This window comes from Coloeus monedula, assembly GCF_965178545.1.
Source record: "Coloeus monedula genome assembly, chromosome: 3".
Lineage (NCBI taxonomy): Eukaryota > Metazoa > Chordata > Aves > Passeriformes > Corvidae > Coloeus > Coloeus monedula.
The window spans coordinates 119,356,380-119,592,545 of NC_138783.1; the positions used below are offsets into that span (position 1 = coordinate 119,356,380).

General features: G+C 57.7%; 18 protein-coding genes across 25 annotated transcripts; 6 read left to right on the forward strand and 12 right to left on the reverse strand.

Annotated features, from left to right (window-relative positions):
* Positions 1-7,410: 7,410 nt before the first annotated feature.
* Positions 7,411-8,367, reverse strand: LOC309570862 (olfactory receptor 52B2-like; the record flags this gene model as incomplete). Its single annotated transcript, XM_082277874.1, has 1 exon — positions 7,411-8,367. One exon carries the CDS (start codon positions 8,365-8,367, stop codon positions 7,411-7,413), a length of 957 nt encoding a protein of 318 aa, XP_082134000.1.
* Positions 8,368-22,131: 13,764 nt separating this feature from the next.
* LOC309571679 (olfactory receptor 52B2-like) lies at positions 22,132-23,106 on the reverse strand (the record flags this gene model as incomplete). The annotated part of the gene is made up of 1 exon (XM_082279415.1): positions 22,132-23,106. The coding sequence occupies one exon, from the start codon at positions 23,104-23,106 to the stop codon at positions 22,132-22,134; it is 975 nt and encodes a 324-aa protein (XP_082135541.1).
* Positions 23,107-36,562: 13,456 nt separating this feature from the next.
* On the reverse strand, positions 36,563-38,861 carry RPS11 (ribosomal protein S11). Its single transcript, XM_082278493.1, has 5 exons — positions 38,783-38,861; positions 37,908-38,039; positions 37,621-37,696; positions 37,081-37,210; positions 36,563-36,733 (listed from the first exon to the last, which is right to left on the reverse strand). Exons 1-5 carry the CDS (start codon positions 38,795-38,797, stop codon positions 36,610-36,612), a joined length of 477 nt encoding a protein of 158 aa, XP_082134619.1. The 5' UTR covers positions 38,798-38,861; the 3' UTR covers positions 36,563-36,609.
* A 1,515-nt stretch (positions 38,862-40,376) lies between these two features.
* On the reverse strand, positions 40,377-49,005 carry FHIP1B (FHF complex subunit HOOK interacting protein 1B). Of its 2 annotated transcripts, none has more exons than XM_082277462.1 (14): positions 48,937-49,005; positions 48,548-48,589; positions 46,770-47,035; positions 46,444-46,692; positions 45,642-46,028; positions 44,810-44,920; positions 44,643-44,729; positions 44,363-44,530; positions 44,065-44,144; positions 43,681-43,853; positions 42,072-43,025; positions 41,824-42,002; positions 41,354-41,516; positions 40,377-40,947 (listed from the first exon to the last, which is right to left on the reverse strand). In XM_082277462.1, the coding sequence occupies exons 3-14, from the start codon at positions 46,905-46,907 to the stop codon at positions 40,676-40,678; spliced, it is 2,961 nt and encodes a 986-aa protein (XP_082133588.1). In that variant the 5' UTR covers positions 46,908-47,035; positions 48,548-48,589; positions 48,937-49,005; the 3' UTR covers positions 40,377-40,675. The 2 variants fall into 2 exon arrangements, with proteins under 2 accessions (XP_082133588.1, XP_082133587.1); XM_082277461.1 differs by having other exon boundaries at positions 44,810-44,968.
* On the forward strand, positions 48,524-53,409 carry CNGA4 (cyclic nucleotide gated channel subunit alpha 4; the record flags this gene model as incomplete). The annotated part of the gene is made up of 7 exons (XM_082277875.1): positions 48,524-48,621; positions 48,924-49,367; positions 50,302-50,415; positions 50,500-50,606; positions 51,254-52,246; positions 52,314-52,771; positions 53,269-53,409. The coding sequence occupies 7 exons, from the start codon at positions 48,524-48,526 to the stop codon at positions 53,407-53,409; spliced, it is 2,355 nt and encodes a 784-aa protein (XP_082134001.1).
* A 384-nt stretch (positions 53,410-53,793) lies between these two features.
* CCKBR (cholecystokinin B receptor) lies at positions 53,794-56,683 on the forward strand (the record flags this gene model as incomplete). The annotated part of the gene is made up of 5 exons (XM_082277375.1): positions 53,794-53,950; positions 54,952-55,203; positions 55,437-55,692; positions 55,763-55,890; positions 56,166-56,683. The coding sequence occupies 5 exons, from the start codon at positions 53,794-53,796 to the stop codon at positions 56,681-56,683; spliced, it is 1,311 nt and encodes a 436-aa protein (XP_082133501.1).
* A 982-nt stretch (positions 56,684-57,665) lies between these two features.
* On the forward strand, positions 57,666-61,937 carry SMPD1 (sphingomyelin phosphodiesterase 1). Its single transcript, XM_082278748.1, has 6 exons — positions 57,666-57,917; positions 58,721-59,520; positions 60,067-60,238; positions 60,318-60,394; positions 60,778-60,923; positions 61,000-61,937. Exons 1-6 carry the CDS (start codon positions 57,672-57,674, stop codon positions 61,413-61,415), a joined length of 1,857 nt encoding a protein of 618 aa, XP_082134874.1. The 5' UTR covers positions 57,666-57,671; the 3' UTR covers positions 61,416-61,937.
* Positions 61,938-62,227: 290 nt separating this feature from the next.
* Positions 62,228-69,088, reverse strand: APBB1 (amyloid beta precursor protein binding family B member 1). Of its 2 annotated transcripts, XM_082279209.1 has the most exons (14): positions 69,024-69,088; positions 67,868-68,528; positions 67,241-67,419; positions 66,897-66,953; positions 66,721-66,821; positions 66,302-66,338; positions 65,720-65,857; positions 65,485-65,609; positions 64,703-64,817; positions 63,992-64,076; positions 63,402-63,485; positions 63,162-63,283; positions 62,531-62,707; positions 62,228-62,463 (listed from the first exon to the last, which is right to left on the reverse strand). In XM_082279209.1, the coding sequence occupies exons 2-14, from the start codon at positions 68,391-68,393 to the stop codon at positions 62,296-62,298; spliced, it is 1,914 nt and encodes a 637-aa protein (XP_082135335.1). In that variant the 5' UTR covers positions 68,394-68,528; positions 69,024-69,088; the 3' UTR covers positions 62,228-62,295. The 2 variants fall into 2 exon arrangements, with proteins under 2 accessions (XP_082135335.1, XP_082135336.1); XM_082279210.1 differs by lacking the exon at positions 66,897-66,953.
* Positions 69,089-71,578: 2,490 nt separating this feature from the next.
* TRIM3 (tripartite motif containing 3) lies at positions 71,579-80,095 on the reverse strand. Of its 2 annotated transcripts, none has more exons than XM_082278897.1 (12): positions 80,067-80,095; positions 79,085-79,226; positions 77,021-77,255; positions 76,442-76,602; positions 76,011-76,191; positions 75,045-75,768; positions 74,711-74,814; positions 74,194-74,361; positions 73,933-74,101; positions 73,152-73,222; positions 72,905-73,045; positions 71,579-72,224 (listed from the first exon to the last, which is right to left on the reverse strand). In XM_082278897.1, exons 2-12 carry the CDS (start codon positions 79,210-79,212, stop codon positions 72,072-72,074), a joined length of 2,235 nt encoding a protein of 744 aa, XP_082135023.1. In that variant the 5' UTR covers positions 79,213-79,226; positions 80,067-80,095; the 3' UTR covers positions 71,579-72,071. The 2 variants fall into 2 exon arrangements, with proteins under 2 accessions (XP_082135023.1, XP_082135022.1); XM_082278896.1 differs by lacking the exon at positions 80,067-80,095 and adding an exon at positions 79,507-79,638.
* A 2,620-nt stretch (positions 80,096-82,715) lies between these two features.
* Positions 82,716-88,304, reverse strand: ARFIP2 (ARF interacting protein 2). Of its 3 annotated transcripts, none has more exons than XM_082277932.1 (9): positions 88,235-88,304; positions 87,199-87,306; positions 86,995-87,103; positions 86,121-86,216; positions 85,463-85,578; positions 85,108-85,329; positions 84,587-84,744; positions 84,330-84,504; positions 82,716-83,956 (listed from the first exon to the last, which is right to left on the reverse strand). In XM_082277932.1, exons 2-9 carry the CDS (start codon positions 87,295-87,297, stop codon positions 83,801-83,803), a joined length of 1,131 nt encoding a protein of 376 aa, XP_082134058.1. In that variant the 5' UTR covers positions 87,298-87,306; positions 88,235-88,304; the 3' UTR covers positions 82,716-83,800. The 3 variants fall into 3 exon arrangements, with proteins under 3 accessions (XP_082134058.1, XP_082134057.1, XP_082134059.1); XM_082277931.1 differs by having other exon boundaries at positions 86,121-86,231; XM_082277933.1 differs by lacking the exon at positions 86,121-86,216.
* Positions 88,305-88,309: 5 nt separating this feature from the next.
* TIMM10B (translocase of inner mitochondrial membrane 10B) lies at positions 88,310-89,292 on the forward strand. Its single transcript, XM_082277934.1, has 3 exons — positions 88,310-88,448; positions 88,714-88,809; positions 88,881-89,292. The coding sequence occupies exons 1-3, from the start codon at positions 88,410-88,412 to the stop codon at positions 89,085-89,087; spliced, it is 342 nt and encodes a 113-aa protein (XP_082134060.1). The 5' UTR covers positions 88,310-88,409; the 3' UTR covers positions 89,088-89,292.
* A 203-nt stretch (positions 89,293-89,495) lies between these two features.
* Positions 89,496-97,043, reverse strand: LOC309570889 (F-box/WD repeat-containing protein 7-like). The gene is made up of 13 exons (XM_082277930.1): positions 96,885-97,043; positions 95,538-95,717; positions 94,911-95,246; positions 94,433-94,515; positions 93,952-94,090; positions 93,501-93,635; positions 93,300-93,423; positions 93,083-93,219; positions 92,292-92,405; positions 91,510-91,691; positions 91,176-91,401; positions 90,400-90,610; positions 89,496-90,154 (listed from the first exon to the last, which is right to left on the reverse strand). Exons 1-13 carry the CDS (start codon positions 97,014-97,016, stop codon positions 89,886-89,888), a joined length of 2,268 nt encoding a protein of 755 aa, XP_082134056.1. The 5' UTR covers positions 97,017-97,043; the 3' UTR covers positions 89,496-89,885.
* A 122-nt stretch (positions 97,044-97,165) lies between these two features.
* RRP8 (ribosomal RNA processing 8) lies at positions 97,166-99,746 on the reverse strand (the record flags this gene model as incomplete). Its single annotated transcript, XM_082277452.1, is given in 8 exon segments — positions 97,166-97,301; positions 97,974-98,070; positions 98,176-98,282; positions 98,591-98,720; positions 98,972-99,377; positions 99,455-99,620; positions 99,697-99,725; positions 99,728-99,746. Coding segments are annotated over 8 exon segments (1,065 nt in total). The 3' UTR covers positions 97,166-97,190.
* Positions 99,747-100,079: 333 nt separating this feature from the next.
* ILK (integrin linked kinase) lies at positions 100,080-106,141 on the forward strand. 2 transcript variants are annotated; one of them, XM_082277722.1, is made up of 13 exons: positions 100,080-100,202; positions 101,643-101,736; positions 102,797-102,962; positions 103,270-103,365; positions 103,457-103,553; positions 103,646-103,729; positions 103,836-103,921; positions 104,169-104,278; positions 104,538-104,665; positions 104,769-104,890; positions 104,973-105,072; positions 105,149-105,279; positions 105,512-106,141. In XM_082277722.1, the coding sequence occupies exons 2-13, from the start codon at positions 101,648-101,650 to the stop codon at positions 105,659-105,661; spliced, it is 1,359 nt and encodes a 452-aa protein (XP_082133848.1). In that variant the 5' UTR covers positions 100,080-100,202; positions 101,643-101,647; the 3' UTR covers positions 105,662-106,141. The 2 variants fall into 2 exon arrangements, with proteins under 2 accessions (XP_082133848.1, XP_082133849.1); XM_082277723.1 differs by having other exon boundaries at positions 100,102-100,159.
* A 514-nt stretch (positions 106,142-106,655) lies between these two features.
* On the reverse strand, positions 106,656-108,375 carry TAF10 (TATA-box binding protein associated factor 10). The gene is made up of 5 exons (XM_082277636.1): positions 108,154-108,375; positions 107,801-107,952; positions 107,578-107,642; positions 107,360-107,474; positions 106,656-106,822 (listed from the first exon to the last, which is right to left on the reverse strand). Exons 1-5 carry the CDS (start codon positions 108,332-108,334, stop codon positions 106,733-106,735), a joined length of 603 nt encoding a protein of 200 aa, XP_082133762.1. The 5' UTR covers positions 108,335-108,375; the 3' UTR covers positions 106,656-106,732.
* Positions 108,376-108,521: 146 nt separating this feature from the next.
* Positions 108,522-114,179, reverse strand: TPP1 (tripeptidyl peptidase 1). Of its 2 annotated transcripts, none has more exons than XR_014226279.1 (13): positions 114,134-114,179; positions 113,555-113,650; positions 113,344-113,483; positions 113,120-113,270; positions 112,785-112,906; positions 112,262-112,446; positions 111,853-112,051; positions 110,436-110,624; positions 110,253-110,325; positions 109,876-109,996; positions 109,620-109,778; positions 109,412-109,527; positions 108,522-108,764 (listed from the first exon to the last, which is right to left on the reverse strand). XR_014226279.1 is itself a non-coding variant. In XM_082278185.1 (13 exons), the coding sequence occupies exons 1-13, from the start codon at positions 114,142-114,144 to the stop codon at positions 108,624-108,626; spliced, it is 1,725 nt and encodes a 574-aa protein (XP_082134311.1). In that variant the 5' UTR covers positions 114,145-114,179; the 3' UTR covers positions 108,522-108,623. The 2 variants fall into 2 exon arrangements, 1 of the variants encoding a protein (XP_082134311.1); XM_082278185.1 differs by having other exon boundaries at positions 109,412-109,549.
* A 5,609-nt stretch (positions 114,180-119,788) lies between these two features.
* DCHS1 (dachsous cadherin-related 1) lies at positions 119,789-158,228 on the reverse strand (the record flags this gene model as incomplete). The annotated part of the gene is made up of 20 exons (XM_082278152.1): positions 119,789-122,403; positions 122,626-122,764; positions 123,331-123,617; positions 124,083-124,213; positions 126,052-126,206; positions 126,349-126,560; positions 127,750-127,863; positions 128,339-129,202; positions 129,727-129,936; positions 130,209-130,334; positions 130,772-131,011; positions 131,264-132,098; positions 133,654-133,811; positions 133,979-134,075; positions 138,745-138,932; positions 139,304-140,323; positions 140,616-140,852; positions 141,850-142,081; positions 142,180-142,368; positions 156,477-158,228. 20 exons carry the CDS (start codon positions 158,226-158,228, stop codon positions 119,789-119,791), a joined length of 9,801 nt encoding a protein of 3,266 aa, XP_082134278.1.
* Positions 158,229-180,514: 22,286 nt separating this feature from the next.
* On the forward strand, positions 180,515-199,243 carry LCMT2 (leucine carboxyl methyltransferase 2; the record flags this gene model as incomplete). Its single annotated transcript, XM_082277876.1, has 14 exons — positions 180,515-180,584; positions 181,062-181,410; positions 183,137-183,218; positions 183,529-183,709; positions 185,662-185,818; positions 186,254-186,443; positions 186,848-186,955; positions 188,978-189,068; positions 191,166-191,423; positions 193,456-193,686; positions 194,675-194,772; positions 196,483-196,670; positions 196,871-197,006; positions 198,958-199,243. 14 exons carry the CDS (start codon positions 180,515-180,517, stop codon positions 199,123-199,125), a joined length of 2,307 nt encoding a protein of 768 aa, XP_082134002.1. The 3' UTR covers positions 199,126-199,243.
* Positions 199,244-236,166: the final 36,923 nt, after the last annotated feature.

The window sequence follows — 236,166 nt, forward strand, 5'->3', positions numbered from 1 at the left end:
GAGGCTCGAATGAGCCCCCGCTCCCCAAGGAACCTTCCCCTGGATGGTTCTATCTTAGTTTGCAAAATGTGTTCTGGAGAGGACCTTGGCACCTGGGGCACACTGACCCCTAACTACGAAGCTTCTAAAATGTTTCATCTCCCAGCTTAACGAACAAGGCCAAGAATGTAGGCAAAAAGCACTGAGAATACAGGAGCTGTAAAAAGCTGTAACAGGGGTATAAAAGGCAAAAAATCATCATGGCATCAACACCACCTCCATGCCAGAGCCAGGAGAGTGCGAGAAGCTGCATGGAGGGGGCTCCAGCCCTGTGGATCATCACTGAGTGTGAGGTGGCAGGACACTGGGCAGGGAGAGCCCATGGAGCCAGGAGGGTGGGAGTCCTTCATCATCATCTTTACCCAACCATGGAGAAACAACTTCTGAGCTGCTGCATCCTCCCACTTGACAGGAGGAAGTTCTGCCTCAGGAGCTGCTGGTCCATAGTGGTCCTGGTGCCAGAAGGTACCCAGGCCCTGTGAAGCGTCATTTAAAATGCTGCTTATTAGATCTAACACCCTAAAAATGAGAGGGTAGTACAGATACCCTGATGTCCTTCCAGATGCTGGGAGCCCCAAGTTCTGCTGGGACATAGCTTTCTTATGGAATCATAGAATCATGGGATCCTTAAGGCTGGAAAAGATCTCTGCGATCATCAAGTCCAACCATCAACCCAGCACCACCACCACAGTCACCACCACGTGTCCCCAAGTGCCACATCCACATGGTTTTTTGAGCACTTCCAGGGATGTGACTCCACCACTGTCCCGGGAAGCTGTGCCAGGGCTGGACAACCCTTTCCATGAAGAAATTCCAGATTGCAGCTGATCAGAGCAGTTCTACACACAAGCCTCGCCTGGCCATGACACATTAATGCACTCTAAATACCACAAAACACCTGGAACAGTGGCCAGGGACAGCTCTGCCCACCCCAGGTTCAGCTCTCAACACGCAGCATTAAGAGCATCACCCAACTGCAGCCGCCCTTCCACCCACACACAGCCAAAGCCAGGCCTCAACAGACCCCCTGACCACTTGTTTTAGTGGCCATTTGTGTTTTGGTGAGTTGGGCTTGGACTTCCTCACCACACCCAAACTGAGCCACAGCCATGCAGATTTTGGGACATTTCCAAAACACCAGGGCAGTGCCATGGAGGTCCCATCTGGGACATTTCCAAAACACCAGGGCAGAAACCATGGAGGTCCCATCTGGGACATTTCCAAAACACCAGGGCAGAAACCATGGAGGTCCCTTCTGGGACATTTCCAAAACACCAGGGCAGAAACCATGGAGGTCCCATCTGGGACATTTCCAAAACACCAGGGCAGTGCCATGAGGTTTTGTCACTCAGGGGCACTTGCAGAGCCTGATGTCACTGCTGAGAGGTTTCGCTGATGGGACTCAAGGGCAAAGTATGGAAAGAGTGTTTAGAGTCTTCTCTCTATTCTAATTAACACATTAATTCATGTGGGGTTTGTTCCTAGTTACAGGAGAGTTAGAAAACATTAGCTCTGGAACGGATCACTGTGATGTGTTCCGACATCCTGCGTCGCATTTCCAGAGGAATTTCATGACCCATTTACCCGCCAAACCCCTGCAATGGGCTTCAGGCAAGGCGTGCATCTCCGAGGAACTTCTGTCCTCAGCTTCAGGGTTCCAAAAAATAAAGAATTTGTCATCTGATTTTTTTCATTTTCAGATTTGCCAACCAGCAGTGTCTCATTTCATCCCATTTCTGTGTAACTCTGCAGTCACTGAGTGACATTAGGCTTGGGGGTGGTACTGGAGAGTCATCACAGCCATCACACAAGACTGGGGACAAGTTTTAGATCAATTCAGCTTTTCTTTTAACTCTCACATTGTCTGAACTCACTAAGTCAGTCTCTCTCTGCACTTTTTCTCTCTGCTGGTATCTTAGGTGAAATTTGCATTCATTTTTTTCATGTTCTTTTTTAATTTTAACTTTATTTTCAATTTTTTGCATTTTTTTCTCAAGATATTTTTCGATCCTTATCTGTCAGATGAACAGTTACAAGTTCTTTGGATCAGAACTTTCATGTTTACTGTGAAAAAAACTCATCCTCAGTACAGTCATTCTGAGTCATTCACCATCTCAAGACAAAATCTGGATCGGAGGACCTGCAAAAGTCCAACTCACTGCTGGATGGACACATGGGCTTTAATCATGACTCTCAAATAGTTTTATTTTTATTAATTTATTTATAAATTTATTTATAAATATTATAAAATATATTTATATTAAAATTTATTTTAAAAGACCAATATTGCTGTGGGGAATTTCTAAATATTGAGGCAGCTGATAAATTTACTAATTCCTTGAAGTTTTGCCTAAATTTGTCTCTTGTTCATGGATATTTTATCCCAGAGACACCAGTGAAAATGGTAAAATAGTCAGTGGAGTGTTCATTATCCACTGCTGTGGACTTGAGCAATTTATGAAATAAAATATGATGGTAATAATGAAATATAGAGATATGTGTACATCTGCTCTCTACTTCAGGGGCAGCACAGGGACTTTCTGAGGGTTGAGAAGGTTGTACTGGGCAGTTCCCAGTCAGGATTGTCAGGGATAGAAATTTAAAATGGAAAACAAGTTTTTATAGTTGGAACCTGTTACGTCCTTGCAAGTAAACAGCTTCCAGCCTGAAGAAGGAGCTCTGGGTACCCAAGTCTTGTATTTCCAAGGTCTGAGGTCCCACCCACATGAGGAAGAATTTTTCCTTTCTTTTCCAACAGAATTTTCCCCTATCGCAGCTCTTCCACCCACCCTCTTGTCTTCTCACCTCAGAGGAGTCTGACTCCATCTTTTCCCTGGATTCTCTTTCAGGAATTGACAGACTTAATTGGACACTGCTTTTGGGTTCTTTTCTGCTGGTCAGAAGCCCCAGTTGCACCATCCACCCAACCTTCTTGTGGTCCCACCTGGACTTGCTTACAGTTTATCTTCTCATGCCTGGAAGGATCCAGAACCAGACAACGCCTTCCAGACGTGGCCGCTGATCCAGAGGTGAAACCTCTTCCCTTGAGCTGGTGGTGGCACTGTCCCCTAGCCCCGTCTCCAGCTGGGACACACCGAGGAACCGTGTCCTACCTGCTGCCCTCCAGGCCCTTCCAGCCCGTCCCAGTCCAGGAGCTGCTCTGCCCCACGGGCAGGAATCTGCAGGGAACCGGAGCAGCGTCAGACCCTGCGAGGCTCCGCAGGGCGGGAGGGGCTGAGCCCAGCCGCAGCTCGGGCAGCTCTTCTGGAAGGACACTGTTATTCCAGGTGTCTCTTAGACACACAGACACGTCTTAGTCACAGTGACTCACACTGGATACAGGGACAAAGGTGAGAGAATCTTAATTCTGGAAGAAACGGTTCATCAGCATAAGATCATTTTTTATTGCTGTCATGAAAAGAGGGCTCATAGAAAAGCAGGAGAGTGTCTTTTTACACAGGCCTGGAATGCCGGAACAAGGGGCAACAGTTTCAAACTGAGAGAGCAGAGATTTAGATGGGATATTGGAAAGAAACTCTAACCTGGGAGGGTGGGCAGGCCCTGGCACAGGGCGCCCAGAGCAGCTGGGGCTGCCCCTGGATCTCTGCAGTGGCCAAGGCCAGGCTGGACATTGGGGCTTGGAGCAGCCTGGGACAGTGGGAGGTGTCCCTGCCCATGGCACTGGATGGAATGGGATGAGCTTTGAGGTCCCTTCAAACCCAAACCAGTCTGGGATTCTGTGTTGCCTCAAAAGAACGCAACAGGGTCTATTTCAGTGTGTGTTCACTCTCTCTTGCACCCAGCCTGGGAGGTCCAGTAAGGTCCATTGCATGGAAGCCAGTGGAATGAAAGGCTTGGCCCCGGGGGTCCATCAAACACCACTGAAAATGCCTGTCTAAAATGTGAAAGCCAGCACATCCTTAACCGGTGAGTTCCAGGCATAAAGGGGAAACCTCTCAAGCTCCTGCTGACAGCTCAACTAAATTGGTGTTGAAATGAAGGACATGTGGCTGCTTCCCTCACACAGGCCTCTGAGGGGTCACGAGTGAAGCCCTCTCCGTTAGACTAAGGCATCACAGAATCACAGAATCATGGAACTGTTGATGTCAGAATATCCCTCTGAGACCATCAAGTCCAACTCTTCCTCAGCACTGCCAAGACCACCACTGACCGTGTCCCCAAGTGCCACATCCACAGGGCTGGGAAATCCCCCCAAGGATGCGACTCCACAGCCTGTGCCAGCACTGAGCAGCCCATTCAGTGATGAAGCCTTCCCTAACACCTACCCTAAACCTCTGACACAACTTGAAGCCATTTCCTCTCATCCCTGCTCCCTGGAAGAAGAGACCAACACCTTGAAAACCTGTTCCTGTGCTGCCTGCCCTGCGTGTGCCCTGGAAGATGAACTGAGCTGGGGCAGGGCTTCGCTGGGCCAAGCTCTGATTTCCACAGGCTGATGCAAACCCGGCTTTGGTTAGCCCTGGCCCAGAGCTGGGAGCAGGTTGCTCATATGCTGCACCACATGAGAAAACTGAAGCACAGCTGGGGCTTGGAAACTACTAAAGAAAAGATTTAAGGACTGAGTACAAATAGGGTGTGTGTGGTTTGTGCTTGTGCCGGCTCAGGAGCTGCCCCTGTGGAGCAGGATTGCCTTCCCACAGCGAAGCCTCTCGCTGAGGGTCTGAGACTGGCATCCCCTGAGGCATCCATAGATCAAATTAAGGCTGAGGATTTGATTTCACTGCAGTCTTGATCCCTCTCGATCCAAGCCCTGGCAGGGTTGAGGGGGAAGTGGATTTGCATTAATTTGCTGCAAGAGCATTGGTGACCCCGGCCCCTGGTGACATTTCATAACATTGCTCCGTAGGTCAGCCTCTGTAGGGTCCCACCAGGGAGGCCCCCCAGGCACCCCGTATTCACTCACTCTGAATCTGCAGGGATCATTCCTGCCGAGCTGCCTGGCCAGGGACGTGTTGTGTTGGCAGTGAGAGCACCAGCTGAATTTAAAGGGGTTTATTGATCAGCAAGGTGGTGTTCACTCAGTTCTCCACACACCCCAGAAAATCACTCCTTTCTTCTTCCCAAAGGGATCAATGTTCATGACAGGACACACATCGCTAAGACAAACCTACAGCAAAACATCAGCCCAGGTTTGACACACCCACAAAGATTTACTGTGCTTTAGAGGCAGATAGCAGAGCTTCAGTATAACTTAAACCCAAATGAAGAGTTCATAGAATCAGAGAATGGTTGGGGTTGAAAGGGGGTGTAGAAATCATCTCTGACCTAATGCAACTCCAACACTGGAAACCAAAGCAAAACTTAGATTTGTTTCTTACCTCAGAACTCTGTAGAATCAGTGATTCCTGGCAAAAAGAAACGCACAGGTCTGTTTTACAGGGAAATGGTGAAATGCTGTAAAGGTGCTGGTTTTAAATGTTGTAGCATCAGTTTCCATCTCCCTGGCAGCTTTTGTGACTGTGCTAGAATTTTTCAAGGTCAAGAGCAAATTGAAACTTGACAGGGTTTGGAACTGAGAGAGTTGGGTTTGTTTTTAAATCTGGGATAGGTAGCAAAACAAGGAATCTCTCTCTGCATTCCTGCTTCGCCCTCTAGCACCTTTCTCATTTTCAAGGCACCATTTTGGTGACAGTGTTCTCCACCATGGACATCACTGCACCAGCAATTCCCATCTTTAACCCTATTGTTTTTGGGGTGGAAGTGAGGCACATCATGAACAGCGATCCCTGCACTGAGGGGGCGAAACTGCCGAGGTCTCTGATTGCAACTTAACGTCTAGAAAATGAGATTTTTACCATTAAAAAAACCTGAATCCATTTAGCTTCTAAAATTAGGGTTGATATACCTTAGGCAAATCACTGAACTCATCTTTGCTGCTCAGAATGAGAATAAATACCACTCAAAATGGGAATAAATACAGCTTCTGTCCCTCTGCCTTCATAAACGGGCAGGTCTGTGGACTCTGCAAAGCCTCTGGGTTTCCCGTTGGGTGAGTGCGTGGATGAATTTTGACTGGAACATTAAGTTGCTGCCATTAAACAAGCGATAAAGTGATGACCAATTAAATTGCTGTAGAGAAAACAATGAATTATACATGTGGCTGCCACTGGAACCAGCCGTGGCTGAAGGCCTTGGAGGCCGGTGTCAGACTTCTGATGTCTCCCAGCCAGCTTTGATCAGGCAGCGTAGGTCATCCTTTTTACTTTTAATTTCTTCCCAAAACAGCAATCCCATGTGTTCCCTCCAAGCAACAAGAAATGACGTCGAGCTACTGAAAGAAAATTCTTGTGTTCCATCTCAGAATGGCATTCGATTTTTTTGGGGCTATTTTTAGAGAGAGTAACGTGCTCGGTCACACGGCTCCCTGCACCAGGCTGCTCCGAGACTCTCGGCAGCCCTGCCCAGTGCGGCAGCTCTGCTCTGGGGGATGTTGCTCTGATGCCTCCAGTTGCTGTTCCAAACTGATGCCCAAGAGATTTTTAAGCTCCAGGAAAGCAGCTACTCTGGAGCAAGAGCGTTCTTAGGGTTCAGTAACAACAATTTGTTTCAATGCCATTCTGTGATGCTTTTGAGGATGATTTTTCACTGACATGTTTACTCGAAGTAAGGTCAAGTGATACAGTTAAGGAATAAAGACAGCCCCAGAATGCTGAAGTGCAACACCTGCTTTTATTTCTGTATTATTCCTTTTGGAGATTTTTCAATACCATGAATTTTAATGAAGAATAAATCTCTAAGATGAATTTCATTATACATGTGTCATTCAGAAGAACACGCTCATTATACATCTTTCCACCTGACTCCAGAGAACACAGCTGAGATGGAGATTTATTGTCACACCACAGTGGAATTCCACCTACCTGCTCCTCGTAGGGGATTTACATGGGAAGTTTCAGCTGAATATGAGGAAAAACTCTTTTACTATGTGGGTGACTGAGCACTGGAACAGCTGCCCAAGGAGGTTGGGCATCTCCTTCCCTGGAGATGTTCAAAATCCACCCACATGATCCTGTGTAACCTGTTCTGGATGAACCTGCTTGAGCAGGAGGGTTGGATGAGCTGATCTGTGGAGGTCCCTTTCCACCCCAGCTACTCTGGGATTTTGGGATTTCCCAAAGGTGACATACCTGGGGTAGTTTCTCACTTTGATCGCTCTCCTTCCATTGCCAATCAGAGATGCTGATTTTTGCCTTTATCTTGCATTTTGCACAAACCTGGGGACAGTGGTGTGAGGATGTTGGGTGTTCTGTATTTGACTGGGGAAGCAGAAGACTTGGGGACGCTGCCTGAAAGAGAATTTGGGGCGGGGAGTTTGGAGTCCCATTTAGGTGTCCATCATTTTCACTCTCATCATCTCAGCAGGTGGCTCTTGGGGCAGACGAACACCTTCACAACCTTGTCCCTGACCTGCTGTGTTCTCACCCCGTACACGATGGGGTTCAGCAGCGGTGGGAACAGCACGTACAGGTTGGCCAGCAGGATGTGGACCGTGGGGGGGATGTTCCGACCGAAGCGTTGCGTTAGAGCAGTGAAAACGGCGGGGATGTAGAACAGGAACAGCACACAGACATGAGAGCCGCAGGTGTGGAAAGCCTTGTGGCGGGCAGACCTGGACAGGAGCCTGGACAGTGCCAGAAGGATGAAGCCATAGGAGACAGCGATGAGGACCAGGTCCAGCATGACCACGGTGAAAGGCACCATGAGGCCGTACCAGACGTTGACGGAGATGTCGGCGCAGGCCAGGCGGGCGATGCCGATGTGCTCGCAGTAGGTGTGCGGGATGACGTTGTGCCCGCAGAACGGCAGCCGCCTCAGGAGGAAAATGCAGGGGAAAATGATGCAGAAACTCCTCAGCAAAGCTGCCAGCCCTGTTTTGGCCACAGCTGATGGGGTCAGCACCACCCCGTACCGCAGCGGGAAGCAGATGGCAACAAAGCGGTCCAAGGCCATCGCCAACGGGATCACCGACTCCGCCGAGCAGGTGAAGTGCAGGAAGAACATCTGGGTCAGGCAGGTGCCAAAGGAGATCTCCCCGGCTCGGAACCAGAACAGAGCCAGCATCTTGGGCACTGCCGTGGTGGAGAGCGTGAGGTCAGCGATGGCCAGCATGGACAGGAAGAGGTACATGGGCTGGTGGAGGCTGCGCTCGGTCCATATGGTGAACAGCAGGACAACGTTTCCCAGCAGGGCTGCCAGGTACATGGAGCAGAATGGGATCGAGATCCAGACGTGCGGCTGCTCCATGCCTGGGATCCCAGTCAGGATGAACGTGGCTGGTGTCGAGCCGGTCAGATTCAACGGGGACATGTTCACCTGAGAGCAAAGGCAGAAGACACTACAGAACGTTATTTTAGGTGCTTGAGCTCTTCCAGCAGCACCGAATGCCGTGTGTCACCTGCTCTGGTCTGCAAAGAGCCACAGCCAGAGGTGCAACCCCAGTGTACAAACCCCGTGGTCTGCACTGCACTGCAGGCTGTCCCCACACTCCTGCTACGGTAAAGGGCAATGCCCAGATTTCCTCCTCACTTGATTTTAACACAACATTTCTGCATTTTTCTTCCAGTGCTTCCACTGCGAGCAGAGTGACTGGAGACAGTATTATTGCACGAATACTGTGATATTTCTGTGTTCTGTGAGCCCAGAGTAGAAGGAAGAAGTCAGGTGATGAGAGAGGAGTGGTCAAGCCTTTGCAGGGATGAACAAGATGTTCTCAGGCACTAAGAATGGGGAGTTCTAGGGGCCCCTGGACTCACACTAGAGTAGAGAACAAAAGTAACTCCGGGTTTGAAGTTGGCTGCCCATGTTACTTGTCTCCAAACTTCTCTCCCTCCCCTTTTAGCTCTGAGACCAAATTCAATTTGCTTTGCAGCATTTTCCAGAGCAAATCTAGCAGAACTAAAATTTAACCAGGCACTTGGAAAAGACCTTTGTGTCAGAGGAAAACCTATGTGAGATGGAATTCTCCCTCCAGCCAAAGGAAGGGATGTGCTGCTGCCCTGGAGAGGCCTGAAGAGCCCTAGAGACTGAATCAGAGCCAGAGTCACACACAAAAAGAATGGGATATGACTGTTATCAGCAGCTTCTGCATTAACACTCAAGTCTTAAATCTCAAAACTCAAACCATAAGGAATTAGCCATAATGCAGGAGGAAGCGGTAAGTGCTGAAAAACTGGTCTTGTTGCACACGAAAATATTGACTCTGTGCATGAAAAAGCCACTGTATCTTCAGCAACAGGTTGGATTCCCTGCTCACACTTAATTTCACGTCTAAAATAACCTGAACCAAGAGAGTCCAAAAGCCTGGTCCAGAGGAACACAGTATGGCAGTGGATTGTCTTTAAAAATAAAATTGATCAAAATAATAACTGATTCTATAATAATGATAATGAGAAGTATTATATAAAAATAACTACTATTCTCTAATATTAACAACCCATTTTGTAATTTTTTAAAAGCAGTTCAGTATAAATATTGCATGAAACAAAAACGGATGTGAGGTGTTAAGACAAAAAGTATTACTAGTGCTGGAAGCTGGCAGCTGTGCTGCCATGCCAACAGCTCGGCCTCTCTGGCACAGTGCGAATGGTAAACTGCAAATAAACCGGGATCCAGCGGGAATCGCAGAGCACCCACGAGCTCTGCACCAAAGGAGTCCCTGAGCATCAGATCCCTTCCTCCACGGTGTATCAGATCCTGTCCTCCGTGACCCATCCTCACTGCAAAACTCTGTTAATACAGTTTTTAATGCAGCTGTAGGGATGCAGCTCACACAGCTTTGCCCGAGCAGCTCCTTGGATTCTTCTTCCCTAAAATCTTTCCATTTTAATTTAAACTAAAAGCAGTTACCTAAAACACAAACCCCATCCCTCGCGAGCTGCCCCGGGGTCACAGGAAGCTCGCAGAGCTGTGTGGGACCGCTGCAGGAGCGCTTTGGTGCCGCATCCATGGGGCAGCCTCCCCCCGGACACCCGGCCTTCAGGAGGGAGGTCCGGGAAACGAAACGGCGGTGCAGGACGGAGGATTCACGGGCATTCCGGCTCTCCTCAAGAGAGACCGAAATCGCAGGCGCGTTTCCCTTGCACGGAGGGAGCGAGCGGGCGATGCTGGGGCCGCCCCACGCGGGTGCCCACGCCGGCATCGCCCCCCGAGCATCGCCCCGTGCGTGGGGTCACTCCTGCCTGCCCCTGCTGCCCGGCCACCTCCAGCCCGGCACCGCCAGCTGTCAGGGGCACCTTGTCCCCCTCAGGGCACGGCTGCTCTCGCCGCTCGGGAGGGAGGGCTTTTCCCGTGGCTATTGTTAACGGGGAATTTGGCGGCTCTGCGCCAGCCTCCCAGCGCCCCAGAGATCGCTCTGGCCCCAAATCCACCCACAAACAGCTCACCAGCTCCCTGGCCTGGGGAGGAAGGGGGCCCGGCTGCGCTGCAGGCGGGGGCGGTGGGAGCACCGGTACCTCCGCGGGATCCCGACGGACGGGGAGCGGACGGGGAGCGGACCGGGAGCGGACGGGGAGCGGACCGGGAAGCTCCTTGCCCCGCTCGGCAGCTCCAGCCGCCCTGGGGTGCCGTCCCCCGCCCCTGCAGCCCCACCTGGCCCCGCACACGAGCAGGCGGCTCTTGCCGCAGATGCGCTAGCGGGTTCCTGCCGGCTCCGTGTCACCCCAGCCCACCGAGGGCACCTCCTGTCCCCGGGACCCCACGGCACCGGCGGGACGCACCCCAGGCTACGGCAAGACACAGCCAGACTTTGGGAAAAGAGGCTGGCGCGAGGAGTCCTACGAACCATTCTGACATGGAAAGTGCCGAGCAGCCGGGCGTGCACGGGATGCGTTCTGCGAACAACAGAGCGCATCCCTATAAATAGCAATCCCTGATTTGAATAATTATTGTTGTGCAGATCTCTCTTGGTGATTAATTTGGTAAAAGGAATTTGGAAGAGTTTACCCACGGGAATGCGAGAGGAGGTCTGTGGGCTGGGCTGCTCCAGGGGATGGGAGGAAGAGTTCGGGGCTTAGGATCCCTCCTTGGATTGACTGGAGCAGGGTGCCCGGGCAGTGAAACAAGACGACATTCAGGGTGCCTCCCAAACCCAAACCGTTCTGTGATATGATTCCATTAATGCCCAGACCCTGTGCCCTGGGTCAGTGGGTGACCACCCCTCCCTCCAGCCCCCAGGAATCTCACCATGCTCACTGTTGGAACCCCTCCATCTGCAGGAAGGATTTCCGGCAGGCTGGGTCATTCCAGCACTAATGAAGCTCCAGCCACCTGCAGTGGGGTGCCACCCCCAATGGAGAAACACAGGAAGATTTTGACCATAATAAAGCCAATAACTCCACAGGAGCAGTGGTGGTGCTCAGCATCCAACATCCCTGAAGCCCCAAGGCAGGAGTGCCACCCTGCCGAGTCTGGGTTAGGATTGCAGGTATTACAGGAATCGTGGAATCATGGAGTGGGTTGGGCTGAAATGGACCTTAAAGCTCATCTCTCTCCACTCTCCTGCCTTGGGCAGGGACACCTCCCACTGTCCCAGGCTGCTCCAAGCCCCAATGTCCAGCCTGGCCTTGGGCACTGCCAGGGATCCAGGGGCAGCCCCAGCTGCTCTGGGCACCCTGTGCCAGGGCCTGCCCACCCTCCCAGGGAAGAGTTTGCTCCCAACATCAAACCTCTTTTGGTGTAAAACCATTCCCTTTGCCCTGTCTCTCTCTGCCCCTGTAAAAAGTCACTCTCCACTTGGACTGCTAATCCAAATAAATCCAAAATACAAGGTGGTGCCTGGCTGTGTGGCACTCAGGGCTGGCACAGGGGACCCAGAGAGCTGCAGGATCGCTGCTGCAGAGCTATCAGTGAACAGTTCGTGTTCTCCAGGGGAGTGCTGGGCAGATGATATCTGCTGTTCTGGCCAGGTTAGAAACGTGCCTGGAACTGCCCGAGGCTGCTGCCTCTGCCAGGGAAGGAGCCGGTGCCAGGGAACATGGGTGGACACTGGAGCTCAGCCATTGTACAAAGGAACAGATGGAAAGGTCCAGCCTTTGATTTGCAGAGGCTCCCAGGCGACCTCAGCTGTGGGGCAGAGGAGAACCATGACTTGGGAAGTGCAGGCTCAGGGAACTCCAGGACCATTTCCGCTTGAGACAACCTCCTCACCCAGCCACTTGCAATCTGCCATGGCCAAGTCCCCTGAAAACCCCCAGGGACCCTCCCTTTCTGCTTCAGACCCTTCTTTCCTGGTTCAGTGAACACCCCCATCCTGCCAAGTTTGCTTCAGGGATGTAAAACTGGAACTCCTCACCCCAGCCAGCCTTTGGGTCTTTCTGGGGTTCTGCTGCCAGCCCTGCACCTGGGCTCAACTCCTCTCCTCTGATGGGCTCCCAGCAATGGCAGATTTCGGCAGCATCCATGTTCAATTCCCTGTTCCCAGAGCAGACACACTCCAGCACCGTCAGCAGAACAAATATTTACCCAGCTGAGAAAAACTGTGTTTGTTTCAAAAGAAAACCAAAAGGAGGCAAATGTGTCTCAGCATCCCATGGTTCATTTCTTGTTTGTGTGCTGCATGGAAAGAAGTCTTCAGGTCCCCAGGTTGCTGCTCAATTTCATCTGCAAAATCTGCACACCAGTGTTCACAGAGGGATCAGAAAAACCCAGGTGCAGACCCAAACCGCCCCATTTGTTTAGACTTATGCTCACAACTTTCAGGATATTTGATGCTGACATCAATTTTCTAAATTACAGAAGTTTTCTTTCCATCAGAAATCTCCTGATCATTTCACAGAGAGCCTGGCTCATATCTCCGACTCGAGGCCCTGACAGCTCCCAAAGGATTGGGTGGTGCCTGTTCCCTGAGCCTGCCAGGAGCCAGTGCTCCCAAAGCCCCAGCACGTGTTCGCAGCCCCAGAGCTGCTCTGCACTTGTCTGTTTGGGCAGAACCCACTGCCACACACAGCCAGGACGGTACTCCGATGCCAGGTTGCTCCCTGTCCCCACAACTGATCCTGTGTTCCCCTCACTGCCACCAACAGCCCTGTTGCTGCTGGGGACAGCAGTGGCAGTGACCTCACCAGCCTCCTGTCACTGCTGGCGGAGCTCTGGCTCCAGATCAATGAGAAGTGATGAGATAGCACAAGGAAAAACAGTTTTAAACTAAAATAGGGAATATTTAGATGGGATATGGGGAAGGAACTGTTCCCTGGGAGGGTGGGCAGGCCCTGGCACAGGGTGCCCAGAGCAGCTGGGGCTGCCCCTGGATACCTGGCAGTGCCCAAGGCCAGGCTGGACACTGGGGCTTGGAGCAGCCTGGGACAGTGGGAGGTGTCCCTGCTCACAGCAGGGCTGGCACTGGTTTGGGCTTTAAGGTCCCTTCCAACCCAAACCATTCCATGACTCAGGGAGGAATTTCTCACTGAGGAAGCAAACAAGTTGTTTCCTGACATCTCATGTTGGCCCTGGCACCTGCTGCACCCATGTGTCAACAGAGGTCAACTTACTTAAAGCTAAAATAATTCCCTTTAACCAGTGTTTCTCAAAACCCACAGGGAATTCTTCTCTCTCTGAAATGGGCTTTGGTCAGTGCTCCTGGGACTGATTTTCTATTCACTCGTGGAAGAACCATAGCTGGTGATGCTCATAGGAAGGCATATGGAAAACAGTCATGAATTCTGCTTCTGGGTGGTCTTGGAAAACTGTGGAGTCCCTTCAGACTCTGACATTTTGGTTCAATGCATATTTGCCCATCAGAAAGTGATCAGTGTTGTTCACATGTCCTTACACCCCATTCTGGGAACTTTGAGCTGCTACGAACAAGTGTTGTGTCCATAAAACATCCATGCTGGATGACGTTCTCCTGTGGGTCCCAGGGTCCTGCATGAAAAGGAGACGATTTAAGGGAAAACAGATCAAAATTGACACTGCTGGCTGCTGCTGGGAGGTCAATACAGCAGGGCTCAGGCAGCCCAGGAGGACTGTAGAGACATTGATGACTTGGACTTCAATGTTCCCTGGGCTTTGGTGATCCTGGTGGGTCCCTTCCAGCTCAGGAGATTCTGTGATTCTAAGATCTGTCCTTGCTTAGAAGAGCCCCTCCAAGGAGGATGGAGAGGGACAGCTCAGAAACACCATGGATTATCACCCTGCAAACATGCACAGGCGCAGAGCTGGGGTCCAAGCCGGGTGTGAGAACAGGACAGCATCTCAGTCCTCCAAACTTTGCACCCAAAACCTTCCCCTCTCCACACAGGCATGGAGAAATAGGCATAGTAATTGCTGGGAAATCTACTGCTGTTCTCATGAGCCTCTCACAGCAGTTAATTAATTATTCTCATTATTCAAAATAAGGGTTTTATTTCTAATCAGAATAAGTCTGGTTTCGTTTTCCCTTCATTCCAATTCATCCTTCTCAAGGGCATTAAACAATCCTCAGCATCAGATGTTTTCTCCTGATATTTCCATGATGAAGATGCCTCTACAGCTCTTTAAAAGTTAATGTTTTGTGCCCTGTAGAGAGCAAGTGTTTTCTCCAGTGCTGGAATTATGTCAGTTCTGCCTTCCTCCTCGCCACACTTCTTTGCTGTCTTTTCAAACACTGACCCCAAACCAGGGCCCAAGAGGAACTTCGGGCAAAGAATGAAGTGCCAGGACACAGGGAGTGGCTTCCCAGTGCCAGAGGGCAGGGCTGGATGGGAGATTGGGCAGGAATTGTTCCCTGGCAGGGTGGGCAGGCCCTGGCACAGGGTGCCCAGAGCAGCTGGGGCTGCCCCTGGATCCCTGGCAGTGTCCAAGGCCAGGCTGGACATTGGGGCTTGGAGCAGCCTGGCACAGTGGAAGGTGTCCCTGCCCATGGCAGGGGTGGGGTGCGTTTCAAGTCCCTTCCAAGTCAAACCTTGTGTGATTCCAAGCCAAAACATCCCCTGGTCACCCCCCAGTCCTTGAGAGGCTGCATGGAAGCAATCCCTGCCTAACAGCCACAAATTGCTGACCTCTGGAAGGGGTTGGGCTCAGAGATGAGACTCCCCCATGCCAAGGATGCCCCTCAGAACACAGGTGATGGGAGCTGGGGCAGTGGCACTGCCAGCTGCCATTACAGCCTGCTCCTTGCACTTCCTGTACCTAAAAAGGAACAAAACTTTAGTGTGATGGGTCTTGAACACTCGTGACACAACCTAACCCACAACAATGGCTCAGGCACAGAACTGTGGGGCAATCCAGGCTGGGCAGGACCCAGGGATGTCTCGGGTCCAATTGCCTGCACAATCAGTGTCAGCCAAGGGCTTGAGTCTCAACAATCTCCAAGGATGGAGCACACGAGCTCTCCAGGAAACCTGCGCTAGTTCCTGCTCTGGGGCTGTAAATCAGGCGGCCCTGTGCCAGTCCACCCCTCCAAGGGACATGTGGAGGCACTCAAGGTGGTACCAGGGCATGCTCCTCCTCACCTCAACAGGGAGAGCCTGCTTTCCTCTTCCCCCAGCTCAATTTGCCTCCCTTCATCCCCACCCCATTTCAAAATAGAAGTCTTGACTGAAGAAACAGAAAACTCCCACTTTGTTCCCATTGCATCTGGTAATTGACATTGTCCAGAGAGACCTGGGATCCCAGGCAGGTGTTTCAGGTTCCTCCATCGCTCTGCTGCAGAGGGAACTCTCCAGATGTTGCTCACAATCCAAAGATGTCCGTGATTCAAAACAGGGCCTTGCTGAACGAGAATAGCTGGGGGCAGAAGGGTGTTTAACACCAAAAATGCTAAAACAGTTCTCGTGAGAAAACCCCCCCTTCCTGTCCCAGCCCAGGGGGAAGGCCACACTGCTTAGGTCAAGGTAGCACCCACAGCTCACCTGAAGTCGCCTGATGGCCTCCCAGCCCCTCAGCAGACACTCAAGGAGCCTGTCTTGATTTCCAGCAGCTCTGGGACCAAAGTCTCATCTTTCACAACAAAGGACTGCTGTGATCACCCACCTTTGCCCTTCATAACACCAAGAAGTACCTGCAAGGAGCTTTGCTTGCATTTTTGTTGAAAAGGGACTGCGAACCAGCCCTCAGCTGTTGTAGCTGCTGAGCAAAGTGGTACCCAAGTACTGGTCCCTCCTGATTTCCCCACCCTCATCTCACCCCCACAGTACTGGGACAGTGACCGAGGTGTCCCCCAGGGACTGGGCAGTGCTGGGGGAAGGAGCAGAACCTCCCCTGGAGGCCAGCACAACTCCAGCCCTGCTGGTCACCCCATCCACAGCCAGAAGTGGGCACGGAGTGAAGCATTTGGGAACAAGCCGAGAGACACTGGCCCTGGGCTGCCCACCAGGACCCCTCACTGGCTGCAGGGACACACCAAGACCCTCAATTTGGGGCCAAGCATCACCCAAGTACCCCCACCAAGACACTCCTTCCCTCAGACCCCTGAGCTGCCCTGGCCCCCCTCACTGGGGCTGGGCCCCTGCGCTGGTGCAGCCCTCACTCCCCTCCCAGGGGGTGGCTGCACTCACCTCGATTAAATTAGTGTCTCTGCATCAGCTGAAAACCTCATTAGCAATGATTTTATACTTGTGTTTACACAGCCAATACCAATCACAGAACATCAGACCCAGCACCTGGCCAATCCCTGCAGGACCTCTCCAGGAATATATGGAAAATGAGACGTATATTGGAGTGACATTTTGCAGTTGGCCAAAGTCCACCAGCAGCTGCTTTACTTATTATTTATTAATTTGTTTGTGTGGCATAATGAGCTCTATATCACAATGTTGTGAATATAAAAAATACTCAGGTTGCATTCAGCCTTGGGGCAACTTTTTCAGGCTTTGGGTAACTTTATCACCCCATGTGGAACCATCAGAAAATGAAAATCCATGTCTCCACGGAAGCTGAATGCCCAAACGAGCACTGATTGCCATTAATTACATTCCTGCCCTTTTACACTATTGATCAAGTCTCATATTCACTTTGCCATTATTTTATTTGAATCTAAAGACAAATGAAGCTGTTTCAGATTTCTCTGATAATCCCATTTCTCCATTTAATTTAAGCACATACACTTACGGTTTTCCTAACTTAAGTCAGAACCTTTTTTTCTTGCCCTAGTTTGGCTGAGCCAGAGATACCTGAGGAAGGTTTGCTTGCCATCTGCACCAGGCAAACAGTGAAAGAGAGGTGAGGCCGAGGGTTTGGGGCAGAGAGGCTGTGGGCAGAGCAGGTCCCACACGGGCAGCATGCAGGGAGAGGCCCAGGGGCTTGGGGAGTGCCCTCCCTCGCTGTGGGGAGCAGCAGGGCCCAGCTCCCCAGCAGGGCAGCACACGCAGCACAGACCGGGATGGAGAGCAGGGCACAGACTTCTCCAGCCCAGGTGTCCCCCCCACGATGAAGGATGGGGGTGGGATCCTGACTGGTTGGGGGCTGATGTGTCTCGATGCAACACATCACATCATTCCTCACTTGCACGAGCTGTGGAATCACAGAATCACAGAGGGTTTGGACTGGGGGGCACCTTAAAGTCCATTTCATTGTACCTCCCTGCCATGGGCAGGAACACCTTCCACGGGGTGAGGGGTTGTGCTCACACCTGAGCATGTCCCGAAGGGCACCGGGGATGACACCAGTTCACTTCCCCAGGTGTTTCCTACTACTGCACTAATTAACCACACTGATTGTACAAGCCCTGTAGACCCTCAGGCTGTCCCTGAAGGAACCTCAGTGAGCCCTCACCGCCCCATCACTCATCACCCTGCACCAGTCACTCCTGCACAATCCATTTCCTGATCGTGGATCCCAAAGGGGTTCCCAGGGCTGTGCCTGGACCAGCCTGGGCTGGCAGGGATCTGTCCATCAGGTGTGAGCTCTACCCCTGTGCTTGCCCCAAAGTGCTTTAGGACCAAGAACTGCTTTAACGTTTTGGAAACCACAGTGGAGAGGAAATTGGGAGCTCTGAGCTAGAGATCAGCAGACATTCCTGCTACGAACCTCTTAGGTGATTTTTTCCCCCTTTCTGATTTTATTGGACCACTAGAATTGGACTCCCAGAAACCTGCAGAGACCCACAGCAGGCTGTGCAGTGAGGGCCGGGAAACTGCAGTCTGCAGCCTCCTGACTGCCACAACCCTTCAGGGAGCTGTTAGGGACCTTCGGGTCCAGCAGAAATCTCTAATCCATGAGATCAAACCAGCCACCCAAAACTTCCCCCTGAAGGCTGAGTTACCGTCTCATTTCAGGCAAGGAGGTGGTGCTGTTTATTATCTGCCTGTCTGAGAAGTGGGATTTTTATTAAATCAACATTTCACAGAACCATAGAATCATCCTGTTCAGCCCCCTGCCATGGGCACAGACACCTTCCACTAGACCAGGTTGCTCCAAGCTCCATCCAACCTGGCCTGGAACACTTCCAGGGATCCAGGGGCATCCTGACCCATGAGCTCTCAGTCGGCTCCCCATCCATCCCAGGTGAGCTCCATGCATCCAGCCGCCCACTGACATTGAGGGTGACCCCTCCTCTCCCGTCCATCCTTCCCGAGGAGCCTCTATCCCGCCGTTTGCCAAGGCTGTGATGGGAGAAGTGGGAGAACTCCAGTCCTGGAGCTCCGCTGCTCTGACGCACTGCGCCCAGCGCTTCGCAGGGGAGGGACAGCTGACAAAGCGCCCTTGTCCGTGAACAGCAACAAAACCGAGTGCAAATGGGGTACCTGAACCTGGCCCACTTGAGGCTCTGTCCATGACGAAAGCTGAGCTTGTCCCTGTCGGTGCAGCAAAGCAATCACACGCTGGAGAGCGTTCACCTCTCAAACACACACCAAGAGCCTGGCTCGGCACAAACCCGAGGCTCCATCTCCGCTCCAGGGGCAGGCTCAGCTCCTCTTCCGTGTACAGAAACATTCAGTGAGGGCAGAGGAGTGTTTCACAGTGACTTCCACTTATCTCCCAAAGATTTTTGAGATTTCATTTACTTCTTGCATGTGCTATGTGGGGAAAAACACCAGTTGAAATTACAGAATCATGGAATTGTGGAACGGTTGGGGTCGAGAGGGACATTAAAGCTCATCTCGTTCTAACTCTGTGTCACAGGCAGGGAACCTTCCTCCTTCCCCTCCTTCCTACCAGGCAAAGGTCCTTGTAATCCAAACACACTTGCAAAAACCATGAACTGAGCTAAAAAAAGAATGGGTGTCTCCAGATTTGGGAAAGAAATATGAAGGAGCTGTGGTTTCCCACCCTGTGTGAGTTATTAAGCTGACATTTTAACCACCTTGAAATATAAATCTCCCTGCTTGGCTGGCTAATGCCCCATTAGGCACGGGCCCCTGGCCAGGAATGGCTCAGCTGGTGATTCATTGACTTGGGGACATTTCCCTGGGCAGTTTGCTCCTGACCTGGCCACCACATCCACCCAAGGAGCAGAGCAGCAAGTTTAAAACTGCCTCTGCCATCGTATAAAACCATTCTGGGAAACCCCAAGGAGCAGATAGATCCAGAGAACCATGGAATCACACAACAGTTTGGGCTGGAAGGGACCTTAAAGCTCATCTCCTTCCACCCCCTGGCACAGGCAGGGACACCTTCCACTATCCCAGGTTGCCCCAAGCCCCACATATTGACAAATCCAGGTGGCAGCCCAGTTGTTCTCAGAGCTGCTCACAGCAACGCACTCTCCTGACACGTTTTCCTTCTCACAGCTCCATCTCCTATCAAAAATCACGTGGCTGCTCTGTGCAAACACTTTTTTTTTTTGCTAAGAAAGCCAACACAAACATGAACGTTCTGAGGACATTGAAAAAACCCAGCGACACGAGCAGCTTTTGTACCCAGCTCCGTTATCTCCGCTGGTAGACAAACAGCCTCTAATGAACAGACTTTCATTTCCCCTGTGCCCGTCACAGGGTGCCACTTTTGATCAAATCAGGGGAAAATAAAGAAAAGAAGAAATGTGTTGCAAAAGTGAAAATCTTTTGGGGGGTTTTGATCTGAAATCATGAATCTGTCTCTTCCCCTGTTCTTTTGAAGCATTACTGGTATGGCTGGAGCAGAGTTTGCTGGTTGGGTTGCTGTGTTGATCTCAGCTCCTGAGTCATTCGGGTCTGAACACACCTGGTCCCCGAGAGTGCCCATGGCTCCTGCCCTCCATCAGGAACTTTGGGTTGGATCAACCCCAGCCAGAATGATCCCACAGCTCCTGCCCTGATGCAGGGCACAACATTTATTGGAGTCCAGATCCTGGGAGAGCCATTCCCCAACATCTCCGGGGTCACCACCCCCTCCAAATGAAACAGCTCTGAGGTCCAGGTGCACAGCAGCGGTTTCCCCACTTTCAGACCAGGGCAGGTCTGAAAGAGCTTTGCAGCCCAGCCAGGCTGTGGGACTGGCAAGTGCTGGCTGCCCTCACAGCCTGGGCACAAGGACATTCTGGCAGAAATGGCTGATCTGCTTCATCTCATGAGTGACACCAGGAACACGCCGGAGCCTTCGTGGGGTCTCACAGGTGACACAGGGTCAGACCATCCCACTCCTGGCATTGCTGTGAGAGCTGGACTGTGGAGCCTCCAGAAAGGGCTCCCCAATCACCACAACCAAAACACTCTGGTTGCAGCCTGGATGAGGCAGAGTTGTGCTGGCCAGACCCCAGGAAACCCCTGAGCTCAGCAGGGACCAAAAAGTGCCCAGGCCCCCATTCCTCAGAGTGGTGGGTAAGAGAGGAACACAGCTGACAGCAGGGAATGCAGAGAGGAGAATCAAGCATTTGTCACAGAATCCCAGGATCCCTGAGGCTGGAAAAGCCCTCCCAGCCCAGCCAGGCCCAGCTGTGCCCCATGCCCACCTTGTCCCCAGCCCAGAGCACTGAGTGCCACCTCCAGCCCTTCCTGGGACACCTCCAGGCATGGGCACTCCAAACCTCCCTGGGCAGCCCCTGCCAAGGCCTGAGCTCCCTTTCCATGGGGAAATTCCTGCTGCTGTCCACCCTGAGCCTGCCCTGGCCCAGCCTGAGGCCGTTCCCTCTCCTCCTGTCCCTGTTCCCTGGCAGCAGAGCCCAACATGGCTCTCAGTGCTCTGGGCTGGTGACAAGGTGGGGATTGGACACAGGCTGGACTCGATGATCTGGGAGGTCTTTTCCAATCTCAGTGATTCTGGGATTCACTCTGTGTTCCAGACACACGGGTTGTCCTCGCTGGTCCTCCAGCGATGCCGAGTGCTCACCTTTCACACCTGCACCGCTGCTCAGGACCACCTGGGCAGGGTGCCACTGACCTCAGGTAGAATAAGGTGTTACTGACTCAACTGCTACATCCACATGAGGGGAACAAGGAAAATCCTGCAAAGCTCTTTGGGTGTTGAAGGATGAATCAAATATCCAGCGACACAAGTGGTGGTTTATCAGCCAGCACATGGACAGAGAAGGATCTTGAGATGCAACGTGCTTCAGGCTGAGTGCTGCTCCACAGTGCCGTGCTCTTGCACAGACAGAAAGCATCCCAGTGGGATGTGGTGGGTGTAGGAGACCATTGTCCCTTTAAACACCCCTCTAAAGGCTGGAATTGCATTTGGGAGTCATGGTTTAAGGGCAATGTTTCCCTCAAACACAGGAGAATAAAGCCTTTCCCAAGCTCTCAGGACACTTCAGCGGGGACACATCTTCAGCAGCAAGAGGTGCCAGGGTCCCTGATCAATGAGTACAGGAGGACATACCCCCTCTGTGCCATGGTGAGCAGTGCGTTGCCCATCCAGCCGTGGTTGGTGTGCCATGCTCCAGTCTGGCAGCCAACAAGGTGTTCATGGTCTGGACACTTAGAAAGCTGAAGGAACAGGCAGAAACGAAGCTGTAGGACAGCAAACACAACCAGCTGTAGCAGGTGGCAGTGAGTCAGCAGAGCCTTGATGCTTCTCAGCTGAAGCTGCCCAGTCTCTGCCAATGAGGGAAATTCAGGGGAAGCAGCTCCAGGAGAAACCAGCAACAGTGAAGATGCTGATGACCCAAGCCCACATTTCCAGAAATCACACCACCTTCAGCTTCTCTTGAACCCCTTGGGCAAACTGGTTCCTCCAGGCCAGAAGGTGCTGCAGCCTTTGGTGATGCTTTCCAGACCCCATCCCACATCCCCCTTCCCCAGCTCAGCACCTGCGGCCCCAGCTGGGGCAGGGACACTCCCCTGTGGGGCAGAGGAGGCGGATGACACGCTCCCGGATCTGCCTGGTCCTCACCCCGTACACAATAGGGTTGAGCATGGGTGGGACCACAACATAGAGGTTGGCCAGAAGGATATGGACGTGACTCGGGATTTGGTGGCCGAAGCGGTGTGTGAGAAAGGAGAAGAAGGCAGGCACGTAGAACATGAGGATCACGCAGAGGTGGGAGCCACAGGTGCTGAGGGTTTTGAGACGAGCCTCTGGGGATGGGAGCCGAAACACTGCCCTGAGGATGAGCGCGTAAGAGACGGCGATGAGAACAACGTCCAGCCCCGACGAGAGCAGCGCCGTGGTCAGCCCGTACCAGACGTTGGCCCGGATGTCGGCGCAGGCCAGGCGGGCGATGCCCATGTGCTCGCAGTAGGTGTGGGGCATCACGTTGTGCCCGCAGTACGGCAGCCGCTTCAGGAGGAAGATGGGGGGGAACATGATGCAGAACCCGCGGGCGACGGCGGTGACGGCGATTTTGCCGATCACCGCGGGGGTCAAGATGGACGCGTAGCGCAGCGGGTCACACACGGCCACGTACCGGTCGAAGGCCATGGCCAGCAGCACAGAGGATTCCACGATGAAGCTGAAATGGGTGAAGAACATCTGTGTGATGCAGGCATCGAAGGAAATCTCCCTGGCGCTGAACCAGAAGATTGCCAGCATTTTGGGCACCGTCGTGGTGGACAGCAGGAGGTCAGAGAGAGCCAGCATCGCGAGAAAGAGGTACATGGGCTCGTGCAGGCTCCGGTCCGTGGTGATGACGAAGAGAAGGACCAGGTTGCTGAACACTGCGGTGAGATACATCAGGCAGAAGGGGACGGAGATCCAGATGTGGGACTCCTCCATGCCCGGGATGCCTGTCAGGACAAAGGTGATGGGGTCGAAGCTGCTTTCGTTGAGCTCGTACATGGTGTTTCCGTGCTCAGGGTCAGCCTGGCTCAGCTCTGTGCAAGAAAGAGGAGGGATAAACAACACCCATGAGCCTGGATTTGCCCATGACCCCTGACAGATGCTGCAAATCAGGACACAAGTCACAAGGCACCTGCCTTCCACCCTAAGGGGTTCCCTGGGTGTGTTTTGTACAAAGGACCCTGTTTGTTCTGTCAGTCCTACAAAGTGTCTGCAAGGAAAACATCTCTGTCCCCCCATTGCCACTGCAAAACAGGTCAGGCCTTTTTCCAGCTCTGCTTTATTCACTGTCACAGAAACCTTGTAAAAGTCACCCTCGGCCTTGTCGCAGTCAGTGGCTCCATTTGTGAGCACACACAGAGCTGTGTCTGTGCTGGGACTCCAGGTTCCTCCAGGGCAGTGAAATGACAGAATTTCTCACCCCACTCAGACCAGGGACACAGAGTTCCTTGTAAAACCCCCAAAACAGGAATAAATCCTGGCCCAGTATCAATGTTGGGCAGTGTCTGGGATGTGATCAAATGCAGAGTTCTTCACTGATGCTCAGCCCCTGGCACCATTCCAGCCTCTCAGTTTCCAGAGCTCAGTTTTCCCAGTCCCCGAAGTGCTGGGGCAGCCTGAGCTGGGAGCACCATCCCCAAGCTGGAAGAGCACCGTCCCATGACTGATCAGCCTGAGGGTATTTTTGAAGATTTGAATAATGCAAAGCTGCAAGTCCTCCACGAAAGCTTTGCCACGAGAAGGACTTTGGGAAGAAGGAGGACCACAGGACTGCTGGGTTGATGTGCTTCCCCCCATCTTACCCCCAGCTCCCATTCCCTGTGTAAACTCCATCATACATTAGAAAATCCCCAGGCCAGGGTTGGGATAGAGGAAAAGCAGTTGGATTTGGACCAAAGATAAACCTTCCCTCCTTGCAGCCTGATTTACTTTCATTGCAAACAGCAGGTACCCAAGTCAGACGTGTTTGCATTTCTAAGCGCTTCCATTAAGGATTCTCGGCATCCCTGAATCAAAAGTCCACTGAAAATATGGCTCAGTACAGAAAAGACCTTCAGCTCATCACAAATATTTATCCAGTCGCCTCTTCCACTTGCAAACCCACGTCACCCAGGTGAATCAAGGCAGTCTGGGTCTAGAGCAGGGGATTAAATCTGCCTGGGAGCGTTCCCAGGCTCCAACGGCAGCCGGTGTTACTGTGTGTGGGCTACAAAGCAGTTCAGCAAGACTTTCCTCCTCCGCTTCCCAGCAATATGAAAATCTATTCCTCTCACACGCCACTTTCCTTCCCTTCAGTCTTTTCAAACAGAATCCCTGCCCCAAACCCCAGCGTTTGATGTAAAATGACTCACCAAGGGCCAGCCCCGAAGTGGGAAGAGGAACCACAGCCCCGAGCGATGCAGAGCTCGGGGGAGCCCAAAGCCCCAAGCGCTGCCAGGGCTGATGGTATCGATCCTTCCCTCTCCCGGACCTCAGAGGAAGCATCAGCCCCTGGTCCTGGGGAGGTTTAAACTGCCGGTGCATTAACCATTAACAGCAGTTAACACTCCCGGGTGAGGCATTTCCTGCTTTTCCAGCATTTGCATTGCAAGTGATTTTCCTCTCTGCTTGCCGGGCACCGGACACTGGGCCGGGCTGGTGAGGACCTGAGCAGGAGATGGGCACAGCCTGAGCGCTCCCGGCATCCAGAGCATCGCGGATGTCTGAGAGTGTTTTATCTGCAGCAGGTGAAAATGGTCTCATTCCGCTGCTGAAACCTCCCTGGACAGTCCCCTCATGCTGCCCGGGGACCCTCTGCCACCCAACCCCAGCCCATGGGCAGTGATCTACCAACATGATTATAATTATCATGAAGATCATTGATCAAATCAACGATCTACAAAATCATGATTAGGAAGAAATCCTTCCCTGTGAGGGTGGGCAGGCCCTGGCACAGGGTGCCCAGAGCAGCTGGGGCTGCCCCTGGATCCCTGGCAGTGCCCAAGGCCAGGCTGGACATTGGGGCTTGGAGCAGCCTGGCACAGTGGGAGGTGTCCCTGCCCATGGCAGGGGTGGCACTGGATGGGCTTTGAGGTCCCTTGCATCCCAAACCAGTCTGGGATTCCATGATTCTGTGATTTTGTGACCTCTAAGATCATCAAGTCCAAAAAGTATTGTCAGAAAAGTCAATACTGAGCAATGTCCTGCCCCACCCAGCGACCTGGTCCCAACCCCTCCTTTCCCATCCCTCCTTTACCCTGGGACACATCTCCCTGCTCCCCCAAAGACACGGCTCCTGGGGTGCAGGAGTGGGAGGTTCTGGTCTTGCAGAAGGATCCTGGATCCAGGAAAGGCACCAACTCTGACAAAGCACTGTCACGCCTGTAGCAGCTGTGGAAATGTTCAACAGGAGCCATGCAATTAGAAATATTGGTGTTGTCTCTCCTCTGATGCCTCATGCATCTCAAAACGTAGCATTTGGATTGGCTTCCCCTTTCTTTGGCTCCGGGAAGGGATTTGAATGATGCTCTGAGCTCTCCGAGGCGGGAGCTGGGCTCCCTCCAGGGTGGGCTGTGGCTCCTTCTGCAGCAGAGCCGATGCCCATCCCCGCTGCCAGCACTGAGCCTTCGTGTCCTGGCAGAGCAGGAGCTGCACGGGAAACGCTTCAGCTGAAGGTTGGACTCAATGACTTCGCAGGTTTTTCCCAAGCTCAGTGATTCTGTCATTCTGTGGAACAGAGGATGTGTTGCTGCTGTGCCTCAAACACAGGGCTTGCACGAGGAGCTCCAGGTTTCCTTCCTGCCACAGACTCTTCCCACCTCGGGCTGGTTTCCAGCTGCCTCCCTGCACCCCATGCCATGGACACCCCAGAGCGGGCCCCCAGAGACTCCCTGCACATCCCCGCCCACACCAGCACCAGTACTGGGACACTTCACGGGGCAAGAGCCTTCAAGGGGTACAGCAGGAACCTGGATCCAGCATCCCAGGGGCCGGGCAGAGCCCGGGAGCAAGGATGGGCAGAAGTCCCAGAAGTAGAGGGTGTCAGTGGGAGGAGTGAGATGTGGGGGATGTCCCTGCTGTCCCTGGAGCACACACAGGGGACTCTCTAGGGTTGGCATGGGGAAGACGATCTCTGAGAGCCCATTGGGAAGCTCCTGCCTGTGCAGGAGAGATGAGACATGGACAGCACCACTCGTATATGAATGGAGAGGTGCTGAGACTTTAGGAGAGTGACTCTAGAGGTCCTTGTGAGGCAAGAAATGGTCCTGCAGCCAGGCAGCTCCACAGGGCTCATGGTGGCATCACCCAGGGATTGTGGTATCATCACCTGGGGCTCATGCTGGCATCACCAGCGTGGGGGGAGGCAGGTGACAGCCTTCAGCCAGGGGCCAGACCCTGCAGGCACTGGGCAGCCAGTGTTGGGGGTGCTGGGAGGGTCTGGCTGGATGCTGTGGAGGAGGAGGAAGGAGGGGGGAACCTGCAGCCTGACACAGTGGGACACAGAGCCCATCTGTCCTCCAAGACCTGAAGGGAGTCCATGGTGTGTCCTGAGGCAGCCCCTCACTGAGCCCCCACTGTCCCCTCAGGGAAAGGGGCATTTGCATCACAGCTGGAGTGGGATCTGGCCTCAGAAAAGCTACGAGGACAAGGACCCAGAGTGTCCAAGGCCAGGCTGGACGGGGCTGGGTGCAGCCTGTCCCAGTGGAAGGTGGAACAAGATGAGTGTAATGCCCCTCCCGACCCAAACCCTTCTGTGATTCACTCTGCCCATGCCAGTGCAAAGAGCCACTGAGCTGCTCATGCCCCGGAGCCGGGGTGACAGGAGGGACACGGACAGAGCGATAGCGAGGATGGCACAGCCACGCTCCCTGCCCCAGGCTCCTCACCTGCTGCTTTCCCAGGCTGCGCTCCACAGCTCCCACCACAGCCTGGGCACTCACAGCTGCTCCACTATTGTTCCTAAGGACATTTTCATCGTTTCTATTTACTCGTAGACCCTGTTCCTCCCAGCGCCTGCAGCGTGCAAAGAGGGACTGCCCTCCTCCTTCCTTGGTGTGCCCGAGCACAGAAAGCTGCTCTGCTCTGCTCTGCTCTGGACGTGTCCCTCTGCAGGGGCTCAGCCAGGCCGGGCAGACTCTGAGCTGATGCTCTGTGCTGATGATACCCCTCATTTTGGGGTTTCTCTTCCCACACATGGTGAGCCAAGCACCTGCCTAGAGACGTGCAGCTTCCCTGAGTGGGCACAGCTTCCCTGGGCAGGTGTCCCAGTGTGTGAGGGAGTGTGACACCGGCTCTGAGTGGAAGCAGAAGGTTCTCCTGCACTGGGAGTACTGGGGATGATGGTTCTTGGTGTGGATGTGTTGGTGGCTCTTCAAGGAGGGGTGTGAGTGAAGACCTCCCCAAAATGAGTCCACACAGGCCACAGGCGATCCAGAGGGATCCCAGTGCATGCCCAGAGCGGCAGGGCTGGGGCTGAGGGGCCTGGGGAAGGTGCTGGTGCACGGCAAGGGTGGGAGATGGGGTGATGGTGCTTCAGAGGGGTCCCCAGCAGCTCCCCCAAGGCCGCACTGGGCTCTGGGCAGGGCCCACAGAGCTGAGCCCTCCACCATCAAATCCCCCCCTGCTGGGGCCTGGTTCACATCAGCTGCGATGGAACCCCGGGGTCCTGCTGGCACTGGGAGCTTGGGAACCCCCAGCAGACCCCACTGCACACCCAGTCTCACAGTCCCCTCCTGCACCCATCTCCAGCCCCTGTGAGTGCTGCAGGGAGGAGCTCAGAGACCCCACAGAGAGGAGGACCCGGCTGAGCAGAGCTCCAGAGTAAGAGGGTTCCCACAGGAATGGTGTCAGAGCGGATTCCAGCAAGAAAGAGCAGCAACAGCACCCCCAAAAGCCTCCTTTGGGGCTCAGCCCATGGCCTCTGTGCCAGATTTTGTCCTTCTCCACTTCACCCTCAAAGCAGAACACTAAATCTTCCCCAAGAGACCAGCAGGGCTCCACTGCACACCAACCTCGCTGGGTTATTTGCTTTCCTTCTGCTTCTCTCAGATATTTAGGGGTGCCTCCCACCAGACATGGGCTCAGGGTCTGCCCTGCCTCCAGCACGGGGGCCACAGCCCGCTCTGCCACCTCAGGGGGCAAAACTGGGTTCCCCCCTCAGGTCTTCTCCAGACACACGGTATGGGTTTGCGTTTGTCTCCTCACCTGCAAAACCTGGAAACAGATTCAGCCTTGAAGTGTTTTCTCCCAGGAAGAAAAGCATGGGGAGCGCAGAGATGCAGAACAGGATGTCACAGCCCATAATAGCTCTGTGGTGAACACCACACATCCCAAGGTCCAGAGAGCAGGGATGCTGGAAGCGGCACCACAGATGTTCAAGAGCTGCTGTTTCTGCTCCTGCAGCATCTTCCCTGGGAGGAGTGTCACCTGCACAGCCAAGGGGTGTCATCCTCCTCTTTTGCATCAGGGCCAGGCTGGGTGTGTTCCGGGGACCTCTGCAGACCATGGAATCATGGAACTGTTGAGGTTGGAAGAGCCCTCAGGGACCACCGAGTCACGCAATTCCCCCAGCACCGCCAAGGGCACCACCAACCCACATCCCCAAGTGCCACATCCACAGAGTTTTTAAATCCTTCCAGGGATGGGGAATGCATCAGTGTGCCAGTTTGGCCAAATTTAGAAATATATCCTCTGAGAGAAGGCAGGTCACCACCCTCCCCCCACCAGCTTCGGGGAAAAAGAAATTTTCCTCAAAGGAAAGTGAAAGAGATAAAAACTATCATGAAGTCACCCCAAGACAATCAGTTTTCCCAATATCCAGCCCAGATCTCCCTTGGGACGCCTTGCCTCAGTTTCCCCAGCAGTGCAGGGCTGCCCAAAGCCTGCACTGCTCCCCCACTCTCCTTCCCACCTGAGCAGGCAGCACCTGGGAAAGCCTGGGGGTACAGACGGGATGCTCCCAGCTCCCAGTTTAACACCCCTGAAATCCCCCCGCTTCACAGCATTTCAGGAGAGAAACGTGGCATCGGTGGGGGTGACAGAGATGGGCTGTGGCTGCTGGTAAAATAATGAATTTACTGAGTAACTAAATAATCACATAACTAAGTAATTAAATAATGGATTTGCAGAATAAATAAATAAATAAAAAGTCACTGAGCAATTAAATAATGAATTTACTCAGTAACTAAATAATTAAATGACTACACAAGTCAATAACTAAATTGCTAAATAAATAAATAAATAGATAGATAACTAAGTGCCTTATGCAGAAGCAGCAGGCAATCAATTATCTAGCTAATTAATTATTTCAATTAACTGCCCTCTCTGCCCTGAGCCTCAGGGCAGCAATGTGAGGGCTACAGGAACAGCACAGGCAACAGGACCCCCAAAACGGATGCAGGGGGTGGGCAGAGATTCACCTGAGCAATGGCTGCACCAGCCACAGGAGCTGCTGCCCCACCACCTGAGCCTCCCCGGAATCCCAGGGTCACTGAGGGTGGAAAAGACCTTCAAGGTCAAGTCCAACCTTTGGCCAGTCGCACCCCCCCGAGACCATCGAGTCCAGCTGCTCCCCCAGCACTGCCAGGGCCCCCACGGACCATGTCCCCAGGTGTCACACACAGAAAGGTGTGTTCGTGTGGTGACAGCACGGGGAGGGGGATGGGAAGGTCTGCAGATCCAGCCACAGCAAGGTGAGGAATTGCCATGGGAAAGCCCCTGGCTGGGGAAAGGCCGACTCAGCACAGGCTGACCCCCCCCCACACACACACACACAGCAAATATTGTCACCAAAAATGGCAGAGAATTACATGGAATGCCACAGAATTACACATAATTACACACGATTACATGTAATTACTCTCCCAACTCGTGCTGCAGTGACAGCTGTCCTGGTCTGCCTGGCACAGGGATGGGCAGCAGCTTCCCAGAGCTCAGAAAAACAGCAATTCCACCATGGAAACCCCCCCGGCTCCGGGCTGTTGCAGCGGGCAGGTGGGAGCTCCTGCCTGGCACGGGGACTCTCCAGGTGGGCAGGTGGGATAAGGCTGCCAGTGCTGGACCAGAGCATTGGACCAGAGAAGTGGGGTGAACATGGGGTCAGCTCTGCTCTGCCCCATCACGAGAAGTCCCCTGGGTGGCTGGGGCTGGCACAGGAATGTGGCTCAGACGGGGACAGAGACCCTCAGACAGGGAACGGTCGGACACTGGAGCTGACCGAGGGACAGGTGGGAGAGGGACAACAAACCTGTGCTCGGGTTCCTGGGCAGGGGCTGGCACATCCCAAGAAGCCCAATGGCACCCACAGGTCCCCCTGCTGGTTTTGCCTGTGCCTCTCTCTGATGAGGGAATTTTCCAAGCACAATCCTCATTTTGGATGAGGGCAAGTCCTTACCTGCCCTGCTCCTTGGAGGGGCACAGTAACCCTGGCAGCATCCTCCAAGCCGTGGTGGCCACGGCGCCCACGCTGGTGACACCAGAGCTGTCGCCTTCAGTAGTGTGCCTCTTCCAAAGCCGTGGATCTCTTCACAGCAGGCAGCATTTGCCTGGATGTTTGGCAGCAGCTCCTCTTCATGGGTTTATATCCAATGCCTCCGGTCCCCAGTGTGACCCCTGCTCCTCCTCCTCCTCCTCCTCTTCTGTCCCCCTGCCTGTCCCTGAGGGTCACAGGGTCGTCCCTGCCCCATTCAGGAACCAAAGGCTCACTTCTCTCGCAGGTTGTGCCAGAATATCCATCGCTCCGTGTCTGATCCCACAGGGGCACTGGGACAGCATTGGTCCCTCCACTCCTGGAGCTGAAACATCCCCACAGGGCTGGCGATGGAGCAAGACAGCCTGGTCAAATTCTGGGGAAGTTATGGAGAAAAAAGGGAGTGAGGGAGACTCCGACAGCCCACGGGGCCATGACGTGGTGTGGGACAGGGCTGGAAAGCGACAGCCCAGGCTGGGGGACTCGGATTTCCAGCCAGGAAGCAGCTCCAGGCAGGAGCCCAGCACACTGTCACTGTCACAGTCTGGGAATCAAGTGCCTGGAGCTGGGCTTGGGACCAGGTCTCCATGGGACCCTGCACCTCTGTGTACACACAGGTTCAGGTGCTGCCCTCCGGGGTCCACCCAGTGGAGAATGGGTCTGGAAACACCCTTAGCTGGAGCCAGCATGCTCCATCCCATGGTCTGATAATGAGGGAGAAGCTCAGGGACCTCAGCAGGCCCTTTCCCATCCTGAAGGGCTGAGTCCCTGCCAGATGGAGCAGGATATTGTGGGATGATGGAAAAACCCCTTGAGGACCTGACCCTGCTGTGCTGTCTTGAGCAATACCTGAGGGATGCTTGATGTTGTCCTAGGAGATGACGGACTTTGCCCCCAAAAGATGATGAATATTGTCCCCTGGATGCCTCAGGAAGCATTTAGCAATTCCCTTTATGGGACCTGGAGTGCTCTAATCACAGAGTCACAGAATGATTTGGGTTGGGAGGGACCCAAAGCTCATCCAGTCCCTTCCACTGAGCAGGGTGCTCCAAGCCTGTTCAAGCCCAAATTTTATTCACAGGAGTTATTAGACTTTTACTTTTGCAGAATATTGAATTGTTTGGGTCCTGAAGGGCAACTCTGGATGAGCTGCAGGAGTACAGGGGGATGAGGAGGAGCTTCAATCTGAAGCGAGGGGTGACACCAGCACTGCCAGAAGGGATGACCACGGGTTTAGGAGCCAAAGCGTGGAACGGAGTATCCTGAAGTGGCTGTTGAACACAGACTAGAGCATCACTCACCAGAGGGGCAGGAAGGGAGCGAACCGGGGCCGTGTGCATCAGCAGCGTGGTGCTGCGGCCGGGGACTGGGATGAGGTGGCAGCAGTGGCCTTCAGTGAGAGCACGGGGGAAGGACTCCCAGGAACTCAACAAAGGAGCAGTGGCCACGAGGATGCCGATACCAAGAAAGCCGCAGAGCGAGGCGGGAGCTGCCGCGCTGTGCCAGCAGCGCAGCACATCCCCGCGGCTGCAGATCCACGGATTAAATTGAGTTTGCAAATTAAATTCCTCAAGAAATAATGAAATATGCACAGGCTGGTGCTCCAACGTGGAGATTTCAGTGAGAACCCACAGCAGCAGCCACCCAGCCAGGAGGGACAGGGGGTCACTGGCAGGAATGGGGCTGGGGGTGCTCAGTGGCTCAAGAGAGCAGCAGCTCAGGAGCTCAGAACTGGAAACACAGCCTGGGTTTGGCCACCAGGAATCACAGAATCATTATGATTGGAAAAGACCTCCCAGATCATCCAGGCCCAGCTGTGCCCCATCCCCACCTTGTCCCCAGCCCAGAGCACTGAGTGCCACCTCCAGCCCTTCCTGGGACACCTCCAGGCATGGGCACTCCACACCTCCCTGGGCAGCCCCTGCCAAGGCCTGACCACCCTCTCAGTAAATAATTCTTTCCTAATATCTATTTTTTCCTAATATCTAATGTTTCCTAACACCTATTTTTTCCCGGAGCTGCTGCAGGGAAGCCACCCATGGAGAGTTGGGTTCTCAGTCCTGGAAGAAAGAATCCTCACTGGCAGGACAGAGATGCACCAGGACGTGGAGCTGGAAGGGAATGGCCAAGGCAGCTCCAACTTAGATGGCCAAAGGAGGGCAGAGGGGAGCCACCACAGCCAAACTGGGGCTGAGAGGAAAACATTGCTGCAGGTGCTTCCAAGAGAGGGAAATCCATGGAATCTCAGTGGGCAGATGCCAGGCAGGCTGAAAGCTTGGGCAAGCAACCGCCTCAGGGGGTCCAAATCATCCTCAGACCCTTCCTCAAACACTTCCAGAGCAGGGGTCACCCCAGAGACCTCAGGGGACAAGGGAGGGGTCCCAGCCAGAGGGGACCCATAGGGCAAATGTAGCCTGGAAAGAGCAGATGGGTGAATCCTGGCCCTTTTGGATTTTCCCCAGCACAGGAAGGACATGGAAGTGCTGGAGCAAGTCCAGAGGAGCCAAGGATATGCTCCAAGGGCTGGAACCCGTCTGCTCTGGTGCCAGGCTGTGAGATCTGAGGGTGTACAGCTGGAGAGGAGAAGGCTCCAGGGAGAGCTCAGAGCCCCTTTCAGAGACTAAAGGGGCTCCAGGAGAGCTGGAGAGGGACTGGGGACAAGGGTTGGAGGGACAGGACACAGGGAATGGCTTCCCAGTGCCAGAGGGCAGGGCTGGATGGGAGATTGGGCAGGAATTGTTCCCTGGGAGGGTGGGCAGGGCCTGGCACAGGGTGCCCAGAGCAGCTGGGGCTGCCCCTGGATCCCTGGCAGTGCCCAAGGCCAGGCTGGACATTGGGGCTTGGAGCAGCCTGGGACAGTGGAAGGTGTTCCTGCCATGGCAGGGGTTTGGAATGGGATGGGTTTTAAGTTCCCTTCCAACCCCTGAGAAATTGGAATTGGAGAGCTCCACCTTGGAATCATGAGCCCCTTAGGTCCACAAATGTCTCTGCATTTGGGAACTTTGGATTGAAAATAAAGGTGCCATGGTCAGTCCAAGGGTGGTGAATTCCCACTTCATGGTATGAGCAGGGAGAGTACAAGGAGTCCCTTCGGCAGCTGGAGCAAGTGCAGTCAGAATAACTGAGATGCCCGACAGGAGAATTCATTCCAAAATTTACCAACCTTGAGAGAGCTGGATGGGGGATGAGGCTGATGAAGGGAACCCTCAGTTCACTGAATGGGGGGGTGGGCAGCATTTGTTCCATGCTGGCAAGTCAGGGTTGGCTGAGGGACACAGCCAGGGCCATGGAACAGCCACCAGCTCCTGGGGCCGTGAATCATGCCAGAACGGCTCTCCTGTGCCAGGCAGAAGCTCTCTGGAGCCATAGATCATGCCAGGCTGGCTCTCCCATGCCAGGCAGAAGGTCTCCAGGGACATGGATTGTGCCAGGCTGGCTCATCTTGTGCCAGAGGATCCTCCTGCCCCCACAGCCCCAAACAACGGTTCCTGCCCTGGAGCAAAGAAGGAATAGGACAAAGTGCCCCACTCCTGCCACTGGAAGGGGGTTGGTCCCTCAGCTCTGACACTGAAGCTTCTGTGATCTTTTGGCAGAAGGTAGAACCCAGGAACTGTGAAATGGGGGTCCCCAAGGGGACACAGATTGCTCCCCTCACCACTGCTGGACGCTGCTTCCCCAAAAAAACCCAAATCCAGCAGCTCTGAGCATGTCATGAGGGCTTAGGAGGGTTTAGGAAGGGATTAAGAAGGAAAGCTTTTAACATGAGCTGTCCCTGTGCCGGTTCTGCCAGGTGCAGCAGGGACATCACCGGGAGCCACAGCTCCCAGCAGGGTTCGGAGCAGGGGGAACATAGGCCACCCCCAGCTCAGACACCCTGGTAAAATCACAGTTTGGTGTTAAAAACAGGCTTTTGGGGATAATTCACAGGAGAGGCACATTAGCCAAATAAATCTGCTTATGGGAGTGAAGGAGGAGGACTAATCACTCTGGGATGAAGGTTTGGGATAATCTCCCAAGGAGCAAATAATTGGGCATTAAGGTGTGGGGGATGTAGGCTCCAAGCAGCCTGTGGATTGGTGCTGGCCCTGGGGGCTTCCATATGGGAACCGTGGGGGAAAACACCACAACCCTCGGTGCTGCAGGGCTCCCCTGGACTGGGCCCCGGCTCCACCTGGGAATGGGCATTGAAGCTTTGGGAAGTCACAGTCACACGCTGGCCCTGCCACAGGAGGTGTCCCAGCACCACGGGCAGCCTGAGACAGCTGTCCTGGGAATGGAAGGAGAGGCAGGACAGGGAGGATGAGTCTCAGGAACATGAGACTGCACAGAGCAGCCTGAGCACCACTCACCCGGGTCTGACAGTCAGGTAAAGGTGTCCCCACTGCTGGAGTCAGGGCTCACTCCCAGCATCCCCAACGCCACGGCCCAGAGACAAACCAGTGGCACTTGGCACCAGGAAGGGTCAGCCCAGGCCAGCCGAAGGCAGCATAAGCTGAGGGCACAGGAGCTGCCACAGGCCAGGGCACAGCCCTGCCACAGAAATCATAAATGTGGTTTTCAGAAGGCCCATGCTCCCAAATGCACCACTGCTGACAGATGGTGCAGCTGGAACACTGGAGGGCACATCCTGCAGCAGGATCCAACAACCCTCCTGGGACCCACTGCGATGCCATCCCAGCACGCAGGTCACCCAGGTGCAAGACACTCCTGCTGCCCACAGCTCCACCCCTATCCCGGACCGTTTGGGCTCGGGAAGGAGCTGGTTGCAGTTTGTCCTTCTTGTAGTCCTCTGCTGCGGGACACAGCCAGGGCTGGTGGCACCACCTCAGTCTGGGGGGTTTCAATGCTGGGATGGTTCACAGGGTGCAGTGCTGGGGGATTCAGCTCCCCCGCTCAGGAGCTGGGGGTCTCACACAGGCACATGCCAGGGTCCCAAGGGAGTGGCTGATGGATGCCCCGTCCCGTGTCCTGTCCCTTTTGTCCTGCACCACGTGCTCCCCGTTAAGGCCCCTGACGGGAGGAGCTTCATGCCCAAGGCAGTGACATCACCCGAGGCTGAAGTCGGGAAATGCTTCTTGAGACCGTGGTGACTCTGGTTGGGCACAAGGATCCGAGTGTCCCTGTGCATCCCTTCCAATTCAGGATGTTCCACACTCCTCAGGTAACTGAGGGATGAATCCCAGTGCACTCATGGCACCTGCTGGCACCGGACAGCAGAAAGACCCTCCCGACCCACCGGACACTCTCCTGCTCTCCTGGATACCAGGTGCCATGTCCTCCGCTGCTCCCATTTCCAGTGCAAACATGCAACAGTCCCGTGGTTCTGGCAGCACCAGGAAGGTATGGATCCCACCGAGCCCCAAAAACAAAGTTACTGGCAATTGTGTGAATGCTCTTAACGGTGAGGTTTCTTCCAAGAGTCTGAGCATGAAGCATGGCTACAGCTCAACCCTGGAGCTCCGCTCCAGCCCACAGCCAAAGGTGTGGGGCTCATCTGGAGCAGGTGGAGGCAGCCAGAGGTCAGGGAATCATGGAACGGTTTGGGTCGAGAGGGACCTTTACAGCTCATCCAGTTCCACCCCCGTGCATGGGCAGGGACACCTTCCACCAGACCAGGCTGCTCTAAGTCTCGTCCAACCTGCCCTTGGACACTTGGATGTGAAGGTGACACCACCAGGGCTGGCCTCAGATGCTGCCACCACTGCTGAACCACCCGTTCCTGAGAACAACCCTCAGGGCCACATCTGCCCCTGCCAGCGCCAGGTGACTTCACATTCTGAATTATCACCAAACCCACACCTAGCACCCGCTGCAGCAGCGCTGCAAGGGGAGACACAGCCCGGAACAAACCAGCACTGAACTGGGACACAGCGGGTGACAGAGCAGCCAGTGTCCCCTTCTGCCCTGTGCTGTGACCTGTGCTCCCAGCACCACACAGCTGAGCCCGCACATCACCATCGGTCCCTGTCTGCACTGCACACAACTCACTTCAGCTCACACACAGGTTAATTCCACTTTCCCAACATTTATTCCTCCCACACCTCTCCCCACAGGTGTCAGAACTTCTGGAACTGTTTCTTGGTGCCTGCAGCCTTGGTCACCTTGAGCACGTTGAAGCGCACGGTCTTGCTGAGGGGGCGGCACTCGCCCACTGTCACGATGTCCCCAATCTGCACATCCCTGCAACGACACCCGGGGTCAGGGAGCTCCTTGGGCTTCACCTGTTCCTCACAATGCCGAGCCTGGCTGCTCCTCCTGGAGGGAACTCAAGGCTCCCACAGGTGGTGCCTGGAACCTGCCCCACGGTTCAGTACGTGCCAGTGGCATTGTCAGCAGCCCCTCACCTGGGGGACTCTGCAGACCATCGTGAGTTTGGACATCATAACCTGTGAGCAGGTTCCAGGTGAGCAGGGGCTATGAACCCACCCGCATCCCGCCCTCACCAGCCTGGGTGAGTTCAGCACTACACACAAGCAGCAGGAACAGGTGTGGGGACACCCCTGGCGCAGCCAGGGGCACGCGCACACCTGAAGCAGGGGGACAGGTGCACGGACATGTTCTTGTGGCGCTTCTCGAAGCGGTTGTACTTGCGGATGTAGTGCAGGTAATCGCGGCGGATGACGATTGTGCGCTGCATCTTCATCTTGGTCACCACACCTGGACGGGGGGACACGACAGCTGAGACACAGGGGACTGGCAGGGATCAGTGTGGCGCCTGGTAGCAACATGCACCAATTCCAGGAATTTCTCCTCTTTTACTGCCCCTTCACTGCCAGGCCACCACCTCCCCCTTTCTGTCATAAACCCAATTATGGCTCTTTTTCAAGCCCTTCTAATGCTCCCATCCTACCCCCGCAGCTGCCCTCCAGCACACCTGGACAGCACCTGGCCCTGTCACCTGCATCAGTAAAGCCATGTGGCAGTGTCGTCAGGCCCGTGGTGGGCTCAGCAGACCATCGTGAGATTGGCATCATTTGCGGCTCCAGGACCAAGGCAGGCTACCTCGGGGGGTTGGGCTGCCTGCCCCAGATCTCCCATGGGATTCCCTTGAGGACATTCCAGCTCACCTGAGAGTATGCGGCCTCGGATGGAGACATTCCCGGTGAAGGGACACTTTTTGTCGATGTAGGTGCCCTCAATGGCCTGCAAGGACAGGTGGATGCTAAGTGGGGAGATACAGCTCACGCACCACCAGAGCCCAGAGAACACTCGTACACACAGGAATCATGGAACGGCTCACCAGAGACCTTGAGTCCAGAAAGCACTGCCAAGGCCACCACTGACCCTGTCCTGAAATGCCACATCCACATCATGACCACCATGGCCCCAGTCGCATGCCCAGGCCCCCCCTCACCTCCTTGGGGGTCTTGAAGCCCAGCCCCACGTTGCGGTAGTAGCGGGGGAGCTTCTCCTTGCCGCCCTCGCCCAGCAGCACACGCTTCTTATTCTGGAAGATCGTCGGCTGCTTCTGGTAGGCACGTTCCGTCTGGGGTGGGACAGGATGGGGGGGTCAGCACGGGGTGCAGCACCGGGGGGAGACCCCGACAAAGGATCCTCAGCACCGAGAGCGAGCCCAGCCCTGCCCCGGGGCATCGAGACCCTCCTGCACCTTCCCTCCACAACCCCAGGCCCCAGGACCGCACACGACCCCGGAGCACCGAGATTCCCCCCTCCGCCACCGCTGGACCCTCTGCCCTCCCCCAAACCCTCGGTGCACCGAGACCCCGTCCCAAGCTCCGGGCACGGCTCTGCTCCCCCAGCCCAAACCTGTGGGGCACCGACATTCCGCCCCCGCCTTCGTCCTACCAACCCCGAGCCATGGGAGCCTCCCCGCAGCCAATAAAACCCCCGGGCACAGAGATTTCCACTGCCCCCAAAACCCCGGCGCGCCGAGAGCCGCCCCCTCCCCAAAATCCCGGCGAATCGAGACCACCCATCCCTCGCCGACACCGAGATTCCGGCCCCCCATTCGCTCCACCAACCGCGGCGAACGGGTCCCTCTCCCCCTCCCACACCCAGATCCCCGAGACTTCCCCTCGCAATCCCCCTCCACACCCTTCAGGCACCCACCGCCCCTCCCGCACGCCTCCCCCGCACCGCCTAACACCGCTGGGCCAGCATCCCCCTCTTGGGGGTCTGCCCGGCGGTGTCCCGGGGGTGTCCCGGCGGTGTCCTGGCGGTGTCCCGGGGGTGTCCCGGCGGTGTCCCCGGGCCCCGCGCAGCACCCACCTGCGTGTCCGCCATCTTGGCGCGCGCGGCCGGAAAGAGGCCGCGGAGCGCGCGGGGCGCGGGTTAACCCGGGGGAGGGAGCAGGGGCAGGAAGTGACGTCACGCGGCCGGCGTGACGCTGTGGGGCGGCGGCGGCGGCGGCTCCCGGGGTGGGGGGGCGGGAGCGGCTCGGGAGGCCACCGAGTCCGACTTGTGCCCGGTGCCCACCTTGTCCCCAGCCCAGAGCACTGAGGGCCACCTCCAGCCCTTCCTGGGACACCTCCAGGCATGGGCACTCCAAACCTCCCTGGGCAGCCCCTGCCAAGGCCTGAGCTCCCTTTCCATGGGGAAATTCCTGCTGCTGCCCACCCTGAGCCTGCCCTGGCCCAGCCTGAGGCCGTTCCCTCTCCTCCTGTCCCTGTTCCCTGGCAGCAGAGCCCGACCCCCCCGGCTGCCCCCTCCTGTCAGGGACTTGTGCAGAGCCACAAGGTCCCCCCTGAGCCTCCTTTGCTCCAGGCTGTGCCCCTTTCCCAGCTCCCTCAGCCGCTCCTGGGGCTCCAGCCCCTTCCCAGCTCCCTTCCCTGCCCTGGACACGCTCCAGCCCCTCAATGTCCTTCCTGAACTGAGGGACCCAGAACGGGACACAGCCCTCGAGGTGTGGCCTCAGCAGTCCCAGCACAGGGGAAAGCATCACTTCCTTAGTCTTGCCTCTGGCTGATACAGAGATGACCTCATCTGGGGCAAAACCTCGAAGAGATGAGTGGGAGTTGGTCATAAATCGATTGGCAATTAGGAAAAAGGTTCATCTGCAGGGTTGCAAGGGCTGGAACTGGAGATAATGCAGGCAGGGCCCCCCAGATTCTAGCCTGGGGGTGGCTCCATGTCCATTTGCTGGCTGGCTGACATTCCACACTGCTACGGAAAAGGCTGGAATAAAGCTCACCCCACTCTCCTCCCCGGTGTATCTGCACTGTGCAGCTGGAGAAAAGCTGCACTGAAGACACTGAGTGACTGGAATAAACACATGAACTATTGGAACGGGAAATCCAGACATTCTCCAGTCGCTGCTCCCACAGGTCATGGAGCATGGGGGGTGTTTGGGACAGAGAATGCAGCCATGGCCTTGGGGGCACCCACCAGGCCCATAAGGCTCAGTGCCCCCCAAAACCCACAACAGCCCAGGAGATACCACCACTGGGGCCCATCCCCTTCAACCCCATCCCATCCTAATTATCTGCATCTCCACCCTCATGCCAGTTCCCGTTCTCACCCCAGCAACACTGGGAAACCTCTGGGTGACGGCCATGAACAGGGTCCTGGGCGTGTCCCAGGTCGGTGGCCCCACACCTGGGGGATCCAGTGCTCCACAAGCCACTTGCTGTCACAAGCCCCGACAGTCACAGCTTCACCCCACAGCCCATGGCTGCCCATAGGGCCCCACAGCCCCCCAGAGCTGAGGAGGGAGCAGACATGGGTTGTCTCAGGCCAGCAGCATGGTGTGGTCACCCGGCCATGCAGGGGTGCCCTGGTATCCTGGCCAGCCCCCCCCCCATACCCCGAGAGTTGCACAGATGGGGGGAGGCGATGCCCTCAATCAGACCCTTTATTCCGAAGGGCTTTACACAGCACAGACACACATCCCCTCCCCATGCACAGCCCCCCCAGCCCCACACCCCGGGGGTTGCATAGAGAGCGGCTGGGTGGGCACCAGGAACCCCCAGGGGGCCGAGGGGGGCAGAGCCAGCCCGCCCCGCGACCCCCGCCCTGCGAGCCCCGGGGGCCCCCAGGGTCCTGCCCTGCTCCCCCGGGGCGAGGGGCGGCCACTCGTGTCCAAAGTGCAGCCCGGCCTCGGCCCAGCTCCGCCCCAATAAATTAAAAAGGTCCGAGTCCGGGGTTAAAAAGGGGGCCCGGGGGTCACTCCTCGGGGGGCTCGGTGAGGAAGGGGGAGGTGACGGCGTGGGCCTGGGCGATGGCTGCCAGCTCCTTGAGGAACTCGCTGAAGATGACGGCGCAGTAAACGGCGTTGCGGACGCGCAGGGCTTCGCCGTGCCGCGCCGAGGGGGCCAGGGGGTGCAGCCCCCCATCCCGCAGCCCCTGCAGCGCCAGCTGCGCCGCATGCCGTGCGCGGGTCGGGCTGTTGGCGTGCCGCAGCAGCAGCTCCCCCAGGGACGGCTTCCGGCTGCGGGCTGGGGGCACGCAGAGGGCAAAGGATCAGGGGCGCTGGGCGGGAGGGGTGCAGGGGGGCATACGGCCCCCAGTGCAGCCCCCAGCACCCCCCAGAACCTCCGCCAGACCCAAGGGACAGCTCCTGGCTGCGGGCACACAGGGGATGGCATCCAGACCGCTGTGCGGCCTTCAGCTCTCCCCCACAACCCCCAGCCCCTTGGACGGACTCCAGCCCTCCCTATCGCACAACGCACAACCCTCGGGGCCCCTCCCCAGGCCCTGCGCAGACCCCACGCCCCACCCAGACACCAGACTCCCAATGCAACCCCCAGCCCCTGGGACAACACAACGTGCAGCCCCCAGCCCCACGTGCCACTGCCAGCTGCCTGCACAACCCCCAGCCCCCATCCAAGGCCATGCCCTCACCCAGGGTGTCAGGGCGCCGCAGGGCAGGGACAGCCCCGGGCCCCTCAGCCCAGTCCAGCCGCCCCCGGGCAATCAGGTACTTCTTGGCCTTGAAGAGCAGTGCTGGGAAATCCTCCTGACTGGCAGCAAAGCTCTCGATCTTGTTCTTCACCGAGCCCAGCACCTGCAGGACCACAGGATGGGGGTCCCCTCGGGAACAGGGGTCCCCACAGGAAGGGGGGTCCCCATCGGATGGGGTTGTTCCCTTGAGCACAAGGTACCCCTACAGGAATGGGGGGGTCTCCACAGTAACAGGGGATTCAGGGAGTAGGGGTTCCCCGTCTCCAGAGGGGTTACAGCCATGTGCCTGTGGCACTTAGCAACACGGGGCAGGGGTAAGCTGGGCAGCACAAGGGGAACTCCGTGATCTTGGGGGGCTGTTCCAACGCCTTCCCATGACTCCATGAGGGCAGGGGTTCCCCAGACCATACCTGGAGCAGGGACTTGACACTGGGCTGGAAGACCATGTTGGTGTTGAGCAGGAAGGAGCGGAGCAGGGGCTGGGGGTAGCAGGCCAGCTGGGCCACCAGCCCCGTCAGCAGGAAGTTGACATACAGTGAGTTGTGGGGCATGTTCTCCAGCTTCCCGAACAGCACCGACACGAAGGGGCCTGGGGACACAGGGGCATCAGGCAGGGCCCTGCAGGGAGCTGGGACCCTCCCTGTCCCCCCGTGCCCACCTGTGAAGGGCTGGCTGGGGGGTGGCCCCACCGCCCGCGGCGGGCTGGCCACCACCTGCGCCAGGGGGTCTGGGGGCCGTGGCGGTGCCCGCCCGGTGCCTGTGTCCCCCTCGGGCAGCGCGGTGAAGCTGGCGAAGGCCTCCTCCTCCTCATGGGACAGGGGTGGCTCAGGGGGTTCTGCGGGGCTGGCTGGGGCCCCCCCCACACCCCCGTTCTGCATCTCAGCCTCAATCTCACGCAGCTCCTCCGTGAAGGTCTCGATGGAGACACCGGTGCCAGGAGGCTCGGCAGGCACGCGGGCCAGCAGCTCCTCCAACAGCGAGTCCACCGAGGGCAGAGGCTCCCAGCCAGGGGGCTGTGCCCGGGGGGCCCCATTCGGGGCCCCCCCACCGCCCTCGCCCTCACCCTGGGGGCTCCGACGGACCTTCTTCACCACCACATCCCCCTCCGGCCGCCCCGGCTCAGCCGCCCCATGTGCCCCGTTCACCAGTGTCCCCCTGTCCCGGGGCTCGGGGCCAGGCCCCCCAGCGCTGGGCTCATCACCCCCGAGGGGCCCCCCCGGCGCCTCCCGCGCCCCCTCCTCGGGCAGCCCCCGCTTCTTAGTCCGTGGGGTGGGGGGTCCTGGGGGCCGTCCTGGGGGGCTGTCAGGGTCGGGAGTGGGGCTGGGGGCACGGGGGTCCTCGCCGTCATAGGGGGCCGACCAGACGCGGCAGGCCCAGGCGCAGCGGTCGATGCTGTGCCGCGCGTCCCGCAGGTATTCCAGGTAGTTCCTGTCCAGCTCTGCCACCTCATCCCGGGGGCCAGGCCGGGAGGGGCTGCCCGCGGGGGGGCCGGGGGAGCGGGGGGCTGCAGCCTCAGCGGGGGCCGGGCTGGCCTGGCGCATGAAGAAGGAGAGGCGGGACGGCGTGGACGGCTTCGGTGCCGGGGGGGCGTCTGTACCGGGGCTGCCGTGGCCTGCGGGATGGCGGGGGTCAGCACCCAGCTGGTGCCGGGCGGAGCTCAGGGTGCCGGGGGATGGGGGAATGAGGCTCAGCACCGGGCTAGGACAGGAATGGTGGTGTCCCAGCGGCCGCGGGGATGGCACAGGGGAGCTCAGTGCCAGGACAGGGCTCAAGAGTGTGGGGATAGCACAGCATGGGGGACTGTGCCAGGATAGGGCGAGGATGGGGTTCAAAGTGCCACAGGAATGGCACCAGAGGCTCAGCGCTGCGAGGCACCAGAGGCTCAGGGTCCAAGGGGAGAGCAAAGCAGAGCTCAGCAATGGGACAGGATGGGGCCAGGGTGTGAGGGAGGGGGGGCCATAGGGATGGCACAGCTGTGACTCATCAACAGGTAGGAGCAGGGATGGGTTACAAGCGGCCGTGGAGACCCCAGGAGGAGGCTCCACATCAAGTCAGGAGGCGGACAGGGCCTAAACAGCTGCAGGGATAGCATGGGACAGCTCAGTGCCAAGCCAGGGTAGGAAGGGAGTCTGAGGGGCTGCAGAGATGGATGTTGGGAGAGGGCTCAGTGCCGGGACCCAGCGGGGATGGGGTGCGAGGGGCCATGGGGAGAGGACTCAGCACCAAGCTGGGGCGTGGAGGGGCTCTGAGGGGCCACAGTTGCATACCCCTGGCCCGGGAGGGGGGCTCCTCTTCCCGGTCGTGGGGCGGTGGGGGGCTCTCGGGCCGGCAGCAGCGCGGGATTAGCGACAGGAACTTAGCCGCTGTCTTCCCATAGATGTCCAGGTCCCGCACCGCCCGCTTCTGGCTCAGCATCACATGGCTGCAGGGCAGCAGGTACCTGGGGGCAGGGTGGCACAGGGCAGCTGCAGGGGAGACACAGGGACGGGGACCCTGCACAGGACCCCAGCCCCTTCACAGGGGGGCGAGCGACATGGCTGCCTCACATCTGTGTGGGCGCTCCCCAGGCCCATCCCAGGAGTCCCCAGAGTGGGTGGGCCAGCAGCAGGTGACCCCTGGTCCCCCTCAGCACCCCCCCCAGCCCCTGTTACCTGAGCACCAGCTGCAGCATCACATCCTCGCAGTTGAGGCTGAGCAGGGTCCGGAAGAGGCTCAGGGACACCATGCACAGCTGGGGACAGTGCGGGGTGTCAGAGGGGCAGCAGAGTGGGCAGGCGGCCGTGCCACTCACCCCATGGCAGGACAGGGGAAGGGGATGGGAGCGGGATGGGACAAGAATGAGGATAGGGATACTGGGGACAAGATAAAGATGAGGGTGGGGATGTTGGGGATAGGGATGCTTGGGATAGGATGGAGATGTTAGGGGCCATGAGGGGCCACATGGCTCACTCGGGAGTTGCTGTTGATGCGGCCCACCAGCGTGTCCAGGATGGTTGTGTTGTCATGCCGGTGCAGCAGCACGAAGCGCAGGAAGGTTTTCAGCAGCGCCGTCTCACTGACACTGCGCAGGAATAGGTCCAGGTACGCCGTGCTCGCAATCATCTCCTCCACCGAGGTCTGCAGGACAGGCATGTGGAGCCAGGCATCACAGGGATGGGCAGCACGGGGCCCTGCCCGCCCGCACGGGCAGGAGACCCCCATCCCACACCTGCTGCCAGGGGCCCCTCACCTTGTGCAGTGCCGGCCCCATGACAGGTACAAGGAACCCGTTGTGGACGTAATCCACCAACTGCTTCTGCACCAGTGGGTGGGCGACCTGCGGGGCCACAGGGGAGTCAGGCAGCCCCCTATGGGGCTGGGAGCCTCACACAGCTCCTGGCAGCCCCTCAGCCCCACCTGGATGACGGCATTGCAGAACTCAAGTGAGTTCATGAAGAGGACGAGGGAGGAGACGCCGATCCAGTCTTCACGCCGCAGGAAGTGCCAGTCATCTCCTCGCACCTCGATCTTGCGGGGCAGGGAGGAGTACAGGGCGCTCAGGCCCGTGGCCAGCACCTGGGAACACATGTACTCGGCTGCCCCGCAGCCCCTCGGACCTCTGGCTGCTGGACCCAACTGGCCTTCCCCAAACCCTGGGAACCTGCCCCCCACAGGAACCTGCCCCACTCCAGTGCTCCAGGCAGGGCAGCTGGGCCGGGCCCTGCATCCACCACTGACCCCAGGGAGTGGCCCCCCTCATCCCCAGAGCTGGGCCCGCCATCATCTCCAAGCCTCCCATGAGAAACAAGTCCCCCCATCATCTCCAAGCACCCTGTCCCCAGGCCCCTCATCCCCAAGCACTCCATCATCTCTAGGCTACTCTGTCACCTCCAAGCCCCCCATCACTTGCAGACCTTCCATCGCCCCCAGATCTCCCATCATCTCCAAGCCCTCTATCCCAAAGCTCTCCATCATTTGCAAGCTTCCATCACTCCCAAGTCCCCCATAATCTCCAGCCCTGCCCCCCCCACCATCCCCAAGCCAGGGCAGGCCTTCTCCCTCCAGGCCTGTCCATGGCTCTTGCCCCAAGGGCCCAACCCAATCCTGCGCCAGCAGTGCAGGGTCCCAGCACTGTCCCACGGCGGGGACATTGCCCTGGGGAGGGGGACACCATAGCAGGAAGAGTGGCATCACCCCAGGGAGGCGAACACTGCCCCAAGGACAGGGATGCCCCACGGGGGATCCATACCGGGCAGAAGTAGGAGTTGTCGGTGATGGACTGGGCCACGGCGCGGTTGCTGGCTGACATGGCCATGATGAGCAGCAGCGCGTCACGTGCCTGCTGGCCCCGCGCACCCTCGTGGTGGATGAAGGGGATGAGGAGGGAGAAGATGATGAGGTTGGCAGGGCCCTGGTCCGTGTGGCTGTGGAAGAAGAGCTCCAGGATGGCTGGCTCACGGGCCACGGAGACGCAGAGCTGGTTGAGCAGCAGCACCAGGCTGTTCTCAAGCGGGGCCGAGGCGGGCTCGGCGCAGACGCTGAGCAGGCGCAGCAGCGGCGTCAGCACTGGCTTGTGCCGCAGCAGGGGCTGCCGGGCCTGGCTGATCAGCATCTCATACAGCTTCAGCTGCTCCACCTGCCAACAAGGACAGGGGGAAAAGGTACAGAGACCACCAGGTCCAGCTGTTCCTCCAGCACAGCCCAGCCCACTGAATCATGTCCCCAGGTGCCACATCGACATGGCTGTGAATCCCCCCAGGCCTGGGGATTCCAGCACTGCCCTGGCCACGTGTGACAGGGCTGGACAGCTCTTTTCACGAGGAATTTCCTCCAGCATCACGGAGTTTTCAGGGTGGCTCGGGTTGGAAGTGACCTTCAGCCCATCTCGTCTCCACCCCAATCCAATCCAACCTGAACATGCCCTGGGGCAGCACCCTACCCTTGGCCTGGCTGACCCTCAACCCACCACCTTCACCCCTTGGATCCAGCCTGTCCCAACCTCCCCACATACCCCCCACCCCTGTAGACCCCTCTGCTCCCCCCACTCAGACCTTCCTCTCCTCGGTGAAGTCACCCTGCAGATGCCAGCACAGGAGCCGCTCCAGCAGGTTCTCAGCAGCCACAAACTCCAGGATGGGCCCACAGGCCACGTCCCCGTCCCCCTGTGACTTGTCCCCGTCCCCGTCCCCCCAGGGCCGGTCCTCAGCCAGCAGGTTCAGCATCTGGTAGGTGTTGTTGCGGACAGCGCTGAGGTCGTCGGGGGCCGGTTTGCTCCCACGCCGCTCCAGGATCCGCAGCACCTGTGGGAGGGGACTTGGCAGCGGGGGCTGGGGGCTGGAGGGTTGGGGGGATCCCCACTGCCCCCCACCCCACTCACCTGTGCCCAGTGGTTCTTGAAGACCATGAGGCAGGTCTCAGGGTCAGCAGTGACGGGGGGCTGCAGGCTGGCACTGCGGGGGGCTCGCTGCCCACCTGCCCGTGGGGTCAGCTTGCTAAGCCAGCTCATCCTCTCCATCAGCACGGGGTCACGGACAGCACCGGGACACCCCGACCGGTCTGGATGTGGCCTGGCACCACCGTGGGGGCACAGGGGAGTGGGCGGGACGCCAGGGTCCTTTCTCCATGCTGCTGCCAGCGGCTGGGCTGCAGGGAGAGGGGCCATCAGAGATCCCCAGCCCAACCACACGCCTGGCAGCAGGGATGGAGGGAGAAGGGAAAGTAGGACAGAAGCCAGGAGGGAAGAAAGTCAGGAGGAAAGGAAGGCAAGCAAGAGGAAAGGCAGGCAGGAGAGCCAGAGCACTGGGAACTGGGCCGGGCGAGCATGGTGGAGCAGTGGTGGCTGGAGGACTCTGAATCCCAGCCCTGCTCACGCTCAGTACTGGACTTTAGACCGGGAGCTGGCCCAGCATGGGTGTGGGGAGTACCCAGCAGCCCGCAGGGATACCGAGACAGCTGGGACAGCTGCCCACCCCCATGCTCAGCAGCACCCACGGCCGGTGCAGCACGACAGCACTGCCAGGATATTTATAGGGCCCTGTGCCCTAGCACCACCACTGCCACCGCAGGCACCAGCACGGGACTGAGCACTACGAAGCTGCAGAGCTGGGTGTGTGGGGACACCACAGGGGCCCCTGAGCTGTGTGTGCCTGGGACATCACAGGGGCCCCTGAGCTCCCTAAGGGCAAATGGCTTTGAGAGCCAGTGCCACAGCCCTTGCGTGGGGCTTGGGGAAGTGAAACTTCTATTAAAGACACCCCAAACCACAGGAGCAGGAATGGGAAGTGGCTGAAGCTGGGGCAGCGGGACACGGCACGGGCAGGGCCTGTCTATTTATACCCAGCACAGCCCGTCCCACCCACAGCCAGCGCTCGTGTGGCTGCTAAAGTTAGACCCGCTGAATGCCGGGGCAGTGCCAGCCCTGGGACCTGGCACTGCGGCCCCACAGGAACACTGAGGCAAAGGCCACGATGTGTCACACCGTGACGTCCCTAGTGCAGGGACCCATCTGACACGCAGCCAGAGCCATGCTGCTGGGACAGGGACACCAGCTGTCGCCAGCACCAGTGCCCCCACAACCCAACCTGGCCGTGCCCGCCACATGCCGAAGGACCCAGCCACTGGGGCACAGCACGGGGCCATGGCACCACAGCAGGGGCACCCCAGTGCCACCCGGAGGGGCTGTGGTGGGGGAGCAGCCTCGGCCCAGGCACAAAGTAGCCAGAGCACTGGGGGGTGACCAGGTGCCACCAGACCAGGGAAAGGGACGCTGCAGGCAGGGACACCGAGGGCACAGGACGACAACCAGGTGCCACCAGGGCAAGGACAGGGACACCGGGGGCACGGCCACCATGCACAGAGGATGGCACCCAGTGCCAGGAAGTTGTGGGTGATGATCGCCGGCCCCTCCGATGCACCGGGAAACGGAGCACGGTGTGGGGGTCGCCGGGAGGCGCCGGTGGTCCGGGTGAGGCAAGGGGCTGTCACAGCCCGGAGCTGCCCTCGAGCCGGGGCCGCGGTCCCCCAGCCCGCGGTAGGTGCTGCTCACTCGGGCATCCTCAGGCCCGGAGCCACGGAGACACCGGGACCGGGACCCCCTCAGGCTCCGGGGTCACGCATAACCGGGACCCCTCGATGCCCCGGGGCCGGGCCGCCTACCTGGGTCAAGGCCGCGGCGGTCCCGTCCCGTCAGCGCCGCACCTGCGGAGGGCAGAGGAGGCGTCGGACGCGGGGTCGGGACCCCCCGGGCCCCAGCGGGACTGGGTCCCTCGCCCCACGGCACCGCGGCCCTCTCAGACCCGTCCCTGTCGCGGTCCCTTCATCCCCGACACCGCCTGGGCCGGCCCGGTCCCTCCGGCCCCGCGCGGCCAAGGGCGGGCGGCGGCCCGGGCACCCCGGGACCGCGGCGGAAGGGCGGCTGGACCTGCCCCGAGGCCAGCCCCGCTCCCCACGCCCGCCGCTCCCGGTGTCCCCATTCCCGGTGTCCCCGTTCCCGGTGCTCCGGTGCCCCCCGGACCCTCCCGGTCCGCCCCAGTGCCGCCGCTCACCGCCCGCCCCCGCCACGGGCCCCGCGCTCCCGACGCCATCTTCCCGCCGCGCCCGACGCACCGCGCGCGTTGGACACGCCCACCGGGGCCGGGGACACGCCCACCGGGGCCGGGGACACGCCCACCGGGGCCGGGGACACGCCCACCGGGGCCGGGGACACGCCCACATGCCTCGGTGGGCGGGGCCTCCCGGGAGAGCCCGAGCGCTCATTGGCTACTCCGGGAGCGGGGCGGGACCAGGCGGGGCCGGGGGCGCGTGGGAACCGGGAGCCGGGAACGGGGAAAGGCGGTACTGGGCCACCCCGGGGCCGGGTATCCCGGTACTGTGGCCCCCCCCGGAATGAGGCATCCCCAGAATCCGGGAACCCCTCTGAGCCGGTTACCGACAACCGGGTACCCAGGTGCTGCGACTCCCGGCACCGAGAACCCCAGTACGGGCACCACCCGCAACCGGGCACCCCGCTGGCTCGGGCATCCCTGTTATGGGACCCCCCGTAACTGGGCACCGGCTAACCTTGTACTAGGACCCCCTGCACCGGATAGCCCCTGCACGCTGCACGTCCCGGAACTGGGCACCCCGGAATCGGGCACCCCTGTACCGGGACCCCCCAGAACCCCTCTACCAGGCGCCCCAGAAACGGGCCCTCCCTGGCACTGATAACCTTACACTGGGCGCCCCTCTGCCAGGTAACCCCGTACCGGGCACGGCTCTGGCCCGTGCACCAGGCACTGGGAGCTGCCACACCTCTGCACAGGGCACTGCCTGGCACCGGCTGCTGTTCCTGGAGACGAGCCTGGCCCCCTGCACACTCCTGGCCGTGGCTCCGTGCCCCAGCATGCTCGGGGGACCTGGCACAGCGGCTGCCTCAGCCCGGGTATCCCAGGGGGCCGGTGGGTACCCTGGGGCCCCCACGTTGCCAGGACACGCCCATGCTGCAGGAGCCCCGCGGTTGGGTCCCCTTGGCACCGCACTTGGCACCGGGGCAGGCGGCAGCACCTGCCAGGCGCTCAGGTGCACAGGACCCCGCCATCGGGACGCACGGGATCCCTGCTGTGAAGGATGCAGACCCTCGGCTCCCTCCTGTCCTGCCGCTGGGCCTGGCTCCGGCCCTGCAGCACGTCTGGATCCACGGCCGCGGCCAGGGCTGGCACCGGCACCAGCGCCGGCACTGGACATGCCACGGGGTGAGCAGGGCGTGGCTGCCTCCCGTGGGGTTGGGGGTAGGGGCACAGCAGGGACCCCTCAGTCCCCCAGGAGCTGGGGGTCTGGCTGAGCCTTAGAGCCACTGGCAGCCGGGGGTGAGCGTGGGGCAGAGGGATCCCAAATGGGGATGGAGTGACCCCAGGTCCCTCTGTGCCCCCCAGCCACACTGCCACCCCTCGGAACTGGACCCTGGACCCCGCCGGGGACTGGCACTACAGATGGATCAGCCTCATGGTTCTGCCCATCCTTTACAACTGGGTCATCCTCATCCTCAGGTGCCAGGCAGTATGGTTGGGGTGGGGGTGTCGGGTGTCCTGGCCCTGTCCCAGTGATGCCTCATGATGCCACTTGTACTCCAGGTGCTGCTTCCCCGAGGTGCAGGAGGCACACGTGGGGCTGTGGCAGGCCCTGGACGGGCTCAGTGATGCACTGTACCTGCTGGACATGGCTGTGCACCTCCACACAGGTGTGTACAGACACAAACACAGAGATGTACAGACACAAACACAGAGATGTACAGGTGTGTGCACACAGACACACAAAGACACGGGTGTGTACACACACACAGACACACAGGTCTGTACATACACACACACACAGGTGTGTACATACACATACACAGACACACACAGGTGTGCACACACAGATGTGCACATACACACACACAGAGATGTACACACAGACACACAGGTGTGTACATACACATACAGAGACACACACAGGTGTGCACACACACACACATACACACACATGCAGGCGTGTACATACAAGCATACACACACAGAGACACACACACATGCACTCCCACCCGGTACAGCCATCACCCAGCCCCACACAGAGAACATCTGGGTGGGTGGTTTTGAGTCTTGGCACCCACCGCTGACCCCCTTAGCCCCATGGCAGCCCAGGGAACCACCAGTGACATCCCCCAGGGTGCCCATCCAGGGCTCCTGACCCCTGCATCCCCCCTGTGCCCCATGCTGAGCACACACAGACACCAGTGCCTCGTCCCCACTGTGAGCCTCCTCCCATCGCAGGGAGGTCCTGAGCAACCCCTGCCCCTCAAACCCTGAACCCCCTGTAGTGCCATGGTTCCCCTGGCTGCCCACTCAGGTTTCCTAGAGGATGGGATCCTGGTGCAGGACGTCAGCCGGACGCGGCGGCACTATCTGGGCTCCTGGACCTTCCCCTGGGATGTGATGGCTGTGCTGCCAACCGAGCTGCTCTGTCTGCTCCCAGGGGTCCCCAGGGTCCCAGGGGTGCCAGCAGCACGTGCCAACCGCTGCCTACGGCTGCCGCGGCTCTTCGAGGCCTTCGACCGGTGCGAGACACGCACGGGATGGCCCAACGTGTTCCGTGTGGCCAAGCTGATGCTGTACCTGCTGCTGGGCATCCACTGGCATGGCTGCCTCTACTTCGCACTGTCGGCACACCTGGGGCTGGGTGTTGACCCCTGGGTCTGCCCCAGCTTCACCCGACTGCTGCACCGCTACCTGCACAGCTTCTACTTCTCCACACTGGTCCTGGCCATGGTGGGCGACACACCAGCCCCGCAGCGCGAGGAGGAGTTCCTCTTCGTCACCGCCGGCTTCCTCCTGGCCGTGCTGGGCTTCGCCACCATCACCGGCAACATCAGCGCCGTCATCGTCAACCTCAGTGCAGCCAACGCCGCCTTCTACCCGGACGTGGGGCCAATGCGGCGGTACCTGCGGGCGCGGGGCGCGGGCGGGCGGCTGGTGCGGCACGTGGTGCGCTGGCACCAGCACCTGCGGGCACAGCGCAAGCTGCCGGCGGAGCGGGAGGTGCTGCAGCACCTGCCGCAGGGCCTGCAGGCCGAGGTGGCAGCCAGCGTGCACCTGGCGGCTCTGCAGCGCGTGGGGCTGTTCCGCGGCTGGGAGCACAGCGTGCTGCGGCAGCTGGTGCTGCGCCTGCGCCCGCAGGTCTTCAGCCCCGGCGAGTTCGTGTGCCGGCGTGGCGATGTGGGCCGCGAGATGTACTTCATCCGCGAGGGCCGCCTGGCTGTGGTGGCCGAGGACGGTGTCACGCAGCTGGCCGTGCTGGGCGAGGGGCTCTACTTTGGGGAGATCAGCCTCATCAACATCAAGGGTGAGCTCCACACTGTGCCCTGATGCCGCCCATGGTCGCCTTGGGCTCATGGCCCCCTGCCCCACAGGCAACACGGCAGGGAACCGGCGCACGGCCAACATCCTGAGCATCGGGTACTCAGACCTGTTCTGCCTGGGCAAGGAGGACCTGACAGAGGTGCTGGCTGAGTTCCCCTGTGCCCGTGCTGCCATGGAGGCCAAGGGCCGGGAGCTGCTGCTGCGCATGGGCCAGCTCAACACTGGAGCTGAGGTGGCAGCAGTGGCGGCCGAGGCCGAGGCCGAGCGGCGGCTGCAGGGGCTGGAGGTGGCCCTGGAGGGGCTCCAGACACGGGCAGCCCGACTGCTGGCACAGCTGGAGGCCAGTGCCCTGCGCGTGGCCCTGCGCGTCCAGCGCCTCGAGGGGTGGCTGCACCTGCGGCAGCAGCGACGGGACAGAGCAGCAGGGACAGATGGGGCAGCAGGAATGGCCTCACCGCAGCGGCCTGCCAGGACACAGGGTCCTACTGGGGGACAGGGCCCCCCCGGGGTACAGGGTTCAACCAAGGCACAAGGTTCCCTCAGGAAACAGGGTCCCTTCAAGGTGCAGGGTGCCCCCAGGGCACAGGGTCCTGCTCAGGGACCAGGTCCTGCAGGAGGATGGGGTCCCACTGGGGTGCAGGGCCCCTCCAGGGCACAGGGTCCCCACAGAGCACAGGGTCCCAGTAACATGCAAGGTCCCCCCAAGGCACACGATACCCCCATGGTACAGGGTCCCCTCAGGGCACAGGGTCCCCCCAGGGCACAGATTGGGGCACGAGGTCCCAGTGGCACATACGGTCCCAGGAGGGCACAGGCTCTCCCCAGGCCACAGGGTCCCTCTGGATCACAGAGTTCCAGAGGGGCACAGGATCTCTCCGAGGCTCAGGGTCCCACCAGGGTCGGGGTCCCACCAGGGGTGGGGATGCCGAGGGACTAGTTCCGCGGTGCTGAGGGGTCACCTGGAGTGGGACAGCAGCGACAACTGTTGTCGGGTGACACCGACAGCTGCTGCTGCGGGACGGGGACCGCGACGGGGAAGGAGCCGGGATGGGGACGGGTCAGGGTCATGGAGTTGCGCAGTCGGGAGCAGCTCGGGACCCCCAGCCCCGCCGGGGCATCCCGGGGTCAGCCGCAGGGACGCGGTGACAGACACCGCGGTGACGGCAGCCGCTGCCGCTAGAGCGCTCCCGGCCTGGAGCCTCCCCACGCCCCCCGACCTGCCCGGGACTCCGGCCGCAGCCCGGTACTCCCCGAGCCCCGCTCCCGGTACTCTCCATGGCCCCGCCCGTCCCCCCCGCCCCGGGCTCCCCCCGGTCCCGCCTCCCCCGCGCCCCCAGCACCCCCCGGGCTCCCCCCGCCGCCGCCACCGCCCCCCGCCCCCGGCCCGCCCCGCGCCGGGCGCCGCCCCCGCTTATCCACCGGCGGCTCCGAGCGGATCGGAGCCTCGTCCCTCCCGGAGCCTCCCGGTGCCTGGTCCTTCCCGGTGCCTCCTGCCGGAGGAGGGGCGGGGGGAGGTGGGGGGTCCCCGCCATGGACCCCCGGCCCCTCAACGAGTCGCTGCAGGAGATGCTCTGCCGCTCCGGGAACGGCACCGGGAACGGACCCGGCACCGGCACCGGCACCGGGACCAACGGCTCGGTCTGCGACCTCCTCCGCAGGGGCCTCCGCGGGCCCCCGGCGCCCAGAGGTGAGAGCGGGGGCGGGGGGGGGGAAGGAGCGGGATGGAGCCGGGAGGGGACCCCCACTCCGTGCCCGGCCCTGCGCCCCCCGGCACGCCAGCACCCCGCTTCGTCCCGCCGTGCCACCCCTGCGCCCGCCGCCCCGCGCTCCGGTTCTCCCCGTCCCTGACCGATGCCGCCCCCGTCCCCCGCCGTGCCCCTCATCGCACCCATCGTTCCCGACCCCCGCGCCCCGGGCGGGGGCTCGGCGGCGCCGGCACTGCCCAGTGGTCCCGGTGCGGATCTCGGCGCCGCCCGGGGGAGCACGCCGCGCTGTGCCGGCGGCAGCAGGAGGCCAGAGGGGACTCCGACAGGGACACAGACACCGCCCGCCCCGCACCGCTGCCCCACTGCCGGGGCCGGGACCTCCAACTGGACCCTCGACTGGGACGCTCCCATCCCACCACCAGAGCCAAGACCGCTAACCCCATCCCACCGCCCGGCTGGAGCCCCTAGTCCGGCTTGTCACTCCCCTTCCCGGGCTGCACGTCCCCGGTCCCCGCGCTGCCGGGGGGAGCCGCGGCTCAAGCACCGAGGCGGAGGGTGGGCAGGATGGGGGCACTCACCCATATGAGGGTTCCCCAGCCTCACAGAATTGTGCTGGGGGGCACCCACCTGGATGAGGGTCCCCCAGCCTCACAGAACTGAGCCAGGGGGCACGGGGTTCACCCCAAATCCCGGCGGCTGCCAGACGGGGGAGGAAACGATGCACTCATCTGATGGGTCCCCAGCGAACCAACGCTAGTCACACTGGAGCCCCGGTGTCCCGGTGCCTGGGCCTGTGCTGGGGTGCCTTTGGGGTGCCTTCAGAGTGTCTCTGGGGTGCCACCGGGCTACCCTTGGGGTGCCGTGGGGGGGGGTCTCTATGGTGCCCTCAGAAGTGCTTTCAGAGTGCCTCTAGGGTGCCACCTGGGTGCCTCTGGGGTGCATCCAGGGTCCCAATGCAGCGCCGGTGCCCTGCTGCCCACAGAGCTGGACGTGGCGGTGCGCGTGGTGCTGTACACGCTGATCTTCGTGCTGAGCGTCGGGGGCAATGCGCTGGTGGTGGCTGTGCTGGCGCTGAACCGGCGACTGCGCACCGTCACCAACTGCTTCCTGCTGTCCCTGGCACTGAGTGACCTGCTCCTGGCACTGTGCTGCATGCCCTTCACCCTGCTGCCCGGCCTCATGGGCGCCTTCATCTTCGGCGACGTCGTCTGCAAGCTTGTCGCCTACCTCATGGGTAGGGTGGGGCACAGTGGGGGCTTGTCCCTACCTCGTGGGTATGGGGGGACACAGCACATCTCTACCTTGGTGGTACACAGGGGCACATAGAGGGGGCTCATCCCTACCGCGTGCATATGTCGGGGGCTTATCCCTACCTCACAGGTACATGGAACATGCTGGGGGGCTTCGGGAGGAGGTGGGGGCCTGCAGCATCACACCACGCCCACTGACACCCCCTGCCTCCCGCAGGGGTCTCGGTGGCCGTGTCCACCTTCAGCCTGGTGGCCATTGCCATCGAGCGGTACAGTGCCATCTGCAACCCGCTGCAGTCGCGCGCCTGGCAGACACGGTCCCACGCCTGCCGCGTCATCGCCGGCACCTGGGCCCTGGCAGCGCTGCTGATGCTGCCCTACGCCGTGTACAGCACCACGCGCCCCGCCGCCCCCCGCCCGCCCCCCGCACAGTGCACACACCACTGGCCCAGCGAGCGCGTCCGGCAGGTCTGGTGAGTCCCGGGGAGGGAAGGGGAACGCAGGGGTGAGGGGATGCCAAGTGACGGGGGCCACCTGTCCCAGGTACGTCCTGCTGCTCCTCGTCCTCTTCTTCATCCCAGGCGTGGTGATGACGGTGGCGTACGGGCTCATCTCCCGTGAGCTCTACCGTGGCATCCGCTTCGAGCTGGACGTCAAGAGGGAGGTGGCAGGTGAGGGGATGGGGAGTGGCAGAGTGCCCACCCCAGGAGGAGAGGGAGGGCTGAGCCCTCACCCCTGCTCCCCACAGTGGTGGGTTCCTCAGGGACACCCCCCTTTCCTGGAGACCTCCTTGTAGCCTTGGGGTGCAGCATGTCCCCATGGTGCCATGTCCACTTCCATGTCCCCTGCACCCCATCCCACCCCTCCTGGAGGATGCTCCCATGGTGTTGGGATGCAGCGTGTCCCTACAGTGCCATGGCCGTGACCATGCCTCCTCACTCCACAGCCCAGCACGGCATCGGGGGGGACCCAGCGCCCGCCTGTGATGAGGGTGACGGGTGCTACCTGCAGCTCTCACGTCCGGGCGCAGCACTGGAGCTGCGGGCGCTGGGGGCAGCTGCGCAGCAGGACGGGGCACGCATCAACAGCTCGGGGGCCCAGCTGGCAGCCAAGCGGCGCGTGATCCGCATGCTGGTGGTCATCGTGGCCATGTTCTTCCTCTGCTGGCTGCCCATCTTCGCCGCCAACACCTGGCGTGCCTTTGCCCCGCGGGCAGCCCAGCGGGCACTCTCGGGGACCCCCATCGCCTTCATCCACCTGCTCTCGTACACCTCAGCCTGCGCCAACCCCCTCATCTACTGCTTCATGAACCGCCGCTTCCGCAAGGCCTTTGGGGCCACCTGTGCGGGCTGGGGGTGCCGCCGCGCCTGCCCCCGCCGCCCGCCCGAGGACGAGCCCCCCATGGCTAGCGCCTCGCTCTCCAAGTTCAGCTACACTACTGTCAGCAGCCTGGGACCCCCCTGAGCCAGCGCCCCTGAGCTGGAACCCCCTGAGCCCTCCAACACCAGTGCCCGGCACCCACGTGAGCTGGACCCCCATGAGCCCCCCATGGCCAGCACCTTGCTCTCCAAGTTCAGCTACACTATCCTCAGCAGCCTGGGACCCCTGAGCTAGACCCCCTTAGGTCCCCTAACACCAGTGCCTGGGTCCCCCTGAGCAGGACACCCCCAGCAGGACCCCCCCGAGCATGAACCCCGCCCTGCCTCCCCCGGGTGCTGCCAGCACCCCCCGTGCCCCTCTGTGGTGCCTCCCAAATCAGGGCACCCCCAGTCTCCCGCCCTCCCGGGACACCCTTACGCCCCATCCCGCGCTCCATCCCAGTGCCTCCGAGTCCCCGACTGGGTGGGGGCGAGGGGCTGGGCGGGAGGAACCTTGGGGCTGGGCAGGTCGGAGGCTGAGGGAGGTCGAGGCACCCCCAGCTCAGCCCGGGCTGTCCCCGCGCTGCTCCCCGGCTACAGTCACAATAAACTGACCCCGTGCCCACCTGCGCCGCTGCTCCCACCGCTCCTGCCCGGCCGGCACGGAGGCTCCGCGGGGCAGCTCCGGGCGGGACGTGGGGTCGGCACCGCGCAAGGCTCGGGGGGCGGCGGGATGGGACCCTCCGCTGCGGGAACTCCCTGAGCCCGGCGGCGGCGGTAGCTGGTGGGGTGGGACCCCCGGGTCCGGTGCACCTATCGCCGCAGCGGGGCCGTGACCGCAGGCCAGGAGGACCCCCGGGACCACCGCCGTCCCCAGGACTCCGATTCCCATCGGCCCCCGCGCGCCACGCCGGCCGGCTCCTTCATTTGCATACGGCTCCCCGCCCTGTGTGGCCACGCCCCCTCCCCGCTCCCCTGCGCGGGTATTGGTCACGCCTCTCTCTCGGCCACGCCCCCCCGCCAGGCCCCGCCCCCGCCCGGCCACGACCGCCGGCGCTCGGGCCCCGCCCCCGCCCCGCCCCCTTCCCTCGGCCATGGCCGCCGGGGCTCGGGCCCCGCCGGGGCTGATGGCGCCGTCACCGTGGCGATTGCTGTCGCTGGCCCTGGCTGCGCTGTCGCTGGCCCTGGCTGCGCTGTCGCTGCTGTCGCTGCCGGTGTCGGCGGGGTCGCCGCTCGGCCCCGGGGAGCAGCTGGTGGCGGCGGCGCCGCGCTGGGGCTGGCGGAACTTGTCGTGCCCGGCCTGCCGGCTGCTCTTCGGGGCGCTGGACCTGGCGCTGCAGGTGGGCACGGGGTCATCGGGGAGCACCGGGACACGGGGGGCACCGGGGCGACACCGAAACAGCGGGCGAGGCACGGGGATGGGTGGACACCGGAACACCGGGACGAGGGGAGCGGAGCCGACAGGGCTGGGACAGGAGCGGGGACAGAGGGGACGGGACGGGACAGAGACAGGCCGGGCCAGTACCTCGTGACGGGACCGGCTGGGGCAGGTTGGGGCTTGTGACAGACACGAGACCAGGCTGGGAATGGGGACAGGGACGGGCGGGGACGGGGAGAATGAGAGGCTGGGACGGCTGAAAGAGGGACGGGAACGGAGGCAGGGACGGGCCGGGTCATGCCAGTGGCTCCTCTTGGGGGAGCGGGGACGGGCTGGGACAGGAACAGGAGCGGGGGCATGGACAGGCTGGGAGGGGTCGGTGAATCCTTCTCAGAGGACGGGGCCGGCAAGGGAAGGGAGGGAGGAGGGAACCGGGCTGGGGGAACAGAGGGGCTGGGGGACCGTGTGGGTCCCTTCTGGCCTCGGGATATCCAGCTGAGTGGGCCGGGGTGGCCGGCGGGTGTGGGACAGTGACAGCAGCCAGCGGTCGGGGTGTGGGGTCCATGCCGGGGAGCTGGTGGGCGCGGCACAGAGGTGGCAGCTGGGGTGCCGTGCCCATCCCGGGGGTGCTGACGGGCACAGGCCGGTGACAGCAGCTGGAGTTCAGTGTGTGGGGTCTGTCCTGGGGAGCTGGGGGTGCAGGGCAGCGAGGACAGCAAGGGGTGTGGGGTGCTGGGGCCATCCCGAATGTCCATCCCTCTGCAGCTGGAGCCGAATGTGGCACGCGTGGGGCGTGTGGCGTCGCGGCTGTGCCAGGAGCTGCGGTTGGCGCGGCCACCCGTGTGCCGCCAGGCCGTGCAGCTGTTCCAGGGCGATGTGGTGGCGGCCTGGGCGCGCTCCGTGCTGCGCCCGCCCGAGGCCTGCGGGCTCCTGCTGGGCCCCCGCTGTGGCCACTGGGACATCCTGGGCTCCTGGAACCTGTCCCTGCCCGCCACCCCCAAGCCACCGGTGCGGCCCCCCGCGCCGCCACCGCCTGGAGCGCCCACCGCCCGCATCCTCTTCCTCACCGACCTGCACTGGGACCGGCAGTACGTGCCGGGCAGTGCCGCTGCCTGCCCCGACCCGCTGTGCTGCCGCGGGGCCCCCCGCGACGGGCCGGGGACGGCGGGGTTCTGGGGCACCTACAGCAAGTGTGACCTTCCCCTGCACACCATCGACGCGCTGCTGGCCCAGCTCCCCAACACCACCGCTCGCACCGGTAACGACAGCGGTAACGGCACCAGCGGCTTCGCGGCAGCGTACTGGACTGGGGACATCCCTGCGCACAACGTGTGGCAGCAGAGCCGCGGGGACCAGCTGCGGGCACTGCGCACCGTGACGGCCCTGCTGCGCGCCCGCCTGGGGGGGCTGCGCGTCTTCCCAGCCGTGGGCAACCACGAGGCCACCCCGGTGAACGCCTTCCCCCCGCCCTACGTGCGCGGAAACCAGTCGGCCGCGTGGCTCTACGACGCCATGGCCGAGGCCTGGCAGCACTGGCTGCCCCCCGCTGCCCTGCACACCCTGCGGTGGGCACGGGGCGCGGTCGGGGGGAGAGGGTGGAGGATTCCAGGCTACTGAGGGTCCAGGCGTGGGGAGTTCATGGATTGCAGGGGTAGGAGGGCACAGAGATGGGGCTTCTGGGCTATTGGGGGCCAGAGTCTGTGGCATTTAGGGTACCAAGGATCAGGGGGCACAGGGCTGGGAGGCTCCGCGCTGGGTAGCTCTGGGCTGTCGGGTGTTCTGGAGTAGGGGAGTTGGGGTAGCATGGATTGGGGGCTCAGAGCTGGGGACTCTGGGCTACTGGGGGCTCGGGACTGGCAGGACACAGAGGGATCTCCATGCTGGAGGGGCAGTGGGGGTACCAGGCTAGGTGCAGATGTCTCAGCTTCATGGGCGGGGAGAGGTGCAAGGAGGGGAGGGTCATGGCTGGTGGGGGCACAGGGGCAGCGGGGGCTCCAAGCTGGGGGCTGTAGGCAGGTGGGCAGCGTGGGTGGCAGAGAGCTGGGGGTCCATAGGATGGGTGCAGGGTTATGGATCAGAGGACACAGCACTGACCCCCCTTTTCCACGCAGGGCCGGCGGGTTCTACATGGCACAGGTCTGGCCTGGGCTGCGCCTTGTCTCCCTCAACATGAACTTCTGCTCCCAGGCCAACTTCTGGCTCCTCATCAACGCCACTGACCCTGCAGGGCAGCTCCAGTGGCTCATGGGGGTCCTTGCAGATGCCGAGCGTGATGGGGAGAAGGTGGGGGGGGATTCTGGGGGGACATGGGGGGTTCCGGTGGGCCCCAGGCAAAGCCCCAGCCCTGGCTCCCTGCCCACAGGTGCACATCATCGGGCACATCCCCCCGGCCCACTGTCTGCGCAGCTGGAGCTGGAACTACTACCGCATCGTCAACAGGTCAGTGCCTGACCCCTGGCCCAGACCCCACACCATGTGCCAGACCCCTGACCGTGTGCCCCACCCCACATGCCAGACCCCCACACTGTGCCCTGGCCTCCAACCCCATGTGCTGGACCCCTGCCCTGCACACTAGACCCCTGTCCATGCGTCCTTGACCCCCACACCAGACCCCCCACCCCACAAGCCAGAGCCCAACTCCACACCCTGAACTCCCACCGACACATGGTACCCCTGCCCTATACAACAGGTCCCTGCCCCATATGCTGGACCCCTACACAGACCTCCTACGTACCAGAGCCTCAGGGCCAGGCTTGGGTTGGGGTTCCAGGGTGGGGGTCTGGAGGTCGGGATGCCGCCCCCCACTCACCCCACCATGGCAGGTTCGAGGGCACCATCGCTGCCCAGTTCTTCGGGCACACGCACCTCGACGAGTTTGAGTTGTTCTACGATGAGGAGACGCTGTCACGTCCTGTCTCCGTTGCCTTCGTTGCACCAAGTGTCACCACCTACATCAGCCTCAATCCCGGTGCGCCCCAGACCCCCCCATGTGTCCCCCCAAGCCACCCCAATCCCGCCAGCACTGACTGTCCCTCCCGCCGCAGGGTACCGTGTGTATGAGGTGGCTGGTTCCTACCCTGGGAGCTCCCACGCGGTCCTGGACCACGAGACCTTCATCCTAAACCTGACGGAGGCCAACGCGGCCCCCCCAGGGACTCCCCCGCCCTGGCAGCGGCTCTACAGCGCACGTGAGGCCTACGGGCTGCCCACGGCCTTCCCGGCTGACTGGGACCTGCTGGTGCGGCGGATGCAGGACGACGAGCAGCTCTTCCAGCGGTTCTGGTTCCACCTGCACAAGGGGCACCCACCCCACGAGCCCTGCGGGAGCCCCTGCAAGGCCGCCCTGCTCTGCGCCCTGCGCACCGGCCGTGCCGCCGACCCCGCACTGTGCAGGCCCCTGCGCCCCGCGCTGCCCTTCCCACGCATCCAGGAGCTCTGGCACCAGCAGCGGCTGTGCTGACCCAGGGGCTGGCATGAGCGGGGGCTGGGACGTGGCCACACCAGGAGCAGAGTCAGCGCGTGGTCTCCCTGGAAGCAGGGCTGGGACACGGTTACACAGCGAGCGGGATTGCAGTCAGCACACGGTCACACCGGGAGCGGGGTTGGGAGCAGGATCCGCACTAGGTCACTGGGAGCGAGGTGAGGATTGGTGCGTGGTCCCCACGTCCCACCAGTTACACAATAAAGGCACAATGGACCCCACCACCCCTCCTTATCCTCACCCACCAGGACTGGAACTGCGATCAGGATCAGCACATAGTCCTCATGCTCCCATCACCCCCTGGTACAGGTGTGATAGACCCCACTGTCCTTCATCCTCCTCACCACAATTCTCAGTCCACAGCTTAGGGAGACCCAAATCAGGGATGATGGGACCCCAGCACCCCACCTCATTCTCCTAATTCTCACCCACTGGGATCACAATTGGGATCAGGCCATAGTCCCTGTACTCCCGTCACCCCCGCTAATAAAGGTGTGGATGCACCCCACTGCCCCTCTTCACCCTCATGTTCACCCTGCAACACCCTAGGAAGACCCAAACTGGACACAGTGCCCTCACCATCCCTCCCCTTGCAGCTCCTTGTAAGAGGCCAAATGCAGAGCCAAGCTGGGCTGGTGGAATGGGTTTATTAATTAATGATTTAGTACAACACAGACCCTCGTTACGCCACATGCATTGGGGACCTTGGGGGGGGCATGACCCACCATGGGGGCAGTGGTGGGGGCAGGACCCCCGACCCAACACCCTGGGTAACTGTGTGCCCTGGAGCGTTGGGTCAGTGGTCCTGCCCCCTCACGCTGCTTTGCCCAGCTGCATACCCCCCATGCCCTTGCCCCACTCACGGGGTCTGTGCCCCTCCCCGCCGCGGTTTGAGGGTCCCCAGGAGGGTCTGCACCCCCCGGCGCACAGAGGAGCCCACCCGCCGTGCCACTGAGTCCGCTGGGGGCGCCGGCAGGCAGGAGCTGGAGGCCTGGGGCCGCGCATCCAGGCACTTCTGGTAGCGGAGCTGTGGGGAGGGAGGGGGTCAGCGGGGGGCAGGGGGAGCCCTGGGGGGGCTCAGGGGTCCCACTCACCACGCAGGCAGCCTGCAGCGCCTCGCTGAGCCCCGCGGCGTTGGGCTCACACCACACCATGTGGCAGCGGAAGGTGCCGGGAGCGCTGGCCATGATGAAGGCGAAGGCGCGGACATCGCGCCCCACGCCCATGAAGGACAGGAACCGCACGCGGCACTCGCACAGCACCGCCTCCGTCTGGGGGAGCAGGGGGGTCACTGGGGCACCCCAGGGTGGGCAGGGGGTCATCGAGGCACCCCCAGGATGGGGATAGGGTCAGCAGGGCACATGGGTGCCTAAGGCGCCCGCCAGGAGGAGTGGGGTGGTTGCTGTGCTGGGAGGGTTCAGCACAGCCCCCCAGGGTGGGAGGGGATCCCCCAAGGCCCCCTGGGATGTGCTGGGATGGGGACACGATGGAGGGAGCCATCGTGGCTCCTTGGTACAAGGAGGGGTCTCTACAGCCCCTCTGGCACGTGACAGGGTCACTGAGACCCCAGAACAGAAGGGGGTCACCAGTGCAGGTGGGGGTCACCACAGCCCCCCTAGGCCAGGGTGGTGGTCCCAGGTGGGGGATGCACCTGGTGGTGGGTGATGGTGAGGGCGGGCGTGGGTGGGGGTCCCAGGACAGGGGGGGTCCGAGGAGGGCACACACCTGGCGGTGAGCAATGGTGAGGGTGGCAGGGGCCACACTGACCACCACGGGGGTGGGTGCAGGGGGCTCCCCCGAGCCAGGGGCCAGCGCCGCCTCCAGTGCCGCGTTGATCACATCCATGCCTGAGGGGCACAGGGAGGGTCAGGGCAGCCCCGGGGGTGCCCTTTCCTCACAGCTGCCCCACATGGGCTAGAGGAGCCCCCCTGAGACACCCTCCCCCTTCCCGAGTCCCCCACTCACCCACTGGCTTGGCAACGGGGACGCAGCCCAGGTAACACACAGGGAAGCGCTGAACCACCTCACTCTTGGGGGCTGGGAACTCCACTGTGGGGGAGGAGCTGTCAGACACCCCCAGAGCCCCCCAAAACACCCCAGAGCCCCAGCACCCCTCCAGAACCCCTCCCCACCCCTCAGTGCTCACCCAGCACCCAACCCCTCTAAGAGCTTTTGGACACTGAGCACTCCAGTGTGGGGGGGACATGGCAGACCTCCCCAGAGCCCTTCAAGACCCCCCCCAGCGCACCCCAACACTCCCCTAGAGCATCCCCAGAACTCCCAACACCCCCCAGTTGCACTGCCTTGCTCTTAGGGGCCAGGAGCCCTACTGGGGTGGGGGACATCGTCAGACCCCCCCAAACCTCCTCAAAAGCCACCTTCTCTTCCAGCTGCCCCACCCCAGCGAATGCAACCTCCAGACACACGGGCCCCATCCCTGCAGTCCCCCAGTCCTTCCTAGTCACTCCCAGACTCCCAATCCCCTCCAGGGTACCCTTCAGATGCCTCCCCAGAGCCACCCCAATTCCCTCACAGGCACCCCCTAGCCCCCATACCCTGCAGGGGAGGGTCCCCCAGCCGGGGGGGGTCTGTCCCCAGGCCATTGCCTGCTGCCCGGGCGCTTCGCCGCTCCGCCGTCAGCTGGGGGACAAGGGGATACGGCCCTCGCAGATGTCACACCACAGTGACCTCCAGGGACCCCCGCGGTGACCCACAGTCCCCCGATGTCACACAAGGGGCACCCCCAGCCCTCCTGGATGTCACACCACGGACACCCGCAGGGACTCGCAGCACCCTGCAGCAGGTCTGTGGGGACACTGGGGTGGGGAGGGGCTCACCCGGGAACAGGCCTGGGGGCTGGCTGGAGGGGCCTGCAGGTCTCACCTGTGTGCAGATGTGGCGCAGGCTAGGGCAAGTCCCGGCGGGTTTTTGGGGGTCTCACCTGAGCACAGATGTGGTGCAGACCAAGGAAGGGGAATTTGGGGTGGGTTTCCTGGGCCCAGGGGGTCTTGGGGGGTGTCTCACCTGGGCGCAGACATGGTGCAGGCCAGGAGGGGGGTTCTCAGGGGCTTTTGGGGGGTCTCATCTAGGCACAGATGCAGCGCAGGCCAAAGTGATGGTTTGGGGAGAAACCCGGCAGGGATTGGGAGGGTTTTACCTGGACGCAGATCCAGTGCAGGCCAGAGGGGGGGTCTCACTTGGGCACAGACATGGTGCAGGCCAGGGGGTGGCTTGAGGGGGTCCTGGGGAGGTCTGGGGGGTCTCACCTGTGCACAGACCCGGTGCAGCCCAGCAGCGATGGCACTGGCTGGCCCCTCGCAGCGGAACACGTGGCACTTCAGCACCTGCGTCAAGGGGTCCCGGGCCACGTATGCAAAGTCCCTAGGGGGGAGCAGGGGGGTACGCTCAGGATCCCCCGGTTCCCTCCCCACCCAGTCCGAGCCGGGACTGGGGGCACTGGGCATCTGGGGGCAGGTTGGGGCCATACCTCTCCCTGTGTCCCCGGCAGCACAGCAGGACAGAGCAGGGTTAGGGGGTGATGGGGGGGCACAGACCCCCTCCTCCCCAGCCCCAGGACCCACCCCACAGCACCCTGGGGGCAGGTCTGATCCCAGCCCACACTCTCCTCTGCTGGGGGGGCTCAGTGTTGGGACCCTGTGGCCCCCACCTGCCCAACCGATGGGACCACATCCACATGTGGGACCCCCCCAGCCCTGTGCACGTGACCCCACAGCCCCACACCTCACCCATGTGGGAATCCCAGCCCCGTGCCCTCCTCCACACCCGGATGCCCCCATACCCAGCCCCACATACATGGGATTCCAGAGCCCCCACCCCACACCATGTGGGTTCCCCAAGCCCCACAGGAGTCCCACAAACCCAGATTCCCTCCATCCCTGCACCCTGCACACACAGGACCCCCAGCCCCATATGTACTGAGCCCCCTGCAGACACCAGAACCCCATGCCCCCCACACCAGACCCCAGTGCCACCTCAAGCTCCACACGTGGGCACCCCTGTGCTTCCCAGCCCCACACGTGCCCCCCACCTGCTGCCGTGCCGCCCCACGCCCCACACGCGGATGCCGCCCACGGGCTGCGCGTGCAGCAGTGCCCGGTCCTGGGGGTCCACGAGCTTCAGCGTGCGGCCCTCGAGCAGCAGCAGCGCCCGCGCCTGGGGGCACAGAAGGGTCAGGATACTCCGCTCCCACAGATGCTGGGGGGGGCAGCGGAGAGGGTGTGGGACGGATGTGGGGGGGCACGGGGGGCTCCGGGGTCACTCACCTCCCCCCAGCTGCCAGGGGGGCCATCGCGAGGCCCTGAGAGCTGCCGGATGCAGGCGCTGACAGCGCTGCTGCTGCGGCCAGGACCCAGCTCCTCCTCCCGCAGCTGCACCCAGCCCAGGGAGCGCACCGGGAGGCCCTGGGGGCGAGGGGGAAAAACGGGAGTCAGTGGGGGATGTGTGGGGCAGGAGCTGTGGGGTGGGGGCAGTGTGGGGCAAGGATGGCATGGGGTGGGGGGCAGCGGAGAAGGGAGTGACATGGGGCAGGAAAGGCATGGACCATGAAGCAGGGGTGGTGTGGGGCATGGGCTATGGGGCAGAGATGGTGAGGGGCAAGGGGGAAGGGACGGTGTGGGGCAGCCTCAGCTCCCCAGCAGTAACCCAACCCCTCACTGCCCCAATCTGTACGGCCCTGGGCCCTCGGGGCAGGGCAGACCCCACAGTGGGGCAAGGCTCCTCCTGTGCAGGTGACATCCTGGGGCACCCCTGGGTTGGATACCTCAGCCCCCCAGCAGTAGACCAGACCGCAGCGGGGTGGAGAAGGGGCCCCGTGGGTTGGGAGGGTCAGGAGAGACCAGCCCTACCTTGGAGTCCAGCATATCCTCCTCCCCCAGGGCCATGCTGCAAGGGGAAGGGTGGGGGGGGTCAGTGACTGCACCCTGAGACCCTGGGGCCTCCCCACCCCCAACGCCTGTCCCTGAGACCCCTCTGGGATTCCCTGCATCCCACACCTGAGTCACTGCACCCTGAGTACCTTGGACTTTCCCCCCTGAACCCCAGCCTTAAGATCCTGGGATCCAAGTCCAACCCCTGTCCCAAGACCCCATTTCCCTGCCCCACACCTGGGTCCCTGCCCCCCCAGCTCCCACTTCACACCAGACACCTCTCCCCATTCTGTTGCTTGTCACTCAGGGTCCCACCTCCCGACAGGGCCCAGGCACAGCCCTGCCCATGCCCCACATTTCCTGTGTGTCCCCCCAGCCCCTGTGCCCTGCCCCCGCACCCCTCTCCTGGTGATCCTGGGCCTGGTGACAGCATCTCCAGGTCCGACACTCCTGGCTCCTCATCTTCCTCCTCCTCCTCCTCCTCCTCTGCCGTGGGGTCCTAGGGGCAAGGGGGCTCTGTGGGGCTGGAGGGGCACTGACCCCCCACCCTTTCCCATCCACTACCCCCTCTCACCTTCCACAAGTCCCCATCATTGAAGGTCTCAGCTGGGGCAAAGCTTGTCCAGGACAGCTGCAGGGGGCTGGGTCAGGGTGCTTCACAGGGCAGCCCCCTGCAGGCCCCCCATCACCCCACAGGTGCCCCATGGCTGCCCCCCAGTCAGCCCGCAGCACACTATGGGAGGCCCACGGTAACCCCAAGAGCATCCCACACCCATACCACAGGTGCCCTGCACCCCCCACAACCACCCCACCATCATATCCCGGTCACCCCACGCCCTATAGCCACCCCCCGCTGGCCCCAGCGTGGCTGCACAGCCACCTCCCAGCCCAACGCCAGCCCTCTCAGTCCCGACTCACGGTGGGCCCCTCGGTGGGGGTGCTGCCATCAGAAGGGGTCTCATGGGGCCCGCCGGGGGGCTCCCACTGAGTGGTACCAGTGGGGACATGCCAGTAGTAGGTGCCCGAGGTGTCCTGCACCCGCAGCCACCCGGGGGGCAGGTCCCCATGTGCTCCCGCGCCGCACGGCCACAGCGACTCTGCAGGGCATGGGGGGGTAAGAGGGGGTCAGCCCCGACCCCACACACAGCCCCACACAGCCCCCTTGCCCAGGGACACGGGGATGCCCCAGGAGGGCTGCACAGGGACAAGGGAGCAAAGAGGAGGCCGTGGAACCAACGGGGCCTGGGGACACAGAACAGTGCCCAGCGGGCTGGGGGACCAGGGGCCAGGAGTGGCACCCAGTGGGGCTGGGAGTGTAGCAGTGGGCACACAGCCAAGGACTAGGGGAGATGTGAAGCTGATAGGAGCAAGGGGGCATGACAGGAAGGAGCAGGTGGGGGCAGCCATGGGGCTCTGTGGGGCACTTGTGGGGCAGCCAGAGATTGTCAGAAGCCTCCATGCGGCAGCTGTGGGGCAGTGAGAGGTCACCGTGGGACTCCATAGGGCAGCCATAAGTCACTGGGGCTCCACGGGTCGGGTGCCCACCTGGCTCATCGGGGGAGCTGCCGGGGCTGCCCTGGCTCAGCGTGGCCCAGCTCGAGTCCTCGTCGCTGCCGGGGCCGGGCCCCCCAAAGAGGCGGCTGGCGCTGCGCCCCGGGGGCTCCCGCAGGCCCCGCTCCGTGCCCAGAGCCGGCGGAGAGACCCCGGCCCCGTCCTCCTCCTCCTCGTCCTCCTCCTCATCTTCATCATCCTCCTCCTCCTCCGAGGCGCCGATCAGCAGGGCCCGTGGGTCTCGGGCGGCGTTCCGGGCATTGCGGGCCTGGACCCCCGGCTCGAGCGCTCCGGGGGACCCCCCGTGAGCCCCGGGGGACCGCCCCGGCCCCGGCCCCGGCTCGAGCTCGTTGCGGTTCTGGTCCTGCCCGGCCTTCGCCCACCCGGCGCCGGGCAGCTCCTCGGCCGGGGCCCCCCCGGGGCCGGTGCGGGGGTCGGGGGGCGCTCCCAGCCCCAGGCTCAGCCCCGGGCACCGGTTGTCGTTGGCGAGGTCGCTGCGCTTGCTCAGGGCCCCCGACATGGCGCGAGGACACGGGGACGGGCGGGACCCCCGGCACGGCGGGACCCCCGGCCCGGCCCGGCCGCAGCTGCCGCTGCTGGGGTGGGAGGGCGAGGGGGTCCTACAGCCCCCGGGGCGGCTCCGCGTCCATCGGGCCTGCGGGGAGCGGGGGGTAGCGCGGGGACCCCCGGCCACGGACGCTCCACGGCCCTGGGTCCTCCCAAGGACTCGGCATCCCCTCACAGCCCTGTCACGGACCCGGGGAGCGTTCCGCAGCACCAGCATCCCCCCCGGCTCCCCCGGGACGGGGAGACACCCTCCCCCCCCCAACACCAGAATCCCCCTCAGCCCCCGGCATCCCACACTGCCCCCGCCGCACGGCCCCGGGTCTCCCCCCAGTCCCCTCCACGGCCACAATCCCCCGGGGTGACCCCGCGACTCCCCCGTGCCGGGGCCCCTCCGCACCTGCCCCACGGCCCTGCCAGGGGAGATCCCACGGGGACCTCGCACCCACGGACGTCCCCCGCTCTCCCCCGGCCCAGGCCTGCGGGGTCTCCACAGGCCTCAGCCCCCATCGCCCCCCATCACTCCCCGCAGCGCAGCGGGGCCGGCCCGCGCCCCTCCCCGGCTCTGTGCCCCCATTGCCGGTACCTGCGGCGGCGGCTCCGCTGCCGGGGGTCGCGGGGGGGAGGGTGGGGGGCTCGGGGCCGCGTCACTTCCGCTTCCGGCCGGCGGGGGGACAGCGCCGCCTCCCGCGCCGGCGCCGGCACCGCGCGGGACCCCCGGGATCTCTCCGGACCCTCCCCGGCACGCACCACCGGATACCCCCGAGACCCCCGAGTACCCCCCGGGACCGGGAGCCCAGGCCTTGCCGGCGGCGGGCAGCTCGGTCCGGCCCTGGGTGGCAGTGGGAACCGGGCGGAGCGGGGGAACCTTCCCCCCGGGGTACTCCCGGCACTGACTGTGTCCGCCCCACTGTTCGGGCGTTCCGGGCGGGCAGCAGGACCGCCGGTGCCATGCGTGCCCCGGACCAGTTCAGCCCAGTTGAGCCCCGCGTTACCCCTACCGGAGCCCCCCGAGGCACCGGCACCGCCGGGTTCCACCGCGCTGCCCCCACACTGGCACCGGGACGGGGTCGGGGGCAGCACTGGGACCCCCTGCGGCTGCTGTGCCCCTGGAACCCCCTGAACGCTCGGTTGGACCGGGAGGGTCTCGAGGCTCCCAGCTCTTCCCAGCCCCGGAGTGGCAGCACTGTGGGGCTCAGGGGGTCCAAGCGGGAGCAGCGGTGGTGGCACAGGGTGTGCGGGGTCCCTGCGCCCCGTGTGGACCAGTGTGATCCTTACAGAATCGCAGAGTCATTTCGTTTGATACAACCCCCAAGACTGAGTCCAGCCTGTGCCCGATGCCCACCTCCAGCCCTTGCTGGGACACCTCCAGGGATGGGCACTCCAAACCTCCCTGGGCAACCCCTTCCAGCCCTTTCCATGAAGAAATTCCTCCTGATGCCCAGCCTGACCCTACCCAAGCACAGCTTGCGGCCGTTTCCTTGTCTGACACTTGTTTCCTAGGAAGGTTCCCCCTGAGCCTCCTCTGCTCCAGCCTGAGCCCCTTTCCCAGCTCCCTCAGCTGCTCCTGGGGCTCCAGCCCCTTCCCAGCTCCCTTCCCTGCCCTGGACGCACTCCAGCCCCTCCAGGGCTCTCCTGCCCTGAGGGCCCAGAACTGGACACAGCCCTGGAGGAGTCTCACAGTGCCCAGCACAGGGGACAATCCCTGCCCTGGGGCTGTGGCCACACAATAGCTGGGACAGCCGAGGGGCCATCGGCCTCTTGCCCGCCTGGACACACCTGGGCTCACGTCCAGCCACTGTCACCAGCAATCACAGGGGGTTTTGGTGACCCAAGTGGAAGACCCAGCACTTGCCCTTGTTGACCTCCACACTGTTGGCCTGGGCCCATTAGTCCAGCGTGTCCAGATCCCTTTGCACAGCCTTCCCACCCTCAGTAGATCCACATCCCAACCGTGTGCTGTCCACGAACTCACTGAGGATGCACTCGATCGCTCCAATTAGACCGTTGGTAACTGTTGAAAAGACCAGTCCCAACCCTGAGCCCTGGGGAGCCCCAGCAGTGCCTGGCCCCACCCAGATCCCACCCCTCCCTGGCCTGGCTGTCAGCCAGGTGTTCCCAACAAGGAGCTTCTGTCCCAGCCAGGCTGCAGGTGCTCCATGAGATGCCGGGGAGACGGAGATGGTGCCAAAGGCCTTGCTGAGCTTCAGGCAGGCGCACCCACACCTGTCCCGCACCCACCAGGGTCACCCTGTCCCAGCACAAGACCAGGCTGGTGAGGCAGGACCTGCCTTTCCCAATCCCCAGCTGGATCTGATCTCCTGGTTGTCCTGCCCATGCTGTGGGACCCACAGGTGATCTGTTCTAGGACCTCCCCAGCATCAGGAACAGAACAGGTATGGACTTCCCTGGCTGGGGATAGGGTCACCAGGCACCTCCGGGGTCTGGGAATGCCCAGGGGACTGGGGCTGATGGGGGAGGACGGGTACGGTCTGGGTGAGCTCTGCTGCCACCCAGGACCCTCCACGGATGGCCAAAGCTGGTGAGGACCAGTTGGAGCAGCTCTGTGACCCCTCCACAGCCCCTGTGGTATCCCCAGGGATCCATTGGCCCCAGGGACCTGTGGGGTCCGAGCAGCTCAGCAGGTCACTGACCACTGTCTCCTGGGTACACAGCCCAGTACGGACCAGTTCCTACTCCTAGTAGAGACTGGTCTGCTCCCAGTACAGACCAGTCTGACCCAGCACAGTGAGTATGACTCAGTACAAGTACAGACCAGTCCAACCCAGTCTGCCAGCACAAACTAGTCTGACCCAATACAGATAAGTCTAACCCTGTCCCCACTCCCAGTCCAGACCAGTCCAACCTAGTCCCCACTCCCAGTCTGTCCCTGTCTCTGCAGATGGGTCAGTGTTGGCAGAACGCCCAGGCCGGGCAGGCGCCCGTGGTGCCACTGAGCTCCAGGCACCGTTCCTGTCGCGGCCTGGCCTGGCACTGTCTGGGGGTGTCCAGCACAGCCAGGAGGGCCCAGGACAGGGGGGGCTGTAGGGCAGGGTGTGTGAAGGACAGGCAGGGCCACAGGGCAGCACAGGGCCAGGGTACTTCCAGAATACTTTATTTTGTACATACAGTTTGTCAGCGTGCGGCAGCAGCCCCACAACCCCCGGAGCCCCCCAGAGCTGTGGAGCAGCAGTGCAGTGGGGCAGCAGTGCCGTGGGGCAGCAGGCACGCACAGTCACCCCACAGCTGGGGTGGGGGGCTGGGGAGGTGGGGGACAGCCCTCGTGGGGCATTGGCTCTGGGACTGCCCACCCCACAGTCCCCCCAAGCCCTGCCAGCGGCTTCCCCTGCCCCTCACACCCCCCACACCCTGGACACCCTGTCGGCTGGGGCAGTGGGATGCTGGCCCTGCCGTGGGGCAGGAGGAGGGGTCAGACCATGACCCCCAGGCAGCCCCCACCCCACGGGACCCATCCTTGCCCCCCAGGCCTGGCTGCCCCCTGGGATAAAGTGCACATGAAGCCAGGATGGCGCTTGGGGGGCAAGCAAGGCCATGGGGCAGCCGTCGCTCCACACACCCCGCTGCAGCTGCGGGCTCCATCCTGCCCACAGCCGTGCCCACAGTGTCCTGCCTGTCACTGCAGGTAGCGATAGGCCTTGAAGCAGTGGTTGCCCGAGTCGGCCACGACAACGTGGCCGTCGGAGGTGAGCGCCAGCCCCTGTGGCCCGTACAGCGGGTCAGCCGCCGTGTTGATGTAGGACAGGAACGAGCCCGCGCTGTCAAACACCTGCAGGACGTGCACACGGCTGTCCCCAATGGCCCCATGGCCCAGGGACCCCCAGCCCTGATAGCCCCCGGACCTGCAGGATGCATTCCCTGGGGGGGGATGTGGTCAAGATCCCTCCTTGGTCTATTCCAGTTAACCTAAGACCCTTCTCAGTTGCTCCCAGTTGACTCCAGTTGCTCACAGTTGACCCTAGACCCCTCCCAGTTGACTGTAGACCCTGCACAGCCTCTTCTCAATTGACCCAAGATCCTTTTCAGTTGCTCCCACTCAAACCCAGTTGCTTCCTGGTTCCCTCCAGGTGCTCCACAGCCTCTCACAGTAGATCATGTGGGTTGGGGGGGTCAGGGATGGGATGGGGAGGGGCCAATGCTGGGCCCCCTGTGGCTGCAGTGGGGGTATGTATGCAGCTAGAGGTGTGAGTGCAGGTGTGTGTGCATGTACAGGGACACGTGTGGGTACAGGTGTGTGCACAGGTACAGGTGTGCAGGCACAGATACAGGTGTGCAGGCACAGGTGAATGTGCAGGTATGGGTGTGCCTGTGCAGGTACGGGCGTGTCTGTGCAGGTACAGGGGTGCCTGTGCAGATATGGGTGTGTCTGTGCAGGTACGGGCATGTCTGTGCAGGCACCAGTGTGTCTGTGCAGGTACGGGGGTGCCTGTGCAGGTACGGGGGTGGTACCTGGATGCGGCTGTTGCCCCAGTCGGCCACGATGATGTTGCCATTGCCGTCCACAGCCACCCCTGTGGGAGCGTTGAACTGCCCGTTGCCCTCCCCATGCGACCCGAACTTGAACAGGAACTCGCCCTCTGCGTTGTACACCTGGTGGGCACAGAGGGGACAGTACATGGGAGTCATGGGAGTCACTGCAGCCCCCCAGCCCCAATAGCACCGGGGGACCGCAGCACCTGCCGGTGGCTGCGCTCACCTTCACAGAGTGGTTGTGGAAGTCGGTCACCACGATCTCATTCTTGTTGTTGACAGCCACAAAATGGGGTCCTGGGGAGACAAAGGGGGCTCAGCCCAAATGGGACACAGGGAACTCATCCCCAAGACTGTGGGGCTCATCCCCAGGACTGGAGGGCTCAGCCCTGAGGGGAACAGAGGGGTTCAGCTCTGGCCCCATGGCAGGACCAGGATGGACCCAGAGCCCTGAAGCATGGACAGAGCCCAGAATTCAGAGCCCCCAGGATGGAGCCACTGCCAGAATCTGAGTCCAGAACTGAATCCAGAACCTGTATCCAGAACCAAACCCAGTGCCCCAACCTAGGCCACTGAGGTCAGAACCCAGACCCAAACCCAGAACTGAGCCCAGAACCTGGAATCATATCCCAGCCTGGGAACCAGAACCAAACCCTGAACCCAGAGTCTGGGATCTCAGTCCCAAACCAGAACCCAGAGACAGAACCTGGAACTGGATCGCCAGGCCAGAGCCCTAAACCTGCTGCTGGACCCAGAATCTGGCCCCCTATCCAGCCCCAAAACTCAGACCAGATCTCAGAACAAGTCCTGAGCCCAGAACCTGAACCCACAGCTCAGAACTGGATCCACAAAGCCAGTCTAGAACTGGAGCCTGGACCTGTCCCCCAGCCTCAGGCCATTCTCAGGGGTCCCAGCGCCACCAGCTGCCCCAGCGATGTGGGACACGCAGTCCTGCTTGCCCCGTCCCTGGGAGCCCGAGGCCTCACAGCCGGGGGTCCCAGGGATACCTGCGAACTGGCGCTCGGCAGTGCCGCGGGAGCCAAAACGTGCCACCAGCTTCCCATTGGGCTGGAAGATGAAGACGCAGCAAGCCTTGTTGTCCACCACGATGATGTGCCCATTGCGGTCCACGGCGACGCCCTTGGGGCCCATCAGCCGCCCCGCGCCCAGCTTTGTCTGAGGGGGACAGAGGGTCAGGGTGGCAGGTGCTGTGGACCCCCCACCCCACAGCTCCCCCCTCAGACCCCTGCATCCCTGCTTTCCCTCACCTTGAACTTGCCCTCAGGTGAGAACACGCTGACCCAGCGGTTGTCGTAGTCGGCCACGATGATGTCACCATTGGTGTCCACTGAGACCCCTGTGGGGCGCTGGAGCTGCCCTGGGGAGCGACCCCGCACCCCGAAACGCAGCCGGAACTGCCCCTCATTACTGAACACCTGGGAGGGCAGCAGGGTCAGGGGAATCAGGGGCAACACCCCCACACCTTGAAATGCAGCCAGAACAGCCCCTCATTGGGGAACAACTGCTGGGGCCAGGAGGGAGCAGGCAGAATCAGTGAGGGTCCTGAGAGAGCTCAGGGATCCAAGGAGGGGACCATACTTGCACACATTGGTTACTGCTGATGGGGTCAGTGGGGTCATGGGGATCCAGGGTTACCCAGAGGGGTCAGTGGGGGGTCCCAGGGGTCCATACCTGCATGCACTGGTTGCTGTCAGGGTCAGTGGGGGCTCAACAAGAGTTAGTGGGGATCCTGGGGGGTTTTGGAGGTCCCAAGGGTGTCCATACCTGCACACACTGGTTGTTGCTGTCGGCCACGACGATGCGGCCAGCGCTGGATGTGGAGATCCCCTGCAGGTTGGTGAACTCGCCCTTCTCCCGGCCACGGCTGCCTGCAGGCACCAGTCAGGGGGGCACAGGGGGTCCCAGGAGACCACTCACCACCCCAGTAAACCCCTGCCCCCCCTGCAGCCCTCCACCACCCCAGGGACCCCACCACCACCCCAGGAAGCCATGGGGAGCCCCAGGGAGACCCCACCCCTATGGCTGTGGGGAGCCCTAACAAGCCCCCATCATCCCAAGGCGCCCCCACTGCCCCAGGACCCCCGCGCCCCCTGCTCACCGACACGAAAGATGAGCTCGTCCTCAATGGGGTTCTCCTTGCGCTTGGCGCTGCCGTACATGCTGGCGGGGCGGCGCAGGGCCTTCTGCCGCACGTGCCCCCCTCCTGGGGACTTGACGCGGCGCTTGGCCTCCTCGGGGGACGGGGGCACATCGCTGGGGCGCAGGACCCGCGCGCGGAAGGGGGAGCCGCGCACGGGCTGCCCGTAGAGCAGAATGGACAGCACAAAGTCACCCTCGGCACGCGGCGTGTACACCAGCTCGTAGGTGCCATTGCGGTTGTCCTGCACCTCGGCCTCGGCCGCGGCGCCGTCGGGGCCCGTCACGGCGAAGCGCAGGCGAGCGCCGCCGCTGCGCACCAGCGCCCCGTCCTTGTCCTTGGTGGTGACGCTGAGTGAGCAGGGCTGCCCCACCACAGCCTGGCGCAGCCCCTCGCCCGTGGCCACCGTGGTGTGCGCCGTGGCGCTGGTGGTCAGCAGCGCGCCCAGGTTCTGGATGGAGCGGCGCAGCCCCTCGGGCTCGGCGTGGAACTCGAGCTGCGCGTTCTCGTGCGGGTGCTCCGGGAAGGGTCGTGCCGCCAGCTCCCGCAGCCGCTCGCCCATCTGCTTTTGCACCAACAGCACCTCCGTGGCTGAGCCGTGGTGCAGCGCCTGCTCTGTGAATGCGCAGCTGCTCAGGATGCTCTCCTGGCCCTGCCGCAGCACCTCCAGCTGCGCCTCCAGCACCTGTGGGGATGGTACGTCCCTGTGGTGTCGGTGTGGGACCCCCACATCCAGCACCTCTAACCACTGCTCCACCTGCACCCCAGCCATGGCCACAACTGCAACCCTGGTGCTGCACTGGGACCACAGCTGTTGTACCAGGGGGGCCACTGGCACTGGGCTTCAGCTGGGGCACCCACACAGCCTCCCAAGAAGGGCTGGTGAGGGGCACAGAGGTGAGGGGCACAGGGGCACAGGTGTGTTACCTGCTGCTTGGCAGCACAGGTGGCCTCCAGGTCGCGCAGCAGCACCTCCCGCCGCTGCCGCAACGCCGCCTCCAGCTCCTCGAAGCTGCTCCCGATTTCTGCCTCAGCCTCGGCCCGGCGTTGCCCCAGCTGCCGGCTGATCTCGGCCACCAGCCCCACAGCTGCTGCCAGCTGTGGGAGCCTGGGGAGACACAGGGACCCCCTAAATTCCCAAACCCCCATCAAACCCACCTGAACCCCGAAGCCCCCCACATCCAGCTGTGGTATCCTGCAGAAGGAGGACACAGGGACTCCCTGAACCCTCAAACCCCACAGTACCCGTGATGCCCTCAGCCACCTCTCCCCCTGTACCATGTGGATGGCATCAAGCTGGCGCTGCAGCCTGTGGGAGTGGGGCCATGGGGACCGCAGGGACTCCCTGACCCCCGTACCTGGCACGCACAGCGTCAAGCTGGTGCTGCAGGGCTGCCTTGTGCTGCTCCAGCACATCGCGCAGCGGCACGGTGCGGTGGTCCCGGTGCTCCCGCCGCTCCCCCTCCGTGCACTCCCGGCACATGGCCGTCTCGCAGGGCTCGCAGTAGAACTCCATCACCTGCCACACCTGTGCTCACTGGCTGCCCCTCACCCCAGCCCACAGGACCCTGCAGCCCACCCCAAACCACCTCCTGAGCCCACACAGCCTCTCCCAGACAGACTCCCTGGGCCCCTGCGGCCTCCCCAGACCCCCTCTGGACCCTTTCTCCAAGGCCTGCAGCTCCCCCAACCCCCTTGACCCTCACAGGCCTTCCAGATCCTCACAGACCTCCTTAGCCTTCCCCAGATCCCAGCCCCACTGAAGCCCTTCCAGATCCTGCAGGTCCCCAGCCCCCCCAAGTCCCACCAGCCCTCTGGACTTCCCCAGCCCTCCCAGACACCTGCAGCCCCACCAGGTCCCTACAGCCACTCCCAAACGCCCTGACCCCTACAGCCACTGCAGCCCTCCCGGCCCCTCGCCAGCCCCCGGCCCCCACCTTTCCCTCGTGGTTCGGGCAGCAGAGGGGTTGCCCGGTGGCCGCGCCCAGGGGGGGCAGGGGTGCAGGAGGGGCCCCGCGGGGGTCGGGGTCCCGCTGCAGCACCTCCATCAGGTTGGTGATGAAGAAGTTGTTGGGCAGCGCTGGGACCCCCCGCTCGGGCAGGATCGAGGTCTGGCGGCACACGGGGCACGACAGGGACAGGCTCTGGGCCGGAATGTAGTTCTGCAGACACCTGGGGTCACAGGGGTCACGGGGGTCACTGGGGTCGGGGTCACACGAGGCATGGCAGGGACAGACTCTGGGCCAGGACATGAAGGGGGCAGGGGCAGGAAAGGGAGCAGTGGGGGCACAGAGGGCACATGGAGACAGATATGGGGACAACAAGGGGACAGATAAGGGGATGGACGGGGGGACAGGTCCGGCTGGGGATTGGGAATGTGGGATGGGGCTGGGGGCAGAACAGGAGGGTGAAGGGACAGATGGATGGATGGTGGGACAAGGCAATGGACAGGCAGGTTGATGGGGGGGACAGAAGGGGGAACTGGCCACCTAGGGTTGGGGGCAGGTAGAGAGTGGGATGGACAGACGAACATGAGGGTCAGGGTGCAGGACAGGGGCACACAGATAGGCCTGGGGACACGCAGTGGCAGAGGGACAGATGGATGGACAGGGGGGCTGCACACAGTGACGGAGGGACGGGGGCAGCAGGATGGACAGATAGGGCGATGAGGAACACAGGGAGAGGGGGCAGTGAGACAGATGGGAGGTCTGGGGTGCAGGCAGAGAGCAGGGGGAGGGACAGACAGACAGACATGAGGGCTGTGTGGTGGAACACTGAGGTGTGGGAACAGGGTGGGAGGGACAGACAAACAAGGGGACAGATGGACAAGATGGTGAGTGCACAGTGTCACCCTGGGGTGCCAGAGGGGGACAGACGGACAGACAGACGGGGGGGCTCCGCAGTGGCACACTAGGATGGGAGACACAGATGGACAGACAGACGGGGGGCTATGTGGTGTCACACCAGGTGGGGGAGTAGCAGAGGAGCAGGCAGTCAGATGGACAGGATGGACACAGGGCAGCAGTGCCAGTGCCCCTGGGGAGATGGATGGATGGATGAATAGATGGACGGATGGATAGATGGATGGATGGAGGGATGGATGGAGGGTGTGGGGGGCTGGAGCAGGGCCGGAGGGCTCTGGGAGCACAGAAAGAGGGGGTCATCAGCAACAAGACCCCTCCCATTCAGGGACCCCAGCCACAGCCCCCCCAGCACCCACACTCAGAGGGCTCAGGGGCTGTGCAGCCCTCGGAGAGAAGTGGGGTGTGGGGGGCAGTGGGGTCCCAACCCCGCCATGGGCCATGGAATGCAGGGGAGTCCCAGCCCTCACCTCTGGGGGCACAGGGAGGCTCAACCCCATCTCTCCCTGGCGAGGGCAGGGAGTGCAGGGGGGCCCTGGCTCACCACCAGCTGAGGGGGGTCGGGGGGCTGGGGGGGTATTGGCTCACACTGCAGGTTTAGGGGGTGCAGTGGGGCACACTGGGGATGCAACCAGTAGGGGGGCACTCAGTGGGGGGGCGCGGGCTTAGGGACACAGGGGGATGCAGCAAGGCAGAGGGGGGCTAGGTGCACTGGGGGGCAGAGGGGATGGATGCTGGAGGGGGCAGAGGGGCACAGGGTGCAGTCAGGACATGGGGGGTGCACTGGGAGGATCGCAGTGGTGGGGTTGCAGCCAGGACACAGTGGGGACGCGCTGGGGATGGATGCTGGCGGGGTGCAGAGGGCATGGGAGGGATGTAGGGGTACTCAGAGACAAGGCAGGGATGGAGAGTGGGTGCCATGGCACAGAGGGTATACCGGGGGTGCAGTGGGGTGGAGGGACGGAGTGTAATGAGGGGTCCCACCTCTCACAGAAGGTGTGCAGGCAGGGATGGGGTTCAGGCAGTGCAGGGGGGACTCAGGAGGGGTTCAAGGGGTCCCACCCCTCAGAGAAAGTGTGCAGGCAGGGATGGGGTTTGGGAGGATGCAGGGGGGCTCAGGGTGGGTTCGGGAGGTCCCACCTCTCGCAGAAGGTGTGCAGGCAGGGCAGCACCTTGGGGTTGCAGTAGCGGTCGAGGCAGATGCTGCAGACCAGGAACTGTTGGTCAATCTGCCGCACCACTGGGCTGGCGGGCTCACGGCGGGCCATGGCGGCTCCTCAGCCTGGGAGGCACACCACAGTGAGGGGTGGGCACCCCACAACACCCCATGGGGCTCCATGGCACCCCACAGCCACCCCCGGCCCCAACCCACAGCGCCACACAACCCCCACCCACCCCGCAGGCTCGTGGTGGGCCATGGCAGACCCTCAGCCTAGGGATGGGGGGAATTTAAACGCGTGGGAGGCACTGCGCGGCACCCTGCGACCCACCGCTCAACTCACAATGCCCCACAGCCCCCTGCCCACCCCACAGCCTCACAGAGGGCCATCACGGACACTCACCCTGTGGCAGGTGGGCGTAGCACCCCAGGGCGCCCACAGCCCTGACCCATGGCATCCACAGCACCCACCCCAAGACATCGCACAGTCCCCGGCCCCACAAACACCTTGTGGGGCACACACAGCGACTCCCTCTGGCCCCCACCATGCCCATGACCCCCGGGCACCCAAAGCCAGTCCCACACGTACCCCCCAGCCTCACAGACCACGGTGCCCCACGGCACCGCCCCACAGCCCCACCTACCCCCGGCCCCTCGGCACCCACTCATTCCACAGCCCCCTCTCCTTGTGCCCCATGGCACCCGCCCCACATCCATGGTAACCAATCGTCTACCCCACAGGGCACCCCCAGGACCCACCCTCCTGCCCCATGGGGCACGCCCCAACCCCACCACCCTCCTCCTGAGCCCCCCAGCACTCACCCAGCCCCCTGTCCCACGGGACACGCATCGCCCCCTGTCCCTCATCCCCTGTGCCCCACAGACCCCACATCGCACCCTGTCCCTCGCTCCCCACAACCCCCCGTGCCCCATCACCCTTCGTCCCTCGCCCCGTCCCCTCACCCCGGCCCCGCTCCCGGCGCTGCGGCGGCTCCGCGCTCCAGGCCCCGGCCCCGCCCCGGCCGCCATTGTGCGGCACCGCCCCCCCCGCGGCACCGGGACATGGCGGAGGCCTGGGGGGTCCCACACCCCGCGGGTCCCCCGGGGGTCTCTCCCCCCCAGTAATCCCACCCCACACCCCCTTTACGCACCCCACGCCCCACTCGTGGCCTCCCGCGCTCAGCCCCCGCCCCGGCCCCCAGCAGGACCCCCGGCCCCCACTCACCCCCCCCGCAGCCCCCTCCGCGCTCCAGCCCGCGCCGCGGGACCCCACGGCGCATCCTCGGCCCCGGCCCGGGATGCGACAGGGAGGCGGCCGGGCCGGCCGGCACCAAGCGCGGTCTGGAGGGGGAGTTAAAACATGTCACCGCTTCCCTCTTTCACGGAAGCCGCCCCCGAGGACTCCCCACTCGGGGGTGGCAAGGCGTCGCTCCAGGACGCGCTGCCGCCCCCGAGTGGGGGGTTCGCGGGGAGGGTCCCGTGGGAAAGTGGGTAAAGTGACCCCTCAGCCCCCCCCCAGCAGCAGTGGTCTCGCCTGGGCTGTGGCTCTGCAGTTGGGGGGGGCTCCGCGCATCCAGGGGTACCCGGCTGTTGCCACGGCAACCACATCCCGACCCCGAATTTGGGGGCTTTGACTCCAAATTGGAGGGGGAATAGGACTGGAGAATGTAGGCATACACTGGTGGGTGGGGGGTTACCAAGTGTCGGGTGGCAGGTGGTATAAATTGGGGAGGGGGAGGAGGACTATAAAAGGGGGATAAAGGGGGAATCAAGGGAAGGTCAAGGCGGACAGGTGGATATAAAGGGGGGCGGGGAGGATGCACAGGTAAAAAGAGGGGAAAAATAGGAGTTATAGAGGAGCAGTATAAAGGAGGTACAGGCAGGGTACAAAGGGGCTCATAAAGGGGAGGATGGGAGTAAAACCAGAGCCCAGTAGGCCCGTCCCAGCCCCTCCGTTTGTAGGGAGCTCACACTTCTTCCCAGCTGCCACAGCTCCTCCTCCACGTGGGACACCCCCACCACCATCACCCCCTCAGCTGATACCCCTCCGCCCCGCAGGGCAGGGGCCCCACCCCATTCAGAACATGGGGAGCCCCTCACTGTGGCATCAAGCCCACATGCTGCAGCTTCCCGGGGAATTCCAGCAGGTTCCTGGCTGGCTCCTTGGGGTGAGGCAGGGCAATGAGCGGTCCCTCATGGACAGGGGATCCAGGCAGAACTGGAGTTCGAGGGGTGCAGAGGGGGTACCCCCATCCCCAGCCAGGTCACTGCAGGAGTGGGCCATGGGGGGAATGATGGCCATAGGGACAGGAAGGTCCTGACCCAGCCCAGGGGAGCACACGGACCCCCAGCCCTTTGGAGACACAGAGGAGAGAAGCAGCTCCAGGATGGACCCAGAGCTCTGCTGTGAACCAGCCCCTGAGGAAATCTGTCCCCATCCACGTGCGGGGCCCCAGCACGGTCCCGTGACCCTCCACCTTGGCCCCAGTGTCTGCAAGGTTCTGCAGCCAGGCCAGACCTGGTGGTGCAGCCAGCACAGTCCCCCTGGAGCAAGGACGACCGCGAGGGTGATAGGGGGCTGACTGGCCCTGGAACACAGGACCCATCCCCAGGACCTTCCGCTCCCAGCCAGGCACCACCAGAAGCAGCAGAAAGCGCTGAGGCTCAGCGTGTCCCAGAGGCACCTATAGCACAGCAGGGATCAAGTGCTGGGACATCTGTGGCACAGGAGGATCAAGTGGGCTCCCCTCCACCCTCACCTCCAGTGGCTCCTCAGCCCTGCAGAGACCCCTGGCCCTTCCCCAGTATCCCACACGGCCTGGTGGATGGGCCTGTGGGGACAGAGCAGGTGCTGGAGACTCCCTGCTGGGGAACAGGGTGACAACCCACCCGACTCCCGTAGCGCAGTGCGGCCAGGGATCGCCCACATCCATGTCTGGGGAGTGGCAGGACTCCATGGGAGGGTTTCAGTGTTCCAGGGCGAAGTGTCCTGGAAGAACGTTCAGGGGGTTGGGAATCTCCTGGGGTTTTCTGAAGGGAGTGTCCCAGGGGCCAGTCAGTGTCCTGGGAGGTGTCCAAGGGTCCCAGGGGAACGGCAGCTGGAGTGGTAAAAGGTTGAAGGGCGATGCAGGAGGGCTTCGGATGGTACTGGCCCCAGTGCCTGGCCTGGGGAATCTTTCCTATGGAACCCCTGAGCCCTCAGTGCCACCAGTGGGACGGCGTTGATGGTGCCAGGAACCCCGGGCTGATCCCACCCAGCTTCGTCCTGCAGGGCCCCCCATCCCCATCCCGTCCCCATTTACTCCCACCTGGTCGTGGCTCATGCTGGTGCCACGGGGTCAGAGCAAGGGGCGGCCCCCCTCACCAGACACAAGTGAGCAGGGCCCCCCAAGCCCCCTGGTCGCCCCCCAGAGCCATCTCTCCCATGTTCCAGCTCGTTCCAAGCCTGGGGCCCCCACAAGCAGAAGCCAGTCCCCCCTGCCCTAGGGCTCCATCACAGAGTCCTCACTGTTTTGGGGCTCATGCCCTTGTTTCACCTGGCCTGGCAGCCCCAGCCCGCAGGGTGCAGCCCCTCCTGGTCCTGGCCATAGCCCCACACACACTGATCCGTACCATTTATTCAGGGTTTGACAGAAGTCAGGGGGTTGGGGGGGGTCAGACCGTCACCAGGGCGGGGCAGGGGGAAGTCGGATCCCGACATTAAATTATGGGTTAAATTAATGAGCAAGAAAAAACAACAGTTTTGTCTCAGGAGAAAGTGCCCAAGTGCGGGGGTGGGCAGGGGGCCCCTCAGGGGTGAGGGTGAACCCTGGGCGGGACCCCAGCCCGCCACGTGCAGCACATGTGCCCCAGTCCCAGGACACACATGTGTCCGTACACGGACGTGCATGGACCCGCGTGCACCCCCCTGTGCCTCCGCTGACGTTTGGTCCCTGCTTGGAGCGCCCCTGTCCTCTCCCAGGGGACCTGTGCCTGGCCAGCAACTCCCCCCTGCCACTAGCAGCAAGGCACAGGCACCCCTCACCAGCCCAGCCCAGGCTGCCACACCCCAGGGAAGCAGGGGGCTCTTTGGGGGGTGCAGCCCCCCATGAACCAGGAGTGCAAGAGTGGCCACCCTGGAAACACCCGTGAATGGCCTAGAGGGAGCCAGGCTGTCCCTGGCACTGGAGGGCAGAGCAGGAGCCCCCCAGGTGCCAAGTGCAGGGGGGAGGCCCCACAGCTCCCCCTGACATAAGGGGGACCTGGCTGTTCCGGTGCTGCCCCCACCCAGCTCCACAGTGCCACAGGGCAGGGGTCTCCCTGGGGGGAGTAGGCAGGGGGCCTGGGAGGGGTGCACCCTCATCCTGCCCCGGGGAGGCAGAGGGGGGACAGTGGAGGGTCCTGGCTCACCCCAAGGTGAGTGGGGTGTCCGGGGGGAGCAGCCCAGCGAGGGGGGTATCCCCAGCCCCTTAGGAGTGCCAGGGGAAGGGGGGGCTCCAGCTGTCTGCTGTGTGGGGTCTGTGCTGAGGAGCTGCTGCACCCTGCCCTGAGGAGGGGCTGTGGGATGGAGGGGCCCCAGCCCACTGGCAGCTCCCCACACCTGATGGCCCCCCCATCCAAGGCCGGGCCCGGGCTGTGGCCCCACAAGCCCCCGGCCACAACTGAGGTCCATGTGTGCCCCATGGTGGGGCTCCTCCATCTGGGGGGGCATGGGGGGCTCACTGCTCCTCCAGCCAGGAGGGCTTCTCGGCGCCAGGGGTCTTGAGCTTGATGTTGAACTGCTTGAGGGTCTGCTCAAGCTGCTGCTGGTTCCCAGCAAAGTACGCAGAGATGGCGTTGTGGAACAGCAGCAGTTGCTTGTGCATCACCTTGATCTGGGGGGAGGGAAGGGGAACACAATTGGGGGGGGCCTGACCCCATTCCAGCAGCACAGAAAAGGGGTTGGAAAGCCCTCTGAGACCCCGCGAGAGCCACCGCTCCCCCCGCGCACTGCCCATCCCACCCCTGATTCATGTCCTTGAGTGACAAATCCAACATGGCTGTCAAATCCCTGCAGGAACCCCATCCCTGTGCCTCCTATCCCTGCACTTCCCATCCCCATCCCACATCCCCCATCCCTGTCCCCAACGCCCCCTCCTCACGTACCCCATCTCTGCACCCCCCACCTCTGTCTTGCATCCCCCATTCCTGTGCCCCCCATCCCCACCCCACCCCTCCAATCTCCACACCTCACATCCCTGCACTCACCTTGTTCTCCTCCAAGAATTTGAGCTTGATGGCCACGTCTGCCCGCAGTTTCTCATACTTGTCCTTGTGGCTCTGGAACTGGCTCTGGGCTGCGTCCAGGCGGCTCACAGCGCCGGCATCGCGTGGGCCCATACTCAGCTCCTCCAGGTCCGTGCGGTACGCGTCATACTCCAACCTGCAGAGAGAGGATCCCTGGCATTGGTGACCCGCCTCCAGGCCTCCCCAGCACCCGAGCCCCCCTGAGCTCCCTGTCCCACCTCGCCGTCTCATACTGCTTGACTGTCATAAGCGTGTCCTCCATGGTCTTGTTGACCAGCGTGTTGATGCTGGACACAAAGAAGTTGACAGCACCCAGCAGCGTCTCCCCGTTCTTGCACAGCAGCTTCTGCGTCTCCGCGTTGTACCCAAACTCCTCCTGGGGACAGAGGGATGGGGCACAGGTGAGGGGTCGTGGATCACAGCCCCACTCCCCTCCATCAAGGGTGCTGGGGGAAAAGCCCCCTGAGACCACTGAGCCCAACCAAGACCCAGAACCACCAAGCCCAGCACCAGCATGCACATTCATTCCCGTGCAGATGCTGCTCCTGCCCTGGTGTCCATGTGTGACTCCCCAAGTCCTGATCGCCCACAAGCCCTAGCGTCAGGCCACAGCTGCCCCTGCCCCCCCCAGCCCTAGTGTCCAGGTGTCCCCTCCAAGTCCTGGCACTCCCCATCCCCTCCAGCCCTGGTGCCCAGGTGTCCCTGCCCTCACTCAGGTGTCCCCCTAGCCCTGGCACACCTGGAGCTCAGGGGATTTCTGGCTGAGGTCGGCAAAGGCGTCCCCCAGGGCATGCTGGGTCTGCACGAGGCTGTAGAGGTGGGCCGTGAGTGCCCGTGCCAGATGCAGGACGCTCTCATACTTGCGCTTGGTCTCACGCAGCAGCTCAATCTGAGTCTCCAGCTCCAGGTCCACCGTGCGGGACCCCCGTCCGAACCGCTCCGAGAGCAGCTGCTTGGTGCACTGCAGGAGGGGGAAATGGGGGCCCCCCAAGGCATGTGTGAGCCCCCGAACTGCTCCGAGAGCAGCTGCTTGTGGGACGGGGTCAGGAAGGCCAGCTGGTGTTCCCCCACCCTGGGATCCCCTCACCCCTCACCTTGTAGGTGTTGATCCCCCACTTCTTGACGATGTCAAACTTCTCGACGGCAATGCCACGCACAACCTCCTCTCCGCCAGGGGGGGGTCCAGGGGGTGGTGGGTGCAGCCCGGGGCCTGGCACAGGGACAGGGATGGGGACAGGACCTGGCACCAGCTCCAGGAGGGCAGCAGCCACAGGGGACTGGGCAATGCCAGCCTCCAGAGCCCTCAGCCTGGAGCTGTTGCTTCCACAGCAGCATCCCCAGCTCTGAGCACATGCCCAGCACTGGGCTCACAGGCATCATGGTGGGGACCCTGCTCCTGCCCTGAGGAACTCACACAGGGGCACAGACCCCAGCCCAGCCATGTCTGCTTGCACAGCAGGGCCCAGGCCCTGCCCTATCCTGGTGACCACCCTCACCAGGCCAGATACAGGGGGAACAGCACCCAGCAGCACTGGGGGACCCTCAGGTGGGCTCCAGGGGCACGGTGGGCGCCCTGGCCAGGACCCACCTCTGAGCCCCCAGTGCTGTCCTCTGTCCCAGCACAAGGATCAGCACCAGGACTGGGCTCTGTCCGTGACACAGCTGCCATGGGGGCTCTTACCAATGTCCCTAGGGAGGCCCGGGGCTCCCAGACCCAAGGGATGCCCTGAGGTGGAGTGAGGGGCGCAGTACCTGCGGGAGCAGCGGCCGGGCGGGCCATCCTACGGGCAGCAGGCGCGCTGGGGGGCACCGACGGTCCTCGGGGTGGGTGAGGGTGGACAAGAGAGCCTGGAAACGGGGGGGCTGCAGGAGCCGAGCAGGGTGGGGCAGGACAGGATAGGGGGCACAGGGCATGGGACAGTGGGGTGGCCAGGGCAGAGGGGACGGGGGGCAGGGGACAGGGACGAGTGCGCGGACGGGCGGCAGCGGGAGAGCGACGGCAGCAGGTGAGCGTTGGAACCCAGAGACATGGCCAGAGCCACACAGACGGACTCCCCACCCCAGGGAACCCCCCCTCTGGCCCGTATGCAGGAATCCCTGCACCCCAAGAGCTGGGTAGGCCTGGCGTCACGGGGAAGTGGGGACACGGGGCAGCAGTGGCGGTGCTCCGGGAAAGCGTTCACCCCCTCTGCCCACATGGACCCTCCTCAAGCCCTGTGGGCACAGGGACTACCCCGGGGGGACCCTCAGGGAGAGATCTGCACGAACAAGGACAGTGGTGCCAGGTCTCCCAGGGTGCAGAGCCCAACTGGTCCTGCTGTGGCCTGGTCTGACTGGGACAGTGAGAAGAGGTCAGTAGGGAGTGGGCTTGGGGCTCCCTGTGATAGAGGAGCAACCCAGCCCAGGGAGAGCGGGGCTGGGGGCAGCAGCCCCTCCTGTGCCATCAGCACACACCCCACACGTTGCCTCTGCACAGGACCCGAGCCCAGCGGGAACAGAGCTCCCCCCAGGAGACACCTTGGCTGGGCCACGGCAGAGCCTTGTGTCATAAGTGAAGGGCAATGAGGAGAGCTAAGCCCCTTCCTTCTGTGATGATCCCCATTCCCTCCCAGCCCAGCCCCACTACCTTTGATGGTGCCGGTGGGGATGATGCCCTCGGCTGTGCCCCCGTAGCCACCTGACACGATGCTGGTCTCGTTCAGGTTGGGGCCCGACACCATCACCTGCTGCAGGTCCTGGGGGGCAGAGGAGCACAAGGGGCTGAGATGCACAGACAGCACAGCCCTGGTATGACCCCAAACACTCCCCTCGGGTCCCCAGCCCCACAGACCTGCTCCAGGCCATCGTCCTCGGGCAGGCTGCTGGTGTCCCCGTTGCTGCTGATGGGGATCTCCATGGTGGCTGCCTTGCTCAGGATCCCGTCCGACATCCTCAGGGCCTGCAGGGACACAAATGAGGTGCTGGGGCCAGGACCACCCCCAGGCCGGGGTCACCAGCCAGCACCCGCGGGGCCCTGGCGGAAGGGGACAGCAGGAGGGTTACAGGCGGGGGGAGGGGCCCACATCGGCACCTGCTGGCACGGAGCAGACTCTGCCCCCGCCCAGCGCCTCCTGCAGCCGCTGCCCAGCCCGGCTCGGCCGTCTCTCGGGACACCCGTGGCTCCCAGAACGGACCCGTAGGGTGGCACATCCCGGAGGCGCCGACCCCAACCCCAGCCTCAGCCCCGGCCCCACTGCGGCTCCCACCCCATCGTGCCCAGGGCTCCCGGTTTCCCCGGCCCCTTGGGCTGCGCTCCGTGCCCCTCTCACAAACCCCGCCGGGGATCCCCGTGTCCCGCAGACCCTGCCCTAGGACATCGGCGCTAGCAGCGCCCAGCGCGGCCCCGGCAGGAGGGCGCCAGGAGCCACGTCCGCAGCCGCCGGGGAGCGGCGGGGGGGCCGCTGCGCCCGGACCGGTCCGGGCACATTCCAGGGCAGGCGGGGCCTGGGGCGGGCTCCCAAGAACCCGTTACCTGTGACCTGTCCCCTCCCCGGCAGGGACACGGCCCGGCCCAACTCTGGGGTCGAACCCTGCGGGCAGAGGCCGTCACCGCCCAGCGCCATCCCCGCCGGAGAACGGCCCCGCAGCCCCCGCAGCCTCCGAGGCGGGGCGGGGGCAGTGCTGGAACGGACCCCTCCGCAGCCACGCACGGCAGGGCCCGCGGCGGGACCGATCTCTGAGGGAACCCCCGGTGGCTGCTCCTGGCGGAACCGGCCCGAGCGGGCGACGGCGGCCCCAGCCTGGCTCCCGGGGCTCTCCCGGCCCCAGTCCACCGGCCCCGCGGCCGCTCACCCTGTCCAGCCTCCCCGGCCCACCCCCGGCCCCACCTGCGCCCCGGCCCCGCCGGGCCCCCCCGCGCCGCTCCCGCTCCGCCTCGGCCCGGACGCGCCGGAAGTGGCGTCGGTGTCCCGGAAGTGGCGTAATCGCTGAGCCGGACGGAAGTGGCGTCGCTGGAGACCACCCGCCGAGCGCGGAGGGACCGGGCCCGAGCCCGGGCCCGGGATGGACCCGGCGGCCGAGCACCGGCAGCAGCTCCGCAGCGTGAGCGGTTGGGCCGTGCGGGGGGAGCGGGGTGTCCCGCGAGGCCTTCCTGAGTGGTGCCGGGGCTGCCGGTTTGGTGGCGGGTCCCGGTGTGTCCCAAGGGCTGCGGGTGTGGGATCTCCAGGTCCCGGGTTCGCAGGAGAACCGGTGGGGCCTGGAAGGGACCTGGACGTCTCGGGCGGGCCGTAGGGCACGGCGGGGGTCCTGGTGCGTTTCGGGGATCGCGGACCGGCTCCCCCCGGTGTGACCCCCGCCTGCCCCCCAGCTGCGGGACTTCCTGCTGGTCTACAACCGCATGACCGAGCTCTGCTTCCGCCACTGTGTCTGCAACCTCAACTACCGGCTGCTCACGGGCCGCGAGGTGAGCTGGGCGCGGGAGCCTGGGGGTCGGGTGTCCCCTCGCCCCCTGACCCCGTCCCACCCCTCCCGCAGGAGTCGTGCCTGGACAGCTGCGCCGCGAGGCTGGTCCGCGCCAACCACCGCCTCATGGGCGCCTACGTGGGACTGGTGCCGGCACTGCTGCAGCGCCGTGCAGCCGAGCACGGGACAGCAGCGCAGCTGCCCGGACTCCCGGCCTCCCCAGACCCGGCCCCGGGCCCCGCCGAGCCCTCGCCAGACGCTCCCCTTGCCAGCACGTAGCAGCACCCGGGCACAGCCTCCCACGGCAGCTGGACGCGACTGGCACCACCCCTGCCCTTGGCCCCGGGAGCCCCCAGCAGCAGCTGGGCTCTGCAGGGCACAGGGGCTGTGAGGCACAGGAACAGGAGGAAAGCCCCCCCAGCCCTCCTGGTTGTGGATTTCTGGGAAGTGCAGTGTTAGTCCCAATAAAACATCTTTACAGGAATGGCTTAGTGGGACATGCAGGGAGGGCACCAGAGCCCTGGCCCCTGCTCCCTGTTGAGGCAGGGGTGTGCTGGGGGGAGCCTGTGGCACAACTGGGAATCTAGGGAATTCCCCCAAATGTGAGACAAATGCCTCCCCGCAGGACCCCTGTGGTCACCGGGACACTGGGGGGCCCAGAACATTCTCACTACAAATGGCTGGTGCAGAGCAGGCGCCCAGATGGGGCAGTGTGAGGGGGCAGGTATCAGGGGCTACCAGGCCACTGCCCAGCAGCTAAGGGCATGTGTGTGCAAGGAGAGCTGGTCCCTGTGGCACCTGGGAGAGCCTGGCCTCTTCTCTCCCCTCTGCTGCCCCTGGTCAGAGGGTGTGAGCTGTGGGCCCAGGACAGCACTCAGGGCTTGGGCCAGGCAAGCACTAGCCCCAATACAGAAATAAATTGATATATTCCGTGTACAAAACATGCTCCTGCAGGCCCGGCCGGGCACTCCCGCGCATATAAATAAGGCCCGGCCCGGCCTCCCCTCTGTCCTGCCCGCGGGGGCCAGCGCCTGCGCCGGGGCCACCCCTCCCGCGGGACCCCCGGGCTGGCCGGGGTCACTTAAGGTCCACATCAAAGTCCAGCACCAGCAGCTTGGTCTCCTCAGTGCCGTTGCGGCTGCCCACGGCGCACACGAGTTTTGTGTTGGAGGCACGGATGCGCCACACGACCCCCCCCGAGCCCCCACTCTCCAGGGCCACGAGGTTTCGCACAAACTCCCCTGTCTTCAGGTCCCACAGCTTCACTGTGCCGTCGTCCGAGCTGGTCACCACGAACTTGGAGCTGAACTGCAGGCAGGTGACAGCGCTCTGGTGCTTGCTGGGACCTATGGGGAGACACCGGTGAGCCCCAGGTGCACCTACTGCTGCGTGACAGGGGTCCTGCCACATCTGGCAGCTCAAAGCCACCCAGCCCCGGCTCCTCAGCGACACCCACCACTCTGTCCAGACACATCTGGCAGCTTGGAGCCACCCCTGCTCCCTCCCATCCCCCAAGGGAGAGAGCTGCCCCTTCCCAGCCCCCTGACGGCAGGGATTCCCCACTGCCCAAGGGTGAGGAATCCCTTCTCACCCTGCAGTGTCTGCAGGCACTGCCCCGTCTTGATGTCCCAGATCTTGACAGTGGAGTCAGCGTTGCCGGACACGAGGATGTTGTCTCGCAGCTCCATCCCGCTGGTGAGCGACTGGTGCCCCATGAGTGTGTGCAGGCAGTTCCCACTCTCCACATCCCACACGCGGATTGATGTGTCCAGGGACCCACTCACGATGTGTGTCCCATCAAACTACCAGAAAGAAGGGGTTCAGCTCAGCATCGAGGCCAGAAGTGTCCCCTGGTTTGGGTGCAGCCCACAGCTCTGGTATCCACTGGTTTGGGATGCAGCACCCCCAGTTCCAGCACCACCACCAGAGACCCCAGTTCAGCAGCTGAGACGTGGGCTCACACACCTCTTGGCTTTTTGGGCTGTGGAAATGCTCCAGGGAAGGGGCATGGAGGAGCGTTTGTGTCCACAGCATATGTGTGTGGGAAGTCGGGTCGGGGGGCAGAGACTGTCCCCACAGGACACAAACATGGTCCGTGTGTCCTTGCATGGTAGATACATCCCTTCAGGGCACAGACATGGCCCACATGTCCCTGCAAAGCACACAGGGCCCTGCATGACACAGACATAGCCCATTTGTCCCTACAGCACAGGTGGGACCTTTGGCAGAGCTTGTGCCCCTTGACTGGAAGGCAGGAGAACGACAGGGCAAGCCAGCAGGAAGGCAGGTTGTACCTGCTGGGGAGTAGGGAGGGCAGGGGAGCTGGAGAGGGGCCAGGCAGCAGGAGGGGACGTGTGCAGGCTGTACCTGCAGTGAGTAGACGCGGTTGGTGTGCCCCTGCAGTGTATGGGTGCAACTCTCGCTCTCCGGGTCCCACACCTTGACCGTGTAGTCATAGGCACCACTGACCACCTTGTTGCCGTCATACTGGACACAGCGTACGGCTGCCACGTGCCCCATCAGCACGTGCAGGCACTGCCCCGTCTCGATGTCCCAGAGCCGCAGTGTGGCGTCCCGGGAGCCACTCACCACCCTGCAGGTGAGAGAACACCTGGGGCCCAGCTGCCAGGGCAGCCCGGGGGTAACAAACCTCAGCCCCTGTGGATATCCCCCCCTCACACAGCACCCCTCAGCCCCATACCTGTTGCCGTGCAGGTGCATGCAGCGCACGGTCGACGTGTGTCCGTACAGTGTGTGCACGCACTCGCCGCTGTCAGCGTTCCACACCTTGAGCGTGCGGTCAGTGGAGCCACTGATGACAACACTGTCCCTCATCTGGGAGGACCAAACCCCGCCGGTGTGGCCCACCAGCGTCTGCACACACTGTGGGGAACAGGACACGAGGGACAGGTGAGCCTCTCACACCTCCCTGCAGATGCTGAAAAGGTTAGCAGAGAAATTTTCCTGCTTTTTACAGCTGCTTGGAAAGTCTCCTTTCTCACGCAAGCTAGCTGTAAACAGCGTAGAGATTTTTGTAAACCAAGACTTTATCTCACAGGTGCAAACTTGTTATGAATAGTCTTGTTTCCCACACTAAAGAAAATATTTTCAAATAGGCGTCGTAGCATTCAGACAATCACTCTGGGAGGTGTATGGTCAAGCACCCAATAATGTCATTTCTCTATTGTGAGCCAAGTAATATAAACAAGGTGATAATTAATTAAATAATGCCATTTATCCTGGACTTGAATTCCATGTCGTTCTTTGCGCCATCCCTGCGGACTACAGCAACACCTCCCCACCCCTGGAACAGCACAGAAGAGCCGCACAACTCCATGTCCTTGTCATAAAGGGCCCAAACTGAGCCCGGGAGTGAGGGTGTGGCCTCACTTGTACCCAGCACAGGGAGGTGGTCCCTGCCCCAGACCTCTGCGGTGCCAGTGACAGTGCCACACTCGCCTCCCTGGTGACAGTGACACTCACCTCCCCTGTGACAGCTGACCACACTTTGAGCGTGTTGTCATCAGAGCCGCTTACGATGCGATTCCCGCAGAACTGCAGGCAGGTGATCACATGGTCATCATGGCCCTTCAGTACCTGTGGGAGCACAGGAGTGTGTGGGGAGCAGTGTGGACCCCCCCAGCCTGCAGGACACCCCAACACAACAAGCAGTGGGAAGGCAGCAGGAGCTGTGGGGAGGAAAGGCAGATGGGTCCCCAAATCACCTGCACCCCCTGATGCTTCTGCAGGGCAGCAGAGCTGGGGTGTGTGGTGTATTTGGCAGCTGTTGCACAGGGGCAGGGGGCTACTGGGGAACAGGGAGTGGGGGCTCAGGAACCCAGGGCCTGCAGGAGCAAGAGAAGGGGTGGTGAAGACTCTGCCCAGGGGCAGGAGGGATCCCCAGGGAGAGATCACCAGGGTTCTGGGACCCTGCACAGAACATGGCTGAGCCCTGTGAGGCTGCACCTTCCCTGGGTGCTGGGGCTGGCTGCAGCCCTGCATGGGGCCTTGGAAAGGGGCAAGGGGAGGGACCCCCTTTCTCCAGGCCCAGGGGACCCCATTTCTGCTGCCCCACTGCCCTGAGCGAGCTGGATCTGCTCCCTGTGGCAGATCCTGCACCAGCTTCCCCATACCAGTCTGTATGGTCTGTCCCCAGAGGAACCCCCACCAACCCCTCAGCTCTCCAGGGTCCACCCCTGGCAGGGACATTCCCAGGCCCACCTTGGGGACCACAGCTCCCCAGAGTCTGTCCCTGCTGGGACACCCAGACCGACCTTGGGGGGCCGCAGCTCCCCACTACGCCAGTTCATGTCGATGCGGTGCTGGCGCAGGAAGGCGAATTTCCAGGGGCTGTACATGAATCCAGGGCTGAGCAGGCGTCGCTTCCGCAGGTGTAGGGGCTCCTCGATCCCTGCAGGGGACAACACAGTGGTGCCTTACCTGGGTCAAGCCTGAGGTGGCCCCCCAGCCCCCAGCCAGGAGGACCCTCACCTTCCTCACGGCACTTCTCCCTCCAGAGCAGATTGTCCTCGGCCAGGACCCTCCAGTAGCGGCAGGTCTGGGCAGCACGGAGCAGGTCCCGTGGCTCCAGGAAAGACAAAACGTACAGGGCCAGCTGCAGGGGGGAGAAGGGTCACAGAGGGGTCACCAGAGGGGTCAAGTCAGGTCAGGCCAGGCCCCAACTCCACTCACCTCCTTGGGCAGCAGGGAGATGAAGTCCCGCTGGAACTGGGGCTCGATGACCTGCATCATGTACTTGATCTGCGCCGGCTCGCAGCGGTCAATGAGCTCATCCAGGGCCAGCAGCTTCTCAGGGCCGCTCCAGCGCTGCAGGGGGACCCCCAGTGACCCCTGGCTCTGTGTCCCCAGCCAGCCCAGCCACAGCCCTGGCAGCCAGGGCTCTTGCCCCAGGCCAGGAGCCCGAGGCAGGTGGGAGCTTGGTGCATCACAGGAGGTGGATCACAGATGCTGTGTGACAGGTGACCACCCCTGGCCAGGGCTGAAACCTCCCCTGTGTTTTCTCACACAAGCAAAACTACCCAAAATCCACCGTGGGCCCAACTCCTGCCCATAGCAGGGATCCCTTAGGCTTGTGTCCCTCCCATCACACCCAGGCTGCCTGGAGCCACCAGGTGAGCTGTACCTGGAAGGTGCGGAGCCAGTCCTGCAGCTCAGGTGGGGGGGCCACTGAGGGGATGCGACGGCGCCGGGCCTGCCCCACCTTGGCGTTACGCAAGTCCCCAAAGGTGGTGGTGGGGCTGGGTGTGCAGGGACCCAGTGTCCTGGGAGAAAGACCAGGCACAGGTGAGGCTGTAGCACAGGTGGCACACATCAGCCCTGCTCCAGGCCACACTGACAGAGGCCCTAGGAACTGGTTCCCGCCAGTGGGAGCTCCACCCCACTGACCCCTTCTCTTTGCTCCCACCCTGTTGACCCCTTGCTCACATCCAGCCCAGCCTGCTCAGCAGACAGGCAACTGGTCAGGGCTGGATCTCACCTGGGCCAACCCCTGCTTGAGCCAGGTGGCTCCATCATCCTCCTGGGGTGGGCAGCAGGAGGTATGTGTTATCCCAGCACACAGAACCCCCTTCACCTGCCGCAGTCAGAGCCCCCCCACCCCTCACCTGCCATAGTCAGAGCCCTTGCACAGCTTCTTCCCGGGGGACAAGGCCCGGCCGTCCGGCCCGTTCTCTGACTTCCGCTTCATCTGTGGGACACAGCAGGTTGGAGTGGCTGGGACAAACCCAGGCAGACCCCTGCAGACTCCCTGCCCAGAGCTGATCCCTGTGGCCCCCTGCCCAGAGCTACGGGGCAGATCCCCACCTGCTCCTGCTTTCCCCCTTCAGAGTCCCTATGGCAACAAGGCATCCCCATGCAGGGCAGGGGGCTGCACCAGGGCCAGGCAGCGCTGGGGACTGGGGCAGCACCTCCTTCCCCCACCCTATGACCAAGGACCCCCATGCAGGGCAGGGGTTTGCACAGGGGACTGGGGCAGCATCTCTTTCCCCAGACCCAGCAGCCAGGCATCACAGAACCCCCAGCCCCCCTTCCCACTCCTGCAGGTGCCCTGAGTGCTTCAGCAGTCCCTGGCCCCCTGGTCACCTTGGGGCGCAGGTGCCGCAGCAGCCCCCCATCCCCAGTGCGCTGCAGGTAGTCGATCCAGCGCTCTCCCAGGGTGTAGTACAGGTATACATTGCTGCTGTCTTCCCCCTCCTCGCTGCAGCAGCTCCCTTCCTCCTCCTCCTCCTCCTCCTCTTCTTCCTCCTCCTCCTCCTCCTGCTCCCTGGTGGACCTGGGGGGCTCCTGTGGTCCCTGCCCCCCAGAACCATCAGGGTCTGCTCCGGACCTGGGGGTACCCTTCCAGGCTCGCTCTGGCTCCCAGGGCCCTGGCGCTTCCTCTTCCTCCTCCTCCTCCTCTTCCTCCTCTTCAGCCACCACCTGAGCAGGGAACAGGCAGGGGGCAGGGCTGGCTCCGCACCAGCCTTGGGCTGCTGGAGACCAGGAGAGGGGTGGGGGCTGGGAGTGCTGCTGGATGGCTGCCAGTGAGAGCCATGGCCCTGGAGCACAGGGGCTCCACTCAACAGCACTGTGGGGGGTTGCAGGGTGGAGAACCCCCAGAACCACAACCATAAGCTCCTCCAGAATCCAGTGAGGTTCCCCTGAGCTCCCCCAGAGCCAAACCTCCTCCCTTATCCCTGCACCTGGCAGCAGGGACCCTTCTGCACTTACCTGTGCTGCAGGTGCCCTGTGGTCCTCACTGTCCCCCAAGGGAGTGGGGCTGGCCCGTGGGGGCCCCTCAGGGCCCGGGCGCCGCCGGCATGTCATGCGCTGGCTGTTGAGCTCCAGGATGCGCGTGGTAATGCCCTTGACGTGCAGCAGGTCATCCAAGCAAGTGAAGCCCTTCAGCTCCTGCGCGGAGGGAAGTCAGCCCTGCCCAGAACAGAATCCCTCCTGCTCCCACAGAGCCCCCTGCCCAAGCAGCCCCGCAGGGAAGAGTCACAGCACTGTGAAAGGGAGGCAGCAACCCAAAAGTGCCAGCTGGGGTAGGAGCACTGTGCCCCCCAGATGAGCAGTGCCAGAATGGGAAGTGAAGCTGCAGTTCCAGGGCAGGGGAACAACCGGACAACGCAGACACACACATGTGCTAGGCACCCACCGTCCCGCGGGACCTCGGGCCAAGCACTTCCCAGCCCCGACCTGGGATCAGCTGCCTCCCATCACCCTTGCACGGGCTCCCGGAGCGCCTGCCATGGGAGGAGCCCGGCGGGGCCGGGCTGTCCTGGGGCAGGAGCCGGCGAAGAACCAGCGCAGCCCCCGGGCCCGGGAAGGGCCCGACTGGCCCTTCTGACTCGGCAGGGTTCGATCTACGGCGCTGCTGCTGCTCCCCACAAAGGGCTGCAATAGCACCACCGCCCCCGGGACAGGCCCTGCTCCAAACCACCCTCCCTTTGCATCACCGGTTTCTGCTCTCCCGCCTCCCGGTGTTCCCAGCATACGTGTCCCAAGCATTTGGACATCCATCCCTTCACCTCTCCTTTTCCAGCCCAAAACACGCCAAGCGCTCCCAGCCCTGCCTCGCCCGGCCGCGGCGCTGCCCATCCCCGTAGCATCAGGGCAGGGCTGCCGCTGACCCGCCCGTATCTGCCGGGGCTGGGGCCCGCGGTGCCGCTCCCACTGCTCCCGGCCGTGCCACCGGCCGCCGCAGGATCTCCCGGCAAGCACTTCCCGCCCCATCATCGCCGGTGACGGAGGTGGTCGGGGCGCGGTGCCCGTCCCGCCGGAACCTGCGCTCCCCCGGCTCCCCGCTCCAGCCCGGGGCGCTGCCTGGACCCGGCAGCGAGGGACGGCGGCACCGGGGGCGGCTGCGCTATCCCGGCCCCACGGGCACGGGGCGGGACTCGGGGATCCCGGCCCGGCCCCGCCTGCCCCGGCTACCGGGACGGAAACGGCACCGTCGCCCCCGCACTCTCTCCGCGGCCCCCACCCCGGGGCCGACACCGCCACGGCCACCCCCACCCCGGGGTCCCGGGCCCGGGTCGCTCAGCGCGGGGTGTCGTCCCCGCCACCCCCCCGCACCTCTCTCTTGCGGACGATTCCGCGGGCGCGGCGACGGCCGATGCCGCTGAGGGCACCCTCCAGCTCGGCCACGCCGGCGCGGTTGATGTCCAGCTTGGCCCCGGCGGGGCCCGGCCCGCCCGGCCCCGACATCCCGGTACCGGCTCCGGGCGCTGCCCCGCGCAGGCCCGACAGCACTGCGCACGCGCGGCCCCGCCCCCCGCACGCGCACGCACAACTGAGGGAACAGCGGCTTTATTGGCTGCGGGGCGGGGCCACCCGGTTGGCCCCGCCCCCTCCGCCGCGCGCCGGCCCCGCCCCTCCCGGTCACCGCCGCTTGTACAGGCACGGCCGCAGGCGCAACCCGGGAGCGGCGCCGGGCCGGGCCGGGCCCGTCTTGGCGAACTCCAACAGGTAGAAGTAGGAGCTGGAGAGGTCCTGAGGGCGCAGGAACAGCCAACTCCGTTACCGGCGCCCCGGAACCCCCAGCCCCCTCCAGCTCCACTCACCACCGGCCCGACACCGCGGCCTCAGTGAACTCCGGGTCCCCCCTTCTTCCTTCCAGACTCCATTGTGCCCAAGGCCCTCCTTCCCCCAGATGCTGGTTCCGAAGCCCTTGTGGGCCTGAATACCCCAGCCTCCTGACCCCCAGTGTACTCCTCTAAACGCCCAACACCCATCATCAACCCCACACCCCAATTCCCTCAGGCCCCGGGATCCCCAGCCCCATCCTGGGCTACATGCCCACCTCCAGGCCCCACACTACAATCCCAGTGTGCCCCAGGCCCCCCTTATCCCCTCCCAGACCCCAGCACCCCATCCAACCCCCATCCGAAACTGCCACAGTGCACCCCCACGGTCCCCGGGACCTCCAAACCTTCCCCCGGGGACTCCACCCCTGTGCATACTGGTCCCCTCGTTCTCCCATCTGCAGTCCCCCAGGTACCAATCCCTTCCACCCCCATCTACTTTTACCAGCCCCATGTCTGCTGCACACCAGGCTGGGCCACAATACACCCCCCTCCTTCGGCTCCTTCCCTGGGCTCCCTGGTTCCTGGTGCACCCAGTGCCCAGCCCTAGGCACACCTGAGGGCACACCTGGCGACGCACCTTGGAGACGGTCCTGAAGCCCAGCTGCATCATGGCCTTCAGGAAGGCACGGGTGTCCTCGAAGCGGCTGGCCACCTCGGCCACCATCAGGGTCCCCCTGCAGTCACTTGAGCTCTGAGCAGGGCACCCAGGCACCCCCAGGACACTGCTCAGCATCCCTGCTCCTCCCCCAATCCCCCACTGCCCCACAATCTCTGCCTACCCGAGCTTGAGCACACGGTTGGCCTCTCCTAGGATCTCCTGCAGGTTGGTGCCCATCAGCGCCAGGCAGAACACGGCCACGTCCACCGACTCAGCCGCCAGTGGCACCTGCCCACCCCGGGACACCCCGGGAGAAGGAGGATGATGAAACGGCCTGGAAGCCCCTCTGCATACCCCCGGGAGCGGGAGGAGGAGGATGGTGATGTAGATGGGGCTGGACAGCACCTCCAGACTCCCCAGGACTGTGGATTCAGCCGTGCCCCATCTCTGGGTGCCCAGAGCGCACTCCCAGTTTTTGAATAGACACACCCGTGCTGCCCCTCCCGCACGGGACCCTCGGGTCACCGTCCCCCCACCTGCACCCCTGCAGCCTGCCCAGCAGCACCCACTCCCTGCCCCGGCGGTGCCCCCAGTACCTTGGCCATGTCACAGACGGTGACCCGCGGGCTCAGCGGCACCAGGTCGAAGCAGTGCACCTGGTTCCTGACACTGGCGGCCAGCGTGCAGTCCCCACACCCGAAATCCGCCACCACTAGCGACGCTGGCCTGGGGCAGGGGTAACGGGATCAGAGCGGCCTGGCGCGGTGCTTTGCCTCCCCGGCTCACGGTGCCCCGCTCATCCCCCGGCCCCACCGCTCACCCCTCAGCCCCGCCGTTCACAGGCCCCCCGGCCATCCCCTGGCCCCGCGCCCCCCAGGCCCTCCCCGGTCCATCCGCCGGCTCTCCGCTCAGCCCCTGGCCCCCGCTCACCGGCCCTCCGGTCCATACTCCCCCTCAGCCCTCGCCCTCCCGCTCACCGGCGGCGCAGGTAGCGCACGATGCGCTGCACGGGGCGCTCGGGCCAGCGCCGCACCTGCCGCTCGAAGCCCCGGTGGTACAGGTGGAAAGCGGCAGGGTCGGCGCGAAAGAGCCGCGCCGCGTCCCCGCTGCTGCCGGTGTAGAGCTGCTGATTCAGGTACCGGAACCGGGCGCCGAGCAGCCGCTCCTCCATTCGCGCGCGGAGCGCAGCCGAGCGGCCCGAGCGGGGCTCCGGAGGAGCCTCCGTGGGGCCCGGCGGATCCGGGGGGCCCGGCCCCGAGCCCCGCTCCCCGTCCGACCCCGCCGGCGGCTCCCGCTGCCGCTGCCGCTTCTGCCGGTTCCGCCGCTGCCTCCGGCTCAGCCCCGCCAGCTTCCCGGACTCCCCCGCCGGCTCAGCCGGGCCATCTGGGGGCACCGAGAGGGGGGTCAGGGCGCGGAGGCGGCTCCCTCCGGCCCGCCGAGCCCTGGAGCCGTCCCGGTACCTATGTCCGGGTGCTGCCCAATCTCCCGGGGCTCGTCGGGACCGGCCGGGAACTCCCCCACCGCGGCTCGCGGCCCGCCGGCCTTCTTCCGCTTCCGGGGCCGCTTCCGCACCGCCTCGCCGTCCCGGCCGGTCCCGGGCAGCCGTCTCTTCCCCGTCGTTGGCCCCTGTGGAGAGTGGGGGCCGGTCACTTCCGCGCGCCCGGGACTGGCCCGGCCCGCCGCCCCCGCGCCACTCGCTTACCGGTCGACCCGGGCCCTCGGGGGCGCCGCGGGGCAGCGGCTCCACTGCATCGTTCCAGCCCTGCTCCGCGAACATGGAGCGGGGACCCTCGGTCGGTACCGGGACCCACGTGCTCCCGCTCGGGAAGCGCCGCGGGAACAGCGCCACCTCGCGGCCGGAGGACCGGACGGGCGCCTCGTCTGCACGGGCGGTGCCGCGGCCGCCCCGCCCCGCCCCCAGCAGGATAACCGCGTCCCAGTCAACTTGGCACGCCCCATAGCCCCGCCACCACCCCGCATGACCACGTTCCCGGACGATGGCCCCGCCCGGTGCCCCCGCCCCGTGCCCCGCCCGGTGCCGTGTGGCGGAGCCGTGGCCAGGGCGGGTTCCGGCCGGCAGGGGGCGCCGTGTCGGGGCGGAGCCCCCGCGCTGCCCCGCGCTCGCCGCAGCCGCCGCCCTGCGGAGCCGCCGGGACACGCACCCGGTAACGGCGGGACGGCACCGGCACCGGGACCGAGCAGGGACAGGTTGGGGAGGCCGCGAGTGCGGCTGCGGGCGACCCGAAGCGGGGCTGGGCCGGAGACGGACCTACCGGAGGCGGGGCCGGGTGGGGGAGCTGCACGGGAGGGGTGGGGGGCGCAGGGAAGGGCTGGGGGTACAGGGGAGGGATGGGGGGAGGGCTGAAGGGGACGGACTGATCGGGCCGCAGGGCAGAGCGGGACCCTAGCAGCTGGTTTGGGGTAACACGGGGAGACTGTGTCTGCACATCCCGTCCCCTGCCCCGGGTGCTGAGCAGGGCCGAGGTGGGCGCTTGGCGATCCTGGCAGGGCTGGGGCTGGTCGATCCTGGCAGCCCCGCGGGACTGCGTCGGGGCCGGTGGGTGACAGGAGGGCGCAGTCCCGGGCCGAGCAGGGGACAGGGTGGGGCGTCCCCATGATGGGGTGTCATTACTGCGGTGTGAGGTCCCACAGGGCCGGGACCGCTGTGGGATGTCCTGGGGACCCCTTTTCCTGAGGTGTCCGCATATGGCTGGGGGATAAATCTCACCCGGGGCCGTGGGTGTTCTGGAACCGGGACAGGGCCAATGCTGCCATGGATGTGCTGGGGCCATTGTGGGGCCTGTGAGACCCTGGCAAGAGTCCAGGGCTCTGCATCCCACCCCTCTGGAGCTGCCTGGGGCAAGGGGTGCAGGCAGAGTCCTGAGGGGTAGCAGCAGGCGCTGGCAGCTAGTGGGGGTTCCAGCGTGTCTGGGTGGGCATCAGATCCTGGGGGATCCTCCAGCGGCAGTTTGAGCCCCAGTGGGTGCATGTCGGGCATGTCATAGTCTATCTGTCTCCGTTCCCACACCGTGAGACTCACTCCGTGTCCCTATTCAACACCATAGACCCCCAGGCAGGGGGTCCCATGCTCACAGCCGGGGCCTCAGGGGAACGTGGGGAGCAGGAGGGTGCTCTATGCCTGGCTCTGAGCTGGGGTGCCCATGGATTCTAGGAGAGTGCACGAGGCTTTGGGGTCCCAGTTTCTGAGCATGGTGCCATGCCAGGCTCAGCCAAGTGGGTCAGGAGGGTCATGGGGCTGCAGGATCCCATGCTGGGGATGCTGAGCTCCCCCAGCCCCATTCCCCCACCAGATCTGTGGGATCCCATCTTGAGGGTGCTGAGCTCCCCCAGTCTCACTCCCCCCCAGAGCTGTGGGCACAGCCTGTGCCTGGTGATAAGCCCGGGGTTGCCAGCCTGGCTTCCTGAAGGCGGCCACGGCCCTGCTGGAGTCACCCAGGTTCTTCCCCTTGGGCCGCCGGTCCAGCTCCAGCCCGGACCTCAGCCTGCCTGCGGCTTCCTGGAGAGCTGCAGGGATGGGGCAGGAGGGGACAAGGAGGGGGCCAGGAGGCTCCTGTACTTGCTGTTCCAGAGACCTCCCAGCCGAGGGGTCAGGGGTCCCCGTGTCCTTACCCACCTCCCCTCCCGCAGCCACCATGGACGACATCTTCACACAGTGCCGGGAGGGCAACGCGGTGGCCGTGCGGCTGTGGCTGGACAACACCGAGAACGACCTCAACCAGGGGTGAGTGGGGCTGGGCTGGGCGGTGGAGGAGGCTGTGCAGGGCTCGGGGGGCTGTGCTGGGGGCTGGTTTCCGCTGCTCTCCATGGAAAGGCAGGGGGCAGACAGCAGGACACAGCTCCTCCCCACTGGAGGAAGTTACCGCATCGCTGAGGCACGAGGCTGAACATCCTCTGGCCACTTCCTCACAGCCACAGCTAGGGCTCAGCTGGGCTGGGGGTACCTCCCCTGTCCCCATGGTGGCGGCTGTGTCCACTGACCATATCCTTGTGCCCCCATCCCCTCTCTGGGGAGCACCATGGCAGATGCGTGGGCACACGGCTGGGACCACTGGGGCTGGGAGTTGGGGGGGGCACTCTGTGTGCCCGAGTGTCTGCTCCCCACAGCCCATGCCAGGGGTCTTGCAGGACCGTGAGGTCCAAGATGTGCTCACAGCCATTCAGCAGCCATGTTTGGGCCGGGCATGGGGCTTGGTGCATCTGCCTGCAGTGTGTGCAGCTGGCACAGCTTGACCCCGTACCATGACCCCAGCCAGGCCATGGCCGTGGCATTCTGGACATGCTCCAGACAAATGGTCTCCCTTGGTTGTGTCTCCTTGCCCCTCCTGGGGGTCCCAGGCACATGGAGCTCTCTCCCAGACCCACAGAAGGTGCCCAAGGGACTGTTCTGTGCCAGGTACCCCTGCCTGCAGGGCCATGGTGGGGGCAGATGGGGTCTGCTGTGCCAGGGGGCTGAAGCGGGACCAGGAATATGGGGAGTCTGGGCTGGAGGGAAGCCAGGGCTGCAGCAGCCCCTCTGCCAGTTCCTGATCTCCATTTAAGGCCCGGCTGCCACCTCCTCCCTTACTTGGCCACGGAGTGGGGGGATGGGGACAGGATCCAGCTGTGATTCAGCCTTGGAGGAGACAGGATTTGGCCTGGGCTGGTGGGGCCCTGGTGGGGGTGGGAGTGGGATGGATGTTCAACCCGGTCCCTTGGCCCCCACGGCTGGTGTTTTGAGGATGATGCCAGTGGTGCCTGGGCCAGGGGGCTACAGCTGAGCAGAGGCCCCTGCCATCCTGCAGGGACGACCATGGGTTCAGCCCCCTGCACTGGGCCTGCCGCGAGGGCCGCTCAAATGTGGTGGACATGCTCATCATGCGGGGGGCTCGCATCAATGTCATGAACCGGGGGGATGACACCCCACTGCACCTGGCTGCCAGCCATGGCCACCGTGACATCGTGCAGAAGGTACCTGTCCCCTGTGCCAGCACCTGCCCTTTCCTACCTCCTGTGTAGCCGCCCACACTACCCTTGTGAGACTTGTTCCCCTCATCACCTGTCAGGAACACCTGGCATCCCCCCAGTGCCTCTGAGCTCCCCACTTCTCACAAACTCCCTCCAAATCCCTCTGAGCCCCACACCAGCTTGGCCCCCTCCCTACAGCTCCCAGCATGCTGCCCCTGCATCCCCCAGGACAAGGCATAAGGAGGATGGGGATCTTGCCTGGGCTTACAGGGAGAGTCCTGGGCTCACAGGGACTGTCCCCTGTCCCTAGCTGATGCAGTTCAAAGCAGACATCAATGCGGTGAATGAGCACGGGAACACACCGCTGCACTATGCCTGCTTCTGGGGACACGAGCAGGTGGCTGAGGTGAGTGGGAGCATGGGCAGCAGGGAGGGTGGGATGGGAAGGGGGCTGAGGGGAGATCACAAACCACAGTCCTCGCTCTCTGCTCCCACAGGACCTGGTAGGCAGCGGCGCCCTGGTCAGCATTGCTAACAAATATGGTGAGACCCCCACAGACAAGGCCAAAACACCACTGCGAGAGGTCCTGAAAGGTATGAGGGTCTCCCAGGACCCCATAACTGACACAGCCTCCAGCCAGCCACAGCAGGCTCTGGGTGCCACCCTCCTCCTCCTCCCTCTGCAGAGCGTGCTGAGAAGCTGGGCCAGAGCCTCACCAAGATCCCCTACAAGGACACGTTCTGGAAGGGCACGACCCGCACCCGGCCCAGTAAGGACTGGGGGTTCCTTGGGGGGTGCCATGGGTCCCCCCCTGCCCTGTTGGTGCTGCTTCCTGGATCCAGCAGCCATGGGCATTCATCCCCCTTCTACTGTAGGGAATGGGACCCTGAACAAACTTGCTGGGATTGACTTCAAACAGCTGAGCCTGAGCCAGAAACTGAACGAGAACCAGTCGGGAGAGGTGGGTCCCTCTTGCCCCCAGGTGGGTGCTGTACCTGTGCAGACCACCGTGTCCTGGCCCTGCTGGGCACAGCTGTTCAGGAGTCCTATGGCCAGGTGCAGGGAGGGGGCTCCTGCCCAGCTCAAGGGGCTCCCTCTCATTGTGGACCCTTGGTCCCATGGGCTCCAGAGGCCCACGCGGGGGCCTGGGGGGATGCTGGGGACTCTGCACCACTTTCACGGTGCCTGTGTCCCTGCTCCTTCTCCAGCTGTGGAAGGGGCGCTGGCAGGGCAATGACATTGTAATCAAAATGCTGAAAATCCGGGACTGGACGACGCGAAAGAGCCGGGACTTCAATGAGGAGTACCCAAAACTGCGGTGAGTGCTGCACCTGCCTGGAGCCACCCCGGCATGTGCCTGGAATCCCTACCAGCATCTGGCCAGGGCCACCCTGACACCTTCTTGGGGCAATGACAGCTCTCAGGGTATAGGGCAGGCAGGAGCCTCCTGGCTCTGTGGGGCCAAGAATGCTCCAGGGTGGTGGCTAAGGGCTGGGAGACCCTGGAGGATGGCTGAGGGCAGGCGAGGGGGTGCAGGCAGCCCCTCCCTGTTCTCAGGGCTGTCACTTGTCTTGCAGGATCTTTTCCCACCCCAATGTGCTGCCGGTGCTGGGCGCCTGCCAGGCCCCTCCAGCTCCCCACCCCATCGTCATCAGCCACTGGATGCCCTACGGCTCCCTGTACAACGTCCTGCACGAGGGGACCAGTGAGTGCTGGGGGACGGTGGTTTTGGGGGCAGCAGGAGGCTCTCCAGCCACAGCCCTGAGGTGGGCTTAGGGTGGGTTGACCCCCTGTTACCCCCTTCCCAGATTTCGTGGTGGACCAGATGCAGGCGGTGAAGTTTGCCTTCGATATCGCGCGGGGCATGGCCTTCCTGCACACGCTGGAGCCCCTCATCCCACGCCACCACCTCAACAGCCGCAGCGTCATGGTGAGTGGGGGCACAGCCCCTCTCCCACGGCAGGGGGGCTCTCAGGACAGGGGGGCTCCTGCTGACTGCCCACTCTGCCCAGATTGACGAGGACATGACGGCACGAATCAGCATGGCTGACGTCAAGTTCTCCTTCCAGTGCCCGGGGCGGATGTATGCCCCGGCCTGGGTGGCTCCTGAAGGTGAGTGCCCAGTTCCCAGCCCCCCCAGACTGGCCCCCTCACCCCCAGTCCCACTCAGCCTCCAGCCATCCCCCAGCCCTGCAGAAGAAACCAGAGGAGATCAACCGGCGCTCAGCTGACATGTGGAGCTTCGCAGTGCTGCTGTGGGAGCTGGTGACACGTGAGGTGCCCTTCGCTGACCTGTCCAACATGGAGATTGGTATGAAGGTGAGGGGGTGGGGGGGGTAAAGGAAGTGATCTGGGTCAGAGTTAGAGGAGAAGTTCTGGCCACTTAGGGTGGTGAGGCCACAGGTTGCCTGGAGAACTTTGGCTGCTCCATCCCTGGAAATATTCAACGCCAGGCTGGACAGGGTGTGGAACCACCTGGGCAGGTGGAGGGTGTCCCTGCCTGTGGGAGCAGGGCCCTAATCCTCACTTTGGCCCCTCTTCTTGCTTGCAGGTAGCACTGGAGGGGCTACGTCCCACCATCCCCCCTGGCATCTCCCCCCACATCTGCAAGCTGATGAAGATCTGCATGAACGAGGACCCAGCCAAGCGCCCCAAGTTCGATATGATCGTGCCCATCCTGGAGAAGATGCAGGAGAAGTAGAGGGGAGGTGCCTCCCCTCTCCAGTGCTGCCTTGCGCCCCCCACCACCCCCAAGTGCCTTTAGCCCTAGAGCCAGGGGAAGCAGAGGACACCCCTCACCCTGAGCCAGCCACGGACACACGGTACAGATGGCACTGCCTGTGCTGGAGCTCTGCAAGCTCTGGACCCCCACCCAGGGTAGCCCCTCACCAGGGTAGCCATAACCCAGCCTCTGGGCAGCCCCCAATCCAGTGCAGCCCCCCTACCCAGGGCACGGCGTGTGGCCTGGCCCTGCTGCTGGGAGATGGGGCTGTGAGGCCCCCTGTCCCCCTTGCTGGGCACAGCCCAACCCAGGACTCAACCCCCCAAGGCTGGGGGGGAAGGGGCAGGCCAGGAGAGGCCCCCTGTGGTGCCCAGCACTGCCCCCGCTTTGCGCTTCACTGGCCACTTCCCTCTGGTCCCAGAATGGCCACTGGCAACCAAATAAACATTTGGTATGGAACCAGTTGCTGGGGTTCAGGGTGGGAAAAGGGGGGGGGGGGGGGAGTTGGACGGTGGGAGAGCGGCTGAAGTGATTGGGGGTCTGGGACTCACAGGGGCTGTCTAGGACTGAGGGTGGGGCTGGATTGATAGGGGGCTGCCCTGCAGCCCACAGAGCCCTGGGCACAAATCAGCACCCACAGCAACCCTCTGGCACCCGGCGCAGGTAGATGGGCACAGGGCCTCCTTGGGAGGTGCCCGGTGCAGGAGGGGTGGGTCAGGGTCCCATCCCTGGCTCCATTTGTAGTGCTGCCTGTGCAGCCCCCAGGGCATTCCCTGTGGGAGATAAGGGGCAGTTTAGGGAAGGAGAAGGAGGAAGAGTAATTCCTGGGTAATTCCTGTCCCCCCAACCCCACTCTGCTCCAGCACTGTCAGGAGCACTGAGCCCCCTGTGACCAGCGGAGGGGGGTGAGTGTGACAGCCCCCCTGTGGAGGATCAGGACCAGCATGTGTGGACACAGGCATAGGAGCAAGGCTGCCTTCCCACAAAACCCTCCTAGGTGTTTAATGGCACCGACACAGCCCCTACAAACTGCCCAAGCTCCCCCATGCTCTATGTGAAGTAATGCGGCTTCTTCACGTTGATGCCGTATTCGGCCAGCGCTGGTGTCAGGTCCTCCATGGTCAGTGTGTACTTCTTGTCCTGGGGGACACGGGGCAGGTGGTCACAGCAGGGACAACCTGGGGGTGTGGGACCCCCCAAGGTGCAAGGACAGCCATGTCCTGCTGCCAAAGGAGCTGCTAGGTGGCATTAGAGCATTCCCAGCTCCCCACATTCTGTTGCTCTGTGCCCTCAAGACGTCCCCAGACATCTAGCACCAAATCCCATCAGCCTTGCGGAGCCCCTGAACCCCAGATATGGCACTAGGAGGGTCCCCAGAACCACCCCCCCCCTCCAGCTCCTCCCCAAGCTCAGAGCTGCGGCCGCTGCCAGAGTGGGGTGGAATGGGCTGCCAGGGACAGCTGCTCCCCCACCCCTGGGGGGCACCAAAGTGTGTCCACAAGCTCACTGCCCCCCTTGTGTCCCCTGTGTCCCCTCCAGCCCCTCCCCACCTGAAGGGACCCACCATAAGCCTGGCGGGTTTTGGGATTTCTGCACCTCAGTGTTCCTGCACTCAGTAGCTGCAGGCGCAGCCCCATCCCCAGAGAGGATGTTCCCCGGTTCCCTCAGCGCCCTCACCTTGCTCTTGCTGCGGGAGCTGCCCGAGGCCGTGCCCTTCATTTTGCAGTGCTGCAGCGCGTCATTGGCGATGTCTGAAATGAACTTCTGTGCCGCCAGCGAGATCAGGCGGATTCTGCGGGACAGAGGCCATGTCGGCGAGGACACGGGGGTCTGTGGGCCCCTCTGCCGGACCCCCACAGGGTTCCTGCGACTCCCCCCACCCTGCGGCCACTCACATGCGTGGGTCCGAGGCCTCAAACCCTGCCCGGTTCAGGTAATACCCTGTGACGGCGTCCGGGATCTGGGAAAGGAAGAGTTGGAACAGCTCCACGGCCCCGTGGGAGCGTTTCCGTATCCTGCATCCCGTCGCACAGGAGCCGCCCCGTATCCCAGTACCGTGGGCCCTGCCCCGTGTCCCGTCCCGTCCCGTCCCACAGGAGCCGCCCCGTGTGTCGGTACCGTGGGCGTGTAGTCCTCCAGCTGCATGAGGAAGTCCACGAGCGGCGTGGTGGACACCACGGGCTTCACGTCGCCGTTGGCCGCGGGCGGCACGTACACGCCGTTGGACATGGCCCCGTCCGGGGGGGCGGCCACGGCCGCGGACACCGGCACTGCGGGGCAGCACGATCAGTCCCGGGAGCCCGGCACGCCCGGCCCCACCGACACCGGCAAAGCGGGACAGCGCGTTCAGTAGGACCCCGGGAAACCCGCAGTCACCGGACACCGCTCCCCCCGGCCAGGGCGGCTCAGGGCGTCAAGCGGGACCCCCCGTGCGCGGGGCCCGTCCGCCACCGCCCCCCATCTCGACTCACCGGGCCCCCTCCCGCCGGCAGCACAGCCCTCGGTGGCCCGCGCCGCGCCGCCCCCCGCAGCTGGCGCGGCCCCGGGCCCGGCGCTGCCCACAGCGGCCGGGCTGGGCTTGCTGCCCTCGGTGGGGCCTGGTGGGGCCGCCGGGGCCGCGGGCGCGGGGTCGGGATCGGCGCTGCCGCTCATGGTCCGCGGCCCCAGCCTCAGCTCCGCGCCTGCGCGCGCCGAGCCACGCTATTGGCCCCGCCGCCCCCCGCCCCGCCCCTCGCGCCGGCCCACTGGCCCGGCCGGGCCCCGCCCCGCCCCGCCCCGCCCTCCGACGCTCATCGCCCCGCGCGCCCCCTGGCGGAGGCGCTGCAAAGAGAGGCGGGGCGGGCCTTGACGCGTTTATTGGCCCCGCCCCCCGCGGCCCCGCCCCGCCCCAGCTCCGCCGTGTCCCGGTGTCCGCTCCCGGTGTCCGCTCCCGGCGTCCTGGTCAGCGCGGCCCTAGTGCCCGCAGCAATCGCGGGAAGTTGGGGGTGCCCCAGCCGGTGACGGGGTCCCAGGCGGGGCTGGCGCAGAAGCCCTGGCCCTGCACGGTGCCGTCCAGGCAAGACAGGTGGCAGCCCTGGATCACCTGCGGGGACCGGCCTCAGCGCGGGGGCTCAGGGACCGCCCGCAGTCCCGAGACAGCGACCTCCGGGGCACAGGGACCACCCTGGACAGGGATACCATGGGCACAGGGACCCTGCCCGCAGCCCCCGAGACAGCCACCCCTGGCATCCCTGAGTCGGGATCCCCGGGGCACAGGGACCACCAGACATCCGACACGGGGACCCCCACAATGCCCCCCATGGCATAGGCCGCCCCTGTCCAGGATCCCCTCAGGACACTGGCAATGTGGGACAGCATGTTCAGCTGGACCCCAGGACCTCTGCAGTCACTGGACACCACTGCCCCAGCCACACAAGGGGACCTGCCCCACAAAGCTCACAGGAGTCCATGGGGACCCCCCAGGACACCACTCCCATGGGAAGGTCAAGGGGAACCTCAGGACACTCCTCCCATGGGAAGGCCATAGGGAGTCTCTCCTGACCCCCAGCAGGACAGTGCTGGCCCCGCCCCAGGCACAGCTCTGGGAGCAGGAGCCCCAGGACAACCCCTCAGCCCCTGGAACACCCATGGCCTTCCCAGCCCCAGGCCTCAGTCCAACACTTCAGGACACCCACAGTCCCCTCAGCCCCCAGTACAGCCCGTGCAGCCCCCATTCCCTGCCCCACTCACGTCGTAGAATGCATCACCGAGCCCTTGCTTCTGCAGCTGGTAGAGCGCAGGGTTGAGGAAGCCAAGAGGTGCCAGCCCCCGTTGCAGGCGCCGGTCGTTAATCAGTGCCACCATGCCTGCCACCACCGGTGTGGACGCCTGCGTGGGCACAACCTCTCAGCCCAGGACCCCCACCATCCCGAAGGGCAGCAGGGGACGAGCTCCTTACCGAGGTCCCTGACACCCAGGGCAATGGGATGCGGTTTGTCACCACCCAGTAGTTGTCGGAGAGCGCAGCCAGGTCAGGGTACGCGCGGCCGCTGCTGTTGAAGTAGGAGCTGGGTGGCAGCTTCGAGGCTGAGCGCAGGAAATGCCCGACAGCAGCGGCCTGGGGATGGGACGGCCCATGGTTATCCCCAAAGTCCCCTGTCCCCCCTAACTCTAACCTCTGCAGCCCCCAGCCTGGCAGCGCAGGTGCCCCTCACCTGGTACTCAGGCATGGGGAAGACGTTGCTGAAGCCACCCCCACTGATGTAATCCGTCACCTCCTCTGTCACCAGGAAGGGGTTCTTGAAGGACGTGCCACCCACAGTGGTGACATAGGGGCTGGGGAAACAGGGGGACACTGCCGGTGGGCACACAGCTGCCTGGGCCTCAGCAGCCACCAACAGCCCCCTCTGCTACCACAACCTTGCCCCACAAACCCAACAAACCCGCAGGAGCTGCGCAGCCTGCAGCTCTGGGGTCTGTAAGCATGCTGGTGAGGACCCTCAGGTGACCTTCCAGGGGCTCAGACCCCACCAGGGCCAGGGCCAGCAGTGCCCCACAGGTCTGTGTGCACCCAGCTCCCTCCCTCACCCACCTGGAGGCCGGGAAACTGGGCCGGAACGTGTGGTTCCCACTGTGCACCCGCCGGCACCCAGCACCTTCGTCACCTGCCGGCACACAAACAGATGACAGGGGATCACGGCCTTCCAGCCACCCCTTCCACAGCCCCACTTGGCGCTTGGTGCTCAGGCTCCACCATGCCAGGCCCTGCCCACACCTGAGGCAAACAGGATGGTGAGGCCACGGGCCGCCGCCTTCATGAACTCGGTGTTGACGCGCTCCATGTAGGCATAGGACAGGCTGTCCTCGTCATCCCCATAGCTCACCGAATGCACCCAGGGCAGCGCAGACATGTTGCTGAGCAGCAGCAGCCAGGCCAGGAAGGGCTCCTGGCTCTCATGGCGCCCTGCAAGGACATCGGGGCAGGGACATGAGGGATAGCTCCTCCAACACAAGGGGTGGGGGACAGCACGAGGGGTCCTGCCTCGTCAGCACCAGCACCTTCCTATGCAGCACAGCCCCATGTGCTCCTTCCTATGGGCCATGGAGTCACAGCACGTCCTGCCTGGAGCTCCGTGAGGTCATTCTGGGGCTCCTCACATTGGATGACACCAAGCTTCAGCTCAGCCCATGGGGTTGGCAAGAGGGTCATCCTTATCCCGGGACAGGGGGCTACACTCACACCCCTCTCAGAGACCCTGCCCCAGGGCTGCAGGCACGTGGGCACCTGTGGACTCAGCAGGGCCTCAGATCCTCCTCTGGCAGTAGGTCCCAGCACAGTGGTGCATGTGCCACCTCCACACATTCCACCTGCACTTGTCCAGGTCCCTCCCTGCCCCCCAGTCCTCTTCACTGGGAGGGGAGCAGAGCCCCAGCCACCCCCACTCACTCTCAGTCACCCATGTCACTGTCCCTGCACCCTTCCCACACTAGTAACCGTGTGGGGGTGGAGGGAAGGGCAGCTCTGGGTTGCTGCCACTGTCACCATCAGGGACAGAGCCATTGGCACTCACCTGCTCAGCCAGTTCCAAATCTGGGACAGGGACACTGCCCCCAGCACTGTGCCCTGATCATGTTTGTGCAGGCTGTTTGGCAATTTGTTTTCCCAAATTCCCTCACTCTCCCTCATCCTCTCCATTGGGAGACTCGTGGGTGGGGGCTCAACTCCAGCAAGGCTAGAAAATCCTATGGGAGGAAGGCTGTGCCCTCCTTCATGGGAGCTGAGCTCCCAGCTGCTCTGCACAGTGCCAGCAATGAAATCCCTGCTTCAGGACACTCTGGATGTTGAAGGTTCGCATGGTTCAAAGTCACTACACAAACCAGGAGTGATGTCCCTAGGACTTGGGAATCCAGTGCCAGCTCTGACTTGGGGAGCACACGGTGCACTCTCACAGCAGCTGGGAAAGCACCTGGGGCTGTACTACAGCCAGATGTCTGCACAGCCCTGCAAGCTCTCCCCTTGCTCCTCCGAGCACCCCCCTCTCCTGTTCCAGCCCTTCCCCTCACACCTCCAAGCGTTCCCATCCCTGCTCTGGGCACTCTCCTCACCCCTCCAGGCACTCCCCCCCTCCCTCTGGGTGCTCCCCTTCCCCCTCCAGGTGTTCCCCCTGCCCCTCGGGGCTCTTCCCCAGTACCTGCATTGCTGAAGACCCAGGTGGAGATATTGGCGCCTGTGCTCATGATGTACTCCACGTCCAGGCTGGCCTCCAGCCCGGCTTTGCCATGGCCCTGGTGCCCCACCACCCGGTCCACCTGTGTGCGGTGGGCAAAGCCACTGCCAAAGAGCTGCATGAACTCAGCCAGGTCAGCTTGGTGGAAGTACTGCTCGAGAAACTGTGGGACACACAGGGACAGATTGTTTTCTCTTGAAAAAACAAGGTAACATTTTGATCCTGACCTAGAAAGTTGCCCAGCACGGGTCTGTGTTACACCAGGTACTCCCAGAAGCCACTGAGGGACACCCAGCCGTCCCAGGATTCCCAGAACAGCGCCAATCCCTAGGACTGCCACAGCACACAGGCCTCTGACCCGGGCAGTTGTTACCTGTGCACAGGCCTGGCTGTTGTTGGGCAGGAGCCCCACGTCCCTCCCTGTCATGTTGTATCTCTGGCGCAGGATGGCCGGTGTCACGCCCAGGTGGAACAACGCTCTTGTCAACCGCGGGTCCTTCCTGGCCCCGGCTCTGCTGCCTGCCACGTGCTCCGTGGGGAACCGGTGCATCCCGCCCACTGCAGCAGAGCCCAGTGAGATGAGAGAAGCCATCAGGGCGCAGAGCCCCACGAAGGCAGGACACAGCCCTTGGGCTCTCCATCACCATCCCCACATCTACATGGGCAGGCCAACAGCGGGGCTTGGAGAGCCCAGCCCTGCAGCCCTAGCCTAAGGAAAGAGCGTCCTCAGCCTTCCCACAGCTGAGCCATGGCCTCAGCTTGGCACCCCCTGGACTTTTTGTGGGACAGTCACTGGACTCCATGTAACAGGGATCTGCAGGAGGGAGGTTTGTCCCCCCAGAAGCAGCTGCACCTGAGCTCCGCAGCCTCACTCACTCCCCCCAGGTGGGACGTACCGAAGTCCAGGTGCTCTGCGAGCTCTGCAGGGACACTGTAGGGCAGTGGGGACCGCACCAGGCTGCGCTGGCCCTGCACGTACCGGTGAAACTCTGCCCCAGGGAGCAGGCGCTCAGCCGTGCTGCAACACAGGGACAGCCACTGTGGGATGGGACAGGACTAGGACACAGGGACGGCCATCAAGGGATGGGACAGGGCTGGGAGAGAGGGATAGCCACTACGGAATGGGATGGGACCAGGACACAGGAGCAGCCACCACAGGGCAGGACAGTAGTGAGACACAGGGACAGCCACCACAGGGCCACCAGAGCCAGTTCCAGCCCTTAAGGCTCACCTTACGGGCAGATAACACTCCAGGAAGTCAAGGGTGGTGACACTCCGGCAGTCCTCTACACCATGGCCTTGCAGCCACTTCAGCACTGTCATCAGCGTGGCTGGAGAAGGCTGGACCAAGTCCCTCACCTGCTCCAGGGACAGGTACTGCCCTGGGAGGCACAGAGGGGTTAGATCCCCTCACAGGCCCCAGGGGTTGTGGGGGCTCAGGCACGTGGCCGTTACCGTATTGTGGGGACTGAGGGTCCGAGACAGCCTCGACGAGGCGGGTGAGCTGGACAGTGCCGCGCTGCCGCAGGGCGAAGGTCAGCTGCACTGGGTACCCAGGATCCACACGGCCAGCATGGGCCCAGCCAGGGGGCACGCTGGACGGTGGGCAGTGAGCGGGGGCAGCACCGGCACCCCAGCCCGGCCCGGCCCACTGCCCCGCACCTACCGGAACGGCTGGTCCCGCTCCAGCTCCAGCGCCAGCCCCGTGGCGCAGCTCCAGGCGGCCACACACAGCGCCAGCATGGCGGGGATCCCCCAACACCTGCAACGGGCTCAGGGGAGCACTGGCACAGCCGTGGGGAACCGGGACTGACCGGGGACTGACCCCCGAGCCCCTGTCCCCAGGGAGCCCCGCCTGAACCCCCCGAGCCCCCGTGACGGGAGAGCCCCTCTGACTCCCCATTACCCCGGGTCTGGGGAGCCCCGCCTGAATTCCCCGAGTTCCACCGCCGGGGAGCCCGTCTGACCCTATTACCCTGTCACTGGGGAACCGCACCTAACCCGCGAGCCCTCATCACCGGGGAGCCCCGCCTGACCCCCCGGTCCCCGTTGGCACCGTCACCTGGGAGCCCCATCGGACGCCCTGAGTCCCCATCATCCGGGAGCCCCGTCGGACCCCCCCGGTCCCCATCACCCCGGGGCCGGAAAGCACTCCCGTCCCCGTTACCCCCACCCCCAGCGGGGAGCGCTCCGAGGCCGCGGAGGCCGCCCGGTGCCCGCCCGGTGCCCGCCCGGTGCCGGTTACCCGCGCGCCATCCCGCCGCGCCGCCGGTGACGTGTGCGCGCGTGACCCTCGGGCACGTGGGGACACCAAAACAGCGGCCACGTGACCGCACGTCACGTGATGGGCGGGGCCGGGAGCACGGGGCGGGACCGGGCCGGGATTCGGGCCCAGAGCTCCGGGCTCGGCACCAGCTGCCCCCCTCGGCCACTCGGCGGGGCTGGGATGGCTTCAGGCACGGTCCCGGCGGGGAGTCCCTGCTCGTCGGCGGCTCAGACACGGTCCTGGCCGCCCCGCCCCCGTTCCCGCCCCTCTCTCGGGCGGCTCCAGGCGCCATGCGGACATGTTCCCGCGGCGGGATGCCTCGGACACGGCATTCATCCGAGGGTCCTTGTTGGGCTCCCGGGCTGCGAGGGGGCCAGGGGTCCGTGCTGGGGGCGGGAGGCAGAGTCATTGTAAGGCTGGGGGTCCTGGTCGGGTCCCGGGTCGGGCGAGGGGAAAGGGGCGCCATGCAGGAGGGGCCCGGGCTGGATGGGGCAGAGGCTGGGCACGGGCTGTGGTGACTGTGCGAACCCGTGTCAGCACGGCCCCGTCCCGCGTGTCCGGAGCGCCACGGCCCGGCCCTGCTGCCCTGCACACCGCGGGGGCGGGGGCCGGGCCGGGGCACGGAGATCTCGGTCTGTCGGCGGACAGGGCTGCAGAGGGCTAGGAGGAGCACGTGCACGTGTTCTCGCTCGGCCGTGGGTTGGAAGGGCCACGGGACACGTGGTGTGAGCTCTGTTTGCCCCACCAGGCCACTGGAGCAGCCCACGGGCAGCTGGCGCAGGCCCTGCAGCTCCTCGGCACGTCTCCACGAAGCCCCGTCCCACGCCAGAATTCAGCTCGCGGAGATCACAGCTGTGGAGTGAGGATAGCTGGCATTGGCCCCATCTCTGGCCCAGCCTGTTGAAATTATACAAAGTTAAAATTTTTTTAATGTAACTTCAGTCAGTTTTGTTCGCCTTTGCCCCGGAGGAAGGGAATTGAAGTTTCCCTTCAGGGGATTGTTTCATCAGGCGAGGTCTGATGAGCTTAACATCTCAACAGACTGGGAGTAGCACAGAAGCTACACAAAAGATAACGACCATTAACAACCATCAACTCCAGACATCACCCCTCGCATGGTCTGGGAAAAGAGGTAAGAACGAGAACCTAATTAGCATCAGAGGCAAAGAAATCCGTATCCAGTAGGGATACTAAGAACTGCACAACTTGGGACGAGTGAACATTGAACCAATGAATTTCTATGTGTTTTGACTGTATAAAATATGTGAAAAATCGAGTAAAATTCATGTGTCATGGAATGATTTTCTCTGCACAACCCGGGCCATGCGTGGATGAAATTATTTCAGTTGCACATCCTGGCCAGAGCAACATCCTGGCCAGAATAAAGTAATGCCTTGATTCTCTAACACTAAAAATGTTGTTGCAGAGTTTTTTTGTTTTTCCTGCAGTATCGGTGACAACCCCAGTCACACGACACATTCCACGGCTCCAGCAGTTCCCAGCTGTTTTCTTGCTTCTGCAGGGAAGAGGCAGGCAATAGGAAAACCACCTGCCTGGCCTGGCTGCTGCATCCCCTGCACTGGAGCCGTGCCAGAGCTGTCTGTGTTCCTGCTCCCCCAGCCCCACCAGCTGCCCTGGCCTGGCAGCCCTGGCCTCCTCCTGGCCACAGACAGGGGGGGAACCAACCACCCTGGCCCTAGCCAGGGGCTTGGGGGCTGTTTCGGTTAGACATGCCTCATGTCCAGTTTGGGGATGGACTCTTTAAGTGGGATGGGATTTGCAGGGGATGATGTCCTGGATCTGTCTGGACAGCTGGGACTAAGGTGGCCGGGCAGAGTTAATCGTGTTAATGAGCATCTGCTGCTGGTCTGGTGCCTCGGAGGTCAGGGAGCCTTGATGTCTCCTGGAGTGGCTGCAGCGCCCTGGCTGGAGCCCCGCTCGCCCGGGCACACTCGTGTGCTGTTCCTGCAGACGGGCTGATGCAAGTCCCTGCTGTGGGCAGTTGGATTTTCCAGAGGCCAAGAACACCAGAGGACAGTGGCCCTGAGGGCAGCCTGCTGGTCTCCACATGCCCAGTGTGCCCCAGCAGGGAGCTGGAAGGGGTCGGGTTGGGGGATGAAGGAGCAGAGGGGACCCCAGGAACACCATCAGGAAGAGGGGTGATCCTTTCCCCCTCTCTGCCCCGGCTGTGCTGGCTTATGCTTACCCCTGCAGTGCGAGGAGCCCTGTCCGAGGCAGGGACAGGAGCTGCTCCCCTGGTCCCATGGTGCTGGCAGTAGGGTTGGGCATGTGTTGGGGGGCTATGCAGAACAGGTTGGGGCTGTGCAGGTCTCGCTATGGGGTGTTGGAAACTGAGAGCTGAGGACAGAAACAGGGTGGTTTGGGGAGCAACAAAAAATGGGACAGAAGGGAAGGCAGGATGGAAGTGGCTGATCACATGTAGGTGGCTGATGGTCACTGCATGGGTCTGGCCACATCCAACACCTGCCAGCTGCACAGCTGCTCCTGGTTCTCAGACTCTGTGCCTGTTTCCCAGGGCTGGTGGGGGGGCACGGTCTGGTGAGAGGGGGATGTATGGCATCAGGTCACAGCGTTTTGAGATCAGCGAAGGACCCTGTGTGTATGTCTGTGTCGCCCAACATAGATATGCAGAACCAAAGCTACTGGGCAGACTGATAGGAGCACTGGGATCCCCAGTGTGTGTCTGTGTGTGCTGCTGGCTGTGCTGAGGCCATGGCTTGGGGAACTTGTATGTCTGGTGTCCTCAGTGGGGATGCTGGGAATGTGAGGTATCTGCTGGGCAGACGGCGTGTCCAAGTGTGGCTGCTGCAGCTCTGGGTCCCTGCACAGCCCTGCCCACAGCCCTCACCAGAGCGAGGGTAGTGGAATGGGAGGGGTTTGCCTGTGGCATGTGGGACCAGCTGTGTGCACATGTGGAGACATCTTCCACAGCTGTGCTTGCATGTATGCCTGCATGGACACATGCTCAGCCTCGCTGCTGGACAGCCCAGGGCCATGGTCCTGCTGCAGCTTCGCTGGCCTCTCAGGGAAAGGACTTGACAGGATGCAGCCATGGATGTGGGTGCCAGGGCCTGGCCAGGCCCATGTGAGCCCCCTGTGGTGCAGGTCCAGTCTCCCTCCCCCTGCCCCCCCCATCAGTCCCATGGGGACATGGTGCCAGCCTGGCATGAGCCCACGGCAGCAGGGATGGGGCTGTGTCTGTACAAACGTGTGGTTTATTAAGGCATTTTTTGAGACATTGGCACTTGGGTTCAGGCTGCACCAGGTGGCCCCTGCGCGGCCGTGGGCAGCGCTGGTACATGCAGCACCACGAGACACAATACAAAAGGTACAAACGAGTAAAAACAGGAATTGTAGTACAATGTGTAAAAATAAATAACTGGGGGCTCAGTGACCCCAGCCCAAAGCAGGGTGCGTGTGTCTGACCCTTCCTGTGGCGTGCAGGGTGACCCATCTGTGTCCCCATCCCAGATGTGCAGTGGAGCTGGGCTGTGTGGGCAGCCTGGGCATAACAGGGCCAGGGGGCATGGGGCACCCCAGCATGGGACTGGGGGGCACTGGGTAGCCCTAGAGTGCCCCCACAGAGCTGGGGGACACAGGGCACACCCAGAGTTCCCCCACAGGGCCCGGGGAGCACAATGTGTTCCCACAGTGCTTGTGAGCAGGACAGAGAGGGGATGGGGGTGGGGCTGTCCCTATGCCAGGGCATCTCAGGTCCCTGTGGGTCCCTAGCACAGTGGGCATGGCCCCGTGTCCCCTTGGGGGTTTCCATCACTGTTGCACAGGAGATCTCTGTCCTCTGTCACTGCCCTGTGCTCAGGACAGCACCTGGGACCCACTGGCATGTGCCAGGACCCACCAGGACCCCATGGCACAAGGGGGATGAGGGGCTGGCTATAACAGATGGAGCTGCAGCCACAGATGGCTCTTCATGGGAAGTGGGGGGGACGGGCAGAAGTGATGCATTTGTCTGCTGTGACAACACCTTTGGGGCTGGGGCTGCAGCCACACTACAGACGTGCTGGGTCTGGGGAAAGTGATGGGAATGAGCTTCCCCCTGGCCCTGCTCAGGCATGGGGTGTCCTCCCTGACCCCCAAATACACTCATGACCAGACTGGGCATTCAGGGCTGCTGTGGGGTACCCCATGCTGTTCCAGCCCTTGCTCTGCACCCATGGCCGTGTGGGGATCGCAGCCTCCGGGAGCACCAGGGCTACAGTGGCAGAACCCAGGGTCACACTCCCAGGGCCCATGATGCAGGGCTGCTCCCTGTGAGCAGCCGTGGGCTCAGGAAGAGCTCTGGTGGGGGCTAAGGGTGCTGTGAGTGTGACGCTGCCTGTGTGGCTGGCCATGCACAGTGCTGGGAGGAGACGGGGACCGGCTCCACTGCAGGGGCTCTGTCTGGGCTCACAACATGCATCATGGGCTTGCAGAGCAGCCCTGTACAGAGGGCTGGGGCCAGGGGCAGGGGATTCTGGCACCTTGACCATGTTCTGGAAGTGGCCCAGATGGTCCTGGGGAGCAGTCATGTGACAGGGCCCCAGGGAAGGCCAGATGCCCCTTGTCCACACTGTGGCTATAAGAGAACATGCTGGGCCATGTGGCTTTTTGGGGTACCCCCTCCCACCTGTGCCCCTGCAGCTGCAGGCTGCCTGCTGGGCCTGGGGCGGGTGCGGGTCACAGCAGCCATCACCACTGCTCCTGAGGCTGGGCTGTCCCCATCAGCTCTCACACAGCTCTGCCAGCCCCATTGTGCTGCCCGTGCCTGGGCACTGTCCCTGCCTGGGACCCCTGCCCAGAGAGGTACGTGGTCCCAGGAACGGGGCTCCCATGCCGAGCATGACATGCGCCTCCCTCCCAGGACCACAGGAACCATCCTGAAACTCTGGGCAGGAGATTCCCTGGAAGTGTCACCTGCATCAGTGGGTAGTGAAAGGGCTGTAGAGACCTCAAAGGCTCTCCTGTCCCCGCCCAGCCACAGACAAGCAGCGAGATGCAGGCATTGCTGCCTTTTGCTGCAGCCAGCTCGGTGAGTGTCCCCTCCCTGTCAGGGGGCAGGTTCATCCCCGCAGGGAGCACACGCTGATGGGCAGGCAGTATGTGTGCCCTGGGCATCGCTCCCTGCCCTGGGACATCATCCCCAGCCATGGGTCATTGTTCCCCTGCCCTGGGAGCTCCTAGGGTCCCTAGGGAAGGCTCAAGGTCCTCCTGCACCCAGGCGGCCACATGGCCCCCGGAGCTGGGTAGGGCAGGGTCTGGGCCTGCAGTCCCTGGCCCAGCACCCCTCAGCTCCCAGCCACTCCCGGAGCATCAAGTACCGTGAAGCACCATCCTGCCCAGCACCAAACTGAGCCACTGCAAGCAGCACGTGGACCATCACCCCGGGGTGCCAGCACTGGGGTCAGCAGTCCATAGGGCACCAGCCAGCACAGGGTCTGCCAGACTGTGGGGAGGGACAGGGGCCCCAGCCCCCAAGGACACCTGCAGACCCTGGGGGCCCAGGCCTGGCACAGCGCTGGGAGCAGGATGAGCACCCATTTTAGCAGCCCTGGGCCGGGCCCCGCTCTGGCGCCATGGCAGCGGGCTGGGGCAGAGGAGTCCAGGGGCCCAGCTCTAAATCCTGAGCTCGGCCTCCTCAGGGGGCTCCAGCGAGTGCTCAGCGCTGATGGTGGAAGTGGATGGCCCCTGCGAGATGCCGAAGGGCGAGACCACGGGGGAGCGGGCGGCCAGCGGGGACAGCGATGGGGAGAAGCTGGGCGACATGGCGGAGGACGAAATGGAACCCTCGTGGCTGATGGGCGAGCGGCGCAGGGAGGATGGGTGCGGGAAGGTCCTGCCTGGTGGTGGCTTGGGGGGCACAGACTTGGCACCTGGATGGGCCACCGAGGTGATGAGGGGCGGGGGGTCGATGCGGGGCTTGGGCTCTGCTTTGGGCTTGGCTGGGAAGGGTTTGCGCAGGGAGCTCTCATCCTTGAGGCGGGCAATCTCCGTGAAGACACTGGCCAGTGGCTGAAACTGGGGACACCAGTTCAGCAGGTAATCCCAGTTGTAGCTGCCACGGAGCTCCTCGTCGCTGGCCACAATGGCGGTGAGCGAGCCCTCCACGGAGGGCTTGCCGTCCTCTGGGAAGGCGTAGTCCTGGGGCTGTGAGGAGACACTGAGGCCGCAGCGGACGCCCAGGAAGGCGCTGCCCCCGCCGTCCTCATGGTACAGCTGCAGGGGTGGCCCTGGCAGCAGCAGCCCAGAGCCCTTCTTGCTCTTGAACCACTGGGTGCTCTCCAGCGCAGCTGGCTCACAGGAGATGTCGGAAAGCTGGTCGGCATCCTGCTGGATGCCAGAGTCAGGGCCGCGCGCAGCAATGTGCTCCTGCATGGAGGCTGTGATGCTGGCCACGCGTGGGTACTCATTGATCATCCGTATCTCGTCATCCTCAGCGGCTTCAGCAGAGCCACGGCCACTGGAATGCGAGGGGTCCAGTGAGCCGCCCCGGGTGTAGGGCCCTGCCGGCTCGGTCCCATACCCTGGCAGTGCCTGGTGGTAGATGTGCTCAGCCCCAGGTAGTGCTGGCTCCTCACGGCCCAGCTTCTGCAAGGACCCACTCTGTGCGTGGGCCAGTGCCCCCTCCCCCTCTGCCTTCTTGTGGCCCCGGCGCTGTCGGGAGCGCACCAGCGCCAGCACGATGGCCACGGCGGCCAGCACCACCACGACGCCCAGCGAGGCGGCCACAGCCACCAGCAGTAGGTTGAGGTCGGCTGCCAGGCCAAAGGAGGTGTGTGTGACGTCAATGGTGACCTGCGCAGAGGCCACACGGGAAGCAGGCAGGGGACTGCGTGCCTGCACCTCCAGGCTCATCTCCCGTGGCTCCCTCTTGGCGCGCCCAGCCCCGGCTTGGGGCTGGCTGTCCACACGCAGGTAGATGAAGCCTGTGGTCTGGTTGATGGCGAAGTATGGTGATGGCTTTGCCAGGGTATACAGCACAACACCGTCAGCCCCCTCATCCTCATCCGTGGCCAGCACCCGCCCAATGCTCTGCCCTTTGCGCGCGCCCTCAGGCACCTCGAAGTTGAAGGAGGAGCTCAGGAAGATGGGATCATACTCATCTTCCCCCGTCACCAGCACCCGCACAGTCACAGTGGCCGAGGCGTTGCCAGCGTCGGTGGCCCGAACCAGGAGCTGGAAGGCTTTGGCCCGCTCATAGTCAAAGGTGAGGCGGGAGCGCAGCTCCCCAGAGCTCCCATTGACAGCAAAGGCATCCCGGCCGTCCCCCATGGTAGGGTCCCCCACTGCCTGCTCCAGCACCATGTACCGCAGCTCCCCAAAGGTGCCGGTGTCGGCATCGATGGCACGCAGTGTGGTGACCAGTGTGCCAGGTGGCAAGTTCTCCCGGATGCTGGCGCTCAGCACCTCCACTGGGAAGTATGGCTTATTGTCGTTGATGTCCTTCACCTCAATGGCCACGGGGACCAGCGCAAAGTGCCCACCTGGTGTGTCCGTGGCCCGCACCACCAGTGTGTGCAGCGCCTGGACTTCCCGATCCAGTGGCCGTGCCAGGCTCAGGGCCCCTGTGCTCTCGTGCAGCTGGAACAGCCCGTGCTGGTCACCTGAGCTGATGGTGTAGTGAATGCGGCCACGCGGCCCTGAGTCGGCATCGTGGGCTGCCACGCGCAGCAGCTCGGTGCCAGGCAGCGCAGCCTCGCTCACTGCTGCACGGTACTCGGCCCGGGTGAACACGGGCGGGTTGTCATTGACGTCCTGCACAGTGATGAGCACAGGCACGGTGGCACTGCGTTGCGGCAGGCCTCGGTCTGAGGCTGCCACGGTCAAGTTGTACACCGGGATGGACTCAAAGTCCAGGGACTCCACAAGCACCAGGGCTCCCTGCGTGCGGAGCTGTCCCCCAGCCCAGGCCACCCGGCTCTCCACCTGGAAGGCGTTGCCGCCATTCCCACTGACAATGGTGTAGTCAAAGCCAGCATTCTCCCGGGAGAGGTCGGCGTCACCTGCCTCCAGCGTTAGCACAGTGGTGCCTGGGCGCAGGTCCTCGGGAACACTGGCATTGTAGCATGGCTCCTGGAAGCGGGGACTGTGGTCATTAATATCCAGGACTTGGAGTTGCACTGTGGCCCAGGATGAGAGGCTGGGAGAGCCGTGGTCGCGGGCCTCCACCACCAGGTCCAGGGTGGGCTGGCTGACATTGAACTCCACCTGCCGGGTGGTGAAGAGGGTCCCTGTGGAGCACAAAGCCAGGGTCAGCATGGGAACCAGTGGGAGCTGGGAAGGGTATCAGCTGGAGGGGCATTCGATGGTCACCCTGCTGTGTCTGCCTCACCAGCTACACCAGAAAGTGACCTGGTGAGGGCTTAAACAGGGCCAGCACGGGAGCACTCCCCTCCACAGGCACCCTTAGATTGACCCATGAGAGAGGCCCACAGAGCACCCAGCCCACGCACCATTGCTGGGGTCGATGGCAACATCAGGGCTGGGCACAGCCAGGTGGAAGGTGATGTCCCCATTGCTCCCTGCGTCGGGGTCGGTTGCGCTCACAGTGAGGATGACACTACCAGCAGGTGTGTGCTCTGGCAGCAGCACCTGGAAGAGAAGGAAACTCCAGTCAGCATCTGGTTTTCCCCTGGCAGAGCCCCCAGCAGCGCTGGGATGGGAGTCTGGGGCTGGCCAGGCAGCCATAGCCAAGGTCGTCCAGCCTCTCACAGGCAAGGGGCTTGTGCTCCCAGACCCTTCAAGCATTCCTGGGGCTCCCCAGCCCCTTGCCCAAGTTCCAGAGCTGCAGCACACACTGCCCAAGCCAGCCTTCAACAGGGACCTGCCCAGGTCTCGCCACAAACATTTGTCTGGGCTGTGGCCCATTTCCCACCCCCTCTGGCCTTCCCACTGTGCTCATCCATTTCAGCTGGACCCTCTGCATCCAGCTGTGCCCCTTGCAGGGGCTGGTCCCAGGGTCACCTGCCTGGTTTCAACTCCTTCTATGCCACAGTGACAGCATGAGGGATGTCAGGATGTAGATATGGGTCAGAAAGCGAGACCAGAAGGGGCTCAGACCCATCCTCTGTGCCTTGTAAGGGCAGGGGAGGCAGGCAGGAGCTGCAGAGAGCTTGTGTGGGATGGCCCCTGCTGCCTGGCACACCTGGTGCATGTACCTGATAGAAAACCTGGGTGAAGGTGGGCACATTGTCATTCACATCCTCCACAAGGACGGTGAGGTTGGCCTCAGTCTCATGGCGTGTGTCAGAGGCGCGCAGTGTGAGGGTGTAGCGGCTGCGCTGTTCATGGTCCAGTGGCCCTGTCAGGGCAATGTGGCCACCATAGCGCAGCACCCCGAAGGTGTCTGCTGCGTCCCCCTCCAGCAGCAGCGTGTAGGAGAGCGCAGGGCCCGAGTCCACATCGTTCCCAGTCAGCTGGGCTATCTGGGTGCCCAGCAGTGTGTCTGTGGGGAGCAGAGATGTGAGTGAGCAGACCCATCCCTGCCCAGCATACCTGGCTCAGCTGGTGGAAAACCAGTTCAGTCCAGAGCCTGAGCACCGGGAAGAGGGGAAGATGCCATGGGAGAGGGAGATGCCGGGGGGAAAAGGAAGGTCTCGGGGGCTTGGCAGGACAGGTGGAGGTTTGCATGGGCACAGGGCACACTGGCTGACGACTGTGAGCAGGCAGGGCAGGTGTCTGCAGCCAGAACCCCGGACACGAGGCAGGGGCTGGGGTTGGGTTGGTAATTCAGGTTCCTCCCTCAGGACACAGCAGCACCACAGAGGTCATGCTGGAGGGCTTGGGGGGCTTCAGCGGGCCAATGTGACCCAGCCCCTTGCAGGGACTGGCCTGGCCTCCCTGTGGGCTCCTCCCCACCCCATGGTGCCCACTGTACCCCAGTTCTGGCCCTCAGTGCTACGGCACTCACTCTCAGGGACACGAATCTCCCAGGGGACCGGGATAGTAGGGCTGTTGTCATTGACATCCATCACCACCACGGTCAGCGTGGCCGAGCCCATGAGCGGTGGTGTTCCTCGGTCCATCGCTGTCACCACCAAGCTGTGGGCAGGCATGAGGGTCAGATGAGTGCCCACACATGTGAGGGAGTACCTCACCCGTGTACAGTTCCTGGGACATGCACTGCACACCTGCATTGCACCTGGGACATGAACTGCAGGTGTGCACGGGGCTGGAGCGTGTGCACATGGTGGGGAAACCGCACAGCAGCTCAGAGTCTGGGGTGATGGATCTGTGCAGCACCTTCTCCGGAGGTGTTTAAGAAAAGACTGGTTGTGGCACTCAGTGCTCTAGTCTAGTTGACAAGATGGTGATCAGTCACAGGTTGGACTCAATAACCTCTTTTCCAACCTCAATGGTTCTGTGGTTTGGAGAGCATGTGTGGGTGTGGCAGGGCATATCACCCCTCTCCCCACCACAGGCGGCTGGTGCAGACAGGAGAGACAACCCAGGCGGGCAAGGCCCAGCGGGTATCATCTCCTGGCACCAAAAGGTCTGCCAGCTTAAGAGATGTGGGGAGAGATAAACAAACAGAGGTGACCAAAAGGCCTGTTCTTACACTACATAAGTACTACAGATTATCACAGAGGCAGAAGCCCTCTACACACACGCACTGAAAGTGTGCAAGACTTCTCCCTGGAGTCTGGACACATGTTCTGTGGTTACTTTCCCGGGAATTGAGGGAAAGGATTTTGATGTGTGCTCCATCAGGAACTGGATGGTAAGAAACATTGGATCCTAAGTTATATTATTTCTTCTCTAGATGTAAAATTAATGGTATCTTTAACCCCGCATGTATAATACTACTTGTCCTCTTTTTGTCCTTATTCCTGTGTGGTAATAATCTGTTTTAAGTCTTATGTCTGTTAGTTTTGTGTCTATTAAAGAAATAATTCATTCTCTAATAGACCGAATTGCCCATTATTAAAGAACTTGCGAACGAGAGTGGGTCTTGGGGTGCTGGCCACCTCAACAAAGCTACTGCCTGCTGCCAGAGGCCTGGGCAAAAGGCAGGGACTTACCTAAACCCACATCATCCATTCATAACAGTGGGGCAGTGTGTGTGGTACATGGAGAGCATGGTGGGGCAGGGCAGCAGGTTTTTGCACACCTAAGGCATGTGTTGAAGTCTAGAAGGTGTGTGGGTGCAGGCAGAGCACCTTGCAGGGTGCAGGCAGGTGTCTGGGGTTCTCTGGCTGAAGGGAAACACTTGGAGCCTCTCTGGAATGGCGAGGGGTGTGTGGGTGGAAGGAATACCCCAGACCCCCCACACTGGGGAACAGAGCAGAGGAACCCAAAGCCATGGGGGCACATGTGGAGAGGGAAAACACAGACTGGGGGACCACACCTGAGCAAGGTGCAGGGGAAAGGGCAGGAGAAGCCTCAGATTCATGGTGGGGTGTTTGCCAGCATTTCACATACGTGTGGCTAGAGTGGATGGATATGTCCAGAGCATGCACACATGGTGAGGGGCCCAGAAGGCCTGTCTGGATGCAGGGGGACATCTGGGGGAGCTCAGGTTAGTGCAGGGGTCTGGAGCCATGTGGCAGGACACAAGGATCCTATGCTTGGAGGTGGAAGTAATTGAGCAGATGCAGTGCGGATTAAGGAGGCAGGAAGGGGAATGGATGAACCTAGGGCCCTCTCACAATCTCCTCAGCTCCATGGAGACCCGACTGAGCTGTGCGTGGGCTCATCTTGGCCATCTGCCTCCTGTGTCCTTCACTCCCACTGACCCTCAGCAGTGTTGCTTGATAGAGCCATTTCACAGACAGGCTGGGACAGCTTTGGGGACACCAAGAACAGTGCTCCCCATGCTCCTGGGCTGTGCTCCACAACTCTGTCCCTGTCCCGGCATTCCCTAGCCTGGCTGCACTCACCGGGTCTGGGACCAGATCTCTCTGTCCAGGATGGCAGCAGTGGTAATGGTGCCAGTCTGAGGGTCAATGTGGTACAAGCCTGGCATTGGCAGGGACTGGTTGATGGCATAAGTCACCTGCCCATTTGCTCCCTGGTCCAGGTCATCTGCCAGTACCTGCAAAGCCACACGAGATTCAGCTGTGGACCCCCTGAGGTAGGACTTGTGTGCTAGTGCCAACCCCAGGCTCATGCAGCCCCCATCCCATAACTCCAGCCAGGCCAGGGCTCGGGTGTCCCTGTTTGTGCCCCGGCCATACCTGGATGACAGGTGAGTCATAGCTCTGTGACTCCCAGATGAACGCCACATAGTTCTGCAGCTGGAAGCGGGGCAGGTTGTCGTTCACATCCTGGAGGTTGAGGTTTATGGCCATAAAGCCAAAGGAAGCCGTGGTCTCTGCCTGGATCACCAGGCGCAGCCGGGGGCTGGCCTCGAAATCCAGGCTACTGGAGTCCTGCACTGAGATGGCACCTGGGAGGAGGACAGCAAGAAGGGGGGAGCAATGTACCAGCACATCCATCCATCCATCCATCCATCCATCCATCCATCCATCCATCCATCCATCCATCCATCCACCCATCCATCCACTCATCCCTCAATCTGGTTCATCCATCCATCCATCCATCCATCCATCCATCCATCCATCCATCCATTCATCCATCCCTCCATTCATCCATCCCTCCATCCATCCATCCCTCCATCCATCCATCCCTCCATCCGTCCATCCCTCCATCCGTCCATCCATCCCTCCACTCATCCCTCCATCCGTTCATTCGTTCATTCATCCATTCATCCATCCATCCATCCACCCACCCATCTCTCCCTCTGCTCACCCATCCCTCCCTCCACCCATCCACCCATTCTCAGGTGGACAGGACACACACTGAGCTCTTCCAAGCCCTCCCCACACTGCCAGCTTCTCATCATTCTCAAGACCTGACCTGAGTGAGGACACCCACACCTTGCTGGGGACAGGTAGCTCCTGCTGATGTTACAACATGCGACAGTCCTCCCACCTGGAGACTCTCCCGAAGGTGTGCAGCAGAAAGAGCTGCTCCTACCATGACATAAGCTCATCCAGCTCCAAGCCAGGGTCACCTCACTGCAGCTTTGAGTCCAGTCAGAGCCTTGCAAGTGCTCTGAGGACAGATAGCCACTGCCACTCACCTGAGCCATGGGCAGCTAGGTTGCTGGAGTGACAAGGTGCTGCTGTCTCACCCAAGAAGGAGGAGGGCAGCCAGCAGGATCTATTAACTAACTGACAACATTTCTATGGGCACGTAGGGACACCTTCCCCTATCCCAGGTTGCTCAAAGCCCTGTCCAGCCTGGCCTTGGACACTTCCAGGGATGGGGCAGCCACAGCTGCTCTGGGCAACCTGTGCCAGAGCCTCACCACCCTCACAGGGAAGAATGTCTTCCCAAAATCCCATCTAACCCTGCCCTCCGAGGTTTTGGGAAAATGTCTAATTATGGGGGACCACAACTGCACTGGGAGCAGTGCTAGCAGGTGCTGGTCAGTGACAGGGCAGCGTCCACATTCCAGTACTAACACCTCTCAACTAACTGGTACAGAGTGTGGATGGTGTTCCTGTGCCCTGGGGGCCCCGAGCACTTGAGCAGGCGTGAGCAGAGCTCCCCAAGTGTTCCTGGAGCTGTACCTGAGCTGGGCTGGATCAGGAAGGTGTTCCTCTCGTTGCCACTGATGATGCTGTAGGTGATGCGCCCCGAGGAGCCCCCCGTGTGCATGGCCTGGACACTCACCACCTCAGTGCCTGGGAGAGCGAAAGGGTATGAAGGGACAGTGGAGCCTTGGGGCACGTGGCAAAGGGTCAGGATGATGCATGGCAGCATGTGCTGTACCACAGGACCACCAGTCTGCCTGAGGACACTGCTGACAGGGGACTGAAGATCTCATGGTAATGTTGGGCTGGGAGCCTGGAGTCATGGTGCCTGTCCATGGCTCCTCTGTGGTCTCACTGTGACCCCAGAGACCTTCTGGGAGCATTTGGACACCTGTGGCTGCCTACAGTGATCTGAACCCACTGAGGCCAGCCCAGAGGGACACCACCCTGACCAGCCTGGGCACCACTCAGACCCTGCAGTTCCTTGGGTCTTCCCAAAGCATAACAGGACTTCCCCAGACCCCATAGAGCCCCCTGGTCTGAGTTCCCCACAGCGTTGCTCCCACCTCCCCTCGTGCCCTATCCCATTCCATCACAGCACTTTCTGGTCACTGCCATTGGGTACCTGGGGTGGCATTTTCGGCCAGGGCCACATCACTGGTGCTGCGGGGAAAGCGCAGCCCCTGGTACGGCTCCTCCTGCACATGGATCACCACTACCCCTGTGGAGGAGAGCGCTGGCTGCCCCAGGTCGGTGGCCAGCACGAAGAGTGTCCGCTGGCGCTGGCTGAGTGAGCCAAGGGGCTGCAGCAGCTGAATGTCCCCCGTGTAGGAGTTGATTGCAAAGGCAGAGCTGGGCGTGGCAAAGCGGTACAGGATGGAGGCATTTGCACCTGCGTCCCTGTCCTCGGCCCTCATGGTGGCCACCACCTGCTTGAGCGGCGTGTGGCGGGACAGGTTGACGGTGAGTGGGCTGTGCAGGAAGGCCGGAACGTGGTCGTTGACATCTCGCACCACGACAGTGACACGCACAGCCGTGCTCTTGGGCTCCCACGGTGCCGAGTCCACCGCCATGGCCAGGAAGCTGTAGGTGGGCTGGCGCTCCCGGTCCAGTGCCTGGGCACTCCGGATGCACCCACTCTGTGGCTCCACCTGGAACATGCCCAGCGACTCATTGCCCAGGTAGTAGGAGACCTGCCCATTGGTGCCCTCATCTGGGTCTTCGGCCACCAGCTGCAGCACCAGGTCACCGACTGGCAAATCCTCTGGCACCTCCACCGTGTAGGCGGCCTGAGCAAAACCAGGTGCATTGTCATTGAGGTCCAACACCTGCACAGTCACCGACATAGTGGCACTGCGTGGGGGGGAGCCGTGGTCCTGCACCACTACAATGAGGCTGTAGGAAGCAATTTGCTCTCGGTCAAGGGCGTGTGCAGTGGAGAGGACACCAGAAACGGGGTCTAGGCTGAAATCCTGCCCAGGGTCTCCACCTAAAAGAGAAGAGGGGGAATAACAAGGCAGCATGCCTGTAACTGGAATGAGAAAGGCCCTGGAGAACATGAAGCCCATCACCACGGGGTCTGGCAGGGTGGGTAGAGTGAGCCCTAGTGGGAGCAAACCTCCTTGGGTCAGCTCCATGTGAAGAACTGACTCTAACCACTCACAGGCCAGTGCTGCAGCCATGGGGAGTCGCCAGACAGCATGTGACAGGATACAGCGAAAATCTGACTTGGCAATCTGTGAATCAACAGGTCAGAGCAGCCAGAAGAGGTGTGGAACTGGTCTAAGCCTGGGGAACCAGACACAAGCCTGGGGAACGAGCAGTGCAGCCTTTCTGGATCTTAGGGTGCTCTTTACTGGGGGCAGAGAGCTGAGAGGTGGCAGCAATGCCATGCAGTTTGGAGCAGGAGAGAACTGAGGTGGAACGGGACTGCTGCAGGTGATGTCCCCAGATCCAGGGAAGCCCAGGGACAAGTCCTTGCCCAGCCCAGCACTCCCAGTGCATCCATCTCACCTGCCACCCGGTATTCCAAGCGTCCGTTCTCTCCACCATCAGGATCAGTGGCCCGCAGGGTGTAGAGTGCCACACGACTCTGGTTCTCAGGAACCTCCACGGAGCAGGACTCGCTCTCCAGGTGTGGTGCATGGTCATTGTCGTCCCCCACGGTGACCCGCACTGTGGCCTTGGTGAGGCTGGGCGGCAGGCCGGCATCCCGCGCGTAGACTGCAGGACACAGTGAGAGCAGCAGAGGCTGCCCTGACGACTGCGAGCTATGGCCACAGCGGGTGTATGCCAACTCCCAGGCACCCATCAGGGCAGCCAGGCACGAGAGCATTGGCATTCCTGCACCCCCAAACCACCCCACAGCCCTGCTGTGCCCCACAGCCCCTCCCCCCTCCCCATGGCCTTCCCTCTCTGCAACACTCCTCGCCCCAGCAGCAGGAAGCCCCTGCCTACCCCCACCAACCCCCTGCCTGCTGCCTCCCCCTGCATACCTGTCAGCACATGCTGCTCCTGCTCCTCCCGGTCCAGGGGACGCGTGGTGACAATGAGCCCCGTCTGTGGGTGGATGGAGAACGGCCCCCCAGAGAGACCCCCATAGGACACCTGTCCATTGGCACCTGAGGGGATGAAGGTGGTCCGAGGGCAGCCTAGCAGCAGCCCCAGTGCCTCATTTGGCTCCCAGCCCTGCACCTCCTTGCTCCCAGCTCCCACCTGGGGCTCATGGGTTGTGTGAGATGGTGGGCTCGCTCCCTGATGGCAGAGGTGCGGGGGGGAGGGCGGGTCCCAGCCTAAGCCAGCTGGTGGGAGGCCAGATGGGCCAAGGAGACCCCACAGAACAAAGGCCACAGGCCAGGGGACCAGAAGGAACCACAGTCCTTGTTCCATTCCCACCCTCTCCCAGGATTCAGCCCATCTCCCACCTCCAGGCCAGGTGCTGATCCTTCCCTCTGGTCAGCCAGGCTCTCCAGACCAGCAGGGTATGCCCAGACCTGGGGCTGCATCTCCAGATAGGCCCTGACTGAACTGGGCAGCTCACCCTCGCCTGCATCCTCACCCAGATCCCGGTCCGTGGCCAGCACCTGCAGCACTGGGCTACCAGCCGGCAGGTTCTCCATGATGTGGGCTTCATACTCGGGTTTCTCAAAGGCAGGAGCCTCATCATTGACGTCCAGCACCAGCACGGACAGCAGCTGTGTGGCGGAGAGGCGTGGGAAGCCATGGTCTGTGGCCACCACCGTCAGGTTGTGCTGTGCCACCTCCTCCCGGTTCAGGGCCCGCACAATGGACAGTGCACCTGTGGACACAGGATAGGGGCAAGCTGGGACCAGTGGCACTGGGGCTTATGCCTTGGGACTACTATGTGGCTGCAGGGCCTGGGGTGTGCCGGGACAGACAGGTCTCAGGAGACAGCAGCACTGTGCCGACCAGCTGCTGTGCTTGGGCCTCCCCAGACCCCCAGTCTCGCTCCTCCAGGCTCCCCAGCCCACACTCTCCTCCTGCGCACCGTGTACCCCTCACACCACCCCTGCACCCTCCCCGCCCTCACCAGTGCTGGGGTTGAGGTGGAAGCAGCCATCACTGTTGCCTGCTCGCAAGGAGTAGCTCACACGTCCGTTCTCTCCCAAGTCGCTGTCCTGGGCCACCACATGCAGTGCCACAAAGCCTGTGGGCTGGTCCTCCATGACGCTGACGGTGGCCGGGGAGAGGAAGACGGGCACGTTGTCGTTCTCATCGGTCACAAACACACGGGCTGTGACGGCAGCTGAGCGGCGCTGGCTGACATTGCGGGCCTGGTCTGTGGCCTCCACTACCAGCAGGAAGGAGGCAGCAGCCTCCCGGTCGAGGCCCTGGCGCAGGGTCAGCTGCCCTGAGCGGCTGTCGAGCTGGAAGGGGGCTCCGGGCGGCTCCAGGTGCAGCAGAGCATAGCGCACCTGACTGTTGGGGCCCACTCCATCCCCATCCAGCGCCTGGAAGGTGAAGATGGAGGAGCCAGCCTGGGCATTCTCAGGCACCACAATGGTAATGGGGTCTTCGGGGAAGGTGGGTGCCTGGTCATTGCAGTCCTGCACGTGGATCTGGACCAGCACCAGCCGGCTGGAGGGATAGCCATGCTGCATGTCCTCGGCACTCACCTGGAGCACGTGCCGTGCCCCAGCTTCATAGTCCAGCTCACGGGCAGCATAAATCTCCCCTGTCATACTATCAACCACAAAGGTGCCATCCCCACCACCTCCTACCACCGTGTAGGTCAGTTGTCCTTGTGCAGGGGCATCCAGAGGGGCCACTGAACCAATCACAGACCCTGGCTTGACCCCCTCGAGAGGATGCAAGGTCAACACGGTGGCATCAGGCCGTGGCAGCACACGGGAGGATGGCAACACCTGTGAGGAGAGGAAGGAGTCAGGGGCACGCACAGGGGGCTGTGTGGCAGGGCACACACTGCAACACAGGAGGGTCCCTCTGGTCCTCAGAATACACTTTTTACTGTGAGGGTGCCTGAGCCCTGGCACAAGCTGCCCACAGGTGGTGGAGTCTCCAGCCTTGGAGACAGCCAAAAGTCACCTGGACAATCCCATTTGAGCAGGGGGCTGGAGAAGGTGACCTTCACAGGTACCTTCCCTCAGCCACTCCTTGGGTCTGTGACTGGGTCAGATACTGCAAAGCCAACAGACAGCAGCAGAAACAATTCTGCAAACATAAGCATGAATGGGTAAGAAGATAGGTCACACTCGTCCTGATAGGAGGCACAGGAAGAGAACCCAGTATGACCCCAAGATAAATAAATACTATCACTAGCTTTGTTAAAGATACTGAAGTTAATTTAGGGGTGAGGTGCACTCGCAGATGGGAGAGAGGATGCTGTAAAGGCCACCACAGTATGATCTGAAGGGAAAACCCGCTGAAGAAGCACATTCCTGTCAAAGAGCTGAGGAAAACGGGAGTAACAACAAACCTGTCAGCCCAGAGTGGATCAAACCCAGTGACTGTCAAACAAATATCTATTACAGGGATGCAAACCAGCATGATGGGGATGGCCAGCCTGGCCTCAGTGCTCTGGAGGCTGCAGAACAGCTCTGATTACAAGAACAGTTACAGACATGGTGTAAAAAGGAAATGGTACAAAACAAGCTGGTGGCTGAAGGCAGATGTGGTGAGCTAACACCCGGCTCCACTCCTCAAGGGGATGAGGTTTATCACACCCACCTGGGCTAGAACTCATCTCTGGAGCTCCCACTCTAGCTGGGGAAAGGCACAGAGTGGGGACGGCTGTGTGACAGAAAAGACTGAGAGACCAGCTGGCTCAAGGGAGGAATGGGCAGGGCTGGTGGAGATGGCACAGCAAGGACAGTCAAATGGCCTCGGCAACTGCAAGGACAGGGACGGGAAGATGTGAAATGATGTTCTGTGGGAGTGCCTTGATGGGGGCAACCAGAGCCTCTGCTGCAAAAGGAAGCTCATTAATAACAGCAGAGAAAGGATGTAGCTGTCTGGGCAGTACCAGGCAGGGAGTACCAAAGTGACACAGACATGAGGGACATGCTGCAGGTCAGAACACTGGTTTCATTAGATGCTGGGAAGAGTGGAAGTCTTCGTGCAGGGAACCTCTGATGTCTTCCCTGCACAGGGTATCTAGGACAGGGTTGGCTGTCTAAGGCTGGAGAAGGCAGAGCTGCAATTGGCCACTTTGGAAATGAGGACATGTGCAGGGGCAGACAGACCTATCCCTTCCCATCCCAGGTTCTCCATGCAGATTTTAGGGCTGGATCAACAGCTGAGCAGGAGCAGAGGGTGCCCAGGGATGAAGGCGGTAGAGGATGCAGAGGTGGGGAGAAAGGCTGCCAAGGAGCTGGATGGTGTCTTCCAAGAGGCAAGTGAGGGGTAAATGGTACAGGGACAGGAGGAGCTGGGGTGCAGGAACAGGAGGAGCTGGGGTACCTGGACACGAACGATGGCTGATGTGCTGCGAGGCACTGTGCCACGGTCACTGGCTGTCACAGTGAAGATGTACTCGGCACGCTCAGTCCGGCGCAGAACTGTGGCTGTCCGCAGCTCTCCGGTAGCCATGTGCAGAGTGAAACGCTCTGCCCAGGCTCCTGCAGAGGGAGGGAAACACTGTTGGGAGAAGCATGGAGGAGGGAGGGCAGGAGAGGGTGGGAAGGAAGGGGAGTGGGTGTGGGGATCCCAGGCAGTGGGCACCCATCCACCCAGGTGATGGCTGCAAGGCAGAGCAGCACTGATTTGCCAGTTCTGGAGCTCGTACCTATCAGTGAGTAGATGATGGTCCCATTCTCCCCCTCGTCGGGGTCCTTGGCCTGCAGGGAGGCAACCAGGAGTCCTGATGGCTTCTCTTCCAGCACCTGCAGCAAGGCCCAGGGAGCAGTTGAGTGGCACAGGGAACCTCTAAGATCACCCCACAGCCCCCCAAGCATGGCATGAGGTCTGCACTGTCTTGCACCAGCCCTGCACCTCACCCACAGCACAGACCCCTGGCAGGCAGGACCCACAAGCTGTGCCTGAGGCTGGGAACATGGAGCAGCCCACAGCAATTGGCCAGGGGAGGTTCTGCCTCACCAGCCCTCCTCTCCTTCTGCCCCATTTAACAACACACTCGGCAGGGTGGGGGCACACTGGAGGGCTGTGGGAGGGCACTGCTTCACCTGTGTTACACATGGAGCCTCTGCAGGTAGGTAAGTGCAGGGCTCCACAACAGCCCTGGTTCTTTCTGCCCCAACAGACCCCTTCAGCTGCAAACGGCCAATGTGTGAGCCCTTGACAGCCCAGAGCCAGCCTCCCCGGCCACAGCCAGGGATCTTCTCAGTTCCCACAGTTAGCCAGGGAGGTTTGCCACCTCTGGAAGTGCATCTGGCAGACCTTCTGGGGATCAGGTACCTCAACTTGGGGCTTTTCCCTTCTCTCCTTTGTTCCTGGGTAGCACCACCTATCTGTAGGTACTTTAGACCCCCATTTTATGCCAGTGCAGCACAAGACCATTGAGACATCAATTACATGTGCTCAGGTAACCTCATGTCCTGAGGGGAGCTACCTCCTTTGCCACAGAGACTACACAATAGAGCATGGCACACAAACACCTTTTCTGGATAGCTATGGAACTGGATGCCTCCCCATCACTGTCCCGCAGCACCTGTCAGGTTTTGGAATCATCCTCAGCAAACATCCCCTCCCTGCTGCAGTCCTGCCCCCTCCAGCACGTACTCTTTGGTGGAACAGGATTCCCACTCAGCACAGGCTCTGCTGTTCTTTCCACCCCAGCAGATGCCAAATTCCCACCTCAAGGGGACAGACCTTGCATTCCCATCCAACCAGCACATCCTGTGGAAGAGACCACCCTCCCAGACCCAGCTGTGCAGAGTGATCTGAACACTTAATGCATTTAGGAAAGGGACAAGAGGAATCCAAGCAGGATTCTGGAGAAGAAGATGCAGGTTTCCAGGTGGAGGTGAGGGCCAGAGCTGTTGCCCAAGCTGCTGGCACTGTGCTGAAGCCCCGGGAGGGGAGACCAGAGGAGCTGGACTCGTTCAGCCAGGATAGGCAGTGCTGGGACTGTGCTCTGTAAACACTGGGAGAGGGAGGGAAATTCCAGAGAGAGAGGACAGCTTTTTAAGCAAAAACACAATATTGGCACAAGAACAAATGAGTATAAAATGGTCAGAAATTAGTTTAGGCTGGAAATGAAGAGATGTTTTCTAGTACCAGATCAAGGAATCTGGAACAGCCTTTCACAGCAGTGATGGAGGCACAGACCTAAATACAGCCTGGCTCTTGATGAAAGGAGGGTCTGCGTGGACACCTCTACGTGGGGCCACGATTCAGAGGCCCCTTCCAACCTCTCCCCGCCACAGGCCAGGGCAGGGTCTGCCCCCACTGCCCTCAACCCAGACTTGAGTGGCTCCTGCTCAGCAGGCAGGGACACTCTCCCCTTCCATGAGCAATCCGACCCCTTTGAGAAAAGCAGACATGTCAGAGGAGTTACATGAGCAACACCCACACAGCCCCACGTACAAATGCCACTTCAGTCACACAAACAGGAATAAACAGCAATAGCAGTGGGCTTGCCTCTGCAAACTGGTAAGACAGTGGCCACATGGGCACATTTGGGTCTGCCCACCCTGCCTGAAGGTTGCTGCAAACACCAGCCTGGTCCCAAGCTCACAGAGCCATTCTGGCCACAAGCACAGCTCTGGCAGGGGCTGGCAGTGGATATACAGAAATGTGAGAAACATGGTACATATGGAACAATCCTCCTGTGAACTTCCCCGGCTCCCAGCCCGCTGTGGCTCAGACACTTCCTGAGCCACAGATCATATTTGTGTTCATCAGCCTTTGATGGACTTTTTTCTTTCCATGAATTCATCTAGTTTTGAACCCATGCAACTCTGGGCAATGATTTCACAATTTAATTACATTCTGCATGAAGAAGTGCTGCCTGTGTTTATTTTAAACCTGCTGCCTGGTCAGTTCTTATGGAGCTGCCCGGTTTTGTGTTATGAAAAAAGCAACTCCTCATTTCCCCATGACTCTGTGCACATGTGTGATATTCCTGCAGCTTTGTCCATGTCAAAGAATGTTTTCTTTCTGCTTGGAACCATTATCTGCCAGAGATCCCAATAACATCTTTTTCTGAACGGTTTCTAGCACTTCTGCTCACTTAGAGAATGGAACCGGACAGAGAGTGTGGGCAGAATCTGAGCTGATGATGAGCTGATCACCCAAATATCATCTGGGTGATGATATTTTCTTTCATTCTGTTTCTTTTCCAATTAAACTCAGCATTTGATTTGCTTTTTTGCCCGCGCTGAGCCTGGTGTGGCACTTTCACAAAGCTCTAGGCTTCTCCCCAAACAGAAGCAGCCAGTTCAGAGCCCACCACTGTGTAAGTGCCATCCATGTTGCTTTCCAGCAACTTGCTTAGGAGCAGTGATTTCATCTCCCATTTTCTTCCCTGACTCAACAGTGAAACATGATCCTTCTACAGTTCTTCACAGGCAGCCCTCACCTTGAATGCTTTAAATAGACCAGTGACATCAACCACCACATCTTTGAGAGGATACAGCAAAATACCAGCACCAGGGGCACCCCCTCTGTGAAAACAGGCACCCTCTTCCTTCCCTTCGCTCTCTCTCCCCTCTCCTACCAATCATTCCCTGGGAGGATCCATTACTGCAGACCCTTTGCAAACACCCCTGGTCCTGCCAGCATTATCACCAGCGTGTTTCATCTCAGAGCCCCACAGCTGATGCTGGAAGGTACCGACACGGAACCCTCCTCTGCTTTGCCTGATGAACACTGACATGAACGCTGCACTGAGAACGTCTGCAAGAAATCATGGAGCTTTGTGTTATCATCCAGTTTTCACTTCTTCCTCCAAGCCTATCTTCTACATCCAAAACATGGCTAGCAGTGGGCTGTTACGGCGCTTCACCCTTCTGTATCTCTGTTTCCAGTACCTGCAAACCGAAGTGCCCAAACCAAAGGGCCCAAGCAGGTGTTTGCTCAGAGCTGCTGCAGCATTTACCTGCCCTCAGAGCTCTGAACCCATCTCAGCCTTGCCCTGTCCCCTGAAGGATGCATCTGCTTTCATGGTCTCTTCGTAAGGGCAGAGCCCTCCCAAGCTCTAGCAGGGCACTCGCAGCACTTTGTGCCCCCAAACACTGGGATCAGCTGCAGATCCTGCCATGCAGTGTGTCACAGGTGTCCCCGCATAGGAGCAGGGCTCACAACAGATGCCAGGTGCGAGCAATGCCACATTGCAGAGCCCATCCAGTGCACCCTCAGCCATGCCATGGCTGGCTGGTCCCTGGCCTGCTCTGGTCCCAGAGCCTTGCTCAGAGAGAGGGCAAGACTAACTGTGCCCCCTTTGCCTCCTCTAGGCTCTTGGAGATGTGCTCACCCAGGCCAAGCCCTGCCAGCAGCTTTGCCAGCAGAGCAGGGCATGCACGAAGATGACTGGGCAAGGGATGACTGTACCCTAGAATGGGAAGGGAAGAGGCAATGAGCAGGGAAGGCCTGGCTGGAGCTGCAGAGTGTCCCCAGATCTTGTGTCACCCAGCTGGCTACCAACACAGTCCTGTCGGCTCTGACCTGTCTGGGGTGCACAGCTCAGGCAGGACGTGTGACAGAGAGTGGCTGTCACCATTGTGATGTTTCTGACCCAACCCAGAGCAAGGGGCTTTGAGCACACAGCCTGATGTGCAGCAATGGACGCAGAGTGGGCACGGCCATCCAGCTGCAAGCTGTCCCTGCTCTGTGCCGAGCAGATGAGGCCAGGGCCTGGCTGCCCATCATGTTCTGCTGCTGCCAGCACCCCTCACCTGGCTCCCACGAGCCCTCGCCACTCATGATGCTCTCAGGGACACAGCTGAGCAGAGGCAGGTGGGTGGGGGGCTGGTCCTCACCCAATTCTCCTGAGCAGTACCCATGTAGCTGGGTCTGCAGCACATGCAGTGCCTGGTGACTGCTGCAACCAGAGTGCTGAGGGAAAGCTTGGCTGGCAGACACTGTAGATTCACAGAAAACTCTCGTGCATGCCAAGCCCAGCTGGACAATGCTTTCTTGACCTCCCAGAAAGACAAGTGGCTGTACCAAAAATCCCCAGACCTAGAAGGTCATGGCCTCCTGTGTCTCCCTGCTCACAGTTGTCTACCCTGGCTCTTCTTTGAACCTGGGTCAGGTTCAGGGCTCCTTTTGCTGTGCCTCCCTACATGGACATGTGAGCCAAGAGCTTCTGCCCGCTGGCCGGTCCTGATTGTGCCAGAGCCCTCCAGAGGCCCTGCCTGCTCTGTGCACTGGGATACCTGCATTGCCCAAGGACGTGCCCATCCTACCAAATCTCAAATTTACCAGACTATCCTGGCTGCTGCATGGATCTGACTCATGCCTGCTCATCTCCCACTCTAAAACTCTCCTGGGTCCCCCTACCCACCCCCTTTTCCCCAGCAGTACCACCTGCCCCCACATGCAGAGGCCATCAGGCCCCTGCCTCATTGGTGCTCCAGCCTGCACCCCTACCTGCACAGGTAGCTCCTGACCACTGCCCACATGGAGGAAAGCAGGAGCGTTGTCATTCTCATCCAGCACCGTGACATAGATGGTTCCGGTGGCACTGCGGGGCGGTGCTCCCCCATCCTGCACAATCACCAGGAGCTGGAAGCTGGACTGCTGCTCCCGATCCAAGCTGTGCTTGGTGCTGACCTCTCCTGTGAGGGAGAATCCCAGAAGGGTTTGGATGGGAAAGGACCTTCAAGCCTATCTTGTTCCACCCTGCTGCCATGGGCAAAGACACCTTCCACTAGACCAGGTTGCTCCAAGCCCCATCCAACATGGCCTTGAATACTTCCAAGGATGGGGCAGGCACAAGTGAGGGACACAGATCAGTGGGGACACAGCTCAGCCCACAAGCTGCCTTAGAGCAGAGCCTGTGCTCAGCTGTGTTATTCACGTGTGCTGCTGGAGCCCAGCACTGCAGGGGCGGTAAGGTGAATATTCATTGGCCTGGCTGCCATCACTGCTGCCCCACCCTGGGCTTTCTCACCAGCTGGTCCCACCTAGGAAGCCAGGATTCTCTCACCTGTCTGTGTGTGGATAAGGAAGTTGGGATCGTGCTGGAGCAGGCGGTAGGTGAGACGGCTGTTCTGCCCTGCATCCCGGTCGCTTGCCATCACCCTTCCCACACTGCTGCCAGGAACCTGATTCTCAGGCACGGTGAAGAAGTACCGCTCCTCACTCAGCCGAGGGCTGTTGTCATTCTCATCAGTGACGCTGATCCGCACGGTGCTGGTGCCAGTTTTCCGTGTGTCCGCCGCAGCCCCGGTGCCTCCCACCGAGGCCAGCACTGTCAGCACATACAAGTCCCGTGTCTCCCGGTCCAAGGCACTCTTGACGTACAGCCAGCCGCTCTCAGGCATGATGCCGAAGCTGGCAGCGTCCCCATCTGCACGCAGGTGGTAGGTGAGGGCCGTGGATTCCACATCGTGTGCCAGGGCCCTCACCTGAAGGAAGCGGGTGGAGACGGGAACACCCTCCTGCACCTCCACACGGTAGGTGAGAGTGTCAAAAATGGGTCCGTTGTCGTCCTCGGCTTGCACGTGCACCAGCAGCGTGAAGGTGGAGCTGAGCTGGGGAACGCCACTGTCCCGGGCCATTATGGCCAGGCTGTAGGCTGAGCTGGCCTCATACTGCAGGGCCCCAAGGAGCCGCACTGCCCCTGAGGCACGCTCCACAACAAAGGTGCCCTCACCCCCTGACACCAGCTCAAAGGTCACCTGTCCATTGGCACCACTGTCACGGTCCTCGGCCTGCACGGTGTAGACTGTAGTCCCAGGCTCTGTGGCCTCTGGCAGCAAGATGGAGTCGGAGGGAGTTGGGAATGCCGGCACGTTGTCATTCACATCTGATACAGAGATCTTCACACGTGTGTTGCTGTAGGCGGGGGGTGAACCGCTCCGGGCCTGGACATCCAGGATGAGAACTGACTGGGACTCGTGATCCAGAGGCAGGCTGGTGCGGAGCTGCCCTGAGGCCGAGTCGATGGAGAAGTAGCCATGAGGATCCCCCGAGGAGATGGAATAGAAGATGTCATCAGCATGACCTGTGGACAAGAAGTTGCCATCCAGCTTACTCCCTCAGCCCCATGGTCGGGAAGCTGTGGCCCAAGGTGTCCAGCAGCACTGGGCCCATGTGCACAGAGGCACAGGTGTGCACACACACTTGTGTAGGCACAGGTGCTGAGTTGGGTGACAATCGCAGGGTGCACATTCAGATGTGAGTGTGTGGAGCTCTCAGAGCAGGGCCAGTCCCTGAGGAAGTGTGGTGGGTGCTGGACCTCAAGGATGATATAGGGACAGGGAAAGTGGCAACATGCAAAAGGGACAAGCCCATACCTGGTGGGTTCTGGGCCTGGACAGCCCCCACACTGGCACCCTGTGGCACATCCTCAGGCACGGTGAAGAAGTACTGAGCTTGCTCAAAGACAGGGGGTGAGACTGTGCCCTCCACGATGCTGATGTTTACCCGGGCATTTGGCTGTGCGTGCAGGCCCCCCCCATCCTGAGCAGAGATCACCAGCTGCACCAAGGTGTTGGCTTTGCCACTCAGAGACCATGACAGAGAGATGATACCTGAGGAAGAAAGTCATTGATGTGGCATTGTGCTGCACCCCTGGCACCAGGGGACAGGCCAAACCATAAGCTGGAAAAGACAGACCAGAAGGGGCAGGAAGCAATGTGCATCACAGTGGGAGCCCACCGTGGAGAAGCTGGAGTGAATGAGTGGAGCTCTCCCAGGAAAGTCTCCCCAAATCCTCCCCGCTTAATCTTACACCCAACTCTGAGCTAAGCAGTGGCACAGGCTGTGGGACATGAGTCAGAAGACAGGTCTTGGGAGAGGGAAAGGAGGGGAAAGGGCATCCAATCTGGGGCACAGGATGAGTGTCATAACACAGCAAGTGGGCCCTGGGCTGGCAGGGAGACTCCGCAAGGGGATGTAGAAGTGTAGGACTATAATCGATAGGCCCTACAAAGGAGGTGGCCCTGCACTGGGAGGGCTGGTAGGGCTTGTCTCATTCCAGTCACCTGCTGGGAACTTGAGAACCAGTGTGCAGGTCTCCCAGTGCACCTTTCTGTCCTGCTGAGAGCCCCTGGCACCATGCACCCATGCACCCACTTCCCCAGAAGAAAGTGCTCTGGCTTCAAACAGATGCAGCCAATGAGAACAGTGGGATCGAGAGTGACAGAGTTATAGAGGAGAGTTAACTGAGCTGGAGAAGAGGGGACTGGCAGGGACAAGAAATGAAGCAGGATACAGCCTGATGGGGCAAAGCGTCAGCACACAAGAGGAAGGGCACAGTGAGTCAGGGATGGGGAATAGGGAGAGGAAGGAAGACAGGACAAATGAAGAACAGAAGATGGAGCAGAAACAAAAAGTCAGGGAAGGGGTTGGTTACCAGAGGCTAAGGAAGTTCAGCAGGGAAAGATGTGGCAGGGAGAGGAACAGATGTACGCTGGAGACAGACTGCACTGCTGAGGTGGCCAAGCAGTGATACTCAGGCTGGTTTTGACACCTCCCACATCAAAGTGCTCCAACTGCTGCCTGCTCTGGCTGCCTGCCACTTCTCACCTGTGTCCTTGTTCAGGGAGAAGAGCGGGGGCGAGTTTCCCAGGACGATGCGGTACGTCACTCTCCCATTCAGCCCCTCGTCCTTGTCATGGGCAGTGACACGCAGCACAGCTGTCCCTGGCATGCTCTGTGTGCTGATGCTGGCAGCGTACTCCAGCGGGTAAAACACTGGCCGGTTGTCATTTGTGTCCTCCAGGAACACCTTCACGTACACCATGGAGTTCAGGCCGCCCTGAGGAGGAACCAGATCAGAGACAGTGCAAGGACAGCAGCATCCCCTGCACAGTGCTGAGTCAGCCACACTGCATATGTGGCCTCACTAGCACTCACCCCATCCACAGCAGTGATGGTGAAGTCGTAGGCAGATGTGCCCTCGTCGCGGTCCAGGGGCTGCACCGTGCATAGCTGCCCTGAGTGCTTGTCAATGCTGAACTGTGTGGGGACAACACTGCCAATGCCAGAGCCAATGGAGTAGGAAAGGGAGCCAAATGCGCCACTGTCTGCGTCTGTGGCTGTCACCTGTGTGAGGAAGGCACCATCTGAACAGAACAGACCACCAGCCAGACCCAGCCCAGCACCCCCACCCCACCCCAGTGCCACCCTCTACTCCACAGCCACAGTCGCCACACCATCCTCACAGCTGGCCATCATGATGCAGTGTAACAGCAACCGTGGCTCTTGTCCCAGACCAGCCACTGCTTCTTCTGCAGAACATGCAGCACCGCAGCAGCAGCAGCCCCTGCACGTCTGTTCCTTCTTTTCTGCAAAGACACTCAGGATGGGACAGGAAGAAAGTCCTGTCACCGTGGCCCTGGCTCTGTCCTGCTCTCAGAGCTCTGTGTCTAGCAGTCCCAGACACTGGGCAAGAGGATGGAGGGCGGCACTGCTCTGTGACAGTCCAGTCTGACGTTGCTTGTAGCACAAGAACTGCACCCTCTGTGACAGACGTAGCAGGAGGATGAATGCTGTTCCCTGCTTGCCCTCCCCAGCTCCTCCTTGGGCTCCTACAGAGCTCAGGTCAGCAGAAACCCACTCCTGACTCCACATCCCTGCCCACAGCTCCTCCACCAGCTGGGAGCTCCATGGAGAACAAAGCTGGGGGACAGAGCTGGGGGAAGGCAGCTGGGCCAGGCCCGGGTGAAGTGGAGTTCAGGCCTCGTCAGCCACAGCTCCTCCCCGCAGCAGCCATGGGGCCTCGGCTCCCGCACGAGGAGTGCAGGAACGCCACGCGCGCGCCAAGTAGAGGGCCCGGCTGGGGGCTGCAAGCCCGGTCATCAGGGATGGAGGAACAAGGGTAAGGAGACACAGAACAGCTGGGCCTGGAGGGAACAGTCAACTGGGCAGGGATGGGACCACCCTGTCCTGACCAGGAAGGGGAGGCAGCACCTGAGACACCCCCACCAGCCCTGCTGCCTGTGGTCTGAGGGGCTGCCTCAGGGAGAAACCGAGACTACATCTCCAGTGAGCACTAAGCTCCTGTGCAGAGGATCTGCTCCCCAACCCTGCAGCAGCTGCCAGAAGAAGCACCATGGAACAGGATCCCCCCTCCCCACTCCAGCTGCAGAGCACTTGGAAACACAGGTGCTGTGACAGAACTGGGTCAGGAGGCACTTTGGGAAACTGGACCCATCTGCCACTGAGAGCTCACCGCCCCCCTCCCCACTGCCCCAGCCCATCTTCCTGGGGAACTGCTCAGCAGAGAGTACAAATCTGACTTCACTGACATCACTGGAGCTCATATGCAGGTTACCAGTACACTGGGTCCATGTTGGCTGTCATTACTGGGGTACAGCCTGTACCCACACCCTAATGTGCCTGTGCCATGCCCGGGATACAGCCCTGTACCCACACCCTGGTGTGCCTCTGCTATTCCTTGGATCAGCTGCCAGCCTTCTCCACCACTGCAGATGGAAATGCATATGAAACTGATCAGCTGCCACAGTGACTGGAATAGGTACTATATGGTAAACTAAGACTTTTCTTTCCTTCAAAATTAACTACTTCTCACCCTGAAAATTACCCAAAATGCATGTCAGCTGCTTTAATCACTGTACAGCAATACGCTCTGCTGCAGAGTAAAATAGTAGCTTCAGGCTCCTTAGGCTAGGGGCTCTGATGCTTCCAGAAGAGCCTCGCTTCCCCACTGTAACCATCTTCTGATGGGTGCTAACCTTGGGAGTACCCAAAGGGGGAATATCCAGCTTCCTGCCACAAGCCCTGGGTCAGGTTTTAGGAACAGGGGAGCTCTCACTAATGCGTAGTGCAGCACCATCTCCCTGGCAGCTTCCTGGTACCCAGAGCCAGCTTCCAGCAAGATAACTGGTGGAGCCAGCAGTCTGGTATCAGAACCAGTCCTGGCTGTGCAGCCAGGACAAGGTATCCCATGTATCTAGTGCTTCACCTCCCCATCCTGTGGTGGGACCATCTGTGGACCACTGGTCCAACACAAAACTCTGCCCATATGAGCCTACACGGGGTCTAAGAGAGGTCACATCACTGGTGCAACCACAACTGGAGCCCTTGTCTGCCTTGTCTCCCTTGGATCGGTGATGCTAAACCGGTGCCTAGAGAAAAGCCACAGGAACAGCAAACACCTGCTGGACCAGGTAACAGTGCTGGCTGAGTTTGGGGCCACTGGACACTTTGCTCTGTGCTCTGCCACTGTGTGCAGAGGGAGGGGGGCTGTGGCTGGTGCACCCCCAGTCCCAGCTCCCTGCCTGCAGACTGCTGATATCCCATGTGTGAATCCCATGGGATGGGGCTGGCTGACTGCCTGTGGGTGGTCCAGGCTCAGCAGGGCCTGGAGAGTCCCAGGGACAGCAGGATCTCCACTGCAGTTGGGTGATGCCTCCTAGGGACTCCTGAGAGACATCACAGGGGTCCACCAGTCACCAGGTATGGCAACCACCTCATTTCAGCTGGCATGTGCTGCTGCAGACTCAGAGCACACGCAGTCTGGGACAGGGACATGTTTTTAGCTGTGAGGGCAATTAGCCAACAAAAGGGCTCATTAAGGCCTGCGGTGAGTTCACCACTTGTGGAAATTTTTAAACCAAGCATGGATATTTTTCCAGGAACTTTGCTAGAAGCTAATGCGGGGCAGCCCCAGGCTCTGTATTTAGCATCTGCCCCAAATCTTGGATTCACAGCTGGCTTTACTGCAGCTCACTCATGAGACTCCTGATGTTTGCCTGAAAAACAGAAGGAAACAGGGTCAAGCTGCCTCTGGAACTGCCCAGGAAGCTCTCCACTGGGGCTGTGCCAGTCCTGCTGCTCGAATATGTGGGAGCAGGAGCCAGGCCTCTGAGCCTGAATGGTGGCCCTATCACCCTCTCACTCTCACCTCTGACTTCTGAACAGGGTCTGCACAGCCACTAAAGCATTTAAGCACAAGGACATCAATGCTCTGCCAGGAGACTCCTGACTTGAAGCTGCCAAGGAGGCAGCAGTACCTGAGGAAGCCAGGATCACAGACCCCTGGTCTCCCCAAGACTTGCAATGTCCCTGCCATGCAGGGATGGCATGCAGCTGGACTTGCTGTTCACTAGAACGGAGTACTAACTGGGGATGTGGCAGCTGGCAGTAGCTGTGACTGCAGTGGCCATGAAGCAGCAGATTCAGGATCCTAAAAGGAGTGAGGAAGAAGAGAAGCAGAGTACAGACCCTGGACTGCAAGACAGACTTCAGCTTTCACAGGGAACTGGTTGGTGAAAGGGATCTCATGGGAGGCAGCACTGAAGACCAAGGCAGCTCAGGAGAGCTGGCAAGCCTTCAGGACAGCACACTCCAGAACAGTTCATCCCAGTGCTCAGGAAAACACAGAGACGTCAGCAGATGGCCTGGGGTAAGCAGGGGCCTCAGGGCTAAGCTGCCATGCAAAAGGTGGTGTATGCTAAGAGAACTGGGATTGTTCAGCCTGGAGAAGAGAAGTTTTGGAGTGACCTAATTGTGGCCTTCCAGGACCTGAAGGGAGCTGACAAGAAAGACTGAGAGAGGCTATTTATAAGGGTCTGGAAAGACAGGACAAGGGAGAGTGGCTTCTCACTGACAGAGGGTAGGTTTAGATTGGATATTGGGAAGAAGCTCTTCCCTGTGAGGGTGGGGAGGCCCTGGCTCCTGGGTTGCCCAGAGAGGCTGTGACTGCCCCATCCCTGGAAGTGTTCAAGGCCAGGTTGGACAGGGCTTGGAATAACCTGGTCTAGTGGAAGGTGTCCCTGCTCATGGCAGGGGGGTGGAACGAGAAGATCTTTAAGGTCTCTTCCAACCCAAACCATTCCACAATTCTTTGAGATGGGCATGAAGGCAAGATACATAGTAGGAATCTACAAACATTGCCAGGCATGTCAGGAGCATGTCAGCAAAGTCAAAGTTCAAGCCTGAGCGTGCCAAGAAGAGCCTCTACCACTGCGCTGGTAGTAAAGGGCTGAAGAAGGACCCATTTCTGAGTGTGGTCAGTGATTTAGCAGCAGCAGGCTCAGGTAAGACTGGAACACTCAGTGCCTCCTCCACCTTGGTCTCTGCCAGCCTCCCACGCCTCCATGCTGTTCAGAGGCGTTCCGAGAGCTACCAGAAAGGGGTGAAGATAGAGTCCGTTTTCTTTAGAGAGACTGATCCACGTGAATCCATGGGACTCAACAGGCTGCATCAATGGATGCTGACAGAAATGGATTTGTAGGGCTGCTCTTCACATATGGTGCAGATCAGGGGAGATCCCTGACAGCTGAAGGAAAGCAAATACCACGCCTCACCTTCAACAAAGGCCAAAAGGATCATCTAAGGGTCTACATTCTTGTCAGCCACACTTTGGGGCCTGGGAGAATCATGGAGTGGGTCTTGTAGTATGTATAAGGTCACATGAAAGATCCTGGAAGGGAAGAGCCATCGTGGATTGACCATCCTGTTTGCTCTCTGTGGTGGAGTGATGGGATCTGGGGTCAAAGGGCTGACAGCTGTGGGTGACAATTGCCTTGACTTTAGGAAGGATTTTGACACCTTCTCCCACAACCCTCATATTCAAGGCAGGATGTTACAGTGTGGAGGGCTGGGAAATCAGGTGGGTCAAAGACAGGTTGGAAGACAGGCTCCAGGGGAGAGGTTCATGACCAGTGCTCTGCCTGGGGGCCATGATGAGGGAAAGGATCAGGATGAAAGTGACAGAGGAAATGCATCCTTTCTGTCAGATAATGGATGCAAATGAACAGGCATGTGCCCTTGAGGCCAGAAGATACAGTTAAGGAACCCAGGGGATGACCCCAATGCTGTGTTTTGATGACTTCGTTGAGAGGTGTAGAAGAAGCTGCTACCATGGCAGGGTTTGGGGAACACATCTGGGGAACACTTCTGCTGAAATCACTCACTGATCAGTGTCATTACATGGGAACGCAGCTGTTGGCATCCAATTCCCAACTGGATTTGAATCTGGCAAGGGATGTCAAAGTCAACAAGAAGGGCTTCTATAAGTACATGGGTGACGAAAGGAATGCTGGGAGACTAGGGACCTGGTGACACAGCACATGTCAAAGACTGGGGTACTTAATGCCCTCTTTCCCTTACTCTCCACTAGTAAGGCAGGTCTTCAGGAATCTCAGGTCTCAGAGACCAGGGTGAAAGACAACACTGCCACTCCCCTCACAATAATCTCTGCTCAATCATAGTGTTTGGGAAGTGCCTGAATGCTACAGCGCCGTTCAGGCCAGCTCTCTGTCCTGGCACTGAGCAAACTCCTGCCTGCCCCAGGCGGGGGCTGGATGGAGACCGGTCGTGGTGCACGGGAGAACAGACGAATCCCCGGCTAGGGCTCGCCTCGCACCCTGATGGCTAGTGCACATGAAGGAGGTAGGATAAAGCAGAGGGACTCCTTCATGGGGGTAGGGGATTTATTGGAGCATAGCAAAAGCCACGAAGAAAAGACCAAGCCAGGTGGCTTGCAGGGCAGTTTTGTACGACAGAACGGGTGTGGAAAACACACAGTACCCAATGATACATCAACCAGGGGGTATTACAAAGGCAGGGAGAAGGGATTACAGCAAATGGGGAAGGGGTAGGTGAGGAGGAGTAACAGAGACCAATTATCTGCCGAATAACCTAGATCTCTCTGGAAAAGCGGCCAGATATGAGAAATATGGGGAAGGGAGAGCTGGGGCCGCTGGTAAGGCACAGATTTATGTATTTTTCACAGCTTTTTGGGTGTTCTATTAAGGCTTTGGGCTGTAGAAGCATCAAACCACTGGACCTTTCAGTCCCCTGGTCCAGCTGAACCATGGTTCACTGCAACACCTGAAGACCGTGGGAAGGTCAATCGCTTTCCTATCTTCAAGAGTAAGAAAAAGGACCCAGGAAACTACAGAACAATCAGCCTCACCTTGATTCCTGGAAAACTGATGGAGCAGCTAATCCTGGAAACCATTTTTATGCATGGGAAGGACAAGAAAATCATCAGGAGTGGTGAGCACGGCTTCCCCTAAGGACAAGTCATGCTTGATCCACTTGATAAAAGACTGGGCTGGTGGATGACAGAAAAGGAGTGGATATTCTCAACCTGAAGTGCACTAAGTTCTTTGACACTCTCCCCCGTAAAATCCTCATTCAGCTGAAAACCAGCTGAGCAGCTCCTGTCCAGAGAGTGGTGATCAGGGGCACAATGTCTACTTGGAGGCCAGTAGCAAGCAATGTACCGCAGGGGTCAATCCTGCGTCCAGTCCTGTTTGGCATCTTCATTAACGACCTGGTTGATGGTGCAGTGTGTACCCTCAGGATGCTTGCTGATGACCCCAGATTGGGAGGAGTGGCTGATATGCCAGAGGGTCATGCTGTATCTAGAGCAACCTCAAGAGGCTGGAGGGATGGACAAGAGGCCTCCTAAAGTTCAACAAGGGAAAGTGCAAAGTTGTGCCCCGGGAAAGGAACAATCCCCTGCACCAGTATATGCTGGGGGCCATACCACGGGAGAGCAGCTTAGCAGAAGAGGTCCTCTTGGGTGCCAATTTGAAGATGAGCTAGCAATGTGCCCTTGCTGCAAGAAAACATAATGGTATCCTGGGCAGCATCAGGATGAGTGTGGCCAGCAGGTCAGGGAGAGGATCCTGCCCCTCTCCTCAGCAGTGGTGAGGCCACAGCTGGAGCCCTGGCTCCCCAATACAGGAGAGAGATGGCCATACTGGAGAGAGTCTGCTGAAGGGCCACAAAGATGATGAAGGGACTGGAGCACCTCTCCTGTGAGGAAGGACTGAGGGAACAGGGATGGTTCATCCTGGAGAAGGGGTATAATCCATACAGGAGAGGGCAACAAGAGGATGGATCCAGGCTCTTCTCAGTTGTGCCCAGTGTCAGGATCAGAGGACACGGCCACACACTGGAACACAGGAGACTCCCTCTGAAGATCAGGAAGCACTTCTCCTTTATGAGGTTGCCCAGGGAAGTGGGGATGTCCTGGACAATCAACTCTGGATGGTGCTGCTTGTGCATACTAGATTATCTCAAGAGGTCCTTTCCAAACTCAACCATTGTGTGATCTCCAGCCAAAGACTCTCCTGAACATCCCAGTTAGCCAATTTAGCTCAAATTGTTCCCAGAGAGCTGATCTGCTTCCCTGTCCCTGCACAGCAGCCTTGACCACACTGGGCAGCAGCATCCACTACCTGCCCCTCCTTCCCTGCAGGTGTGGTGAGAAGGCTTTGCTGGAGTACCTTGCAGCTGGGCAGAAGAGCATGTGGTGGGAGTGCTGTGGCCACCACAGAGCAGAAGAGGACAACAAAGGAGAACAGCAAGATGACTCAGGGTTAGGCAGCAAGAAACAAGAGCACCAGACGTTGAAAAGGAAACGGGGTCCTGGCCCAGTGTGCCTCTCCCCACTGAACAGAGACCTGGGAGGGCAGTGACAGGCATCGAGGCCTTGCTATTTCACACCCTCCTCCCAGTTCCCCAGCAAGACAGGAGGGACAAGCGGAGCCAAGGCACGACAGACTTCTTACATTTCCCGGAGATGGGGATGCATGAAGTACAGCCCCATGCCAAGGTCCTCAGCTGTATCGCCTGTGGGAGTCAAAGATGCCCCTTCCCATAGACCCATCTCAAGCATATCACCAGAGCCCTTCGCACACACCTCTTGCCTTCACAGCCCTCCTGCTGACCTGTGTACCCCTGCCCAGCCCACAGTGCTGTAAAGTGATGGAGCACTGCTCAGCAGCTCGGGCCTCCATTCCTCGGCCATCCTCCCTACTCCAGCCAGCGCAGTCAGCAGGCAGGGAACTCATCTGGAGCCTGGCCATGGCTGGGGCTCTGCTGCGCACATGTTATGCTGTGGCTTTGGCAAACATCTGGCTCTGGGGCTCCCGCCCCTCTGAGTGACAGCTCTTGGTGGGAGAGGAGGGGAGGCTGGCGCCAGTGTGGTCAGCGATCCCACGCACGGCTCCCTGCGCCTGAGTGCGTGCCAGGCGTCCTGCCCTCCCAGCCCTGGCACAGCCACTGACCAGCTAAAAGCGGCCAGGGAGCGGCCACGCGGCTATTTCAGGAGCCATTCCTGGCTCCAGGGCTTTGTCTCAGCCTCCAGCACACTCGGGTCTCAGGGGAGGGAGCAGGGTCAGGGTTCGGCCCAGCGACAGTCCAGCACACGTGGCCAAGGCGAGGGTCAGAGCCCATGGCTGCCGGAGCCCCCTGTCCAGGGAGCCCCAGGGCAGCTGCCAGCACTGCTGGCTCACACAGCTGGATCCCCAATGCCCCAGACACAGGCAGGAGTCTGGCTGGTGGTCCCACAGCCAAGGCCTCCACACTGCCTAGAGGACTGTGACTGCCCCATCCCCCAAGTGTTCAAGGCCAGGTTGGACAGGGCTTGGAGCAACCTGGTCTAGTGGAAGGTGTCTTTGCCCATGGCAGGGAGTGGAACAAGATGGGCTTTCAGGGCCCTTTCCACCCTCTGACAGACACAGGGCTGCCAGAAACACGTGCAGCTGGGCATGGGGAGCAGGGGCTGCCGATGGCCTCCAGCACTGCTCTGAGATGGGGTAAAGCCTTCAGTTCAGAGGAGGAGGGGATGTGGGCTAACCACAGACACTGGCAGGGAGGCAGGATGTGGATGGTGGGGCTGGACAAGAGGTGAGGGAGCCTGGGAGTGCATAGCACCCTTCTGGGAGCCCAGGGGCCTCCGAGCACAGGGACAGACTAAGGCACAGAGGGACAAGGAATGAGGCTCATACTTGGGAACCTAGGTGTCCTCACTGGTGAAATGGCATCTGCAGCCAGGAGCTACAGGGCACAGGAAGCCCAATGGAAGGTGCAGGAGCTGAATGGGACTTGGAAGCTGAGAAGCAGAAAGGGCAGGGAATCCTGGAGCAGAGCAGGGCTGGGAAGCTGGGCTATGCAGGGAAGAGTGCTCAAGGTGGGGGGTTTGAAGGGGGCAGCCACAGCACAGGGCAGAAATGGCAGGGCCCTGGGGGGCACTGAAGCCAGAATGACCCCAAACCAGGGTGTGGGGCTGGGTTTCAGCCATGTGGAGCTCAGGCAGGGAGTTCTCAGAGAAGGTCTATGCAGCAAGATGGGATGCAGATCAATGAGATGTGCAGGAGAGACTTGGCTGGGGTCAGCACAAGATTGAGCATGCCAGGCAGGGTGAGCCTAGGGAGCAAGGCAGGGATGGGGCCCCCAACATCAGGAGGACATGGAGCTGCTCTGGAAACAGGCTGGGAGAGATGGGGGTGTTCAACCTTGAGAAGAAAAGGCTCCAGGGAAACCTTAGACCCCCTTCCAGGGCTTAAAGGGGCTCCAAGAGAGCTGGAGAAGGACTTTGGGCAAGGGCCTGGACTGACAGAACAAGGGAGAATGGCTTCCGACTGATGGAGGGCAGGATTAGATGGGATATTGGGAAGAAGTTCTTCCTGTGAGGGTGGGAAGGCCCTGGCACAGGGTGCCCAGAGAAGCTGTGGCTGCCCCTGGATCCCTGGCAGAGTCCAAGGCCAGGCTGGACATTGGGGCTGGGAGCAGCCTGGGACAGTGGGAGGTGTCCCTGCCCATGGCAGGGGGTTGGAACTGAATGATCTTTGAGGTCCCTTCCCACCTAAACCATTCTGGGATTCCACAGGGAGCAGGCAGAGGCTGCCATGTCCCAAGGGCTATGCAGGTGGAGGAGAGCTGTCCTGAGTCACAGTGGCAAGGGTCCTGGAGGAGAAGACAACTGCAGCTGGCACTGACCAAGGGGTGTGGGGAGAACAAGAGGGAGCAGAAACTGGGGGGGGGGGGGGGGGCATGCTGGTGGCTGGGGCCATAGGAAGGGGGGCAGGAGGACTGGCCCTTCAGAGGGCAGCATGCATGGGTGAGTCTGTGGGTAGGCATGGAGGAGGGAGCTGTGTGAGCAAGGGCAGTGGTAGAAAGAGGAGTTCTGAGGGGCCTAGAGCTGAAGCAGAGGTAAGGGAAAAGGGGCAGCTGTGAGGGGGCTGGGGATTGCATGGAGGAAGGAGGGAGCTGTTTGAGGGGGTTGGGAGGAGGAGCAGAGGATGGGGGGAGAAGAGCGCGAGGGGCTGGGGCCTCTCAGCTGCAGTGGAAAAGCTGCTGCAGCTCCAGGGGAAATGCTACTTGAATTAATCATGGCGCTGGCTGCTGTGCCAAGCCCAGGAGGAGGCTGCTGGCAGCGCAAGGAAATAACTTTCACAGGAATTTGGAACAAATGCAGCTCTTCTGGCGGTAACAACAGCACTCACCTCCCCCCACAACCTCCCCATGTACCAGCATCTCCCCCATGACCACACTCCTGTGTACCCCTAGATCCTTCTACATGGCAGCCTGCTCCTCAGGACTGGGATGCTATCCCTCCCCTCATTCCGCTCCCCAGCACACTCACAGGCGTCTCCCCATTTCGCTTTGGAAAGCTTGCCTTCTTGTTTCCAAGGAGGGGGAGGCCTGTTCTATGTTGTGCAAAGGTCTGAAAATAGGTTGATGCTAAATCCCTTGCCCTAAGAACACAAATGCAGGCAGCAATGCTCCCCTTCCTCCTACCACTTCCCTTGACTGCAGCTGGTGAGCATTAGTCCTTATACTGCTCCATGTCCCCTCACAGCTGCCCCTTTGGCAGCACAACGAAGGCATCAGGATTAGCCCTCCAGACTCTCTTTTGGTAATGTAGTGTATGTGGCCTGGTGTAGCCTACAGCTCTTCATGCAAATCTTCCTCCCTGGGGCAGAGCCCATGGGGTTGTCCCAGTGCTATGCATGCAGCACTGCCCATGAATGTCCCATGGAATCACAAATCAGAACCAAAACCTTATCAGACTTGTCCTCAAAACCACGGAGACTCTACATTAGGTGCATTGCTGGTCAGCTTTTCATTTCTGATGTTCCCCAACATTTGTGTGTATGGGTGCAAAGAGAGTTCCAAAATCATCAATATTGGATCTATGCAAGAATCAATAATCCACCATTCCATGTCATTCAGGTTGCTGTTCAATCAGCCCATGCTCACCACACAGGGTTCACAGTTCTCTCTGCCAGAGCACAGACAATACTTGATTTACCATTAAAAGTCAGAAAGTCCCAGAAAAACACTATCTGACCATACATGCAGTATGCTGGTACACAGTCAAATTTTTAAAACAAATATAAACTAGCAGGGTGAATTTATACCAGAGCAGTGCTTCACATCACAGACCACAGCATTGGAATGTGGTCCAGTGCCCTAAAGCTTCTGCATCATCAGCTCATGGCAGCAGAGAGGAGCAAGGCAGCCAGCTGGGGACTGTCTTCTGCTCCATTTTCTGCTGGTCTCGTGTTCACTGGTACCCTAGGCTCTGTCTCCGCCGGTGTTTCTTTCTCATCTCAGATTTGAACAGTGAATTTGCAATTTCCTTTGCTTCATGCTCAGTCTGCTACTGTGGGACCTGGCCCACAGTAAACACGAGTAATAAACAGAGAAGATGTTATGAGTTCCTTTTTCTTTCTTGGAAGCTCAGGCCAACAACCTGCTCCGCTCATGCCTGTTCATCCCTGTTCATACCCAGACACAAAGACTGACCCAGCAGACAGAATGGAGTCTACAAGGGAGCAGGGGATCTGTAGCAATTCTTCAGGTCTCTCCTGCTCACTCGCAGGGACTCCTTCCTTCCTCACCTTTCTGTCCTGTCCATGGAGAGCAGACATCACTGTCTGAAAATAGACCTGGTCCTCCCAGGCTTTTCTGCTTGAAAATGTGGCAGACCGACAGAGAAGTGAACCCACTGAGTTCTGTGCTGACCTAGGTGATTGTCCTGTGTCCTGTACATCATCTGGCAGGGCCTGCCCACGACCTGAGCTCTCGTGACCATTGTGTGGGTCTGGACAAAACCCAGACCTCGACAGAGATGCTTTACCGTCCCGAGGCAGGGTGAGCCCCAATGCCTGGAAGCCATAGAGAGATGGAGTCAAGCAGGAGCAATGGCACAAAAGGGCTGTGGGGGCAGCACACCTGACATGGGCAACCTTGTGGGGGAACAGTGCTGGGCACTGGCCACCATGAGGCCTGGCAGCACCTCTGGAGCCTTCCTCCTTGAGGCAACAGGGTGGTCATGCCAGGCAGCTGTGCTCCAAGCCCAGGGCTCCCTGACCTGGCTCTGCCCAGCTCCCAGACTCGGCTGGCTCCTGCTGCGTCCTCGATCAAGCCATCGGCCTGGCCAGCCTCCTTTCCCATCCTCTCACATTTCCCAGCTCAGAGGAAGCAGCAGCAGATGTGTGAGCTGTTTGCTTTGCGCCAAGGCCACGCGGGACTTACCTGCGCTCAGCCCAGACACGCTGCTTCCAAACGAAACACAAGGACTAAGCCAAGACATCGAAATGTAGCCAAGCCTTGGTCACTACCAGCCACCAGGCCAGCCGTGTCCCCTGCACAGCGCAGAGCCAGGCTGGCCCCTGCCAGAGCCAGGCAGCCACGCACTGGACTCTCTTCTGGGTGTGCCCCACAGCCCCAGCTCCTCTGCAGGGTGCGCTCTCCCTCCAGCCTGGCCTCGCACTCGCAGTCAGGAGCCCAGCTGCCACCTCCGATTGCATTTCCAGAACGCCTTCCCACACGGCGAGCAGCACTAAGCAGGAAGGCACGGACAAGGAAAGAGGGGGGCCTCCCTTCGGGGGCTGTGCAACCCAGACGCCCCTGCACGCCCACGCTCACGCAAGGACACACAGCATCTCTGCTCTGACCCTGTCCCTGAACCCACCCCTGACCCCTTCCCCATCTCTGTCCCCAGCCCTGCCCCATCCCTACTCACCTCAGACCGGGACAGTGTGTAGCGTTGCCCTGCATACACCAAACCCAAATCTCCCCTGACCTGCATCTTTCTTGTCTCCCACTCACTTCTTCTGCCCAGATTTCCCCCTAATCCTACCTTAACCCGTCCCCAAGCCCCCTGATCTATGCCATCCTACACTTGCCCCTGCCCCACATGCCTTCTCTATTCCACACCTGGCCCTTGCTCCCACCCAGTTCCTCCTTCCAGCCCCAGTCCTACCCCATTCCCTGCACTGACTCCCCAACAAGCCCCTCTCCAGCACTCCCACCCCACACCGTCAGTCACCTGCATGTACCCACACACACACTGCACAGCCCACCCTCCCCAGCCCACACTCAAACCCCCCATGCCCCTGCAGTGTACCCACAGGGCACCCATAAGCCGTTCTTTCTTGCCAGCTCCAAATTTTCCTCCAGGTTGACCTAGAGACCCTTTTTCCTGGCCAAGTCATAGGCCCTCCTCTGGCCTTGTCCTATGGACCCCAGAATTCCTGCTCTTCCTGGCCCCTTGGGCACCTCTCGCCAGTCTGGCACCAAAGCTTCTCATGGTCCCAGCCAGACATCCCCGTGCCCCACACCTCCAGCAAAGAAGTGCCCCCAGTGCCACTGGGGCTTGTCCCAGAGGACAGCCTGGATGCTGCAATGGTTGGCAGTGTCTCACTGCACCCCAACACCTGCCCTCATCCCAACTCAGGCAGCTGGCATCACCTGTCCCCAGGAACCAGGGCTTCAGGACAGAAACACCAAACACAGGGAACACACAGAATCCAAATGGCATCGCTAGCTCATCAAAGGGTCACAGAGCTTTGGAGGCCCAGCAGCTCTCTCACTCCAGCTGCAACCTCTTGCCACATAAAGGCTGGTGCAGCAGTAGTGTCTCAGCTCATTAACTCATTAGCATAATTAATGCTAATGACCACAACCAGCTTTACCAACACTGATGAACTTGGGCTAATGCCCTCACAGGGGGAGAGGGAAGTTCGAAGCCTGGCTACAGGCAGCTTCCCAGAGGCAGTATCATGTTCCTGAACTCCGTTTTGAGTGTCCCGGCTGCAAGGCAGCTCCACACTGATGCAAGCAAGGCCTGGCACAGCAGGACCCACCTCAAGAGAGGCCCACACCGTGTTCTGCACGATGGGCAGCCTTGCAGTGTGGCCGATGTCAGTGGCATTGCTCACTCCTTGCACACAGAAAGGGTGTACATGACTTGGCCCCATTCCAGACTCACACCAAGTGTGGGGATCTCTGCTCCAGCATTCCTGCTGCAAACGCTGCCCATCAAAGCCATGACACCTGCACCAAACACCCTGCAGTGGCAGGTCTCCCACCCCAAGCTGCTCACAGCCCTGGCTGTGCCCCCCACAAGCTCAGACCTCAATACCTGTACCTACTTGCAAGAAGCAGGTCCCAACAGGGGTGTTCTCCTTCAGGGACACATTGTAGAAGTTACTCCTGAACACCGGCTCATTGTCATTGACATCCTGCAAGGCCACGTGCACCACAGCTGAGGAAGAGAGGGCAGGGGTTCCCCGGTCTGTGGCCAGCACAGTGAACTGAGGCTGAGGGTCCTTCTCATAATCCAGTGGGGCAGCAGTGGTGATGATGCCAGTGGCAGGGTCAATGGTAAACCAGCTAGAGTGGGTGTCACGGCCATGCAGGATGCTGTACTGCACCTCTCCGTTGGGACCCTGGTCCTTGTCACGAGCTGTCACCTGCAGGACAAAGCTGCCTGGGTACACCACCTCAGGGATGCTCTGCTTGTACTCCTGCTGGTCGAAGAGCGGGGGATTGTCATTAACATCCATCACCTGCAGCACAAAGGCCGATTCTGCCCGGAGCGGGGGTGTTCCTGAGTCAGTAGCTGTCACCCGCAGATCATAGGAGTCTCTTTCTTCCCGATCCAGAAGTTGGTCCACACAGATCAGATAGATGATGTTGTCCTTGGTAGTGAGGGCAAACTTGCCGTCTCCTCCCTCCAGTGTGACATTGACATTGGAGTACTCTCCATAGTCTGGATCGGAAACAGAAATGCGTGCCACATACTGTCCAGGCTGAGCTCCCTCTGAGATCTGTGGGGAGCCATCCTCACTCAAAAAGATGATAGTCATGGTGGGCTGGTTGTCATTGTAGTCACGCACATGGATAGTGACAAAGGCTGTGGTGACCTCAGGATGGACAGCCTTATCCCTTGCCTGCACCACCAGCTCATGCACCTTCCTCACTTCATAGTCCAGACCCTTGTTGAGCTTGATGACCCCAGTCCGGGCGTCAATGGTGAAGTACTGGTCAGGATCGCTCTGCCGTCGGTTGATCTCATAAATCACATCCCCATTGTCACCTTCGTCTGCGTCAGAGGCAAAGACCTGCAGGATGCTGCTGCCAGGTTTCAGATTCTCTGAAATGAGTGTATGATAGCGGCTCTGGTTGAAGCTGGGAGCATTGTCATTGATGTCCTGAATGGACACATCCAGTGTCATCTGGGTGCTCCGGGGAGGAGAACCACCATCGTAGGCTTCCAACAGCAGTGAGTATGACGAACGGTTCTCCCGATCCAGAACATTGCTGACCACCAGGTCCAAATATAGGACCCCATTGGGTCCTCGACGTGTTTCCAGGCGGAAGGCCTGCCCCACGTTCCCTCCCTTAATCATATAGCCTTGTGTGTTCAGGAGGCCACTGTCAGCATCAAAGGCTGGGTCCAAGGGAAACCTGCTGCCAATGGGTGTGTGCTCTGGGATCTGAAAGGTGCTGTGCTGTTTGGGAAAGGCTGGGGCATGATCATTGATGTCATTCACTTGGATGTTCACTTCTACCGTGATGCCCTCCGGGGTGACAGCAATGAAGCTGTAGCGGTCCCGAGTCTCCCGGTCCAGGACACGAGCTGTTTTGATGATCCCAGTATTCTCATCTATCCCCAAGTCAGTGGAGACGCCACTGCCCTCCTGTGCTGAGATGAAATACATGTAGGCACTAGTTTCAGGGGGTAGGCCAGCACTGATGTCCCCAATGATGGTGCCAGCTGGCTGCTCCTCATCTATTTGTAGATCCAGGGTGCCCAGGACAGCAGAGCCCAACCCTGCTCTCAGGCCCCCAAGAATAAGCAGCTCCAGCAGAAGCATTGTTGACCTCTTCATTTGCTCCATGGCTGGCAACCAGCAGAGCAGAGGGTGGCTTGATCTCCTTTGCAGAGTTCACTTTAATCCTGCCTGGAATGCAGACCAGAGGATACTGGTTAAGAGGGAGCAAAGGAAGAACAAAAAAAAGCCTGGAGAGAGAAGGCCTGCCAGGTGCCTGCTGCCCAATCACTGTGTATCACCGGTCCCTCACAAGAAGCGAATGTGACAATGTCAGAGACTGCCCAGAGCAAAGGCCTGGGACAGCACTTGGAGTCAGCCCAGCAGGTCACACCCGACAGTGCACCGAGGTGAGCAGCTAGAACCCTGTCACCTAGATGCTTCCTACATCCTCAAGTGCTCTTTCCAGCCACTGCCTGCCTGGCAACAGTGGCACCAGCTGCCCCAGGGCAGCATGCTCCTGTGTCTTTAACAGCCGAATTCTTCCTGTGAGGTTCAGAGCCTGTCTGCAAGAGGACAGAGGTTTTTGGGCAAACAGCAGCCTTGCACCTCTCCACCCTGAAAAGAGCTGGTCTCAAATTATGAGATAGCTCAGCAAGTGACTGGTTGAGACCCTAGCCCCCACCCCTTTCTCCCCAGCAGTGTGCCTTTCAAGACCACAGGGATAAAGGTGCCAAAAACCCATGAAGTGCAAATCTGGTGTCCCTGGGAGGGAGCACAGAACTGGAGTGGGCTTCCAGTGAACAATAAATCAAATAGGATGTTTTGCAAAGGATGTGCCCACAGCTGGGAATGCCCAGGATAAAATCAGACCATGCTCATTGTTTGGGCTGGCACGGAGATCTGTGGGTGCCCCAAGCTGGTACCATGGAGGGCGGTGGCAGTGCAGTAGGAACGCAGCGACTCCCTCTGAGCTGCCAGCTGCTCCGTCCCACACCCTCCGCTGCTCACTCCCCTCCTTTGTCTCCTTCTCGCTGCTCCTTGCTGGCTCCGGCTCCTTCCCTCCCTTTCCCCCGTAACTGCATTTCATTGCAGCAGTGGGGGAGGGACGCACAGCCAGCCATAGCTCCTGCAGCACTGCAGCCGGACACGGCAGATATGCCGGACACACTCCCTGTGCCCACAGGCTGCCAGCCCCCTGCACTGCCCACCCCTCCTGATAACAGCCAGAATAACCCAGCGGCCAAGAAGCTGCTGAAGAACATCAACCCCAGCACTCGCTCAGCCCCAGCGAACGAGGCTTCGTGGTCTGCAAGGATGGCGGCAGCATGAGCTCACACTTGGACTCTCTTGAAAGCATTTGCTGCTGGTCCCAAAACCACACTCAGGAGCCGCTCATGTCAGATGCAGGAGCAAGAACCTCCCTGTCTTGGGGGATGGAGGTGGCTGGCAGTGCCTAGTTTGGGGACTAAGAATATCAGCTCTTGACCAAAAAACCCCACGACAGTGTTAACCCTTTCCAGGGAACATAGGATGCTATTCTTGGGTCCTCTTTCCTACCTCAGATCTGCTGTCTAGATTTTTTTTTTCCAGTGGAAATCCTGGGTTAGTGACAGAAACAAAATCATTCAAAAGTATTTTCTACTCATAAAGAAGTGTTTACTTCAGTGGGCATCCGGTCTCAGGCCTGTCCATACATTCTGAGGTAAATGCACATGCTCTTCTTGCACCCAGCAAGCAAGAACCCTCACAATACCCTAAGACCAAAAGTCAAAAGAAGATACTTTTGTGGGCTGCGATTTGGGAATCTGCACTAACTCAGTAGTCCTAGGCAGGTCTGTCTCTCTGTAGGAGCTAGTTCTAATTCCCCAGACAGAGGGGTAACTGCCTACCCCCAGAACACGCAGTGCTAGGGGAATGGGGTCCAAGGTAGCTTCTGTGATGAGACTGCACCATTCCAATGGTGCTCCAGCTGCTCAGGTCATGGGAAGGGACAGGGCAGAGGGTTTAAAGCCTTGGCAGGAGCTTAGACAAAAAAAAAAAATAAATGAAGTGTAGTAAAGCAGGTAGAGGGCCAGGATTCCCTGGGGCAACCTCAGTGACTAAGGACAGGATGAAGCTAACAGTTCTTGGGTAGTGTCTGGAAGAGATCAGGGCATAGACATGGGGAAAAGCCCACCTGGTTCGATTAGTAATGCTGCTCTTGAGAAGCCAGTAAGGCTTTGTGGGCTGCTGACGGGGAGGAGAGAAACTTGAAAAGCGAATCTGGGGAGCGTGACGAGCAGCTGAGAGCACTAGCACAATCAGGGAACAAAAATTAGGGTCCCTGGGCTGGAAAACTGGTGATGAAAGCCTGTATAAACTTTTTTATTTCTATCGTCCCCGGATGCAATTGAGTAGTTTCACAGCAAGCCTATCTTTCAGCAAGAGGTGCAACTGAACAGCTACTAGACTGCACCAGCCAGAGATGGGCAGAAGCCACCTTGGTACCAGCAGTCCCCTGTTACAATGAGGTCTGCAGGCTTGGGTCAGAGGGAAACAGCAGTGACCTCAGTGGATGCAGAGTCACGAAATCTGAACAGCTGCTTTCAGTTAGCAGAAAGCTCAGTGCAGGGGCTGGCTTGGCCGGTCCATGTAACGTGAGCCAGACTGCCCCGCTGCCTTTCTGTCCCTCCCACCACCGGGCACCGAGATCCCTTGTGAAGAATGGCAGCAGGACTCTCTGAAGAAAACTGCCAGGATGAGAATCTCTTCACATAGGTCCTCGAGGTCCAGAGCCATGGTGAGGAGGTTGACAGGAAGGGCAGCTAAAATGGAGCGAGCTGCAACATCCATCTAAGCCTAGGGCTGACAGGCTGGGGCACCAGGGGAGCCCAGCCTACACTTAGCAGATGTGTGACATTTCGAAAGAAAAAATATATGGAATAACATTGGGACCACTGTGTTCACCCTTGCCTGCCTGCCAGTGGCAGTTTGTGCCTTGTATCAGCCATGAGAGAGGGGAAGTGGGCTCAGAGCAGCCCCAGCAGAGGAGCTGGAAAGACGGCACCCACTGTGCATGCCACAAACAGATGTCAGAGTGCTTGCTGTGCAAAGGCTCCATGAAAGCTGCAGATGCTGCTGATGCCATACCCTAGGTCGGTCTGACATGAGAGGCCATGACTCATGTAATGATGTTTTTGAGACTCCAGTCCAGAAGAGGAAGCCCTCTTTGCTGAGTACCACTCACTGACCTCGAATATGCTTTCCTCCTGTACATTCACACAGATTCTCTCTCTCTAGTTTCCGATGATCTGCCCTCGGAACCATGCACAGCCCTGACTTGCCTGCAGTGCAGCCTTGGGCTAACAACTCGCTTCCAGCCTCTACTCAGCCTACCACTGTCTACAGCCACCTCCGGGCCTCCTGGCTCTCCGACCATCTCCCATCTCCCCCACCTGGGCTTTCAGGACCAGCACTCTTCTGCTCGCTACCAGCCCGGCCACACAGCCTCATGACCCTCTGATACGGGCTCCGAGCAGTCAGAATGGCGGTGGCAGTCCTTTCCTGCGGATGCAGTTAAGCCCCACTGCATCCTTGTGAATCCCCCATTTTTGTGCCGTATTGGAGCTCCCCGCGGGCTCTCGTGTCTCTCAGAACGCATCTCCCACAAAGGAAAGTCTAATGAAATTTTTTCGCGCCGGAGCCAATTCCCACAGTCCCCGTCTCGGGACATCCCCGCGCTGCATCGGCCCCTGCCAGATTGTGCCCATCGCCAAGACGCTGCGGGGCCTCGCCTGCTCCCTGTACACTGGAGCCCCCGGCTGTCGAGGCTCGCTCTCCCCCGGAGCTCCGGGCTCCCGGGGCTCCCCAGCCGCCGGGCCCACCGTCCGCTCCCGCTCCCTGTCCCTGGCGCTCCCGGACGTCCCGCACCGGGCGGCCTCGGTGCCGGCGTTCTGCCAGCCCCGCTCCCCGCTCCGCCCGGGCCCGCAGCCCCCGCCCAGCGCCTCCACGGTTCCGCTGAGCGCCCTTCCCTCGGCGGGTCTGCCCTGCAGCGGCACCGTGAGCGCCCAGTCCCGTCCCGTCCCGTCCCGCCCGGCAGCCGCCAGCGAGCCCGGTCCGGCCGCGGCTCCGCGGTGTTGCGCCGCCTCGGGCGCGTCCCCCCCTTCCCCCCCCACCCCCACCCCCCCCAGCTCCATTGTCTCCGCGGCGGAGGCAGAACAAAGCGCCTGGTCCCGGTCCCGGTCCGGTTCCACCGTGCGACGATGCCACCGCGCGGGACAACGGGCGGGGGCGAGCTAGGGCCAGTCGCCGGCGCTAGGACTTACACTGCGCGTCCCGTGCCGGCGGCGTTCACATCCCGCAGGGTCCGGCCCCTCCACGACGTCCCGCAGCCTCCCCGCTGCTCCGGCGCCACGGTCGCTCCGGTACCGCCGGCCGCTCCAGTGCCCCGAGCGCTCCGGTGCTCCCCCGGTGCCGCGGCCGCCCCGGTGCGGCTGTAGCCCTGCGGAGCGCTCGGCGGCCGGTCGGCGTTGGCTCGGCGCTGGCTCGGCGCGAAGGCTCCTGCTGAAACCCGACCCAGCGCCGCCCTCAGCCCCCCGCTCCCTCCGCCGCCCCCCTCCCCGCCCTGCACCGGAGCGCGCCGGCGGAGCGCGGCCTCGAGGCGGCCCCGGGCGGGCGGGGGTGCGGGCGGTGGGCCGGTATGGCCGGGCACTAAGGGGTCGGGGAGCAGGATCGGCACGGAGAGGGAGAAAGGGCTGGACCCGTGGTACAGAAAGATGGAAGGAAGCGGTGGGCGCCGGGAGCCCGAGAAAGGGGTTGGCAGGAGCAGGAGTGGGACGGGACCGGGCAGGGAGAGGGCTGGGCAGGGGATGAAATGAGGCTGTGGCGACACTGGGGGCATGCGGGGACATCGATCACAGGCCATACTTTCCTCTCTACCGCGGTTGCTTCTTCAGCACATAACCCAGAGCTCAAGTACCCCTGACCTGCCAACACCTTGACTCACATCAGGGCTCCTAAGGTCCAGACTGGGAGATGCTCACCCAATGTGCCTGTGCTACAAGGGACTGGGCCTCCACCAGTCTATGCCAGGGAAAAAAACAAGACTCTGATGACCGTCCAGGCATCTCCTCCACCAACTGGCTCCTCAGCTCGGCTTGGCCACCGAGGCAGCTTTTCCCTGCTCTAAGACAGGTCTCAGCAGTGTCTGTGTCTGTTGGAGCCACGCAGCCTCTAGGCCAATAACCACTGCTGGACCTTCTTTGGTTTCTTAGTGGAGAAACTGCTGTTGACTAGCGTCTGTTGCTAAGATCTTCTGCTGAAGGACATGGCTCAGTGTGCTCTGAGATGGTCAGATGGTCCTTACAATCTTGTGCCTGTTCCAGTTTTAACAACTTTGGCTTTGACTTAGCTATCACGTCTCTTATTTCTCTGACAGACCTTTGATAACATTTTGTGTAGAGTACAACAGCTATCAATCGCCACGTGTAAGAAATCAGGCAAGGAAGGCGAGAGACTGGCATGGCTGAGTCAGGACCTGCTGGTCAAACTAAAGAGCAAGATGGAAACGCACAGAGAGTAGAAACAGGAACAGGTATCCCAAGAGGAGTACAGGGACCTTGCCCAGCTATGTAGGGAAATTGTGAGGAAGTCCAAGACACAACTGGAGCTGACCTTGGAGAGAAATGCAAAGAAAAATAAAAAGAGTTTCTACAGGTATGTCATCCAGAAAAGAAATGTCAAAGACAGTGTACCCTGCCAATAAACATGACTGGCAAACTGGTAACAAGGGACGAGGAGAAGGCTGATGTGTTCAGCCATGTTGGGCAGGATCGTTGATCTGTTGGAGCATAGGAAGGCTCTGCAGAGGGATCTGGACAGGCTGGATTGATGGGCTGATCAGCTGATGTATGACGTTCAACAAGGCCAAGTGCTGGGTCCTGGATTTGGATCACCACAACCCCGGGCAGCACTCCAGGCTGGGAACAGAGTGGCTGGAAAGCTGGAAAAGGACCTCGGGATGCTGGTTGACAGTGGCTAAACATGAGACAGCATGTGCCTGGGTGGGCAAGAAGGCCAAGGGCACCTGGCTTCTGTCACCAATAGTATGGCCAGCAGGACCAGGACAATAATTCTTCCCCTCTGCTCCACTTCTGAAAGACCCCACCTGGAGCACTGCTCCCAGCTCTGGAGTCCTCAGTACAGGATAGACACAGACCTGTTGGGGTGATTCAGAGAAGAGCCCCAAAAATTACCAGAGATCTGAAGCACCTCTCCTGTGAGGACACACTGAAAGAGTTGGGGTTGTTCAGCCTGGAGAGAGTGGGCTCTGGGGAGATCTTAGAGACCCTTCCAGAATTTAAAGGGGGATTATGACAAAGATGGGGACAGACTTTTTAGCAGGGCCTGTAATGACAGGACAAGGGGTGATGATTTTAAAAAAAACACAGTAGATTCAGACTAGGTATAAGGAAGAAATGTTTATGGTGGGGGTGGGGAAACACTCAATGTCAGGTTGGACGGGGCTCTGATCCACCTGAAGATGTCCCTGTTCGTTGCAGGGGAGTTGGAGTAGGTGACCCTTAAAGGTTCCTTCCAACCAATTCGTATGATTCTATTATTCAAACATTACACTCACCTTTAAGAAAGGGAATAAGGAACTCAGAGAGCCACCAGTTTGTCAAGATCATCACCATACCTGGAAAACTCATGGACTGCATTGTCTCGGAATCCGTATCTGACTATATGGAGAACAAGGAGGCAATCAGGAATAGTCAGCATAGATTTAGCAAGCACAAATCATGCTTGAGCAGCCCAGTTAACTTCTCTGACAAAATGACTGGCTGTATGGATGAGGGGAAAGCAGGAGATGCAAAGTGTCTCAACAGCCTTGACAGGTGCTCCCACAGAATTTTAGTTCATAGTCTGAGGACATATGGTCTGAGTGAATGGAGCATTAGGCAGGCTGAAGACTGGTTGCACCTCTGGGCTGTGAGGGTAGTGATCAATGACTCAATACAGGGTTGGTGCCTAGCAGCCAACAAAATATACCAAGCATTGATTTGGGAGCCAGTATTGTTTGGTGTCTTTGTTGATACTCTGTGATGACATGGAGTACAAGTCTGAAGATGACACTAGAAGGGGTCACTGATATGTTGCACTTTAGTCCAAAGAGGTCTCTAGAAACTCACAGAAAGGAATTAGTAGAAACCTCATGAAGTTCAATAAGGAGAAGTACAAAGTTCTGCATCTGCATCAGAATAACGCCAAAATTGCTACAGGTTGGGAACCATCTGGCTAACTTGCAGTCCTGCTGAAAGGAACATGAGGGTAGGGGTGAGCATGGAATGAAGAGTCAATAGGATGCTCTCATTACAAATCAGGCAAACAGCTTCCTGCAGTACAATAGGAGAATGGTCAGCAGCAGATCAAGGGAAATAATCATCCCCCTTGAACTGGGATATAGTGAAGACAATTCTGGAATTCTCTGTACCTTTTTGTGTCTCCCTGTTCGTGAGGGATATTGAAAAACTCTAGGAGATAGGTAGTGGGACATCTGATCAATTTATAACAAGACACTGAAGAAGCTGGGCTCTCTTGGTCTGGTGATGCTTAAGCAGTAGGGCTGTTTAACATCATCCTGCTGCTACCTGAAGGACAGATTACAAAGATGATGGAACCAAATGCAGACAAGAGCACAATAACAATAACCACACTTACACCTTGAGAGATTCAGAGTGAAGATTAGGGAAAGTTTTTTCACCAGGAGAGTAGTGTAGCACTGGAAAAAGCTACTCACAGAGCAGTGAATCTCATCCCCTTGCAAGTTTCCAAGCCTGATCTGATCTGGTATTGTTGATTGTCTTCACATAAGAGGTTGGATTGTGCAATTCTGGACACCCCTGTTAACCACAGGACTGTCTACTATGAATTGATGAATTTCATTCCATTTCTGTTTTGCTACTCCTTAATAATAGCATTTTGCTTTTAAGATGTTCCAGTCACCCTCTATACTCACAATACCTCTTGACTCTGTGTCACTGAGCTACCTTATCCATGTACTTTTTTTTTCTGAGATCTTAAATGAAAAAAATTGAAATAGATGAGCTCTAAAACTGACCTTGAAAAGGCTGTGCATTTCCTCAAGCATCAAACTCCTAATTTACTGGTTTGTTTTTTTTTTTTGCCAGTCCTCATCATCTTAGAGTTTTCATATTAATATCTGTCTTCTTCAGTTGAATAAATAATTTATCATATGTTACTGTAGCACTGCAGTTCAAATAATCTGATCAACTGAAAGGTTGATCCTGGCCCCAAAAAAGCCACTTATCAAGGTGTCTGATGTGCTGTTCTGGCATAATTTGGCAAAATCACAGAATTACAGAATATGCTGAGTTGGAAAGCATCCACAAGGATCATCAAGACCAACTGCTGGGCTTGCAAAGCACCATCCCTTAGAGTCACACCATGTGCCTGAGAGTATTATCCAAATGCTCCTTGAAGCTGCTGTTAGGCTTGGTGCTGTGACCACTGCCCTGGGTTCCAGTGCCCAACCATCATCTTTTCGTAACATCCAACCTAAACCTCCCCTGACACAACTTCAGGCCATTCCCTTGGCTCCTGTCACTGGTCACCACAGAGATCAGTATCTTCCCCTCCTCCTCCCCTCATGAGGAAGTTGTAGGCAGCTTTGAGGTCTCTTCTTGAGGTCTGTTCTCCAACTGAACAGACAAAGTGCCCTCAGCTGCTCCTCACATGGCTTCCTCTCAAGGCCCTTTACCATCTTTTGCCCTCGTTTGGATGGTCTCTAATATCTTTCTTATATTGCAGTGACCAAAACTGCACACAATATTCAAGGTGAGACCGTCCCAGTGCAGCAGAGTGGGACAATTCCCTACCTGGCCTGGCCGGCCATGTGCCTGATGCCCCCAGGACATGGTTGGCCATCCAGGCTGCCGGGGCACTGCTGACTCATAGTCAGCTTTCCTCTGACCAAGACCCCCAGGTCTCCTTCCATGGCCCTGCTTTCCTGTATCTCATTCCCCAGTCTGTGTGTACATCCAGGATGCCCCATTCCAGGTGCAGAACCTGGCACTTTCCTTTGTTGAACTTCATCTGATTGGTGATTGTCCTGTCCTCTAATTTGTCCAGGTCTCTCTGCAAGGCCTCCCCGCCTTAGAGGGAGTCAACAGCTCCTCCCAGTTTTATATTAACATCAAACTTGCTTAGTATCCCTTCCATTCCTGCATCCAAGTAATTTATGAAGAGCACACATTATTACCATGCTTTCAAATTAGAACTTCCCTTTAAAATCTGCTTTGAATCCTTTACACTACTGCAAGCAATCTGCATTTTCCTAGGTCATTCCCTTCGGTCCTTCCTTCAGTACCAATGAGTTTCTTATTCCTCAGTCCCATGGCATTACCCCTGATCATCAAACAACCCTCCTCTCAGACTTGCAATTGGTTCTCAAGTGCTCTTTCTACTCAAAGATGGAAATTAGTGGATTCCTTTTGGTCTCCAAGTAGATTCTAGTTTACTAGATATTCTGGGAGTAACTTTGCAAGAGAGGGGAGAACAGACTTATACTATGTGCTTGGACATTTGGAGAGTCATTCTGATGTGCATATGTGGACTGTAGAAAGATGTTGAGCTGTGCTTTGTGAGAGCAACTACAACACAGAAGCAAGAGCAGAAATACGCTATTTGCTTACTCAGGGCAGACCATTACTGGTAGTAGTATTTAATCAGTGCTTTGGTGAACTCCCAGAATTGAAACAATGTAGGAGGTGATAAAATATGGCAAACTGGAACCCATAGTGGCCCAAGCTCAGCTGAGATGAGCACAGAAAGCACACCCTCTGCATGCTCCAAGAGCTGCAGGCAAACACAGTGGGATGCCATGATTCCACCCCTCATGATGCTGTTCTGCCACCACACTCACCCTGAATCCAGAGTCAAGTACATCCCTACCCAGACTGGACTTTTCATGTTCCCATCCTCATCCCTAGCAGGTGGGAAGCAGTTGGGCAGTTTGGCACCTTCCTGCTAGATGGCAACTTGCTCCCGAAGCAGACAGGAATCACCTGGCCCATAGCATGGCAGGACTGAGGTCGCTGCTCAGAGGCTTCTGCTTTGTGCAGGCTGAAGTCTGGCTCCAAAGTCCCAAACAGGAAATCCTTCTAGGATGTGCTTAGGCTCTGATTCCCGGATGTTTGTAGCAAGCAAAGGTTTCCTCCATGTAGAATGGAGGTTAAAAATAAAATAAGGCACCTGCTAGGAACATACATGGCTGGGGCTGGAGGGAAAGTGAGGGGGCAGCTCTCCCTAAGACAGGAGAAAGTCTTTTTCATGTGAGATCCCAAGTTTGCCTCTGCCATTTAGAATTCCCTTGAAAACCATGAAAGAGAATGCATTTAATCCATGAATAGAGAAAAAGCTGCAGGATCATTTCACCTACAAATGGAGCTGGTACCTCAGCTGTGCATCTCTGTATTCACAGCCAGGACAAGAGGAAATGCTCTTCTGAGCTGCTTCTGGATCTAACCCAACTAGAGAGCTTTGAATGCCACAGTGCAAGAGTTCTTCTGCATTCCTTGCTTGTCTGGATGGACACAGAGCTCCTGTCACACAAAGTTCTCATAACAGGCATATGTCTGTGCCATAGGGGCTGTTCTTGGGTAGTCTGAAGCCCTGAATGTAAGGTTGTCTCCCTGGGCTGCATGTGATGGATGCTTTTAGGATAGAGCAGGTAGAATTCAATTTGTTGATGAGAACATTTACACTCTTGCAAATTTGGTGAAGCTCTGGCAGTGTTGAAGCAGCTGGATTGAGCAGTGGCCAGCTTTGGCTACATCATGGATGAACTCAACTATCACCTCCACTTGCTTCCCTTTTTTTCTCATTATAGCAGTCTATCTTCCAAGGCTTCCTCTTGCACAGTCCTAAATGCCCTGAACACTTGGTTGTCAACCTTTCCTCCTTTTATACAGAAATTATCTAGCACAGTAAGACCTGCAAAATAGTTGGGTTTAAAATGTTGCTTCATGCTACCTCTTGTCTTGAGATTACATTACACCCTGCATGGTTCACACTGGAAGTCCCGCTGCTCATAATTTCAACTCTCCGAGCCCTGGACTTGCACTTGATTTTGGAATTCTTTGCATTCCCAACTAGCAGCTGTCTTGAAATTCAGCATGAGACATCTCAAACAGCTCATTTGGTAGTATCTTAAGTTATAGCAGCATCTAAATGTTGAAACTTCAAGTGGAGCAATAACATAATCATACACAGAAGACAAAATTTTTCGGTAGATACAACAAAGAACATGGAAGGATAAGGCTACAAGTGAGATGGCAGTTACATTGTCTGCAGGTATTTTCTGAACAGCATAGTAGAGACAGGTTTTAAACAGAAGAAGAAAGATCTAGGGCTGTCAGATGATTCATTCCCTCACCTCAAAGAGGCTCTGGTTGAACCCAGGAGCACCTGCCATACTTAGCAAATGTGTACCTAGCTAGTTCTAAAAGTCCACCCATAATGAAGATTTCATAAACCTGCCAGTCAATCTATTCAGCGCTAAATTTTCTTTACTATTGTTTAAACTTGTTATTTCCTGTACTACCTGTCACCAACACTGGAAGTAGATTGCTCTCTTTGGAACTGTCCTTTACAAATCAAGGTGGTCCTCGTATCTTTTCACTCTTCTCTAAACTAAGTTGTCCAAAGCATTTGATCTTTCCATATTGCATTTTCTGAACATCTAATTGTCTCCTCTGGACTTTCATGGATTTGTCTACATTCTCTGAGGTGCACTGACTAGTACTGTGGCTGTGGGCCTGATCACAGCAAAACAGAGCCAGAAATGTTAGTTCATGCATCCTGCAAATCATATTCCTGTTTATACCATCTCATATGATGTCATTTTGTTTTTACAGTATGCCCTCAGCTGATTCATATTCAACCTACAGGTGCCTATCAACCAAACCATATAGACTGTTTTTCTCAGTCTATCTGTACAGTATATTATTCCTACTAAGCAGATAAACTTCCTACCAAGGAATATTAATAATTTTTAAATTTCTGACAATGTTTTTATTATCTTGACTAATGATCTTCAAGTAAATATAAACCGATTAAACAGAAGGACACAGAACAACAGGAAAATTCTGTTACTGTAGCTTTAGTGATGCAAACTTAATGTTCAGTATTTATAAAGACTGTAAAAAACTCAAAGTGGCCAAAGAGTCATGAGTCGGGATCCAAGGAACAAGGTTCCATGTGAAGACCTTTAGAAAGATTTTTTAAAAGTAATGATTTCTAAGGATCTCTAAGAATGAAAATTTTTAATTGTTTCAATAATAATAATGTTTCAATCTAGCAAATAAAGGTGTAACAGGAGCAATGCTGTTGAACTGAAGTTATGCAAACGGAAAGAGCGGGAGTTCAGTGGATGGAGGAATTAATCACTAGAATAACCATGAAAAAGGCATAACAGATTCCTAGCAGTCAAAGTTGTACATCTTAGCTAATAAGGGTGCTGGGCCAGCTCATATGGACCATGCTTTTGCCCAGAAAACTTGCACCAGATGATCCCTGAGATCACTTCCAACCTGATATTCTCCAGTTCTACAAGTCTATGGCCCTTCTCAAGAGGTAGAGTCTGTCCCAGAGCTTCTGTGAGCTTTGTGATTCCCAGATGACATGAACAGTGTCATCCAGTCCTGGTGTCTGAACTGCCCTCTGAACCTGTGTGCTGCCTGCCCCATGAAACCCTTCCCAAAGAGATGGCTGAGCTGTGTCAAACCAAGGAATCGTTGTGTGAGAAAAGGGAATGAGATGATGATGAGAAGGAAACCATCTAATATATGTTCATCTGTGAGCCAAGACAAAACTGAAATCAACATTTCCTGAGGGTGAGTTGACTGTGCTACTGACTGCTCTGCTTCCTGTACTGGCTTCTTCCATTCTGCTCCTCTGAAATCTCTTCATGCACGTTTGCAGCGGGGTGACCTCATTTGGCAGCAGTTCTGCGAGTGAACGCTGCCTGAAGCGCACCGCTCTCACCGGCGCCTCTTAGAAAGCTGCTTGCTAAGGCCTGGACTTCCTCCCTGGTAGCAAACAAGTCTCCTTCTGTTCCCCTGAAAATCAGCTGGGAGGAAGCAAGATGGGGGGGGTGGTTTCCGAAATGCTGTGGATTGTGATTACAGACACAGCCTCGGAATCCACGAACGGGGGGCAGGGGGCTCAGGGGCTGCAGGGGAAATCCAGGTTATTTCTGCATGAGGTGACACATGCCTTTGGTCAGCAGTGCTCACAAACAGGTACAAGCCCGATAGCAAAGGACCTGCTAATTCTGGTGAAAGGAAGAAAACAATTTGAGGATTATCCCTTCCTAAAGAACATGGCTTTTGCTTTGGAGGAGTTTTCTATATATAGTGAGGTGATTATTTCAGAATGGAAAATGTTTGTTCAGGAAGGAAAGGCTCTGAGATCAGCAGAGTCAAATCTCACCCACATGTTGCCAACTCCATTGGACTCTTCTGCCCAGCAGCAGGGACTCGGGAGAAGTCTGCAGGCATGAGGGTACTCTCCAGGAAATGCTCACTTGCACTAAATTTCTCTGTGTTTAGGCTTTGGTTCAAGCTCTGGTCTGTCATGGAGTGGCAGGTCTGAAGTAAGATCTGATGATTCCTCCAGGAAAAAAATGCAGACAGGGTGATCTTCTTTTTCCCCCCTGACAAACCATGTTTATCATCCACAACTCTTGCGCACTGGGATGCAACGACATCCCACAAATACCCTGGACTGCAGATGCCAGCAGCAAATGGGAGCAGTGCCACTCTGACCAGACAGTCTGTGCAGAATATGCTATGTGCATGTATAAGATACCACAAATAGGCATGGGGAGTTGTCTGTGGAGAGGATCACTCACACACTCACACACAGAGACCAGCCCAGAGGAAGGCAGAATGAACTGGTATGGTACAGCTCCATCTTGTGGGAGTTTATGTCTGACACAATCCTGATCTCACGAATACCAGTTACCTGTGGCATAGCATTGCTTACGAGTCCCAGACACTGACCAGTATGCCTGCTAAACGTATCGTGTTTGAGCTATTTAAAAAACCAAAATATAGATTGTTACCTTGCAGTTTAAACTGCCATGATGCACATAATTTGACAAACATGTGACCATTCGGTGACATCACATGATCTAATCCAAGTCACAATCCCAAAACATCCCATAGGTTGAAAGTGCACATATGAGCCTACCATTGACTTTAAAAGCTATTCAGACCTCCAGGTTAAATCCCAGCCCTGTTGCTCCTCCAACAACAGAATCAGGCTACAAATCACTACTTGGCTGATCCTGTTTTACATAACCTTAAGGGCCATAACTGATGCAGGAGAAAGAAGGAAATTTGCTTTATGAGACAATTTAATGAGTCTTAAATATCCAGAAATAACCCAGGCCATTGAGAGGTGCTGTGAGATGAGAGAAGGGACAGGTAATTCAGGAGGAATATAAAGATGTTATCCAAGCAAGCAGTAAAGGGGTAGGGAAAACCAAAGCCCACATGGAGTCAAATATGGCAAGAGATGTGAAGTGCAATAAGAGAGGCTTCTACAGATATGTCTGTAGCAACAGGAAAACTAAGGAAAACATGAACCCACAACCAAATGGGGCGAGCACTCCAGTGATGACGGACACAGAACAGCAGCCTTCAGGGACTGCAGGCCTCTGAGACCAAAGGGAAGCTCAAGAGCAGGAAATGTATGCCTTCAGTGGAGCAGACTGAGATAGGGACCACTTTTAGCAGAGACCTGAAAGGATGCACCCATGGGTGGTGAGGAAGCTGGGTAACATCACTTTGAGGCCACTCATGATTTTCTTAGAGAGGGCATGGTGATGAAGGGAGGTTCCTGACAGCTGGAAGAAAGTAAATATCACTCCTATATTCCAGAAGGGCAGAAAGGAAGATCCAGGGAACTACAGGCTATCAGCCTCATCTCTGTCCCTAGAAAGGTGATGGAGCAAACCTTCCTGAAAAGCATTTCCAGACACAAGAAGGCACAAAGGTGACTGGGAGTAATTAGCAAAGATTTTAGCTCCATTGGTTAGAGCACAGTGCCAATAATGCCACGGTTGTGGGTTCAATCTCTGTATGGACCATTCGCTTAAGAGGTGGACTTGGTGATCCTTGTGAGTCCTTTCCAGCTCCGAATATTCTGTGATTTATGAAGAGAAAATCATGCTCAAGTAACCCAATAGCCTCCTACAAGGAAGTGATTTAGGTCTGTTCCATCCAGTGTCCAGATCTGCACTTAGGAAGGCTACATATTCAACATCACTCGCCTAAGAAACCCTGGAACCTACAGCAGCTTCAGCATCCTCTCTCACAGCCCCAGGACAGAATGAACAATATGCAGCTTTTAGAACTCTGTACTTCTGAGAAACATTATCTTTCACCTATATTACACACAACTGCAGGTCTTCTGTTTTATTTGTATAAATTGATTCTTTATTTCTCAAATAAAGAAGCAAAACATAAGAGTTAACTGTTATTTACAGAAAATTAGCACATCTCACAGCACTTACTTTGTGCCTGAGTGATTTTGTGCATCACAGCTTTTATGTTCACTCTCGCTGTAGCCTGTAGCCTTGGAGGCTGAGATACAGAGCCCACTATGCTGCAAAGTCACTATTTGTTATAAAAACACCACATCCAAACTTCACCTTCCCTTCTAAACCAAATGATTAGTCACATAAATTCTTCGAAATGCTGCACTTGAAATCCTCAGAGTGTGTTATTTGGGATTACAATAACAGAATAGGTAAGAAATTTTTGCATTAGTGATGGGGAGAAGAAAGAGAGGAATGAAACAAGGCAAAGGGAAAGAAGAGGTTATTTCCTGTTCCTTTCCTTTGGGAGGAAGCAGAGAGCCCTTACAAAGAAACAACTGAAAACAGGAGGAAAGAGTTTGAGGAATGAGCTAAAACAGGTCAAATTCACCTGAAATGAAGGACAAGGAAATAAGCCAAACATTGAACTTTCCCATTTTAAATTAGGAAGATGGCAAAGTGAAAGTGGAAGGAACCAGGGCAAGAGGTGAAGGAGATCTTAGAAATCTTTAAAGGCCGAGGACTTTCAGGATTTAGATTGTAATGGAAGAGAAGAAGAAAATTAATCAAGGGTAGAGAACATCAGAGCACAAAGAGTGTGAGCCATGGCTGAGCAGAAAAAGAGAAGGAGCCAGAAACTGAAAAAAGAAAGGCTGGCAGGGTGGACCTGGTGACAGCAACACCAAAAAGCTGAACACAGCACTGCTCTGAAGAGAAGATAAAAGGAAGCAGGGTAGAAGGAAAGGCAGCGATGGAAAAGCAGCAGTGCAGCACTCCCCTGGCACCTGACTCTGTTCAAACAACATAAGTTATCAATTTAGACCTGAGAAATGTCAAATAAAGGCATTGAAGCCTCTAAAGGACTCAGGACATAGACAGGGAGACCATGAAGATGCCAGAGACAGATGCATTTCTTACAAAGTGCATTTCAGAAACAGCAGGAGAAAGCAAGGTGATACTAAAATCAGCAACATGACCAGTTGAATAAGCAAAAAAGATGGAAGGAAATATTAATCAAATTAAGGGGGACAGAAGGAAGCAGCAGCTCTTGCAAATGGATGCAGAATTAAAATTTATACTTACCACAGGAAAACAAAAACAAGGCAGAGAAAGGATCTAGCAAAGGCAATGAGAACCACTAACAGAGGATAACAAGACGGAGAAACAGCATCAGCAAGACAGCAGGAATAAGAAAAGTAAGAATGGCACATAAACAAGAACCTTTCCTTAAAGCATTTGAAAAATACTAAGCAGACAACTGGCATAGTAGGACCTCAAGGTGCTGGACTGTACCAGAGGAAAAGAGCATGACTGCAGGGGAAGGCATAAAAATTAAGACTAAACAGAATTTCAAGAATGTATTGGGTTTGTTAAACTATAGGAGAGGGCAGGAAAAGTACTAGAAGTTATAACTATGTATTCACAGTCTACAAAGCTACAAATTTATGAAAAATATATAAAAAGCAAAAATCTTTAGGCATCACTCCAGCAAGGACCCTTTCCCACGGGATAACCACGTGCTTCCTCCCTGCAGTCTTCCTCCCTGTGACAGACTGGATCGGGACTGCTTTTTATCAACCCCTGCAACTGCCAGGAAACTGTCTGCTCTGCACTGGTGGCAGAAAATTAAAACCTTCCTTGGTGCTGCTTTCTCCACTCAGAATAGAAAGTGCCTTCCTCCCCATTATAAAACCCATTCCCGGCCCAGAAAAAAGGCTGGAAGTTTCTGGCAACTACAGATCTCACCACAAGAAAGCAGGGGCCAGCACAATTTATATTGTTTCCTCCTTTGCCATCTATGTGTGGGGCCCCAAAGTGATGACATTGTAGCTCAGATCCTTTAAGGCCAAATTCATAGACCAGAGACTCTCTGAAGACTGACTAGATGTCTGTGTCAGGTTAGGAGTGCCTGGAAGCAGAAATAACAGCAGGATGAATCAGAGAGAATGAGATGCTGCAGAACTGGGAGTCAGAACACTGAAGAGGGACTTTCCCTTTGCTAGTCCTGTTCATCTAAGCCTCCTGGGAATAAATTGGTATATGTGATTCTGGTGATTTCATGTGGACGGGGAATTCTAACTTGGGGAAAGCAGCACTACATCTGCTGACAACCATTACAATACTGGTGATCCTTGAAACATCAGGAAATTGTTAAGAAATAATGTCATCTGCCAGTAGAATAGAGGCATCGTAGCTGGGAGCTTGACAAAATCTGCTCACAGTCAAAATACAGATTGGACTTTGTTTTCTGAAAGTCTTGTTGCAGATCCATACTATTTAGTCAATTTTACAACCATTTTACAACTGAAGAGACTCTGTGCCCTCAACCTCTGAATACAGGGGAAACCTCAAACCACAGCTCCTTTTGACTCGTAACCAAGAGGGGTTTGAAATGCTGATTCCAGAACACTGACATTGTGCCAGTAATCACTATACTAATGAAATATACATAAGTAATGCCAATCCTTCTTGCAGCTGACTAGATGATTATTGGTCTCTTTCAATTGTTTTATTCTATTCTATTCTATTCTCTTTTTCATATACTCTTCAAAACACCTTTTGGTCTACCTGTTTCGTTAAAGTGGAACCTCTGCTTTGTTGGTCACCTAATGCAGTCACTAATTCCTTTAATTCCTGCTTTCTAGGACACAGACACCAATCTGCAGCCGTGAACTGTTCTGTGGCTCTCTCCTAGAAACAGCCCTGCTGCTGACAATCATCCATTGGAAAATCAGCAACAGAGTTTAAGTCAAAAGTTGATTAATTACTGCTCAGTGTTTAATCACCTCTTCATGTAGTACTGACAAATGTCTCACAGACACTCCTTACTTCGCTCCAATGTGTCAAAAAATCCTTTTTGTTCCTTCATGCTTTTTCCCTTGGAGGTATGAAATTTGGTCTCATCCCCATTTTACAGGGAATTGAGACAGAGGTGAGGAGGAAACAATATAAGAGCCAGATTTTTGAAAGCTTTCAAGTCACCAAAGAAACTGTGAAATAGTGTGTAATTTGTGCATTTGAAGAGAAGAACAAGGCAAGGTCTTTACGTCTCAAATACAAATGGAGCTCTGAGAGGCTCGAGTCTGCTGATCAAAGCAGCTGCAGGAACAGCACCCCAAACACCAGGTCCCTAAACACAGGCATAAAGGTTACTTTTGGAACTTTAACTTCCCTCAGAGGAAGTTAAAGGCTCCTGTCTTGCTCGTAACTCTCTGAAAAAAATCTACACTGTACAATAACTCAAACTGGAGCTCGGCCTGCTCAGAGAGCAAAAGTAAATTGAGGCAGTGTTTCAAGGTCTCTGAACAGCACATATGTGTAACATAGCAGCACATGCAGTGTCAGTTTATCAGGAGTACCATGCCACAAATAAAATCCATGTTTATTCACAAAATGCAGAGAATCACTGAATGTAAATGTAACCGATACATTTGGTAATGTGTCCTTAAAACAGGGAAAGCAGCAGGCAGCACAGGAGCTCTGGGGTACGTGAGGAGATGAAGAGTGCTCCCACTGAGCAAATGGAAGGCAGGTGGAGGTCGGCATCCCTTGATATGGAGCTTATGAGTGTCCTCCTGCAAGGAGAAGACATCAAAGTTCTAGTAATTTTTCCAAAACTGCTGATTCTAGCAGTGCCTAAAGTCAAGCTCTTGTCCTTTGACATGAAAAGGATAACACAACTTCTAAGAAGTTCTAAATTATTAACACATAGATTTTAAAAGACCACAATATAGTGTAAAAATAAAACAGGAAAGCAAAATATCCTGGGATATCAACATACCTCCACTGGTGGTATTTCAAATAGGCATAAATTACATTTCTCAAAAATGTACGTTGGCCGTAGAGTTAATGGCAGTCATCATTCCCTCTGACAACGTGTGGCCAACCCTTCCACTATTCTGTCCAGAGCTGATACTGTAGTATCGAACAATTTCACAAGACATGTCATTTTCATCCTACAAATATCAGCACACTGGTACTTCCCCCAGATCCTCTAGTCCAAGTTCTCTGCAAAACAAAAGAACAAAAACCCCACTTTCAACATTCTTGTTTGCTACATCTCCTCAACTGTTGATTCACAAATCTACGTCCATTATAATACCAGTGCAGAACTTATCCCTCCAGGCTAGTATTTTAGCACATCCATATCTCCCTTCCCCCTTCTCTACTGCAGTCTCCACAAGGCAATAAAAGAAACCACTTTTGAAAGTCCTCACAACTGTTTCCTGCACTTCCTAACTTCTGTGACAAGACAGAGGATGATTGTTTCTTCTCTCCACTTCTGACATGACTGCCATTATATCTAAGGATATTTTCTAAAATTCCTTTCCATCACTCTTTTTGATGGAGATAAGATTCCAATGAACATCAAAGAATGAGAAAATCGCAGTATCTTCTTTGACAGTAATGGTGTTTTTAGGAGATGTTTACATTCTTAACAATTACCAGGAAGCAAGTCTCCCGTGACCAGGTTCCTGTGACTGCATTCAGTGATCAAGGCCAGGCTGGATGGGGTTTTAAGCAACTGGGTCTAGTGAAAGATGTCCTTGCCCACGGCAGAGGGGTGGACTAGATGGTCCTTAAAAGTCTCCTCTAACCTAAACTATTCTGTGATCCTGTGACTGTATCTTATTAATCACAGCCTTTTTGATGACACAGAGGTATTTTGTGCAGTATTTATGTTGTACACTCACGGCTTACAGGCGCATAACTTACGAGTTGTGTTGTTTGTGTTTTCCTGCACCATCCTTCGCCTGACAAGGTCTTGCCCTATCACTGAGGCCTCTCTGTGATATTACATTACAATAAAATGATTGAGATCTGAGGCTCAAACCATATGTTCTCCCAGATCAAATTCTTACTACATTGTCCTAGAATGGCAGATGAATCCAGCCCTCTACTCTTGCAGTAATGGGGAGCAACAGGACAGTATCAGTAATGCTAGAACCAAGTATTTTAGGTAGCAATCTTCTCAAGGCACAGCCCTTCTGCTTAGCAAAATACAGATCTGCAACTGCTTCCCAGGTGCAAGTTGATACAGACACCATGCTGATAGTCACTGATAACCTTCAGCTTGCACCCAAGTGATTAAGGAAGCAGAACACCTAAGGGAAAATGCTTACAGAGGATCAGAAGCACCGATCTTGTGTTGGTGAGTCAGCCCACAGAGAGACTCAGACTTCCTCGGTTCACCTGGAACTGAAGAGTCTTAATCCTGTGGATACAGAGTACCCATCTATGGGGACAATACCTCCCATTGTATCTCCCCTCTCCTTCAGTGGTGCTGGTGTGTCCCCTCCCAGGCTGGGTAGCCTGGCTGTGCCTCTCTCTGGAGCACTCCCTGTTCCTCATTTGGGGTTCTCTAACGTCAACTCTGAGGTCAGGCAGGCAGGGCCCCCTCCCAAACACAACGGACTATAGATAGCTGCTGCAGCAAGTGCTTTTCATTACGTACCTCCCCCTCTCAACCCAGTGCTGGTGGGAGAGGCATGGGGCCCCCGTGCTGCTCTGCTACGTGTTTTCTGTTATTTGGGGTGAGCTGCACATTCCTCACATGCTTTGAATGTCATGTGGAGCCCTGGGGAATCCTTAGAGGAGTGGGACATACAACAAGAAATCTGGAGGAGATTTCTAGCTGTGACAGCAATCAGGCTCCAAAACACCCTTCCAAACTGAGAAGGACATAGAAACAAAAATCCCATCTGCTTTCACATGAAAGCCTGCTGAAGTTGTGAGTGATTACAGGATGTTGTATCTGTGACAGCTAAGGATCAGACGCTCACAGACCCAAGAAGGGCTGCACACTGCCTTCTCATCCTTTACCCTGGAAATCTGACCTCCACTCCCTTCCTGGAGTGCAAATGTGGTACCTTGTACTAAGGACAGGAAAGTAACCTCCCAGCCTGCTCTGCCCCTACCCCCTCAAAACAATTTGGGTCTGTATTAAAGCCAAGATGCCCAGTTCATGTTTCAGTGTCATCTCAGAGTTTGCAGAGAAGATTGTTATGGATATAGAAACATATGACTGAAAGGACTTCCTGGGATGGCTGGAGGCACTGACCTCAGTGGCCATTCCCCAACTTGTTGCCATGCATTTTATTCCACAACTTTCAGGCTGCCAGTGTAATTGGAAATCCTGCAGGTTCTGAAGGGCCAGCAGGGCAGTCTAGCATTCCCTGTAAGTTTTAACCTGCAACTAAAGCAAAATATAATTTCCAGATCCCAGAACTACGACAAGATCAACAAAATGATGAACAGTTAAGAAAAGCGAACTTGAAACAAAGGGAAGCCTTCATGCCTGCAGAAGCTGAACATATATCTTGAATACAAATAGAAATACCGGAGCTCCCGTATTGTTCTGCATCCCGTGCTGTAACTGTGGTCGCTGTGCTGGCTACCTCAGAATCTGCCAGGAATCACCTGGAAGGCAACACTAATAAAATACAGGTCAGAGAAACACTTTCATGTGGTTGTTGATTAAGTAGAGCACTGGGCTGAGGACTGAGCTTTATGGTCCCACTTATAAATATACATACTGACCATTCTCTTTAAAACTGACATTCTGAGATTGTAACTTAAAGTGAAATACACTAATTTGTGGATTGCAAGATGTGTAGAGACACTGAATAGAACAGCACGTGCAACACCCATGGCATCTCACATAGCTCAGACTACCACGGCTCCTCTGTAACTCCCAGTAAAAATCCTAAAGAGCAGTAACACGAAACATTCACCACGGCTGCCACTCCTCCAGCCCTGCCCATTTGTCCTTCGCCTGGGAGCTCCAGTTTGGGTCTCCAACACAGCCATGCGGCACGCAGTCATTAGTGCCATCTCCACTCTGAATGCAGCACAGGCGACAGAGCCTGGGCGCTACTGTACAGAACCCTGCACCGTCGCACGGAGCGCTGTACGGAACAGCGCACCCCGGGACAGAGCCCCGAGCCCGCTCCCCTCGCCGGGGCCGCCGCCGCACTCCGGGCGTACCCGACGGGCGGCTCCTCCTCCTCCCCTCCGTGGGGCTCCCGACGGGCGGCTCCTCCTCCTCCTCCTCCTCCCCTCCGTGGGGCTCCCGACGGGCGGCTCCGCCTCCTCCTCCTCCTCCTCCTCCTCCCTTCCGTGGCGCTCCTGACGGGCGGCTGCGCTCGAGGTTCCCGTGGCGGCGCCGGCAGTGGCGGGGCAGGCCCGCGAGGGGGCGCGCGCTTCGCGCTCTCTGCGTCCGCCGCGGGGCTCCCGCTTCCGGTCGGCGCGGCGTGCGCGGGATGGGCCGTCGGCACCGCGAGTGACCCCCGGGCCGAGAGTGACCCCCGGGCCGTGAGCGAACCCCGGACTGTGAGCGAATCCCGGGCCCCAAGTGCGCGGGGAACGGCCCGGGAAGCCTCGGCCCAGCTGCTTCGGAGAGCGAGGGGAAGCGGAGACTGGGACGGAGGGGGATTCGACGGCGGCGGGCACTGCCGTCCCCTCCCGTCGGAGCCCTCTTGGCGCTGCCCGGCCCCGCCCTCCCGCGCCGGGGGCCCTGTGCACTTCTCGGGACACGATGTTGGTCGGAAGCGGCAGCGCCGTGTCATTGTCCCGGCAGGTCCAGGGCACCGGCGGCAGCAGCGCCGTCAGCAAGTGCTCGGCGGCAGCGCGGGGCTACATCCAGGACCGGTTCCTGCGGCTTCTGGCGGGGCGGCGGCGGCGGCGAGCGCCGCTTATCCACCGGTGAGGAGCGGGCACTGCGCCGGACCTTTCGCTGCTCCGGCTGCTGAGCCCCGGTGCCCGGGGGGCGTGGGAGGGTATCTCGGACTGCGGGGGCCCAGGAGTGACAGGACAGGGGGAGGAATGGCTTCAAGCTGAAAGAGAGTAGGTTTAGGTTACGTATTAGGAAGGAGATCTTCCCTGTGAGGGTGGCGAGGCCGTGGCTCTCGGGTTGCCCAGAGAAGTTGTGGCTGCTTCATCTTTGGAAGTTTCCAAGGCCAGGTTTGACGGGGCTTGGAGCAACGTGGTGCTTGGAGCACCCATGGCAGAGGGGTGGAACGAGAGTAGCTTAAGGTTCTTTCCACCACAAATCCCCATGCTCAGAGCTGTCAGTTGTGCAAGGCACATATTCTCAAACATATTTTAAGCAAACTACGCAGAGTGGCAGAGTGGCAACGTGCAGTGCACTGTCTCACAGTCGTGTAACCTTGTTAGGCTGTTAGTATAATGTTACAGGGCTTCTGGACCAAAACTGAATGCTTTGTCCTGAGTAAAATGTGCCACCAGACTGGTTCCTAACTTCAGTGTTTAATGCTGCTGAAAACTAATTAATATTTGAAAACATACTGATAATGTAATAACATCGATAGTTTTTTCATTAATTCCCCAGAATGTTACAATTTCCATAAGGTATTTGGTGGCTCTGGGAAGCAATATGTTTTGAATCAGTGGTGTCTGACCAGGAGGACTTCTCCAGAGCTTTGTATGACACAAGCATGTTTTAATGTATGTTTGCAGAGGGCTCTAGGCTGATGTCGTGGAATTTACATAATTCGAGGTGACTAGTTTAATGCAATCCAAATGACTGTGAATTGCCAAAGGAGTTGCATTCAGGGGAAAATCAAACAGTGGTGTTCAAGCAGAAGCTTGCAGGCCTATGAAGATGAGTGTGGCTCATCAGGAAACCTGCATTGGCTTGTCACACAACATTGGCATGCCAAGCTGAATTCACAGGGAGGGTTGTGTATTGCATTTATCAACACTGTCATCAATTTTGGGACATCTTAGACTGTCTGGTGAAAACTTTGTCCCCATGAGGCATGAAGATGATAACATGCTTGTTAAAGGGGTGATAGGTGCTGGGATATAGCCAGGTGGATGTAGGATGAAACTAACTGAAAGAGAATGCCAAGAAACAAGAGGCAGCAATCCATGCCAGACTGCGGAAATGGTAAATGCTTTCTGGGAGTTAGACTGACTTAGTTCTGTTCATTCAAAAACCAAAGAACGGAATTCCTCTCCTAACTTTGCTTTTCTTCCCTTTTTTCTTCCCTTCTCACTACATTAGCACACACTCATTCATTCTGTTGTTGCAGCATATGATTTGGGGCAGGAACTCGGGTATCAACCATCTGCATTGTAGGGGAGCATCCTCGCTGTCTGGATTCATACATTTTCATTCAGCAAATATTTACTTATGCAAAACAGAACAGGTCCAGCTAGGATATCTGCACATTTTCTCTGGGTTACCCATAGTCCTGATGGGTAATGTGCGCACTGAGTGCAGGAGATCTGTATTTATTAGCAAGCTCTAGAGATGACAAAATCATCTCCCAGTGCAGGTCTATAAACAGGGAGTTGTTGCGTAGAAGCTGAGAGAAAAAGATGTTTATTATTTTTAAATGAAAGTTGCCAGTGCTGGAGAAATCGAGTCCCTGGACAGTGGTTACAACTGAATTTGTTCCTACAGGGGTTATTACATCCGTGCCCGTGCTGTAGATCACTGTGTTCAGGACTTCCTGCTGAAGACACAAAGCCTACCCAGGACACAGGTGCATTTTCTCTGGGGCTACTGGCATTTCCCACTAAATGTGTGTAAAGTCTTTCTGGCATCTGGGCAGTAACTCGCACTGGCATCTGTTCGGATCCATTCCCATCAGGGCACAGAAATCTGACTGTCAGTACTGTGGCTGTCCATGTGTCACTTTGGCAGAAGTATCTGGGAGGGGGCAATATCCTCTGCCTCTTGCAGGAGGTTGCCTGATTTTGTCACTCTACAGATGATATTTAATATTTTTCGCACCTAGGTGCTCAAGGTGCTGCTAGAGTTGAGTATAACTTTTTCTGATGCTTTCTCTGCAGATCCTATCTTTAGGTGCTGGTTTTGATTCCTTATACTTCCGTTTGAAGGATGTGGGTCTTCTGCGCCACACTGTGGTATATGAGGTAGACTTCCCAAATGTGGCATGCCAAAAAGCCACTCTGATCAAAAGAATGAAAGAGTTGTCAGCACTGGTGGGAGACACTGGAGGGGAAGGATTAGGTATGGCATTCATGGAAGATTTCTTTTGTACAAAATGTTTAGAAGAAGTAAACATAGCTTTAGCCTTCAAAAAGTGACAGATTATAGTAGGGGGACTATGAAATTGTAGATGAAAAGCACGTTCATTTTATGAAAAAGTTGAAACAAATCATTTGTAAGCATTGGGAGATAACAAGAAGCCAGGATTTGTCAGGAGCTGATTATACCAAACCAAAGTCAGGTTTTTTCTGTTACAAATTCTGAAAGGGTGTGTCCAGCTTTTGAGTTCACTGGTCCAAAAACAGTGGCAAACAGTGGCAAACTGTAGCATGTCTAGTGGGAGGTGATGAGGATGATGAAGTGATGGAGTAGGTGATATAGGAGGGGAGGCTGAGAGAACTGGGTTTGTTCAGCCTTATGGGGAGGAGTTTGGGAGGGAGGTTAGTCTTAACAGCAGTCTTCAGCTTACCTATTGGGAGAGGTTAGAAAAGACAGAGCCACACTTTTCTTGAAGGCATAAAACAAATAGTCAAGGGACAATGGTTGAAAGTTGCAAAAAAAAAAAAAAGGAAATTCCGGTGATGTATAATGAATGCTAAGGGGCAAAAGGAGGAATGTAAAGTATCTGGATCACTAGAGGTTTCTCCTGCATCTGTTTTCCTCCAGGATTTCCTGTAATGCTCTAGATGATAATGCTGTAGAAGGTGAAATGTCATAAACCTGCAGGAAACATGGGGACTTGCAATAAGATGAATGAGAGTGGGAGTTTGACATAGTACACAGATGGTCTGGAAAACATGGAATGAAATGCAGTAGGGACATATGTAAACCACAGCGTTTAGATGGTATTAATCAATTTAAATACAGATGGAAGACAGCTATAGAGTGTGAGTTCCTGACTTCCAGGTCTTAGTGAGTAGCTCTTCCATGAACTTTTTCATTTTCTTCCTAAATCCATTCACATTTTTAATATTGGCAGAGACCTGTGGCAAGGAACTCTGTCCATACCAAGAATCTTCAAGTACTCAAGGGAAGGTGTCGGATAGTTGGAATTACCCTATTCCCTGTGTCCAGAGGTCAGGAAGGAATGGATGGACAAGTTAGAAGAAAGTAGAAGGGAACACTCTGAAGGACTTCTGCAAAAGGCCGTTTTTTTGCTCCAGAAGTGTACTTTGAGAACACTGTAGGTTAACTGTCCTCAGGACAGATACAGTTGTTGGGTTGCAGAGACAGAGTAGGTGATTTCTAAAGGTACTTTACAGTTTGCTTTGTTAATGATGTGGTTTTGGCTGAAAAGGTCAACAGGCCATAGCTTACCATATTCTCATGGGGTACAGAGGTATAATAATACTTACAGATCATAAACTGGAACTTATTTCTGAGGATGGTGATCTGTGAGTCAGGTCCTGGTGTTTGCCAAGAGCTAGCATGTGCAGTTTCAGGACTCAGTACCATTATACAGAAATGAAATCTGTTTAACAAACAAACAAACCAAGCCTAAGAAACCTGAGAACAGTTTTCTGATTGTGAGGGAAACCACTGAAATTATACCAAAGCAAGGGTGCTTTCTTAGCCTAAAGTGAAAGGTGTATAAATGAGAGCCCTTTAGGTTTGATTTTGAATTACAGTGGTTCTAAAAAATTCTCTTAAAGTAAATATAATAAAGTTTTCTTGTTATAGTAAGTGTAGTTCTATGAGAATTATATTATTTTTCGTAATTCTATGAGAAATCTGTAGGTGAAATTTGCATTAGGAGTAATGGAGTTTTAGATTTGCAGTTAATGGATCACATAGCACTATCCGTTCATGGGTTATTTAATGATGGGGATTTTCTTGTATCTGTTTCAGAGAAATACAGTTGATGGATGTAGTCTTGTGAGTGATTGCCTGTGGGTTTGATTTTCATGTTCATCCCTTTTGGTCTCAGTATTGCAGCAGCACTATAGTGACGTTGTATCATTTTTGTCTCCCAGGAGCCATTACCTTTTCTGGAGAGGATTATAAATTACTGGGAGTGGATTTATCAGAGCTGTCTGAGCTGGAGAGAACCCTGGAGGAAGCGGGACTGAACAATGAAATCCCCACCCTCTTCATCGCAGAGGTGGTGCTCACGTACATGGAGAACACCAGGTCAGCTGGGTTCTCCTCTCTTACCCAGGTGGTAAAGGGAAAACAACGAGCTTCTTTCTGAGTACATCACCTTGGGCTGGGAGATGTGTTCTCTTGAAACTAAAGCCTTGTAAATTCTGTGGAGTCCCAAATAGCTCCTTACATCATCATTATGATGATGTAATTGATGTCCACACGATAGCCTAAAAGGAAGGAAAAAAAGAAGGAAAATCTGAAATGAGCAATTGTAAGGTTTTTGTTCTTCTCATGCCCTGAATTGTGTGTGCAGATGGGGAGGAGACGCTCATGAGTGCCCAGCACAGCACTCTCATTTGTGTATTGCCACTTGTCAGAATGCCTTAATAGCACCTTTATGGTGTTGCAGGAAGATACACTGCATCTGTCCTGTGATGGGTGTGCCCTCAATTTAATTTCTTATGCACAATCTCCCAACAGGTCAGATGCCTTGATTCAGTGGGCAGCAGAGCATTTCCCTCAGGCATGCTTCCTGGTGTATGAGCAGGTGCACCCAGAGGACCCTTTTGGATGTGTCATGCAGCAGCATTTCAGCCAGCTGAACTGTGCGCTGCGCTCCCTGGCACAGTACCCTGACTGTGAGGCACAGCAGAGGCGCTTTCTGGAAAAGGTACGCACCTGCAGCTCAAGGGCATGCATGAAGCATGATTCATCTGAGGAAGATTGGAACACCAAGTGTTTGGTCAGTTATGGGCTGAAGCCTGAAGCAAACAGGGCTGAGGTACTGCCTTTTCTGGTAGCATGACTCATCATTAGAAGGTGCTTCCAATTGGCTTGCACCCTACTGTCTCATATGGGCTTAATGGGTTCCTCTGTGACTTTTGATGCACTAAATTAAGTTTTTAAGAACTTTACAGATGAGAGATCTATTTTCACCAGTTTTTGGGCTGCTCTTGCTTTATCTAGACAGTCTTAGTGGCTTATGCAGGTGTTTAATTTAGGGTCTTTGTTTTCCTGTGGGAAGTGAGTTTCCGTCTTTCCAGAGGTGATGACTTTGAGGGATTTGTCTTTTAGGGCTGGACTGACTGCAGTGTCATGGATATGAATGAGTTTTTCACCTGTTGTATTCCAGAAGATGAGCAGCAAAGAGTGCAGACTCTGGAGCCTTTTGATGAGTATGAGGTAACCCTCCTTTATTCTGAAGATCAGGGACCTGGCTTTGATATCATAAGGTATCCGCAATTTCTTATAGTTGCAATTCTGTACGGAGCTGCTGAGGCACATGTGTTCATGGAGGCAGAAAGGACCTTGGATCAGCTTAGTTTACACAGAGGCCATGGGGAGCTCCTGGTGAAGCAGCATGGGAAGAAGTCTCTCCTTGATCTCAGAAAAGCTGCATGTTCCTTCCAGTCTCTCAAGGAGACAGGCTTGTCATAGCAAACTACTTGGTAGTATAAAAGAAGTTGTACATGGTAAAAGTTGGCATGGATTCAAGGGACAATTACTTTAATGAAAGAGAAATCCATTAAGGATTACTGAACACATAAATATACTCCTGATGTGCTGCTCCTGACTGCAGTTGGTTGAGAGCATTCCTGGGGAAAGCAAATGCACTTGTCCTGCTCTCTTCCATTTCCATAGACTACTCCATTGTTTGTCACTGTTGGATACAGGTTACTAATTTCTGATTTTTTTTTTTGTCTGACTTTATACAGCCATTCCTGTATTAATGATTGAAATTCAACTATGACTCTATTCTTTGCCATTTTTATGTTAACTGCTGGCAACATTTCCAACTATTTGAAGTCTAAAAGTGAAGATAAGTGCAAGATAGTAACTTTGAGCTAAATATCCTGTGGAATACTTACTAGAAGTTTCCCGTTTGATTTTATGGTTCTCTGTTTATAATTCTAGAAATCTAATAGCTGTAGTATGAAAACAATTTAATGTGCTTGAATTTATTTTGCCAACATGGTAGGAGCTGCTCTGCTATATGAATGCAAAAGTGGTGACTGAAAGTGCTGGCAGATTTGTTAAGTGGTTTAGAAATGTCTGGTAGAATTGTTGTAGGCCATTGCTCATATAGTGAGAAGGTAAAGACTTGGTGAAGACAGAGGAGGTTAATGTGTGTGAGTCCGAGCTGGAAATGTGCACAGGAGTAAACGATGTGATAACAGAGAGCTCTACAATTAGCCTTTGAGAGAAAGATTAAGTAAGGTCCAGGTCTTATTGGAAACAAACTTGGTCAAATTAGATAAGAAATGTAAAATAGACACCCAGTGTGGAGGGAGACCAATTTTTAGAGTAATTTGCTTAGGGACTAATAGTGGATTCTTCCATTTTCAGTATTTACATTAATTTGTGGATGTCACTTTTCAAAAGATGCTTTTTACTTCTAATATGGGTTGGGGCAGTGAAGCTGATAACATGAGTTCTTGTGCCTAAATTCGTGTTTATGCTTGCTAATCACATAGTTGGCTGAGTATATCCTAGCATGGGAATGAACACACTCAATTCCCTAACGTCCATAAACGCCAGGGTGAACTCTCGTTGCTACTGGCTTCCTGTACGTTCCTTTTGCTTGTGCTTCTGCCTCAGAATGATTCCAAGGCCAGACTGAAAATTATGTATTATTGTCCAGCACGGACCATGTTGCACCTCTGAACATTTGTGATTTCTTTGGAATCACTTATATTCCATGAACTTTAAGAAACCTTAATCCCTCTGGTATAAAGATCTCACTCTTTTTTGTGATCAGAACTGAGAAGCATAAAGGGAAGTTGATTCCAAAAAGAAAAACCTTCGCATGCAACATATAGTTAAGCTATGGGATGCATGTTGGACACATTAAAAGTTTTTGTGAGTTCAAAGAGCAACTGGATAGGTTCATGGATGAAAAATCCATCAAGGATTGTTCAATACAAAGACACAATACAAAACTTCTTGCTTTGAAGATCCCTGGGCTGTAAATTTTTGAAAGGTGGAGTGAGCAAGGTGTTTACCCACCTGTTCTTTCTCTGATTCACCCCTCTGATTTTGACCGTTGCTGGAAACAGTGCTAGGCTGGGTTGGTATTTGATTTGGTCACCCTGGCTGTTTCTGCTGTTTGCTCTTAGATTTTGAGGGGGATTGTTTTTTTGTTTGGGTCTTCCTTTCTTGGCTTGTTTGTTTGTTTATTTGTTTTTTCCTTTGGGCTTGCTACAGGAATGGCATCTGAAATGTTCTCATTACTTTGTGTTGGCTGCGTCAAAGGGGATGGAACCTTCCTGGACTCCGTTGTTACCCAGTATGACAGGTACACACCAAGTAGTTTTCACAGTGTTCTTTTATCTCATGCAGGCTTCTCTGAGAGGTTTTAGGAGACATTGAAACCCTGGGAGGGGCGGATGGCGTGCTGCTGTCTGGTAGCTTTCTTCACTCCTCCACAATGGTTCTGCTGTCTAAAGCAAAGCCAGAGCTGTGGTTCTGATCACTTCCATTCTTTCAGTTTATTGAACCTCCCAGTCTGAACAGCTTGTCATTTTTTCATACATGAGCTCCTCCAGTGCATGGCTGCAATGCCAGCCTACCCTCCTGTTTTTGGGATCTCCCTTTCAAATTTATTCCTGGTTGCCTCCGTACATGGCTCTCTGAACCACTCTCTCCTTCCAGCTCCAAAAAGGTTGTTCTGTTTTCTTTACTGCCCTGTCCAGCAGACCACTCGGAAGCCTGTCATGAAGCTGTGCTTTGCTTTGTTATCCCTTGTGGGTGCAATTGTACCTGTAGTATTTAAATCTGTATGTCACTTCTTTTAGATGGGAGAAAAGTGGTACAGCTGGGGAAAAGGCAAGACCAAGATTGTGTTTCTGAGATAAAAATTATTTGGTGGCAGTAGCAGTCCAAGAAATTCCTGGTTTTGTCTGTTTGTTTCCTTTTTCAGCGTAGAAAGCAGAAGGTTATTTATAACCTGTTTTATACCACTAGTCTTCACAGTACAGCACCACAAGTAGTTCTAGCTTCAAGAGAAAGTTGAAATCTGTGTTCTAGGGAGCAAGAAAAGCAGCTGAAAAAGGATAGGGCGGGATGGCCGTTGAATCCATGTGTTGTGTCTCAGCTGGATTTGAAAATGTAGTGAAATTGAAGCTAAATGAATGCGGGTGTGGTTTAATGTACTGTGTGATTGCTGGTGGTCCGTAAGTTAAATCCTTGAAGGCTCCTAAAGGCGTAGTATCTGTCCTTAAATTAAGAAAAACAATCTGACATTTGCTTCATGGTTTTTATTACAGTGAAGACATTTGATTCGTTAGAGACAGGAATAGGGTCTTTCTGCTGCTGTCTCTGTTGTATTCAAAACTGATAGCAAAAGCCTTCAAAGTCTGGTAAATTGTCCATGCTTAGATATTTTTTACTGGGAATGCAAAATGTATGTCTCTAATAGCAATAAATGCCCCAGTTATCCTCTCAGACAGACTTGGGTCCCAGTTCAAGAGAGTGCAAGTACTAAATCTTCCAAAGAAATCGTGGTAAGTATATTTTGTGACATGAAAAAACTCCTCCGTCTTTAAATGATCAGTCTGTAAAAAGACATTTAAACCCAAAGAGATGAAATTTCTTACTTCATCAAAGGGTCTTGTACAAAGCAACGATCAGTACAGGAAATTTTTCGGATTATGGCACACAAAAAATGGACTGCAAGCTGCTCCTCCTGCACCTCATCATCTCTTACAACACAAGAATAAAGACCTTGATTAAAACAAAGAAGGCGCAGATTCCAAACTGATTAAAAGAAAACAATGTGTACAGTGTATAGGTGAGCCAGAGTCCTGTGCTAAAAGTTTGTTTCATGCTAAGAGATACAATATTTAGAGAGAAAACATTTAGATAAGTGGAAATACTGTCCTATAGTAGGACCATTCGAATTAACAGATTATTTGTCATGCTTCAGAATGTTATTTCAGTGCGTCTGTGAAGATAGGATCAAAGTCTGGCAAGAAACTTTGAAATCAGCTTCCAGGTGTTTCTCCTTTTTCTGCTGTTCTGTGTTGTTTGTGTAGCCAGATATGGTGGTCCTTTTGAAGGTAGTGCAGTGGTTCATATCTTGCTGCAGCAGTTTAGGACACTGCAGTCTCTTGGCCAGTCTTACGTCCACCTCATGAAAGCAGTCTCAGAATTGCCAGGAGCTGAGTGAGCAGGGTAGAAGTTACAGTTGGTAAAGTAGTAGTTTTAACCATTACATCCTGATTTCTAGGGCATTTCAGATTATCTGTGTGCACTGTCAACTTACTTCTCAGTTTTTTTCTTCTTGAAAAGATGAATGGTCATCTTGAAAAGATGGCGTGCTTAATCTCTTACTTAAAATGTAGTCCTTGGTTTGTATTTGTGCATAAGTTCTTTGGTTCTCTTTGGCTTACAGTTCCTCGTCATGCTGGTCCTGTTGGGATGGCTGGGAGTGTCCCTGCAGCAGTATGTGCAAGGCTCTCAGGAAGTCCTGGCCTGAGACGTTACGGTCACCACTCCGTTCTTATAAAACCCGGCGTGATTCTTACCACGGGAGGCTTTGGGGAGGAGAATGGACAACACTGCCGCATGAGAAATTTCCATGTACTGAGTAAGCTTGCAGGCTACTGGAAAGCTGTCTGTGTGACACAGAATATTCCTGATAAAAGATGGGGTGAGTTCCCATACTGATGGCAAGTACAAGATATCTTTGTGCTAAAAGTGAAGGAAAGTCTAGTGAAAAAGTGATGTCATGGCACAGTGATGCTGGCAGTCACAGAGATCTGAAGGTTCTGGTTGCTAAATGCCGGATCCTGCCCTTTGGTCACCACAGCTCCATGCAGCGCCCCAGGCTGGGGGCAGAGTGACTGGAAAGCTGGAAAAGGACCTGGGGGTTCTGTTTGACAGTGGCTGAATATGAGCCCAGGTGGGCAAGAAGGCAAATGGCCCCTGGCTGGTACCAGTCTAGTGTGGCCACAGGCCCAGGGCAGTGATTGTCCCTGTCTGCTGGGCACTGCAGAGACACCTCGAGTGCCTTGTCCAGTTCTGGGTCTCTCACAGAAAGAGGGACATTGAGGGGCTGGAGTCATAGAATCATAAAATGGTTTGGGTTGGAAGGGACTTTAAAGATCCTCTAACTCCAACCCTCTGCCATGGACAGGGACACCTTCCAGTAGACCAGGTTTATCAGAGCGTGGTGTAGAACATTTCCAGGGATGGGGCAGCCACTTCTCTGGGCAAACTGTGTCAGGGCCTCACCACCTTCACAGAGAAGAATTTGTTCCCAATATCCCATCTAACCCTGCCCTCTGGCAGTGGGAAGCCGTTCCCCTTGTCCTGTCACTCCAGGCACTTTTCCAAAGTCCCTCTCCAGCTCTCTTGGAGCCCTTTTAGACACTGGAAGGGGCTCTGAGATCTCCCTGGAGCCTTTACTTCTCCAGGCTGACAGCCCAGACTCTCTCAGCCTGGCTCCAGAACAGAGGGGCTTCAGCCCTGTGATCAAGCTAGTAGACTGAACTTTTTCCAACAGCTCCATGTCTTTATTGTGCTGGGGGCACCAGACCTGGATGCAGAACTCCAGGTGGGGTCTCAGAAAAACAGCTTAGAGGGTGAGAATCATCTCCGTTGACGTGCTGGCCACGCGTCTTTTGATGCAGCCTTGGACATGGCTGACTTTTGTGCTGCGAGCATGTACTGCTGAGTCATACTGAACTTGTCCACAAACGCCCCCAAGTCCTTCTCCCCAGAGCTACTTTTTGATTCTCTGACCAGTCTGTATTTGTGCTGGGATTGCCTCAGTTTAGGTGCAGGACCTGGCCCTTGGTCCTGCTGAACTCCATGAGGTTGGCACAGTCCCACCTCTCCTGTCCAGATCCCTCTGGATGCCTCTCCCTTTCCCTGCAGCGCATGACCACACCAGACAGCTCCTTGTCATTGGCAAATGTGCTGGGGGTGCCCTCGATCCCACTGTCTGTGTCACCTACAAAGATATTAAATAGTGCTGGTCCCTATGGAGACCTGAAGAGCAGCACTCATTACTGGTCTCCACTTGGACCCTGAGCTGGTGACTGCAGCTCTTTGAGTGAGACCATTCAGCCAATTCCTAATCCACTGAATGGTCCACCTGTCAAATCCATGTCTCTCCAGTTTAGAGACTGCTTACTGGGTGGCATAGTGTCAAATGCTTTGTACAAGTCCAGGTAGATGAAATCTGTTGCTCTTCCCTCATCCACCACTACTGTAAGCCCATTGTAGTAGTGCTGAGGGAACTGGGGGGGGCGGGGGGGGCTCAACCTGGAGAAAAAGAGGCTCAGGAGGAAGCTTCTCACTCATTACAACTACCTGAACGGAGTATGTAGCCAGGTGGAGGTCGGCCTTTTCTCCCAGGGGACAAAGGACAGGACAAGAGGAAATGGCTTCAAGCTATGCCAGGGGAGGTTTAGGTTGGATATTGAGAAAAATGTCTCTAAGTAAAGGGTTGTCCATGCCTGGCACAGGCTACCCAGGGTAGTGGTGAAGTCCACATCCCTGGAAGGATTTAAAAGCCATGTGAAAGTGGCACTTGGGGACATGGTGTAGTTTTGGCCTTGAGAGTGCTGGAGGAATGGTTGGACTTGATAATCTTTAAGGGTCTTTTCCAACTAAAATTATTATAGATTTCTTGGAAAAAGCATCCGTGTGAACCATGACATTTTGTATCTCCACAGGTGAGAGGTTGTACCATACTGTGTCTTGTCTCTCAGACACTCTGGCCCTGGTCGTAGGAGGACGAACATCCCCATCGAGCACAGGCTTGGGAATGTTGTGGCTAAAGTTCCCCAAAACTTGTAATGCTTCAGACCCAGATGACGTTTCAGTGGAGCCTGTAAGTGTGCAGCCTGCTGCTGAAGCAGCAGCTTCACGTTGGAGACACAGCACAACTGAAATGACATTTAAAGGTAAAAAGCCTGGAAAGAGTGGAAATGGCTGTAGGTATGCAGGATCTTGCACTTGACCTTGTTGAACTTCATGAAGTTCGTACTGATCACTCCTCAAGCCTGCCAGTAGGAAAGAAATTAAGAGGCTTTGAGATCTCTTCTTGACACTTGAAATATGGTAATTTTGAATTTCGCTATCTACATCCCCAGTGGCAAGTAGGATTGAAACCTACTGTAATCTGCTGTAATCCGTTCTGGAAGACTGATTCTAGGTGATCATCTATGGCTGAAGTTTTTCATACTCGATCATGCCAGAAATAAGTTTTGCTCTCTCTGAAGGACATTTTTTTGGGGAGTAGGTTCCCTAGCTCTTTATCCAGAGGTCCTTCAGAAGAAATGTTACTTTTCTAGTAGCAATTGACAAACACTCAGTAGTTGTGAACAGCTCTAGAATTAAGTCCTGCAATAGCAAGCTGAAGGTTGATCCAGTAAAAGATTCTGGTTGTAAGGGGCAAAAACTTAAGCAATGGCATTCAGGAGCTGAAAGCTAAGGTTGCCATTCCTGCAGCTGGCAAGCAACCCTCCAAGGGGAGCAGAAGGGAATTGTTAAGCAGTTGTTAGTCTAGTCTGGAGCACACTTTCCATTTGTGGAGCAGTCTTTAATTAACACTGTAGCTTCCAGTCACAATTTTATATCAAAAAAAGCAAATGCTAAATGGGTAAATAAAATTTCGTTAATAATACATTGGGTTTTGTCTTTGTCAGGCTGTATTGTTTCATCTTATTTTTGCCTTGATACTGCTTTGTAGCTGAAGAAAGTGATCAACACTGGTGTTACCTGATTCAGTGAAAGGACAGGGCATAGTGCAGTGAATGCATGTCCTTGACATCTACCCAAAGTACTGTTGCACCCTTTTTGTCAGCTTCCCTTCTATGCAAACAGAAATTTTTGCTTTTGTGACATACCAGATTCTAACTTCTCTTACGACCTGGTTGTCTGTTTCCACAGGTGAGCAGTACCTGTTTGTGTATGGTGGCCGCTCTGCTCTGGAGCCTGTGCTCGGGGATTGGTATTTCCTGCACACTCCAGAACTCTCCTACACTGCGGTGAGAATGTACTCCATGGTGATTAGAGTTAGAACTGACTTCTAAACATCCAGCCTTTTATTCTTCTGTGGAGAATACGGTCTCTACAGAATAGTGGAAGTTGGAAGGGACATCTGGAGGTCATTAGTCCAGCACTCTTGCTTAAAACAGGTCTAACTAGAGCAGGTTGCTCAGTATATTGTCCAGGTGGGATTATCTCCGTAGATGGAGACTCCACAATCTCTTTGGACAACCTATTCCAGTGCTTGACCACCCTGTTAGTACAATATGAGGGGGTTTTATGTTTAAGTGGATTTTTTTTCTATGTCAGTTTGTGCCCATTGCCTCTTGCCCTGTTGCTGGATGCTACTGAGAACATACTGTCTCTGTGTTCTTTCACCTCTCCCATCATGGACCTGTCCAGCTGTGTGCTGGCCATTTTTGCAGAACGATACTGTTAGAGACAGTATAAAAAGCTTTGCTAAAATCCAAACCACCTCCATATCTGCTGGTTTGCCTCAGTCAACTAGATTGCTGAACATGTCATAAAAGGAAATTGAGTTAAAGAGGACTTAACTCCCTTGTTTCCTTACTGGCCACCAGTCTGATGTAACCCTATTTATTATAACTCTTTGAGCCCAACCTTGTACATAGCACAGTTATAGGATGAGAGATGCATAGTTGCAGGAGGTCACAAGCTAAACATGAGTAAGCAATATCCCACTGTTGTGGGAGGCCAACACTGTGTCTTCAGATACGTACCCAGAAATGCTATCTGGTAGACACATGAATTGCTTCTTTTATTTTCTACAATGTTCCTTATCTCAGCAGAACTACTGTAAAATACCCAAAGCTGATTGCTGAAAAAGAGGTGGACAGGGTGCCATACAGCTGTATAGAGGTATGCAGCAAGAGTGACCAGGCCACATACCTCACAGGGGAAGGTTTTGAAGGACTTCTAGCTATTGAATCTGGAGAATATTCAAGATAGAAATAAATCTTCTAATATCTAAAATACGGTTGCAGAGAAGACAAAAATTGTTCTCCATTTTAACTTTGAGTAGTACAGGGAATCAACTGGACACTAAGGAAAGCTATTGATCTTGAAGCTAGCTGAGTCTGCAATAGACTGCCTAAAGAGGTGAGAAATTCTTGTCACTGCAGACTTTTGGAAACTATTATATAAACATCCATCCATCCACGTGATAACAGATACAGTTTCATTTCTTTTAGGGGAAGGTATGGGCCAAGTGGCCTCAAAACTCTACCACTTACTTGCTGTGATATTCCTTTAATGCCTGATTGCACTTTTTTTCCTTTAGTGCTTGCACTAAAGGTTTTCTGTCTGGATTTTAGTCCAGCAGTTGAGCTTTTATCCCACTCTGTGGTTTGAACAGCTGATCACCAGCTTTGCTGGTCACTGCATTAGTCTATGTGTTTGTAAACAAACTTGTAGTTCCCAGGTGTATGTCTTGAGCAGAAAGCAGCATGCAAGAATACAGATAAAGTTACCTCTAATAAATGTGTGGAAATAAACCCTCTAAAGACTGATTATATTAAATGTACTGAGGGCCAGAGATAGTGTAAATGGAAGCACTTAGCAGTCCCTAGAGGAACATATGGAGAAGGTTGGGTGTCAAAAAACTCAATCACAGAGGAAAAGGTCATTTAAAAGCCTGGACATTAAGCAGACACTTAGCTTGCCAAACTTCAGCCTTGTGTTTTTTTTAGATTGCTGTTGAGGGTCCAGTCCCAGAAAGCCGCCACTCTCACAGTGCCTGCAGCTGGGAAGGAGGAGTGCTGATCGCAGGAGGTCTGGGAGCAGCTGAGCAGCCCTTGGGTTCAGTTTTCCTTCTGAGGGAGCTTGAACATGGCTTTCAGTGGCAGACAATAGAGACACACCCTCCTCTTGTCCCAAGGTAAGCAGAAGGCATTCATAGCATCATAAAACAGTTTGATTTGGAGCGACCTCTTAAGGGCCAACTGATCCAATCTTCCTGCCATGAATAGGGGCATCTTCAACTAGACCAGGTTGCTCAGAGCATTCAGCAGAGAATCTTCAGCCTGTGTCTACCAGCCTCCCTTGCTAATGGAGTTCAATCTCATTTTGAACTCATAGGTATTCACATACTGCACATGTGCATGAAGGAAAGCTTCTGCTCGTTGGTGGAGTATGGTTTCATGCATCCTCTGTGCCAGGCATCACTGTCGTTGACTTAATGACTGGTCTCTGCTTGGACTATGTGGTTAATGTGGTAAGTACTGAAAGTTTTCTTTCAGGGTAAGCAGTGTCCTATGAAGGAACGAGGTAACTTTACATAGAAGAAGGATCTACTTCCAAAGTGCTCTTACCCAGCACGGAGAACATAGCAGCATTAAGAGAGGGAGAGATGGAATGTGCAGAAGACTGGAGCACATGGAGCTGCTCTGTTTCAGACAAGGGGCACCAGAACTGAAATGGATGCAAGCATAGTCACTTCAGGATGTCTGTGGAGGAAGGGAATAGATAAACCAGAGGCTAAGTTAGTGTTTATGGAGGTCTGTGGTATAATTTCATTGAGAACTTCTTGGTGGCAACTGCAGTGTGCTATAGCTGCTGCCTGAAATATGAGAAAAAAAAACCAGCATGAAAATGCTGGAAACTCCACTGTAACATAAAAGCTTCCTGTAAGGATGATTGAACCAGATTGCTCAGAGAGGCTGTCGTGTTTCCATTATTGGAGATATTTGAAACTTGACTGGGCAAGGTACTGATAAGCCTGCTTGAGTTGAGCCTGCTTTGAACAGGGTGGTTGGACTGGATGATGCTCGGAGAACCCTTCCAACTTTTAACTATTTGGTGGCTTTCTTCTATGAATCGCTGAAGAACAGTCATACAGGTGGTGTCACACAGCAAGGTTTTGGCATACTGTGGGTAAAGCTTGGTCTACGTCTCTGAGTAGCTCTCATCTCAGGTAATACTACCTGGAGTAAAAGAAAGACATGGATCTGTTGGAGTAAATCCACAGAAGGGCCACAAAGGTCATCAGAGAGCTGGAGCTGATCTCCTGTGAGGATGCACTGAGAAAGTTGGGGTTGTTCAGCCTTAAGAGAGAGAGAGGGCTCTGCGGAGACCATAGAGCCTCTTTCAGTACTTAAAGGGGGGCTTTTAAGAAGGGTAGGGACAGACTTTGTAGCAGGGCCTGTGTGATAGGACAAGGAGTGATGGTTTTCATCTAAAGGACAGTAGCTTCAAACTAGGTATATGGAAGGAATTTTTTATGAAGAGTATGGTGAGGCACTGCCAAAGGCTGCCGAGAGAAGCTGTGGCTGCCCCATACAGAAATGTTCAAGCCCAGGTTAGATGGCGCTTGGAGCAGTGTGGTCCAGTGGAAGTTGTCCCTGCCCATGGCAAGGGGAGTGGAGTGAGGTGGCCTTTTTTAAGGTCCTTCCATCCCAAACCATTCAGTGATTCTATAAGAACATTTCTGTTGCTTGACAAGTTTTTATTTATCTTTTATGTAAAGCAACAACATTCTTTTGATAACTGTATACATTGAACCTGTCATTGCTGAAACTGGAATTTGTGACAGGTCAGTTTTTTATAGTGGATGTGTGCATCTGGTTGACCTTGCAGCATTTTGCTGAGGGTATAAAGCATGAAACGTGCTTAATTGTAGCTTAGTTTTCAATTATTGTCTGTAGCAGAAATTATAAGTGGCCTCATATCCTTTAGATAAAATAGACTGCCCTTGCTGGACAGCAGTGAGGATGGGTGCAGTGATAATGAAGTTGTATCTAAAAGAATATAACTCTCTTATTTACATTGAATAAGCGGATACAGATTGATTGGTATCTTCCTTTGCTTATGAGCTGTTTGTTTTGACTTAACGTGAAACTCTCTAGGCTTTTGAACCTACCAGTTACATAGGTAAGCTGTGGAACTCCTCGCCACAGGCCATGAATACCAAAGATTTACATTGAATCAAAAAGTGACTGGCTACCTTCTTGGGAGGAAAAGCATTAAGATTCAGGGAGTACAAAGACATTTTCTCTCATTAAAAAAAATCACTGAACTGCAAGTTGGTGGGTGGGCGGGTATAGTAGAGCAGTACACCTCAGGGGTTACTTGTTCCTGTATTCTCTATCTGGTTTTGCCCACATTTATGGGTGGTACGGTGGACCATGTGAAGTCCTGTATGTTCAAAATCTCCTTTCCTTTTCCAGGAGCATCTGGAGTGGCCATTAATGCTACATAATCATAGCAGTGTCTTTCTGCCAAATGAGAAGGAGTTGTTGGTTATTGGTGGTGGTGGAAACTGCTTCTCCTTTGGGACACACTTGAACCCAGAGCCTGTCGCGCTGAGCCTCAGCAGCATCCTGATCAGTCATTGAGTGGGACCTAGCAGGGCTGAACCATGCTACTGTGCTGTGGGGAGACATCTATTCACTATAGGTCCAAAAGCAGCACAGTGTTTCCACAAAGGTTTTGTATCCAGAATGCGTTTGTGAAGGTGGGATCAGGAGGGACAGTTACAGCAAGGGATTCACACCTGTCTCGGTTTTGGAGGCAAACCTTCAGGAGAAAACACTCCGGCATGAGTGTCCCCTCCGAAGGGAAAAGGGCCTCCCCTTTTCCTCCACCAATAAGACAAGTGGGTCACAGCAAGTGAAAATGGAAAAAAAAAAACCCAAACAAACTGTTTATTAACACACACGCAAAACAGGGTAGAACAGGGTTAAAAAAACCCCAAACCCTCAAAATACAACAAATTCCCGGAGAGGGAACAGACACCCGGGCTTGGACCAGCCGGGGCCACCCCACGGGCTCCCCGGACCAGCGAGGAGGGAAGGGAGGCAGTGAGGCAAGGGGAAGGAAAGGGAAAAAAGAACAAGAAAAAAACTCCACAGAACCTTTTCCCAGCTAGCTGGAACATAAAGGAAACCAAAAAGCAGCACAGTGCTCCCGGCGCACCCCTCCCGAGCCCTGCCGAGACCCGTGGCTCTGGCCCCGCCCCCCGGGTCCATCGTAAAGAAACAGTGTCCTTGGGCACTGAGCGGACGGGTAAGGAATAAAGCAGCTTCATAACGTCACCCCAGAACAACACTTCACTGGCCTTTGCTTTTTTACAGCTCTTTGTGTTCTGTAAATAAAGTACCTCAAAAGCAGCTTGCAGCAGTAGTCCTTAGAGGTGAAGAGCAGTGTGGTTTGGGGTTGGAATGCACCGTAAAGATGATCCTGTTCCACCCCCTGCCATGGGTAGGGAAACTGCTAGATCAGGGTTCTCCAAGTCCCATCCAACCTGGCCTTGAACACTTCCAGGGATGGGGCAACAACAGCTTCTCGGGGCATCCTGTGCCAGTGCCTCACTACCCTCACAGGAAAGAATTTCTTCCCAATATCCGATCTAAACCTGTTTTGTCTCAGTGAGAAGCTGTTCTCCCTTGTCCTGTCACTCCAGGCCCTTGTAAATAGCCTCTCTCCATCTTTCTTGTTGGCTCCCTTCAAGTCCTGCAAGGCCACAGTTAGGTCACACCAAAGCTTCTCCTCTCCAGGCTGAACAATCCCAATCCTCAGCCTTTCCTTATAGCATAGTGATGCTCCATCCTTTTGATCATCTTGAGGTCTCCTCTGGACTGGCTCCCAACAGCCCCACATCCTTCCTATGCTGGGACCCCAGAGCTGGAGGCAGCACTGCAGGTTTGGTCTCACCTGAGCAGGGCAGAAGTGCAGAATTCCCCCTCCCCTGCTGCCCATACTGTTGGATCAGCCCAGCACACAGGGCCAGGGCATGTCCAGGCTCTAATTCACCAGCACCCCCAAGTTCTTCTTGGCAGGGCTGTTCTTGATCTCTTCATCCCCCAGCCTGGATTGATGTAGGGGGATGTTCCTGGTCCGCATGCAGCACAAACACTTGGTCTTGTTAAACCTCATGAGATTCCCACAGGCCCTCTTGGTGAGCTTGTCCAGGTCCCTCTGGGTGGCATTTGGTCCTTCAGGATGTGGAGCTGCTAGAATGAATCCAGAGGACCCCACAGAGATGCTCAAAGGCTGGAGCCTGTCTGATCTGGAGACAGGCTGAGAGAGCTGGAGATGTTCACCCTGGGGAAGAGAAGGCTCTGGGGAGACCTTAGAGCCCCTGACTTCAAGAGAGCTGGAAATGGACTTTGAACAAGGGCCTGGAGTGCCAGAACAAGGGGGAATGGCTTCCCTCTGCCAGAGGGCAAGGTTAGATGGGATATTGGGAACAGATTCTTTGCTGTGAGGGTGGTGAAGCCCTGGCACAGGTTCCCCAGAGAAGCTGTGGCTGCCCTGTGTCTGGAGGTGTTCATAGCCAGGTTGGATGGGGCTTGGAGCAACCTGGCCCAGTGGAAGGTGTCCCTGCCCATGGCAAGGTGGTGGTTGGTACTTCCAACCCAAACCAGTCTGTGATTCCATGAAAGTCTGACTGCAAATTGGTTGTTGGATGCAGAGAAATTGTTAACATTTACTTTGCTTTATTTTCTTCTCTGTTTCTTTTCTCTCATCCAGTATTTTTGGAATTTGTTTCTATTTATTAAATTATCCCACCTTATGAGTTTCTTTGTCACTTTTTTTCCTTACTGAATTGCCAGCTGGGGTTAAAACACAAGACCCTTCCCCAGCTCCATTGCCCTTCTCTAGATACAGTCCAGCACCTCAATGTCTTTATTGTTGTGTGGGACCCAAAACCGAATACAGGATTCAAGGTCTCACCTCACCAATGCCCAGCACAGGGGCATGATCACTGCCCTTGTGTCATGGAGGCTCACGAAATCGAGACAAATCATCTGTTTAAAAGAGATTCTATTTTATGAAGTAGTTAACCTCCCCCCACTCCCAGCAATTACAGATCCAACAACAACTGGAAACAGATTCTTGATGTCAAATGAAATTGTTACGACCTGACTGACTTAAAGAATCCTGAAGGTTTCAGCAGGGCAATGTGGAATGGACGGTCATTGTGCCCAAGGCAGCAAGGGCTCTCCCTTGGGCTCCTGTGGGCTCCCAGGTACCCAAAAGGGAGTTCTGACTGCCCCAGGATGACACACAGGGGGCTCTGCTTGCCCCACACTGTCACAAAGAGGGTTCTGGCTGCCCCATGATGTCACACAGGGGACTCTGCCAGGCTATAAAAGGGGCCCCACAGGAACAGACAGTGGTTGCTGGGCACAGCAGTCTGGCAGTGGCTTGGCAGACAACAGCCTCAGCCTCTGCCTCCCCACCAGGGTTGGATTCCCATCACTGGGACACCGAAGGTCACTGGGGAACATCTTCACCAGCCTGTGCTGCCAGGGACGGTGCCATGGGGTTCCTCAACATCTTCACCATGGGTGAGCTGGTGGCAATCACGATGGTGGTGCTGCAGCTGATCCTGGTCACTGCCATGCTACGGGACAAGTGTCTGTGGGTAGGCGGCCTCTGATCTGCTGTGTGGGCTGGGCTGGGCCATGTGGGTTTGGGGTTGGTGTGGCATGCGTGGCAGGACAGTGTGAAGCATCCTGGGGAGCTCCTCTTGTCTCACCCCTCTGTGGTTCTTGCAGAGGATCCGTCAGAACTCAGAGCATCCAAGCACAGCGAGAGGCCGGCTGGAGGGGCAGAGCAACGTGGACAGGGCACAGAGATCAGCAGACACTGAGTTGCCCCATGGCAGCGCCCCACGCAGTTCCATGAGCTCCAGGAGGCATTTCCCAAGGTTCATCCGAAGCTCTCGGGACTCCCAGGCACTCTTTGAGGAGCACCGCAAGGAGCTGGAGGCACAGCTGGCCCAATGGCGATGGGGCAGGGGGAGCACCAGGGTGGTCCACGCTGATGTGCAGGGGAAGCCAAGGCTGCTGGGGGCCAGAGAGCCTCCCCAGTGCCTTGGAGTGGAGTTGGTGAGGCCAGACATGAACAAGGTGATAGAAAAGGACAAACATAAGAACATAAGACGATGTAGCAGCAACAGCTCCATGATGCTGCAACACAGAAGATCTGTGGCAATAGCCAGGTTGCTCCCTAGACTAGTGGTGATCATGAATCCCATTGTATTGGAAAGCAGCAGCAGCAGCTCAATGGAGCTGGAATACAGCACCAGCACTGCTGCTGGAAGGTTCCTGGGGCAGCTTACTGCCCGGCTTCAGAGACACCTGGAAGCCTTTCAGACACGCTATGTTCAGCGCCGCCGGTGCTTCTCCATCCGCTTGAAGTCTCAGTGGTGGTGGCGGTGCTGGACCCAGAAGAGAAAAAGGGTGTAATAATCATGAGTAGTCAGAGAGGGGTAGGGGAGTAGGGAGTTTCAGGAACTGCCTGGGACAGTCCTTGGGCCTCTCCAGATCCCTCTGTAGAGCTTCCTGTCCTCTGGCATATACACATTCCCAGCCAGCCTGCTGTCCTCTACAAATTGGCTGAGGGTCCCCTTCTCCAAGTCATCAGTAGAAACAGGACTGGTCTCAGTGCTGCGCAGGGGAGCCCCACTGGTGACTGGGTACCAGCTGAATCAAACTGTCCCCTACCACTCTCTGGACTGGGCCATCCAGACCCTTTTTTACAGTGAACAGTGGACCTGTCCAAGCCATGAGCAGCCAGTTTCTCCACAAGAATGCTTTGGGGAGCGGTGTCAAAGGCTTAACAAAAGCCCAGGTAAACACTGTCCCTAGCCTTTCCCTCTCCCACCAAGCAGGTCACTTTGTCATAGAAGGAAAGCTGTGGACAATCCAGGAAACTTCATTTCACCCTGCTTTAAGGATAGAATGAAGGACCCTGGGAACTACCAATCTGCCTACCAGCCTGCCTACCAGCCTTCCCTCTGTGTCTGGGAAGATTCCCACTTTGAGATCTGCTCTTCCCCTGATTCTTACCCATAAACCCTCAACCCTTTCATCACCACTGTCAATTCCTAGACAGTCAGAACATTCCCTCATATACAGGGCTACCCCACTGCTTCTCCTTCTTTGCTGAGCCCTTCTGAAGAGTTTGTCTCCTCCCAACTCCTTGTGCAACACCAGCTGGCAGGGTGGTGTGAGGAGCAGCAAAGGCCTTGATGCTCAGCACTGATTGAAACATCCTGGGGTTATCAACAGTCTTTTCAGCACAAATCCAAACCATGGGCCCACTGGAAGAAATGAAACTCTTGCTGCCCAACTCAGCAAGTTCTCCACCCTTTATTATTACATGTTGTGTATGTCCTGCTCAGGTCCCACACCATCACAATACATCCTCACCACTCCTTTGCCCATGAAATGTCTGGGAAATGTCCATCAATCTCCAGAGCTGGGCAGCAGCTGTCCTATGGAACCCGTGAGGAGGAGGGTGATGGAAGTGGAGGACCTTGTAAAGCCAGACAGGAGAAGCAGCTCCATGGGGCTGTGCAGCACCGTCACCATTGCTCGGGGTAGAAGTGGTTCCCCAGGTCTTCTGCTTTCCCCTTTTTAAAAATGGGGGTTATATTTCCCTTTTTCCAGTCATCAGGGACTTTACCTAACTGCCACAATTTTTCAAAAAATGATGGATAATGGCTTGGCAACTTCTTCTGCCAGCTCCCGCAGGACCTGGGGATGTATCTCATCAGGTCCCATGGACTTGAGCACATTCAGGTTCCTTAGATGGTCTTGAATCTGATCCTCTCCTACACTGGGCTCAGGGTGTTAATTCTCCCAGTCCCTGCATTTGCCTTTCTCGACTTGGGTGGTGTGGCTGGAGTACTTGCCATTGAAGACTGAGGCACAGAAGTCCTTGAGAACCTCAGTCTTCTCTTTGTGTAGGGTAGTCAGGTCTACTGTTTCCTTCTGAAGAGGGCCCACATTATCCCTACTCTCTTGCTTGCAACATATCTATAGAAGCCCTTCCTGTTATCCTTAATATCCCCATCCCTGCCTTCCCCTTAATCTTCACCCACAAGCTCTCAGCAGGCTCCTCGTACTTCCTGAGGCAGAGTTCCATATCCATAGAGGGCTACATCCCCTCCTCATCTCTCTAGCCTGTCTTTCCTAAAAAGCCTAAACCCTTCCATTCCAGTGCTCTAGTCATGGGAGCTATCCCACCATGTCTCTGTGGTATCCTGCTTTCCTTTTCACTTGTTGGTCATTGCCAGTGCTTGCTTTTATTTATATGAGAAAATTGCCAAGGAGTTTGGTTAAAAATGGGTGTCCCGGTTTGAAACAAATTTGGAGGAACGTCCAAAATAAATGTCCTCTGATAGAAAGCAGGTTACAGCCACCCTCCCCCACCAGGTTCAGAAAGAATTTTCCTCGGAGGAAAGTGAAAGGAAAAAAACCTATTTATTTAACAAACACAATGCATGCATGCACGGGAAAAGAATAATGCTAAATAATAAAACCTCTCGCTGTGCAGAGAATCCGGCTAGATTTCCAAGTCCTTTGAGGGTGTGGATTTCTCCTCTGCGGAGCTGGGGTTTGGCGTGGGCCCCTCCGGGCCTCTGTGGAAAGGCCTCCCAGTGAAGTTCTGATGTTCTGGTGTTCTGAACAGTTCCAGAAGAGATTAAGAAGCCAAAGTCCCAGGACAAAAAACTAGCTAAAAAGTAAAAGGAATGTAGCTCTCTTCCCTGCTACAGAAGCGGAGCTTATCTGTGTTTTGAACACAGCGCCGAAGGAAGTCCACCAGCTCTCCCCCCCTCTCCCTTAAAGGTACAGAAAGGCACAGGATTCATATCTGGCATAGGGCAGACAATAGAGAATACAGCATCATACAGTCACCCCACGACAATGGCTTTCCCAAGTGTTTGGAGGAGATGAAAGAACCTGAAACTGCTTCTTCTGAAAAATCCATAAGGGTGAGATGCTGTATGAAGCTCACTGCCATAATTAGCCAGTAACTTCAACTGACATTTTAACTATTAAAAATGTGACTTTTATCATGAGTGTATGTGTGTGTAAAATACAAAAAACTGTGGATCTTTCTCCATTCTACAAACCTTTCTTCCCTCATCTACATCCTAGGAAGCCATTTGGCCCCGCCCCTCGCCTCTGGCTCCAACCCTGGGTTTGTGGTCCCACCCCCTCTCACACTGCTCCCCCCTATTCCCTCCCCCCTTGCCTCAGGGGAGTCTCCACCTTCTGATGTGCAGCGGCCTCAGGTGTCGCCAGTGAGGATGAGGAGGGGGCAGACGCTGCTGGTGGGGGATCAGCGGGTCACCTGGGCGCACCTGTTGCAAAGAGCTGCCGGAGGGAGGTGGCCGAGGGGGTGATTCCAGGGAGTCTCTTAAGGAGTCTCAAGGACTGATGGTGAGAGCATCTCACAGGGGCTGGGGAGTACCTGCAGCATTGCTCAAAGAAGCTGTTTATCTGAGGTCAGTACATGCTTTGATCAGTGCAGGGCCTTCCCCTCAAGAAATGCATGAGCCAAGCCCAGCAAGGTAGAGGAAAAGACACAAGTTCAGCTTAGAGAGCTGCACAGGTGAAATCCCATGGATGTGCCTGGAGCATGGCCCTCCCCAGCAGCTTTTCTTACAGTTAAATTTTTATAAAAAGCTAAAAGCTGATGCTCAGTACTTTGGGATCTGGCTCAAAACTGCGGAGAGGATAAACTCCCTTACTGGAACTCAGGCAGTGGAGTGCTCACAAGCCAGCAGCCAGATTGCTTCTTGTTCAGCTTCAATTCAACGTTGGCTTTTTGTTGTTGTTTTGGTTGGTTGGCTGGTTTTAAAGTATTCTTAGAGATGCTACAAGTGGAAGAAGAGAACAGAAATAGAGTGGAGCACCACTGGCACAGTAACTGATATTTTACTGTTCCTCTTTTTCTTTTAAAAAATTATGTAGATAACATGAACTTTTAAACTCTGTGATTTGGGAGAAACGCTCTTTTTTCTCCCTCTCTTTGGAAGAGATATGCAAGTCCTGAGCCGTTGGGCCAACGCTTGCTGCATTTTGTTTACGTTTTTACAATCAAACAAGGGGCTGATAAGATTGACAAGGAAGATACAACTCAGGAGCTCACTAGGCAGCAGCCTCCAAACTCTTTGGGTGATGCAGTAGAGTATGAAGACTGTTTTCCAGTGCAAGATTAATCCATAATAACATGCTCACTGACATAAAAGTCACTTCTTATAAGCCACTTCTTATTCCCTGAAGTGCAGGAGCTGAGGTGTTTGACAAAGCCTTGGCAGAATGATGAAGTATATCCCTGTCAGATTTCGCCTTCTCGTGCTAGCAAGAGCAATCCATCTTCTTTAAGGGTTTTGTTCCTTTGGGATTGTGTGTAGTTTAGAGGGAGAACAGTACCCAGAAGCATTAATTATTTAATCTGCACTGCTTTTTTCCTCGACGTTTGAGGTCTGAGTATTGTGCTGGGAAGTGGGGCCAATAAAATTTCTGGGAGTCAGACTTGGAGCTTGAAAGTTTTAGAATTAACACTGGAGACTCAGCTCCCTCTATGGTCAGAAGAGGGGGAGACACCTTCCTTCAGGATGTCTCTCCAGGGAATGCTTTTGCAAAGTTTTCTCTCGTAACGGCTGAAGTCTTGCCTCTCCCTGAAATTGCGGTGTAGATCCCACTGGAGGCAGTAAATCTCTCAAATGTATGAGCTTGGGCCTACACACCTGCTAAGGTGTGACTAGAGGTGTGAGAGCTTTTGCAAATGTATTTGGAATAATGAGAATCACAGAACCACTGAGGTTGGAAAAGCCCTCTAAGGTCATCGAGTCCAACGTGTGCCCAATCCCTACCTTGTCACCCAGCCCAGAGCACTGAGTGCCATGTCCAGGTGCTCCTCGGACACCTCCAGGAACGGGGACTCCAAACCTCCCTGGGCAGCCCCTGCCAAGGCCTGACCACCCTTTCCAGGAAGAAAGTCCTCTTGATGTCCAACCCTGGTGCAGCTTGAGGCCATTTCCTCTTGTCCTGTTCCTGGTTGCCTGGGAGAAGCAGCCAATCCTCACCTGGCTACACCCTCCTGTCGGGGAGTTGTAGAGAGCAAGGTCTTCTCTGGGCCTGTTCTTCTTAGGACTGGTATGGAATCACTATTTTGCATTAAAGGACAATAAGCAGATGTTTTGAAAAAATACTTTGAAATGTTTTTGCATTGCCCTGGAAATCTGCCAAGAAATGGAGTTGCTTACCAGGTTAGGTGTTCTTGCCTGCAGCTTCCCAGGGGCTGCTGGAGGTGGGATGAGGCTATTGCAGAGGAATTACAAGTACGTGGTTTCTCACTCAGGAGACTCTGGGTTTACTGTAGTTATGGGGACTGGTTTTCCAGAGTAGAGGAACCCCTTAAAGGACTGCAGAGGGAGGTGGAGATGGGATTTGGGGTTTGCATCCCCACCTCCTGAGCACACATGGGGTTAGATGCCCCTTGGCAGAGCTGTAAGGTGTAATGTGGGCAGCAGCTCCTCCTCTCTTTGGGGGCCTAAATTGAAACGCTCAGGAGCCAAATCACCTCTGAGCTGCTCTGTTGTGAGCAGGAGAGGAAGGGACACCTCCAAAGGCCACACAGCTCACTCATAGTCAGAAAAATCCTACTGCTGAACCTGGAACCCCCCCAAGGACGCCCGGGACCCCCCGGGCCCCTCTGTGATCCTCGACAATGCACCCCCCCATCATCAGACCATGCAGTGTCCCCCAGTGTTCTGCCAGTGGGAGCACTGGAAGAGATACTGGGAACACTGGGAGGGAACTGGGAGGAAACTTCCCACCACTCTCCAACGTGCAGCAGCCCCAAGTGCGACCAGTGAGGCGGAGGAAGTGCTCCTAGTGCCCCGCCCCCCCCCCCCCCAAAAAAGGGGGGGGGGGGTACGAGAAGAAAAAGGATTTAAATGGTTGAACTTAGGAGGATCCCACTTCATCTACTATTTGGAGGGTCTCAATTGAAGGAACACACAACGTTTTCATGATTTTGTATCTCACTTGGCAGGGAATCACCGTTTTCCATTATTTTCGTATCTAAATGGAAGAAGAAAGCCTTTATGGTGCTGTTTGATGGATTTGAATTGAGGGAAACCGCCCCGTTTTCATCATCTTAAGGTTAAAATTGAGGGCAAAACACCACCGTCCGTGGTTTTAAAGGGCTTCCCTTGAGAAGAACCTCTTTATGTGCCATTATAAGAGTTCCATCGAGGGGGGACCCTCATTTGAAGGGACCTTCATAGAGGAAAAATGTGTCCAAAAGCCCCCAAAATGGTGTTTCTTGAGGAAAATTGAAGAGGAAGCTGCATTTCCCCTCATTTTAGGAGGCTAAATTGAGCAAAAGTCCCCCTTGATTCAGTTTTTATTTGGGTTTAAATTTAGGGGAGACCCTCCTTATGCATCAATTACGGGTCTAAATTGAGAGGGAACTTCCGTTTTCCCCTTGATTCAAGGCTTTGAAATGGTGACTAAAGAGAGTTTTCCCTTAATTCATTAAGAAATTGAAAAAGAACAGTAAAGATGAGCTGGCGCTGCCGGTTTGGACTCAATTTATCTGTCAGGATTGCAAACTCCGACAGACACCGAGCGCCGACGGACGCCCAGCAGTGACTGTGTCACGCCCCGACAGATCAAACAGGGGCTGGAAGCTCCATGGAGCAGCTCAGCGCCTGCTCCGCTCTTGCCCCCCAAAGCCCGGGATGGACCGGCGGGTCTGGACACATCCCCATTGAGGAGGGGCAGAGCCGCTGCTCGGGGGCCCCGGGGGATCCTTTATCCCCCTCGTGCAGCTGCGAGCTGCCGAGGAAAAAGTCCTCGTTCCTAGGCTTGAACCCCTGCAGCTTTACCTCTCATTCTCTTGCTCTGATTTGTTTGACAAGAAATTCAATTTATTCCCCTCAGTCGTGTCTCTTGCTCCAGTGACCCGTGAGTGATCTGTCTAGGCCCTTTTCCCGATCCTCAAGTCTTTCCTGATGTGTTCTGTTCCCTGCCCAGGGTTAGGAGGAGAGGGACAGAGCGGTTTTGCTGCCACCAGGCACCTGCCCAGGCCCAGCCCACCCCAATAATCCCTGCGATAATTCACGCCACCATTACCCAGGCGCGCGGCGGGTCCGGCTCCGCGGGCAGGCGGCTACAGTAGTTCAAAGTGGGCAAACTGGGACGGAGTGAGAGGAAGCAGGTGGTGCCGGTGGGTGAAATGTCTCTGCTGCGACCTGCCTGGGAAAGGAGGAGGGAGAACCTGGTGCAAAGTAAAGGGGAGAGAAAGAGGGACAAGGCTGGAGCTGTGGAAGGAAGCGGAGATGGCCAAGGGGCAGCTGAGCATTTTGCTTTCCAACTCTGTGGGGGGGAAAGAAAGCGCTGTCAAATCCATCCAGGAAAACAGAGGAGAAATAGCAGGTGGTGGAAATCGCCGGCAGTTTGGATTCAATTTGTCTGAACTGCAAACGCCGACAGACACCGAGCACCGCTGGACGCCGGCTGGCGTTGCCGTGTGTCCTGCTCCGGCGGCAGCCCGCCTGGCGAGCCCCCCAGCAGCAGCTGCCCGGGGGCTGCGGATCGCGCAGCAGCCAATCGGAAGCGTCGCAGCGTCCGGCAGCCAATAGGAGCCCTGGCCACTCCGGCAGCCAATGGAAAGCGCCGTTTTCTGAGGGACCAGGCACAGCTCGAAGCCCCTCACAGCTGCTTCGTTTTTTGGGACATTTGTGGAAAGCTCGGAGTTCTTTTTTATTTTTCTTTAGCTTACCTTTTCCAGGACAGGAGGGATTCCGGCGCGGGGGATATCCCGCCTCGGGCGCTTCTGGGCGGTTTTGAGGCGGGGGGAGCCCACCGCGGCAGTGGCGGGAAAAGGGGGTGCGGAGTATAAAAGGGGGCGCCGGCGTCGCGGCTCCTCAGTCGGGGGGCGGCGGCGGCGGCGACAGGAGCTCCGCGGGCTGGCCCGGATGCGGGGACGCCGCCCTGTGCGGCCGAAGGCGCCGGCCCTGAGGCGCGGGGAAAGCGGCGTGGCAGCCGCGCATCGGCTCCGTCATCGGCAGCGCCGCTTCGTGCCGGTAGGGAGCGGGAGAACGCGGCGGCGGGTGGTGAGTGCCGTCGGCGAGACGGGGCTTGGGCCGCCTGCGGTGTGCGATCTCCCGAGAGCAGCGGGGAGGCCCCCGGGGAGCGGCGGCGGGCGGGGCGCTGTGGGAGCCGGCGCATGTCCCCGAATGAGCCGCCCGGCGCAACGCGCGAGGTGCCAATGAAATAAAATAGAAAACGGTAAAGTGCCAGAGTAGAGCCGCACCTAGAGGGCTCTCGGCCCCTACCCCGTGTCACTAAAAGAGCTGCACCGCGGGAGCGTCGGGGCAGCGCTGCTGGTTAAACAGAGCAGCACGGAAAGGCTGGGAAGTGTGAGCGGAATAAAATATTGACAATGGTCTAAGAAATACTCAAAAGGTACTGCAGCAGGAATGGCCGCTGCGTGGGTTCACTAAAACAGCTGCACCGCGGCACCTTTGGGGTGGTGTTGATGGTAAACCTGCGGCACGGAAAAGGACTGGAGGTGTGAGGGAAATAAAATATAGAGAAAGGTCTGAGAAATAATAACAACACCGCAGCAGGAGTAGCTACTTCCTCAGGATAAAATGAGCTGCACCGCGGCGCACCTGGGGCAGGGGTGCTGCTTCAAAGGTGTCACGGCAAAGGTCGCATCTGTGAAGGATATAAAATAAAATGGTCGAAAATACTTTAAAAGTACTGCAGCAGGAGTGGCTGCTGCCCCGCATCACTAAAAGAGCTGCACCGCGGGAGCGTCGGGGCAGCGCTGCTGGTAAAAAAGGGGCCCGGAAAGCGTGAGAGCTGTAAAGGGAATGAAATGCTGAGCATGGTAAAAGAGGTACAATAAAGGTACTGCAGGAGGTGTGGCCGCTGCCCCGTGGCACTAAAAGAGCTGCACCGCGGGAGCGTCGGGGCAGCGCTGCTGCTTAAAAAGAGCAGCCCGGGACAGGCTGAGAGGTGTAAAGGGAATGAAATGCTGAGCATGGTAAAAGAGGTACAATAAAGGTACAGCAGCAGGTGTGGCCGCTGCCCCGAGTAACTAAAAGAGCTGCACCGCGGGAGCGTCGGGGCAGCGCTGCTGGTTAAACAGAGCAGCACGGAAAGGCTGGGAAGCGTGAGCGGAATAAAATATTGACAATGGTCTAAGAAATATTGTAAAGGTACTGCGGCAGGAGTGGCCGCTGCCCCGCATCACTAAAAGAGCTGCACCGTGGGACCGTCAGGGCAGCGCTGCTGGTAAAAAAGGGGTCCGGAAAGCGTGAGAGGTGTAAAGGGAATAAAATGCTGAGCATGGTAAAAGAGGTACAATAAAGGTACTGCGGCAGGAGTGGCCGCTGCCCCGTGTCACTAAAAGAGCTGCACCGCGGGAGCGTCGGGGCAGCGCTGCTGCTTAAAAAGAGCAGCCCGGGAAAGGCTGAGAGGTGTAAAGGGAATGAAATGCTGAGCATGGTAAAAGAGGTACAATAAAGATACTGCTGCAGGAGTGGTCGCTGCCCCGCATCACTAAAAGAGCTGCACCGTGGGACCGTCAGGGCAGCGCTGCTGGTAAAAAAGGGGCCCGGAAAGCGTGAGAGGTGTAAAGGGAATAAAATGCTGAGCATGTGTTCCGGCTTGGCCAAATTTAGAAATATATATATACTCTGAGAGAAGGCACAACCACCCCTCCCCCCACCAGGTTCGGGAAAAAAAAATTTTCTCGAAGGAAAGTGAAGAAAATAAAACTATTTAACAAACACACGGGAAAGGAAAATAATGTTAAATGGTAAAATCTTTCGCTGTAGAGGAAAAACCTGGGAAAGTGTTCGAGTCCTCCCTTTGGTCTCCTCGGAGCTGGGGCTTGGCCAGGGCCAGGCCCTCTGTGCCCGGTGGAAAGTCCTCCCGATGTGCTCTGATGTTACAGCAATCAAGCAGTCCAGTAGAAAAGGGAGAAAATCCGAAATTCCAGAGAAGGAAAAGTTCGACTCTCAGTCTCTCTCCGGAGAACAAGAAGAACTGGAAAAAAACCTGGCCAAAAACTGACTGGAAAAGCTGCAAGCCGGGTGCTTCCTCGCTCCCCCCCCCACTGCCCCAGCTGGAAAAAAAAACCTGCTATCTTTATGTGACCTTGAACAAGTTTCAAACTGCTTTGAGAAAGTTTTGCTCAGTTTTTTCTTCCCCCTCTCAGGCTCAGTTCAGAGGCATAGAAAGGCCAATAATTAATTTCTGGGCATAGACAGTGATATGGGATACACATCATAAGGTCACCCCAAGACAGCATGGTAAAAGAGGTACAATAAAGGTACAGCAGCAGGTGTGGCCGCTGCCCCGCATCACTAAAAGAGCTGCACCGCGGGAGCGTCGGGGCAGCGCTGCTGGTTAAACAGAGCAGCACGGAAAGGCTGGGAAATATGAGCAGAATAAAATATTGACAATGGTCTAAGAAATACTCAAAAGGTACTGCAGCAGGAATGGCCGCTGCATGGGTTCACTAAAACAGCTGCACCACGGCACCTTTGGGGTGGTGTTGATGGTAAACCTGCGGCACGGAAAAGGACTGGAGGTGTGAGGGAAATAAAATATAGAGAAAGGTCTGAGAAATAATAACAACACCGCAGCAGGAGTAGCTACTTCCTCAGGATAAAATGAGCTGCACTGCGGCGCACCTGGGGCAGGGGCGCTGCTTCAAAGGTGTCACGGCAAAGGTCGCATCTGTGAAGGGAACAAAATAAAATGGTCGAAAATACTTTAAAAGTACTGCAGCAGGAGTGGCTGCTGCCCCGCATCACTAAAAGAGCTGCACCGCGGGAGCGTCGGGGCAGCGCTGCTGGTTAAACAGAGCAGCACGGAAAGGCTGGGAAGTGTGAGCGGAATAAAATATTGAGAGTGGTCTAAAAAATATTGTAAAGGTACTGCTGCAGGAGTGGCCGCTGGCCCATGTCAGTAAAAGAGCTGAACTGAGGGACCCACGGTGCTCCCAGTATGGCCCCATTGCCCTCCCAGTGCTCCCAGTATAGGCCCAGTGCTATCCTAATGCTCCCAGTATGGTCCCGGTGCTCCCAGTATGGCCTCAGTGCTCCCAGTATGGCCCCAGTCCTCCCAGTAAGGCCCCAGTGCCCTCCCAGTACTCCCAGTAAGGCCCCAGTGCTCCCAGTATGGCCCGAGTGCTCTCTCAGTGCTCCCACTATGGCCCCAGTGCCCTCCCAGCACTCACAGTATGGCCTCAGTGCTCCCAGTAAGGCTCCAGTGCCCTCCCAGTGCTCCCAGTATGGGCTCCAGTGCCCTCCCAGTGTTCCCAGTATGTCCTCAGTGCTCCCAGTATGGCCCCGGTGCCCTCCCAGCACACCCAGTATGGCCCCAGTGCCCTCCCAGTGCTCCCAGTATGGCCCCAGTGCCCTCCCAGTAAGGCCCCAGTGCTCTCCCAGTGCTCCCAGTAAGGCCCCAGTGCCCTCCCAGTGCTCCCAGTAAGGCCCCAGTGCTCCCAGCATGGCCCCAGTGCCCTCCCAGTGCTCCCAGTAAGGCCCCAGTGCTCCCAGCATGGCCCCAGTGCCCTCCCAGTGCTCCCAGTATGGCTCTGGTGCTCCCTAGGGCTCCCAGTGCCCTCCCGGTGCTCCCAGTATGGCCCCAGTGCCCTCCCAGTGCTCCCAGTATGGGGCCCAGTGCCCTCCCAGTGCTCCCAGTATGGCCTCAGTGCCCTCCAAGCACTCCCAGTAAGGCCCCAGTGCCCTCCCAGTGCTCCCAGTATGGCCCCGGTGCTCCCAGTAAGGCCTCAGTGCCCTCCCAGTGCTCCCAGTAAGGCCCCAGTGCCCTCCCAGTGCTCCCAGTAAGGCCCCAGTGCTCCCAGCATGGCCCCAGTGCCCTCCCAGTGCTCCCAGTATGGCTCTGGTGCTCCCTAGGGCTCCCAGTGCCCTCCCGGTGCTCCCAGTATGGCCCCAGTGCCCTCCCAGTGCTCCCAGTATGGGGCCCAGTGCCCTCCCAGTGCTCCCAGTATGGCCTCAGTGCCCTCCAAGCACTCCCAGTAAGGCCTCAGTGCCCTCCCAGTGCTCCCACTATGGCCCCAGCGCCCTCCCAGTGCTCCCAGTAAGGCCCCAGCGTTCCTGTCTCCGGGAAAAGCAGCAGGGATCAGGCCGGGGAGGAGTTCGCTGGCTCCGGGAAGGGATTTTTCCAAGCCGGGAATGAGCGCGGGCAGCAGAAGGAAGAAGCTCTGCAGGAGCTGCCGCGCTGCCTCAGACACGGAGGGGCTGCGCTGCCCGAGCGGAAGCGGCGGGAGCAGCGGGAACACCGCGGGCATGGGGAGCAGCGGGAGCGGCGGGAGCAGCGGGAACACCGCGGGCACGGGGAGCACCGGGAGCGGCGGGAACACCGCGGGCACGGGGAGCAGCGGGAGCGGTGGGAACACCGCGGGCACGGGGAGCACCGGGAGCGGCGGGAGCAGCGGGAGCGGCGGGAACACCGCGGGCACGGGGAGCACCGGGAGCGGCGGGAGTAGCGCTTCTCCGGGCGCGCAGTGCGCAGGCGCGGGGCCAGAAGCGACCAAGGGCAGGCGGCGGCGCGGCGGTGACGTCCCAGGGGCTGTGAGGGGGCCTCGGTCCGGGCAGAGGAGCCGCGGGAACCGGGAGCGCTTTTGGGGTCGGGACTTGGGCCGGGGGGTCCCGGGGGCCACGCGGTGTCTTTGGTGGCCTTTAGGAGGGTCAAAGGAAAGAGTCTCCGGTTGTGGGTGAAAAATCTCCGTTGAGGGACACCCCGTGGAAGAGGCTGGCGCTGTGCTCGTGCCGGGTGAGTGTTCCAGGCTGGATCTGGTGGAGGGATGTGGGAGAGGCGGCCGCGATCCTGTCCGTGTCCTGGAGCTGGAGGTCCGGCCGCGGAGGTGTGAAAAACACTTACGGAGTTCTATTGGACTCAAGCTCCTGCCTTTCCGTGGCCATTCCTCTGTCATCAGAGGCTCTCCACAGACCCAGCAGTTGGTTACATTCGGCTCCTTACCTATCCTTTCCCCTAATTCCACAAACAGATTTTTTTTCTCAATTTTGAGATTTCATTTTTTTAATTGTTGTTTGAGTTTCAACTACATGTCTTGAACTGGGGTCGATACAGAGTTAGATTGTTGTGCTGGCTTTGCCTCTTTATTTACTAGTTGTTCTTTTACTAAGCTTGAGACTTTATTCCCAACAATAGATGCGAAACAAACCCACCTCTCCGCTGTTGGACATTTACTTCCCAACCTGCCCCCACTCATTCCTAGGTTTTCTACAGTCCAGTGTTTTTTTCCGTTTTGCATACAGTTTTCTACTTTGGATGGGTTGTAACAGAGACTGTTGACATGGGTACGTGCAGTTAAAAAGGAACCTGGGTGTTTTCCATGTACAGCTTTCGGTAACACCCATGGTGTGGCTGTGTCGGTATCCCCAGAGGGCAGAGACAAAAGAGGAGTGACAGATAAAGGAATAACAGAGGTCCCATATGGCCTATACCTCCACCCCCCGTGCCTATGGGGCTGCTGCCCACAGCAGGGGTATGTGATCTTCTTGGTGGCAGCTACAGTGGTCATCGGGCCTCGCCCTCTATTTCCTCGTCACTTCCTTTTCACTGATTTCCAGGCAAATTGCTTTTGACACTTCTTAATTGTAGCTTCCCACCGTTCCTCAGGTATCTCCCATTCAACAGGCACTAGTAATTCCCATCCACAAAGCAGGGTTACTGTTTCAGCTGTTCTTTGCTCTGCCTGGATTGGGGAATAGATTTGGCATTCAACACTTCGTGCAGTGAGAGTGTCGTTTCTGTGAACTACAATAGCAATATTTTATCAGTCTAGACATTTACATTTAACCCAGCTAGCATGTCCAGTAATGGGATGAATTAGACAGGGTATGTGGTATGGCACTGTTGGAGGTAGCAATTCCTCCTTCTTTTTGAATAAATCACAGGCTAAGGGCAGAATATGAGAACCCTCAGCCCAAAATAGTCCTGATCCTCCTGTTTGGAGTGGAAGGATTCCTCCCCAAGGAGGGTATCGGGGGTGTCTCAGGACTTGTCCAGGCAACACTTGAAACCACTGCTATAAGCTTGGCCTTAGTTCCCAGTCAGGTGTGATTCTTGGTGTATCTCTTGAATCATTTGGGTTTTCCCAGCACATTAACCCCCAGTTCCCTCTTAAGAGTTACCTTGGTATCCCCAGGCTTAGATGTTCTAGTCCACTCCTTAGGTTCCTGCACGGGTCCTTTGATTCTGCTGGTGTGGATCCACCCTTGCTCCTTGGCCCGGATCGCTGCCTCAGCTGTCAGTAGCACCTGAAAAGGACCTTTCCCTTGTGCAGCTAAAGATTGCTCCTTCCGTGTTTTTACTAACACCCACTCCCCTGGATGGATGTTACGGATTTTAAAGTCTAAAGGAGTGGTTTGAGGGATTATCCCTTTGAACCGCAAATCTTCAAGGGTCCTTGCAATTGTGTTGACATATTCTTTAACACTCATTCCCCTAATTCATAGGTAGCAGTTTCGTGTTGGGTGTTCAAAAAGGGTAACCCAAACTATAGGAAAAGGGTTCATGAAGGATGTCTGGACTTCAGGCAGCTCTCTTGAAAGCTGTTTATTGCATAGGAAAAGTCACAAAAGCATTTCAGGGAGTGGGTATCCAGAGCCAGCCCCACAGCTGTCAGCCACAGCTTGTAGGCATAACTGAAGCCGCTTTCTGTTCAAGAGAGCATTGTACACCTTTCTTTGCTGAGTATCCCAAGACATAACAACCAACAAGCACCAGACACAACGCCTTTACATTTGCCTATAGCCTATCTTAGGTACTACCACCACCGTACTGTACATATCCTATAGAACCCCAGAGTCACCACCATCCAATCACAAGAGCAAGCAAGCTACAATTCAAGCTCACAATGGAACACTTTCAGACCTCTCTTCTTCCTGCCACATCAACATTCCTTGTCTGCCTGCCATAGCTCTCTTCCTGGCAAAAACATGCTTTCTATTTACTTCTGCTCTTCCTGGGACCCACCCACCCGGTGAAAAACATGTCCTTGTTTGCAGTCACATACCTCTGTCCTAAGCACAAAAATCTCCTTCCAGCTCATCTCCAACCTTTGTCCTCTCACCCATTCAGTGATCAATGTTTCAGCAAACATCTTCCACTCTACATCAAAACCTGCTTCCATTTCTGTCCCATCCTCAGGCTCCACACTCAGAGATCTCTCAGCCGAGCCCACATATCTGCAAAACTTTCTTACCAAACTTTCATCTTCAACACCAACCATCATTTCATAAGGTGACACTCTCACGTCTGACCTGGTTGTGTCTGAACTCTCAATAAAGCCAGAGGTTGGCATTTTACCCATGACATTTGAGTTTCAATTATTAATTCAATTGTTAAGGTTCTCTTTAAAGTTTGTTTCATCCTCTCTACCCATCCTGAACTCTCTGGGTGCCATGGGCTATGTACTTCTCATTTTATTCTTAAGGCTTGAGTTAGTTGCTGTAAAACTTTTGATGTAAAGTGTGTCTATCTTAGTAATCATTCCGTACTTGGGAATAATTTGTTCTAAGAGGGTTTTACATTCTACATTGGCTGTGGCTCTGACACTGGGAACAGCTTCCACCCAATGGGGAAGATGGTCTGTTATTACTAACAAGAATTTCTACCTCTGCACGTGGGGGAGTTCAGTAAAGTCCACGTGGATACTCTGAAATGGTCGGAGAGCCAACTCACGACCTCCTGAAGTTGTTTTTCTCATCACCTTCTTATTTACTTTTTGGCAAACCATACATCTTTCAGTTATTTGTTTAGCCAACCCATAGATTCCAATGCACCCATAATTCCTTAGAAAGTGATCACACAAAGCCTTAGTACCCCAGTGAGTTTTTGATGCATGTTTTCTAATATTTTTCTGGTGAGTGACTTATGAAGTAACTGCCTTCCGTCAGGAAGTTTCCATTTTCCACATTCGTCTGGCCTTCCCCCCCTTCTTCCTTCATTCTTTTTCCTCTGTTTCACTGAATTTTGGAGTCTCCAATTTTTCGCTCTTCGAGGTCAAAATTAACACAACCCTTTTTATCCCATTCTCTGCAGCATCCTCAGCCCCCCCGATCTGCCAAACTCCCTCCTCCCATCTCTGAGGCCATCCCCCCACTGTCCCCGTATATGTACCACAGCTCTCTCTTCAGGCAATCCCAATGCCTCTAAAACCTCCAAAACAAGTCTCCCATGCATCAGCCCCTCTCCCTCTGAACCAAGCAATCCCCTTTCTTCCCAGATTTTCCCAAAGGCGTGCACCCCTCCAAAAGCGTACCTTGAATCAGTAGATGTATTTCCCTTCTTGTGTGTTAAATCTTCCAGTGTGCATAGTCCCCCCATCAACTAAAACCTACCCTGACATTCTTTTTCCTTGGACACATCTGGAAGAACCGTCTCCAGATATTATTTCCTTCTGCAAGGGCTCGTTCCTCGAGCTGGAACTTTGGTGTTTTGCTTCTCCTTTCAGAGGAGCAGCAGAAGCGGTCGTTGTCAGGGGAACGGTGCAGGAGAGGGAGGGAGGGGGGGTAGGAGGTGGGAATCCTCTCGGAGGCCGATTCCTGCAGGAGCGGGGGAGCGAAGGCGGAGACTGCTGCCGGCACCGCCAAGGGCACCAGCTCTTGGGGCCGGTACCAGAGGCTGGCGTGGAGCCTCTGCACGGGTCCGCAGCAGCCACGGCGCCAGGAGGCCGAGCTGCCGGCGGGCCCAGCGCGGCCCGCGGGGCCGAAGCCGGGTTCAATGGAGCCGCGGCAGAGAACGCAGCGGGGGCAGGGGCTGCTGGAACGGCCGCGGACATCGGGAGCGGGGCCGGAGCCGGGACTGGGGCCGGGGCGGGGCGGGCCCCAAAAGCGGCGGGCTGGGCTGGTGTGGAGCGGAGAGCCGGACTAGGGACGGGCACAGGGACACCGAAAGCGGCGGGCTGGGCTGGTGTGGAGCGGAGAGCCGGGCTAGGGACGGGCACAGGGACACCGAAAGCGGCTTTTCCTGATGCTCCTGATGCTGAGCTGTGTTGGTTTGTTACTGATCAATGGAGTGCTTGTCCTGCCCGCAGGCTCTGGGCTTTTCACTCCCCTGTGGCCTTGGCTCGTGCGTTGGAAGTGTTTGCTGAGACACAGAGTGTTGGTGGTGGGAAGCAGCAGCTCAGTGACTTGGGGCTGCTGCTGCTTTAGGAGTTTCATCTTTGTGCCTTTTTTTTTGTCAGTTCAGTGTGCCCCAGTGAGACAAGGGCTGCAGTGGGTGTTCTGCAGAGCTCCAGCTCAATATTGCCACGCAGCAAAAGTAGAGAAATAATAACAGCCACAACTGGGCACTGTTCTCACTGGATGCTCAGTAAAAAAGAGACTCCTTGAAATAAAGGGCTCAAAGGAAAGTGTTTCCCTTTGCATGTGTGAAATGCAGGATTGCCGAGTGACAGTCTGTAGAAATTCAGTCATTCTTTGTTTGTGGGAACTGCCCTGGAGAAGGAAGTGAGTGCAAAAGCCCCACAAGCCCTACAAAAGCAGATGCAGACAGGCTGCAGAGCAGGGATTGCTGGATGCAGAGTGGGAATTCGTTGTTCTTCTGGGGGATTGAAGCAGTTGCCATTAGGATTTTATTTGGTGATGCAGTCTCCTGAATTTCTTCTTGTCGGAGTGCCCTTTGTGGGGAGGGGGCATCAGTTGTGGAAGAATTCTCAAGTATCTTGGTTTAGGTAAAGTACAGTAACTAAAGTATTTTTTATAATTTTTATGGAAAAAGTAGTGCGTAGACTTCCTTTGGAATAAACTGTACTTCTTTAAATGTTTGCAAATCCCTGTGTTGTGTGTGTGTGTCTGTGAGCACTCCTGTGTTTTACAGAACACACTGCAGACTGTAAATAAAATTACCAGAAAGGTGTTTAAGTCTTGTGGACTGAATGTACCATTGAATGGGAAAGTGAATAAATTATTAACCAGCAGTTGCTAAGTGGATGCTTCCTGCAAATATCTGAAATCTTTGTGGTGTTTGTGTGCAGGTTTCAGCTGGAGTTGCCCTGGCATTGCCTCCCAGAGGGGCAGGATTGCTCCCCAGAAAGTTCTCCAGCCAGAAGTCCCTCTGGATCCGGATTATTTTTTAAAAAAAGTTTAGTTTGTCTTGGCTTTTTCTTTTTTTTTCCCTGCCCTTTCTGGTTTGTCTCTCCATGTTCTTATTTTACAGAGGAACCCCTCCCCAGCCTGGCCAGAGCCGCAGCCTCCTTCATGTGCCGCTGCCTCACTCTGCTGCCGTGCTGGCTCAGGAATGTGCTCAAAGCCCGGCTAAGCAGGAATTGTTCCGGGCCTGCTCTGTTGAATCGCTGCCGCCGCGAGCAAAGCTGCCCCTGCTCCTTGAGGGGAGCGCTTGCTGCAGCCCGGCAGGAAAAGAGCCCAGGAAAAGCCGCGCCCTTTGCAGGAGAAGCGCTGGGAGCAGAGGGGAGAGCGGGAAAAGGCAGCGAGAGCAGCTGGGCGGGCGGGGCGGCATCAGCGCTGATCCCTCCGCGGGCAGGAGCGCATCACAAATAGTCCCTCGGGTGGATCCCTCCGCGGCCAGGACCGCAGCGCCGCGGGTGCCTGCGGCGGATCCCTCTGTTATAAATGGTATTGTCATGCTGGCTTTTCGCATGTTACATCATTGTTATGAATGTGAGGTAAAGAAATTCAGCCAAATTAAATTTAATAAAGAAATAGATTTTATTCCGCGGCCGAAAGATCGGTCACACAGAAAGCCACGATGGAGAAAAGCAGCCCCAGCCCGGGGTCGGAGCTGGGTGAACACGCACAGATCTGATCTCTATCGCACCAGACCTCCCAAGTTCACGGGTGCTGCTTCAGCTGGTTCCTTCTTATACAGTTTTTGGGCAGAGTCCGAATTAATTCTATTTTTCTCGCAATTTAGCATATTCATGATGTTTTCTTGTCCCGGAGTTGGGCTGCACAAAGCCTTTCCTGGGTCTGATTAATTGTCCATCCTAGATGATGAATGGGCCATCTCTGAAAATGCTTAAGAGAGTTTTGTGTGCTCCCGTTCAGGAAGCAGCGTGTTTTCAGCTGGAAATTTGGGGTGGTTTTGTTTCTTCAGGGTCTGGGGTCTTTCCTGAGAGAATCAGCCCTCCCATAAATCCCCCGGGTCGTTCTACACAGCTGCTTTGGCCGTGGCTCAGAGAGAGAGAAGGGAAATGACTTTTTAGGGTGTTGAAATTTCTCCAGGCAGGAGTGGGACGTGGTCTTGCCCCTCCCCAGAGCCCTGCAGGCGCATGGGAGTAGCTCAGTGCCGGCGCAGCTCTCTGAGCAATAACAACGCTTGGGAGGTTCGGGTGTTGATAACAGCTCTCCTGTCTCCTGGGGCCCAAGGTTCGGTCTCACGGTCCCGGACCGGTGAGGGAGAGAAGGAACTTGTGCTGTTCCTGGAAAAGCTGCTGTTATTCCTTGTGCAGCCTTTTAATTCTGTGTTCTGATGGACTGTCCGCTGTCTTTCTAACAGGACTTGTCAGAGATTCAGATTTAGGAACTGAATTTGGGTCTGTTCCCTACAGGATCTTGCCAAGCCTGAAGGCCTGGGGTGATGACTGCTCTCAGCGAGGGCTCTTTATGAATCCTCTGTCAGATTTCCCTCAGTGCTGGGCAGGAAAGGCGAGGGTTTGGATCAGGAATTCTGCAAGCGGGCCCTGTGTGACCGTTGGCTTCTTGTGTGTGTGTGTGCATCAGTGAGCCAAAATCAAGAGCAAAGGCTGGTTTAGTCTTATGAATTTAGAGTAACTTTAAAAAAAAGAGATCAACTTTTTCTTCTTTTTAAATTTAGGTGCTGGAATTGCCTGGCTGGACGTGTGCTGAGCTCTCACTGCTGTGGACTGTGCAGCCTTAATTGCTGCAGGTTCCTGTTCTTCTCACCAGCTCAAAGTACACGTGGGGTTTTTTTGCCCTTCTATATAGAGCTGTTGAGTTTGGGTGATTTTCCTGAATTGAGGATATTGAAGGTCGAGAAGGAAGATTTCTCTCTTTTTGTGCTTTTCTGTTGTTTTTAGCACCTGCTCAGCATCTGAACGTGGTTGGAATACTGGAAACATAAAAGGTTTTGGATTCAGTGCTTATTTGTGCAAACCCAGTTTTTTTATCTTTTTTTTTTTTTTTTTTTTAATTTTTTTTTTGAGAGGTCTCCACTGTTCTTGGTAGTTTTATGTAGAAAAGGTCATGTGAACAGCAGGGAGCAGTGAGCATTTGGAAGGGGGGGTGCAGGTAGTTCCTTCAGGGTGGGGCAGTGAATGTGGCCTAGGAACAGCTCTCTGGTCAAGTGAGCAGCAGAGGAACTGAAGGATGCTCTTCCCCAGCAGAGCTGCTGCTTTGTGCTCTGGGGCAGCGCTGCCGCTGCTGGGCTTCCTCGGGGAAAACAGCTCCTTTAGGATTTGCTTTGCTGCAAAGGTTTCCCTGAGCTGGGTGTCTGCAAGAGGCGTCGGGATACCAGTGTCAGGAGTTTTCCATGGTTTCCAGGCTGTTGTACACAGCACGTTCCGGGCAATTTGCGAGCGTGAGGCAGAGCAAAATCGGTGCAATTGGACTCTGCAAATGCAGTTCAGGCAGACGTTGATCTTTTAACTTTTCCATGGCAGCTGTGAATTCTTGGGCATTTGTGAGTCTGCCTTGACTTGCAGGGATTGAAGGGTTTAGGTGTGGAATTGTTTGGCCAGCTTGCTCCAAGGCATCGTGTACTTCTGGAAGTGCCACACACCTCGCAGGACCGAGGAGCTGCTGGCTGGGTGCTGGTTCTGCTCTGCCCTGGGAACTGGGAGCCCCTGGGAGGGCTGGGGGTGACACCTGGAGATGGGCTGGGGAAGCCTGGAATTGTATCTCAGCACTTTTCTATGCAGCTCTATGGACCGGTGTGTGCTGAACGAAGCAGCTCTTCAGCACAATAAATTCAGCAGTTTGGAAAAACCATGGAATATCTCCGAGTTAATGATGGGAGAGGGTTGGGGCTGCTCCCTGATAACGTGCAGGGCTCGGGGGTGCAAAACGAAGATGGGGAGAGGAGTGGGGGCTGCTCCTCGTTGTCGGGGCGCCGCGGGCGCTGCGCAGCCTTCCCCTTTTACTTCCCAATTCCTCATTTTGTGCCTCCTTTTCCCTTGGGGATGTGCCCGGGCCGCATTCCAGCGGCCGCCGTGGGACAGCGCCTGCGGGCGGCGGGGTTTCCCGCGTGATTGACGGGCCCAGCGGCCAATGGGAAGGCGGGGCGGGCCGAGGGCTGGCCAATGGGGAGGCGGCTCGGGGCTGCGCATGGCCAGTTGGAATCGGCGGGAGCGGTTGGGGCGGGCGGGCACGGACGGGCCCGGGCGGTGAGCGAGGAGCGGGAGAGCGGGATGGGGAACGGGACGGGGAACGGGATGGGGGAGCAGGGGAACGGGATGGGGGAACGGGACGGGGAACGGGATGGGGAACGGGGGAACGGGATGGGGAGCGGCATCATATTTATTTTTATTTTTGGGTTTAATATTATTTTTATGTCTAATTTTTCCCTTCCCTTCCCTTTCCTTTCCCTTTCTCTCTTCCACCTTTCTTTCCCTTTCCCTTCACACTCCCTTTCTCTTTCTCTTTTCCATCTCTTTCTTTCCCTGATTCCTGAATTTTTTTTGCCCCAGAATCCACAGCCCAAGCCACGTGCACACACTGCAGATGTGAAGTGTATTTTTACTGCCAGCAAGCACCTGGGAATAAAAAAACCTCAGCCCCAAAGCTTGATGTCTAAACAGCAACACAGAAGTTCTAAACCAGCTGTCTGGATTTGAAAAGACATATGTCTTTGGAAGTGAACATAGAGTTCAACCTGATGTAGTGATCGACTTAGGTTCAGCTTAAAAAAGGCCCTACCGACATTTTATTGTATCTAATCCCTGCTTTCCCCTGCGTTTTAGTTCTTGCCTCTCGGCCCACTCTGTTTCACGGGGCTGTACATGGTAAAACACTTCCCTGTGTGCTTTCTGGGTTTGAGCTGCCCTGCCCCGGCACGTAGGGTCACGGTTAAGTAGAAGAGTTATCAAACTTAGTGGTTCATCTCTTTTTCATGGGTTTTTGGGCAGAAGACTTACGGGCCCGGTGTGGGAATAACTCCCAGCCCTCGGCGTCTCGTTGACCGCCTCCCGTTGTCTCGCAGGTCCCCGAGGCGGCTCCGGATCTCCGCGGTCACCGACGCTGCCGATTTTCCCGGCGCGCGCCGTTCGACGTCGAGGAGCGGCATCCAGAAGCTGTGTCAGAGCATCTCCATGGCTGGGATGTTTTGAGTAAGGGCTGCAGTCAGGGTGTAAGCTGAAGGGTGTGTGACTGTGTGTGTGTGTGTGTGCCTGTGTCTGTCTGCCTGCGAGAAGAGTGCGTGTGTGGAATGGTCCTAACCTTGTGTGTGTGAGTTTTGCCTTTCAGGCTTTTCAGCTACTTTTTAAACTCAGAGTAAAAACAACCCAGCTGCGCTGGCTGGGGATGTTTTCCCTCCTGGCTGGGTTTGTTTATCTGGGACCCGGCCAGTCTGTGAGGTGCCGTTCATCGCCAGGGTTTGGGTGCCGACCGTGCCGGGGATTTGTCAGGCGGGATGATTTTGGGGCTCCCGGGAACCGCGTTCCCATGGGGTGCTCTCGAGACGAGAGCGAGGGTGGGTTTGTGTGTCAGCTGAAGGAGGTGTGTGGTGGATGAGTGTTTTCTTCTCCCTGTGCTGCTGTTGTTTTGGGTTTCCTGAAACAATAAAATGTAATGAATTTTCCAGAAATAGAACAATTGTTACATTGTACTGATAGGGGGTTGGCTTGTGTTGCTCTGTGTTGGTGTTTGCTGCTGCACTTGCACATATTGCTCTGTATGTCAATTGGACTTTGACCAGTGTGCATATGGATTGTATTTGTGCTTGTGCTTGTGTATGTTGTTATTTCCACTTGCTTTGCTGAAGTGTAAATAAAAAACCCTCGTTCAATAAAGTTGAATAAACCCTAATAAAGATACCCCCCTTCCCCCCTTTTGGTTGCTCTCTTCCTTTGGTGTGGTTTAGTAATTTTTTCACCGTATTTCTTGCTTTGCTGCTCTGCTTTGCTTTACTTTTCAGTCTATTCCTCCCTTGACTTTTTCTAACTCTATCTTTTTCTCACTGTTTAACTGTTTCTGGATGTCTCTGTCACTCTATTTCTCAGTTTCTCTTTTTCTCTTCAACACTAATTCTCTTTTAAACTCGATTTCTTTTTCTCTCAAACCCTATTCTGTTTCTCTATTCCTTTTTCTCTCTATTTTTCTTTCTCTTTCTTTGTGACTCTGACTTTCTTTCTCTCTGACTTTCTTTCTTTTCTCTGACTTTCTCTCTCCGACTTTGACTTTCTCTCTCTGACTTTGACTTTCTTTCTCTCTCTCTCTCTGACTTTGACTTTCAAACGACCTTTCTCACCTTCCCTCCTTTGTTCATTTTTACCTTTCTACGTTTGTTTGTTTCTGTAGCAGCTTGGAAAAAAACAGAGACCACTCTTTCTTCAGGCATGATCTGCCCCAGTCTTTGGTTAACAGAGCACAGAGGTGTTCAGTGCCATCGTGAGTCTTTAGGGCTGTGGCTCCTGCAGAGGTCCTTGGTGCTCTGATGGACGTGCTCCAAGCGTCCATCCTGGACTCCTGTATCGGGGGCGAGAAGGAAAGCATGTTTTTCCATGTCACAATTCTGACTTCTGCTACTGTGCGCGTAGTAGCCTTTCTCTGTGCGCTACCCTCACCTGCCGGGTCGTTTGCACCGCGCTGACCTGCGTTGTTTCAAACGTTCGTCTTGCGCATTGCTGCACTCCTCCCGAACCCAAGCACGGGCTGGGCTCTTCTCCCTCTCGCTAACACCGCAAGTAAGAACACCGCACACGTGCAGTACAGAAGATCCCACCCGTGCATGTGAACTCAGCAGCGCCGTGCACGTGCAGTTAAAAAGCAGTAATAAAACTCCTCAAACATAAAAAAAACCCAGCAAAAATACCTGCACATAAGCGGCAGAACTCAAAAAAGCAAAGGAATGAGCAACGACTTGGAGAGCGGCACACGCGCAGTAAATTGAGAAGCCGTGCCCGTGCAGTAACGCGGAAAACCGCACGGGTGCAATGACAGAAAGCGACGTGCGCGCAGGGAAGCGGGAGAGCTGCGTGGTGCTGCTCGCTGCTTCCACCTGCTGGTGCACAGGAGGCACTGCAGCCACCCCGGGGAGCAGCTGCAGGCGCGCATTGGCCCAACGATGCCGGCTGAAGAAAGCTGCGCGTGTGCAGGGAGCGGCCGCAGCTACCCACGCGCAGCGCCGCGGGAAGGCCGTGCGGGCGCAGCGGCTTTTTACGCTCGGTGCTGCCGCTCAGGGGGTAACATCCCGTACCGCAGGCCACGACCTCACGATTTCCGTGGGTGCCGCCGCCTCATGCTTGTCCCGGCCGTGTGGGGCTTCAGTGGCCAGAGCGCAAATCGCGGAGCGGTGGCGCTGCTGCCAGGCATTCGCGGTCCTGTTGCTCGGATGCTGGGCACGTTCTGTAGGGGATAAAACGAACGTTTTGGGGGTAAAATGTGAGTTAATTTGTATGGGAGAAAATGAACGTTTTGAGGTAAAATCGGGGCAATTAGTAGGTGACATTTTGGGATGAAAATTGAGGTTCTTATCGGTAGGGGACAGACAGAGACAATTTGAGGGAAAAGACCTGAGCTAATCTGTGAGGGACAGAATGAACGTTTTGAAGGTACATACGAGGAAAACTACAGGGGACAGAGTGAAAATTTTGGTTTTAATATAAGAAGGGCAATCAGTAGGGAACAGAAAAAACATTCAGAGGTAAAACAGAAGTATTAAGTAGGGACAGTTTGGGGGTAAAACTTAGTCTAGTCAGAGGATGTGTTGGGAGTGAAATCCGAGGTAATTTGTAGGGGACAAAATGAACATTTTTGGGGCTCAGCAGACGGCATTGGGCCGGAGATGTAAAAACCCTCACCTGGACTGCTGCACTTGGAGTGAGATCTGGCTACAAATGGAATTCTGGAAATAGCCTCCAAAATGTGCAATAATCATACATTTTAAATGGCTCCAAAGGGCAACAGCTCCAGTGCCAGCTCAAGTACCTGCATGAGTCTTTGTCCCAGCCCTGGCTCACTGACACGCACAATAAGCCAATGGCCACAGAGGCCCTGCTTGCAGAATTCCTAACACAAACCCTTGGCTTTTCTGCCCAGAGCTGAGGGAAATCTGACGGAATATTAATAAATAACCGTTGCTGAGAGCAGTCATCACCCCAGTCCTTCAAGCTTGGCAGGATTTTGTAGTGAATAGACTCAAATTCTTAATCTAAGTTTCTAACACATTTTGTTAGAAAGATACTGGACAGTAAATCATGTAACACAATGAAAAGACCACACAAGGAATAATGGAAGATTTTTCACGAACAACAGAAGTTCCTTTTTTTTTCCTCATCGGTCTGGGACTGTAGGACTGAATCCTTGCAACCGAGACACAATAGAGTTGTTATTAATGCTTAAACCTCTCAAGCATTGTTTTTTGAGTTACTCCCATGTGTCTAGAGTGCTTTGGGGAGAGGCAAGACAACATCTTCTGTTTGGAAAAGTTTCAAGATAATAAAAACTAATTTCCCTTCCCTCTCTCTGACCCATAACCAAAGCAGTCATGTATAACAATGTGGACTATTCAAACCCCAAACCAAATTTTAAGGTGAAAACACGCCGCTTCCATAATGGAAGCACACGAAACTAATTTAAGCCAGAGAGAAAATCAGAAAGAGAGCCAAAAGAAATGTTCTTCTTTGATAAACTCTCTGGTTGATAATTCCAAAGGAAATTCCCCACTGATCATAAGCAATTTCCAATACCTTTTTCTCTGGAATCATTACTGACTTGGCTTTCTGTGGAAGTGTTTGACACATCCCTTGAGGGGTCAGGGGTTTGGTTGTTTATGGCTCATCTTGACAGGCCCAGGCCAAGCCCAACTACCCTCATCACTGCTCTGGCCCCAGTTTCAGTGAAATATTGATACTGTTTATAAATACTCCCATTGCCTGCTACTCAGTCCTTCACTGTGCATCTAGGGAGTGGATTTACTCCATCCTTTGTTCCCAACAGCACCTCTGCAGCTCAGATCCCAGTTCTCACAGACACAAACCAAACAGACCTAAAGTGACGGGAGTTCTGAGCTCCCTGTTCCCTCGATTGCTCATCCAAGCACTCACAGCAATCTCACCTCAGGCCAGAGACTCTTTGTCCTCAGAGGGAAACACGACCTGATGTGATGCAGCTCTGGCACCACATTTCCTCTTATTCCTGCTGTCCTGGAAACCCCACAGGTAAATTCAGGTCCTCAGACCTTGCATCCCTGAACACCAGGAGAACTGGAGTCTTACCCGGATCCCAGCGGCCTGCATGGCTGCACTGACACGAGCACAGGCCGATCGCTCTGCCCAGCACCATCCCTCATTTTATTCCCATTGCTCCCAAACCTCACCCACGTCTGTGCTGGGGCCAGTGCCAGCGTTTGCCCGAGCCCAACCAGAGGTTGTCACCCAGCCCCGCACCGGCTGACATCCCTGAGAGAGCTGGGAAGCCACCGAGAGCTCTGCTCCCCGGGCTCCCATACCCCCAAACCAGTCCTTAGACGCACGAATAATGCCCAACCTGCCTCTCTTGGCACAGCCAAACGCCACAACTCCATCACCCCCAAGGAACTCTGGCATTTGCCTCTTCGCCTCTGCCCGTTTGCAGCAGACATGCGGTAGGACCGGGCTGTCAGAAATGTCATTCCCATGGCACTTAATCCCAGCAGAGAGGAAAAGAGGAACCCTGCGTCCCTCTGACCCCACAGCGCAGGCAAGACCACAGGCCCTCCACCACAGGCCCCCGGCGCCGGTGCCCCTTGGCTTTGGCTGCTCAAACACCAAAGCTTTTGGCATCACTGGGCCCACTTAAATGGATTTTCCTTTCCTGAAAGAGAGGAGAATAAAAAAAAACCCCTAAGCCCACTGCAGAAGTCAAAGGATCACCAATTTCACACCTCTCTTTTAATTGCTCACTACAGAGGTTTTTTGCGTAGAAACCACTGAACTGGATTTCACTGAGCTGCACCACAAAGCTGTTAACAGCAGGCAAAGGCAAGAGGCACACAGCACCAAGATGCAGTCCATGCGCTTTGGGGGAACGCAACCTTACCGAGTTCCAGAGCCAGGGGATGATATTTGGGAACAATCCTCGCTGCCTGGAGGCAGTTCAGACAAGTGAGCCTCAGGAGCTGTGGGATTTTTTGCTTTCCCTGCACTTTCATCGGTCCACACCATGAGACATTTCCTGGAACAGATCCTCCCTATAAACAGGAGCTACAGCAAAGCTCAGGCCCTCATTTAGAGACCCTTGGAAAAAGCAAAGGGGAGGTGGGATTACCTGGAGCCCCAGGGGATGGTGGTGAAGGTGATAAAGAAGCAGACAGCAAACAGCTTTCCCTGCTGCTCACCCCAGCGAGGGGAATTTCCCTGGAATTTCATGTCCAGCATCTCCTCCAAGCCCCACAGGTGAACCAACAGGTACTCGAAGACCGATCTCCTCTGTACTTCTGGCAGCACAAACCCACCAGGAAGAAGTGCAATCCAAGGACACAGGTCAGCAACGGTCTTCCCTCTTGCCCCTCTCCCCACATTTTCCCTTTCCAGTGGGATGCAGGTGCCACTCGCCAGAGGCAGGAAAACTGCCTTGCAATCCAGTACAAAACCTGCCTAGAAAGCCCAGGATGCCAGGAGCCAGCAGCCCATTTCTCCTGAATTTCCTGCTGACAGGCATTTAAAGCCTGCTTTACTTCACAGCTGCTTTTCTGCCAAGGGCATTCCCACCTTTTTTTTTTGTTTGTTTTAGCCCAAATAAAGGTTTGGAAAGCTGAGTTTCATGAGAACCGGTTCATGTTTTGATTATTCTTAACTTGGAGTTTCCTTTGGCATCAAAATCCAGGTGTGACCAGCTGCTTTCAGAGGGTTACCCGGGCACACCCGCACAGGGAGCTGCTAATCCAGAGGGGCCAACGGGGGCATCCCGAGCATTCCTCCGGAAACGACGGTCGGAGCATTTGGCAGGGGCTAAGGAGCAGGGAAACCCCGTGCCTCCCCTCAGGACCCCGCTCCCAGGGCTCCATGGCGGGGGGAGGAGATCGGGACAGGTGATGAATCCGAAATAAGCCATGTACTTTTAAAGACGATCTTTTGGATGTAGAGGTGTGCCTTTGGATCTCTGCCGAAGCGCCCGGCCATAACACCCTTTTTGCTGTTGTCTCCTAATTATCTCCTGCAAATACCCGACTTTCACGCACAAATCCCCTTTTTCCACTTCAGATTCCCCATTTTTCACCCCAAATTCCTGAACTTCACCCCAAATTCCCCCTTTTTAACCCCAAATTCCCGATTTTTCACCCTAAATGTGAAAAACAGAGGGATCCGCTGGAGGGACCCGCGGTAATGCGGCCCCACCGCGGAGTGATCCGCCAGGAGTGACTATTTGTGATGCGGTCCTGCCCGCGGAGGGATCGCCAGTGATGCAGAGGCGCCAGTAGGCAGCGCGCCCGCGCATGCGCAGTAGGCAGCGCGCCCGCGCATGCGCAGTAGGCAGCGCGCCCGCGCATGCGCAGTAGGCAGCGCGCCCGCGCATGCGCAGTAGGCAGCGCGCCCGCGCATGCGCAGTAGGCAGCGCGCCCGCGCATGCGCAGTAGGCAGCGCGCCCGCGCATGCGCAGTAGGCAGCGCGCCCGCGCATGCGCAGTAGGCAGCGCGCCCGCGCATGCGCAGTAGGCAGCGCGCCCGCGCATGCGCAGTAGGCAGCGCGCCCGCGCATGCGCAGTAGGCAGCGCGCCCGCGCATGCGCAGTAGGCAGCGCGCCCGCGCATGCGCAGTAGGCAGCGCGCCCGCGCATGCGCAGTAGGCAGCGCGCCCGCGCATGCGCAGTAGGCAGCGCGCCCGCGCATGCGCAGTAGGCAGCGCGCCCGCGCATGCGCAGTAGGCAGCGCGCCCGCGCATGCGCAGTAGGCAGCGCGCCCGCGCATGCGCAGTAGGCAGCGCGCCCGCGCATGCGCAGTAGGCAGCGCGCCCGCGCATGCGCAGTAGGCAGCGCGCCCGCGCATGCGCAGTAGGCAGCGCGCCCGCGCATGCGCAGTAGGCAGCGCGCCCGCGCATGCGCAGTAGGCAGCGCGCCCGCGCATGCGCAGTAGGCAGCGCGCCCGCGCATGCGCAGTAGGCAGCGCGCCCGCGCATGCGCAGTAGGCAGCGCGCCCGCGCATGCGCAGTAGGCAGCGCGCCCGCGCATGCGCAGTAGGCAGCGCGCCCGCGCATGCGCAGTAGGCAGCGCGCCCGCGCATGCGCAGTAGGCAGCGCGCCCGCGCATGCGCAGTAGGCAGCGCGCCCGCGCATGCGCAGTAGGCAGCGCGCCCGCGCATGCGCAGTAGGCAGCGCGCCCGCGCATGCGCAGTAGGCAGCGCGCCCGCGCATGCGCAGTAGGCAGCGCGCCCGCGCATGCGCAGTAGGCAGCGCGCCCGCGCATGCGCAGTAGGCAGCGCGCCCGCGCATGCGCAGTAGGCAGCGCGCCCGCGCATGCGCAGTAGGCAGCGCGCCCGCGCATGCGCAGTAGGCAGCGCGCCCGCGCATGCGCAGTAGGCAGCGCGCCCGCGCATGCGCAGTAGGCAGCGCGCCCGCGCATGCGCAGTAGGCAGCGCGCCCGCGCATGCGCAGTAGGCAGCGCGCCCGCGCATGCGCAGTAGGCAGCGCGCCCGCGCATGCGCAGTAGCGACCGCGCCCGCGCATGCGCAGTAGGCAGCGCGCCCGCGCATGCGCAGTAGGCAGCGCGCCCGCGCATGCGCAGTAGGCAGCGCGCCCGCGCATGCGCAGTAGCGACCGCGCCCGCGCATGCGCAGTAGGCAGCGCGCCCGCGCATGCGCAGTAGCGACCGCGCCCGCGCATGCGCAGTAGCGACCGCGCCCGCGCATGCGCAGTAGCGACCGCGCCCGCGCATGCGCAGTAGCGACCGCGCCCGCGCATGCGCAGTAGGCAGCGCGCCCGCGCATGCGCAGTAGCGACCGCGCCCGCGCATGCGCAGTAGCGACCGCGCCCGCGCATGCGCAGTAGCGACCGCGCCCGCGCATGCGCAGTAGCGACCGCGCCCGCGCATGCGCAGTAGCGACCGCGCCCGCGCATGCGCAGTAGCGACCGCGCCCGCGCATGCGCAGTAGCGACCGCGCCCGCGCATGCGCAGTAGCGACCGCGCCCGCGCATGCGCAGTAGCGACCGCGCCCGCGCATGCGCAGTAGCGACCGCGCCCGCGCATGCGCAGTAGCGACCGCGCCCGCGCATGCGCAGTAGCGACCGCGCCCGCGCATGCGCAGTAGCGACCGCGCCCGCGCATGCGCAGTAGCGACCGCGCCCGCGCATGCGCAGTAGCGACCGCGCCCGCGCATGCGCAGTAGCGACCGCGCCCGCGCATGCGCAGTAGCGACCGCGCCCGCGCGGGCGTGCCCGCGCGGGGGCCGCGCGCAGTGGGGCAGCGCGCACGCGCATGATGCGCAGAGGTTTCTTTCGGACCTGGGCTGCATTTCCATCCCCCGCTCTGGGAGTCACCAGGTGCGTTAGGAGCGAGCCGATCCCGCTCCCTGAGACACAAGGGCTTGCTCGAGGAGACTGTTCCTGTTCCTCTCTTCCAGCCACTCTGCTCTCCCCAAAACACCCATTTCCTCGGAGCTCCTCTGAAACTGCATTTCCATGGACCCAGGGCTCCAGAAGCTGCAGAGTCGTGCAATGGGGTTTCTTTGGGAAGGGACCTTAAGCTCTTGCAGTTCCACCTCTGTCATGAGAATTTCAGGGCTCTAAGACTCACAGAACGATTTGGGCTTGGAAGGACCTTCAAGCTCATCCAGTGCCAGCGCTGCCACGGGCAGGGACACCTCCCACTGTCCCGGGCTGCTCCCAGCCCCAGTGTCCAGCCTGGCCTGGAAGATTCCAGGGGATCCAGGGGCAAATCCCCCTCTCTGGGCAGACAGAATGAGCTAAACCTGGCTATTCCTGAGGGAGTGATGGCAGCACAGCCGAGTCCTGCATCCCTGATTCCCACGGGGTTGTGGTTTGGGGATTTCTTTTCCATCCATTAAAGCTCCTTTCTAGTTCTGGGAGCTGGAAGTTTGGGAGGATGTGACAACTTTCTCCCTTTAGAAATTTGTTTGTTTCTTGTATTTTACCTCTTTGTTTGTTTCTAAATTTCTGCCGTTGTAACTTTGTTTCTAACTTTCTACTTTTAAAATTTCATTTGTTTTTAACTTTTTACCATTCCTCCCAGCGAGGGCTGTGTGCAGAATACTAAAACCTGTTAAGTTCTTCACTTTTACGTCTATAGGCAAATGCTACTGATTTAGATGTAAATTCATTTGGAAATAAGCCAGCCCTCTCTGTCTACTCTGTCGCATACAGCAATATAAGAAGCTGGGAATAGCGATCCGCAGGTTTTGAGAATAAGGAGCCGGCGTTTTTCTGTAGGAAGGAAAGCAGCAAGCGCCTGGCCGCAGGAGCCGAGACGCTCGGGCTGCAGGAGCTGCAGAGCGCCCGGAGCCGGCTTTTCCCTGTGCTCTGTGCCTGCCCCCGGGCTGAGCTGGGCGGCGCTGCTGCCGCCTGGTGGCGAGAGCGCGGCACTGCCGCCCCCGACACGGCGCCCCGGCGCTGCTGCCGCCCGGTGCCGGCTGAGCCGAGAGGGCGGCGGCCTCGGTGGCTGCCGAGCGTGGCAAGGAGCGGGAGCGAGCGGGGCCGGGTCTGTCAGCGGAGGGGAGGGGCGAAGGGCGGTTCGCAGCGCCAAGGGACACGGCCGTGCATGAGCGGGGCCACAGCTATGGAAAGGAGCGGGCGCCGTGCGGGGCGGTGACCGCGGGGAATGACAGCGCGGGGGGCGGCCCGGCGGGGCCGGTTTTGCCGGGCAGCAGAGGCGCGGTCGCAGCGCGACCCGGGCGGGCACGGTCGGAATAGAGCCGCCCGCGTGTCGCTCTCAAGGAGGCGGCTCGGAAAGGAAGGCGCAGTTCCGCGCTCTCGGGACGGCGTTAAGTGACGTTTTTATTAGAATATGACAGTATTTATTTTATTTTATTATTTTATTATCTGCCAGGACCTTGCAGAGGGTGGTTTACACTTCCGCCACACTCAAGATGGCGGACGCAGTAGGCCCCCTGCGAGAGGTGTCCCTGCCGATGCCTGCCGCCGGTCGCGGAGCCGTCGCCCGCCTCCGGCGCGGCTGACCCCGCCAGCCGTGTCCTCGCACCGGGAAGCACCGCGGAAAATCGCGCGGAAAGCGCGGTGCCGGCGTCGGAGTCCGGGCCGGATTCAGGCAGCCGACTAGACAGAAGCCCTTGTGAGGGGCGGCGGGGGCCCTAAGTGTACCACACTAAAGATGGCGGTTCGACCGGAAGTGGCTTCTGCCAGCACCCAAGATGGCGGCGAAGGGCGGAAGTGTCGTCACTGCCACACTAAAGATGGCGGTCGTGTGCACTGTTTTCTGACCTTCTCAATATGGCGGCAGGGAAGGCCCCCCCAAGCTGCGTCTATTCGGCTGCCTGAACGCGACGCCGACGCCGACGCCAGCCCAGCGCTTGCGCGCAATTTTCTGAGGCGTTTCCCGCTACGCGGACACCGACTGTGGGGTCAGCGGCGCCTGGGGCAGGCGGGAGCATTCAGGCAGTCGAATAGACGGAGCGGGGGGGGGGGGGGGGGGTCCTTCCGGCCGCCATCTTGAGAAGGTCGAATAGCCACATCGGTGCGGTACCGGTGACTTCCGCCCTTCTTCGCCAGGAGCGGCGATGGCGGGGAGCCCGGGGAGCAGCGCTGCCGGGCCGGGGGCACCGGGGCGGGTGCTCCGGGCTCGGAGGTGAGCGGGGAACGGGGACAGCCCCGAGCGGACGGTGGGGGCCGCGGGGGATCGGTATTCCGGCCCAGGGATGAGTGTTCCGGCACAGGGGTGGCTGTCCCGGCACAGGGATGCGTTCATGGACTGTCTAATAATATTATTTAACGATCGTGCAAGGAGATCTGTATAAAAAAATCCTCCGTGGTCATCCTTCTCCCAGCCCCGCTGTGTTTTCAGGATCTCGGGGGAAGAGTTTGGGTCTGAACAAGGCTCTCGGGCACAGGGTGGGATTCTTGGGGTGCAGGGCCAGGATTTGGACTCGATGCTCCCTGTGGGTCCCTTGCAGCCCAGGAAATGCTGCGATCCTGTGCCTCTGAGGGTGAAATAAAGGGGAGCGGTGGGGTTTGTGCCCGCTGTATTCACGGCCCCGCCGGCTCAGGGCGGGTTAAAGGCGCAGCTGCCCCGAGACAGCGGGACCGGCCGGGGCTGCTCGCTCCCGGTGCTGCCGCCTCGTGGGGAGAGCCCGGCACTGCAGCCCGCGCAGGCGCTGGACCACGGGATGGGCGTGGAACAGCAGCGCAGGGGATGCTGAGGCAGCGCAGGGAATGCTGCGGTCCCAGGGAAGGCTGAGGCGTCCCCTGCCCGGGGCACTCGGCAGCAAAGCCCTGATGTTGAGCAGAAAAAGGAAAGTTCTGGGT

Excerpts from the sequence above, each read along its gene's own strand:
- RPS11 (XM_082278493.1), bottom strand. Across the intron at positions 37,211-37,620 it reads CCGAGGCCGCATACTCTCAG|GTGTGGTGACCAAGATGAAG; the intron begins GTGAGCTGGAAT and ends CCCCCCGTCCAG. Across the intron at positions 36,734-37,080 it reads CACCTGTCCCCCTGCTTCAG|GGATGTGCAGATTGGGGACA; the intron begins GTGTGCGCGTGC and ends GTGTCGTTGCAG.
- FHIP1B (XM_082277461.1), bottom strand. The coding sequence starts at position 46,907 with ATGGAGAGGATGAGCTGGCTTAGCAAGCTGACCCCACGGGCAGGTGGG. Across the intron at positions 44,969-45,641 it reads ACAACTCCTACTTCTGCCCG|GTGCTGGCCACGGGCCTGAG; the intron begins GTATGGATCCCC and ends ATGTGTTCCCAG. Across the intron at positions 40,948-41,353 it reads GCGGCGCCCTGACACCCTGG|CCCGCAGCCGGAAGCCGTCC; the intron begins GTGAGGGCATGG and ends GCGTGCCCCCAG.
- SMPD1 (XM_082278748.1), top strand. The coding sequence starts at position 57,672 with ATGGCCGCCGGGGCTCGGGCCCCGCCGGGGCTGATGGCGCCGTCACCG. Across the intron at positions 60,239-60,317 it reads CCGAGCGTGATGGGGAGAAG|GTGCACATCATCGGGCACAT; the intron begins GTGGGGGGGGAT and ends CCCTGCCCACAG. Across the intron at positions 60,924-60,999 it reads CTACATCAGCCTCAATCCCG|GGTACCGTGTGTATGAGGTG; the intron begins GTGCGCCCCAGA and ends CTCCCGCCGCAG.
- APBB1 (XM_082279209.1), bottom strand. The coding sequence starts at position 68,393 with ATGTCGGGGGCCCTGAGCAAGCGCAGCGACCTCGCCAACGACAACCGG. Across the intron at positions 67,420-67,867 it reads CAGCTCCCCCGATGAGCCAG|AGTCGCTGTGGCCGTGCGGC; the intron begins GTGGGCACCCGA and ends CATGCCCTGCAG. Across the intron at positions 62,708-63,161 it reads TCACCATTGCTCACCGCCAG|ACGGAGGCGGTGCTGTGCGA; the intron begins GTGTGTGCCCTC and ends CTGCTCCCCCAG.
- TRIM3 (XM_082278897.1), bottom strand. The coding sequence starts at position 79,212 with ATGGCCCGCCGTGAGCCCGCCAGCCCAGTGGTGCGGCAGATTGACCAA. Across the intron at positions 76,603-77,020 it reads GCCCGAACCACGAGGGAAAG|GTGATGGAGTTCTACTGCGA; the intron begins GTGGGGGCCGGG and ends CAGGTGTGGCAG. Across the intron at positions 76,192-76,441 it reads CTTGACGCTGTGCGTGCCAG|GCTCCCACAGCTGGCAGCAG; the intron begins GTACGGGGGTCA and ends GTGTCTCCCCAG.
- ARFIP2 (XM_082277931.1), bottom strand. The coding sequence starts at position 87,297 with ATGTCGGACGGGATCCTGAGCAAGGCAGCCACCATGGAGATCCCCATC. Across the intron at positions 87,104-87,198 it reads AGGACGATGGCCTGGAGCAG|GACCTGCAGCAGGTGATGGT; the intron begins GTCTGTGGGGCT and ends TCTGCCCCCCAG. Across the intron at positions 83,957-84,329 it reads AATTCTTGGAGGAGAACAAG|ATCAAGGTGATGCACAAGCA; the intron begins GTGAGTGCAGGG and ends CCCTCCCCCCAG.
- TIMM10B (XM_082277934.1), top strand. The coding sequence starts at position 88,410 with ATGGACCCGGCGGCCGAGCACCGGCAGCAGCTCCGCAGC. Across the intron at positions 88,449-88,713 it reads ACCGGCAGCAGCTCCGCAGC|CTGCGGGACTTCCTGCTGGT; the intron begins GTGAGCGGTTGG and ends CCTGCCCCCCAG. Across the intron at positions 88,810-88,880 it reads GGCTGCTCACGGGCCGCGAG|GAGTCGTGCCTGGACAGCTG; the intron begins GTGAGCTGGGCG and ends CCCCTCCCGCAG.
- LOC309570889 (XM_082277930.1), bottom strand. The coding sequence starts at position 97,016 with ATGTCGGGGCCGGGCGGGCCGGGCCCCGCCGGGGCCAAGCTGGACATC. Across the intron at positions 93,220-93,299 it reads GGAGAAGTGCCGTGAGGAAG|GGATCGAGGAGCCCCTACAC; the intron begins GTGAGGGTCCTC and ends TGTCCCCTGCAG. Across the intron at positions 90,611-91,175 it reads ACCGCGTCTACTCACTGCAG|TTTGATGGGACACACATCGT; the intron begins GTACAGCCTGCA and ends TCTTTCTGGTAG.
- ILK (XM_082277722.1), top strand. The coding sequence starts at position 101,648 with ATGGACGACATCTTCACACAGTGCCGGGAGGGCAACGCGGTGGCCGTG. Across the intron at positions 103,366-103,456 it reads GACACGAGCAGGTGGCTGAG|GACCTGGTAGGCAGCGGCGC; the intron begins GTGAGTGGGAGC and ends CTGCTCCCACAG. Across the intron at positions 105,280-105,511 it reads ACATGGAGATTGGTATGAAG|GTAGCACTGGAGGGGCTACG; the intron begins GTGAGGGGGTGG and ends TCTTGCTTGCAG.
- TAF10 (XM_082277636.1), bottom strand. The coding sequence starts at position 108,334 with ATGAGCGGCAGCGCCGATCCCGACCCCGCGCCCGCGGCCCCGGCGGCC. Across the intron at positions 107,643-107,800 it reads TGGAGGACTACACGCCCACG|ATCCCGGACGCCGTCACAGG; the intron begins GTACCGACACAC and ends TTCCTTTCCCAG. Across the intron at positions 107,475-107,577 it reads GAGGCCTCGGACCCACGCAT|AATCCGCCTGATCTCGCTGG; the intron begins GTGAGTGGCCGC and ends TCTGTCCCGCAG.
- TPP1 (XM_082278185.1), bottom strand. Across the intron at positions 112,052-112,261 it reads ACAGCCAGGCCTGTGCACAG|TTTCTCGAGCAGTACTTCCA; the intron begins GTAACAACTGCC and ends TGTGTCCCACAG. Across the intron at positions 108,765-109,411 it reads TCGGTGATGCATTCTACGAC|GTGATCCAGGGCTGCCACCT; the intron begins GTGAGTGGGGCA and ends CGGTCCCCGCAG.